General features: G+C 44.1%; 7 protein-coding genes and 2 long non-coding RNA genes across 22 annotated transcripts in view; 4 read left to right on the plus strand and 5 right to left on the minus strand.

Annotated features, from left to right (window-relative positions):
* The first annotated feature begins 26,914 nt into the window (after positions 1-26,914).
* Positions 26,915-37,567, plus strand: NQO2 (N-ribosyldihydronicotinamide:quinone dehydrogenase 2). 9 transcript variants are annotated; one of them, XM_013193578.3, is made up of 8 exons: positions 26,920-27,213; positions 27,677-27,736; positions 27,919-28,048; positions 29,343-29,507; positions 31,014-31,144; positions 33,515-33,628; positions 35,977-36,078; positions 37,243-37,567. In XM_013193578.3, the coding sequence occupies exons 4-8, from the start codon at positions 29,468-29,470 to the stop codon at positions 37,414-37,416; spliced, it is 561 nt and encodes a 186-aa protein (XP_013049032.1). In that variant the 5' UTR covers positions 26,920-27,213; positions 27,677-27,736; positions 27,919-28,048; positions 29,343-29,467; the 3' UTR covers positions 37,417-37,567. The 9 variants fall into 9 exon arrangements, with proteins under 9 accessions (XP_013049030.1, XP_047906152.1, XP_013049032.1 ...); XM_013193579.3 differs by having other exon boundaries at positions 27,684-27,736; positions 27,879-28,048; XM_013193577.3 differs by having other exon boundaries at positions 27,684-27,736.
* An 8,594-nt stretch (positions 37,568-46,161) lies between these two features.
* Positions 46,162-71,090, plus strand: RIPK1 (receptor interacting serine/threonine kinase 1). 2 transcript variants are annotated; one of them, XM_048050193.2, is made up of 13 exons: positions 46,162-46,445; positions 48,307-48,410; positions 49,598-49,801; positions 51,455-51,608; positions 52,097-52,234; positions 54,626-54,854; positions 55,992-56,141; positions 57,332-57,408; positions 60,863-60,953; positions 63,176-63,748; positions 64,854-64,925; positions 69,733-69,885; positions 70,247-71,090. In XM_048050193.2, the coding sequence occupies exons 3-13, from the start codon at positions 49,650-49,652 to the stop codon at positions 70,531-70,533; spliced, it is 2,076 nt and encodes a 691-aa protein (XP_047906150.2). In that variant the 5' UTR covers positions 46,162-46,445; positions 48,307-48,410; positions 49,598-49,649; the 3' UTR covers positions 70,534-71,090. The 2 variants fall into 2 exon arrangements, with proteins under 2 accessions (XP_047906150.2, XP_047906148.2); XM_048050191.2 differs by lacking the exon at positions 48,307-48,410 and having other exon boundaries at positions 46,285-46,445.
* A 9,361-nt stretch (positions 71,091-80,451) lies between these two features.
* On the plus strand, positions 80,452-106,197 carry BPHL (biphenyl hydrolase like). Of its 4 annotated transcripts, XR_010829510.1 has the most exons (9): positions 80,452-80,608; positions 83,677-83,780; positions 85,382-85,548; positions 89,598-89,751; positions 92,108-92,239; positions 94,812-94,935; positions 97,356-97,456; positions 104,192-104,285; positions 105,351-106,197. XR_010829510.1 is itself a non-coding variant. In XM_066992550.1 (8 exons), exons 1-7 carry the CDS (start codon positions 80,508-80,510, stop codon positions 97,441-97,443), a joined length of 870 nt encoding a protein of 289 aa, XP_066848651.1. In that variant the 5' UTR covers positions 80,452-80,507; the 3' UTR covers positions 97,444-97,456; positions 104,192-106,197. The 4 variants fall into 4 exon arrangements, 3 of the variants coding, with proteins under 3 accessions (XP_066848651.1, XP_047906164.2, XP_013049024.3); XM_066992550.1 differs by having other exon boundaries at positions 104,192-106,197; XM_048050207.2 differs by lacking the exons at positions 104,192-104,285; positions 105,351-106,197 and adding an exon at positions 102,828-102,945.
* LOC106043858 (tubulin beta-1 chain) lies at positions 97,717-100,163 on the minus strand. Its single transcript, XM_048050205.2, has 4 exons — positions 100,005-100,163; positions 99,580-99,688; positions 99,195-99,305; positions 97,717-98,995 (listed from the first exon to the last, which is right to left on the minus strand). The coding sequence occupies exons 1-4, from the start codon at positions 100,059-100,061 to the stop codon at positions 97,935-97,937; spliced, it is 1,338 nt and encodes a 445-aa protein (XP_047906162.1). The 5' UTR covers positions 100,062-100,163; the 3' UTR covers positions 97,717-97,934.
* A 5,160-nt stretch (positions 106,198-111,357) lies between the features above and the next one.
* On the minus strand, positions 111,358-113,811 carry LOC106043857 (tubulin beta-2 chain). Its single transcript, XM_048050206.2, has 4 exons — positions 113,653-113,811; positions 113,257-113,365; positions 112,852-112,962; positions 111,358-112,652 (listed from the first exon to the last, which is right to left on the minus strand). The coding sequence occupies exons 1-4, from the start codon at positions 113,707-113,709 to the stop codon at positions 111,592-111,594; spliced, it is 1,338 nt and encodes a 445-aa protein (XP_047906163.1). The 5' UTR covers positions 113,710-113,811; the 3' UTR covers positions 111,358-111,591.
* A 6,778-nt stretch (positions 113,812-120,589) lies between these two features.
* On the minus strand, positions 120,590-121,705 carry LOC106043866 (uncharacterized). Its single transcript, XR_001211926.3, has 3 exons — positions 121,471-121,705; positions 121,033-121,100; positions 120,590-120,944 (listed from the first exon to the last, which is right to left on the minus strand). It is a non-coding gene; the product is annotated as an uncharacterized lncRNA (long non-coding RNA).
* A 1,006-nt stretch (positions 121,706-122,711) lies between these two features.
* PSMG4 (proteasome assembly chaperone 4) lies at positions 122,712-127,497 on the plus strand. The gene is made up of 3 exons (XM_048050210.2): positions 122,712-122,956; positions 123,062-123,137; positions 127,241-127,497. The coding sequence occupies exons 1-3, from the start codon at positions 122,789-122,791 to the stop codon at positions 127,360-127,362; spliced, it is 366 nt and encodes a 121-aa protein (XP_047906167.2). The 5' UTR covers positions 122,712-122,788; the 3' UTR covers positions 127,363-127,497.
* Positions 127,498-128,928: 1,431 nt separating this feature from the next.
* On the minus strand, positions 128,929-226,325 carry SLC22A23 (solute carrier family 22 member 23). 2 transcript variants are annotated; one of them, XM_048050208.2, is made up of 11 exons: positions 225,804-226,325; positions 210,620-210,723; positions 205,494-205,648; positions 157,435-157,603; positions 155,081-155,208; positions 149,763-149,852; positions 144,202-144,304; positions 141,972-142,204; positions 139,423-139,455; positions 137,774-137,897; positions 128,929-133,239 (listed from the first exon to the last, which is right to left on the minus strand). In XM_048050208.2, exons 1-11 carry the CDS (start codon positions 226,323-226,325, stop codon positions 132,882-132,884), a joined length of 2,019 nt encoding a protein of 672 aa, XP_047906165.2. In that variant the 3' UTR covers positions 128,929-132,881. The 2 variants fall into 2 exon arrangements, with proteins under 2 accessions (XP_047906165.2, XP_047906166.2); XM_048050209.2 differs by lacking the exon at positions 149,763-149,852.
* A 58,934-nt stretch (positions 226,326-285,259) lies between these two features.
* LOC106043841 (uncharacterized) overlaps positions 285,260-288,358 on the minus strand; it is a 9,401-nt gene continuing 6,302 nt past the window's right edge. The window contains exon 4 of the long non-coding RNA XR_007158884.2: positions 285,260-286,974. This is a non-coding gene — a long non-coding RNA (uncharacterized lncRNA). The remainder of the gene's footprint in view (positions 286,975-288,358) is intronic.

Here is a 288,358-nt window from a genome sequence, read left to right on the forward strand (position 1 = left end):
AATATGTACTAGATCATACCAGAAGCCACCAATTTCTTCCAAGTGATAACTGACTAAACACGCTGTGATTTTCTTCCTTACTTTAGCATGCTTTCAGTTACTCATGCTTTTCCCTTGGCTTTCTCCCTCTTCTCACCTCACAAGAAGTTTTTTACCTGCTTTTCCCCTTTAGTGTCTTCTCTTGCCACCACGATCCTTCCTTCTTCCAGCTCCTGGTCTACTTTGTACCTTCTTGCATCACTCCCTCTCTTTCATGTCTGTCTGTTTCTCTTCCCTACACAAACAGCCTTTTGTTTATACTCTGTCTTTAAGTCTGCTGCTTCTACAGCTTTTTTTTCCCTGCTCATCTTTTGAAGAATAAGATTCATTAGGGAGCAGGTACATGTATTTTTTATCAATAAGGCAGAAGGACTAAAGTTACAACCAAAATTTACATAAAAGAAATTGATACAAATATGAGCAGCAAATTTCTCTGTCTAAAATCAGTGCAGTGTTGACATAGCTCTTCCTGTTGATTTTAAAATGTATTTTTCTGGACTCTACCAATTATTCCTAGTTGTTAAGTTCCAACATCTGTTACTTTTCTTCCTTTTTCACCATGTACTTTTATTAGCTTGGGTTTCTTTCAACTAGTGCATTGCATTGGTGTGTTTGGGGGCATTTATTTATTTATTTATTTATTTATGGTATTTTTACAAAAGCAGCTACTTAGTTTTTATTCTTACATGTATTTTCACTTCTTCTGACTAATTCATCCTATACTATCAGTCTTCTCCCTTAAGTAGCTACAGCTATTTTCTGCAGGCTTGATACTGGGAACAGGAAAGAGCTCTCTCTTTCAGAATTATTTTGCAGTGTGGTCTAACTTCACAAGTAAATCTAAGTAATGATTTCAGATACTCCAAGTTATTGAAGTTGTTTGTTTAATTACATCTTAGGCCTCCTCCAGTTTAGCTCCTGGCAACTGAATTCAACTAAACCATTCTCACCATAGCCTCCAGTGCCTTTTTAACTAAACCATACAACTGCAGCACTGTGGTCTTCCCATTTTGGGGTCTGCCAGTTGTTCTTGACAAAGCTGCCATCTATTTCTGAAAGTTTGACATTCACTGGCTTCAGGGTCTCCGTTCTCTCCTAATTCTCCTCCACCTCGGTGACAGTTTACAAAGCTGTTTGCAGGCCATCTATATTCCCCCCTCCATCACTTCAAGAGGGACAGAGTGTTCTGTCTGCTTTTAGCTCTTTTCTCTTCTTCTGCCCCTTATCTCGAAATAATCACTCCCCCAATGCACTTAACAACTTCATGCTCACAGCTTACAAATCCACGTTTCCACTCTAGGCATGAATCATTTTCGCTTAGCTAACCACTCAGCATGTCTTTCTGACAGCTCGCAGTGGATGTGTAATCATCGGTGTAAGCTTAATATGGTTAATCGTCCTCCCCCAGTCATTTCCCACCTGCCCCTTTTTTCTCTCACAGTGGAAACATCACCATCCTGCCTCTCATTTGGGCCCATAAAGGCAGCATCATGTTCAGCTTGGATTTCTCTCTTGATCCTCGTGCTAGGCTACAAATAAAACTTGCAGATACTTTCTGAATAACAACCTTAAATATAACGTTTTTTTCTGTTCATCCAACTATAACTTTGGTTTGTTTCTCATCATGTATTATCTCAATTCAGTTGGACTTGATGATCTTAGAGGTCTTCTCCAACACAAATGATTTTATGATTCTGTGATACCTGCAATAGTCTTTTTCTTTTCCTAGCTTTGTCAACACCATCCTGTGCTGTGCAAATATTTCAGCAAAGATGAAATTTTGTACCTTGATATATTGATTTACTTTGCTTTTCCTGGGACATCTCTCCTCTTATTCTTGTTTTTCTATCATAATAAATACAACCCTACCAGTCTTGTGTTTGTGGGACCTGTCACAATATAGCCCTAATGTACTTACTGCCTTGCTTGCTGTTGAAATGCTGAGTAGAAGAGGGGCTTTTCAAACAACCACCTGTTAAATTTTGAGATGTACACCTCTGCATTTCCTTCTATCCTATTTATGTGTTCCTTCACATTTCCCTTTAAAACGTTCCTGTGTTGTAAATCCTCAAAAAATATGCTATATTGAGATCAATTCAAGTTCGCTCTTCATCACCAGACTGTGTTCCTCTGCTGCGTCTTTGAGTTACTCTTAGATTATAAATCTCTAAGAGGAGAGGACAGCCGTGATAGCAGTGGGTTGTGTGCTTCCTGAGTAAAAATTCTAAAATTATAGAAATACATGCAACTGAATAGATAAGTGAATAAATAATAACTATGTTATCCTTGAATTAAGTAGTTCTCTTACTACTACTGAATACCGTAACACTTCAGTAAATTACACATCTTCCACATAAAATTTGCTTCTAAAGTATCCTGGCTGAGGTTTGTAAATGCTTGCATAATTCAGATGATTGTATACAAAATTACACAATTTAATCATACTTAGGTACTGAATAAGATCCATCAATAGCTTCCTTATTCCACCACAGTCAAGTAAAATGAGCATATGGCAAAGAATCCAATACACTCACAAAGTGTTGCACAAAAACTAGCACAAATAAGTCTTGCTCTAATTTCCAGGCACAACACCAATAACAACATATATTTTCAGTCTGGACACTATGGGAATCCAATAAGCAATAAACAAACAAATACAGTGCAAACACAAGAGTTCTGCTGACTATGCTCCCTAGCACTTATATCTGAGCAGATTCTTTAAAAATACTGTTTTATAAATCAGCATCCAATTCATTGCAGAGATACGTCTACACGTGCCACTAGTGGAATATAATATGAATTCCAGGTGAGGTGATTATGATGTTGCATGACCGAAAAAAAGGCTTTTGACATATTGCTATTTCTTTAATCAGTGTATATTATTGAGCTGTATGTAAGGTTTTAGAATACCATCAACAGCAAGAACAGCCACAGAAAATCTCCTAAAATTGATGGAAAACAAAAAAGTGAATTGGCAGCCAAAGAACATTTATAAATATATCATATAACCACTCGCTATACAGAGGCACATGTTAAAAAAAAAAAAAAAAAAAAGGAATGATAGAAATTTAGGCAATGATAGTAATCACTTAAGAAATACAAATTCTACACATTATGTGGACTTCTTAAGAAACAAAAGTAATTTTTAGATTTTTTCCTGAAGCTAAATGAAACAGCTCTCATTACATGCTATGAGGCATGCTGTAACTAATGTAACACTATACTCTGCTGAGTTACATAGCTGATTCATTTAAGGAGATGCCAAGATAAGGAAAATAAATCTGTGTTTTTCACCTTTTAGGGAAGTTCTTATGAGACGCAAAACTGATCGACATTTTTATCAACACGTGAAATCTCTCAATACTTTTTCTGCTGTCACCTAAGAGTTTTCACAAGATGGGGAAAAAACAGCACTGTACTCTTTCTAGTCCTTCCTTACTTCATCTGCAGTAAGATCAAAACTCTAATACTTCTATTATCATTCAACTAGAAAATGATAATCTGGTTGAAAGATCCGGTGAAAGAAATAGAAAAACTTCCATTGGTTTGGACACGTTCAAAGTTGATGTTCAAAAGACTTCTTTGTCTGAGCTGTTGTCACACACACACACACAAAAAACCAACTACCTAAACGGATGCAAATGTAGATAAATTTTCACTCTAAACACAGTGTAGAATGATGTCCACAGTTAACACTGGTCACACCAGTGATCGGTTAGATCAATGGTATAATACCAATGGTATAATACCAATAATCAAAACTGGTCCTGAAAATAAATGTTGAAAGAGTGGGTTCAACTTCTAAATACTTTTACAAGAAGCTGAGCTACACAACATGCTTCCTACTGCACCACACCTGCCCTTGTATACACTCATATATAAATATATACCCTATCTACAAGCTTGAGACCCAATGTGGTAGATAAAATATCTACATCCCAACTAATGTGCCTGAGTTATTTGAGTATTATTTTTTTCTTTCTGCAAACATCAGAGGCCTCCTCTGTTACTCTTTCATCTGGCTAAATCCTGACGTGTTCATTCAGCTTTTCCCCAGTGCTTTATCAGGCAAAATTTCCCATCACTTTCCACACCTTGCTTTCACAAACTTCCCAAACTCGCCATTTCCAGGGAGTGGGACCAAGATGGGCCAAGCTTGTTTCATCATCAGACTCCCAAGATCCAGTTATGCTTACTGAAGACTGTCTACACAGATGCCTTCATTTCTTTGAAGCAATTTCTAGGTCCTTTACACCCCTCTCTCCTCTTGTCCAGCTCTCTGGGACTCCCCCACTTGTGGCTGAACGTGGATTTTCCCCTAAAGGGGGAAGTTCCCCAGAGCAGAAGGGACCCACAGAGAAATGAACGTCTCCAGTTGTACTGAGCATTGTACAGATTCCCCAAGGGACTGACGGAGGGACAGTGAATTTCTTCCTTTGAACTAACTCCTCTCTGAATCTTGTACTCATACAACAGAAAAAAAAAAAAAAAAAAGGCAAACGTTGAAAAATTTGAACAAGAGTCAAAGAGTTATGAGAGTCTATTAGAGGATGCCTAGGCAAAAGTGGAGGCAGGGATAAAGAGTATCATGCATGCACGTTTCTTGCAATACTGGATGATCTCATTAAGACTGCAGAGAACCTGAGGACCATGTTGTGCTATATCACACTTGAGAAACAGACAGAGCAGCAGAAACTCTCAGGAAGGCTCTGAGAGAGAGAGTTGTCCCAAGCAATGATTTTCAGATCTAGCCCAGGGTGTCTCTGAGGGACATAATCCATAACAGGAGGGCAGGATAAGCAAATCCAACCGGACTTGGAAAGAGTCTGCCTGTGTCTGAAGATACAGCTTTCCTGGTAATCATTCTCCTTCTGAGAAATTGCTGTCCTACTGTTTTGTCTGATTATAATGCACGAATCCACTTCTCCTTTCAGAAGAGGTAATAGGAGTCTGACCTCCATGGCATCATGAAAATTGAAATGCATATGGTGCCAGACATCATTCCAATAAACTTAGTGTAACTCCACTGAAAAAGCAGGGATGGCAGCGAGATAATCTCTTCCTTAGGTGCTATTTTCCCTCCAACATCTATCGCTTTACAAACTTCCCCTTTTGTTCCATTCTATACTATGTTCTGTCTTCACAATTCACAAACTTTCTATTCTCCATATTCTTCTTCTTTCATTTTGGTTTAATGATTCACCCTGTGTCCTCTTTGGGGTCGAGAACAGCTTCACATGATACGATGAGTGTGAAACGTGGGGGCATTTACAGGAACTTGGAAGCAATTCTATAAACATTCCTCTCAAGAAAGGAGCTTCATAAGTCAGATTATTTTTTTTTTTTCAGATAAAGTAGTTTCACAGAGTGTCTTCAGTGGTTTCCCTTTGTATGAAGAAAGAAACTAAAAATTATTATTGTATCACAATGGTGTGATCTGAACAGTTTCAGACTAATCTTTAATTAGCTCAACTCTTTTTGTGTCTGATAGTGACATCTTTTGTTTTTGCTGAAGTAGTGCAACTAATGTTCTTTTCTTTGGATCATTTCTTTGAAAGGGGAATTTCGTAACTGCAGTTCAGTGGACACACTTTATATAGTATGAATCCTTTTATCCACAAGTCCAGTTCTGTCTCTTATCTTGTGCTGAGGATGAAATCAAGATTCAGACAAACACTGAAATTCGTGTATCTGGACTTGTAACTGAATCAGATCCAGGAGCTTCTCACTTGACATCCCACTTCCTTCCATATCTCTGCACTGCATCTTGAGATACAGAGATATTCTACTAAAGCCTTATGCCACAGACACTAATTAATGTTAAATTATTACTTTCTCCCCCTATTTTAAGAAGACTTGAGTGAGAAAGAGCCATAGGGAAAAAAATCTGTATTAATAGTTTCCTGTGGGTGTCTATCAATAAATCTTGTCATAATCTAAATCAGGGACCAACTTTTATGCAAAGAATATGAAAATTAAAGAAATTAAAAATGAAGTAAGACTGTGAATCTCAACTCTAATATTCTCTTTTCTTGCATGCACAGATATTTGAATAGTATCTTCACTACCAAGGAGAAAAATGAGCTTTGATAATCATGCAACCAAAAATCCTGGGGGGAAAAAATGTTGTTCAAGTAGTTGTTTTTTTTTTTTAATGTTTTCCAAAATAGCATATTATGCAAAATAACTAAAAAGCATTAAAAAAAAGAAACAACAACAACAATAAAGCATGAAAATGAGTTTCATTTAGAGACTGGAAATGAGTTTATTCACACAAGTGTTGCCTGGATAAACTTGGGTTCAGATTTAAGCTTTCACAAGATATAATGCTCTCCCTCAGGGAGAACAGGGAACATGACCCTAATTCACATTAAGCAGTGCATCATTTGTCAGGCTCAATGCACAGGTACTCAGGCCAAGCTTTTTCAAGTGTAATCTGTGTGCACTCCCTGTCCTCGAGTTTTGCTTTACTGTGGATTTGAGTGCATCCAAAATCTCAGTGAAAAATACTCCAGATCCAGGCTGACATTCTGTGAGATGGCCGTACTTTGTTTTACCTCAGTAAATGACCCTAGCCCAGCACTTCAGAGAGTCAGCCATCAGAAAGTACCTTTTGCTTAGCCTGACACACAGCCTGAGGCTATTGTCACCACCCTGATCTTAGCACACAATTTATTTCAACTTGTCTGGCAGGAAGTCCAGGTACTGAAGGCTGTAGCAACAATAAATGCTGCAAGTAATTCTCTGTCGGAGCCTATGAATTTAATTAAACACCTGTCTGTGCTTACATTATAACTGCAAATAATTTCTGCCCAGTGTGGCACAGTTATGGGTGAAACTAGCAGCTGCACCTAGTCTAATAATGCTACAGTGAAAACCCTTGAGAGATTTGACTCTTCCTCTACACCTTTCCCCCCCTTGGCTTCCCCTCTTCAACTCACCCTGTAGGTCATTCGTTCCCGTTCTAAGGGCAGATTTCCAGAGACCTCAATTCCACTGTGCACGATTTTCTCCAGGAGGTATCTGCCCATTGTTAGGAACTAACAGGGATTTTTCAGACTTCAGACAGGTGACTCCTTCTTTGATCAGCCACACTGTGTTAATCAGGGAAACAAACAACTGCGGCATTTGGAAAGAAACAGCCACCTCCTCCACATGCTGGACATAGGGACTGTCAAGACTGTGCAAAGCTTTTGTACCCACACCCAAAGCGTGGAGAGCCTCTACCGCTCTGTGCTAGATAAAGAAAAGGGACCTCCTTGCAAGTACAGCTGCAACCCTACACTGCTCTAAAAACTTTTCTCAGTGGGAGTAGCGAGATGAACCAGAAGCTGGCTTTGCTGCTGAAGGTGCCAGATGGGACTTGGAAAGCTTGCCATAAAATGTGAGCCACAGAAAACAACTTTCCAGGAAAAGTCCCAGAAACTACCAGTAGGAAAAAAAGCCCGTGGAGAAGACGAGTCATAATCTTCCCAAGCAAAACTGGCCTTGCTTCACATATCACTGAAACACTCACTCCCCTAAAACACTGAAGGGAATGACAATGTACCAGACTCAGATGAAGGTGACCATGCAGTTTACCAGCTTCCAAAACCAGTATAATGTCTGTATGATCCGCCTTTTGTTCTGTACAAAGCAAAGAAAGACTTCTAAAGAAACCCCATTAGCACTGTAGGGTGCACACAGACCATTTGTTATGGATATGAAACACCAATCTAGCTACTTGGGGATCCTTGCTGTAGCAGGGCTGCAGTGATCTTCAACTCATTTCAAACAGGGAAGCACACCCAGTAATGACAGCTATTTAGAGGAAGACCACAGTTTCTACACGCTAACCAGCACACGCAGATTCCTCATAATGCTCAGAGGCAAAAGAAAACCTTCCACAGCAGGGCCATTTCAATTTCCTTTGCTGCCAAGTGTCATATTTCCCTTGTGATCCCTGTGAAACTTTTTGCAATACTACCATGTTTTGCTGCTTTCCCATTACCTTGCAGCAGAAACTTGGAAGAAAGCACAGAATGGTATAAAGGCAACCCCAAATTTGTGGCACTTTCACAGTATCCAAGCTATTCAGGTTCTCTTCTGCCATAAGACTGAACAGCGCTGGGCAACTTCCATCATCTCTGTGCTCAGTCTAATGCAAGAACAACTTATTTTTTACAGGAGTACTGGATGGTAATCATATCAAACAGGCAAGTGCTATGCTAGTGGAGTTTTTCAGATACAACAGAGAAAATTTTGTTCACCACCATTTATGTGCTCTTTAAGAAGAGGGGCTGGGTGGAGGGGCAGAGGAATTCCCCTGGGTTGGAGACCAAGTCGTAACATTTCGGAGTTTTCTTTAATTATTAACCTAATCTTGACCCGTCAGTTCCAGAAAGAGCATACAACGCCTTTGATCATCCTCGTTACCTTTTGCCTCTTACTTGCAGAGGATGTGGGTGATGTGGGCTACCAGAAAATGTAGGTAGAGTATCTTTTGCTTGAGAGCACATTTCACAGTGAAACTAACCGTTCATTAATAACTCCGCACAATAGTCTTGGGCCCTATTAGCATCTGTCTGTGAGATATCAGGGAAGCCAAAATGCAAACACAATGTTGGGTCCCGCAGGCTCATCTCTGAGTCAGCCTTCCATCAGGGGCAACAGCCAAAGACACTGTGCTGCTGCCCTGTGGAGGAGAGAAAGCCCACCAGGACCCTCCTGCCAGTTTTGGCAGACACAGGCTCTAAAACTCAGCGCCGTGGTCAAATTCAAACCATCGGTTACAGATTCCCACTGGTACGGATTCTAACTGGCCAAGTTCTACTTGAAATAAACTTGAAATAGATTTAACTAAAATTGAATTTAAAATGTTGTTTCATTCTTAACTTTCCTCTCTAGCTATTTGAATACCATTGTTGAGTACAGTAAATATAATTTTTCATTTTTTCTGTATATTTTGGCAAACCTTTGGGACCCTGGTAATGAATCAAGCTACAGTAGTGTAAGAAAATTACTTTCAAATTTGCCAGGCAAATCCTAAATTTACATAACAATGTGACCTTCCTGCATATTTGCAATATGTTGATAACCAGTGGAAATAGGGTTATTGAATCTCCCATGTAGTTTCCATGAAAGTAAACTTTCTAATAATGGGAGAGAAGAAAAGGAATTGTTTAGAAAGGGAACTGTATAAGCCTTACAAATTAAACATAAGAACTACTGTTCTAGAGGGAGGGAAAACGCTCTCTGTAAAAAGTACATGGGATTCCACTAAGCAGCAAATAAAGATTCATTGATTTCTCTGCAGTTTCTGTTTGTTTTATATCCATATATCAAGTTTTTGGACCTCTCAGAGAGGAAGTACTTACCACGGAAATTGAGGGGAAAATGGCTACCTCATTTTTGTTGACTTAGTTATGTATAAATGTTTAATAACAAATTCTACTTTGGAAAAAAATGAGGAATCTGTGCTTTAGTGGCCTTATATTCTGTCCTCTACTTTTATCACTTATGTGAATATACGCTTTTCAAAGAAGTGCATGTATAACTACACATATTTAGTGACAATAAGAAAAAAATGATCATAGAAAAATGAAGGCAAATGTATATGACTGGAGATGTACTGGTTTTACTCTTATATACTAACTCATTGGAGCCTTGGATCTGATTAAGCTATGTCTGGCACACCACTTAAGCAGGAAGGCAATCAAGGGTGACGTCTATAACATACCCAGACCCTTAAGCACATGGGGAGGAATGGGAGGGATATGACAGCATGCAATGATTTTCCTGGAGCCAATATGCCAGAATGCTATGTTTTTCTCATGCCTCTAAACGAAAGAAGTCTTCAATGGTCCTGGCCTGGTTCGCCATCAACTGGGGACTTCCCTTGATGGGGAAATCCCTAGCTTCTCTGTTGTAGTGACTTTCCAGCCATGAAAGAGACTGGAGGATACCCTATGAATCAGACCCCTGACATTAACTTGAGTGAATTACATCAAATTCAATGAAAAGAATTCTTATGACATTAAGTCTGATATAAAAAAAAAGCACAAATAGCAGCCCATCAGTACACTCACTATTCAATTCCTGATGCATCTTTCAAGTCCAGACTCAGTTTTCTCAAGGTGAACACAGAAAGACTTGGCAGAAATCCAATTTGTATAAATTGTAAAGTATCGGTGATACTTCACAACTTCATGCAAAACATCCTTAGCAGATTCTGTCCTAGTAACGCTCACAAGTAACTTTAACAGAAGAAAGACCGAGAAGAAAGGAAAGCATACAGGTTTAATTTTTGAAAACTATGATTGCAAAGTCACTAAAAGATAAGTACTGGTACTTAAACAATGCATGTGATGTGTTGTTTTTTGGTAGTGGTAGTGGTGGTTTTTTTTGGTTTTGTTGTTTTACAAAATATTTTATTTTGTCTCAATATAAAATACTGGAATTTTATTTTAGGCCTCATCCCATGCTTTCTTTCCCCCACACTTCTCTAAATCCTCCAAACTACAGGTCAGTTTGTTAACGTATAAGCCTTTTAACTCTTCCCCCCTTTTCTTGGTACACAGCTATTCTAAACCAGAGCTGGTCACTTTTCAAGAAGGCCAAACTTTACACTCATCAGCAAACTTTAGATACGTTCATTTACCTGGAAATACCTTGCCTACCATGCAAAGCCCTTCTAAAACAAGAAGGTAAATTTGGTGCAGACAACACTATGTAAAAATTTGTTTTTCTGAGGCGAAGTTATGGCTTCTGGTATGCTTCTAGAAATCAACCACAAAATTGCAATACGTCTCTGGTCAATTGGGAGTAACCATAGGACGGAAAAAGTAAAATCTGAACTGTCCAGCTTCATTCAATTTCTGAAGAATTAAAGGAGAAGACCATATGCATGAGGTCCTGAAGACATAGGAAGGATACCCAGATGGCTGTGTTTTGTCTTTGCCAAAGCCCAGGAAAGCGAGGCTGGTTGCCAATGAAGGGATGGGTGTACTCAGAGAGGCAGCAATCATCAGGGCAACAAGCAGCAGTTGCTCCCACCATTCTTCTGTTGCCCCAAGAGCATCTGAAGTCTCTCCTAAGCTCCACAATCTTCTACCATTTTCTGCCCCTACCCATCCTTGGGCACGCACTGGCACTGGGCTGGTCCTAGCTAACATACTGCGTTTGTAAGTCACCAGCGTGAACGCGATGGCGCTGCTCACAGGGCAGATGTTCCAAGCCACCAAAGGAAGAGTTTCCTGGACTTGCGTGGAAATGAAACAATGTCCTATCACAGAATACAGATACAAAGAAATTAAGGCTCAAGCAGCTCCTGGAGAAAGGGAGGCCCACAGGCTAGGTGGTACTTTCATTACTCATAATGTAGTTTCATTATGTATGCGGTCCCTCTGCTTTCTCTCATAACTTCCTTTTCAAAAGCTTTTGCAATACACATGCTAAGATATCAGTTACCATTTTATTGGGAGTAGCCTTTGCATACCTGCCAGACTCCTCAGGGTCTGTCCCTTTTTAGCCCCTCTGTGCAGACTCCACTATTTTTGTTGCACTTCCTAAGCAAGCTCAAAGTATCTTTTCTCTTCCAAGTCCTTCAGCATACCCCCCAGCCAGGCAAATCTAAAGAAAGCCAAACAAACCCTAAAGTATGCCACAAGACTCAGGTACTGCTACAGCAGCCCAACAGAGGAAGGAAGGAAGCACAGGACTTTTAAACAACTTCTCCTTTTTCACGAGATCTTCCTGTGAGGGCTTCTGCAGGCCAGCATTGTAAAGCGTGCAGCTACATCAGGCTGCAGTCTGATGCAATGAATTCACAACGTACCATTTCCAGACTCGTGGCATTCAGTATTAATTTTGGTAGTTTGGAAATCTTGCTGCGGTAGGCTTGTAGTTTTTTTTCTAGTATTTATATGGAAAAGATACTATAGAAAAGAGGTGAACTCCACTGTCCTGCAGCAGTTCCTCCATAAAAGCGGTGACTGACAGGCTGCAAAATGTCTTGGTTTACTTTGTTTTGTAATGCAGACTACTACCATGAGGCTTAATGTTAGTTGGACTATTAAATAGAATATTAAAGTAGAACATCACATGGATCAGTTCCTACAGAGTCAGACTTTGGCAGGGTTGGCCACTTGGAGTTCTGTCACTACTTTAATATTAGATTTACTGACAGTGGAAGATTAAATCCCCAAAAGATCAGCTCATCCCTCCATCTTTCAAACTAGTGAGATGAGATACAGATGTGAGACTTTTTCTGAACAAGGTTTCATTTCCAAGGAAGAGTTTTGGAATAGAAACACCGAAATATAAATTCATTAAAAACTGGGATAACACGTTTTGGCTTCTCTTTTAGAGAGGAAGTATCTACAACTGCAGCTGTGCTTAGTCTGTCTGCAGTAATTTGGTACACAGCTGTACAGCTATTTTAATTAATGCTAATCTAGAATCTCTTAAACTGTATGCTGCCTTCCAACACGGAATAAACTGCCAGAAAAACTGAAGACAATGTGACATTCAACTCAATTATGAATTGGCTTCATAAACACAGGCTGTTAAATTGCAAAAGCTGAAGCTTCATTAGGTAACTCAGCTGAGTGCTTGAACCTTGTACCGCACTGATGTTAAGAGTAGGTAAAGATCCGTGCCCAAGTCAGGGTTAGTCCTTCTGTTGACAAAACGATTTCATTTATTATCAATAGTAAAGATTTACATCTAAGGCTCACAGTCTTGGTTTCATTCAAGTTACTTGGTTTTGATTCTGGGTCTTACTGAAGACTTTGTCTTGGTTTTCATGCCTACAGCTGTTTTTCTGTGCATCCTGTACTACCTCTGAAGGCGTAGAAGGTTGCTCTATTTGGAATATTAAGCACACAGGGGAATAAAGGCTCACTTTCTTCTTTCATGGTTGCATTACATCACTTAAATACAATCATTTCTCTCCATACACCCACACTCTTTGTTTAAGAACCAAACTTATTAATAAAATCTGGCACGTGATAGTGTACGATCTTGGGATCTGGGGACAAACGAAATTAGTTTTGAAAGCCCACTCACAAATTTTGTGGCTCTACCTTTGGCTCAGTGTATGTCTTTCAGACTCGAGGGGAAGCCAGAGGAAACCTTTCAGAGTAACCTATCCCACACATGGCAGCACCGTCACAACTGTCATGATCTGTACTAGATGCTTCTGGCTCTGAGCCACCTTCTCCTTTATGTAACGTGCCTATCCTGGCACAGAGGGGTTAGGTGCATTGTGCAATACAGTTTCGAGCTGAACCCTTCTTCTACACGTCTGGGAGCTCCACTGTGAGCAAGGAAAAACTGATGCACGTTTGACATCTGGCTAGACCACTGACATTTCCTTCCCATCACACAGATTCTCCACCTCAAGGAGAGCTCTCAGTGAGGTTCAGAGGAAGGTGACGATGACTGATGATGATACAGACAAAAGAAATTCTCAGCAAGGTGCTTGCACAGACAGATTTTGGGAGACATGGACAGACATGCATTTCCACTTTTGTTTCAAACAATATAAATGGTATTTCCATAATCTTTTTATGTGAATTCTAGGATGTAAATGTAATTGGGCACTGTACAACTGTACAGTGGAAGTGAGAAAGGAAATAATTAATGCTATGGGATACACCAAGAACTATTAAGATGTAGTTCCTCTCCAGAGACCTTTCAACACAGTGAAAGAATGATTTTAGGTTTTATATTGCTCCAGGATGACAAGTCAAGTGAAGAGGTTGGATATGGAAATGAAAATGAAACTGCAATTTTTTTTTTGTCAGAACAATACTTTCCAAAAGCAACGTCATGAAGCGAGGACACTGGCATTAGCAAGTCATGTACCAACCCACAGCAGAAACCATAAGAACAGCTTTACAAGCGTTACTTGCTGTGTGCATGCACACAAAGAAATGAGTCACTGCATCACAAGGGATAAAACCATAAGAAATAGAGAACATTATGTTTTTATACTCACACAGCCTTCAAAAGTTATACCCCAGCACACATAAGGCTCAGTAAAAACCTGGCCTGTTTCCATCAAGCCTGAAAATAACACTCTGCTTCAGAACATATTGCTGGTGAGAAGGGTTTGACTAAATGTCTGTGCAGCGCAACCACTGACACCTATGAGGTTAAGCAAGCAGCTCACTATTTGTCTTGTGACGTTTATTAGCGCAGTGCCTGGAGGAATCCAAAGGTGATCCATAACCCATTGTGATCAGTACCAAACATTATGCGGGTCTGCCTGTACTGCTGCAGATAAAGTAACAAGTCCTGCCATGAGACGCAGATGTTTGAAGGAGAGCAGTGTCAATGCATTTTGGTCAAGGGTTTTGGTAGGCAAACAAAAAAAAGGAAGAAATTGGTTTCTGTTAGCCCCAGGCTAAATGTTCCTGCTCAACTCCTGGCATACCACTAATTAAGCAGATGACTACTTATCCACAGAGGTTTCTACTACCTTATTATTTTTAACTCAATTCTATGACGTATTTACATAGGCCAGGAATGTGCAGTGCGTGTTCCTGTTCCCATTTCTCTCATCTTTCCATCGATGTTTATTTTTTATACATTTTCTTAGAGTAAAAAAAAAAAATAAATTTGGCCAAAAGGCCACCATGCTGCATGGCAGTAACACCTCCTAAGACCAAATCAAAATCACCGTCATAATTTACAGCTCTCCTGTGAAGCAACACAAAATTTCCCACTCAGGGCAAAAAAATTTCCTGCTCAGGCTCTCCTTGAGCAGGGGGCATCCAAACTTCATCACCCACGGGCCTGTCTCAGAAAAAAAAATAGAAAAAAAATGAAGCATATCTTGCTATGCTATTTTTCACACAGTAAAACTGCAGTACTGAGCAATTTCATTGTGGGACTACTCCAAGAGTTTTGATTACCATATCGAAACAGAAAAAAAAGAAGACTCTGATGTGTCTCTATCAAAAAATAAATAAATAAAAATAAAATAAAATAAAAATTCTTTGAGTGTTTGAGTTTGCAGTGAGAAAAGGAAAGTGGGGAGAAAGGGGAGGGGAGAAGAAGAGGAGAGTAGAGGTGAGGAGAGAACTCAGCCCTCTTTCGATTTTCAACTTGGGGGTTTATTATCAGCTTTGACTGTTGTACAGCAGCCTCTGCCCTGCACTTTGGGTTGAGCCCCTGAACCACAGCAATTAATCCCAGAACATATTATTTGGGCTTGTGAGGCAGTGTGACGCAGGGTGCTAAATGATGATAGGCCACAGAAAAGGTCAAAAAACCCAATGGGGAGAGCAGCGCACATGTTGAGTACTGTGAGAGCTCTGCTGAGTAGCTGCACGGCTAAGTGAGTTTGGGGGATTTCTCAGGTCTGCTCATTGCTCTCAGGGTTTGCAGTGCTGCAGGTAGCAAAGAAAGAAAGGCGGGGGGGGGGGGGAAGGGAGCGAGGCTGTGCAGATGTACAGTGAGGAAGTAATTCTAAAATGTGACGGCGCTTTAGCAGCGGTGGTGGATCTGCACGACTGGTTAACACTGCTTCAGGGAAGTAAATTCGTGCTTGAGCCTTCTGTGTAGGAGGTCCGGGCACAAACGGGGATACCCCAAATCAATGTTTAAAAAAAAAAATAGATCAAAGCATGCATACGGCTGTATGATTAACACACTTAGTACTGGGTATATGCATTTCTTTGAACCACACACCAAGTCTCTGCCAGCTATGTCATGCAGACCAAGTGTAGGAGCAACCTAAAGTAAGGGGGCACACTGAGGTGATTTTAGCCCACAATATAGCAGCAAACCTCATCACTTAAACAACGTATTGCTCAAAGCAGAACTCTCAGAGAGTACACTAAGCATACACAAATCATTCGATTAACAACAACATATACAAACAGGCAATTTTTATGTCACCCCAATATACCTGCACTCTGCCATTTGACAAAATCATCTGTAATCCTTGGTTTCTAGAACTGTAAATTTGCACCTTATGAGGCAGCTTATCAAGCCAGGTTCTGCCCTGGTACTGCAGTAATACCTCCTCTTTTGTGGCAAGGCCCTTCTCCTTCCCATGCCTGTGGAGGAGGCATATATGGGCAGTGGTTTCATTTATTAAAAGTACCCTTTCACACCTCTGATGACTGCCATCCTGGTGGGGTGGGGGTGGGGGGCCTAACAGATATGGTAAAGCTCCACACTGGCAAAGGCTTACATTACGTATTTAGTAGTATAAAAGCTTTTATTTATCTGAGCGCATGAAAATGGCAAGCATTACAGCCCAGGTCACCAAAGAGCAGCTGTCCCTGGGGATGCCCCGTGGCCTGCATCGGGACAGCTCACAGAGAGCAGCGAGCACAGACATCCAGGAGAAGATGCCTCCCAAGGAGCTGAGGAGGCAGAAGGCCACAGAAAGACAAATTTCCTGCATTTAGGCAACAGTAAACACAACAGCAAGTAATACAAGGAATATGTTTTCAATTGTCTGCTCCCCCTAACATTTTGGCACGTCCTTAGTAAATAACTAGCCAAAGCCCCCACGCCTCCGCACCCAGAAGCCAGCATACATCTTTTTCAGAACATGCAGGTACCATTTTTTAATCTCCCCCCTTCCCCCCCCCTTTTGCATTATGTCCCAGTGACTAAGACTGGAATTCAAATCCTGCCTCATGGGATTTTATCACAAGGTTCACACCCTATCAAGGGCCATGGTATTACAGAGGAGCAGGAAATGAGAATGGGGGGAAGGTAAGGCACCTCCCCATGCTGAAGCGACTTCAGTGTGCACAACAGAGTTGAGAAATGGTTAGCTCACAAACAGCAAGACTGTAGCCTGGTGGTTCACCCTGTTATTGCAGAAAGGAGAAATCTGGATCCCAGCTCTTGCTCCAGGCACTGTCTTCTTCATTTACATTATAAAATAATTACCTAAAACTTTCCTCGGCAAATTCTTTGTCAGAAAGTTTGGTCCAGATGGATTTTAAACATAATGGATTAGCCAGAAGAACAGTTTACAGCTGAAATTTTGAGCGTAAGCGGACTGGAGGGGGCTGTGCATTCTGCTGATTCACCGCCTTAGTCTCTAAGCATCAGTTTGCCTACACATAAAATATAAATTAATCTTAGTTTTATCAAATACTATAGCAGCAATATCTGCTCTGTGAGTAAACTGCTAAATTTACAGGTGAAACTCAAGTTATCTAGATTATTTGTCTGACATATAAAATAGCGTGAGAAAGGATGGTTGAGGTAACAAAATAGCTGCTCAGCAGAATCACACAGAAATGAAGCAATGAAACCAAGTCCTGAAATGCACTTGAAAGACAGCACCCATAGGATGAGCACGCACATATATACCGTATCTTTCAAACACAAGAAAGACTTTGACTAACTCCTTATTTGTTTTGCTGCTTCACCGAGAAAAAAAAAAATGCAGTGGTACGTGGATCTACTGTTCAGTGTGTTTCAAGGAACTTAAGGCGTTTAGCAGTGCCATTCTCAGCTCTCCAGCACCCTCCTCTGGGCTCTGACTATGCAAGCAATGTCCTCCCTTTCCTACTGTTCACGCCTGCCTGAATTATTTAACGTCGGGTCACTAAAGACTAAGAAATGTTTCTTTGCTCCTTTTGAAGCCTTAGAGATTCCTTGTGTGGCAGAAATTCAGAAGAGCCTTCCCCCAGAATTATGCACTGTTACAATTATTTTGAACATCAGCTTAGTTGCATTTGTTTTGAAGCTAATCATCACTGACTTGCTCACCATTTCCAATGCCAGGCTGTTAATTTTTAGCTTGGTTAGGAGAGAGATTGTATACTAAAACTTTTTTTGAAATCATAGAACATTCTGAATTGGAAGAGACCCACAAGGATCATTGAATCCAACTCCTGGCTCCACACAGGAACATTCAAAAATCAGACCATATGTCTGAGAGCGCTGTCCAAATGCTTCTTGAACTCCAGTAGGCTCAGTGCCATGACCACTGCCCTGTGGAGCCTGTCCCAGTGCCCGACCACCCTCTGGGTGCAGAACCTTTCCCTAACCCCCAGCCTGACCCTCCCCTGTCCCAGCCCCATGCCGTTCCCTCGGGTCCTGTCGCTGTCCCCAGAGAGCAGAGCTCAGCGCCTGCCCCTCCGCTCCCCTCGTGAGGGAGCTGCAGGCCGCCATGAGGCCTCCCCTCAGCCTGCTCTGCTCGGGCCTGAACAAGCCGAGGGGCTTCATCTGCTCCTCATACATCCTCCTTTCCAGACCCTTCACCACCTGTGTAGCCCTCCTTTGGACTCTCTTTAATAGTTTAATGTCCTTCTTAAACTGCGGTGCCCAGAACTGCACACAGTACTCAAGGTGAGGCCGCACCAGGCAGAGCAGAGCAGGACAATCCCTTCCCTCAACCAGCTAGTAATGTCATGCTTGATGCACCCCAAGGCATGGCTGTCCCTTTTGGCTGCTAAGGCACGCTGCTGGTTCGTGTTCAACTTGCTGTTCACCAGAACCCCCAGACGCCTTTCTGTGGGGCTGCTCTCCAGCCTCTTGTCCCCCAGCCTGTTCATATAGCCAGGGTTGCCCCTTCCAGGTACAGAATCTGGCACTTGCTCTTCTTACATTTCATGCTGTTGGCAACTGCCCAGCCCTCTAATTTGTCAAGGTCTTTCTGCAAGGCCTCTGCACTCTCAAGGGAGTCAACAGTTCCTACTGGCTTAGTATCATTTGCAAACTTACTATGCATTCAAGTCCTGCATCCAGGTCATTTATACAAACACTGAAGAGAACTGGCCCTAAAATGGAGCCCCACAGAACCCCACTAGTGACTGGTCACCACCCTCATGTACCTCTATTTACTATAGCCCTTTGGGCCCAACCTGTCTGCCAAATATTCAGCCATTTCTTACTTTGATGGCAGTTAACATCATTGGATGATATGTTCATGTACAGGAGACTTGATCCTATATTACAGCCTGATCCCAAGTCAATGGAAGGCTCTACAGTAACTGGGAAGCAATAACCAAGTTACTATCATGAGCACAACCTAACAAACCTTGCCAGGCCAGGCTCATGGCACACTGGACAAGTGGGTGCTCTCTCATTCTGCTGACTTTCTTCCCAGGTGCTTTGCAGCTCCATGGAAGGACTAGTCAGCAGATGTCTCAGCCAAATACTCTGGCATGTAAGAGAAACCTACACAAATCCCTTTGGAAGGAATATACAAAATAAATTGCTTCTGAAATACATTATGTCGCACATCGCTGGACTCGCCTAAGGCAGCACCTTATGTAGCTGCTGGTACCTAACTGGAGTTTATCAGCTTTGTGGAATTACGTTCATCCCCTACCCTAACAGACTTCAACCAGCAGCTACGCTTGTTTTTCACCTCACTTTCCAAATCTAAAGAAGCATCAACTTCAATATGAAAACAGAGTGTCATCTTGATGTGGAATCACTACAAAAATAGGTCTCCCAAGTTTTTATGTCATTGAAGAGCAGAATTGTTGGTGTGGAAAAATTACTCTCTTATTCCTCCCCTTCTCCCCTGAACCCTGACAGAGAAGGAAAAAAAAAATTTAAAAAAAAAATCCCTAACACTCCACACGGAGCTAGTGTTCAAAATCAAACAGGTAGAGATACAGAATATCTGCAAACTTTAAACTACCTTCTCAGAAAACTATGCTCAAATGTCTTTGTGTTTTTAATATCACAGCTAACACATTGCCATTCTTAGTTCAAATACTCCATAAAGTATCCTCCTGAAATCAAACTGTCAATTTATAATCTCTTTAGATACTATCGAATATATACTACTCTGTATTTCCATAAACAACTCTGCAAGAAGTTGAGGGACAGTGCAGACACAACCTATTGCCTTTGGCTCTCAAAAATGGGGCGAAGACAGACTGTTAGGCTTGGCAGATACTCTCATTATTCACATACAAAGGTAAATCCTAGATCTGCTGTGCTTTATACATGAAGGTTGAGTGTGTAGCCAGATTTGCAATTTGAGTCTGTGTTCAAATGAGTATTTCAGGCCAGACTTCTGAATCAAAAAGATTACTAATTACAAGTAGCACATTTAGGTATCCTAGAATTTGTACTTGTATGAATTATTTCACCAACTTCTTGGCAAAGATTTTCCAGGAGGAGATGTTATAAACTGATAAAAGCATTAAATATATATTTTAAAGACCTCTAGTATATTTTAGTAGTATTAAATATTTAACATCAGAAGGTTTAAAACCATCCTAAACAACTGATCACAATTGTTTCCTAGGACACTATTCCTGTTGCTGGTTTATTTTTCATTTAGATATAGAATTTTTAGCCCAAGAGGTTACCCTTTTCAATTTCTGTTACTCCCAGACACAGAGACTGTGAAGAAAAACAGGTCACAGTACAAGGCTGTTAGTCATGCAGTCCTCCTGCTTCCTTCCTTCCTGTTGCACAAGCCTGTCAACTCTTGTGCTCTAAGGAGAGAGATCAATATGAGGCCGACCGTCTCCTTTTTACTACCTGACAAAACAAGCCTAGGAATAACTACAGTGCTGTTATGATGCGTATGGTGGTACAGACTGGTGCAGGATAAACAGTAGGATATTACTACTCTATTTCTCTTCTTTTCTGTTTTCAGTGTAGAATTGTAATATTTGATGGTTCAGAACTACTGTCTCGGGGCTTTGTTCTCTGGAATATTCAAAGAAAACTAATATTGAAGAGAATTTCTCTTACATGCTGATTTGTTAGTATCATTTTTCCTTACTGCTTATTCTCACTGGTGACAAACGTTCTTAAAACATTTCCTCTATAAGAGAACTTGTGTTGAAGATTAAAAACTTGCTCTTGGTGAAGGCTTCACTTTGCTTTACTGGCCTCTGCTAAAAACGCAAACCCTTCCACTAGGCACTAGAGGGCACAACAGATATCCTTCAGATACATGACATTTTTAAATCTTAATATACTATTCCAGAGACAGAACAATGTGTATAATACACTTTATATTAATCCTAGGAAAAGGTATAAAGAAAGCTAAAGTCTTTCCTGCAGGGTTTTCATAAAATATGATATTATGATATAATTATATTCTAATTCATTTAATTTCTAAAATAGGTGACTGTACCTTGCACCCTAACCAATGTTTTATAATTTGTATGTAGAAAATGCACCACACAAAACTATGATACTAGCATTCCCACATGAACTTAAACAACAAGTATTAAGGATCTCAAAAAGGTATCATCTGCTAAAGTGGGGAAAAGAAAAACCCACAAATGCTAATCTAGTTCAGTAGATGAAGTAATCAATCCATATAAGTGATGTATGTGTTGGTATTTTACACCGAGAACTATTAAGTTCTTGACTGTGTTAATGACTCAATTCACTGTTGGTTTGAAGCAAAAAACCTGATTATTTCAGAGTAGCTTAGCTCTTGAACTTGAAAGAGTTTAATTATAATATCCAATAACATATTCTTAGCATGTAGATTTTAAAATTGGGCCATAAATGGACTTGGATGCAATAAAATATGATGGTTATTTCTTCTTTTGCATGTCTCTCAAATGCATTTTCTTATCTTTATCCTATAATCAACTCAAAAATTTTCACTGCTTATAAGATATTAGAAGAGAATTTGAATAAAAGTACTAAATTGTTTTTAAATATGCAGGTGCTCTTTTTTGACCTGTTCTACTTTGCCTTTTTTTTTTTTTAACCACTGATTGACAATCAACTTTTTAATTCTTTTTCTTACAGGATACTATAGTAGGAAACGTTTAGATACATTTGGGGAATTAAGGTCTTTGTTCTTAAAGCAGTTTGACTCATGAAGTAGCACTGCAAACTTCCCTGTGTCACTATGCTAGCACGTCAGTGTTTTGACCCAGAAAACTCATTTCATTTAAAAGTGTGATCTCTTGGTGCCACGCCTGCTTGTAGTTCTGCCTAGTTCCTTCTCTCTGCAGCCACTTTGTTATCCGCAGGTTTTTCAGTCTTCCTTCTGCTTCTACAGTGCTTTGTTTGCTATATAAATTTTGCTGGCACCACCACAGCAACAGACAGTAGACTCAGCCTAACCACTTCCCAGCAGAGGACTCTCTGTCTTATAGCTTCTGACTCATACTGTCCAACCTGTTATTTTATAACACTGCTCTTACAGCACCAAGTGCCAGACAGTGATTAGCCTCAGTGCACTAGTGAAATAGGAAAATCTCTCATCTCTTTACCCCTCGATGTTAGATAGGTTTTATGCACTTGGAGAACCTGGTTTTTTATATATCCCTGACTACAGCTGTCACTCAAAAGGCTGTGGGAGTCCAGGTCTTCTGAAACTCACAGGGGAGGATTGTATTTATCTCCCTGTAGCCACCTAGATGTTGGATGCCTGTGTAAGTCAAGCAGTGATTCTCCTTCTACTCGCATCAAAGGTAAGTGAAAGGAGTTGCACCTGAAGATGATGAATTCATCTATAGAGAGAGTTTAGAGAAGAAGCCCTAAATTTCACGTGGCTAAAATTAGGAAAGAAGAATCCTACCTGCATGCCTACCTATGTGGAGAGCAGTTATGTGGGTTTGGGGTAGAGTGAGAAGACAGAGGCAGACTGTAATCCCTTACATCATAACATTTTCACCACTACAGAATCTTTGAAGTGGCTTCCTAAACCAATCACAGTACTTTGATGCCCTGTCACTGTTCAAAGGGACCATTACAGGTTCAGGACATTTAGTTATCTGAAGGGATATCCAATGGCCAATTATTTCAAGTCAGGAACTAGTTCTCTCTAGTTCCTAGCTGGGTAATATACATCTTATGACCAAGGGCATTTTTTATTAGTAAATTCAGTAACTTCAGAACAATATTATCAGTAGATATTTAGTATGGAAAATTGAATACAAAAGCTTCTCAGCAAAACAGAGAATTTTAAAACAGCTTGTACAAAACGGAGCTTTGTTTATGTGCAGAATATAGCTGTGTGTCTTAAAATTAGTGATTGCTCATGGGACATCACTGGTAACAATTCAAGAAATTATTAATGGCCTCATTAGGAGAGCAGATGGTTTCAAAGAAGCATAAAACACCTGGGAACTAAACTGCAGGTAGAAATTTGTCCAAATACCATTTGCAGAATACCATTTGACAGCTCAAGGCTATCCAAATCATCACTCTACCTGTGAACTACTGAAGGAAGAGGAGGAAAATAGTTTGTGGATAGCATGACCTTGTATCTCATCATAGGAAAGGAAGAACACAGTGGAATATGTCCCTATCCTGGGAAAGAAAGTCAGGAATCAACTTCTGATGAAGAGAGTCATATGAATGATTCTTCCCTTTTTTAGTTCCATGGCCCGTTTTTTTTTTTCTTTTTTTTTTTTCTAGCAGATAAAAGCAAGCTGTCAAATCAGCCTCATTACTGACTAAAAGATTTTCTTGACCAGTATTTGGCAAGGTTTGGCCTCTGAAAACCACCAAAGTCCACACTGAGCTCTTGAATCCATTTCACTACTAATCTCCCCATAATTGATCATCTTCCCGCTACGGCTACTTTCCTGCCTTCCTCATACTTTCTATTTTCTTGGATACTTTATTTTCAATTATTTTTCATCTCTCAGTCTTGCTTTGTGATGTTATGGTTATTCATCTGAGTGAACTCCATGCCTATGGAAGACTTCCAATAGAATAGCACTAGAAGTACAACAACAGAATTATCTGAAAGGGGAACTAAAATATATTTTAAAATGAAATGGAAAAAGATAGGGCTAGTATTCGATGGAAGTTCTTGAATTAAGGCTACCTGCCCAAGATATCCAGGTACAGTGTCTTATGTTTCCATTTTCTTCATAACTATTTACCTTGACATGAAACAGTTTCCTATTTATAGTAACTTTCTCTTTTCCTTCAGTTAATGCTGACTGTGTTTCTTTGTAGCAGAAATGAATGAGTCCTCAGAGAGGAACTGTGACAAAGCTACTAATTTTCTTTCTAGGCCAGATATTTAAAAAAAAAAAAAAAAAAAGTTAAAATCATATAAATGACATTTAGGCAAAAATGAAACTCCTGAGTTCAGACGAGCTACTCTCAAAACTCCCACCCAGCTGATGCCTCACCTTAGGTAAAGAAAGCATAGGTTTTTTTCTTTTATATAGCGTAATAGGAGTTATGTGTCCACCTAACAGCTGTTGCATGTTTTAGCAATTCTTGACACAGGGACTGGAGCCTTCATGTTTCAAGGTCATGCTGGTGACTACAAAATTATGCCTACGTTTGTTCTGTTTCTTCACCAAAACCTAAGGTATTTTTTCTGCAGTGAACCACCTTCAGCAGGATCTGATGACAGACCACCAGAGTGTTCTGGACTCTGCTCAGGAGACCAGACGATTCATAATTATTTTCAGTCTCTTCAAATCTTAAGAGACGCTCATGGGACACAAAGAAACCTGGCCTAACATTTAAAATAAGGGCCTCTGAGTTGACTGCCACCAACCAGGAGTAAAGCTGTCTAATAATGACAGATAATTCCATGTAAGCATCAGCTCAGCACTTGGTAGCCATCAAGAAAGCAAATTTTATGGTGATAGTTTTTAGGATCAGAGAGCAGAAGAGAGAAAATCGTTACACAACCAGGTAAATCCAAGGTGCCTCCATACTGTAAATGTCATCTGTAGATCTGGTTCCCTCATTTCAAGAAATGATACAGCAGAACTGGAAAAGGGCAGAGAAGAGCAATGAGAATGACTGAAAGTAGAGAAGACTTTCCAAACAAAGAGCACCTGAAGAACACTCTTCTATCTGGAAAAGAGGTAATCTGGGAGGCACACGGTACAAGTCCATAAAATCACCTTTGGACAGAGGAGACAAGCACAGATGGATAGTTGTTCTTTTGTCACACCCAATACAAGAACCAAAGGGCATCAAACAAAGCTGGTAGGAATCAGATGCGAAATAGCCAAAAGGGGTTGTTCCTCACATAGCAGAAAATAAGTCTGTGGAAGTCCTTGCCAGGGACATTGCACAATTGGCACGGATTCACAGGGAGATTGGGCAAAGTATCTTGTGCAGAGAGGCAAACTGGAGGTTACCATACAAACTACATGTTCAGGTCTGAGACGAAGATAGCTGCAGTCTGAGAGAGCAGTGGGGTGAATATCCTACATGCTTACTCTGCTTTTACTCTTTCATAGCCAGATACTTGTGAGCAGGGTTGAAGAGAGGATACTAGGTGGAATGAACCCTTGGTCTGAATCTCTGCTGTCATTTTTATTTTCTCATGTCCTCTGTCTTGTGTTAAAGACAAAAACAATCTGTGCCAATCAATAGTCAGTGAGGTTGTAAACATTCAAATTTCTTATGAAGTATAACTCACTCAGTCAATGCTCATGGATGGCTGAGAGGGAGAGGAGAATTTTCTTCCAGTTTAGTCACAGCTACTTTTTCTCATTGCTAATTAGCAATTAACTCCTTAGAGAGAAAAAATGTTAACAGGTAAAGAAAAAATCTTATTGTAAGGGAGGACTGGAGAGAGTAATAGAAAATGCAGAAAGGAAGAAAGGAAGAAAGGAGAAAAAAAAGAGGATTAAGAAACACTCCCAACCTACAAAACGAAATTCTCATTGCAGAGGTGCATTGTCCTGTGAGGGTGTTTGAGCTACAGTAACACTTTCCTGAGTGCTAAGTAACTTTAAAAATGGAGGAGTAAAAGAGGGTGAAGGAGGCTACAAGAAGCTCCACTCTGTCCTACAGAGTTGCCCAAAATGCAAAAATACATGGATTCCCCAAATCACCCTGAACTTTCTCTTGAGAGCTCTGATAAATGTGCTGATGTGATTGCTAAGAAATAGCTGAATCTGGCTTCTGAAATCCTTATAAGGAGCCTTGTCCAAAGACAAACAGGAAATTGAAAGTATTTTATTTTTAATTTTATAAAATTATTAGAGATAAGTCCAACAAAATTTGAGAAGAATGGATTTCAGGGTATATTAGGAATTAACATGGGAACTAGTCATGTAAACTTTTACAGCCTTACCAAGGAATAAGGTGGGTTTTTTTGTTTGTTTACCTCTACAATGAGATCACTGGCTTTTAGGCTTATGTGAAGAAATACTTAATGGTTTTACGCTCTACAAATTCATAAACTTCTCAAAGCTGAAACTACAGCTCACCTACAGTGGTGCAATATCTGCCATTCAAAAGCCTATTATTTACCAGGTAGTAAAATATCTTTCTTCGTATAGATCTGTGAAATATTTTAACATACATGTTCATCCATCTGATGCATCACAAATGTGCTCCCTGAAGTACAGGCACAGTGTAATTTTTTTATTTTTTTTTCTTTGCTATTGTGCTTTGTAATTTTTTTCTTTGCTATTTCTGTGAGTTATTATATTATATGGTATGTCAAACAATGTTGTCTAGGTACAGTATGTAAACTACTAGCATTTTTCCTTTAGTTTCCCTTGTCTTACCATAAGTAGACTTTATGCTTAGGGGGCGAGGGGGGGTGAAGGACAATAAATATTTTTGGCTTGGCCATTGATATGAGATATAAAATATATATACATATATAAAGATATATAAAATAAAAAACTTACAGTCTTTGGGCTACAGCCATTTCAGCTTCTTTCTTAGCTTTTGCCCAGTCTTCACAAAAGTGAATTCTACTTGCTAACAGCATACAAACAGCCCTGAGCTGTTGAAACACTGTTTTATCAGATCATCTCATTACTTCTGTTACCAGAGGGGACAAAAAGACAAAAATAAATCATCCTACCTGAGAGAAAGTAAATTGAACCTGTGTTTCTTGAGTCCCTGTCTGGTTCTTTACCACGCTGCTTCCCACATAAGCAGGAGAGCGTCACCAAGCAGAATTTGGGCTCTAGTTTTATATTCAGCATACTGACTGTTGCTGAGCAACTGCTGTAGCCCCAGTTTCCGCCAGGGTCACTTCCCATTTCTGGACACCGCTGTCCCCAGTGCCAGCAGCACTGTGCGCTTCTCCCGGAGAAGCCGGGGAGACGGCTGAGGGCTTTGTGTCTCCCCTAACGCAGCACCACGGAGCACAGCTGGTGGAAAACACCAGCAGGGCAAGGTTTGCACGGAGGTTTTTCTGCACACCCGCTGCGAGAGGACGCGGGTGGTAGCCCTGCCACTTACTGCTCGGTGCCAGGGGCCCGATCAGCTGCTGTCCGCCCCGGCTTCTCCAGTCCGAACCGAGCCCCAGCACCGCTGCGGGTAAAGGCCCAGGGGGAAGCAGGGGGGGCCGCGGCACTCCCCCGGATGGGTGGCACGGGAGACAGGGGGGCCAGTGGGCCTGACATTGGTTTTTAGAGGAAAAGAGGAAAAAACAAGCGCGCTCTCTGCCTTTCCTCTGGGGAAGCTTTGGGGAGTGACGCAGCACGTCCACGTTAACCGAGCGGGGAGCTGCGCTTTGCTAAGTGCAGCAACAACTGCTCCACCGGGCACTCGGTGGCCTCTGCCAAGAGCTGAACATGAGGTGACGTGCTCGCTCAGCGGCGGTCAGCCAGCTCAGCAACATTTGCCAAAGGAGCACGCGTACGGCCTGCCCGCCCTCCCGCAGGCCTACAGCCCCTTCGGCACCACACAGCACGGCGCTCCCAGCCGGGTGGTACCGCGCCGGCGGCTGTCCGTGCACCTGCTCGCGGTGCTTCTCACACGGACAAATCTGTCATTTGAGTTTACAGGCCGTGCCGGATTCTCAGGACAGAAGCGACTGAGTGCTGCTGGAAAATGGCAGGTAAGAAAAAATACTAATAAGGATGCTATTCGCTTAGGTCCTGGGCACGCTGCTATATGGAATGCCTGTAGTGTTTACTTGTGATACTAAAGTTGTTTTGTTTCTTTTTTTTTTTTTTTCCAAATCACCACAATTTCTTCAGTAAAGCATGCATTTGAAATCTCTAATCTCTCCACTGTTAGAGTGCCCTCAACTCCACTGCAAGGGGAACAAACTAGCAGCTTGCAGAATTAATCCTATGGCATCTCTGAGCTCGTCATCTCCAGCCACTGAACCACTTATTTGCTGAGAGCTAGCAAGAACAGCAAAAAGGTAACTGCTCTTACAAGGAGTGAGCGAGCAGTGGTTTAAGTAGTTTATACACTTGTTAAATTTGTGGTAGCATCTAACCACAAATTGTAGTAGACTTCTAGCAAAGCTAGTATTTCATGCAGGATGCCAAGCACACTGTAGAAATTACTACCTCTTAAAATTTATGTTAAAAAAATAGGCTTTGTTTTTTCAAGCCTTCAGCACTGGTTCTTGTATCTCTGACACCCCAAACCTACCTGCTGCCCTGGTGGTGATCTGGGGCATACAGCTTGTGTCCACTGAATTCAGGAGATACCTGTTACAGATTGGCAGATAGGAACCAAGAGCTGCATATTTTGCGGATCCAGACATTTTCAATAATCCCTGGAAATCCTCTTAAGTACATATGTACAAACATATTACCCCATAAGAATATTTTACCTTTCCCTTGTTCAGTGATGAATGTTTTTTTTAGACAATTATTAAAATTGAACAGGCTACATACCATAAGAATTTGAACAAGTAAGCTCTAATACCCCTTATTGATCAATTTAAGAAGCTGCATCCTAAAGTATCCATCTTGCCACTCAGTTTAGATTAAATCTGCTTTATTTTGAGATACAAGACAGCTCATTGCCACATCTAAGAAAAAAATCACGTCACTTGCTATTGAAGTCACTGTGAAGATGCTGAAGTGGGATAGTGGCATCTTAAACATCTACCCTGAGGCTGGCACTTGCACAGCACTACAGCATGGCAACAGAAGACGTAGGGAACCTGCAATGCAGTAGGAGAATGCCCTGAACTCTCAGAAATTGTTTCCGCAACAGTCTGAGGGAACGTAAATTGGCACTGCTTTGATCCCATCCTGTCCCTCACTCTTGCTCTGTAGCTTGTCTGACTTAGCTCAGGGAGCTAAACCAGCAGAAAGCTGTTTGTTGTTCTGTTTTTGTGTAGGGTGAGAGTTTTTGAAGGAATCAGCTGTACACAAATGCTGACTCAAGAGGACGGACCATGCCAGAGGAGAAGTGTGAAAGCCCTGAGTTGCACTGATATAGGGCAGTGTGGCCTGCTATGGAAAGGCACCTACAGCCCACTAAGCCCTGCCTAGGAAAACCCAGCATAGCACAATATTGGGTGGGGAGGCATTTACTGATTAGTTCCTCTGCTGAGCAGGAGTCAAATGCTGCCACTATCAGCTCCGTGCTGCTCGAAAATCACAGTACAGAAAAATGAAAAGCCTGGCCCTGGCTCCACAAACTCTTCTGTATCTGCCTTCCTCAAAGGTATTTTCTGCTTTTCTTTCTGCCTCCAGGGAGAAAAGTCCTGATAGTCTACGCACATCAAGAGCCCAAGTCTTTGAATGGATCTTTGAAGACGGTTGCTGTGGAAGAATTAAGCAAACAGGGCTGCACTGTCACAGTGTCTGATTTATACGCGATGCAGTTTGAGCCAAGAGCAACAAGAAACGACATTGTTGGTGAGTCTAGCCAAAATACTTTTTTTGAGACAGACTTTAATCTTGTCTATCCTGCTGCATTAACAATCTAGAACCCATGCTGTTAGGTGCATTCTGAAAAATAGTTGCTATTATTTTGTGCAAATATACCCCAAATAACAAGACCTAGTTTTTTATTTTCTGTAAGCACTGACCAAGAAATGTCAGTGTAGGAACATAACTATCACCTGTTTTTAAACAAATCTGATGAAAAACGGCTCCTCAATTACGGAGAGGAAACGTGTGTAGTGCAGACCTGTAAAATAATGTTTTGCTTTTAGACCAAAATGAATGAGGAATGGTATTGTTTTCCTGGTACTTGCAATCAACTGAGGAGACATTCAAAGAAACATGTTCTCTTAATGAACAATATTACAAATGCCTTTAGCAAATTAGCTCCAGGCACTCAAGTACACAGGCTTTTGAGTCGTTTTGGCACCTTCCAGCTACCTTGATAGTGCACGATTACTAAAAATGACTAGATGTTGCATCTGAGACTTAAGAACAGATACGATCTTGTTAGGCTTATGTGGTATCTTCATGATTAAGAAAGTTCCACCATGCTTTTAATAGCATTTAGCCCCAGTACTTCTTCTGGTCAGGAAAAACAAATCTATAACATAATCTGAGATAGCTGACACTCTAGAACAAGAATCAAAAAGAAATAGCATAGGTCTAATGCAAGCACTGACCAAAAAAAAAAAAAAAAAAGAAAAAGGAACTTATTAACATTGAAATGTAAGCATTTCTAAAAGTCCACTCCTGAATACGAACCTTGATTCACAGTAAGATTACTGAGAGGCAAAAATGCATTAGCACTTGCCAGAATCAACCTCTGATGTTCGTTTCACATACCATTCTATGATGTACCTAGTTTAGTTCAAGAGGTTACTACTTCCACCTTCCACTGCTTGTCACCTGTCCTTCTGCTAGAGGCTGACCATCTGCTAGTTGAATCAGCAGGAATGAATGTGCATGTCTGGTTCAGACACCCTTGACTCAGCTCACCCAACTGTAGCAGAGTCAGCAGAGCCAGCCTTTACTGGTTCCCCAGCCCCTGCTGTGTTTCTAGAGAGGCTGAAAAGCAGCTACAATAGTGCTTGTGACTGTTGAGGGGTTTCAGTAATCCCTAATGCAGAGGCAGAGCAATTAGCAGAATTCTCTTAAATCTTCGTAAATCACCTACCTGCATCACCAGAGTCTAGAGCCAAGCTTAGGTCCCCTTTTTGCACTTCCTATTCTGTCTCCTACAGAAAGGTAAAAGTTCTAGTACTCTGAGATAATCTATTCCTCTCCAGTTTACAGTCAAGTCATCATCTGTCAGCTGTGATGATACGGAATAGCATTAAAAAAAAAAAAAAAAAAAAAGGAACAAAACCAGAAAGCAGTAGCTCTATTTAGAACTGTAGATCGCAACCTGTACTTAATTCTTACTTGGCTACAGGGCTAGGAATGGAGAAAGCAATGACCATGACCTTCTATCCACAGATTGCTTGCACAACTCAGATGAGTTCAATTACGGAGTGGAGACCTGGGAAGCTTACAAGAGAGGAGGTTTGTCCGATGATTTGATTGAAGAGCAGAAGAAGGTGCAGGAAGCAGACTTGCTGATTTTTCAGGTCATCATTTTAAATTGTATTAAAAGACTTCATTTGTAACGTACAGGGTTAAACCACAAGCAGCAGTAAGTGAAAAGATTACAGATTTCATTAGGAACATTGAATCTAGCCGGAGTAAAAACAGGCGGTAGCTCAGCCGTCAACATAGAATAGTTTTTACCCAACATAGCAATTTCAATGTGTCAGGCTTTTCTGATATGATGTGTGTTTTAGGAAAAAAATATCAAAAATACTAGATCATGTGTGAGCATTATTTGTTTTGGCACAATATGAATTTTTCACACAAATAATGGCTCCACAGTGACATTTTTGTTGACTAGGAAGACATCCGAAATCAGATCTTTAAAATACCCAAGTAAAATTCATACCTGCACTTCACTGAAAAATTAACATTCAAAAACTACACGATCAGACTACTTTTGTGAAGACTGCTCCTCATGCCACCTGCACTCTAAAACAATTGCATGGAGCAACTCAGACCGGAAAGGATCGAGTGCGAAATAATACTATAATTCTACATATAAGAACCATGCCATATTATCAGGCAGCCTGATGGTATCCTCTTATCTGGGAGCACAAGAAAAGCAAGCATACATCTATACACAGAAATGTGTGTAGGACCTTGAGGTGACCCTGCCAAGTTTTAGACTTGGGATATGGTAACAGACACCAGACCATCAGCTGTAGGGACAAAGACTTTATCTCTAAGTAATGGTAGAGTAACAAGCACAGATCAGTAGTACAATTACCTGAGTAGCTATATGACAGCAAATCCAGTAACTCACCAGTACTGGGCCAAATTCAGTATCTGGATGCACAAAGAGGTATATGACAATGGCTATCAGGCAGGCCAGCAGGAAGCAGGGCATGGCTTCTTTTCTGGGCGAGCAGTTGGGAGCAGCCAGCAGGCCTGGGGAATTCTGACTTTCCCAACCGTGCTGCCCTCGTCCATTGCTGAGTTGCAGAAGCACTGTCTGGACTTGATAAATGATCATTACACCTCACCACTGCTCTACTCTGTGCCGGTTATGTCTTTGGTGTGCACGGGGCACAGGGATATCACAGAAAGCAATACTAGCCCCACAATGTAGAAACAATGTTCCCTGTGTGAGACAGATGCTTGGGTGCAGAGTAGCTCCTAAATGAAATAGTGGGATCAGTAGCGTAGAGGGTGAAATGTGTCACTGCTTGTGCAAACACAGTCAATAGCAAGGATAAAGTACACACAATGTACTGTCCTCTAGAGTGCTGATGGCTGGGAGGCCCTGTGTAATAAAAACAAAAAATAATCTGACCATATTCACAGTCAGACCGTTGGCCTTAGGCACAGCCTATATAGATTCCACTGTCCCATTCTAGATGAAATCTAGGATGCGATTATATCTCAAGCAAGCATTTCAACATACACCGTCATAATTTTCACAATATTGCTTCTGAGATTACTAAAACATCCCTGGAAGGAAGTGGTAGCTTTCTACTTTCTGTCCTTAAAATACTATGAGGAGTTGAGTGTGTTCTGGTGCAGAAAAAAAAAATAAATAAAAATAAAAATTGGAAAGAAAAGAAAAGAAAGAAAAAAACCTCTTAAAGATACCGCAAAGTAATTTAAAATTTACTATAGCCTAAGCTCACCACTTCCAAAGATCATGGTGATTGGCCATTTCCACATTGTTTACATCTTGAATTAAGCCATATGCACATAAGCTTCTAACAGAATTTCTTCTTTTATACTGCAAAGTGTACAAAGGTTTCAGAAGAGCAATACACCCTAGAACAGAAGTCCATTGAGCATTCAAGACAATGCAAACAAGACATGATAATTTTAGGCTGTAGACCCATGGGCTAACTGGAGGATCGAGGAACAGGGCCCTACTGTTAGAGAGGAGGCTATCTTCTCAGTAGGGGTCGTCATGTCAGATACTATGGCACTTGTCAGAGGACCGTCAGATCAGAACAGATCGCCAGATGTCAGTCCTGGTAACAGGGCTCTCTGTGGCCATTTTGGCAGCACTAACCATTAGCTTATACGTTCCTTTTGCATTTCAACAATCGGAGACACAATTCCGTACAGGCTTAAGTCTGAACTAAGTGACACCTTCCTGCTTTATTGTTTTCCAGCTTTCACCTGTGTGGAAGCCCTCACGTTCACCATGGTGTTGATGCACTGTAGCTGTTTAGCTAGGTACCTGAGACTACCACAAACAGAAAGCACTTCAGATATCTTTGCCGAGCATAGTTACGGCCTCTCCTTCCTGTAAGAAGGCGTGTACAAGATCTGAACAGATTAAGAGAATAGGGCACTGCTTATAGACCAGGCCTTAGGATGCCCTAGATTCTCCGTGTTAACGAGGTAATTTCCTTTTTGTTTAGTTTCCTTTGTACTGGTTCAGCATGCCAGCAATCATGAAGGGCTGGATGGACAGAGTCTTGGTCCAAGGATTTGCTCACGAATTCCCAAACTGTTATGATTCCGGTTTGCTGAAGGTATGTTTCTGAAAGTGTTTTATTAAGACCAAGATTTTTGCAGTGCGCTTCAGTAGTGGTCTTTCTTTTCCATTATGTTTGTATAAAGCTTTCACTTTCAGCTCTGCTGAAAGCAGACCATAGCTTTTTCTGTGAAGGAATTACTTATTTTCTTGAAACCTCTGGCTTATTCCGGCCTTCAGTATTAGACTTGCATTAATTCAGGACTTGGAAGTTGAACTTCTTATCAATCCAAATGTATCCCGAGCAGCACACAACAATTGCTCTAATGGTAGCACAAGGAGGTACAAAAACTTCTTTCTAGTCTATTACAAGGACCGATTCCCTCACCTTTCTCCAAAACACTTTCCAGATATGAGTTCTCTGCAAAATGTTGCAAAAGGGAGACATTAATAAAATGAATCACTTTATAGTTGAGGGGGAAGAAGGCAAGTGTCATGCATCCTGAAGCAGTTGTGCTTGATTATTACGTAAGGCTAAATACACTAGTTCAGACTAGCACGGCTGTAGCAGGTCAACATGTTTCCAACCAGACAGCTAGCACCTAGCCCTCTATACACTACGGTATTCCAGAGTAGATGGATGATTAACATCATCCATCAACATCATGCATCAACAGAAACTTCATCTTCAAAATAAAAATACTTCAATAAAGCATGTGGGGGAAGTTTGACTTAAGTATTGGTGACAGACTCTTATTTTCAATCAGTTCTTGCTTATTCTACACAAACTAAGAAAAGCCATGGGTTTAGGTCAACCTTAGCACTCTTCTTACAGTTCTGTAATGATAATTCTATAGGTAAAATATTCTGATACGTGTAAATAGGAGAGTACAGTAACAAAATGTGAGGTAGAAACTTTGTATCCATGGCAAGTCTAGGAAAAAGAAAAGCGTTTTTAATATAAAATGCTACATGGTTGGGTTTTGAGATAAAGGTTCAAGCTGTTGTGTTTGTGGTTAGGATATGGAGAACACATAGAGATAAGGAACATGGTTTGGGTATCATAAAGTAACTGGAAAATGATCCTAATTTGATGAAGTGACCATTTTGGCAGCTCTCTATAATAAAGCTTTGATAATGTGTTGAGAGTGCCCCCGACTTGTTAAAACTGGCTGAAAGGTAGTACTATAATGAGGATGAAGTGGTTCCCAAAGATTTAAGCAACCTCTTAGAGATTTTTATTTGGCCTGCAAAATGGGCTTCATAATTTGGTAGGTGTATCATGGTATACTGGAAGAGCACGCATTTTGAAAACAGTATAAATCAATTCATTTTCTAAAACTGTAATCTGACATTCTTCTCACCGCCATAGAATTGCATGAATCTGTAACAAGCAGCATACTAGAATAGATGACAAAGATTCGTGTTCTGGGATTAGATGCCAAAGGTTGTAATTAAACTATAAAACTTAATCAGAAACCTGCAATACTCAGTGTAGGAAATTCTGGGCCTCTGTCCCAGCTGTCTCCTTCCAGCCTTTTCTTCTCTGTGGCTTATAAATTAGGCAAGATCAGTATCTCTGGAAGACAATTCACAACTTTTTGATTCTCCATGACACTGGGAATACCTCTAGAGAACTTCTACCTGCTGTCTGACGGATCTTACTTGGTAACAACCACTACATCCAGAAATAACCAATATTAGCTTCATATTTGTATTCTCTCTAATCTATGTAATTTCTGATCTTGCAACCATTTCACTTGGTTTAAATTTCAGAAATAGCTGCCTCATTTAGATTAATAAGAGCAATCCCCAACCACATAGCTGCTTACTGATTAGAAGCAAGGCAGTTGTGATACTGCACTGTCATGCCACCCAAAATATTTTTTTTTAATTTTAATTATGGGAGCTAAGACAGAGAAAAATGCTAAGCACCAGCCCATGGCCAACACCGGAGTTATAGAATCAGAAGAAACACGTGGTTTTAGAACACCTGAATGTTCTGAAAGTGAGGAGCAAGCCCAGATCTGAACAGGGATTGTAGCACACAATTTCTGCATTCGGGAAAGTGAGGAATAAAGATATCCACGGTCATGAAGTGCTTTCCAGCCAGAGTCTTCCAAACATTTCATAGGAGAGAACAAGGGTCAGCCCTGCTTCATACACGGGTGTCAGTACACATAATTCCTTTTCTTTCTAATCAGCCTCTGCCCAAAGCCCTGGCATGCAGTCTGTTGTTTAGGTGCATGCCTTCAGTCTGTGACTCGGAGTCGCTGCTAAACTCAAGGGCTGGGGAAGGGGACACCTCCTGCAGAAACTGATGCTGTCCAGCTTCCCATGAATCTCTCTTGAACTATTCAAATAGTCTTCTTAAGCATTTTTTGTTGTTGTTGTTTTTAATTCTAGAATAAATTAGCCCTGTTTTCTTTCACCACTGGAGGAAGCAAAGAGATGTATGCAAAAGGAGGTATCAATGGTGATATTCGCTATCTCCTGTGGCCCATGCAGGTAGCGCATATGAATATTTGGTTGTTACTTGTTTGCATTAATTTTTATTATTTATTTTAGCAATTGTATTGATGTTTATTTGATATAAAATATATTCATAGTTAGCTCTATAATTAAAAATAATTAGTCAGTTACAAGCATCTGTAAGTTATCGCTGGGCCCTAAAACCCTGAAACTTCTTTAAGAGTCCACAGACTTTTAAATTTGTTATGTGCCTCTTCCTCCAAATTGGAATCTAGAGAAAGCTTATAATGTCTATCTTTTTAATTTCTCTAGTGTAATAGGATTTCCTTTAGCCCTGGCACACAGGGTTTCTTTTCCTCGTAGCTACCTGTTTCATGTAGGATGCGGGACAGGAGGGCACTCGCACATTACCCTGGCATTAATGATCAGCATACAACAGTTAGCATGTCTTTTCTTATTGCTACCCTTTTGCTAGAGGTGGTAGTAGTGCTTTCAGGAATTTAAGTGGTAAGGCAAATTGTGACAAGTAGTGTTTGATATAATACAATGGATGTGCTTTAATTTTACTGGAAATTCCCTGGTCCCCTAGCCATTTTGATTACTAGCTGTGTGCCCTTGCAAGGCTACCTAGCTGCACAGCTTGCAAGTCAACGTCACAAAGAACGCTATATGCAGCCGCAAATTCAGAAACACAGGGAGGGAAAAAGGCAAGTTGAGCTGATTTCAAAGGCAAAAATACTCATTTAGAATTGTGTGGCTATGCTAGAGGCAAAAGGTTAAAAAATACTTAAAAGTAGATGAGAGATGTACTGCAACCCTGAACAATCCATGGAGATTCAAGCAACGTAATGAACTTCAAGCTGTCTCTGATCTTTGCAAATTTAATAGAATATGGCAGCTGAAGAGAACAGTTCTATGGGTTTAATAGCACTTAAAGATAAATTTCACAGAGCAGAATAAATTAAGTTAACCTTATCCTTCAGTGTGTTGTATGTCATTCTGCATAATGCCTAGCTTTCAACACAAACTGCCAAGGCAAACAATGAACTTGTGCAATTTATTTCCCTTCTCCTGAAAAACGCACAGAATTAGAAAACCTGCCGTATCAGGTCAGAGGAAGTTTCAGAACTGAATACTGCACATGCTCAAATTGAAAGTGAAAAGCTAACTGAGGCATTTCTCTGTTTGCTTTGGATCTAGCATGGCATTATGCACTTTTGTGGTGTCAAAGTCCTTGAGCCTCACATCTGCTTTGCTCCAGAATATGTCTCTGAGGAGAAAAGGAAGGAGATGCTGCTTGCTTGGGCCCAGCGTCTGAAGACTCTTTGGAAGGAAGAACCCATAAACTGCTCTCCTGAGTGGTATTTCAAGTAATGTTCAGACACACGACTACAGAAAAGAATGTTTCCATTCTTTTTGGTGCTTTATCTCAACATCTGAATGCTGACCTCGTAATTCATATGCATTGTAGGTATCTTGAGTACTACGGCTAGCAGCTTAGCTGAAAATAAAGAATTTATCTTTATTACCTGAGGGATTCTCTTCAATGATGAGTGCACAACTCTTTGTGAAGAACTATCCTTGCTCATAAAAACAGTGACATCCTGCCTGCAAGCGGTTGGTAACACAAGCGGTACTTAATTGCAGATTATACCATTGTTGCTAATGAAACAGTAAAGCACATAGCCAAGTTTAACACTCTTTGTACCAACACCAACCTCTTTTTTTTTTTTTTTTTTTTTTTAATAATTGGCCAGGGAATGTACTGCCTACGCTCAACCTCATTATGGACAAACCTGTTCTTTTAAATGAGAGATCTACACTTGTGCCTTTGAGGCATGAAGTCAGATTGTGAATAATGCAAAAGGATGTATAGTTGCACAGTGACTTAGGCAACTGGAAAGCCTTCTTGGCAGCTTAGGCTTTTCCACGTACTTACAAATACATTAAAGCCAAGACATGCCAGAAAAGGAAAGGAGTAAATAAAAATATTCCACAGTAGTACAAACATGTATTGCCTTTCTTTACAGCACAGCTTCCACTTGTAAAGTAAGCAGTTTCCTAAAATCAAAGGGAACTGATTATTTTTATTACTCTAAGTAGAGACAAAAGGGAATTATATCTATTCCCTGCCCTTGCACACCAGTCAGCATTGCTATTCAGGTCTGGCAAGCTTGGTGCATCCCCTACACCATCAGTGTAAGACGAACCTGTCAGTCAGAGAGCCAGAAAGCCTTCCCAAAAAAATGCAGAAGCACTGTCTATGTATGGGCCAAGACATACTCATAAAGAGGAAAAAAAAAAATATTGCTTCTTGATATCTGGGAATCTTACCTTGAACTTCAGTGAAATAATTTTGGTGCTTGAGAGCAGTAAACTTGTGCATACGGCAGAGTGAGTTTCTTGCTTAGCTACGTAATTCCTTGCTTTGATAAACTTACCTAACAGCTGACTTTGCACTTTGATATTAAAGGAATGTAGCCTGAATAAGAAACCGTCTGAGTCACTGTGAAATGACACTCGGCCCTCTGCATACAGAGCATGCATATTGCAGTCTTGTTATGCCCCACCCTTAGGTTTCTTTAAGGACTGTGAGCAATAAATATGCCAAGCCCAAGCTGGGAAGGGACAGAGTTATCTAACACTCCAGACAGGGAATTGCTACAGCAGGGAAAGAGACATGTTCCTGTTTGTCACTGTATGAGGTGAAGGGCTGCCGGACCGGGAAGCAGCGCTGCTCCATGCTGTTGCAAGTGTCTGCTTCAATGTGTATGACTCACAGCCCATACATTACCCAAGCAAGAATTTTGCCTTGGTTCAATAACTCTTGTATATGAAAGTGAAGCGGAATAAAATAGAAAATATTATCTGCACAAGTTGTAGGGAAAGCACATCCTTGCCTAAAGGACATAACGAAAACAACTTCAAGTTAGCTAAAGAGGGACTGAATGACAAATAAAACCCCGTCCAAAAGAAAATTCAGTCAAATGCATAGAAAACTAAGTCTGATCACATATAACTACTTGCTTTGGAGGGGAGCAGTTCCTTGGAAGACGAACAGAATGATCCATATTCCTCAGAGTATCTTCAGGTTTGTGGAACCGAATTTTATGGTTTTCTGCATTTTATAATCCCGAGATTTTCCTTGCCAGAAGACAGATGAGTATTTGGTATCAAAAACAATCTCAGCGTACCTGGAAATTCTTCCACACACTATCGCTAACCAGAAACATCTGATCCAGCCCTTTGGCTGACAACTGAGCTAGTGAAATCACATATATCCACAATATCTGAAAAGACTCTTAAAAAAGGAATTTTTTTTTGTTACTGTTTGGTTGTAAAGAATTTACAACACATATAAAAAAAATCCCATTTACAATTTACTGCCAAGCACAGAATCCCACCACAAAGACCTCCCAGTTCAAAACATCTGCTCAGTGAAGACACTAATTCCATAGAAAAGAACGCTTGGGGGAAAACTATGACTCACAGTGCCACACCGTCCATTTCCCTCTTGCTTTTCACAATGCCAGAGTGACCTGACTAGTTAACATGGCAGTAAAATCTTATTTTCTAAAAATGTGGAGAGACTAAAACGTTATTCATTGTCAGTGGAATACTTAGTGTTATTTCCTAAAGACAACTAGTGAAACTCTATCAGCATGTCCCAGCATATCCTGTATGTATTATTTCCTGCAGAGGAGTTCTCATCAGAGACTTGGGAGAAGGTGGAACTGAGATCTTACACATCACTCCAGGAGGTGTCTCCACCAAAGCAATCAAGACCATCAAATAATATCTTTTATTTTAACAGTAAAGCCTAATTTCAAATTCTGAAAACCTGCAGCTTCCTAACTCCTTCCTTAATTACATCCATGAAGGAAATAAAGCTTATGAGAAAATAGACACCAGCTTGAAACTTCTGAGGGACATGGTTTGGTGATGGGACTCCGTAGGTCACATTAGCAGTTTGACTTGATGATCCTGAAGGCCTTTTCCAACCCAGATGATTCTAGATGCAAAGAGCAAAGTTGTATAGGCGAGGAATCACCCTTGTCTTAACTGCATTCAGTTACCAGAATATTTGAGAAAGAAGGAAATGGATATGAAAGCAGAAGTTGCAACATCAAACAAGATGTTACTGTACTGGATCAACTGCAGTGCTTAGTGGGCTTAACAGTTGGATAAAGAATCTCAGATTAACGTATATGATGAAGATATACTTCTGGATACCACTTGGCACATGCGTGCCAGCCCCCTCACACACGTGGTAATATTAAAGTGCCTACATTGTACTGGCTATATATAATGTAGGCATACAAGGCTGGCCAAGCTAGGTCTGAACAAGGATTCTCCAAACCTGAGTGTTTTCTCCACAGTGGTTAATAAGCCAGGAAGAGCGAGCACTTCCCCGATTGCTGTCCCAGCCTCCAACTATATTTAGTTTAGGGGATTTCCTGAGCTATGTATGTTTTCTCCGCATTTACCAGCCCCAGCAGATCTCTTCTCTGTATTTTGTTCAGTCTTCTCCTGGATTTATGCCAATTTTAAGCAGTTAATGCTCTTCAGCAAAGTTCAGCAGGTCAGCTTTTTCCTTGTGTGGAGCTTTGGAGTTGGGGGGAGACTGAGGAGGGTGAAGTACCTGGTTGCCAGTAGCTACATTTGATTTTCCAGGTCACTTATTTTCAACAGCTCGGACCCCTGCAGAACCTCACTTGAAACCTCCCCCTATTCTGAGAACTGTCTACTGTTGTCCTCTTTGTGCTATCTTTCAAACATTTGTCCACGCTTCATCCTTCTCTCTTAACCTTACCTGCTTAGTTTCACTTAAAAATTCTGATACAAAACTTTGCCAAAAGCCTCTTGAAAATGCAAGTAGACTGTATCAGCTGGATCATCATTCTCCACATGCTTTAACTCCTCACAAAGTGAACTCTTCAGGAACACCATTCCAATTTAAAAACCATCATAGTAAGGGATATGCAATGGGGCGTGGAAATAAACCAAGAACAACTATTCAACTGTAACTCTCTGCAGTCATCTCAGTCCTCATTTGTGTAGTTTCTCTCATAGAGAAGCCGTTCCCTGGGCCATTTAATTCTTGTCAGTTTCTTTTCATTTCACGTCTACCTCTTCTGTATCTGTTCTGAGAAGAGGCAATTAGAACTGTGAGCTGTGTCTAGCACGTGGACACCTACCAGGCTAAGCCATACTTCCTGAAGGTCTCTCTTTCCAGGTGCTTTGGAAGCCGGCCAACTGTGCTCGATAGCTGGGGCTGAGCCAAGTGTCACTGTGCTGACGTGCTGGGGCACGTGCCTGTCAAACACGGTTCCTTTCAACACTCAAGGGAGGATTTTAACACTCAGAAAAGCAATAGAGAGCGATCTGTGGTTAATAAGGAAAGAGAAAGGAAGTGACAGTATTGGTTTCTTAGTAGTACTGGAAACATCGCAGCCATTTTGATCTAAACAATTACTGCTCTGCTAAACCACATTACACTAAAAGCCACACGTAGACCTGTCAAAGCGGCATTGATTTCATCAGAATAAGGCTAGACTTAGGTGAGCAACTTTAGCTGTTTCAGGTTAGGGAAAATAGTATAATGGCAACATGCTTTCCTGTTCCAGTCGGTCTGTTTTGTTGTTGCTGTTGCAGCTGAGCCTCCCCTCCCACATCCTTTCAGGCAACGGTCTGGTCTTTTTCCCTGATGATTTGTTCCAAAATTCATAATAGAGTTTCTTTATTTGACATTCTGAAACAGCAGGTGAAACATGTTTGCAACTTAGGAAAAAACACAAACAAAGAGATCCCCATCTGATCTATATGGTCGAGAAGCCTCATAGCCTAGAGAAAACCAAGATGCCCTAAGGTGCTTTTAAGACTGGTTTCAAAAACCTATCCTTTAAAGCCACACGTAGACAGCTCCCTCTTCGGTTTAAATACTTGATTCCTGGAACAATCTCACTAGAGGTTAGTTCTCTGCTCACAGAGGAAAATACTTCACCATACATAAATTGAAAAATGGTTGTGCTGAAGAAAGGAACAGACAGTAAAGAATATCAAGCATAATTCATACCTTTTTTTTTCCCCCCCTCTAAGCAGACTCCTACTATGCTAATAGATATTCTAAGCCCAAAGAGCTTACACACCACAAAAGGGATGCAAAAAACTAAAGTTTACGGTACTCTTAAGTTTTAGTGCCAGGTATTGTCTTACCATTTTAAGGAGATGAAAACATTTACAGTAGCAATACAAAAACAAATCTCCAAGATTTACGGTGCTTCCTTTTAAATTAGGTGCATTACTGCAAAGATCAACTGAGAGCTATCCCAGCCTTAGTTCCAGAACTCAAGTCAAAATGTCTAAAAGAACCTTTGCCTACAAATATTTGGGCAAGAAGAATGCTCAGTCCAGAGCAGTACCCTCTCATTTCAGAAGTTTCATTTTGGGTCCTTTAATATAGTGGCGGTAGATGATCATTTTGCAAACAAGTCCTGGAAATATCTTTTCCTGTAATTGTGTTGTTACTTCCATCTTCATCTACTGCTGTTCGTGTATTTACAGAAACATTCTCCATAGAACAAAATACCAAGGAAATGCCTAATAATGGAGTCACAGTACTTGGTGCAGACTGACGTTAAAAAAAATAGTAATTATAAATATTAGTAAAGTGCTTATATCTTTGAGCAGTGCAATTTAGTGAAATAAATTTTCATGACCAGGTATTTCCATCCATCCTAAGACATGTTTAAACTCATCCAGATTTAGCAGGAGTTGTGTGTTGTTGTTTGAACCCATAGGAATTCTGATCTCTTTGAAAAACTCCGTAAGGAGAGAGAAAACCATCTTCTTCTCTGGGACTGTGCAGCCAAAGTACCTCATAGCTGTTTCTGAATTACCAATTGCTCTTGATGAGATGGGAAAGCATTTTGTTAATATCTGACATAGAGAAGAAAACAAGGACTAGCCAGCAACAGACTGTCACAGAGAACTGCCACACCTGCACATGCAACTTACGCCAGAGGAATGCGCACAGCAAAGGTGTTCCAGTTCACTGGAACTGATTATGAAGTCATGAGGAAGGTAATTCCTCTTGTCTACACTCTACACCCTCATATTTCTGTTGATAGGCCACAGCTCAGCATCGAGGGAGGACCTCAGAAGATCTTCTGAACTTATCTGCAACAGAAAATTGTGGCTGCAGTCAGCCACAACCAACGGTGGTTCCCACGTCCCTTGGGGCACTGCACTCTGCAGTCGTGCTCCCCAGGGGCGCACAGACCTTCTCCCGCATGTCAACACTCTTGGTGGCACAGTGCTGCAGATTCTCCCTCCTCTGCCCTCTATGGCTTCAGGAAAGTATAACAGAAGTTTTGTTGAATTGGCATGTCAGAACTAGCTAAAAGTCACGGCTTCTCTCTGTAAAATCATCTGCATAACAGAACGTCTTGGCAGCTGTTGGACCGCAGTGGGATCAGTCAGACCAGATAATGCTTTAGCTTTAGATTAAAAGGTAGATTATGGAAAGATTACGGAAAGACAAATACCTGCTTACAGTTTTGTCCACTGATTTTGTCCCTCTGCAGTGTTTTGGGCAGGGTGCTGAGCCCAGAATTAGCGCCTCAGCATCAACTCCTCTCCAGAGCTGGGAACCTCCCAAGGGAGGAAACACGACAGAGCCTTTTGCCATAGACAGACCCAGCACCATTGTGTTCGTGTCCACCACGCTGCCAGTCCTACAGAGCTCCCAATTCACAGTTTGAGAGGGAAAAAAAACTCAAAACAGCTACCTGGCAGCTAACCGCAGTAGGACTTCACGGGTGGAAAGGAAAAAGCAGGAAAACAGAAGCCTCAATAGACAAAACTTACTATAAGTCACGTCTTCAAAATTAATACCAGGAAAATAACCCTGTGTTAAGTCACTTTTGCAATATGGCACAAGCATATTGTGATTTGATTTTATTTTTAAGATTAATAAGACAGGTAACTATTCCAGGTAGCCTTGGTCTAGCACTGTACGGTTTTGGTATTTTCTATTTATCAGCCCCTACGAGAGGTGCAATGGAACCTGTGTGTTTCACATCTCTGGTTGGCAACAGCAATTTTCATCCTGCTGACAAGGAAAACGGCTACATGCAAAATGAAAAAAAAAAAAAAAAGCTATTGGAATCCTATGTATTTACTTTTTTTTATTTCTGTTGGCTGAGGATTTTATTACAAAGTAAATAAAAGTTTCAGCTAAAGTAAAATAAACCCATTAGGTCACTTTTTATTCATTAATACTAAAAATAAATATTTCTGCTCATGTAAAGACATTACCGTGAAAAAGCATTAAAACAGTATTGACCTTATCATCCACATCAGGATAACCTTCCTTTCTTCTCCATCAGAATTAAGAGATTTCTACGTAAATTCAGATCGCATTTTTTGGATCAATTTATTTTCCCTATTCATTTCAAGAAGGGATGTCATAACTGGCAACACTGAGCGCTCTTGAGTGCAAACCAATAAATGTTAATTTGTCTTTTTTTTTTTTGTCTCATGCTTGTTGGTAAATCACAACTGAATGAGCCTGAAATGTTTTTAACCACACAACTGTTACAAATTTAGCCATCTTACTTCCTGTCTTCAGCCACATACCTAATGCAAAGCTTAGAAGAAGGAAAAAAAAATAGTAACAAAGAAACCCAGAAGCAAAAGGCTGTCCAAAATAGTTTGTAATGTATGGGATGGCAACAGAAGACCAAAACTGCTTGACCTTCCCATGGCTATGAGAGACACCATGTCTGGATTTACTTTGCTTTATTTAATCGACAAATATCCCAAATTTGCTGGACTGCAGGTTTAGCAATGCCTTCCTTACAATGCTTTACAACGTGGACAAACATGAAACATCTGCGTCCAAACAACAATGAACTTAGCTTGTCAATCCAGCATTGCTGTCCTGAGCCTCCTGATTCCAGCAGGGGAGATCAGCCCTCACAACTCAAAGCTGCTGGAGCATTAGACGCCTGGTCTGGTTCACTACTAGTTGCTCCAGAATCAGCTGAAAATGGAGAAAGCTGGAAGGTGGGAGCCACCTGCCCCTTCTGGATGAACGGGCTGGCCAGCAGAAGGCATAAATCAGTCTGCCTGTTCCCCTGAAAGTGCAAGTTAGGACACACAGGTGGTTCGGGAAGTCAGATACTGCACTGGTGACCGCCACAGGGGGGAACAAAGGATGATTTCTGTACTTGCAGAGGGCCGGAGCTTCAGAGTATGCAGCGTTACACACCAGTGCACCCATGCAAACCTCAAAGGCCCTGTAATACTTAATGGATAGTGGTTCTTTTGTTTGTAAGTGGCAGGTGTAGGACTCACACGAACACAGCCTCAGAAGTCCTTCACAGCCGAGGAGGAATCCTACCCAGGAAATCGCCTGTTTGGGCTGGCACAGAATTAAATAAACCCATCCGCGGCCGCTGTGTTTCTTCCAGCTCCATAGCAGCCCGAGGCCCCAGTTTCCAGCAGGAAACCGGCTCCTGGACCACTTACTTCCATCCCACTCCTAGAGCTCGCCCCCCACTCCGGGAAGGCTCCCTCCCTCCAGCCCAAGCTGCGGGCCGCCTTCCCACACGGATCTGCTGCTCCCGCACTCCGCAGCACCCGCAAGGCACTGCGAAGAGCAGAGAAATCCCCTGGAACTGGAAGTATCGTGGCAAAGCTACCGAGCAGCAGCACCACCACCACCACCAGCCCTGCCGCCACCCAGGCCACCTCCTCCGCTTCCGAGCAGGCGCAGCAGCGCCGGGGCCGGTGGCGGAGCCGGGCGGGCCGAGAGCTGCTCCCGCCGGCCGTGGGGGGGGGTGGGGGCTCGGCCGGGACGAGAAGCGGCCCGCAGCCACGGTGAGGCACGGTGGGACCGGGGGGGGGAGCCGGGCTGGCAGCACAGAGCCGGAGCCACCCCGCTGCGGGGGGCGCCGGGCCGCCGGCCCCGGGCGAGGCGGAGCGCGGGAGCCGTGAGGGGGGCGGCGGGCGGCGGGGCGCCCCGGGAGGCGGAACTGGGCCGCGGGGGAGGCTTAAATCCAGCCCTGTCGGTGCAAAGCTCTCCCTCCGTGCCCCCAGAGTGACGGCCGCGGGGTCGGGGGGCGCTGACAGCTCCCGCAGCGCCCCGCACGCACGCGGTAGTTTTGTGGCCGGCTGCGGGAACCCGTCCTTCTTCCTCCTCCGTGTACCAGCCTCGGTGATTTCGGTTTTGGTTCCATTTTCCTCCCCCGTCCACCCCTGCCAGCGATTCCGGGTTCGGTTCCAGTTTGTCACCCGCTGCCGCTCCCGACAGCCGAGCGGCCAGGAGCCGAGGCGCTTGCCGGCGTGCCCGCTTCCTTCAATGACATCTTGCAGCGCCCGTCAGGCGGCTGCGCACCGTGAGTACCCCCGGCACCGCGGGGCCCCGCGTCGCGCCCCCCCGCCGAGGCGCCCAGCGCGCCCCGTAACCGCACGGGCCCGCCAGGGCTGCGTCAGGCCAGCAGCAAGGCGCCGCGTGGAGCGAGCCGTGACCGGTAGGCCCAGCACGACCTGGGGGAGCGGGGCACCGTTCGCGTGCCCCTTAGGGGCCAAGAGGGAGAACATAACCACGGCGTAAACGTTAAAATGCCACAACCCCACGTATCGCACCTCTACCCCTCTCTAAAGGAAAGAGGAGCCGAACATACTGGTCAGCAGAAAATCCCTCTCTTCCAGCAACCAGCGTTCAGAATTTTCATAGTACTTGTTGGCGGCTGTTAAATACAAATCATCCCCGATACCGATGTTCACAATCGTATATTAAGAAAGATTTGTTTTGTAGTCAACCAACAGTACACAGGTGAGGGTGACCTTACAGAACACAAGCGAACCACTGGAAGCAGGCTTAGCCTCTGCAAGGTTGGGCTGAGCAGAGCTGCAAAATTTCTCTTCTGCTCATCACAGACACTTAATGTTGGTACTGAAGTATCATAGGTACTAAAGGATATGTTTTCATCACTATGTATCCCAATAAGAAGCAGTAAGCTTTGCGTTAAGTTGAGCCTTCCTCCTTGATTTCTGTAATATCTGACATTTTCAGGTAACGTCAGCCAATGCCTCATGTTAAGTAGCATACTGAAATAAGTAGTCTTTGCTTGCAAGCCTGACCAGAGATTGCTTTTCTGTGAAACCCATCCTACAAAAATCTTTACGTTTCAAACAAGTCTTCAGTTCGAAGAGCTTTTACTGAGAGTACCTCATTTAAAAAAAAAAAAAAGAGGAAAAAACAAAACATGAGCATCCTAATACTATAGCATGCCTAAGGAGGGTTTTCTCCTACCTTATGAGGAAATTCCCTCTGTTGAAAGTTATCCAGCTCACTTCAGCAGCCCTCTCATGATTTCGCAAATTACTACTGATTTTCTAAGCCTTCTGGTCACGGTTATTTCATGCTGCTTGACAGGAAGGAGTATTACCAAGGTAAACAGGAACAAAGTTCTGTGTTTTTGTGGTTTGAGGCAGGGCTACTATTCATCAGGTGATATTGTGTTGAATGTCTAGCAGCCCCAAGCTATTTGTAACATTAATGTAACTTCAGAGATTCAGCATTTAAATAAACACATACCTAATTTGTCTTCACAAGAATAGTATCTGCAATTCACGCACAAGCAATTACTACCTAGATGTATAATTACTGTCAGCATGCAAAAATTACCATAGATATGTAACTTTTGATCCAATGCTTTAAAGGGAAACCCCAGATAAAGAAGCAAGATGTTAGTCTGTGTCACATTAAAGTCTCATTACTGAATTCAGGCCTTTGTACTGGTGACACCTACCCTATCAGCACAACAGCTGGTTGCGTTTCACCAAGAAAGCCAAAGGACCTTCACCAGGAACCGCTAAGGAGACAAGGGCTCACCTGTGACAGCAGCAGTGGGTGTTCTCGGCAGCGCTATGAGCTGTTTGTTACACAGCCATTTGACTAGCTGTAAAGCAATATAAGAAAATCTCCTCTCCCGTAATAATCGTTAGGCGGAGCCGAGCTTACCTTCTTACTAAATGAACACTGCCATGTCCTCAGTCCTGTGCTCTCAAGGCAGGCTAGCACCCCAGCAAAACAAAATCTGCATCCTTTCTAAGACAGGAAAGCCAAAGAAGAAAGCTTCCTTTTTTAAAGCTTCCTCTTCAGAGTTTTGGCTTGTCAATATCAAACTGGCCAGCTAATGTCTAGATGTGCACATTAACATCTCTCTTCCCTCCAACACCTACTTTTTACAGACTCTTTCACTGCTTCCTTACTTCCCAGACTCCAAAAAGAGGCTGCAGCTGATGTTCATAACAACATTAAAAAGATCTTTGCAATTAGAGGTTATAAGATACAGGTGCATAGTTGTTAGCAGTAAGTTGTTGGTCTGAAATATTTGGGAAGCCCTTTTCTACACTATTTAGAGAGCTCTTAACTACCCGAAGGAGATAATCTACTGCTGCTGACAGGGGCACTTGGAAATAGTGCTTTTGTTACATCTGTGTCATAGCCACACAAAAGAAATGGAAACTGAACAACTACTGGAGTCTCTTAAGAGTTTACTTTTTGTCAGAAGACCTTTTCTTTACATGATGTAAAGTGTTTAAGGCAAGAGTTCAGTGATGAAGAAGCAGAGCTAGCAGTTTGCACCTGTGCTAGCAATGCAGCTTGCTGATGCATGCCAAAGGCACAGGTTTGTGCAGCCTTCTTTTAAGGTTTTACCACCTGAGACACATCAGGCAAGAGAACACCACAGCTTTATCAAAAGCTTAAAATTATTCTGGCATCCACTGTGGATGACTTACCTACCCACTTCGAGGTTCCCCAAATTCACAGTGTTTTTCTGTTGATGTGTTTAGGAGTTACTGCAAGCTTCCATAATTTCTTCATCCCTTTTCTTTTTTTGAGGGGTGGAGAGCTGCCTTATTTCCCCACCACAGTCCTTCCCAGCTTTCATCTCCTTAAGTTCAGGCAGCTGGGAAAATAGGTTTCTCACTTTCACCCTCCAGAGAAACCTTTCCTTTGTTTTAAGCTTCAAGGAAACTCTTGAAAGCTGGACTTGAAAAGATGCCTAAAATGTAGCTTAGAGTTATACAAGTATCTAGGCACCAGACAGACACATGTTCAGGCAATTTAGAAAAGGAGAGCCTATCAGAATTGTTACATACTGCCTGCCTTTGGTGCCATGGCCCTTGTTTCTCTGGTTTTCAGTTTTTCCAAGCATGAAGTATAAGGACAGTAACAACCTACTGCATATTCTATGGATAATAACCATTTATTAATAGCACTTGGAGATCCTCAGGTGAAGAAATGGTTTCACATCATTTTAACACGACTCTAATGTGTAGACAGAATAAATCACTGTGATCTTTGGGTCTGATCCTATGAGAGAAACACAGCATCTTTAGTTTCACACTGAGGCCCTTTGTAACGCAGCTAGTTCAGAAGGGTCACGAGAGTAGATTCTAATGTCTCTCACCTTACATAGACACTTAGTGGAACAGTTAAATGCAGAGTAATGACGCTTTTTCTTCCTTTGTACAGGTCCAGAAGCACTAGGGTACTTCATTTCGTTTAAATTGCTAAGACTGCAAACATGTCACTGGATGACATCCACATGAGCACCCGGGATTTGCTTGAAAAACAACAATTAGATGCTGGAGGATGTGGAACAATTTCTTTATGCTTTCACAGAAAACATGGATATGTAGTATTAAAAACCGTGTATACGGGACCCCAGCGCACTGAGTGAGTTACTCATCTTAGTTCTCATTTTTATATTTCAGTCTAGGGAACCCTCTAAATTCAATAAAGAGAAATCTAAATAAAAGATTATAATTTTAGATCTTTGGATCCTGGATATATTGTATGCGGGGAAAATATTGTCAGTACAGTACTAGCAGCTGTCCTGCAAATTTTCATTTTTCCCTCACGAGCCAACTTTTATTCTAGAGTTTTAACTTGTCGTTGCAGTTAAATTCCTGTTTTCTTTTGCAAGGCGAGCACTGCTGTGAATTGTTAAGAATCAAGGGAACTCTTACACACCCAGATAAATTCAGTAACTCAGCAGACACGTTACTAGCAAGCGTGCTGATCAATTTTCAGTACAGCTGTCCAAATGTAGATGTCCACTAGGAACTAAACACACCTGGGCCATCAGCCAGACTCCAGCCCTACATTTATAATACCACGAACGTAAGCTAAGACCACTGATTTAATTCAGGGATTGAATTAGCTGTGGATTTCAATGGATTCATGTCACGTTCTAGCTCTACTACCTCACCACCACAACTATCCTAGAACTCTCCCTCGAGTCTTCCACTAGAGAGAGAGAGAGAGAGAGAGAGAGAGACAAAACCCCATGTTCTTCTAGTTTGTGTTATGACAAAAAAAAAAAAAAGATTTATTTTGCCAGTGGAAAGCAAATTAAGAAATTCCAGTAGTTTGCAGACTTCACTGGTGTTTGGGACAAACACAGTTAAAACAGATATGCCTGCCAGCTTTATTTTATTTTTTTTTCTCACTGTCTCACTACCTAGGCCCGTAAGTTTTTTATTCCTTAAAGTCTTGAATGAAAAGTCATAAGCCAACTTCTAAATGAGCCTAACACAAACAAAACAACCATCTCCTCTAGTACTGCAGAAGAACACAGAGGGAGAAAGCAGCTTCCTTATAAGTCACAGGGTAGGAAAGCTTTAGCAAGCAACATAGCCTCAAGTTTTTCTTGCATTGGTTTGCTCTCTGACTGTAACAGGAGGAACAGTAAAAACGCCACCCCTTCTCATATTTAAAATTATCAGTACTGTCCTTCTTTAACACCAATAGTGTGCTCCCATCTGTGTACCTGTGACTATTGGTGGGTTGTACTGATGTAACCAGGTTTTGAATTCATCCTAAAACAATAATTCCTAGTAAATGTTATCAGTATCCCATATGTGGGTAGATTCCCGTGTAATGAATCCATTTTGGAAGTGAACATGATTAGCAGCCCTTCAGGAAAGAGGCCTGGGTAGTTTCCTGTACAAGAGGCAGTGGAGCGTGCCTTGATCCTCCTTTTGCAAAGGTTCTTTCAGCCCTGTCCTTATCCCACCTCAGCTCAGGGATACACCACCAGTACTGCATTTACAAAAAAAAAAAAATAAAAAAAATGCTTATTCACCTTCTGAAAAGCAGGCCTTAACATCAGGCTGTGCTGACAGTCTTCGTACAAGGCATTTGATCAGAGAGTTGGAGAACATAGCCTGACATGAACAGGGCTGTACCCATTTAAAACCAATAGAAGGTATGGTTCGTCTTAGAGTGGCTCTGGGGAGGCTGTCAGTTTGGGCCATGATTTTGGGTATGAATCAACAGCATTTTTGCTTTATCTAGCCTACTTTCAGTGTAATTGCTGTTTTGCAGATACAATGCTTCCCTCCTCGAAGAAGGCAGGATTATGCGCAAACTACAGCACGACCGTGTGGTAAAACTACTAGGTATAGTTTTGGAAGATGGAAACTACTCACTTGTGATGGAGTATGTGGACCGGGGGAACATGATGAAAGTGCTACAGAAGGTGAACAGTGAATTGCTTCATCCCTGATGCTCCTTTGAGTTAATAAGATGTTTGAAAGGGTCAAGATGTTGCTGCCATCTCCAAAGGATGCAGTCATTTTAGTTTCTAATTCTCCTTTCTGTATTAAAGGGCCAGTTGCACTCTGCCTTCTCTAAAGGTGGCAGATTATAAAAGCAGAGGACAGCTATGGCTTTCCTGTGCATCACAGAGGAGGAGACCACAGTTGTAGGTTCAGAGTTATGGGAGCGTATTTGTAGAAATATTTTGAGACTCCACTAAAAAAGAATGCTTTTGTAAATATGGAGAGACTCCAGACTTATGTTAATGCAAGAACTTAGATCCGAGAAGGACCTTGGTTCTTTTTATTAGCCTGGCTTGAACAGAGGTACTCAGGGGACTGAGAAACAAACTCATTTAAAGACTGTTTTCTGATTTGATGGTTGTAGTAGCATTTTTTAATAGATGGTTTTTCTTGTTCCTTATTTTAGCTCACAATACCTTTGTCAGTGAAAGGCCGTTTCGTGCTGGAGATCATAGAAGGAATGCTTTATCTACATGAGCAAGGCTTAGTACACAAAGACCTAAAACCAGAAAACATCCTTGTGGACGCAGACTTCCACATTAAGGTATGCGTTAGAAAGTAAATGGAGAATGATGATGGTTTGGGTTGAAGAACCCAGTTTGCCTGCTTTTGCTTAGTATTCCTGACTGGTAGACAAACTCCTCTGTAGTCCAGTGAGCTATTGCTAAGACAGTGTTAGCAGTGGGTCCCTGACATATGATGACCTATACAAGCTTACAAGCTCTGCACCTGAGGTTTGCATAATCTTCCCCCATGTGTGGAAAAAAAATCACCAGGGGTATTAAAAAAGAAAAATGTTATTGAGAATTAGTGAACTACGAATAATGAAACAGCTATAAAGAAAAAAAACAAACCTAAGCCCACAGACTGAAACAAAAAGAAAATGTCTTAAAGATCATGTCTTTTGTCCTTTATTGCTGTAATTTCTCCTCCTGCCTTTACTTCCTTCTTTTTATTCTATTCCTTCTTTTGCCTATTATCTTTTCCTCTTTTGTCTCCCTCTTTTTTCCCTTAGTCATCGTTTTTAAATGACAGCCAGCAGCTACCAAAAAAAAAAAAAAAAAGCAGCAGGAAACTACTTCAAAGAATGATTTATAAGCCTGTTCCAAAGTCCTTCTATTAACTTCAGTGGGCTTTTGGATCAAGACATATACATATAGAACCTCCTGCTGAATAAACCTGAGTAGAATTTGCAGCAGTCCTCATCAAACATCCTGGTCAAGGTGAGTTGCTGAAATGATCACCCCATTACAATAGGAAACTACTGAATAAAATGCTGTGAAGAGTATTCTATCATGTTTTATTTCTCACATGCAAATTATCGAGAAGTAATTTGACAAGGTTAAGATAGAAAGTCACAGTGCAGTATGAGCAGCTTGGAGATAATAGATAAAAGCTATATTAGGTTTTGACCAAAACAAAAGACAAAACAAATAAACAACAACAACAAAAACTACTTCATTATCTGCCTTAATTGTAAATTGGTTGGTTTGGGGGTTTCAGCTTGCTTTTATGGACAGGAGCAAATTACTCTGCTATCACACTGGAAGACAAACAGAACTGGAACCCAGGATCAAATTCAGAATCAGATCAGGCTTCTTTAAGCAGTTTGATCAAAAGCCTCATGTAAGGCAGCTGTTGTGTGATATATCTGCTCAAATGTGTCCAACAGTGCCAACATTTATAAGGGCAAACAGCTGTGCTATGAAATTGCAAATGTAGGAAGACTTGTATTTTCCTCTGTCACATTAGACCTCTCACTTTTAGACACGAACTCAGACTCCTACTTTGTCAGCAGGTTGTAACTTAGAATTTCCTCTTCTTCTGAATATATCACCTCTAAATTTAGCCTAAAGCTTCAGAAGCTAAAGAAGACCAATAAGCTAGTTAGAGGCAACAAGAGAGAGAGAAAAGAAGTGAGGCAATGTGTCACTCCAGTTGTATCTGGAGTGATGGGGTTACACAACTAGATGAGTTTAACAGCTTTCTGTGGCCAAGAGAGGCAGTCATGCTTTCTTCCACTTGTCTTCTCCTGTTTCCTTGCGTTAGGGAACTCCTGTTCCCTTGCATTAGCACTGGTGCTAATTTGACCACCCTTGCCACAGTACAATTTAGGAAGCCAAACCAGCAGATTACAGTTTAAGTTTTTGGCAGTCCTATCCTTCTGCTGGAGAGCACTTGGTTGAGTAAGCTGGTTGAGTGCCTTGCCCTAGGTCTTCCTGGGTCAGAAAAGGGTCAGTGCTGGAACAGGAGAAACTGAGGGAGCACATGAGAGGAGGCTGTGGGAAAAGGAGGGAAGGATTACTTTCTTCACCACGAGCCATTAGTCTAGCTGTTGTAAAACAGCACCCTTATGTTTCAGTAACGTCACCTTGTCAAGAGCACGGTACCCAGATACCCTGGCTTTAACTAATTTCATGCTATCCTTTTCCACGTCTCTTGCAGCATACACATCACAGAATTTTCTATCCTCTTCCTCGCCCTTTCTGTAGAAAGGTCTCAGGAAGTCAGGTTAAATGGAATCAAAATGGAAAGTGCATTGCAGTAGGAGGGGATATACACCCTTCTTATAGATTATTTCTGAATCTCAGCTGCTTCTTTTGTGGATCTTCTGTTCTGCCATGAGTACCACAAAGCAGCTCTTGAGCATCATTTTCACTTCAAACTTTTCCCCCTTGCATTGTGCCATTGCTCCCCGTGGTGTTAAGTTAATAATGAAGGTTCAGCCTAACGGTTCCCAGTTGGCAGTGATATTTTATTTAGGGAAAAAAAAAAAAAGGAGAAAAGAACGTTTGCCTTTCTCATAATTGCATTTTTGCAGTTTCATTTTTAGGTAAGTCACTATCTGCAATTGTTGCAAAAGTGAGCACTGCATGAAATGCTTCTTTATCTACTTGTCATCACAGCACTGGCTCTGACACATCTCATTTTTCAGATTGCAGATCTTGGTGTTGCTTGCTTTAAGAACTGGAGCCGGCTGACCAAAGAAGAGACTACCCGACAGCAGAAAATCAAGAGCACTTCCCAGAACAATGCTGGCACTCTTTTCTATATGGCCCCAGAGCACTTACGGAGTGTTAATGTAAAACCTGATGAGAAATCAGATATTTACAGCTTTGGCATAGTAATCTGGGCAATTTTTGCTAACAAAGAGCCATATGAGCGTAAGTTACTTCCAGAAGCCTGGATCACAAAATTAAGTTGGAAATACTAAGCATTTAAAGTTACAAAATTAAGATTAGTGGATTATATCACTTATGCCCAAGAACAGCCCATGTTTGGCATCTGATGGCTACTTTTAAGTATTGGTTGCATCATTCCTCCTAAGTGTGGTCAAGAACATCTCAGTGGTACTTGAAACGCAGGCGTGCGTCCAAGTCTGAACAAAGTATTCACATCCACTTGGTGCGCATGTAAACCTGCATTCAGTGGCAGAAGTTAGACAAACCTTGGGCAGGCCAGGATGGAAACTTTGATGTGTATGCTATCTCCTAACATGGGCTAGTCACGTGTGCTTTTTTTCTTTTAACGGGAATGTCCACGCAGTTACTGCTTCTCAGCTGTGTGGTGCTAATTTCTTAACATGCATACATAGAATCATTAAGGTTGGAAAAGACCTCCAAGATCATCTCGTCCAACCATCCCCCTGCCACCAGTGTCACCCACTAAACCACGTCCCTAAGCACCACGTCCCACCTTTCCTTGAACACCCCCAGGGATGGTAACTCCACCACCTCCCTGGGCAACCCTTTCCAATGTCTGACTGCTCTTTCTCAGAAGAAATGTCTCCTCATTTCCAGACTTAACCTCCCCTGGTGCAACTTGAGGCCATTCCCTCTTGTCCTAAATGTCCTACACTGACTCATACAGAAAAGTAGGAGCAGACCATGGAATTCCAGAGTAACTTGTGTTTGCCATTTTGAATGGATTCGTTTTTGCTAACTGGCTAAACACTGCCCATGTGGCAATCTTTGTGTTCTGACCTAATACAAAGCATAACTGAGATTCAGGTTCTAGAAATCTAGATCTGTCACCCTTACTCGCACAGAGCATGTCTTATGCATAAAAATAAATCTATTAGTCTTAAAATAAATCTCTAATGTATAGTAATTAAGACCCTGGATTCACATTCACAAATGTGAGAGATTTGTATCTGTAACTCAGGCGTCTTTCTTTGAAACATTTACATATCCAGAAATACACAGGCTGCTGCTTCACTATTTCTTTTACCTACAGAGATGAGACTTTTGGGGATAGCAAAATACGTGATTACAATCTGACATGAAATGTTAATTTTTCAGATGGTATAAATGAAGCTCAGATTTGCTTTGGCATCATGAATGGAAATAGACCAGACATAGAGGAGATCAGTGAGAAATGTCCAATGGAGATTATTGACTTAATGAAACAATGCTGGGCACAAGAGGCAGAGAAACGGCCTACCTTTGCAGGTAAGACATTGCTTCGGGATTATTTTTGTTACATGTCCACCAGTAGTTCATAATGCAGCAAAACAAACTTGAGTGTTTTCTTCTTGATATATCAATTTTTGCTTTGAAAATAAAGCTATCAGCTTACGTGCCCAGTAAAGTCTGTTCCCTGTACTGACTGAAAATAGCATCTTGTCCAACATCTAAAAATTTGAGGAACACTAGTGACTGGATGGAGCTAAGGCACTTTATGCATGATGATAATTTGTCTTTGACAATGTATTATCTTCCTTCCGAAGCTTGCAAAAAAAAAGCTAATAGGATGGAACATAGTACATCTTGGGTACAACTGAGAACATATCTTATCAAAAATTGCTTCAAAAGCTGTCCCAGATTAGCCTGCCATTAACAACGCAACAGCTTGTGACTAACCATTCTTTTGTGTGTCAGATCCCAAAAAACAAAGTGCGTAAAAGTCTGGACTGAATGGTCTGGGGAAGGAGACTAAGCATTCATCAAATATAAGCCAATGTTCCTTATCTCCTTTTGCCCTTTCTCTCTGCCTCAATAGTAGTCCCAAAAAAAGAAAAACAACATGTGACAGGAAACAGAGATTTTGATTTAGACCAAGGGCACCAAGAGCTTCACATACAGCAGGTCAATATTCCTAGGACATATGTATACCAGGAGGAACAAATCAACTGTTTCCATATTTAACCTGAAATTATCTACTGCTAACAGATTGATTTTGTGGTTGCACTGGGTGTCTCAGTTTGTTTTTCCCTTAAGCAAAATGCTAATATTTACCTTGTTTATAGATTCTTTCAGTAATCCCATCTTTAGCAGTGGTAGGGTAGCTGCTTATTAAATACCTGAATGCAACTGAATGTATTCTATTTCTTAAAACATGGTATTTTGTCTTTTGGCCAGTCAAGTCAAGAGCAGGTGCTGTCAGCCACAGGTCATAAACAGAGCACTTTCACCCTAAAAAGCAATATGACAACTAAAAGAAAATCGTCTTGTTCCTGTTACTACGTTAAGGCTAAAAGAGTTATGTGAACATAGATTCCAAATGTGTGTATCATTTTCCCATTACCGTTTCTGACTTGATACAAGCCTTTATTCAATCCTTCTCCATCAAAATTGTTGACAGTATAAATCACTTATTTTCCATTGAAAACCACTTTCACCTAGTTCTCTTCTTTTTACAGAAATTAGTAAAACATACAAACCATTTTACTATCAAAATATAGGAAAAAATATTGAAGAAGATCTGAAGAAGATAAAAGTGAGTAACTTCCTAAATATTTTAAAGTGCCAGTTTCTTAACAACCCTGTGCCTCATCCCCAGTTATGGCCAGATTCTGCCACGCTCTCATCATGCCCAACTAACCTGATTTCCTTCTGTGATAAACTGGGTGGGGCTGTGAATGAGGGGAAAGCAGCGTGTGGCATTTACCCGAACTTTAGGAAGATTTTCAACACAGTCTCCTGAAATATACTTGTGTCCAAGTTCAGATGTTACCGTCTGGATGGGTAGACAACCAGATGGGTTAAAAATGGGTTGGATGATGAGGCTTAGAGGGCAGTGGTTAATGGGTCCTACTTCACCTGGAGACCAGTAAGTAACAATTGGGGTAGTGCAGGGGTCTACTGCACTGAGACCTGCTGTGTTTTATGCCTTTACCAGTGACCGAAGGAAGTGATGGAGCATACTCTCATAAGGTGTGCAGATGACACCGAAATGTGGGGATGAGTTAAGTACTGTCATAGGCAGGGCTGTCATCTGCAGGCTGGAGGAGTGGGGTGATGGAAGCCTTAGGAAATTCAGAAAGGACAAATGCAATGTGCTGCACCTGAGGAGAAACAACACCTGGCTTCACCACTGGCCAGGGGCTGCCTGGATGGGGAGCAGCACTGCTGAGAAGACTGGGGCATGTTCAGCCCGGACACAAGATGGCTTTGGGAGGGCAACAAGTAGTGGCCCTTTCCTACCTGTGAAGGATTTGTTCAGAATATGGAGCCAAGCTCTTCTCAGCAGCACATAGGAGAGGGAGGATGAGACAGCGAGCATAAAGCAAAACAAGAGAACAGCCCCACAGGGACAGACAAGCAATGGAGCAAGCTGCCCAAGAGTGTTGGCCAGTCACTATCCTTAGAAGTTTTTCAGGACCCAGCTGGACATAGCCCTAAGCTACCCAGTCTGATCCCATAGGCAATCCCGTTTTGAGCAGGTGGAGGAACTGGAGGCCTCCCGGGGCCCATTCTCACCTGAATGACTCTATGATAATACAAGACTTTGGAAAAGCTTCTACCATGTCCAGAAAGTCTCACTGATAGAATTAAATATTATTCCCAGAGATTCAAAAGTAGCAGAATCTGATTTACAGTAAGTATAAAAAACTCTGTACATTCATGCTAGGTTTTTTTTCAAGGCATATAATTTTGTATTGCGTTCAGGCAGCATCTAGTGATTTCTAGCCTGCTTGAGACCAGGAGCAATACCACAGCAATAAAAGTAATGCCCCTGGTTTTAGTTGAAATCAGTTGTTTTTCCTTTGTATTTAAGTTGGTCTTTCTTCCTTTTCTGGCTTTAGGTTTACAACTTACAATACAAAGAATGATTTCTGGACTGAAAAATAAGAGAATGAGAACTTCTTGAGCATTGGTTGATTACAGGATCTTTTTATCACAGATTTTTATCAGCTCACTTCAGTAGTACTGACAGCTACCAGTGATGACTCTTAGAATTAGGGTTTAATCTTTGCAGTAAAGTGAGGCTCAGACTCATGATATATATCCAGTTATTTTAACAACAAAAAAGAACTTCCTTTGTAAAACCATTCATTTGCAGTTTTGGTTTTTTATAGTGCTTCCTTCTATCAACAAGTCCTTAATTGTGGAAATGAAAGGTTCTGGTTTGGACGATCTGAAACACGTGATAATATATGAGGCTATGGTCAACTGTTCAACAGAATGATAGTTCTGCAAAATGAAATTCATTAGACAAGTCTCCTGGACTGATCTGACTGAACTAACTCATGATGTGAACTACATGTCCAATTTATGACAGCTGCATTTTATACTAGCTGCATTAGCTCTATGCAAATATCTTGCATCATAGGGGCCAAAGGACTATTTAGAAAATGGGCTACAAGTCTATTACTGTCTCAGGAAGGAAAGCATCCCTTCATATCAGACCACACAGGTGAGGGGCACAGAGCGTGAATACAGCATCCAGGCAAGTCAGTGTGGTGAACTGCTAGTACAGCTTCATTAACAACATGAGTTGGAGGGCTTGGGGCAAAGCATTTTTTCACTCCCGCACTAGTGATTGGGGAAGCAAGAGTCTACAGCCCCCTAACTAAAAGGGCCACAGAATCCCAGAGTGGCTGAGGTTGGAAGGGACAGCTGGAGATCATCTGGTCCAGCCCCCTGCTCAAGCAGGCCCCACATCCCTTTCTGCAAAGCTGCTTTCCAGCCAGTCAGCTCCCAGTATATGTTGGTACATGGGGTTGTTCCTCCCCAGGTGCACAACTTACCACTTCCCCCCAGTTTCTCCAACCTATTGAGGTCCCTCTGGATGATTAATGAAGGCATTGAACAGGCTTGAACCTAGTATTGATGCCTGGGGTACACGTCTACTTACCAGCCTCCAGCTGGACTTCTTACCATTGATCACCACCCTCTGGGCCCAGTTGTTCAGCCTGTTTTCAAGCCTCTTCGCAGGATGCTTATCTAGCCCATAATTCATCAGCTTCTCTGTGAGGATCTTACAGGAGACAGACTAATTATGAAATACATCACTATTTAGTTACTCAAGTAAAATCTAAGTACTTAAGGTTGTAATGAGATTTAGAATGTCGTCTTTTGCTTTGGGAAGAAAAAACTGTGGGAAGTGATTAGCTGGTTGTTGATTTTTAATCTGCAGAAGTACTTCTTGGGTTTAACTTTCATTAGAAAATAAAAGACAGCTTAGAAAATATTTTACAAGTAAGATGCACCAGGGGAAAGTGAGAAATCATTTTTCCAGGTAAAAAAAAAAGAAAAAGAGATGATTTCTAGTGAAGTCTGAGTAATAGGAACATCAGAAGAGTAGAACAGGAGTGGATTTTGCCTTCGCTCTAGCATAGTGAAGATGAGGGTTTGCAGGGGGGAAATTGTACTGCGTCTTTCTGAACATGTCCTCTGAACTCCTTGTTCCTGATGCTCTCAGGAACGGTAAAAGTAAAAAAAAAAAAGTAAAAGTCAGCATGGCCATACGTGAATGTAACTCTCCATCCTACCTCTTTCCTGTAGATGAATATACTTGCTATACAGAGATCCAGAGAAGGGGGTGCATATTTGCTACCTTTACCTCAGCATCCTCCTCTCACTGAGACTGCTTGCAGAAAGGCTAGCTATTAAGCTCAAGGCAGACAATCCAAAACCACTCCATATGGATTTAGCTCATACTCACATAGGTAAGGGCCTGGCCAACTCAGAGTATTATATACTGCAGTTGCATTACAGTTCTTCCTCCCTTCACTGAAGGTAAGGTTTTGCCCATCTGTAGCAAAGCTATGGGTATTTTCTGCTAGGCTGTGCTCTCTGTTAAGAGCTTGGGATCTCTCCCCACACTCATGGAATCTGTTCACCCAGGTCTCTTTACTGCGCACGTGTGCTGTTCCCTACTCTACAGGTACTCCCTTTGATTAAGCTTTCACCTATAATTTGATCATGTGTTCTTCTTTTACACGTAGAAAGTGTGGCCTGAGCCAAACGAATTGCTGCAGAGGATGCAATCCCTTCAGATAGATGCTGTAGCAGAAGATCCCAGTAATGGTCAAATAGGTAAGTGTTCCGAGTCACTTCCTAGCATAACATTATGCCATGTACTCTGCTGAAGATAAAATTGGGCCTGTGTACGATGTAAGTAATCTTACCATTAAGTGGTTATGGAGAGATTCAATTATGCAGCACTTCAGAGAGAATTGTAATCACTGCAAAGATTAAATTTGCTCCCAGGCTCCCCAAAGTCATATTCACTCTTTCAAAATTTTCAGCATCTTCAGTTTGAAGCTTTTTTTTTTTTTTTACTGGCTTGTGCTTCTCTCTTCCATGCTGAAAAATGTATTTAATATTAAATTTTTCAACGGTCAATTTGGTAATTACTTTTCATAGTTGCTCTTTCTTCCCATCCTTTTAACAAACTTAATTCTTATTCTATAGGCTTCAGTTCCACAAACTTTCCTTTTTCCCAGACCAGCCTTTCTTACAAATGATCTGAATACAACCAGGACATGTAATTATAAGACACTGCTTTGTTTATGACCTTGCTGTCTCTAGAGTCTACCCGAGGAGCACTAATAGATGAGTTCTCTCCTTTCTCTGATATTTTCTGTCAAATCTGGGATAAGTTGCATATTTCATGGAGCTATCTCACTAATATGTTATGACGTATTTTCTTGTGTGGTAGCATACTTGGAATTGGTTTACCAAAATATCTTAATGGCAAGGGAAGTAAGATCATATTTACAGCACTGATTTATAAGCAACAATATAAAATTGAGTAGAAATAAAAAAAATCCTTCCTTGCTTACACCGTTTTAAAGACAATATTAAACAAATTATTTTGAACTATAGCATGCAACTGATCAATCTTCCCCAAGGTTAGGTTAGGTGTAACAGATCTTGAGTAGAACTAATCAATTTAGTAGGGCAGCCCTATTGCTATATTTTTTAATTAGTATAGTTACATCCCTAGCAAAAATAATCACATACAAAGGCAGATTACAGATGCTTTTGTGTTTTTAAGTATGAAAGGTTTTACTGTGAATTCCCATTGCAGAAAGATACTATCTTAACAGTCTGTCAAAGTCAGGTTTGATTTTTTGGGTTTGGTTTCCCCACCCCACTCCCGCTCCAGCCAATGGGCATTACTCGGGCAGCGTTAGCAAAAGGTATCCTGCAGGACCCGCTCATTCATACACCTCAGGTTTGCCCTGGAGAACGCACGCCATACAATTTATGCTACTAGCTGTCAGTTTTGATGGGATTGTTTCTGTCTTAGCTTATTCCTCCCACTCTCCCTCTAGCAGTGGTAACAACAGAAGCAGAGCAAGTCAAAGTGAATAGAGTACTAATACACAGCCATCACGAGGAACTAGTTTTGGTCCAGCCTAATCTGGACTGAATTCATGCAATTTGAAACAAACAAAAAACCCTAGTTCAATGATATTATCTGAACTGATGAGAAGCACGTGTACTTTATTCCAAGCTCACAGTGATCTGTGCAAGTGTGTGCTTCAGGCAGTGTGCAACATTTCCTAGACAAATGTGAAGCTTTGAGAACTTTAAGCAATTAACTATAGCCTTGCCCTTAAAAATCACAAGAACAAGTAGTAATGTGCAGAATTTTACATTCTTGTTTAGTCTGTTGCAGTATGATCTGGTTCATAACTCAATCTAATTCAGGACTGAAGGAGAGCTTCCTTTGATAGCGAGAATTAGTTTGAAAGATGACAGACTACTTTAGCTGGTAGGCGTTACTTGTAAAAATGTATTCTTTGAGACTATGAAGAACAAACTAGACAAAATAAAAAAGGATTAATCCTGAAATACCCAGATGGGATTTTTGCATAATCACTTGCAGATGTGACCTTAATGGCAAATTATTTATGCTTTATGAAGTAATACCAGTTATAGTGGGTCTTATTTTCCATCTTGTTATACTCCAATCTTGCACTGATCAAATACCAGCTAATGCAGTGAAGACTCAGTTGGAAATCAGACCCTACAAAAATCTCCAGGAATTTCTTGTTTCAGTGGTTGAGAAGCTGGTGTCAATACAAGCAGAATAACACAGAGAGTTCAGATACCTCTTTCCTAGATATAAGTCTGTAATACTTCCCAGTAAAGGCATTATATAAAGCAGTTTATGCTGGAAATGATGCTACATTTTCACCTTTTATGAATTACCATAACACTAAAAATAGATCCTAGTGTCATCACAACAGGTTATATACTTGCATTAGGATATATTTCAAATATTTATTTTTCCTTCTTCCTTTCAGATCAGCCTAATTCTCTACACAGCTCTCAGGGCCCCGTGACCAGCGAGATTAATGAAGCCCAGTTTGCTGCCTCCCCTGAGAATCAGCCTGTTGAGAGCTGTGAGACCTCGTTTACGTCCCCTGACAATCTAGAAAGAAAACTCCAGCGGGAATACAACTACCACATATACGGCAGCTGGATGGATAAACCAGGAGTACCAGGAGCTCCACACGTGGTATACACCCCTGAAATGAGAGAGGAAGAAAGGAGACGAAGAGTTTCCAATGATCCGTTTGCAAAGATGTTTTCTGCTCCTCAACAGAGTGAACTGTATCCAAGAGCTGAAAACACGGGATCAAACACTAATCCTTATTTTCGGCCACAACCACCTGCAACACCGACACGGGGAAATTTTGATATTTTTTATGGGCCAAACCCTAAGAATCTCCTACCAGGAAACCCAGAGGATCTCTATGAATCACATTCACCCGGTACCTTTAGCCTGAGCAAAACTCCTGTGCCTGAATCTGGCACAAGCCTGCATTCACAGACCAACATAAACAGGTATCCAAAGAATACAGACACAGATACAGGTGAGAGTCCCCCTCCTCACAACTCCTGTGTTCCTGAAATCACACTTTTTCTTCTAAAAGTGATGTGGCAAAGATGGCTTTGTAGTTTGTGCAACACCTGCTTATTGCTAACAGCTTATCTGTGTGATACAGCAAAGGTTCTCTGTTTACTTGAAATGGCTCCAGGTTGCTAAAATGCTCCAGTTTTGACTTCATTTTGCTTGATTTCACTGATCTCAGGCTGTTAACTTCAAGTGAATCATTTCTAAACCATCAGTACAATAGAGAAGCATCAGACCGAATGCCTAACTCTTCAGCTACCAACTTAACAATAGCAGACAACAGATAATACTGCAGCTGCTACCAAAAACCAAGAACTATTAGTAACCATACTAGAAAAGCAAATAAATACTTTTGACTCACAGAATGTAACATTCATACCATAGGCTGCATGTGCAAAAATTAATGTTTTCTCATATATTTGTAGCATTTAAGAAAATTAATATATTTTTTAGAGCTTGGTTTGCAGCAAGAGTTCAGAGAGCAAAAAAGGAGCTAAGGCTCTTGACTAGTTTCTCCAGAGAGCTCTACCGGGTGCTAACGGGAAACTTATCTTGATGTTTGCTAGTGAGCTGTGGAGTAGAAAGGTACGGGGGCAATGGAGGAAGAGGACACTGAGTGTTCTCTGTTGCTACAGCCGATCACAGCCAACGTGCTTACAGAAACCGTGATCAGTCTCAGCAGTAAGCAGTAGGGCATGCCCAATGGGAGCCTTCTTGGTTTGGAATTTGCAGATTCAAATACCTGATAGAAGGCAGCAAAATCCATAACTACGTTGTGATCCTGCACTGCCATCTCAAAGCCAGGTGGTCATACACCCATGTGGAATCCCATGGTCCTCACTGGGATCCAAGGATCATTACGGTTATTAGTCCCCGAGAGAAATCATGATAAGGGTGGCTGCTTTAAGTAGAACTATTCAAGGAGGTGAAGTCCTGTTAAGTATTTTGTCTTTTTGTGTTTAAGAGCACTATGCACTCAGACTATTCCAAATATTGCAGTCATTTTCTAGTACTTGTGCTTTTTTATTTATATAAGGATTTTGGCGTTTTCACTATCTGTTTAGGTAACAACGATTCCACTTCTTTCTCAAGGGGAACTTTTGCGTATTATCCTCCTGTACCTCAGTTACCCAGAGGTAAGTGCTGTAGCCTTTATCTGTTTTGGTAACTACCAGGGTAGGCATTGCATCCTGACTAACAAGGGAAAAAAAAAATCAGGATCTTGAAACAATTTGTTATTGCTTTATATCTCTAAATGTAAGAGAAGTTGTCACATGCCAAGGCGATCGGCTGCAGGGCAGGTGCGTTGCCACAGTGTAGCCAGGGATCGCGGTGTGCAGGGGCATTCCTGCATGGAGGCAACCTCAGGGAGCTGTCAGCACCCAGCAGCCCTGCCAAGGGTGGCTGACGAGGCTTGGGTGGGGCCAGGAGCAGCAGCAGCCACCCCCGCATCCACAAGCTGCCCCTAGGGAGCACAGGTGAGCAGGAGCTGGGCAAACCAGGTATGACGCAGCAGGCAGGGAGTGGCGTAGCAGTGCGCGCGCGGGAAATTCAGAAGGCGGGCCACTTCATTCTCTTCTGGGAGCAACCACGGAAGGAGCCTTCTACTGAAACCAGGATGTTGTTCATCTGCTGCATCTGCTGCACCTGCCGAGATGATGCTGAAACCCAAATGGAGCCTCCCCAGGCAGATGCCTCTGCCCAAAGAGACGTCCCAAGCGCTGAAGGAGCTGCCCAGGACCTCAGTTCCAGGGAACGCCAGAATCTGGAAGTCCCCCTAGGGCCTGAAGGCAGAGGTGGGTGTCAAGGATACAGGTGTGCCCAGCTGGATGAACTTTTAAAGCAGATGACTCTGTTACTAGAGAAGCTCATCAGACAACGTAGCATCCAAGAATCCCATCAGGAGACTGATGAATTGCATTACGCTCAACGCGTGTCAGTGCAACAGCACTGCCTTGAGGCCAGACAAGGAGAAGGTAAGAGCTTCCAACCCTGAACTGACAAACCTGACTGACTCACAGGACAGTGGAGACTGGACCCTTGTCTCTGCTCTAAGCAGGAGTCGTCATTTCTCCCTTGCCCTTGAAGTGCCCCTGCACAACAGATATGATGCTCTAGGGCTGATAGAAACCTAGGAAAGGGCAACTGTACAGAGCTGGCCCAATAACCACCCGCATCAGAACCAGCGCCTCAAAGAAGGCACAAAGGGTGATAGCAATTGGAGACTCCTCGCTGAGAGGCACTGAGGCCACCCAGTCTCTCCAGAGAGGTTTGCTGCCTGCCTGGGATCCTCAGGCCTTTGTGATGTTACGAAGAGGCTACCAAGCCTGGTGGGGCCAGAAGACTACGCCCCAGTCCTGCTCCTTCATGCGGGGGCAAATGAGGCTGCAACAGACTCCAGAATATCAAAAGGAACTTTATGTCCCTCGGAAAGGTGTTGAGGGGATCGGGAGTGCAAACAGTGTTCTCTGTCCTCCCAGCTGGTGACTGGGACCCAAGGAGGAGATGAATGGACCAAGTGAATGAATGGCTGCGTGGCTGGTGCTGTGCTCAAGGTTTTGGGCGCTACGATCTCGGACACGCTTTTGAGAGACCAGGAATGATGGCACAGGATGGGGCATGCCTAATCAGGTGGGGCAAGCGTGCTGGGCAGCAAGCTGGCTGGGCTTATGAGCAGGGCTTCAAACTAAATTCAGCAGGGAAAGGGGGTGTACTTCTGAGTGATGGAAGTGAACCTGGGAACATCGTCACTTTAGGAAGCAATATGGAAATATGAAATACTTGTGAACTGTCCCAAAGGGTTCCTCTGAAAAGGCGATGCGACTGACAGCCCAGCTGAAGTGCCTCTACAGCAATGCACGCAGCATAGGAGACAAGCAGGAGGAGTTGGAAGCCGCGGTGGAATTTGAAAACTATGACCTAATTGCTGTCATGGACACGTGGTGGGACGGATCACATCACTGGAACACCGGAATAGCTGGAATAGCAGGCTATGAGCTTTTCAGAAGAGCAGGCAGGAAAGGAGGGGCAGGGGTGTTGCCTTCTATGTTAGGGAGGGGATTGATTGCAAAAAGCTGCCTCTGAGAAACAGCCACAGACTGAGAGCCTCCGGGTGAAAGTTAAGGCTGGACCAACAAAGGACACCTTGTGGTCGGGGTGAGCTACAAGCCACCTGATCAAGGGGAGCCTGCTGGTGAGGGCTTCTGGCTTCAGCTGCAAGAAGCATCACACTCGCACGCTCTCATCCCGATGGGGGACTTCAGCCACCTGGCCAGCTGCTGGAAGAGCTGCTCAGCAGGCTGTGAGCAGTCCAGGAGACTCCTGGAGCGTGGTGGGGATAACGTCCTGGTCCAGGTATCAGACAAACCAGCCAGAGGAGAAGCGTTACTGGACCTGGTGCTTTCCAATGCAGACGAACTCATCAAAGAGGCTAAGATCGGAGGCAGTCTGGGCTGCAGTGACCTTGCCCCAGCTGAGTTTGTGATCTTGAGGAATATGGGCCTGGCGAAGATCAGTGTCAGGATCCTGAACTTCTAAAGAGGAAACTTCCAACTGTTTAAAGACCTGGTGGATGGGATCCCCTGGAACACTGTGCTCAAGGAGAAAGGAGCTGAACAGAGCTGGCAACTCTTTAAGGATGCTTTACTTAGAGCACACAACTCTCCATCCCCCTCTGTAAGAAAGCAAGCAGGGAGGGCAGGAAACCAGGATGGCTGAGCAAGGACCTGGTGCTCAGACTGAGGTGCAAGAAGGAAACGCACAGGCAGTGGAAGCAGGGACATGTGGTCTGGGAAGAGCACAGGGATGCAGGTCCCAAGGGTGGGATCAGGAAAGCCGAGGCATGGATGGAACTGAGCTTGACAAGGGATGCAAAGCGTAACAGGAACGGATTCTACAGATACATTGACCAGAAGAGGAAAACCAAGGAGAGTGTACCCCCTCTGATAAACAAGAAGGGACAGCTGGTAACAACAGACATGGAGAAGGCTGAGGTTCTTAACTTCACCTCAGCCTTCACTGCCAGTCAGGCTTTCCATGTCCCTCGTTTCCCTGACCCTCTAGGTGAGGGCTGGGGAAGCAGAGTCCCTCCCACTGTAAGTGAAGAGCAGGTTTGAGGCCACCTGATGGAACTGAACAGGTACAAGTTTATGGGGCCCAATGCCATGCATCCCAGGGGCCTGAGGGAACTGGCTGATGGAGTTGCCAAGACTCTCTCCATCATATTTTAAAAGTCCTGGCAGTCAGGTGAAGTCCCTGGTGACTGGAAAGAGGGAAACATTACTCACACTTTTAAAAGGAATAAAAAGAAGGACCTGGGGAACTATTGACAGGTGAGCCTCACCTCTGTGCCTGGGAAGATCATGGAACAGGTCCTCCTGGAAGCAGTGTCAAGGCACCTTCAGGACAAAGAGGTGATCCAAGACAGCCAGCATGGCTTCGCCAAGGGCAAACGATGCCTGACCAGTCTGGTGGCCTTCTGTGGTGGAGTGACTGCATCAGTCAACCAGGGAAAACCAACTGATGCCGTCTACCTGGACTCCTGCAAGGCTTCTGACATGGTCCCACATGACATCCTGATCTCCACATTGGACAGCCAAAGAATAGCAGTCACTGGCTCTGCATCGAAGTGGAGGCCAAGGACAAGTGATGTCCCTCAGGGGTCTGTCTTGGGACCAGTACTGTTTAATATCTTTACCAACAACAAAAACAGTAGGATCGAGTGCACCCCCAGCAAGTTTGCAGATGACACCAAGCTGAGTCGTGCAGTCAATACAGCAGAAGGAAGGGATGCCATCCAAAGGGGCCTGGACAAGCTAGAAAAGTGGGCCCACATGAACCTAATGAGGTTCAGCACATCCAAGTGCAGGGTGCTGCACGGGGGTCGGGGCAATCGCAGACATGAACAGACTGGGTGGAGAGCTCATTGAGAGCAGCGCTGCAGGGAGGGACTTGTGGGTTCTGGTGGACAAGAAGCTCAATATGAGCAAGCAGCACGTGCTTGCAGCCCATAAGGCCAACTGCATCTTGGGCTGCATCAACAGAGGCATGACCAGCAGGTCAATGGAGGGGATTGTGCTCCTCTGCTCTGCCCTTGTGAGGACCCACTTGGAGTGCTACATCCAGGTCTGGAGCCCCCGGCACAAGAAAGATGTGGACCTGTTAGAGCAGGTCCAGAGGAGGGCCACAAAGATGATCAGAGTGCTGGAGCACCTCTCCTATGAAGAAAGGCTGAGAGAGCTGGGGATGTTCACCTTGGAGAAGAGAAGGCTCTGGGGAGACCGCACTGTGGCCTTTCAGTACTTAAAGGGGTCTTACAAAAAGGAAGGAGAAGGACTCCTTACTCAGGTGGAAAATGATAGGGCCAGGGGGAATGGTCTTAAACTAAAAAGAGGACAGATTTAGATGAGACATCAGGAGAAAATTCTTCGCTGTAAGGGTGGTGAGGCACTGGCACAGGTTGCCCAGAGAAGCTGTGGATGCCCCATCCCTGGAGGTGTTCAACGCCAGGCTGGATAGGGGCTTGGCCAGCCTGATCTAGTGGGTGGCATCCCTGCCTATGGCAGATGATCTTTGAGGTCCCTTCCAACCCAAGCCATTCTATGAGGCTGTTAACCAAAAAAAAAAAAAAAAGTTTGCCACTACACATTCCTGAAGTGCAAGGGACATAATTTACAATCTAGTAACTACTAGCAGGTAAGGCTTGGTTATGGCGCTTTGCCATGGAATAGAGGAGGATTGGCTTTCACTAAAGCACGACGTCACTCTGCATAATGGAAGTATGCTCACAGTTTCCAGTAAGTAGCCATTTCCATGTTAAATAGAGTAGAACATTTAATCATTTCCCTGATCAGCAGAACCTTCCTCCTCACCCTTCATGTTACTTCTTGACTTTTTGAACCATATGCAATTGTTTACAAAATTGTATTAAATTCTCTTATACAGAAGATTCAATCAAATACAACATAACTAACAGTTCTGGAATTCAAATTGGATCCTACAATCACATGAAGATTGAAGAGCAGAATCAACACATCAGCACTTTTCCTGTTGCTACAGAAGCATCTTACAGTTACTATGAATCAAGGGGTATATTTGGTAAGAGAAATATCTCCCTCATCTCTGTTTGTTATCCCCTCGTAGTTATCTCTGAGAATCATTTGTTTTGGAATCTATGAAAGCAGTACAACTTTCTCCCTCTGCAACTTGAAAAATAACTGTCTAGATCCTTTACTATGTTGATACTACATCAGTATAGCATAGTACTTTAGAGTGTATAAAGCAAGTAAAGGTTTGTGGCGATACTGTTCTGTAATACCATGTACCTCATTTGTCCTGTAGTTTCATGACATACCAGATGCAAGCGGTGTGATACAGATACTACAAATAAGTTGGGAAGGACAGTTGAGATAGTAAGGGGAGTAGAAAATATATTTATGCCTTTTTTTTTTTTCTTCAGACAACAACACTGTCCTGACCGACAATCATCTGAACCTGGTGAGAGAGAACTTGGCCAGACAGTGGAAGCACTGTGCTCGTAAACTGGGCTTCTCTGATCCTGAGATTGATGAAATTGATCACGACTATGAACGAGATGGACTAAAAGAAAAAGTTTACCAAATGCTGCTTAAGTGGGGAATGAGGGAAGGCTCCAAAGGTGCTACAGTTGGAAAACTTGCCAAAGCCCTCTTCAGCTGCCAAAGACTGGATCTCCTTACTAGTTTGATGCAAATGAACGAGGAATAAGTTGACTGAGATCTGGGGAAAAAGTGAGGATATTTTTTCCTGACGACTTTGCAATAAAAAATATCTCTGAACAGACTATGAAGCTTTTTGCACAGACTTTTCCTTTTGGAACAGATTTTTCTGCCAAGCAGTTTTAAGTGAATACCTCCAGTAACTCACAAAATTGCTGTCAAGATAATTAGGTCTTGCAGATGATAAAATTTTCCTTCATGGAAATGGAATTTTGAAACATTACAAACAATAATACCAATTCAAGGAAAATGCATTATACAAAATTCATAGTCTGTTTTGAAACATGATGGTACCTTTGTTCAGTTCTGAACAGCGTACATTATTTCAGCAAAGCTTATGCATCAGTTAAGAATGTGAAAGACTCACTTTGAGAGACTTGGACAGAAAGCAAAATCAACTCTTAAATTTTGGCAGTTCTTAGAAGCTTCCTACTTCCAATCGCTCTTAGTAAATATGCTATTATTTTAAAGTCTTTTTACAATGTTCATTAAATGTATATGTCTAGAACTATGCTGAACAGTAGTGTGAATAAAAGCAAAAAATGATCTTTGGTTGAAAAAGTGTGTAATTGATAAAATATTCTTCTTTCAAGGATTAATATTGCACTTGATTTTACATTGCTTGGTAGAGAAAATTTTACAAGATTAGTCTCTGGTCTGCTTTATGAAATGGTGAAAAAAGAAATTAAATCATTGTGCAACCCAAAATAAAAGCTTGGGAAATGTGAGAGATTTGGGAAGGGGAAAGTGCTTTATTATTACATGATAGAAGACCCATTCTCCTACTTACTGCGGGGCTAAGAGCATTACTGGTTACTGAACTCTTAGACTTAATTTATACTATTATATTAAATGTGCTTCAGAACGTTCCTGGGTGCTGAGGTTAACTGGCAAAGAGTAGCTTGCTGCCAGGATTCAAATTCATTTAATATCCAAAATTCCATGGCACGCTCAGGACTCATTTAAGCAAGGGTTATTTCACAGCGCTGAAGTTGTGTTGGGGAGCACTGGAAGAGCTCTGTAGTGCAGGTGACGGTGCCCCAGTGCATGGGAATGTTCCTCATCACTCTTAAATTTACTAGTATCGACACAACCTCAGCATGCAAGATCTGAGGAAGAAGAATAACTGAGCTGTAAGTCTTTATGCGCTAAGAATAATTACGCCAAACTCTTCCTGTGAATCACAGAACCCTAGGAGTTGGAAGGGACCTCAAGAGATCATCGGGTCCAACCCCCCTGACAACACAGGTTCCCTAGAGCAGGCTGCCCAGGTAGGTGTCCAGACGGGCCTTAAATATCTCCAGAGAAGGAGACTCCAGAGCCTCCCTGGGCAGCCTGTGCCAGTGCTCCATCACCCTCACCATGAAGGAGTTCTTTTGCATGTTGGTGCGGAACTTCCTGTGCTCCATTTTGTGGCCATTGCCCCTTGTCCTGTCCCCACAAACCACTGAAAAGAGGTTGGCCAAATCCCTCTGTCTCCCACACTTCAGGTATATGGAAGGATATTATTTCTTTCCCTTATTTCCATCAAGTCTACAAACATCTCAATGCAGATTTTTTGGACCAGGTCTTCTTGCTGTGGAAAAAGCAGTGTTTATTAGCTTCTGGCTGATGTCAGAAAGCTAACAGTTTAATCAAAGCATAGGATACAGAGTCACAGAATCGTCTAGGTTGGAAGAGACCTCCAAGATCACCGAGTCCAACCTCTGACCTAACACTAACAAGTCCTCCACTAAACCATATCACTAAGCTCAACATCAACATCTTTTAAATACCTCCAGGGATGGTGACTCAACTACTTCCCTGGGCAGCCTATTCCAATGCCTAACAACCCTTTTAGTAAAGAAGATTTTCTTAATATCCAGCCTAAACCTCCCCTGGCGCAACTTTAACCCATTCCCCCTCGTCCTGTCTCCAGGCATGTGGGAGAATAGACAAATCCCCATCTCTCTACAGCCTCCTTTAAGGTACCTATAGAGAGCGATGAGGTCGCCCCTGAGCCTCCTCCAGGCTGAACAAGCCCAGCTCCCTCAGCCGCTCCTCGTAAGACTTGTTCTCCAGACCCCTCACCAGCTTGGTCACCCTTCTCTGGACCCTCTCAAGCACCTCCATGTCCTTCTTGTAGCGAGGGGCCCAAAGCTGAACACAGTACTCAAGGTGTGGCCTCACCAGAGCTGAGTACAGGGGGACAATCACTTCCCTAGACCTGCTGGCCACACTGCTTCTTATACAGGCCAGGATGCTGTTGGCCTTCTTGGCCACCTGAGCACACTGCTGGCTCATATTCAGCCGACTATCCACCAATACTCCCAGGTCCTTCTCGGCCAGGCAGCTTTCCAGCCACTCATCTCCCAGCCTGTAGCTCTGCTTGGGGTTGTTGTGCCCCAAGGGCAGGACCCGGCACCTGGTCTTGTTGAACTTCATCCAGCTGGCCTCAGCCCATCAGTCCAGCCTATCCAGATCCTCCTGCAGAGCCTTCCTGCCCTCGAGCAGATCGACACACGCACCTAACTTGGTGTCATCTGCAAACTTACTGAGGGTGCACTCGATCCCCTCATCCAGGTCATCAATAAAGATATTAAAGAGGACCGGCCCCAGCACTGAGCCCTGGGGGACTCCACTAGTGACCGGCCTCCAACTGGATTTGGCTCCATTCACCACAACTCTTTGGGCCTGGCCATCCAGCCAGTTTCTAACCCAACAAAGCATACGCCAGTCCAAGCCATGAGCAGCCAGTTTCTTGAGGAGAATGTTGTGGGAAACGGTGTCAAAAGCCTCACTGAAATCAAAGTAGACCACATCCACAGCCTTTCTCTCATCCACTAAGCGTGTTACTTTGTCATAGAAGGAGATGAGGTTCATCAAGCAGGACCTGCCTTTCACAAACCCATGCTGACTGGGCTTGATCGCCTGGTTGCCCTGCAAGTGCCGCGTGATGACACTCAAGATAATCTGCTCCATGAGCTTCCCTGGCACTGAGGTCAAGCTAACAGGCCTATAGTTCCCCAGATCAACCCTCCAGCCCTTCTTGTAGATGGGCGTCACATTTGCTTGCCGCCAGTCGACTGGGACCTCCCCTGATAGCCAGGACTGCTGATAAATAATGGAAAGCGGCTTGGCCAGCTCCTCCGCCAGTTCTCTCAGTACCCTCGGGTGGATCCCATCCGGCCCCATCGACTTGCGTACATCCAAGTGTTGTAGCAGGTCACCAACCATTTCCTTGTGGATAGCGAGGGCCACATCCTGCTCCCCATCCCCTTCCAGCAGCTCAGGGTACCAGGTATCCAGAGAACAACCGGTCCTGCCGCTAAAAACTGAGGCAAAGAAAGCATTGAGCACCTCAGCCTTTTCCTCATCTTTTGTAACTAAGTTTCCCCCTGCATCCAGTAAAGGATGGAGATTCTCCTTAGTCCTCCTTTTTGTGTTGATGTATTTGTAAAAACGTTTTTTGTTATCTTTAACGGCAGTAGCCAGATTGAGCTCCAGATGAGCTTTGGCCTTTCTAATTTTGTCCCTGCACAGTCTCGGAACATCCTTATAGTCCTCCTGAGTGGCCCGCCCTCTTTTCCGAAGATTATAAACCCTCTTTTTTCTCCTAGGCTCGAGCCACAACTCTCTGTTCAGCCAGGCCGGTTTTACAGCAGCCACCATTTCAGTAGAAGCAAAATTAAACTGGAATCACAGCAAGAGCCAACTTATTTGTCAGCTTTAGAACTACTAAGCACAAGCAACAGTGGAAGTGGCCACCAAAGTGGAAACTTCAGAAGAAATTAGTACACAGACTGTCATCCACCCAAACACTAGAGAGTTTATGTATTTGTTGTCAGTGCATGCTAAAACCCCTATGTCTCTGTCATCAGTTCACAAAGAGTAACGACCAGCAGCTCCCATATTACTCCATGAAACAAATTGCAGACCACATCTAAAGAGTTCATTTGTGCTTGTAACGTTGGTTTTGCTGCACTGCTACATCCATTCCCTACCCACCATTTGCTTTTTGAAGTCTCACATACCCATATAGTCTTTATTTATACAATATTTTATTTTTTCCTTAGAAGATCCTTGCCTTATTTGGTACACAGAATGAATGGTGAGCATTTAATAGGCATAGACTGAGTACTTCATTTTCTCTTTATTAATGAAAGCAAGCCTGGACCTTATGTTCTGAAGTAACAGCAACAACAGAAGACGTAGAAGCATCTCAGTACAGTAGGCACAGAGAGCAGCCAAAGATATTTAAATTGGGTTGTGGGAGATAGAAGTTCACTTCAGCTTTGACACTGGCAAGTCTAAATCCAAACTAGTGCTCGGAGTTCAGGTCATACTGTGGACAGTATCACAGAACCACAAAAGCGAGAGCTAGAGAAAGTCTTTCAGTACACTGCTTACAGAACTCAATGACAGAAGAAAATTCAGCTCCCCAGGAAGAAAACATGAAGTATTACAAACTCTTACATAACGTGGAAAACCACATAATAGGATCCAATGGCTGGAAGCTGCAGCCAGGCACAAAGAAATTAGAATTAATACATATTTAATAAACAGGATGATTAACTACTGGAATAAACTACCTAGGGAGTTTGTGGATCTTCTTGATATCTTTGAATTAGGGCTGGACTTGTTTCTTAAGATACATATGGCCAAAAATACAGCTATAGGCCTCAATACAAAGTTAACTGGGTGAAGTATAAGAGAGAAGGTTTACAAGAGGTCCAAAGAAATTATTTATCACTCTCCCCAGCCTTCAAATTTAAGGAAATTTTGAGACGCAGGAGAGGGACCGTCTCACTGGGAAGGCCATTTCATCACATACAGTGATTTTTACAGAGCAGCCAACACGCTGAAACCCTTAAATGCAGAGGATTACAATCCATGCAGTTCAGAGCAAGTCAGTCAGTTAACATACCATGTCTCCATGAGTAGGGTACAAGCAGCAAAGAACTCTCTGGAATTTTCACTGCTTCCAAAACAGCTGCTAACCACCGCCAATGAATAGTATGGGATGACAGACTCAGAGAAGAGTTCCTCAATGTGCCAGTTTCCCAAGGAGAGGCAATACTTGAGCACCTGGCCTCTGACTGATCAAGTGGCTTTAAATAAACTACTTTACTTTTCTCTGCATTAGTTTTTTCCATCATTGTACTACAACAAATGAAGACCTTATAAATTCAAAATAGTTTGGCCTTGGAGGCACGTAAAAAATAAAGTAAGAATCTCTGAGACTCTGAAACATGCACAGACTTGTACGTGGTCAGAGGGAACTACAGAGAAACAAAGCAGAAAAGATCATCCATTACAAGCAGGGCCGCATATGAGCTCACTGGCACCGTGGAGTGCTTTATTCCCTGGATCCTAATACCTTCTTGGCATTTTTCCCCCTCTGTCCCTTCCCCATCGCAATCTCTACAGAGTACTCCTTGCAACACATCAGGTTTCCCTCCCAGCATACCAGCTGACTGGCACTTATCTGTTCCTCACTGCAAAATGGCATCTAGGGAAAGTGCAACTCTCACACTCTAACCTTAAAACAGCCACTGGGAAGCAGGGAAGGGATAAGTTATGACCAAAACAGGGTCTAAGGCACAGGGTCTAGAGGCTACCTTTCTGCTGGAGGAAGTATTGCCAACAAATGATATGACTTATGCTGGGTTTCCCTCCCCTCTCCCGCTCATTTGCGATGATATGTAGGTTATTTCCTTTTATCTCTTTAGCAGTTTCCTCATCTCTGTGGTACTGACACTAACTTCTGCCAGAACTTAGATGTGATCGGATAATAAGCATTAAAGCTTACAGAGCTCAGAGATTCTTGATGAGAGTTGTTTGAGACAAAAATCCACACTAATCACCTTAGCAAGCCAGTAAGTAATACTGCTTAGGTTTTGAACCACGGGTTGCAATTCCTGTGCATCGCACACATATCTCAAGTCAAGAGAGCTAAACGCAGCATTAGAAGGGATATCTGGGTCACTGAGTTCATGAGTTATTAATGCAAAGAGATTCATACCTCTTCCACAAACGTAACAAGAACGATCTTCTAAATGTTACCTTTGCCCCCTGCAAGGGGGAAGCTGTTGCTGCTTTTGTACCATAATATCTGGAGCCATCTCAGGTCTGTGCAACTGAAATGACCTGAATCTGAATAAAAATCATACCGAGACTTTGCATAGGTTTATAGGATTCAGATCATATTCAACTTGGAAATTATGAGGCCACCTCACAGCTGAAGCACACTGACATGTCTGCTTTTGGGCACTTCATATTTCTAATGCAGTTCTTCATGAACAAATGAAAGGAATGCAGATGCTGCTTAAGCTGACAGACAACTATCCCTTGCTATCACAACAAATACACAGGCAAACATAAGCGGAACAGCAATTTTTAAATGCACATCTGTCTTAGTTTCTTCATTTAAGGCCAAGGTATCCAGGATCTTTTTGTATTAGTTGTTCTACTAATCAAAAAGCACTGCTTTCTTTACAACATACATCAAATTATTTTGAACTTGGCTACTGCTCTAGCTAGCCAGGCCTCCTGCTATAAGAGAAAAAAAAAAAAAAAAAACACTTCTTCTCCGCACACTCCACACTTACACAGCTTCCACAGCTCCACAGCTTACACAGCACAGTGGTTCCACATCCACACAGTCTTCCTTATTTGAAAGCTCAACACAGAATCATAGAAACATTTTCACATCTTTGCTCTGAATTTGGCAATTCACCATCCAAGTCTTACCTCTTTGGGGAGCTAGAGCAGCAAGGTTTTGTCCTGAGGCAAAAACATTGTCTGAGAAGCACAGGTAGCCAAGTGTCAGACCAGGAATGAAAACAGCAGGATATTTGACTTCATAAAAAGTAGCTAAAATGAAAGAAGTAACAATCAATCTATGTGTACACAGACTCAAGAACCTAGTCTGCAGCAAGGAGCAAGCCTACAGCAGCTGCTTACCAGACACAGGGGAGAAAGGGTGAAAAACACCTTATTTCCAGGTTAAACACATCAGTGCACAACAAGGGCCAGGTGCTCCCTGAGTGGCTGGGAGCCAGGAACTCAGCACAGTAACACAGCTTTCAGGGCAGGAGCCTCAATAGCCGGGGCCCCACTAACTGGGGCCCCATCCTACAACTGCCCGCCAGAGCGAGGTGGTGGATGGCAGCTGCAAGTCCCTAACAATGTGGAAGAACCAGGGTCAAGCTAGAAACACAAGTCAGCAAATCAGTCTAAAGCTCGGGCCCAGGAAGAGAAGCTACAAGCAGATGCAGCCCAGTGACCACGAGGCAGGGCTGGGTCAAACTGAGATGTTAGTCCACAGCTCGTTGTCCAGACCCCAGCTGGTCACAGACATGGCTGTAGAGCACCTATGAGGGCTTCTTGAGGAAGTACAGGAATTGTACATGTATATTGTCTATCCAACCAAGAGTCAGACGAATACTCTGTCCTTGCAATTTAATAGGGATATTGAAAGAGCTCACTGTTTTGCAGTTCTGTCCCTCACAAGAAGTTTGTGAAAATACCTGCAGGCGGGGAGAAGGCATTTGATTCATGCGACCCTTGTCAATGCTGTTCATTTTCATAAGGAACAAATCCATGCAGCACTATCAGCACAGCCCGATTGCAGGGGCTGTGAGGACTGATCACAGGTGGCAAAATCCCACTGTGCAACCGTGATGCTCTCTGGAGCCTTGGATGGATCGGAGAGAAATCCTGCCAGCAGCAGCAACTTAGAAGCTGCTAATTAAACACAAGTTTCTGCATGTAGAGATGAGGAAACACTAAGTGGACCAAAAAGAAGATAGGGCAGTTAAGAGGGAAGGGGAAATCTGTGTTCAGGGAAACATCACCAGCAGAGCAGCAACACCTCTTTTAAATGTTTGGGGTTTTGTGTTTTGTTATTTTTTTCCATTTTTTTCTTCTCTTTTCTTTTCCATTCAATGGCCAAATGTAATTAGTTTGAGGGAAGTAGTCTGAACCTGAACCATCAGCAGTAACCAGACAAAAACATTTTATAGGAGAAAACAGGAGACTCAGTGCCCCAGTTGCTATCAACTCTTTCACAGGCTGTGTAAGAGTAAGCCTGTGTCTGGCTTGCTCAAAACATTTTCTCTCCTTTCAGCCATCAATTTATGAGGAGAACATCTCCGGGAAACTGGTTGAGATGAAAGTTTTACCTTCACAGATACCCATTGTAGCGTCCAAAGCTATTTTACTAGCAAGGCTGGATGTCCTGGTGAACTGTGTAGAGTGAACACAAATTGAACCTGTGAGTTTACAGTTCTTTTGGCCCCAAATTATCTGCCACCAGCATCCAACCTTGGCTGGCTCCTGCCTCCACAGCTATATTTAGGGCCGTTGCCCTGTGGGCCCAGAAAGCACCCCATTCTCCGTGGGAGCTGCTCTCTTCCATCACCCCTCATGGAGGCAGTCACTTTCCTCACACACACGGAAAAGAGTTTTCTGCCCCAATTGCCATGTAACTTTCCTCTCCTCGTGTCAGAGGCACTAGGACGCTACCTGAGGGAGGGGTTGCGTGGTCCAGGCACTTGGGAGGGGAACGGCCACTTGACAGGCCACATACAGCCCAGAGCTGTGACTGAAGGCCTGGAAATAATGCATGGAGCAGCACCTCCTCTGTGACAGCCACTTCTGCAAAGGGCCACTCAGATTTCATCACACTGACAGTGGGGTTAACACTTAGAATCATTAAGGTTGGAAAAGACCCCAAATCATCTGGTCCAACCATCCCCCTACCACCAATGTCACCCACTAAACCATGTCCCCAAGCACCACATCCAACCTTGCCTTGAACACTCCCAGGGATGGTAACTCCACCGCCACCCGGGGCAACCCGTCCCAACGCCTGACTGCTCTTTCTCAGTAGAAATGTCTCCTCATTTCTAGGCTAAACCTCCGCTGGTGCAACTTGAGGCCATTCCCAATCCTTTTCCTAAGTGGTACACAGTCCTCAACTCCCTTCTCTCTCATCTGTTGAGGGGTCCTGGATTTACCTTTCTAATTACCTCTTTTCTCCCCTACATCATATGATGAATTCTTTCTACCTTATCCCTCATTTCTTCACCACAGGCTCTGAGAAGCTGTTGCATCTTCTTAAGCCACAGCAGGTGGAGGATATGTAAGATTAGAGATTGAAAGGCATTTCAATAGGAGTGAAGTTGGACACAAAAAAGTTTGAGACCTTTCCCTTTGAAGCTCCATGACAAGGAACACCTTTTAATGTGAGGGAGCTGCAAAATTCAGAAAAACAATTTGTGTAGCAAAAGACCAAGCCAATCTTTTTCCTAAACTCAAAATAATCAGCTGTTACCTCCGGTCATTTTCCACCAAAAGTGTGGACACTGAAACACACAGAGCAAAAACGAGCCTCTGAACGTGGAAGGAAACTGTAGGGGCTCGTACGTGTCACTGGGCAAGAGTGAAGGCAGCTTGTCCTGATGATGGATTGCTCGTAATTAGCTATACTAAAGACCTTAATCTTAAATGGTTTGATCTGCTCAGGGGATAAACCGAACCAGTATGCTCACAGAGTTGAGTTAATCCCTTTCTGCACTCGCATTTGCTATGGCTGTCGTTCACCTGTAAGATTTGTTGGTCCTACACAAGCAATGGGGTGAGAAGGCTGACGTTATTATTCACTTTGGGGACAGTCACTGAGCTCCCAGCGGGCTGGAGGAACCGTGCGAGGCTGACCTGCCTTGAGGAACCCCCTTTTGCCCAGGAGGTCGTGGCTCCTGGCTCTGCCCCAGGCCTGGCTCGGCTCCTCAGCTCTCCCCTCACAGCCCCCTCCGCCCCCACAGGCTCGGAGCCGCCATTCCCCCACACACCCGGCAGGCGCCGCCGCTGGGCGCCGGGGCTGGCCGCGGCTGAGGGGAGGGCGGGCCGAGCCGCCATTGCGGCCACCGAGGGCGGGCAGGGGGAAGGGAGGGAGGCGGAGCGGCAACGGCGGCCAAAATGGCTCGGCCGAGCGCCGCCAGGGCGCTGCGGGCGCTGCTGCTGCCGCTGTCCCCCCGCTCCGTGCCGCTCACGCCCCGGGGACCGGCCGCCTCCTACGGGTAAAAAAAAATATAATAATACAGCCTCCTCCTGCCCCCCGGCCCGGTGGCCGAGAGCAGCGGGGGTTGGGGAAGGTGACATTTGACAGGCAGGGGTGGGTGGCAGCGAGGGGTCCCGGTGGCGGTGGGCAAGGTGTTTTAGCAAAGGGGGGTGAGTGCTAGGTTTGGGAAGGTGGGGGTGACAACAGGGACGCTGGTAGCACCCTGAGGAAAGGGCTGCTGCAGGTCGCCGGGGAGGCTTGTTCGGCTGGGAAGAGCCATTAGCTGCTTTCTCTATACTGCAAGGAGCTGTGGCAGGGGTCTGCAGCCCCTTCTCACCAGTCTCGCCTTCCCTCTGCAATCCCCTTTCCCCCTGCATGGCAGGACGCAAGGAGAAACGCTTCCCTAGTACCTGCGGACACCGTCTTTCCTGCAGGTAGTACAAAAGAAGGACGAGGAGGAGGAGGATTAACAGCCAAGTAATACTGCTTACTCTACAAATCCTGTTAAGGAAAAGAGACGTTACACCATTTTTTTTCCCCCCACACAAATAAAGACTAAGTTGCATTACAGCCCAGCGGGAACAGAAAGGTAGCGCCCAGACCAAGGTGCGCTCCTACAGAGTATGAGGTGCAGCGGGGCGCCTTGCAAGGCCTGCGGGCTCTGCATCCCTAACGCCTTGCTGAAGGCAGGCAGCACGTATCCACCGCTCCGCAGGGCTACAAGCTCTAACTATACTCATTCAGTTACAGCATGGTTTGGTTTTCTTTTCTGCTTGTTTTGGTTTTTAGCATTGCTTCCACGAACATGATTATGCCCAACGATGCAGTCTTTACAAAAAAAATGTGTAGAAGCAAAGTCATCACGGTGACAACCATACTGAAGTGATTTCAGACTCACAGGAGCCTGGTGTGGGGAAGACCAAGTCTTTTAGGAATAGCCACTTCCAGGGCAGTTTCATATATATATATATACATATGTTCAGAAAGTATTGAAAGTACACTGTATGTGAAACTCCCAAGTTTCATTGGATTGAAGTGAGATCCAAGAACTGTGCCTCACAAACTCAGCAAAATTCCTGAGCTCCCGATGTTAATAATTAATCCTGAAAAAGGTAAAAGAGTAGAGCTGGGGAAAAAATCTAATGCTATCTGAATCATGAAATTAGAATATATACCCCTTGTCTATGAAAACTACATGTTGGTTACTTTTTAAAAAAAAATGGTAACTGTGTGATGAATATTTCTGCTTTGTTTGGATCTGGACCTGCTTTTGGCAATTAATAATCAGAAGCAAAAAAATAAATCACATTTCTATAAAAATCATTAAGAGCAAGGTATTCACTTTTTATGGTGAGAACTGTGATAAAATAACCTGTTGAATCACAAATTAAAATATGGTATATTAAGGAAAAAATAACAAAACATCCTCTTTTAGAAAAAGGCAAAACTCATATTCAAAAAGGGAAGGAGAAGGTATATCTGAATGCTACATTGAGAATATATGTTGTGAAGTATATAGCCATATCAGGTGCAGTACGTGGACTTAAAGAAGGTTTAAAATGGTAGTCAAACTACTCCATTGAATCATATTGGCATAACAATTCAACAAAACTCCCTGAAGTTACAATGACACAATGAGTTTCTTTGTCTGAGCTACATTCTTGAAATGCGGGTCTAGATTTGTACTCGAGTTTTCAAGTTAGATCTGCCCAGGTACAAAGACCTGATGCCATTCTGCAAAGTCACTGCTTATAGTTAGGCACGTGGCATGGTTAGCTGTGTTACACAGACCCAGATTTTACGTAGAACCCGTATGGCTTCATGTCGCACACATTCTGTGAGCCTGCTGCCACTTATGTACTGGGAACTTGAGTTCACCAGCTATTGGTCATTCCCTTTCTGAGGAATACGTAAATTGGTGGTATTTATTACTTTTAATCCATCATTTGAAGTTTAATACAGGTGGGACTGTGTTTACTTGCTGTAATCAGAATTTATTTGCTAAAACTGAATTTTTAGTGAGTTGTATGGTGCATGGCATGGAATAGAGACTGTTGTTACATGTAACAGTGGGAAGCAGCTTTTCTGTAAGTAAGCATGTGAAGTTCATTCACACTGATTGAATTCATGGGGGAAGAATAATCTATTTAGACTGAGAAGTGCAGGAAACGGGGGTTAAACATTAGGCAACCAAAAGGCAAAATTTATATCATATTACTACCTCTAGATAAAATTAGTTAGGTTGGTGAAAAGATGTCTGGCAACCATTTGGATACAAACTCGCTTAGGAGATCAGATGCAGTCATTTATACTGTTAAGATAATATCTTCAATATATGCTACTTCTAGCATTCTCACTAGGTATTTGTATCCAGAAACGGTATCTCAGGTTAACTGCATTTGTACATCTTGCTTTGCAGTAAAAGGTTAACGTAGGCATTTCAGCATGATGTCCCGTGTGGTCAGTCCCTGTAATCTTGCCAGTTCACATTTTTCCATTTAGAATACTTCTTTAGTGGGCAGGGATTTTTGGTCATGCGTTATTTTCCAATTAAGTATTACAGTGGCAGAAATATCACCCTCATCTCCCTGCAAGGTGTTTCTCATGTAGACCTCCTACAGGAGGAACTGTAACAATAATTGGTGGTTTCTTTGGCAGACAGAGAAGTCTAGTTCAGTAGTACTAAAGTAAACACCAGCCATTTCGAAAGTTACTCTGTAGCAGCAGGAGGTTTCTCCTCTGTAATATATCTCTTTTACCACATTACCGTAGCCATGTAAAGATGCTTTTGTGTTCCCCTTGTTGCACAGTTCTTTTTTTCTTTTCCTTTATCTTAATTCATTTAACTGTATTTGTGAAATACAAGTGCAAATGTTATATAGTGATGACATACCGAATACATCTATGCTCCTGTCAAGTTTTGTATTTAGTCTTCTGTGCATCTGTGAAAGGGTGAGCGACCTATTTAAATTTTATTGTATTGTCTTTCATGTCTAGAAAAAGTAAGTATTCTATATTCCTTTAATGTCCATGTAGTAATGAGACTTAGCTGTCTCAATGTTCTCCTTTTTCTCTTCCCTTTCCTAGTACTTCAATAACATCCGCCAAAATCCAAGTGAACGGAGTCAACTTGCATTATCAGCAAACGGGAGAAGGAAGCCATGCAGTTCTCCTGCTTCCCGGAATGCTAGGTCTGGAGATTTTGTCTTATCTTTGTGGCGCAACCACCTCATTTACCATTCATGCTAGAACATACAATACTATTTTGTAATATGTTCAGCACCTGATTATAGAGCATTGCTGTTAAAAGATAAAATTCCTACACATACAAAAGATAGGATAATGCAGAGTAATTGCAACCAGTTAACTGTTTTTAAAGACTTTATTTATCTCACCAGGCACCTTTTATACATCCATAAATAGTGACTATTTCATAGTCACTCACACCTTCTGGATTTGACTGTGCAAAGTGAGTGTCCAGTATAAGTGGCAAATAGCTACAGAAGGTGCAAAGTAATGGGGGTGGGAGGGGAGAGAGGGAAGAATCGGGTCAACTGTATTTGTTACACAACTGATGGATGCATGCATTTTTAGAAACTAGGTGCATTCCAATTGAATTAATAGACATAATGCAGCACTTGCAGTTTATTATCATAGTGAAAAAGGCCTGGTTGAGACTTCCTTTTTGCTTAAAAATGCATTTCCATGTTTTGGTTATTCAGGGCAACATCATTAAAACTCTCAATGACATTTAGAGTTGGACAGCAGGTTCTGCTAGCTACACGATATCTGTCCATCGAGATCAATGCTGTTGATAACAACCCTTTGAAATTAACACAAGCTTTTTTTTCCCCTTGATTTTTGCAGTGCATTTAGCCCTTGCACAGCCATTTTAATATAATGATAAATAACCAACTTGATATTCAATTTTCATCCTTTGAATATTTTTATATTAGTGCTGAACAGGTTTCAGTCAAGTAGTGCAATATTGTTACCACATGACCATAATCCAAATGAGAAAAAAATTGCAGTCTTCTTAGCTTCCTCCTAGTGTTCATAGATAGCTTAGTGCAACAGCATTTTCTAGACTGGAGTACTTCATTTTTTTTTTTAATCTTTTGAAAGTCAGAGCCATTGATAAAAGAAACAGTTCTGCATGAGAAAAAAAAAAATCTATTTGACTCTTTTTGGCAACAAACATATTAGAAAAATCAGAAGCTAGAATTCTCTGGGTTTTGTGTCACTGTTTTCATCTCAGGACAAGTATTTAAAGCTCAGCTTCAAGCACCCAAAGTTGTACAGTTTTGTTGAAGTGTTTCATCAAATGAGAACTGTCTCTCAAAATGCTTTTTACCTATAGATCACAATTTAGTAGCTAGAGTCAGTGTATTCCTCCCCTTCCACAGTTTCCTCTGTGCTGGCCAGATGAACAGCAATGATCATGCTACTGGTTTAAATCTGTTAAAGATATGCCCCTACCCCAGTTAATTCCAGGTGAATCAGTTTAAGGTACTCTTTCAGAGCATCCAGGCAGAGCACAGTTTTGGTAAGCTTACATACTTACTAGAAATAGTTTGCTCTCAGTGCACCACAGATACTTTTAAAGATTTTTGTTATGGTACTTTCTGAGAGTTGCAATGCTTAGTTACAATTAGAGATAAAGGGTATTTCAGTTGATGGATAGCCTCTTTTTTTAGAATTAAGATACAAGTTTCCCCAGTTTCCATTTAGCATATGCATGCTATAGAAGTGTTATGGTGGTTACTTTAATTGAAAAATTATGATTTTCCAGGGAGTGGTCAAACAGATTTTGGACCACAGCTTAAGTCTATGAATAAGCAACTTTTCACAATTGTTGCTTGGGATCCTCGGGGATATGGACAGTCCATCCCTCCATCTCGAGACTTTCCTCCAGATTTCTTTGAGAGGGATGCAAAAGATGCTGTAGATCTTATGCAGGTAAATCTGTTCTCAGATTTTATTATTTCTCCGTATATATTTAAAATCTGTTTTCCTACTGTTATGTGTTGTTTCCAACAGATAGCAAGTTATGCAAAAGAACACACAAATGAAGGCTTAAAACTGGGCAAACACACGCTGTTCTGGAAAATATTTTCTTCTTCCATTTCTTTTGCAATATACACAGAGGTTCAGCAGCGGGGATTAATTATAAAGCAATACATTTTTATTCCAGAACCCTGCCCTTAGAGGTTTACAGCCAAGGACCATGTAAGTTTAGGTGAACTATATAAAAAGAACAAAGCCTATGCCAAGTGATTTGACTGGAAGGGATTACAGTAGTGAAAGGTTCTTAGAAATTTTTCTAGCTAATAGAATCTTGGCATTTTGCCTTGAGCAATCCATTGCAAGAAACATCTGATTCTGAAAACTAAGCTGACACTTTGCATTTTACAGCCTATTACTGAAATAAATTTTGTGGGAAATTGAAGGGTTCCTGTGATCATAACAGCTCTTAATAACAGAGCTATTGATATTATAAAGAATATGACCTAAAGCTGAAATAAAAAATCCTACAGGATGGAGAAATATTTATTCCTAAGTTCTGCTTTTATTCCATCCTGTAAGTGCTAACACTATTCTCTGGTTTAGTTTTACCTAATATTTGGGCTTTGTTACGTTAAGCTATACAGTTTCATTGGCCATGTTAAGAAAGTTGGCAGAACATTAAAATTCCAAAAATATGAGACAAGATTCAGACAGTGAATCCAAATGTATTTCTGTAACGAGCAGTAACCTTACAGAACCATATGAAACTGGAAATGCAGCCATATTCTGCATGGTGAAACAAAATCAGTCTGACAGCAGAATCGGGATTAAGATACAATTGTGCCCTCTAACCATAGAAGCAATCTCTCTGCACAGTAAGTCACCAATTTCTTCTGCTACACTAACAAAGAAAATAAAGCTGCTCCCATGGATAGGTGACAAACTTTCTGTTTAAATGGTTGTAACCCCCTTTCCTGCCTCTGTTCAAATACTAATAGATGCCAAACAGAAAACAAAGCTGTCCTCAGAAAGCATGTAACCATGCAGCGTGCAAACAGGACAGCAGCCTACCAATCTTTAAAGCTGCCAAAGCAAATGAGATGTGGCATCCTGTTATTTTTGAAGATGTTCATTGATGTGAGCATATAACAACAAATGATTAAAGTCTTCCCAAGCATGGGTAACTTGATTCTATTTTAGCATAGCATATAAAGGATAGCACAAATCCAAAGGAATCATCCCAGCTAGGATTTCCAGAAAAAAAAAAAATCATAACTCCTGCAGAGGGCTTTATGATGTATGCTTTGCATGCACACAGACAGAAAATCCATCTGTATAGGTGGGCCTTCAGAACCTTTATTCTAGGCTCTTCCAGGTTCTGGTGCCTCTGCTGGAGCTGTGGCTGCTGCAAGGTTTTGACAAAATAACAAAAGCTGAAATTCTGAAGAGTATTTTGCACCTCGATGCAAATGACAGTGCTGTTTATCACTGTATGGGTTCTGTCAAGGAGTTTGTGTGAAATGAAAGGAGTATAATGCAATAAGCCTGCTTTGCTGTGCTCCATCCCAGTCTGTAAGAAAAGCCCAGCAAAGGCCCATAGCCTTAAAAGTTATCATTATGAAAACTCTATTGATATTGAAGAGGTACTTACGCTGAAGATCTACTGTCCAAATGAAAGTATGAATTTGGGCTTCTCCCAGTTTTGGTAAATCAACTGCAGCCCTTATTTATTGCATAATTCCTGTGATCCAATGAAAGTACATAGTACTGAGTGATATTACATTGCACTGCTATAAATTATTTTTGTCACAGCACGCATGATCTTTCAATTGCATTTCACACAGACCTTGATGGAGGAGATGATTTCAAAAGAGATTTTGTTCCCCTATGGGGTAAAGAGAGCACAAAATCACCCACGGAATCGAGGAGCTGAAACCAGCTCTCAGGTTATTGCCAGTATTAAGTAGAAGCCTGTGCTGTAAGTAGTCCAAGATTAAAGCAAACAAACATGCATGCCATATCCAAGATGCCTGTTACATCACATTGTTGTTGGTTTTTAATTTTTTTTTGAAAAGCACAAGGGATAAGAAATTCCTCATGCTGGAAGGAATCCTGAGACAACCCAAAGTATGCATCAAGATAATGGCTAGTTAATGAGAGAAATACAGAACTGGAGGCAAATATATCTCAGCTGACGCACTGACAAATAACTTAAGACAGAGAAAAAAAATTAGTAGTCTATTCCGCCCATCAGCCAACTCTGAGATCCATGCGTTGCTGTTGGTGCTAGGAGAACAGCTGCAAAAAAAAAACATGAGCTTTGTAAGCACTGCTGCCAACCCCTGAAGCTTGCCAAGACACCAGTAACACTTAGCAGAACAATACTTAAAGTTGATCACAGATAACTAATTTTTGAGCAGGCCAAGGTCAGCTACTAAAATTCCAGGCTCCCTTTTCTTCCTGTCAGATCTTACCTAATATGTCCTTTTCTTTACCCTGCCTTATTTCTTTTCTGTTTGCTAATTATGGCTTAGTCAGATGAAATTGAGTATTGACCAACACTACAGTAAACCTAGTAGTGAGGAAGGGGCCAAAACCAGAAAAGCCTGATAGCAATAGAAGTTTGCCAGGTATCAACTCAACTGATAAGGCTATGCCTCACTGGAGCTTCAAGTTTACAAGCAAGAGTAAGCTTCCAGATTATAAACTACTTTTTCCTCTCTGTGTAGTTCTTTTGTTTCTCTGATTTCCAGTGTTTTTGCTTTCTTCTGTCCAAAGAAAGCAGGATGGGACTTCCAACAGCAAAACACTGAGCACCAAAACACCTTGTTCAACTAACTTCCTCTTTTTCCTTCACAACTACAATATCTTCATTGATGACATCTAAAAAGCTGTAATTTTTGGGGGGGGAAAAAAAAAAAAAAAACCAAAAAAAAACCAACAACTTTGAAACCCTTGGTTATGCTTGTTTCCTAAAGAGTTCGCAAACTCAGACTCCTACATGCAAAACATCGAATACTTCTTAACCACTAAATTTCATTCCTGTAAAAATGGTGAATTTGTTCCTTAATGCCTTTATCTTTCTCACCTTTTGCCCGCTGAACATCATATACACAAAATCCTCTCTCCTGTCACTGCTGTTGCCCTCTACCACAGATCTTGGATATGTGAGCAAATGAGAATTTTGAATTCTGAGTGGAAAGCGGTGTACAGGTCAGAATGAATTAAGGTTTTGGTTGACTTTTTTTTTGCTCTGAGCCTTCCTTTATGAGAAGGAGGTGTTGCAATATCAGTGCTTTGAACTGGAATTCATGATGAACTAAAACTTAAAATTAGTTCATCCATATTGATTTCATGAGTTCATCAGTTATATGCTTCAGAAAATGTGGATTAGGCACGTAAATTCAATACAATCCTGTAACAAACACGTTAAGCATATTTTGGTCATTACTCAGCAGATTTTTTCCCTTTTTTATTTTATTAAAGAAAAAAGCAAACAGCTAGCATAAGTAAATTAGATCACTGGATTCCATTTTTTTAAATCTTAAACTTTTCTTAAATTCATCTTGATTTTGGATTACATACCATCCCACACTGTGATAGTCTTTGCCAACTTTATACAAAGAGAATTCACACATTCTTGATACTGTCAGGCTTTCTGAAAAGGTCTTTACTATCTATTCTAAATAAACATTTCTTAATTTCAAGAGGGCTTCTTAAATGTAGCAGAAATCTAATATGACTGATGTTTGTTTCCTTAAACAGCCATGGAAATATGGAAGGGCAGGTATAACTTCTTATTTTCCAAATATTTGACCTATGTTTTTTGTTTTGTTTTTGTATAGAAGGAAAATCTATATTTTCTAGCTAGCTGTAAGCTAACTATAGCTCAACTATGCAGTGTTGTGTCTAGATCTGTACAGACAGTTTTCAAGAAATTCTTGATATTTGCTAGTAAAGCCAAGTGATATTTTTCATATAACTTTCTTGTACAAATCAAGGCATTGAAATTCAAGAAGTTCTCTTTGCTGGGATGGAGTGATGGTGGTATTACAGCACTCATCGCAGCCGCAAAGTATCCAGCTCTTATCCACAAGTTGGTTGTCTGGGGAGCAAATGCTAGCGTTACTCAAGAGGACGTGAGAATTTATAATGGTACGTATAAACTGAATGGGTAGGGGAATATCATATCCTAAAAAAATTATTTTCATCTCATCTTGATCTAAGGATTTCAGTCACACTACCGCTAAGTAGGGATGCAGTTGAAGACATAACAAAACAAGACACAAAATTCACCAAGTTGCTAACTATAGGGATAGATTAAAATCATAGGGAGAAATTGCCCAACAATTACTCCAAGGGTAATATAGCGGAATTAAGAAGGCCTCATCAACAGCTGCTAAAAAGCATAAGTTATAATAGCTTGTCAGTCATTTTCAGAAGGTAAGATTTTTGTTGCTTTAACAAATTCCTAAAAATAAACTCCAAATAATCCTACTGACCCCACATTTGATTTACTTTGTCATATCTTGCACAACACTTAGACAAGGTCCACAGAAAATCATTGGACTAGCACATAACAGCTTTTGCCTCTAGTGTCTATGTAACGCATGGTCAGTAAGAAAACAACTTCATAACTTACCATTTGAGCAAAGGAAGCAAATTAATCATTCAAGTAAACATCCCAGGATGCCTTTCTAATTTGCATTCCTTTCAAGTTAATTACTGTGGTTACAAAACCTTTCCAAAATAAATAAACACCATATTTCTGATCATTATTACACTCAAGTAAAACAAAATCTGACCATTCGCTACTCTAAAGCAAAACAGCAGTGCTAGAACTCAGAAATGAACCTTATTTACTTCTGAAATTAGAAATAAAAAGAGTTAACCATTCAGCCTCTCAACAAATGTAACTGATCGTAATTTAATTGAAATTTAATTGAAGTGATTGGCATTTGATTTATACCAGCTGTGGAATCTGTTTGGCTTCAGCTAAATTACTCGTGTATGTATTGTACATGTGTACTTACATCACCTGTACTAAAGCATTTTCATTATCATTAGTAGTAGCAGTAGTTGTGTGGGTTTTTTTTTAAGCTTTGTAAAAGTGCTACTTCAGTTCTTTACATGCTCTTATATGTACAGAGGTTTTATTACATAATAATTACAAAATACACATCAGTCAGAATGAGCCAATAGAAAAAATAAGTCTTACTTTAGAAGGACTGCAGTTAGTGCCTGCAACAGTGCTGACTTTTGGCCTTTTTGTGGACTGGTGCTTTCAACATCTCTCTCTGGGTGATAGGGCTCCTGAAGGAGCAGTGCAAGCCTTCTGCAAAGCCCATCAGTGCACCTCACCTACAACAGAGGGTTTGGTAAGAGAGAAAGGCGTTCTTTTGGTATCTATGTCCTATCAAGGTTTGGCTTTCTTCTTACCATCTTTTTAAAGTAATGATGGCTGCATGGATAAAACAGTACATTCTGTAAGGGAAACAGCTGTTCAGTGACAGCTAGCCTGGGATGATCACACTCATTTCCTGGTGGTTACCAATCAGATGTTTCAAAACACCACTTTCAATCAGTACTACCTTGCTCATTTGGCTGGACAGGTTCTGCTTGTTAATTAACTGCAAACTCCTTTCTTTCCTTATTTTCCATCTGAAACCAATTAAAAGCTTTGCTACTGGCATATATTACTGTTGAATGATTCAGTACTTTTTAGATCTCTTTTAGCATTCTTTGCTTTGTCAATGTTGTTTTGAGCTTTCTTGATGAAAAGCTGTACAACTGAAACACAGTTTAGTGAACGTCACCTTTGTGGATATCTGGTTTGTGAGCTGTATTTAAAATTTTAGGGGAAAAATAAGTAAAGCTGACAAATAACTAGAATGTCAGATTATTTGTACAACTGTAGCCAGTATGCCATGAGTCATGGGGCTCTACTAAGTAGAGCTGCTTGTTTTTTTCTAAGACTATGGCAAATGTACCATGACATCAGCCTGCTGGAATGCCTTAGTAAGAGCTTCCTTCCTCTGAATACTGGTAAGAACCATGGAAGAACTTCCATCCATAAACCAAAGCAAAAGGCTAAAGGATATAGAAAAGAACTGCTAGCTCTGGCACAGTGTTACAAAAATAGTCTCCTTTTTATACACAAGATTACTACAAGGTACGCAAGGTACCTCCTTGAGCTCATCTTCTGCGTGCCCTCAAAAAAAAAAAGAAAAAACAGAAATTGTAGGACTGTGTTCTTCTACATATATATAATTTTTCCCCATGTGAACATAAGATAGTCTTTTGTAACTCAGAAAGATCACAGCAGAGATAATAAAACTACCCCTTTTTTTATACCCTTTCCATGCTAAGAATTATTTAAAACCATTGAATGCAGTTTCAAGTTTTAAGTTCATATCTGCAGTCGTCTTTGAAAAGTTACTCGTATTGGATGTTGACAGTACTGGGTTTTATCAGGAAAGGTCCTAACATACTTCAATGTTATTTTATATAGGTATCCGAGATGTTTCAAAGTGGAGTGAAAAGGTTAAGAAACCACTGGAAGAGATGTATGGACATGAATACTTTGCAAAAACCTGTGAGGCTTGGGTAGATGGAATATCCAGCTTTGCTGAAAAGTCAGATGGTAAGGCACTTACAGTGTTAATCTGAAGCAATTATAGTAGCAGACTGTTCTGGATAAAAATCTAGCAGTATTCCTGGCAGCCAGGAAAGGAAGGCCTCTGCATATGGCTTTAAAAGCTGTGCCTGACTCACACTTAGGAATAAAGCAATTACTTTTTAGATGGTTCACAGAACCAGCAAGGTACAGGAGGAGAAAGCATTTATGGGAATAGTTAGCTGATGAGTCCCTTCTCTTGCTCCAGCACAAAACTACATGATTAAATCATTGCTTTTGTGCAGACTGAACAGGAGGGATTCTACTCAACCTTTTTTCTCCTCTACTTTCTCAGCATCTAAGCACTGCATCTTGGTGACATTAAGATATCCCAGAAGTGAGGTGTGTTCATTTGAGTTGGTGTGAGCAGTAGCTGAACCACTTTTTCAAAGTAGTACCAAATGATGAGTACAAAAAGAAGGAAGTTCAGATTTTGAGAACTCAGAACCAACAAAATATTAAAAAAATACTATTGGCACAGCTTGGGCATTTCAAATCCAAAAAGAATAGTTAAACCAAGCAGTATAATCACTATTGAATGTTTCTCTCTGAAGACTTCTCCAATTACTCTACATAGCCCTTGCAACCAAGGGTACCATGAGTAATAACCTGCAGTTCTGTTTTAATTCACAGGAAGATTGCCTTCAATTTGACAAAGCCGAAATGCATAGTGTATAAAACAAGAAGTCTGTAATTCTCTTAAATATATTTTCCTGCAACTCTCCTAATGAAAGACAGGAGGTGATATACATTAACAGACAGCAGGTGCTAAAGGGAAAAATATTTTTTCACATTTTTTCATCAAGATTCCCCATGCATCAGCAACATGGTACTAGAATTTCTCTCACTAGAGAGTTGTAACAAACTGTGATATCATTTCGTTTTATCCTTTCTAGAATGTATCTCCCTAAAACTTGTTTATTCTTAAATCCAAAGCCCAAGCCCATGAAACACTGGCTGTGGCATCCTCTTACTGTCTGCACATGCTTCAAACACTATGAGGTGGAGCGACTGTGAAATGGAAGCCACCCAGAGACATGTAACAAGGAGCTGAATTATCCAGATGCTGTAACTGGGTCAGCTCTTGGGAGAAGACTAACATTTGCTGAAAATGATTAGCTACCGTCAGACTGCAATTTTTCCATGATTAACTTGGGAAGGGTGACTTAGAATACAAGCAGACCTTTGAATCAAAGTTAAGGAACACTGCAGAAAAGGCTATTTGTGGTGAATACAAGCAAAGGGGTTAGTAAAAGCCATTAGAAGAGAAAAACAAATCAGAGATAAAAGGACAACAAAACTTTTGTTCGTCAACAACTCAAGTACTTTTCAAAGAACAGATTATTTGCCCTAACAGCTTCTAGTATGAACTTGTACAAGAAATAAACTTTTAGAGGGTACCAACATTTATCAATACTGAGTAAGCTCATAAAGCTGCAAAATTCAAAATTCTTCTTGCTGTTATGTGTTATTAGAGTAAACATAATGTAGTGGTTGTAGAATAGAACAGTTTTATTTCCTAGTTTGACTGCCAACCATGACCTTAGGTAAATAACTTAAATTTGTTTGTTAGTTGTTCTGAAACAGTCAACATTTGTGCAGGTATTTGATGACCACGAGTACAAAGTTCTAAATGAAAATATTTAAGGGTTATAACTGCAAACTAAGAGAAGGTAAATAACCAAGCAATTGGGAAAACTCTATGAAACCATGGATGACTTAAGAGCTAGGGAAGACATGCATGCACAAATATTAACTGTGCAGCTCTTGGTAACTGCAAGGAGAAAACTACAAATGGGACATAAAGCTATCTCAAGGATAAATGGAACATAAAACACATCAAGTATGCTTTGCGCATAGATTCCCTTGCAGGAGCGTGGGAAGTTAGCCAAAGAGTATGGAAACTGTGGCACTATGTGATGAGGTAAAAAAAGGGGAAAAATAGAAAAGTCTCCAATGAAAAGCATTAAAATTACTTCTACTAAGATTTAAGACTAGTAAGTATAAAATTATTATTGAAGTTCTGTAAAATGAATGTGCAGGAAGAACAACCTTTGAATAGTTTTAGTATAATTTGTATTAAATGGTTATTTATTGCTGACAGCAAGGGGTCTGGAAGGTGGAACAGGCAGAAGTACAACCTAAGTTAACTTGTTGATAAAAGTAGCAAGTCTTGGAAACAGATAGCCACCATAAGAAAATGTAGCATGAAGGCAGTAAGATGCTAAGATAAAAAAGAAGAAAAAAAAAAGAGAGAGCGAGCCTGGGTACAAGAGACTGGGGACATGGGACAATTAACTTCATTTGCTCTATCCATTTGTGTTAATGTCCGTTAATTAAGCAAATTTCAGTACTTGCATAGTACTTTAGTGAAAGAAATGTTATAGCCCTATTTATATTGTTCTGTGGAATAATTGCATGCTATCCAGAAGGTAAGGCAACAGCTAGAACCTGAGTTTTCACAATCCTTTACAGAAGCAGTTTCAGTCTTTCACACTATTTTAAGACGAAGTATAACCTTCATTTATTTTCTCCCTAGGTAATATCTGCCAACAGTTGCTGCCTCTCATTAAATGTCCCACTTTTATAATTCATGGTGAGAAAGACCCTTTGGTTCCACGCTATCATGCAGAATACATTCAGAAGCACATCAAAGGCTCCCGGTAAGTTTTGTGATGGAGTGTTTCTAAATCGTTGTTGAAGAAAGGAAGTTCAAATCCACAATGTTAAAAAAAAAAAAAAAAAAGCATTTGGACAAGTCTTCTCTGTCACAGATGGAACTATTCTAAATTTCCCTAGCAGCTTATGATGCGAACAGTGTAGCTGGACCTTTCTTGTTATATAAAAAGTAAGAAACAAAGAAGTATCAGTGCTTCAGTAAGCACCTTCCTATTTTTCTCCAGGAGAAGCCACATAAGGTCCTCTTTCTCTTCCCATTTCTCACACAGATCCACTTTCTAATACTTACTGAAATAAGCAAATTTGTTTTCTCTGTTATGGCCATTACATTCCTTATGTTGTGAGATACCTAACTTCTGTCCCATTCGCTAGGGCAGTGAATTCAGATGCTATGAATGGGACAAGACTACTGGTTATTGGAGAGGAGCAGAGGATACTGATCTTTGCTCTTCCTTGTTGATGTGAACTACAACCTCAAAGATTTGTTTTTTAAACTGTGCCAGGAATTATTAGTGTATTTCAGAAAAGTTCAATGACAAATTGTACAACTATGCTCACATATTACTCCATAAACAAAAAGTCTTGAGGCAACATCTGCTCCTTTTTGAAAATCCGGAATGCTTCCCATAAAAAGCTGGGATTCCACCAGCTGAGTTTTCTTCATACATTTGCACATGAATTCAAGAGTTCTATTACTACTCAATAACAGATAGCGCTGATTAGCATTAGAGAAAAGAATTAGGAGAACTGAACCCATTTTTATGAATAGAGTGTAGGAATCCGTTATAGGTGTCATCTCTGTGAAAAATTGAGTGATATATTTACCTCAAAGTCAACTCTGCCATTCATAAAAAGGTATCATTCCACAGGAAAGATAAGAACAAGAGAACAATCGCATGCAAGCATTTTTTTTCTCCAATGTCAGCCAGCTAGTGACGCCCACATATGCCCTGCTTATAAGACTTGTTATTCTGTTAGATTTCACTGAGCTCAAAAACGCTCTAGGTGCTAAGGCATGTCATAATAAAAACTAGACAAGGATCAGATAGCTTTTTTGGAAGAAAAGCCACAAAAGAAAGCATTAGATGTTGCCATATGATAAAACATAATGCTGGTCTTTATGTCTTTGTGCTGAAGTGCTCTCCCATATGTGTATTTACCAGATAAGAAATGGAATTAATGGTGATATTCTCAGAAATATGCAGAAAATACTTAGGCAAACCTCCCCTTTTTTCTTGTTGCACCAGAGAGGAAACCTTCCATTGTAAAGCAGAAAGACTTTAAATTCCAGTAACACTCTTTGAACATCTGCTATTCCTGCCTTGGTTTTTCTCTTCCTTTGTAAAGTAGAAAACGATTTGCTATTTGTAGCATTGTGTATTTCTGTCATGTGTGCTATCATCCTGCTTTTGCACTGTATGGCTAGAGTTAGGTCATATTAGGCCTAACAGCAGTAGCAAAAACCATTCATAGTGGTGTAGGATTGTATATCTGTATATTGCTTTGTCTTTGAAGAAAGAGACAATGAAATTCAGGCAGAAGTGGTAGAGGAACCAAATAGGTCCATACTACTGCTCTTTCTGATAAAAAAAGCAGAATTTTATCACCACTAAAAGAATGATTACCCTCACTGTAGTAGGACTTATATGTTATAAAGGCAACAAAGTATCAATCAAGAATGTCTTTAGCTCTGTTGAAACAGCTTAGTAAGTGGTAGAACAAAGAATTTAACACTTCTTTTTGGGTTTGTAAAAAGTACATACCAAAGGTATAAGGTTTTTCCCATTCACTCCTATCAGCATTAAGAGCCTAAAGATTTAATCTTCAGGTTCTTCTTCTAAACACTTTTTTACATCTTAAGTTAAAATTCTGCTGCAGAAGTTGTCATCCCTTTCTACTTTAAAAGATGAATGGATGGCATTAGTTTTGAATTTGTCTTGTAGCAGAAAGATGAGAAAATTCAAATGCCAACCAAGTTTGAACAGTGTCATGAAATATGTTTCTGTAGCAACCTGTTCAGTGCATTCCCTGTCTAGGACAGCCAGTGTTCTCTGAAGGAGGCAAAGCAGCTTAGGTGCTTGACATACCTTCAGAAGACAAAACTTCTCAACTGAATTTCAGAATGTCACAATCTTCACAGACCACTAAAAACATTCCTAGAAACTGGGTCTGGGACAGAAGAAAATGGTTTTAAGCATAGTTTATCCTCCCCAGAGTAAGGCAAGTAGTATGCCTGTTGATGTAGTTGACATTCTGAACACCACATACGTGGGAACAGTACTTTAGCGTTACTTAATTTTTTGACTTGGGTAACCAAGAACGAGGGAAAATAAAAACAGTTAAATTACCTGTGCTCCCAGAATGTAGGACATACTCAGCATGTGCTTTTTCCCCCTTTTTTAAGATTGCTCCTGATGCCAGAAGGAAAGCATAATCTACACCTGCGTTTTGCAGAGGACTTCAACAGACAAGTGGAAGATTTCTTACTGTAACCTAAACCGTAAAGTAAGTTAGATGTATGTGTCCTTACACTGTTTAGTTGACTTTCCATATTCAGGTTAGGTGTGTTTGAGTCCTGTAAGAAAAAGCAGGAAAAATTTGCATGAGAAGCATTCATCTTGAGAATATGTAAGCCTCCATGGATCAGAGCACACCTTTGTGCTGCTAGATTTCTAAACTGCCTTTAAACTTAATTCTTCTCAAACACACTGACTGAACATCTGTTCTTTGTCCAATTGAGGTGTTAAGAAAGACAGAAAACAGAGTCTAGAATACATGCCTTTATGTGCTTTTAACATTAAAGGACAAAAAACATTGTAATAAATTGGATTCAGAACTGTTACACTGAGAAATCTGTCAAAGTTACAAGTGCTGAGAGGTTAATTGGGTACACAGCATCTAAATAACATGCTTTACCACCACTATCAGAAAGTCATTCAGTATGCATGCCAGCTTTACAGAAGTTCTTTTGGTAATGGGGGATTTAAGCCTCATCCTCTTCTCCCTCCTCTTCAAATTCACCCTGCTCGTCAGCAGTGGCATCCTGGTATTGCTGGTACTCTGAGACCAGGTCGTTCATGTTGCTCTCAGCCTCGGTGAACTCCATTTCATCCATGCCCTCGCCGGTGTACCAGTGCAAGAAAGCCTTGCGGCGGAACATGGCCGTGAACTGCTCCGAGATCCTCTTGAAGAGCTCCTGGATGGCCGTGCTGTTGCCTATGAAGGTGGCGGACATCTTGAGGCCGCGCGGCGGGATGTCGCAGACGGCCGTCTTGACATTGTTGGGGATCCACTCCACAAAGTAGCTGCTGTTCTTGTTCTGCACGTTGAGCATTTGCTCGTCCACCTCCTTCATGGACATGCGGCCGCGGAAGATGGCCGCCACTGTCAGGTAGCGGCCGTGGCGGGGGTCGCAGGCGGCCATCATGTTCTTGGAGTCGAACATCTGCTGCGTGAGCTCGGGCACCGTCAGGGCGCGGTACTGCTGGCTGCCACGGCTCGTCAGGGGGGCGAAGCCCGGCATGAAGAAGTGCAGCCGCGGGAAAGGCACCATGTTGACCGCCAGCTTGCGCAGGTCGGCGTTCAGCTGGCCAGGGAAGCGGAGGCAGGTGGTCACGCCGCTCATGGTGGCCGACACCAGGTGGTTGAGGTCCCCGTACGTGGGAGTGGTGAGCTTCAGGGTGCGGAAGCAGATGTCGTACAGGGCCTCGTTGTCGATGCAGTAGGTCTCGTCCGTGTTCTCCACCAGCTGGTGCACAGAAAGGGTGGCATTGTAGGGCTCCACCACCGTGTCCGACACCTTGGGGGAGGGCATGACGCTGAAGGTGTTCATGATGCGGTCGGGGTACTCCTCGCGGATCTTGCTGATGAGCAGGGTGCCCATGCCCGAGCCGGTGCCGCCGCCCAGCGAGTGGGTCAGCTGGAAGCCCTGCAGGCAGTCGCAGCTCTCCGACTCCTTCCTCACCACGTCCAGCACAGAGTCCACCAGCTCGGCGCCCTCAGTGTAGTGCCCCTTGGCCCAGTTGTTGCCAGCCCCACTCTGTCCTGCAGGTGCCAGAAGCAAGGTGCTGCGTTAGTGCCTTCTTGAGGAAGTGAGATCTGTCTTCTCCTGCCCCAGGGGGATCAGCCCTTGCTCCCATCCCAAGCCTGCTGCAGGGATCCAGCCCCACCCTGGTCACTTGCACTGAGCTTTCGTGAGCTGACTGCTCGTGGTCTGATAGTGCTTCTCCATGCACTTACTCACCGAAGACAAAGTTGTCTGGTCGGAAGATCTGCCCGAAGGGGCCGGAACGCACCGAGTCCATCGTGCCGGGCTCCAGGTCCACCAGGATGGCACGGGGGACGTACTTGTTACCTGCGGGAGGGAACGGTGCCAGTGTTACAGCCCCGTGGGCAGCAGCCAGCGCCACGAGGGCACCGCTGGGCTCCCCCCAGCCCCCCTGCAGGATTCACTGGAGAGACACCCTGTCTAGACCAGAAGTACGGCGCTATCGGAGCTCCTCTGAGAACAAAGCTCTTTACAGTCAGTGGTGGATGACAGCCTGCTCAGGAATTTTTCCATCTCCAAGAACGAGCTGGCATCCCTGCCCGGTTTATTTTGGGGTGCCTGAGGAAGCAGGCGGGCTTACCTGCAGCTTCATTGTAGTAGACGTTGATCCTCTCCAGCTGCAGGTCGCTGTCCCCGTGGTAGCTGCCGGTGGGGTCGATGCCGTGCTCGTCGCTGATCACCTCCCAGAACTGCGAGAAAAATTTCGCAAAATGGCAGCTCCCCCTGCAGCTGCCCGGTGCCAATCACGCCGCCAGCGCAGCCCGTGCAGCCCCGACCACTCCCTAGCGTGCTTGAGCAGCTGCCTGGGAGCGACCCGCACCCCGCGCAAGGGCGAGCTCCTCCAGCAGCTTCATTAACAGCGGCGCAATTAAGCAGCGAACACAATGCCCGCGCCCCCCCGCCCTGACGCCCTCCCATTGTCTGCCTGCCTGGGGACCGAGTCCCGCTGCCAGTACCGGGGACTGCCCCCGCCGCCCGCGCTGCCCCCGGGGGAGCGGGCGGTACCTTGGCGCCGATCTGGTTGCCGCACTGCCCGGCCTGGATGTGCACGATCTCACGCATGGTGCCGGTGCCGCCGCCCCGCCGCTGCCTCCCGCCCTCCGCCGTCGCCTCCCTCCCGCCCGGGCTGCGGCGGCCGCGCCCCGCGCCCGGCCTTAAAGCGGCCGCTCGGCCCCGCCCCCTGGCGTGACGTCCCGTGGGTTATCGGGCGGGGGGACACCGCCAACAGCCAATGGGATGGCGCGGGGGGCGGGGCCTGCCGCAGGGGGCGGGGCCTTACCTCACCTGCTCGGCTGGGCGGGTACCCGGGGGTAGGGCCGGAGGGGGCGGCCTCGGGCTGCGCCGCGGAGGGGTGCTGGGTGTCACACAGCCGGGGGCCGTGGGGGCTGTGGGCAGGACGGGCCGGGAAGGCGCAGGGGAGTTGCCCTTTGTGGGAGAGATCAGCAGGGTGGGTGATGAGCCGGCTGGGGTCGATCTAAACGGTCTGTATCAGTGGGCAAACCGATATCTGCTATGGGGTGTGTGTCTGCTGTACGCCTTCTGGTCAGGAAGATATGGCTGAGACCTTCAGACGGCCAGATGAAGCCTTACATTCACAGGCCGTCATCCTCAAGGGGAACGTTGACCCCCCACAGATATCTGCTGTAGGGTTAACGCAGCAGGGTGCAAGCAAAGCAGGAAGGCTGGGGAGCAAATTAATGGTAACTTACTGATATATTATGGAAAAAGAGAGACGTTCTGCTGGACCTGCTTCTTATAAACAAGGAAAAAGTGGTGAGGACTGCGAAGGCTGGGGCAACCTGGGCTGCAGTGAACATGAGATTGTGGAGTTCGAGATCCTGAGAGAAAGGGAACGAGGCAAATAGCCCGATCACAACCTAGGGCTTCAGGAGAGCAGATTTTATCCTCCTTCAGAGGAAGAATCCCATGGGAGATCATCCTGTAGAGAACAAAGGTCCAGGCGGACTGGTTGACTTTCATGGATCACCTCCTCCAAGCTCAAGAATGGTCCATGCTGACAAAAAGAAAATCGAGCAAAGGCACCAGGAGGCCTGGGTAGACAAATAAGGAGCTCCTGACTAAACACAGACATAGAAAGGAAACATATAGGAGGTGATAGTAGGGTCCAGAAGGAATATAGAGATGCTGTCCTAGAGTACAATGATAGGTCAATGTCATTACTGCTGGTAATCCTTGAAAGGTTATGGCAACTGGGAGAGGTTCCCGAGGACTGGAAAAAAGCAAATATCACTGCTAACTTCAAGAGGGACAAGCAGGATGATCTAGAGAACTACAGGCCAGTCAGCCTCACCTCAATTCCTAGAAAGGTGGCAGAATCAGTTCTTCAGGAAACCATTTCCAAACATGTTAGGGTCAAGAAGGTGATTGGTGTTAGTCAGCATGGGTTTACAGAGAGGCAGTCATGCCTGACCAACCTCATAGCCTTCTACAATAACCTGACTAGCTTGATAGAAGGTGGAAGAGCAGTGAACACTGTTTATTTTGTGGAGGCTTTTGAACTGTTTCCTATAACATCCCCATAGGCAAACTGTTGAGGTGTGGCCTAGATAAATGGACAAGAGGAAGGAGTGAAAACTGGCTGAACTGCCAGGCTGAAGGGCTTGAGATCAAGACAAAGCTCAGAGGCCAGCCACTAGTGGTGCACCCCAGTGACTGACCCTGGGGCCAACACTGTGCAACATCTTAATGACTTAATGGCATTAAGCAGCAGAAGAGCGCACCCTTGGCAAGTTTGCTGAGTGGATACATCAAAGGGTTGTGCTGGCATCCACAGGGACATTGACAGGCTGGACAAATGGCTGGCAGGAACCTCATGAATTTCAACAAGGGGAAAGTGCAAAGTCCTGCACCTGAGGAGGAATCACCCCAAGCACCAGCTGGAAAGCAGCTTTGCAGAAAAGGGCCTGGGGGTCCTGGTGGGCACTAAGTTGAACATGAGCCAGCAGTGTGTCCTTGCTGCAAGCATGTTCAGCAGCATCCTCCCACTCTACTCAGCCATGGTGAGACGCATCTGGAGTTTTGGATCCAATTCTGGGCTCCCCAGTACCAGAGGGAGATGGACATACTGGAGCAAATCCAGCAAAGGGCCGCGCATGTGGTTAAGGGACTAGAGGATCTGTCATATGAGCAGAGGCTGAGAGCTGGGACTGGTTGTCCTGGAGAAGATTCAGGGGAATCTTACCAGTGTGTATAAATACCTGAAAGGAAGATGCAAAGAAGGCAGAGCCAAGCTTCTCTCGGTGGTGCCCTGTGACAAGAGAAGAGGCAATGGGCACAAACTGAAATATAGGAGACTCCACTTAAACATAGGAAAATTGTTTTTTGGTGTCAAGCACTGCTATAGGCTGCCCAGAGATGTTGTGAAGCCTCCATTCGTGAAGATACTCAAAGCCTGACTGAACACAGCCCCGTCCAACCTCACTCTAGTTGACCCTGATGGGCTAAATATAGGATTGGACTCAGTGATCTCCAGAGGTACCTCCCAACCTCAACGATTCTGTGATTCTGTGAAAGGCAGGGAGGAGTGGGACTGAGGTGTTTGACCAGTAACATCAGATCAATGGTTTACTGGTCCTAGTGCCACAGCGCACTGTAATGTTAAATTAAAATTATAACAGCTACAAAAACATTGGAATTTTGCAAATGTGAGCTGCTAATAATTAATGTGGTAAATCATTAACATTTTCTCTGCCCTGCATTTGGCTGCTGTGACCTTGGAAAAATACTTTGGATATTTTTCAAAAGCAGCCTTCAGTTTGCTCTGGTGAATTGACGTGCAAACAAACCATGTCTCTTTTTCTTCCATAGTGCAGAAACCTCAGCTGCTGTGAAATGTCATCAACATGGACTGGCTTAAGCTTGGTTACACGTGGAATTATGTACTACTGCTTTTGCGACCACAAAAATATCCAGAATTGTGCTAGCACTGAGATCTTTTCATCAACTTTCCTTGAATTCTGTGTTCTTTCTATCCTGGCTGTTGTATTTGCCATTGACACATTTCTGCAAGACTTACCCACAGGCAGTCTTTGTTACTGCTCACGCAACTCGTGCATACGCATTTCTACGCGCTGTGCACAGGCACAGCCTGCCCTTTCAGGCAGCAGTAGGCTGTTACATCTTCTCACTACTGGTGGAACCGCAATAGAGCTGCCCCTCCTGGCTTCTCTGTGGGATTCACACAAGCATTTAAGAGATTTTTTTTTGGGGTGCCAAGGTATTCTTGGCAATCTGCAAAGCAGCAGCTTTAAGCATTCTGAGTCCCCACCTGAAGGTACCTGGACACTCCCCGACATGCCTTCTTCCCACATGCACACAGTGGCTTCCTAGAGCTTAGCTGTTATGCCATTAAGGATTTTGAGCTTCTAAAAGGAAAATACTGAATTCATAGATGCTATAACACTGGTTTCTTTGTAGGTCCTTGCTGGTTTTGGGGGGGTGTAGCTCCAGGTTTTAAAAATGAGTACCTAAAGTGAGGTTCACATTTATGTGTCTAATAAGTTCCCTCCTCTGTAGCCGTGCTGAGCATCCATGAACACACAAATTAAATGTCAATTATTTAAATGTCAACTTAGAATCCTACCTTTAGGCAAACAAACACTGCAAAAGATCTTAGCCATCAACGGCATTTAAATAGATGCGACACTTCCCTATCGCATTTTTCAGTCTAGCTTCACCAGGGTGCTCAGAATTGCAAATAAAAGTCAAAATGCCCCACTCCTACACTTGCAGTGCCCGTGCAGAGGAACGCCCATGTGCCCCCCTGCAGCCCAACCTCTGCCTGCAGCTCTGCAGCCGGCTCCCAGGCTGAACCAAGCCCTCCACCTTTCCCAGTTTCCAAGGCAACCGCAGAGCCTTGGAAATGAGCTGCACAAGGGAGGCAACAGAAATCCTGGAACATTTTAATGTCTGTCTGTAATTTCCTATTGTTTGAAATAGAATTGCAAACATACAAATGTGAAAGCTGCTCGAGCATGCACGACCGACCCAGCGAGCCTATGGCTTTATTCTCATTTATTTTGAGGGGGCAATAGCACGTAGTGCTGGGGCACGTATATCAGAAACGACATGACTTTTCGAGCCTTTCTGTTTGAAGCCGAATGATTATGCTCTGTTCATTAGCTTATTGTTTGCCTTCTACCTGATAATGACAGTATTCCCACCTGATGCAGGCGGTCTGAGGTCACCTTTGGAATCCGATGCTTAGACCCTGGCAACATGCAGTAAGACTACTTCTCCTGGCAAGAGGGTGGAATATTTGTGAAGGTATTTTTAATTCTAGTAATAAGATGCCATAAAGGAAAATCTATTTTTATTTCAGAATCGCAACCCACTGCGGGCACTAGAGGCGGTTAGGTAGTACAACACGGAGCATGCTTTTATGAATGAACAAAAGCAGTTTCATTGCAGAGTCTTCCGTGCTTGTGGTTTTTGTACCTGGATTTTTGTGTTTGGCCATGAACAAAAGAGGAGAGAGGATAAGCATGTAAAGCAACATCACGTTACAGAACAATTCAGGGCACTGTCAATTCTGAAACAAAGCATGCTCCTTTTAAGGAAAGAACTGGTTTCTCACAAACCTGATATTTCTTCCAACACCCTGTGGCTTCCTTTGTGAGCTTAGACTGTAACCTCTGAGAGTCAGGAATTTGTGTTTATGTAGTCATACAGGACATGGCAAACAGAACCCCCCTCATCTGGCTTCCAAAAGTTACCATAATAAACATGGTCATTATTATGTCACAAAATGACTCCAGAAAGGGAAAAATATGTTGATCATCATCAGGCACAGATTTACTGAGAAGGAGAAAGGCAAAACAACGCAGCCTCTCATTATTTCCCCTTGGCACACCAGATGTGATGGGGTAGCAGCCAGATGGCTCCTGCCCCCATCCAGGCTGCATCTACCTTTTAAGATCGCTCAGAAGACGAAATCCGTTTGCTGTCTCTAGGTCCTTCAATCAAGATATGACTAGGATTCCAGCATCAGTATAAATGAAATGCTGATATCATGCTTGCCAGCATAGCTTATTTCCTGCGTGTTGCTGAGAACAAGGCACAGAGACTTTGATCTGCTAGCCACAGTTTCTTTTGTTCCTGCATCTCCTTGCTCTATCTTGCAATCCGATAGTTACTTGTAATTCAGACCGACACCAAACTCTAAACTTTATCTTGCGACTTAGGAATTTTGCTAAGAGATGCTGCAGTTTGTGGTGGGATTCGATACGCGTTGTTTAAAATCACCTGAGTTCTCTGCAGCAGGAGTCAGGGTGCTGTTGCACCAGGTGAATGAATTGCCTAACAGCCTGCTCTGCTCTCTCCTGCTTTCAGCTGGGTGCTTTTCCCTTCTCCTTTGTACCAGTTCTCACTTCAACATGCTCTGCAATCCAAGAAAAAGCTTCTTCCTCACCCCATCTCTCGTTCCTGGCTGTGTAGCTTAGAGAGCTGAATTGTCCCATCGAGGGGTCAGACATGCTCTGGAGGGAAGTCACGCAGACACACATAAAGGAAATAACACAACCTTAACACCTGAAGCAAGGCAGCAGGAATAGTACCATCCTTTTAGCAGCTGAAGGATATTGAATCAGCCCAGCCCCACCCATGGAGCTACCCACTGCAGCAAACGCAGTTCTCTCAATGCCCTGCAAATCTCTCATCCAGGCTGGCTCTGCTGGCTTTCTTTCTCCTTGCCTGCTAGTGTGGAGCTGGAATTTACAAATACGAGTCATACCATTAACTTATTAACTGTAAGGCCAGGATTATGCTGGATGCACAGAAGCAGAGTGTAAGTCATCAACGCCTGAATTTCATTTGATGCTTGTAAAGCCTTTTGTGAGACCGTTTGAATTCTGCTTGAAAAATCTGTTTAATTATTCACTATGAAGGCAGGCGGTATATTTCTGTCGTATTCATGGAAAACGCAGAAACATTTTCCAGTGCAGAACAACACAGAACTGTTTACTGAACAAGCTCTACAATCTCTGCCAGGGTAGCCATTTCATCGTCTGGAGCAAGTGTTTTCACATTCTGCTTGAGCTGTATTATTAATGTTTCTGTTTGCAATGATAGATGATGTACTCTTGACAAAAAAAAAAAAAAAAGAGCACCTTAAATTTACTAAGGAAGGCCAAATGAGAGAAATAATCTGATAATAAAAGATGACATATGGATAAACTGAGACCAATTAGAAATCTTTATCATACAAGAATCAAACAGTAACAAACACGAATTTAACAAAGCTAACGTGATTTTCTGTCTTATAAGTGGAATTCTGTCCATAAGGGGAAAAAAGGCTTTAAGTAGGGAGGAAGGAATGATATACTCTTAAATTTCTTTTTTCCTTAGATACTGCAAATAGATAACCTCCTTATAATACTCTAAAAACCAAAAAACAAAAACATTTTTTTCTTTGTGGCAGACTTGCAAGTAAAATACTTGAAACTGAATTGGAGCTACGAGCAAAGAAGCAGTTTGCTTGTTGTCAGATTGCTCAGGGAGGCAGAAGAGTTGTCACCTGCACCGTTTCCTTTGCTGGCAGTCATTGGGGGATCAGGCTCCCCCCAGCAGACAGCTTTAGACTGCATTCAAACAAATGTTCGAAGGGCTCCAGCTGGGTAAGAGTCAGGTCTAAAATTTCTTTTTCCAAAATACTCCATGGCCTTAGGCACTTTCCTGAGACCAAATGCTTCCATTGTGAGTTTTCATGTAGGCAAGATAAAGATAACAGCCATCTAAAATGGAAGCATCTGTGATCCAGTACTGTGCTTTTTCCTACCTCAACAATTAACAAACAGATCAGGACAGGTTATTGGAGTATCAAAAGGCATGTGCTTAGCATGACTGAATTTTAGATTGGATGGGGAAAAAAACTCTCAAAAACCTTTGATCCAGTCACGTGCAAGACTAGCTCCAGATACTTTTACATGTTTATTTCTGTGCAGAGTTGATGGAGGGGGAAAAAAACAACCTTACTTGAATTGCCTCAGGCACATAACACATCAAAAAGAGTCGTGAGCTTTGTTTTGTGGAAACAAACAAAAACGATGAAAATTGCACAGGAATATTGAGAAGAGGATTATTTGTAAATGAGAAGACTGTGCCTCTCTCACACCAAGTAAATTCAGGGGAATGGTGTTACTTGTAGCTCCTAGGCAGGCCAGCTTATCTGATCAATCCCTGAAAGTATACGGTAGTTACACTTTAATGTGGAATGGAAAAGTAGAATAACATCCCTTGGGAGAAAGGGTGTGTACCCAGTATAAAGGGTAGTCACATTATCTCTCTAGGGAGGATTTTATCTCCTCATAGCTTTAGCAAATGAAATTTTTAGCCTTATTAAATAGAAGAGTAATCCAACAATTGAGACACCACCTCCCTGCGAAGCAGAACTCGGTTTAACACCAACCTTCAAAAATAGTAAGCTTTTTTTTTTTTTTTTTTGGTAAAATGATTTCAATGCAATAACCACGAAACTTGGCATACTCAAAGCCTGTACCAGGGTCCATCCTGATCTACTATACATAATTTTGCTATTAGGTTTACAGGGAGGGGCCAAAGTTTAAGGAAGCAAGGGGATAACTCTTTTCTTATACGCAGCATGTTAGTAGATGTCCCAGCTCTTTTTTTTTTTTTTTAATGAGGTAAGAAAATCTGTCCCTCCAGGCACCAGCACTGTGTTTTGCAGCAGTGTATTGCAGCATCCCTGTCTCAAAGGACTGTGTCTGTTTGTGGCTTCTCTAAGCATGTAGCACTTGCCCAGATACCTACAAAGATCTACCAGCACCACGCTGTTGAAGTATAGAGTTTGTGAGATTTTCATCCAGAAGCAGGCAATTTCTTCAAACAAAATATGATGGCTTTTCTCCATTTCTGTAAAGAACTGGCTGGAAAAGAGACCAACAATCAGTATTCTCTTCTTTCTTCAGGTTTTAAACCATAATGCTACTTTGGTTTACTATGTTCTTCATCTCATACCTTCTGGAAAGGCCTGTCTGTCAATAGGACAGGCCCCACAGATTTAATTTGCAGATTATCAATATCACTGGGACTATTGTGTTTAATACAGTCCTATTTCTGGTGTATATGGGCATCTCATATATGTTGGGAGGAAGAGAATCATTATTACTCCCATTTGACAGATTGGGAAACACCTGTTGAAAAGCAAATGCAGACCTACATTCTCAACAGACACTTGAGTGCCTCAAGCAGCTTTTGGACACTAGCTCAATGTGAACGGGAGATATCAAACTTGCTTCTCCCAGGAACCAGCCCACATACTGGACTATCCTTTCACAACACTTATAATGGCTTTACACTGAAGTCCTAGAACAAGGAAATAAAATTAACAGTTTGCATCTCAGGGCTACCAGACCTCATTCCGTTTAAATTAAACGTACATAGTAACTAGACACATTTACAGCCTTATTTAGGTTTATCAGCTATGCATCTATCAGTAGACAAATGCCTCTTGAAGTTGTTTGCCTTGGTCAACACATTCTGACAACATAGCAAAAATGCCACACATTAAAAAATGGGATGAAAAAGAGATGTCTCCCTCCCCCAACACCATCAGCTTTAATTGTCAACAGAAGAGGATACTTCCCTGCAGATCACCATCACTAAGCTAAAGTGAATAAAATAATTTCTTGATATAAACTCTCAACACAAACAAGTCATAAGTGGCTTGAGCTCAACCCCACTAAGCATGTATTGCCTATCACCATTTCTTCCAGAAAGGATGTCTCATGCAAAACCTTAAGTCTTAGAGGTGTATGTCACATGGATAAATACAAGTCAACAGCTGATACAGTTTAAGGCAGTCAGATTGCCTAATCTGAAATCTCTTCACTGTTTCTGCTCTGTGAAACAAGAATTACAACCATGCACACTTGAAAAGGCATCTGTTTGTTGTTTGGCATACAGCAGTCAGTCTGCAGTTTTTATAATGAATGGTCTCCTGGGTGATAGATGCAGCTGATATTCAAGCCAAAAAATCATATTGCATTTTCTAGTCGCAATATGAGACTCATCTTCCATTATAATTGATGGCCATTCCTACCGAGCAGTTTTGAACCTCCTCAGTTTTCCTCTATCCCCTTTTTTCCTTTATTTCCGTGAACTCCTATGGAAACGATGGGGGTGGCTTTTTTATTTTTAAATGATTATGGTTGGCGAATAAGCTGTGTAGGATTCATAAAGGGACATGTTTATTCATAAAGGGACATGTTTCTGTGTAGACTACTTCTATTTATGGTCTGTCTTCCTCCAGGAAAAAAGGAAGAGAAACAACAGTAAGCAGTGTAGGAAGGTGTCCTAGTTTCTAATAAGGGAGCCTTAGTGCAACATGTCTCTTGGGTAGCTATATTAAAGGGTTAGCTGAAGACATAGTTACACTAAAAAAAACAGGAGCTAGACATCCTGCACACTAGTGAAAAGCTGTACAGTCCCACTACAGAAAGGAGAACCTTTACTATCCCTATCAAAGACCAGGTTCTCATCCTTTAGTTATACTCTAGATTTCTTTGCCAGCTTCCCTTCTCGGCTTCAGAAACCAAGCTCTATATGATAAGCAGTTTCAAGCACAATCCAGTGAGGTGATTTCAAGGGAGGTTACTCTGACAACCAGACAGGCTGTTATTTCCCAAAGGGCCTGGGGGCAGCACGTAGTAATTCAGTTACTAAAACAACCTCAATTTGTTTAATACTTAATCCTAGAAGTGTTCAAACCCTAAGAAATACAAGTGCTGTTGTGAGTACTGTATTTGTTTACAGATAATTCAGGTATTTTAAGTGCTTCTCATCCCTCTTCCCAGAGGCTTCACCAGAAATGAAAGATAGAGATGAGGAAAAAAAATGGTATCAAGCACACATCCTGCACACCATCTTAGATCTCACTGGAGGATAAGATGGTGGGATAATAGGATAAGCCCATCAGTGAAGGAACAGTATGCTCAGGCACTGGAGTCAATTAACAGAATCAAAATGGGCAAAACAATCAGTTTTGCAGAGCAATTCCCTTTTAAGTGTTTACTCACTCCAGTATCACCTTGTGGGAGTTGCATTAGAGGATCACAAAAGAGATTGCACCCATGTGGACAGCAGCTCTTTCAGAGCAATAAGGACCAACATAATTGTAAAACTTGTAGCAATCTCAAAATATTTTTAGTATATGTGCGTGCCCCTCAGTGGCATTTGGGTAAGCTAATGACTACAAGCTCACACATGGGGTAACTGCTATTCTTAGCAGGGGATTTTACTCTTGTAAGACTAATTCTCAGACCTTACAACAACTGATGACTGTTCTGTAGGCTCACTTCTCCATTTGAAATACCTTCAGGTTTCTTGAGCCTTTTGAGCATGTGGCAACACAAATCCCACCTCCCTCCCCATAAGGAAGCCACACTTACCTTAAAGATGCACAACAGGGTCCTGCTGCACTGCTCAACTGCCAGACTAAAGGTCCATTTCTTGTCGCAGTTACTGAGAGCATCAAACAGCAGTAGCAGTGTAAATGCATCACTGGGGTGTGGGAGACAGTGATTCTCAGGGTACCCCTGTGACTACTCCAAGATTTATATTTTGGGGTGCTCTTTGAGTCATGTTACCTAGAAATCTGCCCATCGCCTCCTCTCATCTCCCAAAGGGAACTGACTGCCCTGAAGGGTCATGCCCTCTTAGAGTTAGGAGCTGTTTTTGGGGAAACACCTTTGAGAAAGATTGAAGAAATCTATGCCTCAGAAGAAAATTCAGGTTCTTAGCCAACATCTCAGATACTATTGTACTGCTAATTCAGACTCATGGCTCTGTGCATGAATTCTCATCTAGAGAAGAAGGCTGGGGGAGCTAGGACAGCTAAGGAACAGGCAAGATCACAGGCAGCCCACCCCTATCCACACACTACGTGCCCTGGGACCAGTTCAAGTAAGAAGCACTGCTGAATGGCAGAGGGGAAGCCCACAGCTATCCTGTCAGATCAGTTTTGACAGTTTGCAATGTGGAATTCAATACCTTCAGGCTGACCTCACTACCACGTATGTCCATAAATAGAAGTTGCAGGATTCTCAAGTGCAGCGCCTTGTTTCTGTTAGTTAAGGCAGCTTTCTCTCCAACAATAGATTAGCTGTTAGACATGAGAGAGCCTCAGATTGAACCCACAGTGTGTATGGATTAGCTACTCTCTTAAGCTGAGCAAGTGCAGTGTATTTATACTGCAGAATTAATGGCCTGAGAAAGCATGTTTTATTGACTTGAACCTTCACTGAGGTTAAAGCTTAAACCAAGAAGAGAAAACACAGAAAACTACAAGAGTTTCTAGAGAGAAATAAGGCAGAGGACACAGTTTAGAACACAAAAAGCCTTTATGTTTGAGAAGTTAACCATTTCAACAGAAGACTCTGAAGTATTTTTGCAACTACTGTTACATTGGACAGTCAAGGATACAAAACTGCTGACAGAAGCAACAGTGGAGAGCACCAAATTAAAGAAACGCATGCTTCAGCACAACTGCACAGATTTCTCCTCTCAATGAACACTTGCCTGCTCAGACTATACTTTACTCCTACCCATTACCACTTTACGCTTCATCCTCTTCTCCCTCCTCTTCAAATTCACCCTGCTCGTCAGCAGTGGCATCCTGGTATTGCTGGTACTCTGAGACCAGGTCGTTCATGTTGCTCTCGGCCTCGGTGAACTCCATTTCATCCATGCCCTCGCCGGTGTACCAGTGCAAGAAAGCCTTGCGGCGGAACATGGCCGTGAACTGCTCTGAGATCCTCTTGAAGAGCTCCTGGATGGCCGTGCTGTTGCCTATGAAGGTGGCGGACATCTTGAGGCCGCGCGGCGGGATGTCGCAGACGGCCGTCTTGACATTGTTGGGGATCCACTCCACAAAGTAGCTGCTGTTCTTGTTCTGCACGTTGAGCATTTGCTCGTCCACCTCCTTCATGGACATGCGGCCGCGGAAGATGGCCGCCACCGTCAGGTAGCGGCCGTGGCGAGGGTCGCAGGCGGCCATCATGTTCTTGGAGTCAAACATCTGCTGCGTGAGCTCGGGCACCGTCAGGGCGCGGTACTGCTGGCTGCCACGGCTCGTCAGGGGGGCGAAGCCCGGCATGAAGAAGTGCAGCCGGGGGAAAGGCACCATGTTGACCGCCAGCTTGCGCAGGTCGGCGTTCAGCTGGCCGGGGAAGCGGAGGCAGGTGGTCACGCCGCTCATGGTGGCCGACACCAGGTGGTTGAGGTCCCCGTACGTGGGAGTGGTGAGCTTCAGGGTGCGGAAGCAGATGTCGTACAGGGCCTCGTTGTCGATGCAGTAGGTCTCGTCCGTGTTCTCCACCAGCTGGTGCACAGAAAGGGTGGCATTGTAGGGCTCCACCACCGTGTCCGACACCTTGGGGGAGGGCATGACGCTGAAGGTGTTCATGATGCGGTCGGGGTACTCCTCGCGGATCTTGCTGATGAGCAGGGTGCCCATGCCCGAGCCGGTGCCGCCGCCCAGCGAGTGGGTCAGCTGGAAGCCCTGCAGGCAGTCGCAGCTCTCCGACTCCTTCCTCACCACGTCCAGCACAGAGTCCACCAGCTCAGCGCCCTCAGTGTAGTGCCCCTTGGCCCAGTTGTTGCCAGCCCCACTCTGTCCTGCAGGTGCCAGAAGCAAGGTGCTGCGTTAGTGCCTTCTTGAGGAAGTGAGATCTGTCTTCTCCTGCCCCAGGGGGATCAGCCCTTGCTCCCATCCCAACCCTGCTGCAGGGATCCAGCCCCACCCTGGTCACTTGCACTGAGCTTTTGTGAGCTGACTGCTCATGGTCTGATAGTGCTTCTCCATGCACTTACTCACCGAAGACAAAGTTGTCTGGTCGGAAGATCTGCCCGAAGGGGCCGGAGCGCACCGAGTCCATCGTGCCGGGCTCCAGGTCCACCAGGATGGCACGGGGGACGTACTTGTTACCTGCGGGAGGGAACGGTGCCAGTGTTACAGCCCCGTGGGCAGCAGCCAGCGCCATGAGGGCACCGCTGGGCTCCCCCCAGCCCCCCTGCAGGATTCACCACCCTTATGGAAAGGGCATTAGGAAGGAGGGAGACAGGGAGCGGCATACAAAGCAGCTACGAGGGCTGTGCCAGGCAGCCACCAGCGGTGCATAGGGACAGGGCACAGCTCCCAGAGCAGGACAAGCACCCGGGGCACCTCACCCCCCTTCCCACGGGCACCGAAGCAGGAGCCCAGCCCCCGGGGGCCAGTTACCGGTGGCTTCATTGTAGTAGACGTTGATCCTCTCCAGCTGCAGGTCGCTGTCCCCGTGGTAGCTGCCGGTGGGGTCGATGCCGTGCTCGTCGCTGATCACCTCCCAGAACTGCGGGGACCGGGGGGGACACACAAAGGGGGCGTCACCGCGGCCCCGCCCCCCCGCTCCCCCACACCCCCGACCACCGCCCCGCCACGCGGCGCCGGGGGATTCGCCGCAGCCCCCCGCAGCCCCCCGGGGCCGTGCCGAGCCGAGCCGAGCCGAGCCCCTCACGGCACCACGCCCGCGGTGCCGAACGCACCGAGCCCCAGCCGGGCTCCCGGCACCGGCACCGAGGGAGGCGATGCCGGGTCTGCCCCCGCCGCCCGCGCTGCCCCCGGGGGAGCGGGCGGTACCTTGGCGCCGATCTGGTTGCCGCACTGCCCGGCCTGGATGTGCACGATCTCACGCATGGTGCCGGTGCCGCCGCCCCGCCGCTGCCTCCCGCCCTCCGCCGTCGCCTCCCTCCCGCCCGGGCTGCGGCGGCCGCGCCCCGCGCCCGGCCTTAAAGCGGCCGCTCGGCCCCGCCCCCTGGCGTGACGTCCCGTGGGTTATCGGGCGGGGGGACACCGCCAACAGCCAATGGGATGGCGCGGGGGGCGGGGCCTGCCGCAGGGGGCGGGGCCTCCCCGCCCGGCCGCCGCCGCCCCGGGGACAAAGGCGCGGCCGCAGCCCGGCAGGTGCCGGGGTCCCGGGGCGCTGTCCCGGCGGTGGTGTTACTGCGGGGCTCGGCGGCGCTCCGCGGCGGCGGGGAGCGGCTGATCCCGCTCATCCTCCTTACCTCCGAGCTAAGCCCGTACCCGGCAGCCGGAGGCTTCGGAGGAAGCCATTTTAAAACCCCCGTCCAAGGAGAGCAGATCGTTAACGCCAGAAGAAAGGAACCCACCCCGGGATCTTCTTCCTGAATTAAATTCACATCTTTTTTTTTTCACTTGGGGGGGTGGAATCCCAGTGTATGTCCTACACGGAGCTTGCTGAGACTGGATGGAGAAAAAAAAAAAAAAAAGGAAAAAATAATAATAATAAAAAAAGGTTTATTTCCAAAATAAATAATTTGTTACTGGGGGATGAGGGAGGGAAAGCAGGTCCTTCCTTTTCCAAAGACCCTTGGTAAGACCCCCAGCCGTGCACAGAAGCCCCCCCAGATGACCTCAGAAGCCTTCAGGCGGGTGCAAGGTGCACGCATTTACAACAGAAAGCTTCCCAAGGGGCCGGCGCAGCTTATTTGCAATTCCCCCTGGGAAACGGGCTGCCCGGCTCCTTCTCCCAGCGTTTGTCCCGCATCCGCGTGTGGGGCAGCCGGGGGCCCTGACGCCGCCCGGGCTGGATGCCACCCTCGGCAGTTCCCCAGGCAACCGGCCCGGTGGCAGAAGCAGGCTGCACGGAAAAAAGGAGAAGAACAAAAAAAAAACCCACAACGTTTTCCCTCCCCGGGGCTGATTTCCCATGGTCCACATCCCACAGCCCACATCCTCGTCTGGGGCTCCTCTCAGCACAATACGAATGACTTAACGGCCTTACGTTATGCCCAAGCCCCCAACAACACCCATATTTTCTTATCTCGAGGGGCCCGATGCTGAAACACACAAAAAAGAGAAGTTTGGACCCTTGCAGGTTCAGGTCCTGCACCACAGACCAGGTGTGGGAGGACCCGGGCGTAGGGCAGCTCCTTCGGTTATTCAGGGCAGCATTTTGCTCCTCCACGGCATGCGCTGCAACTCAGGCAGGCACCAGGGAGGGCCACGGGTGCATTTGAGAGGATTTCGAGGCTGTGCCCACGCGGAGGGAACATTTTGTATGGGTGCAAATTCACCGTTTCTGGGCATCTGGGTCAGCCCGTGCTGGCTGGTGGGAAAGGGCACGACGCAGGCCAAGGCCCTGTGCTCAGTGTCACCCTCCCCGTAAGCTTGTCCCCACTCTTGTCTGAGCTCGTCCGCGCTAAGGCTCGCAGCTATGCCCTTACAGAAGCAATGGACAGCTTGAGCACCTAGCAGTGTCTCGGACCATATGAAGTAGACGAGAGTACAAACCACAGAAATGCAAGAGAGATGAAAGATGGTGTCCCTAATTAGGGAATTATGGACCAGTTAGAAGCAAAGAGCAGGCAGGAGGCGAAGGGCAGAGCTTTCCCTGAGATGGCGCGGGAGTGCTGATGAGAAATTGATCCGTGCTCTAATAAATCTTGTTGCACGGACACCAAACATGGCAAGATGCTGTACTGATGCTGCAGTCCCCTACCCAATGGCAGCAAGGCGATTTTAGTCCTGTGTGCACAGCTCTCTGGGCATAAATATTAATTAGGCTTCAGCCTGGGCGCTGGTGCTGATGCAGCTGTTTCTACAGCAATGTGGAACAAATTCACTGAATGCAAAAGAGCAAGGGATGAAAGAAAATATTCACTCGCTAGCCTGAGTTATTCTTGAGATCTGGTCTCAGTCCTTTTTTGTCCTAAGCAGTTTTTTGTATGCAGTCTGAACCGAGATCGGGCACATTTGCATAGTTTGAGAACCTGGCTGCAAATTGCAGCAGCGGAGGGCAAAAGCACTGCTGGGACTTCATTTGCAGTCACCAGGTCATAAACTGGAGCGACACCGACACACAATCCACATGCCTAGGAAATACTCCCTTCTGCTTCCAGCCTTCTTGTTTAAACATTTCTTTCCACCTCAAGGACGCTCACCCTTGAAAATCTAAGCGCGACACACTGCCCCACATCGCTACGGGACCCAGGCTCCTATTTAATCCGCTGCTTGTTTGGCCAGCTAGGGCTTGGTATCGTACCGAAGCAGGCAGCTCTGCAACTGGGTTGAACAAAGCATTTTTCAAGGTCTTCTGCCACCACCCTGCTCTCTCCTCCCTGCAGCAGCATTGCGGAGAGCAGCGCTGCTTGCTGCAAGGAAGCGTGCTGTCAACTCGTTAACACTTTCTCTCTCCTTGCAAAAAGCAGGGCTGCGCAAACGGGTTGGAGAGATCTTATCAGCCAGCTGCTTTGGCTGCTCTCAGGTGCCTCCGATATGCATCTTTCAGAAGGCTAAAAAAATAACGTTTCGGGGGCTGAAGAAAAAAAAAAAATGGCCCCAGATCACTCACATGGATGTTAAATCTCTGGGTTACAGGAAAATAAAATGTCTGCTCGGAAAGATTTCTCGCTCTGCAGCATCAGTTGCTCTCCTGCGTTAGGCTAGAGGGAGAAAATCAGGGTGGCAGGAATTCGCAGCTGAGAAAAGCAGGATTTGGGGCAGCCACACAAGGCTTTGCTATGCTTTTTGGGAGAGCAACATCGCCTTTCTCCCAACAGCAGGATTTAAACAAAGGCTTTGATCACTCGCTTTATTAAAGCTGGAGGCCTCCTCGCCAAACCGGAGCGGGTGGCAGGTGAAGGTGCTGCTTCCAGCCCTTGCACTGTCACAGCCCCCCTGCCCAGCTGTATGCCTGCAGGCATTTTGGGGCCGAGGGCACGTCTCCACCAGCCCAACTGCAGCGCTCTGGGTGAGCAATAAGCAAGGTTCATTACTAAAAATCTTATCCTCAGCTCGCAGAAGCCAGCAGGTGTTTTTTCAATTGATTTCAGTAGAGCCTGGCTCAGATCCCTAATCTGTTAAGGAAAACTATTATTCCTAAACGCTACGAATTCCTTTATCCTTTCTCCCCCAGTTTTCCTATTTATGGTTCACTACATGGTCTGGGGATCATTCTCACCCAATTTTTGCTTGCCTCCTGAGAAATACAAAATAAATGTGTGCTTTATGGCACTCAGTGTGTGTATTTGCCCCCAGCCCTGGGGACGGCCACCATCCCAGCACCCGGCACCAGCTCTCTCAAACAGGCAGCCAGGCGGGAAGGGAGATTTCCATGAGGCAGCAGGGAAGGATGTTTTCAGTTGCTGTTCGAGACTGGGACACCAACTTTTTAAAGGCATGTCTTCAGCCTATTGGGATCCTACTAGACTGAAAACAGAGTAAAGAAGCTGTGGTAACATTTTCCTGGGATAGTCTGTTCTGTCATCAGACCAACAGGTAACACTCCCCTCCTCTTTGGATTCGCTCTGCTTTTACAGAGGTAGTGCTACTTATTTTTAACCCCAGAGATTGGGGACCAGTCACCAAAGTGATTTTTCCTGAAGGTTATATTCTGAGTAATCATAACAACATCAGACAGGCTGGCTAGGTGCCAGCGGTAGCTGTTTGACATACTTCTGCTAGGAAATCAAACACACCTCTGATATGACTTACAAATACTGAGCTACTGCTGGGGATGTTTGCTCTGTGTGTTAAAACCCTGTGTTCAACAGGGCAAGAGGGAAAAACAGAGAGAAGAGCCCGGCTGCAGACAGCCCACCCCTGAGCAAACACTCGAGGGCTGCCAGGGGACAGTGCCAGGCCTGCTAGCTCTGCTCCTTGCCCAGGGAGGAGGAAGCAAAATAACCAAAGCTGATTTTGTCCAGCTGATTTTGCTTGAAAATGGAAAACTTGAAAGGCCATGGCATTACTCTAAGAAGTAATGAAAGAGAGCGACTGTTTGGGGAACCAGACAGAGACGCAGGCACTTGCTGGCACGCTTGAGAGAGGGGGAAGCTGCACGCAGACATGTCCAGCCAAACCTGCAGGCCTCAGTTGATGGAGACTATTAAGCCCAAGGCCTAGTCTAAGGAGGAAAAGAGGATTCATGGAAATTCTGCCATCAACAAAGGAAAAGTACCCAGAGAGACAGGGAAGAGGCCAGAAGCATGGCTGCGGCAATATCAAACTGTCTTCTGAGAAAAAGAGTTTCATTCATCAAAAAAGCAGCTTGAATCTCAGACAAACCTTTTTTTATAGGGCTGCCAGCACTGCATGTTGAGTCAGGGATTTCCAAGGCTAGGAAATAACTCCACGTGATCTGAGAAGTCAGCCCCTGCACTCGGGGGCTGCAGCAAACTCACAGCCTCACTGGATTCGAGCACACAGCATCCCCTGAGGATGTTGCATGCTGAGCCTCGGTCTTGCTACATGGCCCAAGGGCAGAAAAATAGAAGGAGCCATCAGGAGTGCTGTATGTCATGGGAGATCTAGGCATCCAAGTTAATCGATGTAAAGGAAAACATTTTTCAATGCTGCCTCCCCCCCCCCCCCCCCCAACCTCCTTTTTCTTAGCCTTTCAGAAGCTCGTTTCCATTAGGCTTTCATGCCCTTTCTTCCAAGTCCCTTCCTGGCCTTGTCACAGGCATGTAACAGCATCTGCAACTCTCGGTACATCTTTTACACGCTGGAGTCAGTGTTTGTGAGCTGTTTTGGATTTCTCCACGGTGAAGAATTCTATCTGCATATAAAATACAATTTCCATCTGACTGCGAAAACCTCTTCTTGTCCCCGAAGGGAGCAATGAGTCACTCTGTGTTAGTGCCTCCCGTCCAGCAGCTACAGACCTGTGCTTCTTGAGTACTCCGACAGATCTACAACAAGTTCCTCCAGTGACTCATATAACAACAGAATGAAACACTTCCTTTTTATAACAGCAGAAATCTACTCGGTGCTCAGAAAGGTTCTCAAGAGCTGCTTTATACAGACATTCATTCAACTGCAGTGAGATAGTCAGGGATTATCACACCCTTCCACTCTGCAGATGAATGAAGCAAAGCAGAGAGTGGAAGGCATTTGCATAAGGCCACCGTGCCAGGCAGGCATGAAATCTGATTTCTGGACCTGGACGCTGCACAGAGGATCACGGCAAGCTGCTGGTCAGAGGATCACTGTGCCATCTGCATTCCAGGCCTTGCCCACACCATCAGAAATGCCAGCAGCTGAGTTTAACAACCCCATAAAAGAAGAAAAGCTGATACCTTAAGTCTTTTGGCAATCAGGAACTAGATTTCCTTAGGCAATGCCTATCTAGGCATCAACAGATGCACCCAAGACCCTGGCACCAGGGGGATTTTATAGCTGTTGTGATAGCGTTAGCAGAGCTGCTATCACAGGCATGCAGTTGCTTGTACATCTAAATCTTGCATTTGCTTACACGTGCTTTTCCAGACATGATCTTTTCAGGGAGGAGCAAGCCTTGATATTGCTTTGGAACAAGAGATCCATAATATGAGCTTGGTGCACTGCCCCTTAAGATCTCATAAACTGCAACTTTCCAAACGAGTTCACCTATCCGATGCTCTGTTTTCTGCAACAATTTCAAATGCTGACCTTGAATTCCCTTTTTGGTCTCCTTTCTGTGTCCATAAAAGGAGGCTGACCAGCACTTGACAGAAGAGTTTTGAGACCTCAGGTGAAGAAAATACTGGGGTTGGATATTCTGGGAGTAGTTTATTACAGCCAAATGCCTCCCTTTAGCTGCTGCCAAAGCAGCTGCTTCCCCTCCCTCAGCTCCTGTTCCTCAAGGAGCTGATCTGGCTAACAAAAGAGTAGCTTTTGACCAGCGTAGCTCCCCAGACTGACTCACCATTGTATCATGTGAGGCCTGGAAAGCAGGATTGGGGCAGCTCCACCTAAAATTGGTTCAGATTGCAACAGTATAGGCAGAGGCACTTAACCCTTTCTTGACTGCTTGCACTAGCTTTGCATTGACTTCCATTAGACTGGCATGAGCATTGGTGCAGTGACATGACCAGCTAAATCAGAGGATCTGTCCATCTGAAGAAAAAACTAATCCAAAAATTATAAAAAAAAAGTTTCAGCTACCCAGGTGTCCTAATGGTATAAGAAGAGGGAAAGCCTTTAGCCCTTAAGTCACCTGTGCCACAGAAGGAAGTTCACACAAAATGATTTTCCAAGTCAACACCAAGCAGGCCCCCCCAAAGCCTGGAGCTGCAACTGTTGGAGCAGCCTGGCTCCAAGCTGGGAGGCTTCCTTTGCCTTTAATTAACAAACATTTACTCCTCTGTAGAAGAGCAACAAATTGAGAAGCCTGGAACATTCCGAGACATCAGAGCCTTCACCGATACATATTAATGGTCGATTGCTTTCTCACATGTCAAATTCATGCTTATGCAGAAGCAAAATTGCAGGATGTGTTTCAGAATCAGAAAACATTTCCTTCCCTCGGTGACATCCCAGCTCATAATTACGTGCATCTACTTACTTCTGAGTTAGCAGGAAGATTTACTCCTGGCTTAGAGCTGTACAAGAGGAGAGGCTGCAGAGCCAGGGTCTAGGATCTGGTAACTCCCACGGGCAACATAAATTTTGGAGAAGAAAGAGGAGCGTAGAAGTGCTTGCCTTTAAACCACACTCCTGGGGCTTGGACCTCATCTCAGCTGGAGTATAAGTGTATCCATGTACATATGCAGCACTTTTGCTGCAGAATTTTCACTTTATCATTGATTTGCTATCCGGTGTCTCTCAGCAGTTTATACTCTTTCTAGCCTTGTACCTGACAAATAAGACTGACTATAATGAGCTCAGCTTTCACAGCCACAGAATAAAGATGAAAGCATTAAAGGAAATGTATAAGGCTTCCTTTGCTTCTGGATCACTTTTCACCCTAATTTTGCAGGGGCTCTGATGGCCTTGCAGTGCTTTAATCAGGAAATACATTTCACACTTGATGGTCTGGTTCTGCACAGCTCCACTCGCTCTTCACAACTGCACCACAAATGGAAACGCTTACCCCCCATTTGACTTGCCAGATGAATGCTTTTCCTCTTCTGAGCTTGAACACAGACCTAGTGTGATTTACAGAGAGCAGCTATGTTTCTCAGAAAGAGTTAAATAAGTAGAACCACTTACATGAGGAAGAGCCTGGTGACTTACCTTCAGAGGTCTGCAGGTCTTAGGCTCCTAATGGAAGCTACTACTGCTCCTCACTTCTGAAGGGAGTCCTGGTGAAAAAAAGAAGATCAGAGCATGACAAAAGAGGTGCTGTTACCCCCTAGGGAGGAGCAAGCCTGTAGACAGTCTTGGAAGCAACAAAAGAAACATGTACTTGATGTGGTAATACCAGGGAAGAAACTGGAAAGCTCCCACCTCAATCCAGCAGATCATTTAAACACACATTTAGCATACAAAGAGGCCCAAATCTCTGCCTAGGGGGAAGAGATACTCTAGACTAGAGCTTTATTAGATTGGATCCTCTACAAGGACTCTACAGAGCTAACTCTACCCAGATGCAGCTGAGAAACTAGCTCTGAACATCTAGAGAAGGATTTATCCACATGCATAAATTTGTCTACAAAGCCCCCAGAACCTCACCTTTCACCCTCACCTCTCTTGTAGCTGATGGAAAGCACATAGGAGGGGGATGCTTCTCTTTGCTCAGGAGAGATCTAAAGCAGCTCAAGTGAACTGTGCCCTAAATTGCTTATTTCTCTTTCCTGATGAAGGTAGCCTGGGGCAAATTTCCATCACCTGCAGATGGTTAATCACAGGAACCTCACCACCAACACCTGTGTGGCTCCTGGTAGAAATATCTAGTGCCTTTTAAAAACAAATAAATACATAATAATAAATACATAATAATAATAATAATAATAAATATTTTCTGCAGTACTCCTGGCCTCTAATAGATTTCCCTGATTTAGATAATAGATGTACCCCACCTCTGAAGGCAGAGCAAACCTATGGCTGCAGAAAGGGGAACGTGACACAAAGGGAAGAGCTTGGAGCCTGCCAGGAGCATGCGAACAGCACTCAGCCCCTTCCAAGGCAGCTTTGTCACCAGTTTGCCTGCTTCCTGCAGTTACTGAGGGCTAAATGTCAGTCCTCAGCATGCCGCCGGGACAGGTGGAGGCTGCTTTTGGAGCAGCAACGCCAGCCCCAGCTTCTGCGGCCACCATTTGGAGGCCGACCCACGTGGAGACAAAGGGTTTGGGCAGGCCGGGGACCAGCAAACATGCTGCGGCGTAGCCCGGGTCCGCCGTAACAGCTCGGGCGAGCAGCAAGCGACAAATGTAGGGCAGAGGAGGTGGCCGCGGGCTGATCCTGCCCTGGAGGGCAGCTGAGCCAGGCTGAGCGGCCGGCTGGATTTCGCGCTGCCGCAGCAGCGGCGGCGATGGCACAGGCAGAAGCGGGCAGGGCGGAGGGCTTTGTCTGTGGGTGTCTGCTGGGGGAGGCGCTGGAGGATGGGTAAGACGAGAGATGATTTTTATTTATTTATTTATTATTGTTTATTTATTTATTATTCCTGTTTCTTTGATGTGACGCTTTAGCATTCGGGAATAAAAAAAACTGGATGTCTGGAGATACAAGTGGCATTGGAGGAGAGGAACCCTGACTAAAAAGAAAACGATGATTAATAAAAACGAAGTCATCGTGCCTAACTCGTTGGCTCCTGACGGGGGAGCTGATCGCCCCCTGCACAGCAACCAGCGCAGGGGGGGCCTGGGGCCTACCCCGCCGCCTGGCGGCCCGGGGCCGGCACTGCCGCCTCCTGCCCGGGGCCGGGGCCGGGGCCGGGGCCGGGGCCGGGGCGGTGCCGAGGGCGGCGCCCCGCCGGTGCCCGCCTCCCCGTGGGCCGTGCGGGGCGGGCGCTGCTCGGCGCGGCCTGCGGGGGCCTGTGGGCGCCGTGCGGATGGAGGAGGCGGCGGCGGCGGGCGGCATCGTCCTGCACGACTTCACCGGTCGGCTGGGCGAGCGGCGGGTGCACTTCCACGCCATGCGGCTGCGGGACTCGCTCTTCCTCTGGGTGGGCGCCGCGCCCGCCCTGGCCAGCCTGGCCGTGGCCATGTGCAGCCCCCGGGTGAGCGGCCCCGTCCCCTCCGTCCCCCCTCCCCTTCCCCCCGTCCCCCCCCCCCGCTCCGTGGCCGCGGGGACGGCCCTCGCAAGCCGTGTGCTCTGCCCGCAGGACGGCGTGCCCGTGTCCACATCGCTGCTCGGGGACCCCTCGGACACCGCCTCCGCCTGCCTGGCGCAGCGCCTGGGTACGTGGGGCGGGGGGCGGACGAAGGGGCTGGAGCAGCCCCGAAACACCGTGCCCGGGGCTCCCTGGCTCCTTGGGGGGGGGGTCGGTGGAGGCGGCCCAGAGGCAGCCCGCAGCCCCGGGGGGCGAACGGCCGGCTGCGGCACTCGCCGCCGCGGTTTTAATGCGGGGGGATGCGCTGCTCGCCTTCATCTTGCTTCTCTTGTTTCAGCCGAAGGAGCCGTGTAGTTCTTCCTCCTGATCCGGATCTTCATTGCGGGCGGCGCGTCAGCAGTCTGCATCGTCAGGCGGTTTCATGAGCCTACACCTACATCTTCTCTGTGGCCGCTCATACATACACAAAAAAGGGTTGCTCAACAAGAAACACAGCACTAGTGCCCCTTCCTCATCCTGGTATCTTCTGGCAGTCACTGTAGCAGGCTGGTGGCAGCTCTGTCTCTTACCAGATTCAATCATTTCCACTTTAACTAAAAGGTCCATGGGGTACTGTGCAACATCATTTCTTCACGTGCAGTCATTGCATTAGCCTTAAGACCTCAGTTAGTAAGAATGTAGTCAGACGCTGTTATCATTGGATAAAGTGTTACAGTTTTATTTCACTTTCCCTTTGCCCTCCTGCTTGGACAGACTGGTTTCTTGCAGATCTTGCTCTGAGTTTTGTGCAGCTAACAGGTCCCAGCTATGCAGGTTATTTCCAACTTCTGCCGTGTTATTGTCACTAGCAAAAGGTTCATTTCAGATTTCATAGCTAGAATTTGTGATAACGAGCCATGTCTTATGTTAGTTCTCTCAATATTTTAGAATGGGTCACATTTCCCAGTAACTGGCCTAAGTTTTGCTTTTTTTTTTTTTTTTCTTTCATTTTTAAAGATTCTTTCCTCATTTACATGGCTAGTTTCAAGTACCTTGTCTTTGTTAGTGGTAGCTGACACTAGTTGCTTGGTACTGGGATATCAGTTACTCTTTATCCTCAGAACATAATGCACCTTTGTATCTTATTTCTGTTTGGTGCCTTAAGTACAAGTATCTTTCATTATTTTGTTTTAAGCTTTCTGTGCCCAAGTAGGCTTCTGGTCAGTGTTCCTCTGCATCTGTGCCCGCTAACCTCTTAGTTGCAGTTTTCCTTGCTAGTCAGTCCCATTTTTATTCCTTATAGGTCCTGTTGTTACCCATTCTCTTCTGCTTATGGTATACTATATTGAGGAAGGCCATTTTCACTTTCAGTTGGAAAGTCAATAACAGACTTCTGGCTTTGACTAATCACATGCTTCCTCTTCACCTGATCACATTTGCTAATGTAATTTTGAGAAGAGAATTAAATCTTTCTGATTCGTGCACATTAGTTTTTAGGCTTGCTTTAGTTAATCCAGCAATTTAACGTGGGCCAAGTCAGCTCACGGTTACTTAGGCCACAATTATATTCCTCAAACCACTGCAAGATCATCACTAAGCATCTCTGTATCTTCTTTGTTTCATGAAGTGTGTGGTAAAGAAATCTGTGTTCTGCCTTGAATAGAAATACCAGGCTCGGCATTTACTGCTGTTTAGCTTTCCTCCAGGAAATTAAGTCCTCAGTACTCCCACAACTGCTGTAATAACAGAGATTGCTATTCACAGCCAAATCTGACCCATAGCTGTGTTTCTGAGGTAGCCTTTTTAACCACCCTGCCATGTGGTAACCTTCAGGCAGGCAATAGCTTTTTTTTTTTTTTCCTCTTTGTGTTGTCACCATTTTTTTTCTGTGCTGCTTTGATTCTGCTCTTGGCAGGCACTGATTTAAGTAGCACACAATGCCACCTGGAGGCAAGTATTATTATTTCTTGTGCTTTCCAGTTACATTCCATCACCTGGCATTTTGTTCCTGCAATGCCAGGTTTCCTTCCCTGGAGCAGGAGTTTCAGTGCTTCCATGTACCACTGTATGCGCATCCTCCCCTTGTTTTCTTTTAGTCTGATAGGGTTCCCATTCAGAACAGCTGTATTTAGTGTATTGGCTCTATCTTTTCCCAAATTTCTTCTTTTTATTTATTTTCCCCACTGCTGAAGGCACACTTGCTGTGTTCCTGTTCCTCTTTCTACCCATTTCTGTCTGAATCAGGTGCAGGGACTGTTTCCCACCACCCTGCTTGCTCTAGGATGAGATGTATTTAACTAGTTGAGAAACCTAAATCCTAATTGTTTCCTGGAGGCTAGAGGAATCCACTTCTAGACAAAGCCTCCTGCATTTAGTGCTTCATTTGTGCCTCCCTTACCTGCACGTCCTGAAGTCACAGGGTTCTCAGCCAGTGACTGCCGACTAGTGCCACGTCTTCATCTTCCCTCTGCAGGGGCTGGCGAGAGCTCGGTGGATATCACCTGAACCTCTTCTTTGAGTCTTTCCCAGCCAGGCACAGTTGTCTCCCACTTGGCACAAAGGGCCTCTAAACTTACACCTGACGCTTCCTCCTCAAGCTTGGGTGTGGGTCTTTGCTCCTTCCATCAGTTCGTAGGAGCGAGTCTGTGCTGCTGTGGTGCCTCTGGGCACTCAGCATCCCGGATGGTGGGCTGCCAAGGATGCTTCATCTCCAGGACTGAGTTGGATCTTATGCAAACATAATCAAGAAACTGAGTTTTGACACTGTAGCGTATGCTGCAGGCTTGTTAAGAGAGAATAATGGTATTAATTAGTTCAGAATTAACATGGCACCTAGGGTATAATGATGAAGCACTAGTGCGTACAAAACATGCTGCTTTGTACCACAAAATCTGGTGCCAAGCGCTAGTTTTTTGCTATCATGGTAACATGTTGCATTATATTAGCATTTCGTAGTGCCAAGTCTTAAAAGGCAAATGAGTCCTTGAATTTCAGAAGCAGGTCACTGGCGTTTCCTCTGTGTACTAAGCTGGAAAGCTGGTAGTCTGTTAGAACAGAAAACAGTAATAAATCAATTTGTGCAATTAAAATGCCTCAAACAAGTAGTTTAATTGTACTTTATATATAGATAATAATTATATATATGTATTATAAATATACATATTGGTTTTCTGAAGCTAGCTTTCCAGTTTAAAAAAACGGAGATATTACATATTCTGGTGTCTTTACTTCCAATTTTTAAATTCAGATGATGTTTCTGAACATCAGTAGAACAGTCTGATTTCTCTTTGAGACTGTCAGCTCCCAGTTTATTCCCTGCCAGGAGTATCTTGTGACCCATATAGCATTTTTGTCTCTTATTTTACCCATCTTACTTTAAACCTAGTGCCTACTTCTCTCCTATGGTGCTTGCACAAAGTTTAGTTTTTGCAGTGGATTGAAAGAGCTCCAAAACCGATATATTGTAATGGTAAAATCTGAGTAGGATTCCATTTCACTTACAAAATGCTGCTTTATGTTACCTGTTTCACTCTGATAATTAAGTCTTCCTGCCCCAGTGGACATTGTTTTTGTCACTGTTAATTAGTCCTGTCATGGAAGACAGCTCTTGATTTTATAGTACCTCTCTCTAGGTAGTTACCAATACAGTAGCCTGGAAATTCTGATTAGTTTTGCGATGTCCAAAATGCTCTCCGGCATCCTGGAGTGTTCAAAGACACCATATAAAGGTTACAGGAAACAAAATATTTGACAGGAGGTTCAGACAAAAGTGATGCACACTTTCAGGGGCCTTTTTAGGAGGTTCATAATAAAAAAACAACTTTAATTGTGGCCTAATCATTTTCTTGTTGACTTCCCCTCTGTTTTTCATAGCACCAACTTACATAAACCAAATTTCAGTGATGAGATCTGGGTAGTCTGTTGTTTCACTTACACTATACTATAATTTAAGAATTGTCCAAAATCGATGAAAGTCACTGGGATTTTTTCTAGTGACTAGTAGCTTTTGCATCAGCCCAAAATCTAGTTCATAGGCACCATGCCCACTTCAGTGACTTGAACGGCTTATATTGCCCAACATGGCAATGCTTGGGTGCTTTTTCTGCTGTTCATTTATGACTGGGTCCGGCATGGGAGGAGTGGAGATGGTGTAAAAATCTGCATGATGGCTTTTTAGAATGCTTGCTTGAATACCTTCCTCACTTTTATACAAGAGCAAACTGTACCTGAATACTCTGTTTTGTGTTTTAGCCAGGAAGACCAAAAAACAGATATTTGTCAGCTACAATCTTCAAAACACGGACAGCAATTTCACCTTACTCATAGAAAACAGGATCAAAGAAGAAATGATGGCGTTTCCCGAGAAGTTCTGACTTCGCATCATTGTAAAATAACTTAAGGTTTTGTTTCAGAAAAAGTGAGTGCACTTTTCACACTGACATTTAGTATACTTACTTTGTGTTGCTCTGATTGAATTTGCATTTGTTATTAAATGTAGCTGGACCTAAGTACAGTTGAACCTGGAATTCTTTTTTTCCAAACTTGCTACTCTGTTAAATGGGACAGGTTCTTAGAGTAGAAACATGCTGCCACGTAAGAATATCATCATAGAAGTGCATGCAGTGTCTGGCCCTCATGCAGTGAAGTCACTGGGAAATCGGTGCCAAATTCCAGCAGTACAATTGATTTACCACACAGTAGTATTGAACACAGTACAGCAGCTTTTACTTGTTCAGATGAAAACCTAGGGTACCAGAGAGCATTGTCTTTTTGGTTCAGAGGAGAACAATGCTATTAGGAATGCTGAGTATTAGAAATGGAACCGTGTGGTTTTTATATTGAATAGCTATAACAAAATGATCATTACCTTGCTCTATCATTTTAGTTACTATTGGTTGTAAATTGGTTGTAACTAGCGCTAAACACTGGATTTCCTTCCATCTCTTGGACACTGGGAACACTAGAAGGTTTTCACAAAGGGTTTTCTGTACAACAGCAAGGGCCTATACAGAAGAAAAACGCACAGCTTGACTTTTGGAGCAGTAGGTAAGACTGTTGGGCTGCTAGAAAAACTGAACATACCCATTAGAACAATCAGAGCAGTCAATACCAGCACTGCAAAGCAGCCTGTTGCTACAGCTCTCCACTAGCTTTTGGGTAGGATATCCTTTCAAAGGCAGATCCCTGCGCTATTTTGTCCAACAGAGAAGGCAGCTAAAAACGAACTATGCAAAAAAAAAAAAGCCAGCAACAAAACCCAAACCCACCATAAAGCCAATGGCATAATGACCATTTGCAACTATCAATACGTGCTGTGCTACTGAGAGTAGCACCTATTATTCACAGCAATTTGGAAGAATGCTGAGCACGGCAACCTGATAAGCAAATCAAGTTGTTTTTTTATTGCAAGCTGACTCAGCCAAACTTCTGATACAGACGAAAAACAGTAACACTGCTGCTGGGCCACCTCGTTGTAGACAACTGTCCTAACCCCCTACAGAAAAACGTTCTGCAGTTACCTTCTCGTGGCCCTGTTAGCAGCAACTAAAAACTGTAATCAAAGTTTGCTGATACTTGACCCCAGATTACAGCCAGTCTCTTGCTGTCTCTGAAGGGGTTTTGAACATCCAGGGCTGTAGCCTTACCATCAACATTGCGGATTTGGCATGGGAGCACTGGGCCCTTTCTTACCTGGTAGGCACAGCTGACAGTGCAAGTAGTAAAAAGCAGCTGGTGGAGGAGATCTGAATTTATACAGCCCAGGAAGTAGAGTCAACTGTTCTTACGTAACTGAATGTAAAGGATAATTAGTTGCAAATCAGTGTGTTGATTTAATTAGCCTGATTAAAAATCAGTTCATTCTGTTTTAGAGGAGCGTAGGACTCTGTTGAGGGCTCACCAAAAATCACAGTGAGGGAGACAGACCAAGGAAAACAAACTGATGGGACAACATCCTTTTATTCTGTACATTTACATACAAAGTTTTTCAGTAGGTACAACAGATGTAACATCATGCAGACATTTAGCTTGTAAGACTGTTTTCAGTACTCAATTTAAGCTTGTGCTATGAGGAAGCACCACCAGACTATTCATGTTCAAAACATACAGTAATACGATTCTTTAAAACTTCATCAGAAACCGAAATGGGGAGGGAACTCTCACCCACTAGACATTACACACTGTTACCCCTTTCCCAAAATGTTTTACACAATACATTTAAAATGAGGTTTGTCATTTTTCTTTAAAAAAAACTTACAGTGGGGGAGATCATCCCACACTTAATAGCGTTGTCTTATGTGCCAGCTACAGGCGCAACTTGACTTGACATTCACAGAGTTCATTTAATGGCACTTCTGCTTCCAATTTGGTGACCTTTAGTGTTTGGCTCCAGGAAGTGGCAACAGTTAAGCAAAATACTTCCATGAAAAAAAAAAAACCAACAAACAAACAAAAAACACAAAACAAACAAACAAAAAGAAACAGAAAAAAAAGCAGGCTCACCAAAACTGCAAGGTAAATCAGACAGAACTCTTTCGGAGTTGCCACAAAACACCCCCAAACAGATGACAGCTTTCCCCACTGTCGTTATCTGTTTGCAGTATGTCTGGCAACAAAAGCATCGCAGAAATCTTAAAAGGAAAGAAAACCAGATCAAGCATAATGTCACTTTCACACTTTTGTTTGAAGTAACAAAGAAGGAAGAAAGCCCTTAAATGCTAAACCAAAAGAGAGAAGAAAAATCCACAGATGGACTTAAGAGGTTACCGAAGGTTCACAGAAAAAGACCGACATGGACAGGACCGCTCTGAGGGCTTCCTCTGCTGTGGTGGCCAGAAACGGCCGTCAGAGGAAAGCAGTTCCCGGTGATGGCTACAGAGGAGAGACGATGGGGGAGCCGACGGCCTGGCTGGCGTGCAGAGCACTGTCCTGACGCAGAGCTCGGTGAGCTGCCAGGCATTTAATTTCTGCCCTGCTGCCACACTGAGCCGCCTGTCCCCTCCTCAGAGAGCTCTCCCACACTTAAAAGCTTTTCAGCTGTGCGTGTGTGTGTAGAAACAAAAGAACAAAAACCAAACAGAAGGAAACAGTTGTTCAACTTTTCAGCAAGATAAGCTACCGATTTTGTGTTTTATTGTCATGACAGAGGCGGAGGGCCAGACCAGCACAAGAAGTTGGAGCTCCCCACATTGCAGGAGATCAGTACCTGGTTTCAGACCAAAAAAAAAAAAAAAGCAGCAAATCGAGTCAATTTCATAAGAAATTATTAAAAAAAAAAAAAAAAGAAAAAAAGCCAAGTGTTCCTGTCACCTAGTGTGTTTATTACATAAACGTTGATATGTTTAAACAACCATTCTCTTCCCTGGGCCCGCCTGTCGTCAGAGAGCAAACACCAGAATAGGAAACGATAAAGCGCTGTGGACAACAGCACACCGGGACCGCTAGCCGTGCTGGAAGCGGCCAGTTCAGTAGGCTTGTGAATGGGTCACTAGAGCCGTACTGCAGCTTGAGTGCACACGCACAGAGACCTTTTCCTCCTCCGTTAAGACCTGTTCTGCTCCGCCGGTTTTCCTTGTGAACCCTCCTTTTTTCCCCCCAATGTGTGTGGCTTGCCACAAGCATCTGATATCGAAGGCAAAAGGTATTGCACGAATTTGGCACGTGGATACTGCGTGGACTTGAAAGGCCTTGTTTGTTTGTTTTTTTAGGTGAGCACGGATCACGGAAGTCTCAGCACAGAACAGAAAGAGGGAAATGGCCGCTCTCAAGCTGGGCAATAAAACCGAAGTGTAACAAGCAAGCCTAGCAAAGGTGAAAAAACAGTAGGGTAACTTTGGGCAAAATTACCATCAACTGGTCCAGTGTTTCTTACCGGGCTCAGGAAGAACCCAAATGTCCACATCCTCTGTACAAAAATTAGCAGCTTTAGGACAACATCGCTATCCCGAACACGACAGTCTCTGTCGCTTCTGCAGGTCTGCCTGTCCTCCTGTGCTTGGCACCGTCTGAGACGTGCTACATACCTCAGCACCCGCCCAGGAGCATCTCTCTGATTTACTGGGGACTGTAAGAGGACATTGGCAGCCTAACGGAGGATGGAAATTGTTAGGTACAGTAGTTAGTAGACAATATATATATACAGCAAAGGAGCAAGGGGCAGGGCAGGTAGAGGAGGAAAGTGCAAATGAGCGCTTCCCATGCTTGTGAACGAAAGTTTTACATCAAACATAGTGGCAATCATATGGACACGCAATACAACATCAACATCCTGCTGCTCTGTTTGTTCAAATGTCCGCACTACTGAGCAATCACAAATGGATGGCCTGAGTGAAAAAGGAAAAGAGGGAGGGAGAGGAGGGAGGTTAACTACAGTGCAAGAAAGCTGTTCGTTCACAAAGTCCTTGCACTGAACAAGATCCTCACAGTCATCACACGGTGAGAACCGAAAGCCAATGGCCAAAGCAAAGAGTTGGTTTGGGGACTGGAGGAGAGAAGTCAAGTGGCCATTATCAAAGTACCATCTGTACAATACACGAAAAATCGTGTGTTCGTTTTGCTTATCATAGAGTGGGATCGATCCAATTTTACTTTTTTTTTTTTTTTTTAGCTGAAAAAAAATATCCTACAAGAGCAGTTGGGGAAGGAGGGAAATACAGGTGAGTTCACCATGTATTCTTGGGTCAGAACCAGAAACCATCTCTAAAAGACCCAAGACGGCCAACAACAAACCTTAAATCGTTATTCACAGGTTATCAATTCATTCCTTTCTGACAGTCACTTAAAAGTTTTGTCCACTTAAATAGGTAACAAAAACTCTGGTTCTAAAAACAGGCAGGGCAATGCCAGGTTGCTCATTTCCCAGGAGAGGGAATCCTAGCTGTGCTGCCTTTGGAAATAAAAAGTACAGACCATAGCCAATGCTCCTTATTTTTTGTCCCTGCTGGTTTATGCTCTTCTCCTGGAGCTGTCAATCACAGATTCTAGACCTCCTGGTAATTAAAGCCACTCTTGACAAAACTAATTTTTGCATCATTGGTCAAATCATTTACATCATCTACATTAGTATTAAACACCAGCAGGAACAGTCTAAAATGTATTAATGGAATCTTAAAATGCATAGGGCTGATTCTCATTGAAAAATCAGCTTGTTTGGGTAGGATTTTCTTCACTGCATTCGATGAGGAAAAGAAAATTAACTTTTAAATGCACATGGGCTATAAAAAGAAACACAACCTGCCTAAAATGCAGTCAGAGTTTGAGTCACAACAGGTTTTGCTTTGATTCTTTTTTTTTTTTTTTTTTGGTGTATACAAACACAGCAGGCAACCTGGGCGCTTGGACTTTCTAGACAGGCAGAACAACATTGCACAAGTCTAAATATCAGTCAATTCAACTTTGCGGTGATACCTCCTTCCTTTAAAGAAACACAAAAAGGAAACAAAAAAACACCCCCCCCCATGGTTTCTTTCTTGGAATGGCTGCACCTCTTGTAATAAGATGGCTTCGTTTTTGTGATCTATGAAAGGAAAAGGAAATAAAGTGCTTCTTGAGAACAAATCAAAATAAATATATGTATTTAATGGCAGGAAAAAAAGAGTTCTGAAGGGCTACCTCCAGCCAGGTCTTTTCTCAGATGAGTTATTTTCCCCCATAATTTTTTTCAAGAGCAATCTGCACAACGGTTGACAATTCCTACAAGTCGCTTTAGCAGCAGAGTTGAATCCTCCCAAGAGTGCGTCTGCTCCGTCACTGGTTTGTAAAACCTGTGCAAAACACCTTTGCCCAAAGGTCTGCTCTTCCTGCACAACAGCATCAAATAAAATACAAAAGAAAGAGAAGGTAACACAAAAGGGGAAAAAGAAAAAAAAAAAGGAGAAAATCCACCCAGTTACAGTTACATAGACTTCATCCCGTTGGCAGTGGTGTTCTCAGAGATGCCATCGCTCACAGCCGCCGAGTCGTGGAGGCCCGAGTAGTCCTTGAGTTCAGAGTTTGTCAGGAGCAGGGGCTGCTCCCCCTTCTTGTGCGGCAGGAGGGGCTGCCGGGTGTAGTGCTCCCCGTCCGGGATGTTCTCGGGCAGGTTCTGGTTCTTGCTCTCCGGCAGCAGCAGGATGCAGATGATGCAGATGAGCGTACAGCAGGCGAAGATGACGTGGTGGAGGAAGTAGCCTTTCTGGTTGTGCAGCTCCATGATGGGGGCGGTCAGGCGGCCAAAGCCCGCGCTGGCCAGCACCAGCCCCAGCCCGCCTCCCCTGCAAACACAACGGAGGTGAGAGCCGGGCCCTGCGCTGGAAAAACACCCAAATGCCTTGGGACCCCAGACTATCCTGTTTGGCAAGCGTCTTTGGCACCTGGGCTCTGAAATCTCTGAGGCAAACCTGCTTTTCTCACGGCTTTCATGCTGCGCGATTGCCCCCGGAGGGAGTTGCTTTGCTGTTGTAGATCATCACTGCCCGTGTGCTGCTGTGTGTGTGGAAAATAGCTGCACTCACCCAAGTATCTTTTCACACCCATGTAACTGCACCCACTTAAGGAGAAGTGTCAGGTGTGAATACGTAGACAGCCCTCTAAAATATTCCCATTTCCACGTGTTCTCACATTCAGCAAGGGAAAACCGGATTTTGCTTAGCATCCAGCTTAGACAAGACGCACCAAGAAGCAGTAAGTGCGGAAGTCAATTTTGGCTGCCTGTGAAGTACCTGGCACCAACTGCCAGCAGAGGCATGAGATCAGACTTCACAGACCACTGCCTTGATCTGCTATACCAAACACTGAGCGCTGAAACACTTTCCCTGTAAGACATGTTGAGGCTGGAACCTCCCAACACACTGATGCTGTACCAGCATGCATCATTTTCAGAAAAAAAAAGATAACATAGCTAGTGCTCAGAACAGGAGAACAAGTCAAGAGTTTGAGATTCACTTCTGAGACCTCCTCTTGACTAACTGTAGGAGCTCAGGTAGGTCCCACACTTTGCTCTTGCTTTTCTTGTGTATTTGCATACCACATCAAGGGGCAACTAAAAGGTTAACCCTGGTAAAATGCTTAAGTTGTAAATAGGGAGCTTTATAAAAATATTCTTTATGGCACAAATGCTTATTCATTAAATGTAACATGCCAGTATATTGGCATCATAAATACAAGCACACCAAAAAAAGAGAGTGAACACACATTAAAGCTTAAAGAAAAAACCAAGTGTGAGTGACCTCTTCCCCCATCCCATCACAGGAATGGAAATGCTTGCACAAGCTGGATCCTGTGCTCTTTCTTGGCAGTGGGTTACGCAAGCAGCCCCCCTCGCAGTGCCTTCCCTTCTCCTCTGATGCCTTTCCAAGCCCTGAGCATGCAGGACTGTCCCACCCGATGACCCCGCAAACAGTGGCAGAGATGTGATTTTGTTAACGATAACCGGGCCTCGCAGAAGACAGCTGCAGAAAGCAAACTGCTTTAAACGAACTGCCTGAGAAACTTTCACCGACTGCTGAGCATACAAGAAATCACCGCACTATGAGCCTGTGACTGACTGATTCTCTCAGCTACCCATCATGTTAAAGCTGATCTTCACTCAATCCTTTTCAAAATACACCATTTCCTACTTGATAAAGTGCAGCAAGTATAATTTTCAAAAAAAAAAAAAACCCACATGCTCTTAGGACACTGAGTGGATCAAAAAATCATTTTTGTACCTTTTAATTCCCTGGACTTGGTAAAGCACCTCTCACAGATAACAGCGATTTCCCCCAATATTGCAAACGCCCTCATTAAAACCTTGCCAGCTTTCCGATGGCAATTTGGAAGCCCAGCTGAATGCACCCCTTGTGCGACTGGCCTCCTTGCAGCTTCATTAATATGCTCACATGAGTGATCAGCAGGACTCGCCCCTTAAGCACAGAAGACTGGCTCATTCACATCAGCGCTTGCTACGGCTAAACTGCATCTCAACAACCGAGGGGGACCCGAGGTGAGTTTTAAAAGCAGCTGTGGAAGGATATCAAAGGAACTGGAAGGAAGCAGGGAAAAGGCAACAACAAAGTCAGCTCTGTCATTACGGGGCAAGCAGCTTCACTTTCAGAGGAGAAAAAGAGTTTTTCCACATCGTGTCAGTAATTAGAGCAGGCGTTACTTTATCCACTGCCCTCAGAACCTGGCAGGAGAAGGACTGAAAATATATGATGGTGTGCCTCCTAGAAGAGTTTTTTGTTTTTTTTTTTTTTTTTTAGTATAATGTTTGACTATACTGCAAATACTAGGAGAAAAAAAAAGCTGGAAACACCCAGAAGAGGGAAGCAGTGCTGCCACTAGGGAGCAGACGGAGCTCACGCTGCCTTCGCAGCAGCCACCAGGCAGCTCGGCAGCCGATGCTCTGTCCTGACGGGGCCTGTGTCCAAAATGCTGTCCTCAGAAAGGCCACCCTGAGCTCCGGGGAAGGCTTCCTCTTGCCGACTGCTGCAGTGTCTTTCACAATAGTGACATCCTCTCTGATGTCCTTCACTTGAGCCAGGCTGAACCTACGAGGAGGGACTCACCCTTCTCAGTGCTGCTTGGAGCAGAGCAATTTTAATCCTATTTTGGGCTGGCCATTTGTCCACTTTGAGCACACAGGTTGGCACATGGCATGGCTGAGAGTACCACTGAGCCTGAGAACCGCTCGGGTTGGAGGCGGCTTTGGGAGAGGACCTGGTCCATCCCCCTGCACAGAACAGGGTCAGTGCTGACCTCAGGACTGGCTGCTTATTGGGGCTTTGTCCTCTCAGCTCGGCCACTTCTTAAAAGTCAGTCCCTGAAACCTCCCCACAGTTTTTCCCTGCCTTTTCCTGTGGGAACTTGTGGACCAGATCTCTTTTCCACTTGTCAGTAACCCAGCACGCAGAGGACAGGGAGGACACCATGCTCTCCTCAGCCCGTTCCTACGTTAGCAGCCGTGCAACCCGCAGTGGCGTTCTCATCAAGATTATTAGAGAAGGATTACTAGAGCCATTTGGAGCTCAAATTCCATGTTTGGAAGACCCTGGTCAGGGAAACCTCAGAGGCAGCCCCAGTTTTCTCTACCTGTCTTTTCCTTTTGGCTCCTCAAGATTCAGCCAAAAGCACAGTAGAGCAGTCTGCAACACCAAGGGGCACCAGAGGTGGTATTTTGGAAAAAAGGTGATGAGGTAGTGGCCACAGCCCACCAGAATGAGAGACACAGACAGCTTAGCCACACCTCAGCCCGAGATGTGTTTACGAACTGTCCTGAGAGCCACCTCCTAATTACAGCCCTGAGGGGATGTTACCAAGAGGTTTTGCAGCGGCAGGACAGACCACAAAACGCTGCAGTGTCATCATCCCTATTTATAAATGGGGACCCTGAGGCACACCCAGCTATTGTCACTCGCCTGGTGTCACCCAGCAGACTCGGGGGAAGCAGAACTTCAGTTCCCAGCCAGGATTTTGTCCCCTTCCCTGTAACAACATCAGCGATTTAAGGAAAAAGCCTGCTAAGTTCACACTGCACATCTGACCCTGTTCAGCAGATTTTCTTCTGGTTGACTCGGCCAACTCCTTATCTCTACGCCTTTCAGAGACAAGCAGAAAATTAAAGAGGCATAAAAAGACCAAACTGACTGACACGCATGTAAGTAAATAGCTGTTAGTGTTTTGGGCCGCTGTACAATCTCCACAACGCTCACACTTTCCCTTCCCTGTAGAAATAATGTTATCTGCAAAACACATTCACTAAGTCAGATAACTTTGAAGAAAAGGCCATAGATCAAGGAGTCTGGCTGCTCATCTGACACTTCTGCTGTAATAGCTTTGCAAAGTTATTGAAAAAAACATGTAATTGGGGGCGGGGAGCAAAAAATATCCTCTTCTCTCTGCTGTCTCTCCCTCCCACCCCTATGGCCTACATTCCTATGAAATTCAATGGGAGTTAGGGTGGACTCCTGAATCGCTGTGGCATTGCTGAAAGCATAATCCAGAACACACAAGCACAGCCCTCGTGCTGTGAAAGATAACAGTGAATAAATAAAATGGTACAAAAACCAGACAACACAGTTTGTGGAAAGCTCTCCAGAGAAGATCAGCCGCCTGGCTTCTGCTGTTGCCCAGCATGTAAGCGCTGCTCTTCACAAAAACTTTGAGCCTCTGGGTGCAAACAGAAAAATGACGAAGAGGTAGAGTGCAAGTCTGTAGTAAAGGCAAAACACACCGGTGCTGTAAGAGATGTGATCGCAGGTCCTCAGAGCACCTATACACACCAGCAGCATTTAAGACTGCATGTTGCAACACCTCCTGTCCACTGAGGCACTCCTATAGCTGCATTAGCTTACCCTGTGGAGGCAGAGAGCAGACTGCAGCCATGTCCTTCTCTGCACACTGATGTTAATTTATCTTCTAATACCAAGCTGTAGGCTCGCATGTACAGCTTGTACAAATCCAACAGGGCAAGCGAATTAACAAAATGGTTCAACTACATGATCTGGTTCAGATGAGTACTTTAGACCATACTTCACGGTGAACAAACGCAATTCACAAGATGACTGGCCTGCCGAAAATCACCATGATGGGATACGAGGTGGCGCCATCTGAAACAAAGCCCCTCTGTCCTCAGCTAGGCACTTACTTATGCAGACTGTCTGCAGTGACACCAGATTAAGAAGTGGCCCAGAAATTGCCGTGTGGTCTCTAATTATGGGAGATCCCCCACCCCACCCCACCCAATGCATTAAGTTACACAGCCAGTTACCAAGAAAATGAGTTCAATTTATTCTCTGCCCTTTACAAGGGGGGACTCTGATGTCTCACCTTATTACTGTCGGTGTGATTTCAGCACAGAAGAATACGCTGAGACTTCCAACAGCATGCGAAGAAAACATGCCCACAATGGAAAACGCAGTAGAGAATTTGTCTTTGACGCTGTCACTCATACCTGTCAAGACAAGCATGTGCACGAAAAGTGAGAATGAGGCAAAATCGCCAAGAAAGAAAAGAAGAAAACAGGTCTATGTTACTCATTCTACCTAAACAAGAAAATTTGAGTCACTTTTGTAATACTAATTTAAAACTGGTATTTATAAAATTCTTTCCCAAGCACCCAAGACACAAACATACATGAAAAAAATCATAATGTCATGCCCCAAAATGGCAGCGATCTCTGAATTATTTATGCCCAGCCACCGCAAAAAAGGTAAAACACAAGGAAAAAAAAAAGAAACTGCACATCCTTGGGCAGCCTTTTAGGCACCAGACACTTCCCTCCCACATTTGACAGACAAGCGGAGGCAGGCGGCATTCGTTGAGTTGCCAAACGTCTGGTACAGCTTGGTGGCTTGGGCACTGGCGAGGCTTACAGGACAAGCGGGGAGAGAAATAGAAGTGCTCCCATCTCCCTGATAATTTCCTGCAAACGGTGGGTCTGCAAACTCAGCTGCAAGCTTGGCAGCCTTCACCCAACAGCTCTGTGTGAGCAACGGTGGTGCCAAGGAGGGCGAAGCACCCCGTCAGTCCCTGCCTCCAACAAAAGGCTGCTTGCTCAGTAGTTGCACGGCTGAATGGCAGCAAGGTTTCCGTGAGAGAACGGCATCAATCATGCACGGGGAGAAAACCCAGCATGTCTAAACACAGGTAAAGAAAATAGTCTCCTGGCCGTGACAAGGTGATACCCCTCACTCGACTTCTGCTCGCCGTCTTTTGCAGGCCGGGGAGGGAAATCCTATCCAAGCTCATGTGGTCCCTTCCTGGCCACATGAAGACCACATAGCTCTGCTTGCAGAGACCACTGGGCCCCAGGAGGGGAGCACATCGTGCTGTGGGCAAGCCCTGGAGCTCAACAGCCAGCACCCACCACCATTCCATCGCAGACAGGGATGTGATCGCAGTGCCTTGTGAACCAGGGGTCTGCGAGGCTCCCTGGTGCTTCTTGCAGCACTGACCCCACAGGGACTGGGGAGTGCTGGGCAGAACAGGCCTCAGAAAAGCCAGGCAAGGACGGTCTGTTCAGTCAGGTACAGAAGGGTAGCACTGTTCCCCTGCAGCCTGTCACTGCATTGCTATGACAGTACTTCAGGCTGGGATGTGGTGCCGGGGGAAATACCTTCTAAAACCCCTAAGTCTCCTTCTCACAAGTGACTTTGGTACCTCAGACTGTTATTGAAAACATCACACTGGGAATGTTTCATCTGAGGTATGGGCTTTCTGAGAAAGCACTGCCCCACGTCTAATAACCACCCCTGGTGACCTGTGCACCCTCTCCTCACATGCTGACACAGCCAGGTTCATGCTGCGTGGAGAGGACGCTACATTGAGAGACTGCATACACAAATACACCCCCTTATGAGTGAGGTCCCGAGGCTCAGCATGGAAGTGAGCTTTCTCCCTGCACCCCTCTGTGGCAGCAGCTACACGCTGGGGCCTTTGGCCACGGTTTCGGATCTACCCGCGTTTGCAAACCATACCTGAGTCTGGAAGCTGACTGTATTTTCCAATCACTGTGTCCAAGACCACGGAAGTTAGAGTAAGACAAAAATAAGAAAGAAAGGGAGAGAAAACAAGAACACACTGTCGTTATTTACCCAAAGGAAAAAGGAAAAGGTAATCCCCACATGCCTCCCCCAGCCCCCATGCACTCCTCCTTTCCATGGCATGACTGGCCCAATGCAACGTGCTGTTTGCAGCCAGAGGACTGAATGCTAATGAGACTGTGATAATAAACGCGAAGGCACGGCATTTTTAAGGGACCCAGAATCACCGCTGGGCTTAACACAAAGGCCTCTTTGTTGTTAATGAAGGGGGAGAAGAGAAACTGCCCTCGTCCCGCAGCCCCAAGGGGATGGCCAACAGAGGCTGCGGTCTGAGAGCAAAACTCTCGGCATCGGCATCGTGGTGGCGGTGGGAGACCTCCGCTGCTCCGTGCTGGAGCACTCCTCTCTCTCTCTCTCTCTCTCCCCCTCCTTCTCCAATTCTGATTTCATTAGCATAATTTGGGTGTAATTAGCAAAAGTGAAACACGTACGAGGCTGTAACAGACTTCGTACTCAGCAGGGTCACTGCTTCTCTCCAAACATTGTCTAGCTCTTTTGGGGAAGAAGGGGGGTATGGTCTAGAGTAGGAGGAGACAAGCTGCTCTGAATCTAAAGGCTGCCTTTTTCCCTGCTCTTTTCACGCAGGAATGGGGAAAGGAGAGCAGGGACAGCCCACAGGAACAGGGCATTTGGGGATGTCTATGTGCCAAAATAGCAGAAAACACCTAGGGCCATAGCTGTTTTCAGACTGAGCACCTTTGCTCACAAAACCATCTACATCCATCATGGAAAATGTAGCGATTCTTACTTCCTCACCATTTTGTTGTTGAAAAACTGAAAACGAATTTTAGTGGCTCTGGTGTACTCTCTCTCCACTAACCAACTAGATGTTTATTACCTCAGCAACCTCAAACAAACATCTGATGTCCTCAAAAAACCAGGATGAATTTATTATAGAGACCCTGATGGACACCACCACCAGAACATGGAGTTTTGGGACAACGTGCACACGCAGTGTGCACCTGCATGTGAATTGTCACAGACTTTCAAGGGACTGGGCATGAGATGGGGACAGGGGGACTTCTCCCCTTTCAGCTGGCACTGTTGTACATGGTAAACGTGTTCAAAGGAAATGTAAACATCTGTGCCAAGCTGGGAGCAAACACATGCAACTTTGGAGCTTCTTCAGTGTCATGAAAGAGATTCCCTGTTCCCACCTCCCACTTCCGCAAGCAGTGCGTACACTAAAGGTTAACTTCGCAAATACGTTCAGGAAACATGGTCTGTAAATATAGGCAACATTTGCTGGCTCAGGGCTACCCCCTCAGCATGCGGGAATGTAAAATTTTTTCCATCCTCAATGCAAAAGGCCTCTCTCATTAAAGCTCTGAAATCATTTCTAAACTTAGAAATGGAAAACAGCAACAACCAGTGTTCTGGTGTTTGTCTCGTATCCAGTTTGTCCAGAAGCACGTCTCTCAATCCCCTTCCCCTTCCTTGGGGTGAGGTTTCACAGGACAGGGATCCGCTGGCTGGCAGCTGCAAGTGTGGCAGGCACATCTCACCTTCCCTCTGCTTCCACGCCTCTCTGACCCATCACACCCCGTTTGCTCCATCAACAGAAAGTTAACTCTTGGAAATACGATTTTAAAAAAAATGGAGAGGGAACATTTCTGTAACAGTTCTAATAGCTGAAGCAGCTCCACGTGCCAGAGAAATGCCACAACCCCTGAAGGAGGGGGTGGGACACTCTTGCTTTTGGCAGGAACAACCTCTCCGAGAAGCTGCGTCACCTCATGAAATCGCATCTATACGTGAACATGGACCTTACATACATGCCACAGTAAAAGCAGGGTCTCCCAGCTGTGCGTTTCCCTGCTACCTGCATATTTATTCTAAGTATTGAGATGCTCAGGGCAGGCAGGGGACACATATCCATTGCTTTAACTTCTGCTTGTTTTAGAAGCTATTTGGGAAGCAGACTCAAATGGGAAGGTTTTTCCTTCCCAACCCCTACTCAACTCTTTCCCCAGAGGGTATTTCACTGCAATAAGAGTAGTTTGTTTGTTTGTTTTTAAGTGACAGAACTAGAAGCAGCACCAACACTCAGCGAGCTTCGCCACTGGGACTCATCCAGAACACGATGCTTCTTCTTAATGAATCTAAGGCAACAAGTGTTTGGGGAATCCTTCAAATGAATTCAGCTGCTTAAACTACGCAGGTGTACTTGTACTGCATGTCAAACCTGAGAAAGGGAGAGGAATAATATTCCCTGGTCCCTTGTCTTCAGTTTTCTTTGTGACCCCTGGAATCAACTGAAGCTGCACATTTTCCATGAATTTCCATGAACATTTTCCGTGAATTCTCCAAACATGTTAAAATCAATTCTCCCCTCCCGTAAGAAAAAAAAAAAGGGGGGGGGGGAGCGGCAACAAATTTTCTTCCAAAACTTGACTCTCTTTTGACAGTGAATCTCAACTTACAGTTGAGAAGGCCCAGCTGCAGAAGCGACGCCAGAGCTGTAAGGATCATGAAGAGCAGGAGTCCTCCTCTCCTCCCCAGAAACCCAACCACGGGGCACATGGCCAGGCAGGATGCCAAGGCGATCCCAGCCATGGTATAGTAGTCCGCATAGAAGTTGTGGGTGATCGTCATCTTCGCCTCGTGCCCCATCATGCTTTTTGCGAAACAGTGGTGTATGCCGTAACCAGTCAGCCTAGGGAAAGAGGAAAGGGAAAGAGGAAACTGCTGAAAAGGTAGCCACATACTGCAACGTCGTTCAAGGTAGAAACAAGTTAATGTGGGAAGCATTTCTGCTGTAGGAATATAACACTTCATGCAAAAAGACACTCATCTCAAATTAGACTTCTAGGTGCTATGGTAAAGATAAGCAATGAATAAAAGAAAAAACCAAACTATTCAACCAGAGATTTGCAGTTTACTGACTTAATTTGCACAGCTTTTGCTCAGGATATGAGCAGCGTTATAAGGACTCTCACTGTGAGACTGGTTTTCCCAATGCATTTTGGAACTCCTCTTTCTCAACGAGGGCATCGTGCTGCTCCCAATACATCCACTGACGGCAACAACTGACCTGTGTGCTTGGACAGCAAAACACAGCACAATACAAATACCTCTTCCTGGAAGACCCTCCTGACCATGGCATTTGGTCATACTGAGAATTGAATCTCACTGCCCAAATTAGGCTGTTACAACTGAAAACCCCTCAGAAATGTGTATTTGAAGCCACATGTCATGCTGCAATGATTAGTACTACTATGAAACAAGAAACCCTAATTCAATCTACATATTTATACCTCACTTCAGAGCAACATCTCCCCTTCTTTTAAATGTTTCTTCATGATGCCTAGCATTTAGGCCATACAAACCTGCTACAAGCTCACATCAAGCTAACTGTACCTCACAAAGCTGCAGCTGCAGACTCAGGTCCCCAAAAACGAATGGCAGGTGCATTACACCAATACATCCCCATCCTCCTGAACGTCAGGAATTTGAAGCACTTGTCAGTTTAAGCTGGATATTAATGTAAGCACAGGAACAGTTGGGGAATACACAGTCACTGAGTGTATGTATGGCAGCACAGTGCCTGGGGAATTTCTCTGGCAATCTTGTGAATCAATACCATAGTTCTAGAATATCCTCCCCAATATCAAACACTTCCCCTTGACAAAAAATAGGAGAAAAAAAAAGCAATAGCACAAGTACTTGCTGTTACACAAAAATCCAAATTGCTTTGGATACCTGGATTATAACTGACTCCTCCTCCAAGTAAGAGAAGGACTGAGTGACCAGAGTGCATCTTCTCTTTTGTACATGAAAATAGCTTTGCTGAAGTTATTTAGGCCGTGACCAACAAGCCAAATTAACGTATCATCTGTGCTTGCTCCCCTGCCTGCTTGCCTTTGAACCAGTCAATTATCTTGGTTTTCCTAGCAGGTCAGAACATTTGCTTTTAAAACTAAATACATTTATCTCCCTCCATGCCTCATCACTCCCTGCGAAATGTTCCTTCTCCATGCTCCACAATGCAAAAATTCAGCACAGCCCCACGCTAGAGGAACAACAAAATTAAATAGTTTTTTTTCCACCCCATAAAGACAAACCCGAAAGCTATTTTCTTCAATGCATATCTGCTTTGCACTGTTTGGATGGCAAACAGCCCCCACATGCTATTGCCAGAAGCCACTCCATGGGCTGCCTAGTGCTGGGTTATGGAATTTCCAAATATGCGTTATTAGAAAGGGTGAGGGAGAAGGGGAGAATTCCCCCATATTTCACAAATAGAGTTAATGCTGGCTGCTAAAGCTGCCAGCTCAGCCCAAGACAAAAACACTGTTTCAGAACAAAGCCGCACACTGCCAGGCCTAGAAGAGGTGTGCCAGCAGCAGGTGTTTGCAAAGGTAAGCACGTAGCAGCACGTGGCCGTGTGAGGCCTGCCAGAGCACTGGTGGTAGCACTGCACTTGCAGCGTGATGCTTGGAAAGACACACGGCGCTGCTGCCTGAAACAGCCAACCATTTCCTCCACGTTCACTGTACGAAACAGCTCCCTGCAACAGCTGGTGCTTTTCCGGTGTCATTTATCAGACACCCTGGAAAATTTATAGTTTTAAGGGTCTCATATTGGGAAAAAGAGGTGGCCCCCATCACTTCCCGTTGTTGCTCTCAGTTCAGAACCCCCCCAGATACTTACGAGTTCACACACAGTACCACAATGTTTTTCCACAGGTTCCTGGTCCCCACCACCTTGACAATGCAGACTTTCTTCGGTCTCCTGGCGATCTCCTTTTCCAGTTCTGAAACAAAATAAACCAAAATTAGTCTTTCAGAGGGGACAAAGAGAGGGAACAGCTTAGCCTGTGAACTACAGATATTCTCAGGGATGTTGTGGAGAGCAGGACACTTCTGATTACACTAACACAAGCTATTAAAGGAGCTAAACAACCTGCCTGAAGTCCACTCCAGGTTTCCCTCTTCTTCCAAGCTTCCCGCAGCAACCACCTCCTGAGGGCTGAAGAGCTGCCCAGGAGTTCCCTCAGATATCACACCTTCCTCCAAGCTAAAACATTTATGTAAGGAGGAGGCAGCGGGGAATTTGGTCCCAACAAATGTGATGCAAACGTCCTGAAGAGCTTCAGGGCTCTGCTGGCTTCCAAACCCTCACAGGCAGCACCCTGCTGGTGCAGGACCACTCTCAAGGAGGGTCCCTGAGGTCTGCTCCAAGACCTGTCACATTTCTGCAAATCTGAAAAACCATTGGAAAGGACTGGAAGTCAAACCCAGTGTGTGGGGGAATCATCTGAGGTGTTTTTTTTCCTGAAACCTGGATTTAAACAAGGAGGCTAGAGCCTACTTCCCAAATATCACCAGCTCAGAGGCCGAGCGTGAAGGCACGCTGACTGAACCCCTGTCCCCAAGCTGCGGGATCGGTGGGACAGCCGTAGGGGCATGAAGCCCGCTGCAAGCAGAAGAAGCTGGAGCTATAAAGCAGTACCACAAAACCGATGCCTTCCAGAAGCGCAAACTAGGGCTGTTTTTTAGAGCAAAGACTTCTACTGCTGCTTTCTGGACTGTTCCGAGGTGGCAGCAGGGCTCTGTTTTGCACCCTGCATCCGCTCCCTCTGTGTGCAGGCAATTAGCCCAGTGTCCTCAGTTGCCTGCCCTGGCCTCTGCTTTACTCCACTGATCAGTGATCCCTTTAACAGATGCAAGATGGGAAAAAAAACAACAAATAAAAGCAAGCCATTGGGGAAAATTAGATAAATCAGCCCTAATTTACAAACAAAACAAAAACCACGTTTGCTGTTATTGGAAAGCAGTATCATAAAAATAATAAACCAAAGAAATACTATTTAGATGCAAATAGTTGTCCTACACTACTCACAGGTCACTCCTGGTCGCCTATCTGGAGTAACTACAGGGAATGTTTTTGAGAAAAGGAATGAAGGGTATTTTACATTAATGATTGTATTTAAGCAGCGTGTTACCCAACTAGTCTCCTTGCTACCTAGTAATATCCATTCTCCCTACCATCTGTGCAGCGTGAGGCCCACAAAATCATAAAAGCAGAGCCGCAGCAAAAGAGGAAATTGGTCAAATTAATGTTTGCACTACAGGAGCACTCAGCAGGCTCAGCAACGGATCATGGCTATATTAAAGAAAAAAAGGCAATAAAAATGATGGAACCTAATCTCAAAGAGCAAGGTCAAAATGATTTTTGTAGCAAGATTTTGGAAAGGATTAAGTGGGAACAAACTAATTCAGAAAAACAACAGCAGACAGATAAAACAGAGTTGTAAAGTCTATAATTGAGCCCAAGCCAAGCCTTCTGCAGTGAAAAAGTCACACAAAGCAGTAGGAAAAGCACAAGGTTTTGAAAAGCTTTCCAGAGGATGACTGCTTATTAATTCAGCTCAAGGGAAACAATGAAAATCACTGCCCAAACAACCCACGTTTTATAGACTTCACGTGGACATAAGGTTTCACTCTCAAACTGTTTAAACATGACCAGATCTGGACTTCCATAGGAAAGCACCTCATCAGAAGGCTGTAGCTGATGCCATGTTCTTAGAACTTAGAACTGATGCCAGTTCTTAGAACTTCCTCATTTGGGGCGTTTGTATTTCTCAGAATAATTTTTATTTATTTATTTAGGAGAGGAAAAAGTGGATTTTATTGTCAACGTGCTTTTTTGAGCCACAACTTAGTTAAATGAAATTAAGTGAAGCAACACTTTACTTAGCTACACTTCTTTTAGGAACCGAATGGTACTTTACCCTCCAGTCCTGCTTTGTTCACACATCAGCAGTTGCTACGATCCCTATCTATGGTATTTACCATCACATAACCTTCTGACGTGCACTCAGGCCCCCTTTAAACACTTCTTATAGATCAGTCCTTCCAAACTAATTCCTGTTACTGTTTTTCACCAGCTGCTGTTCTACCCTCACACAACAGACAGCCCGTGCATCACATGAACCAGCAAACGTGTCCCCTGGTTCAGCAGGATCCTACAGGAGGGAATTGTACCCCTTCCTTCTCCACCCTTCCTCAGGCAGCAGCAGACCCTTGCCTCCACTCTGTCAGGGGTTATACTCTACGAGTACATAGTATTACGATACAAAGTGTCCCAAAAAAGATTCCAGATGTAGTTGCATTACAAGGATTTTATATATATATATATATATATAATGTTTTCTATGTATAATATGTATATAAAACATATATATTATACAGCTTCCAACTTTACACCAAAGAAAGGAAATAACACCTGCCTTTACTGAGCGCCTTCTGGCTCTACCAGCTATCTTTCCCCCCTTCTTTAATTTGTTAAAACTCCAAATCTAGGCACAGGTCACTTGCTTCAGATGAAGCACTCCCTAAGTCTCCAAATTCATAAATCTTCCTGATGACCTTCTCCATCCTTTATTTCTATATACACAGCAGTCAGATGTTCTGAAAACAAACAAACAAACCCACACCAAAATCAATCATCTACAGTCAATCATTTACAGTAATCAAAATATTCAGATTGCAACAAATACGGTATGTGACTTGGAAAAAAAAACAAACACCACCTCATCAGCTACAGCCCTGGCTCTTATTTCAGCTGCCTGCTGTCTTTGGGGTAGCTGGCTTTTTGTGGAAGGACCTGCACTGCCTGACTGCAAGGGGCCGTCAGAGCAGCAGCCAAGCCTCGGCAGTTCCTCTGCTATCTGAATGCCACAGGTCAATGTTAAGATCTTAAAAGAGAAGTCAAGCCAATGCCCATCAGAAAATCACGTGGTAGCAAACTCTGTCAGTTACTGGAATAACACCAGGAAAATTCCCCTTCCCCAAACCTATTTGAATTTGCACTGAAGTCACCAGTTCAGAGGGAATTTGCATTAAACATTTCGGTTCTGACTGATTTACCAGAAGGGTGAGTGTGGAAAATAAAAATAAAAATAAAAAAAACGCCATTTTTACCCATGTACTCAGAGGCCCATTACGAGTTTTCCCATACTCCAGAGCCCACACACACTCTAGGCTTCCTATTCAGGGACTCAGTAGGAGAACTGTCAACAAGCTAACTCTTCATGTCTCAGTGGAAATTAAAGCTATTCTCTGGGACATTGTGAACGTCTCACAGGGAGGGAAACCCCATCAGCTCCCAGTTCCCAGTGCTGCTGGATTCTCGTGGGATCCTCTCCATTTCAGAACCACGGCTTTCAAAATCATAAAGTACGTCTAAAGTCTTCAGATGAAGCCACCCACCCCTGCATCACTTGGCAAAATAGACAAAGCTCAAATCAAGCCTCCGAAAAAGGATGTCCAAAGTGACAAGTGTCCTGTGGTGATGGACTTCTGCTGGATTTTTCTGGCTGCTGAGCATTACTGCCAGTAGCTCTTTGAACATGAAAAGAGGCACTGTCAGTCCCCAGAGCACAACAGCTCTGCAGCAGGAGACGGACAGGGCTGAAATGCAGAGCTGAAGCAACCTGCTCACAGCCACGCTGAGCTACAGATGCACAGCTCTATTGATAACTTCCAGGATTTCTGTCTCCGTGAATTCCCTTTGTGCTCACTTTTTTTTTTATCATCGAGGGCAAATAGCCTTGTATATATACATATATATTTTTTTGAAAAGCTTAATGTTGAAGGAATATTGAAGGCTATCAGCTCACATACAGAAATTGTTGGTAGCTAAAGAGCTGACTGATGGGCAGACAGCAGTAAGAGGTAGAAGAATGGAAATCACAGCAGGATGGCAGGAGGTTCTGGTAGGGTGACTTGTCTAGTTCTCAAAAAATAAATAAATCTGGTTTAATAACCTCACTAGGGAGTTTGGCACAAAGCTCAGGAATGTGTCAGTGAAGTTTGCTAGTGACACTGAGGCACTACCAGCAGGACAGCACGGAAATGGGACAACAGAGAGAACTGGATGAGCCTGAGATCATATGTGGCAAAAGCAAGTTGAAAATGAAAAACACAACTCAGCAAATCAAGAGAAATGCTTCTGCTGGAAAAAAAAAAAAAGCTTTTAACAAAAACTGGGGTGCAGCTGGCCATATGCTACTTGATCACTAACAACTACACGGCACCAGTCTGTTGTGTTCATGAACTATTTTCAGTTCAGACAATGAAATACAGGGGATTTTTTTTTTTTTTTTTACAGTTCTGCTCATCACTATTTGAGAAACTAAAGGTATTGAACTAGAGAGATGGAGGAGAACTTCAGTACAGTGAAGAAACAGGGCTGCTACCTGCTAACACAGTATGGGAAAAGAGAATTAAGAGAAAGACAGTTGCAGAACAGGAGCAAGTGGGAAGGAAAAAAAAAGACAGAACCTGGACAGCTACAGTACATTTGACCTGAATGGTAAAATGTACCCTAGCACAAGAGTGATTTGGATTAGGTAGTGGCTTTCCAACAAAAACGTGGGACAAAAACGCTAACAACATGTAAGATAAAGGTCAGTTCATCAGAACAACTAGGTAACTCAGTGAATACAATCTCAAAGGACTGATTGCAATAATTTGTTTCAATCCTGTATTTCTAATTACATTCAAAAACAGATGGCAAAAATCCAGACATACCGTTGCCACTGCAATCGTCAGTTGCTCACATATATTATGATACAGCACGTCATTAGATGATCACGTAAGTTTTCCCTCCCAGAACGCTTGCTGCAGTCAGCAAATGGGCAGCTATTAATGATGTCTCTACCTTTCTCATTCAACATATGCCCCTCTGCCTTATTACCCAAACCTCACAGTGAATGCAAAAATCATAGGTTTCCTCAGAGACTTTCCTACAGTGCTATCAGAGTATTCACGTGCTTCATAAATATCAATGAAATCATCTCCACCGCTTTCTCGCATGATTATTCCTACTTTGCAAGGCAGGGAGATAAAATAGAGAGGAATTGTGTCCAGAATGAGAAAAAACACGCAGTGATTTTAGGAGCATAGCCTGAGGAATGTGAGCTCTGGGTTGCCCAGAATCCTCTGCATGTAACGCTCACTGTAGGTGTTGATATAAAAGCTCCACTTTTCTGCAAAGCAAGCCCCAGAATTACATGCTAGAGACAGATACTGAAGAAGCTGTGATTGGTGACAACACTGGAAGAGCCTGATTGCAGGGAATTTTCCATCGTTGTACAAAAACATCCCTGGTGGACACAGGGTACAGCTCTTCTGGAGGTATTCAGCTTCATTTCCCCAAGACTGTCCTCTTTCCTTCTGCAACCCCTTGCCTCATTCACTACACACCTTCCAAATTCTGCAACAAATGAGGAACAGACAACAGCTTCATTTCCACAGCATCGTCCATCCTATGCACTGATTCGTCCATCCTATGCCCTGTGGAAAAAATAGGTTGTAATCATGCTATTAAAGGCTCTACAATCATGCCTTCATACTAGGAGGCCAAGCAAGGGTTCCCCAGGCAACCTGACTTTGTGCATCTCTGAGAGCATTACTTGTCAACATTTATATTTCTCTAACATTACCACCATTCAAAAAAAAAAACACCAAAGAATACCTCAAATGTCATCGTGTGTTACTGTATCTGGGCCATCACGTTTTAGATACCTACACACGCATTACTGCTATCTGCTGCTATCTAGCTGAAGCCATAGAGGAAATCTCAGCAGAGAGCAAGCAAGCTGGGCAGCACAGAGTCGAGGCACACGTTTTAGAGGTGGATATCACAGGAGAAGGATGCCAAGACTGAATCCTTGGGCGTGACAGCTTGTTCTGAAGGAAGGAGGAAGCAAATGGTCACAGTGCCTTTGGTCTCCATGCTCTACCTTTCCTCTTTCCTTTCTCTACAGCCATTAATCTACCCCAGTCCTTGTTGCCTCTGCCCAAACTATTTTTATGCTTTGTCCCCACAACTCTCTTCATTCTCCTTATTTTGTCTGCTCTCCACCACCAGTCCCTCTTCTTGCTCTCCTCTTCCGCTTGGTTCCCGAGGTCTCCTATCCTTGCCCCTCACATCCACACCAGGCTCACCCATCCTCGCCCTTCTCTGTGCACGTGGGCTGTGAGAGTGCCAGAAGCACCAGGGTTTCCTCCAGCCCTCCATGTCCAGCTCCTGCTCAAAGTCAGTCAAGCTTAAATAGAAGCTGACCACCACTACTACTTCATTTTTTATTTTATAGTATATTTGGCTTTTCCCAGTGGCACCAAAATGCACATCCTTGGTAGAGTGCTGCTTTCTTTCCCTGTCCCCTCCAAACCCTGCAGCTGTCAGAGGTCACTGCTGTCCTCGCCAGGGATATAGCCAGTGCATGCATGAGCTCCTCTTCCATTTCCGTACATCTAGCCAGCAGAAGAGGACTTACCCTGGCCAGTCTTAGTCTTCATGCTCACTATTAAACGATCAAGAAACGGGATCCTATAAAGGAACACATCCAGCAGGTTTGCACAAAGTAGCATCCCATGGTGCTACTTGTGTTATGGGGCCAGGGAACTTGCTTTCTTTCTTTAGCTAGTACACCTGGCTCTTCACCCATCCCAATCTTTGTTTTGACACAGCAGCGTAGTTATAGCTGTGACGATCTAAGGGCATGATCAAAGGTTTGTAGGGAGAGTTAATCTCTCCCATTATGGAAAGAGACTGACTCAGACATAAAGCCTTTTCACCCTTCCTTTTGTTATTTACTTAATGAAAAAAACAGCATGCAAGTGTGTAGATCCAAGCCTCACAATTAGGAAAAATAAAAATATGCAGCAAAACAAAATAGAAAACTAACTTATGTACAAAAATAAAAGTGATGGCAGCACGTTGCTCAGAAGCAAGAAAGGTGAACAATCATATTTTAAAAATTCAAATAAAATCCCCTGAAAACCACAGCTTTCCTAACTGCAACTAAGACATATGCACACACGCAATATTTGTCTCCACAGTACTCCTTCTTTCTCTCCACAAAGGGTTCTGCTCTTTAAAATATTTGCATACATTTGGATGCTTGATCTTTGCTAGCCACTTTTGTAATTATGTCAATATTATTCCTCTGTGCTGTAAAACTATTTTTGTGCCTGCTTCCACTGTCTGGTTCTACCTTGGAAAGCAACGTCTATATATCCTCTGTGTCCACAGGAGTGTTCTGGTTTGTGTTTTCACCTAGAGCTGAGCAAAGAAGCGATTTTGTTATTCTGCCCAGTCAAGCAGTCATTTTTTCTGCCAAGGAACAGCTGAAACATCACTGACCAAAGGTGAAGATGGGGAAAACCACACCAGGATGGGCTTCTATGGAAGCATCAAGGCTGACACCCAGATAATTGCTGCTACGGCTTCCCAAGCTGTGCATTCCCAAACGCAGTGATGGGCTAGATATGGGTACAGCAGAGACCAGCTTGCAGCAGGTGATCTGTCCCAGCCAACAAACCAACCCTGAAAAAGGTGAAGAAAAAACACGCACCCTACCAAAATAACAAAAACCAGCTAATGTACGACACAGCTTTAAAAAGGTGTTGGGACAGTTGGTGCTTGGGGATTTCCAATTCCCCTAAATACTCTGAAGAGTAAACTCTCTGCTTCCTTAGCATTTACTTCACTCAGCTAAAAACAACTGTCCCATAGCTACACGGGAACATGTGTTTGTTCCTTGTTTCACAGGAGAACAGGGAAGAGATGGGGAGGTTTTAGAAGAACCTGGTAGTGAAAAACCTCTACTAAATTAATATTATCAAAATATTTAATTTGCTCATGACTGAAGCTGACTTTTTTGGATAATGGGAATTGAATGTGTTTGACATAATTTGTCAACAAAGCTTACCAAGCCTGTTTTATAAGTGACATTTCAATATGCAGTTGGATAACAATATTTATTTTGTTGTAAAAATGAATTTAAACTTCTGTCGCTAAAGGAGGGCAAAGCGTTGAGCCAGCTAGTAAAATTTTGAGACTTAAGAGTGTTTATAGATGCTTTAACCAGGTCAAATTAGTACACCTACTTTTCTTAAGTGTTAAAGAAGAAAGTGCAACCGCATAAAACCAAAAATCTCACAATGGCAAACTGTTCCTACCAAAAATCAGAAGATCTACCAATTGCCTCAAATGTGTGCATACATCTCCCGTAACGATCTGTTACGTAGCATACACTGATTTGACTGATACACGTGAGTACAGGTTTCCAGCTGGAAGGGACTCTATCGGAACAGCGTACCGTTCACAGCTTAACACACTGAGTACCTCAGCCACGCAAGGCTGTTATGACTAATATTAGATGGCAACGCAATGGGCCTCAACTAAAGCGAAACAGTTTCCAGCCTTCTGAGATGGAAAGCACAGAACAAAACAAATCACAAACAAACAAAACCAAACAACCCTTCACTCGGATAGGAAAGCTCCACAATGGATTCAAGCGGAAATAGGGGATATCTGCATCAGGCTGAATAGCATCCTTTCTCACACACGAACACCAGCTTTTTGCCCATTCCCCGCTACAGCAATTATGTATATGCAATTATGACACACAAAAGCAGAAATATGTTTTCTTCTGCTTACAGACCCACTGAGACACATACGTCCTGTAGTTTGATCATATTTTTCATTCAGGATTTCTGCTTTTTTCCTGTCCTCACTCAAACAATCAATGCTCCCATGCACCCAGAAGAAGAATGCCCTTCCAAAATCTTTAGTTAAGCTCATTTCATCCATTTGATACTGCTTCATTTTTCTCTCCCTACAAAAATAAAGCATTGCTCCAGAGCTGGGTTAGAAAAGCCTTACCATGTAGGGCTGCAGAGAGAGTTTAAAAAAGACAAAGCCAAAAAGGAAAAAAAAAATACAAAACCAACCCTACCTCACACCACAAAACAAATCCAGCATCAGCAAGGAGGCAGAACTGAGCATGTTCTGTATCATATGTAGAAAGGTTGCAAAAGGTAACGTACAACTGCTATGTCTAAATATATTTGCAGGCAGATAGTCCATAGCATCAAGACGTGTAATAACACTGTTTTCCACATGAAAGGGAGTCCCTCCTTAAACAGGAGTGTGCCCCTTCCACGAAACTACTGGAAAAAGTAATCAGTCACAAGTAATAGTCATAAAACCATTTTGATACTTAGCATTCCTCCATGGACAATATAATTATAAATGGCTTAAGTAAATCCCTCTAGCACCGAGTTACATCTTCACAATTTCCCTTAAAGGAAACTCAGGTAATTATTTTTTTCCCTTAAAAATAAATTTTATTTTGTCTGTAAATTCAATAAACTGACTAGCTAAGAAAGGCCAAATTTAGAGCTGGTTAGACAGCTTGAGCTGTCTCCAAATCCGATGGTGAGACATTTCATTGCCTCAGAAACAAGTTTTTTCCAAGATTGTTCATTTACTCTGGGAAAGATCTGCAAAAAGGAGACAGTGATGGAGATCACTGCATTAACGGCTGCTCCGTGCCCTTGAGCTTTTCAGAGCTTTACCAGAAAAAATGTCATTTACATTGCAGAGCCATGCTACGTTGGATGCAGATCCAGGAAACCCCTGACATAAAATTCACATGCAAACATGATAATTAACACAAGTCTGCCAGCTGTACCAGAAATACCATACCATTGGCCTTGGTATCAATACCAAGATGAAACACAGACACAAATTGGACTTTTCCCTAGTCCCATCAGTTTTTAAGCGTGTTATTGATAAAGACTGCTTCATTCACGATGAACTGATTTTAACAGTTAAGGTTTTTCCATTCTGGATGCAGTCTACCCCAGGGCTGATTGATACCTTTAGCAAGGACTGACCTGAGCTACTTCAGAGAACCTTTACAGCAAATAACAGCCAAGTTCAGAGAGAGCACAGGTGTGGGGGTGATGTACCCCTCCAGCCCCCAGAATCATGGTAGGTAGGGCATGAAAAACTGCAAAAAACACCCTAAAACATTTCCACTCTTTCCTGACTAGTAGGTAGCCTGATACAGACTGCAGGGGACACTGTAAAAATGGGTATCTGTGGGCACTGTCAAGCCTGTGAGGAGGAGGAGGAGGAGGAGGAGGAGGAGCTCTGAACCCAAAACTGCCCTCTACTGCTGTCACCAGCAGGACCCCGAGCCCCCAGGACAGCATCGTTCAGATGCTACAGGAGCAAAAAGCAAAATGCCTCCTGCAGTAAGGGTTTAAAGAGAAACTGGGATGTGATTTAGGTCTGCCACGGGAGTGGTGTTTTAGAAATTGTGGCTTGAGCGCTGTCACTTCTCCCAACCAACAAAACAAGCGCTGCGTGATGGGCAGGATCCCAACCAGAAGCTTCCTGCAAAAAGTTTCCAGAGGCGTGCTGAGCTGATGGCGCGCTCTGCAGCCATCGTAAAATTATTCAAGAGATGTCCCTAAAAGCACACGGCACTGCCAGGTGAGACGGTAATTGCTAAGACTGTTCAACAGGCTGAGCAATGTCAAACACGGTGCTGGAGTTTGGAGCAGTTTTTTGAGAAAAAAAATGAATGAGCGAATGAATAGGATGGTTTTGCAGGCGGTAAATAGATGATTTAATTCTGGACAGCAACGCCATGCGTAGCCTTTAGAGAACAGCAAGCGATTTCATCTGAGCAGCCAGACTCGTGGTTGCCTGTCCTACTCACCGGGCACCACTCCTTTGATGTCGCTTTCCGTGTTCATCCTGTTCTTGCGAGTGAGCTGAAAGATAAGTTCCTTGGACGCCTCAAACTGCTGCGTAGCCATCAGCCACCGGAGGGACTCTGGGAAAATACTTCAGAGATGGAAAACACGTTAGGGTCACTTTTTAGAAAGCATCTCCCAGTTTGTTGAATTAACAAGGATGACGTTTCTCCTCAGTGCAAACGATATTGCTTTATTTCATCATCTGGAATCTGACAAATTTGTGCAATTTCTAGGAAGTTTCTAGAAATTTTTTCAAGTTCTGGCAGAGAAAAAAGTGATAGTGATTAGCTGCTCATTTAAATATGTATGAGCAATATTACTATTTTCAAAAAGCAGAAAAAAGACTTGTAAAATTAATAAAAAAGGCTCAGAATATGGAAACCAGTGACATTCACTTTTACACTGATTGACAAATGATACAGGAACCATCCTATCACCTTGAATAGGATGTATTAGAATTTTATAACATATTAGAGGAGTTCTGCCTACTAATACCATTGTGAACGAGCAGGGAGAAGGAGGAAGCACTGCATGCAATAGACATTTGCTGCCAGGCAGGGAATAAATGAGTCGTGCAGTTAACGCAGGATAATTCAGGCCACAGTAGGAAAATTTCTGACAGAAGTGATTTGAATTCTCTTGTAAAGATGGAGAGAGGAAAGAATTACTTTCTAGGATTATAATGGAACAGCTTTTTTTTTTTTTAAATGTTTAAACATCCAGAATATCTCCCTCATACACAGATTTTAAGGCATTCTTTTATACAGGTCAGTATCGTGTATGCACCAGACATCATGCGGTTGCTACTACAGAAGTTTCCCCTAGTGAAGACAACATTATGCTAATTGAGTTGCCTTAAAAGCATACACATAAAGAATGTTATAAAATAAAGAAGTTTACTTTTCATCTGCTTGTTTTCTTCAAATGCTGACGTTCACCTGATTCTTCAGTGTAATTAACCATTATTCACTGTTTTTTTCCAGGTAAGTTCATTTTATTTTCATACAAAACCAAAATAAATACGTAGATGTTAAACAAAAAAGCCCCACACTTGCATCAAAACAGATACTTTCAGACTTGACTATAAGCATATTTTCTTTCTTATTTAGGCCTCGTTTTCACTCATCTTCTAAGAGACCTTCCTAAGAACAATTTTTAAAACTAACTTTTAACTTCAAATATACAATAAACTGCAAATTTTCCTTCACAAAGTGCCAATCCTCGCTGCGGATGCTGCCTCAGTTCTTGTACTTTTAAGCAGTGGTGCAGTCAATTGCACTGTTAGGGTGCTACCTTTAAGGGCTGATGCAATTTGGACTTCACCCTTAGCAAGAAATTCATCCTTGACAGAAAAAATATATATATATACAGTGTGTGTGCACACATATATATTTATACATGCACATATTTATACATGCACACACATATATACATGTATACAATTATATTAAAAAAGAGGAAAGTCAGGCAGCCTGCAATCCAAATGCTATTTGTCCTGTTATCCAAACTCTGCTCTGGGTATGTGGTGGGTAAGTAGCAAGCAGTGAATTTTTCCAGCTTCTTTGTTCCTTTGCTTATAGCAAGTAGATATTTTAATCTAGCCAGCGTTACCTTTAAAATTAATTACCTAGCCTGTTCTCAGTCTTACAGTTTTGTACTATCCTGCTCTCGCAAGCCTCTGCAGTGTTGTGCCACCACTGTGTGTCACTATTAAGACAAAAGCGCAAAGAAAGATTTTTGAGACATTTATAAAGTTCTGGTGAAGACAGACCCGGCACCACCAAGGTGGGAGCCTCCCGTTTCCCTAGGGTAGGCAGCATCAGGCCTGGAGCCCCATGCTGACGGAAGACCAGAAGAAACCAGGATGGGAGAAGTAACCTGTGGGAGCAGTGCCGTCGGCCCAACACACGCTAATTTGGGAGAAACCTAGCGGGGAGGCTCAGGGCTGGCCACCTCACACACATGCGGCGTCCAAGGGTGCTGCTCACGAGCGGATGCGTGTTATATTTAGTATGGCTCAGCCAGGCCAAAGGAACCAACAGTGACAGCCCAGAACCACAGGGCAGGTTTACGGGGAAAATATAGCCGTGCAGCCACAACAGCTAGACTGAGACGCGTCCTTTCAGGAGGCTTTTTCATCTTTAAAGGGGACACAACAGCCAGAAAAATTACAAAATGCAACTTTCAGCTCAATAGTTGAGCCATCTCCTGCATCCCCATCAGGCCTCAGCAGATAAAACCTATGCGAGCACCTCCAAATCCAGTATTAGGGGCTTGTGTCACCTTGGACGTGATGGAAGGAAGCAATACTTACACCCAGTAGAGCAGCATCAGCAGGAAGGGGCAGATGATGACCGCCTGGAGGACCTGCCAGTCCCTGCAGAGGGCAGCCAGCCCCGGCATGAGGAACTGCCCCGCCATTTCGATGAAGCTCGCCACCATGGTGATCATGAACCGGTGCGCGGGAGGACAGAGCTCTATCCCTGAAACACAGAGCACATGAAGCCACGTCAGGCCCACACCAGCAAAGGTGCCCACAGGATTACCTCCCCCTGGCCAGGTGCCTAGCTTCACAAAGCTTTCAGGGTCTTAACGTCCTTCAAGACCTTCAGCCATCGTCACGCATGATCATATAAATCTTGCGTCCTCATGCACTTAGGCTTCGAATACTCTGTCAGCAATGGAGAAGCTCATTAGCAGCTGGCTGTGGTGCTAATGTTGTGACATCCTGGCACCTACTGCATCTCCTGCAGCCCCACTGCATCCCGATTATCAACTTTCCTTCAGCCTGTGCCCAGGGGAGCATTTTAATAAAACAAATACATACATAACATGCATAGATAGATAGATTTTAAAGGAAAACGGAGGGAAAAAGATAATCCATAGATAGGGGGTTGAAACTTTTCATAATACCCAGAGACACTACATGCCTTTCCAATCAATCTGCTGGGAGACAGAGCACCACCGCTCTCAGCAGGATACAGTCTCCTAACTCATATGGGATGCCACCTGTCCACAGCTGAATACGCTATGACTCAGCCAGTTTTAAGCTGGTTTTTGCTGAGTGGGCTGTTCCTGGGATCACTTTTTGTTTTTGTAATACCTAATCTTGATCAACTTTCAAACAAGACAGCCTTCTATCTGTCTTCTCCTGTCCTCCATCCTTTCTTCTGCTGTAGGGCAATTTACACCATGACTGCTATCAGCAGTTGTCTCAGCTGCTTTGTGACAAGTGAGTTCAGCAGACAAAAACTTCCTTAAACCACGAGTTCTGTCTACCTTTATTCAGTCTTCAGAAAATAAAATGAATTTATCAGAAAGGCAGCTTTTTTTTTTAATCTCCAGAAGAAATAGCAGTAAAATTGGACTGCCTTCTGCAAATACATTCCAACATAAATAATGTTTTTGCCAGTAGGAATACAATAGAACCCACTATTTCAAATTTCCCACTTGCCCACACTCACTTCTACAGATTAATAATCAAGCACATAAACCTGCCACAAATGTTGTGCAGAACTTATCAGCATGCTGATACAGAAACGTAGGCTCATAAACGCTCATGATATGTTGCTGACAGCACTGGTGTTTTTCCTCGGGATGTTTCCTATGGTTGTTTTAAATTAAAATTTAATGGTTGTTAAAATTGTAATTGAAAAGCCATCAGACAATAGGAAGAGATGACAGCTGCTCATTCATTCACTCTCTCATCTGTAGGTTGTTCAGCATTTATCACTGTAACACAGATTTATATTAGCTGACCAGGAACTAGCTTGCAGATCAAATGTAGGATTAGACACCACACTTCTTTTTTTTTCTCCTTTTATTTTGGCCAGTGATAAAAACCACTGATGGATTCTTGCCAATACAAAAAGAAAATGTGTCTGTTGTGAGCAGCCCAAATTTTCATTAGCTTGACCACAAACAGAGCAGCTTTGGAAAACGAAGGGGGGAAAAATCCTCAAAGACTCTCACTTGGTATAAAACGCTTTTACGTTTTAATTAGGAAAATGAGATTAAAACACAGAGCTTCTTATGACATGAATATGGCTTCGTTCTTACTAATGAAGTATCCCAAGCCTAGCAAGGCGATTTTTAAATTCTATGCAAAGAGGTCACTTCCGTTTTATTTTCTAATCTGCAACTATGAAGCGTTTCTGTTTGTTTTGCTAAACCTTAAAGTTGCAGATACTCATGCTCCAGTGTGCCTTCATTAAGTACAAGGACCAGTTTTGTTGCCATAGAAACAGGAAGCCTGCATTAGGCAGGTAGGACTGTGGCATTTCAACTGCACTGCTTGGGTTAGTATGAGGTTAAAAAAAATAAAATAACCGAGACAAGAACAACTTCTGGATGAAGTCAGAAAGAGGCATCAAAATAATAGAAGTATGTGGTTTTGAGTCACTGGTGTGTAATACGTATCACTCCATATGCAGCAGTCGTTCATTGTATAGAAAGGAAGTCACTTTGGAGGCAGTTCCGCATCTGTTTTCTTTTCCAGATTATCACAGGCATATAATCACTTTTTGCCCTTTCTTCTAGAAAAGCTGGAGAATGAAAAAAAACAAAAAAAAAACCAACAAACCCTGCTATAGCTGGGTGAGCACAACTTTCAACTGACATCAGCGGGCACTTCATGTATTTGAAATATCACACCTCTGTGGAAATGTTCTACATATGAGGACAGTCTACTGACTTTCCAAAACCTCTGGCTTCAATTTGATATGATAAAATATTCAGCTCTGCAGTTTTTAGCAAGCATTTAGCAGCCAGGCTTGTTCCACCTCCACCCCAGGACTAGCAAAGGCTTCCTGCACCCTGCTGATGTTCTCACTGGTGCCTCGATGTGCTTGGCCACCAGACCTCTGTGTCCACACCAGTTTTCACCGAGTTCACACGATCCATTACTGGCTCACGTACAATTGCTGCAAGACAGAAATCAACTTCATCCCTCTGTGGCTAAGCTGGCAAGAAAGCTTCATTTCTTTCTTTCAGCAGAAACGTTTTCATCTCAATTACTTTGCTGAGCAGAGAGAGTCAAGTAAACCCTTGCCATACACACAAATCATGGAAACAACCGTCAGTATCACAAACTCCTGGATATATCCATCTGCTCCACTTGGAAAAATTTGTGTGGGCAAGGAGACAGGCATGGAAAAGACCTTGCTTACTTGCCCAGTGCTTCTCTTCCTGAAGACAATTGCCTAACCCTATGCGTGGTGCAGACGTGATCCTCACGTGCCCCATGGACACGAGACACACACCACAAGTCTCATTGCACAACACACAATCTGGCTAGGAAATGCAGAAGCTTAAAGTGTAGAAATCCTTGAAATCTATGAGAGAACGAGTGTGGAAATCTTCCCACTCAGAGACTTGGGAAAAAAAATCACTTTGTCCTGAAAGGTCTCTCACTGAGTTATTCAGAAATCCCATAGGAAATCATTTCAAATATCAGCCAAGGGAATAAGAACCACAGCAGCAACACTGGCTGCTCCAATGACAAAGGCCAAGCTCAAGAAAAAGATGTTCAAAACAACATTTTTTTGTATAAGGACAGACTTCAGAGCACTCGGAGCTCCTCTGCCACTTCATACACTGTCCTTTTCCAGCACTGCAGCAATGCCCTGCCTGGCCCCTAGCAGAGCCACATGCACCCCTGGGGTGTGTTAGACCTTCTGTATAGGGGGGGCTTTTTCCTCAGCACCTGAGAGGGTTCCCACTCGATGCTCCCCACGCTTCCCGATGGGAACAACCTTGGAAATGTCCTGGTCTGGCTCCCCTGGCCGGTGCAGAGCCAGCCCTCGGGTCACAGAGGAGCCGAGTTTCACAGAGGATGCCAGTGCGAGAAAGGCACCGATGGACCAACAGGGCAGAGCTTGGTCAGGCTTTCTGACCACCCAGCTTTAACCAGCAGGTTGTCAGGGCATCCTCTTGCACATTAGGTGAACGCAGAGATCAACAGAAGTTTCCAGCCTGCAGCATTTTTGAAACGTGTCTAAAAAAACACAGTAAGTAGTATTTAGGACCTGGCAGACCATACACTGAGAGCAACATTGTCATGCACAAGTCCTCATCAGATCCACACTGCATATTACGTGACAACAGTGGCAAGGCTGCAATGAGATTTTCTTGACAGACCAAAATAAAGAAACAACTGGAAATGAGAGCTTTGCTACTGGAAACGAGAGCTTTGCTATTTCTCAGCAGCCACAGCATGCCACTGGAGACAGGCAGATAGGACCTACCAACCAGGTTTTGTAATACCAAAATTACTTTTCTTTAAATGGGATTCATTTTCTCCCTCTCTCACACAAAACCCACTGTATTTCACCTGCTATGCAGCCCTTTGGGATCTTTGTTAAAAAGAAGGGAAAAGCAGATTCATTGCACAGACCAAATGAAGTGCTGAGAGGCCCTTCTGCAAATGCATCTGCGGTTTTACCAAGAAGAAGTTCCGTATAAACATCCATGAATTAATTCCCTACAATTGTCCAGTACTTGAACCAATGCATGCTGTTTAAGTCATTTAATCTGGAGACCAGTGCATCTGGAAGAGCTCTGGGAGCGGAGCAGACACTAAGATGTTTCTGGAGTGATGCTGTAGGCAGATGAGGTATGGCACATCTCAGACTTGCCTTTTTCAGAGCGTCTGCAGAGAGCCATTAGTCCTGAAAGCTCTCACTTCTTTTTTCTTTTTAATAGGTTTTGGAAACCTGGAGGTAGCTTGCAAAAGGAGCCAGGGCTCTAGCTTGTTCCACACCAAAATTAATTGCCCCCTCCAACAGCTCACCAAAAAGCCTCAGTTTTTTGGAAGACGACAGTGCTCCACCACACACCCCTGTGTGGCTGATAAGGTTTTACAAAGCTGAGGGGCTGGCAGCTCAGGCTGGGGTGCTGGTGAGAGGAGGGAGCTAACGGGGAGCGTCTGCAGAGGAGACGGACACACGGACGAGTGACTGGGGAGGAAGGACTGTCACCAGGCTGACATCATCTTGTGCTGCCACAAGGCATGGCTCAAAGCCTGCTTAGCCCAGCTCCTTCAGACCCCAATGGGTGGGCTGTCGTTGCTGTGAAGGGATTAAGGGCCAGATCCTGTCCTTTCTTACTTGGTCTTACCCTTATGCGCTGGTAACAGACCGTTTGCCTCAGATTTCAGAAGTCTTCTCATTTGTCCTCAGAGGCTGACATTTATTCTCATAGGATATTTGCACAATGAAGAATAGCAAAGACTTATTTAAAAAAAAAGTCATTTGCAAATAATATATCGAGAGGGAAAAGAGGTTAAATCCCACTGCCTGAACAACTCTCTAGCATTCACTCACTCATCTCCAGTCCCAAAACACAAAGCAATTCTTGCAATGTGGTCCAAGCACTAGCTACACCAGAAACCACAAGCTAGCTGCTTTCTGTGCCTTTGCAGTTTTCTCTCCCCCCCCCCCCAGTTTCAGACTATGAGCTGCCAAGACTGTAATTATATAGGATTATCCCCTGGAGAAAACAGCCAGGGCAAAGCACCTGAAGTCTGGGCTGCAGCCTTCCCACTGAGGGGGGGAGGAGACAAACTGACTCTAGATTCATTTTCATGGTTATAGTTTTTAAAATGCTACCAGAAAGAGGAAAAAAAAATCACAATTTTTGGCAGTTTCTACCATGTTACTATATACCCAACACTCCCTCCAAGGGCTCTCAGGTTGCAAGTCCTACCCCAAAAAGGGAGGAAAACAATTGCAGTTGCACAAAGCCCTTGCTATCAGCCAGGCAGAGGAAAGCACAGGTAATATGGTATTAGGTGTAAAATGCAGGACACCAGAAATCACTAATGATGGTAGCATCCTAACACACCAGAGCTGCGTGTGTCTCTCAGAGCCAGGAGCTGCCCAGCTCGGTCAGGAGTAAAGATGAGGTTTTGCGTTTGGAGCACAAAGCTAGGGCTCTGTGTATCAACAGAGCACAGAAGGAAAGGAAAAAAACACCCCAGAGCACTTAGTTTCCGAGCTGCTCAGCACTTCCAGCACATCCCACCACAGCTCCACTCCCTGAGTAGTTCTTGGTGATCCTAAGAACTACTTGGGGGTGACCCCGTCCTGCTGTTCCTGATTTCCTAATTCCCACCAAGCTCTCTCAAACCTCAGAGACCTCATCCTCCTCCAAGACTCTCCGTGGGGTTTGCCCTCGGCCATAAGCAGATCATGCTGCTGGATATTGCTACAGGGGCACAGTCCCCATGCCCGTGGGAGGCTCAACCACCAGACAGGACTGAGCAGCAGCTGTTAAAAACTCCCAGACAAGCCTTTCAGTTTGCAGCTGGCTGCTAGGGGGAAAATAAATAAAATACATAAAATCCAGCAAATACCTGCCTATATATCCAAATTTCCAGGGGGTTACTAGACTCAAACTTGCAAGCTCTGCCAGCCTCAGCCAGGGGCTAAGGCCACTCCTTGCCTCAATCAGCGTGCTCCGAACCCAGCACGGGCTGAAGCGGCACAGGTTAAGCCTGCGTGTGCTCCCGGCTCCGCATAGACACTGCTCTTTTTCTTGATCGTTTCTGCTGTCACCAGAAGCAGCTAAGGAAGCGCTGTGTGTAAATACAGTTTATTAAGGAACAGCAAATAGAGCAGCGCGGGGAAGGAAAGGTTATCACACACCCCGCAATCAGCCAATTCATGTAAACAAATGACAGAGATGGACTGAAAGGAAAGGAAAAATCTAATTTCCTCTCTGGAGAAATCCAATCTGTTGTCAAGCAAGGACAGCAGTAATAGACTAAACCTCCAATGACCAAATAAGAAAAAACGGGATTATTCTCCCCCAACAGCACAGTAGGACAAAATTTATTCTAAAATACATCTAAGAAAGGACATGGGTGCTCCTTCAAAGGTACTTTTCTACACATCATAGGTTTTAGGAGGGTTTCTTTTAAACACACAGTAGCCCACCATTTACACCTAATTAACGTTTTTAATGTGTGTCAAACCAGTCACCCGTGTGCTGACACAGCCCGAGGTGACAGACGCCCCAGTGACACCTCGGCGGGCACACGGCGGCAATCCCTGATCCTGACCAGCACAGGTGCCTGCTGCCTACCAGACCGAGCTATGAGGTAAGTCAATATCTCATCTGAATAGGCGTCTTTTCTCACAAAAACTATACCGTGTGTTCAGCTGGCATATGAGCACCAGGCCTGTGCTACAACTGCGGGCTCACTGCCAGGCCTCGGCCAGTGCGAGCGCTGCAATGCGCACAGAGATGTGCAGCACCAAACGAGTAAGCACGGCAACACCTCCTGTCCAAAAACCAGCCAAAACCACAAGGCACATTACCCTGCTTCTCCTGACTCTCCCCTGTAAGAGACACAAGGCAACCTGATTTCAGGATGAGCCCCCCTGCCAGCTGCAGCCCACCTTTGGCTGCCCACAGCAGCAGTGATGTTGCTTGCAAGACAAGCTCCCAAAGCAGGCCGCTGGCTGCTAAGGATACCTTCAACACGCCATGCTGCCTTTTACTACACCATGTCATAAAAATCAAAGAAATGTTAAATCACGTTTTTGGCACTGCCAAAATCGTTGCCATCTATCCTGCTTCCAGAGGAATGCAACCCTGCAGCAGCACGCAGCCAACAGCAATTTTTGGTGACAGTTGCTGTGTGTGAACAATGGCGTTATGGAATAAAATACAGAGGATGGTTCTGGAAACCACAACAGCAGTATCATACATATAATATATACAGTATACAATATATAACACGGTAATTTCAGAATGCAGGTGACCTAATTTAAATGTGATTGCAACAGTGATGAAAAAAGCTTGGATAGGAGATAGGCCTTCATATACATTAACTACCTATAAAACCAATTGTTTTCCACCTCCAGTCTGTAACTTCCTGTTCTCCCCACCCCAGACTCTCCAAAACCACGTCAATATTGTGTTTTTATTTGTGTGCCAGACTAAGACTGCATGGAAATACGTTGCTTTCTTCCTTGTTCCAAAAAGGTGTCTTGCTCTAAAGGAAACACACAGCTGATCACACGAATATTTTGCAAACCTAACACCTCTGCTGTTCACAACAGCTGGCCCCTTTTCTCTTGGCAGGATCTAAATCACAATTGGCGTCTTTTTGACAGGAATGAATGAGAGCAGCTGAAACAAAAACCACAGTGCAAGAAGCATCAGAGGAGCTCATTTTCTTTTATGCTTCAGATGAAAGGATTCTGCATCTGTATTTGTCAGAAAATTTCAACAATATTGTAGCCACTTAAAGTAAGAAAAGAGAAGAAATTCAATAGATGCAAATCTGCATGGCAATCTCTTAATTAACCAAGTGGCAAATAAGTTGCCAACAGCAGCTATTTCTAAACCTCAGTTCTCAACCTCCAGGCAGATGACAGTCCCCAAAAAGGTGAGCAGGATAAAGTAAACCCAAAACAAAGTGTTAGGCATTTATTAAACGTTTCTGAGCTCACCGAGGCAGTAGGGAAGCAAGGGGCAGTGCCCAGCAGCCCCGCTCGGGAGATGATTCCTGCAGCCCCTCTAGGGGCTAGGCAGCCAATTCAGCCAAAAGCATTTAGTAAGCACGTTTGTGAGAGGCTGTCACACACTGGGCCCCTGGGGTATCCTTGTTTTTAAAGATTTATGCCACCAGGCACTCTGCTCAGTTGTCTCGTAAACACTGAGGAGGAGGAACTCCGGAGATTCAGAGCCAATAAGCCGTTGTATTTCGGGAGCTTTCATCAAGGTGTCCATCTGCTGGAGAGGGAAGTGCTGTTCGGACTAGCAGGTGACTTTCGCATTAGATAGTGCTCTGTCTCTGAGATTTAGCGTGAAAACTGACACAGACCTGGGAAATGCGGAGACGGTTACAGAATGAAAACGCCCATGCGGCGAGCGAGGAACATGGTGAACAATACACAAACCACAGCACCAGGAATCAGTGCAAGCAGGTTGGCCTGTGGTCACACCTCCTCTAATTTCAACCCCATGACAATACAAAAAGCGAAGCAATGAACCTTTGGTAGTATAGGTGGCTAGCAAATCCATGTTGATACAGAATTGGCCAATGCATGGTTGGAAGATGTGTGGGTCTTGGTTTTCGTCTTCCATTTTCCAGCTAGCTTCTATCTTCCAAATAACATACCCAAGAGGGAGTAAAACAAACAAAAAAAACAAACATCCCCCCAAAAAAACAAGCCAACAACAACAAAAAAGGAAATGAAACCAAAAAGCCTTTGTAAGGGAAAAAGAAGTTCCTGCATTATATTCTTAGCAGCAGCCTTGAGAGGCCATTTAGTGGACCTTGCCATGGCACAAGCAGACAAACTGCAGCATATTGAGAGCTCTTCCACAGTTGTTTCTAGGATTCCTCTTGAAAGAGGCAAGAGGACAAACTCACATTTTCTTGCATGGCTTCAGCAGAGGGCCACCGGGTTAACTTGGGAGGGCAGCATCTCTCGTTGCACACACAGAGTTTAGTACAGTGGAACATCTCTCACATTCCTACTGTCATGTATAGAATTAAAGACTTCAGATTCTCATCTCAGATTTAGATTCAAATTTCTTCCTTGCTAAATTTACAAACACCACCTGTGAACAGCTTTTTTTCCTGAAGAACCAGAATCCTTCAAAATGGTAAAATCTGACTTGAGGGTGAAGAACAATGAAAGACTAGCGTTACAATTGCTGTGCTAGGTATGCCCACGCAATACCAAAACAGACCATCCAAAACCATCTGCTAGGATTTGAAGTCTTCCCAGGATGGGATCCCTGAAAAATACGCGAGTTTTTTCAACACTCCAAGCAGACCAACAACCCAAGCAGACTTGCTCTAGAAGGGTAAAATACCAACATAACCTGATAAAACTCTGGTAAGAGCTAAATATTTCTGCTCAACAGATGGCAAAACCCCTCCATTTCCTATTGATTTGCAATAACTTTGAAAATGAGAAAGCTCACATTCCTCAATATCCTCCTTTCATGGAGGTTGGCAAGTATGCTGGGGAAAAAAGCGACCTTCCTGCAGAGGATGCTCGTCCTCACCAGTGAAAGACCTCTTTCAGCAAAAACCTGCCACTTACAGAAGAGTTTGAAAGATGGCAACACTTGCTGATTTGTTCCAAATAAAACCAGAACGAATTGCTTAAGCAATTAATAACACAACATTTAAAAGAAACTGAACTCCCTGGGAAGAATCCAACTGCATTTCATAGAAGCGGGTTTCACTTGCTCTGATAACATTACTCAACTTTGTACACATCACAACTGTGGCTAAAACTATGAAGATGCATACCCGCACTGCCTCCGCCCCATGGAGATCAATATTTAACCTCTTCCTTACCGATTCCCAAGCATTTCTCTATGTGACTCGTAGGTTTCAAAGGGCAGGTACAACTGAGTGGTGCTTCTCTACCTGTGCCAGTGCAAAGTCAAAGGCAAAGCAAGACCTGTGGGTAGAGGCATAGAGTCGCCTCCTATGCAGGCAAGGCCAGCAACGCACAGCATGTGGTGCTGGACATCCCCTGCCGAGGGTCCAGCTTCAGGTACATCAGGAAAAACCCCCACACTTACCACCCTTCTGTAGCAACAGAGAAGAGAGGCAGGGGAGATAGAGATATGTTTACAGAAGCAGAGGAAATCTGAACTGCTCCTCCGCCTCGCTGAGCAATGTTTCTAATCAAAAGTTGAAGAAAAAAACAGAAGACATTTGGAAGTGCTGTAAACCCTTCAGCTATGAAAGACATGTGGAGAGTGCTGCCAAAGAGCAGTCGTATTTATTATACTGAACTCCGGTGCTTGCACAACGAAGGGTAAAGCTCAGAGGGCTATATAATTGGGATGCATCTTGAATTCTGAGCCAAGGGCAAAAATAAGTAAGTAAACGACGAGGAGTAACATGAGAGAGTAATAAAAATAAATAAATAAGGAGCAGAACTGTTTAGAACTACGGGTCCTAAACAATAATAAAAAAAATAAATTCTAAGTTGCAAACCAAAAGCTTCTATCAGGTACCTAAGAGGGATAGGCGTGCTATGCTATTTATGAACTAAAGGAAGAAAAACAGCTTTATTGTTTTTCATTTTAGTTCTCAACACTTGAAGCGCAGTCTTAAAAGGAAGAGCTTTTTGCCTGCTTCAGGTCTGACTGAGGGCTTAGAAGAACCTCTTAACCACGACGTCTAGGATCGGAACAGGCGTGGTAAAATTCAATGGCTTAGACTGTGCACACATGGGTTGAAGACTACAGCCTCGATACCTCTGAGCCTGCCACTCAGCGTGATCAAAAGAAACCACGTGCCAAAAGCGCGAGGCCTGTGGGTCCCACCGGGAGAGCAGGGATGGGGGTGACCACCAGCGTGCTGAGGTCTGCCCACCCTTCCCAGCAGGGACTGGCTGGATCCCCCCCAAAAGCCCTTGCATGAGGCTGTAGGGAAAGGTAAAAGCAAGTGAAAGTCTCTTTACACTTCCCTCCTCATTTGCACAATGCTTCCAGATGTTCTGCAGTACTGCAGGCCTCCCGGCCAGGTACTGGCCTTTTACCAGGGCAATTTTAAGCTCAGGTTTCTAAGAACAGAAGCTTCTGTTGCTGTCACCGCTTCCTTATTTTAAAGGATCTTCCTATAAGGTTAAGCCACAATAAAACACTGAAATTCTACAAAACCATCCAATAAACAACACTTCAGTCAAACTGCTTCTTCAGTCACTTCCTCGCATTTATAGTTTCACCAGATGTTCCATATGGAAAAAGGAAGGCCATTTCTACCAAGAGCAAGAATAGATGGAAATAAACAACAAGAAAAAAGTTTCTAAATAAAACTACTTCATTTTCTGCTTTTGTCCAAAGGAGAGGAAATGCCCGGTGTTCCTAAATGCTGGATGACAGAACATCCTGAGTCACAGGTGAGCACAAGGTGCCAGGCATCAGCTTTGCAGCACACAGCCTGCCAGAGCCTGAAAGGGAGCTGGCTTTCAAAGGGTTACTTGGTGCTACACTGTTCCAACAGTGTTTCAATAACCCTAAAGACCTCAAAACCCCACTCCCTACAATCTAATTTAAGGGGAAAAACTTCTGCCCAGGGTGAGTGTGTGCTGCATTCACCTAGCACACACAAAATCGTGGCACACCACGACTCTGCCATGTCCATGTGCTATCAAAATGCATCACTAATTATTTACCCTGTAAAACAATATATATATATATATATAAAATTTACAACCATGCCTGAATAGGCCTGTGAAAGAAACGCAGGACTCCACAGCGCTCATTTCAGTGCAGAAAAAGATGTCCATCAGTCTGGGTATACAGGTAATATCTGTAAGCAAAGAACAAGCTCCACAAGCTTCTCTTGTCTTGAAATTTCATCTGGTTTAATCTGAGTTGATATCAAGTGCCCTGATGCTCGCAGGCCTAAGGCTATAGAGCTATACCAAAACCCAGCAGCCTCCTACATCTGAGGAGGCTGAGCTACAGGCTAGCAACATCATCTAACTCTGGACAGTACAGATAGTTGCATCTTCCAGTATTCACTGTGTGATGGTAAATTGCCAGTAAACACCCAGGCAAACAACCTGCAAAAGTTTCGCTATCCTTAATGGATTCCCCTTACCCTCAAATACAGACAACACACTCCTGGGCCTTTACCCCTATGGAGTTAAATGGCAGGTACAGACTTCTCCGTGAGCTGGATTTTCCTTTAACCTGTCCAGAAGCTGTTGCTCAGATCATTTTGCATCTGGCATTGCGCACCTATAAATAACATGGCCACAACACAGCCATGTACTCACGTGCATTTGATCAAAATAAACTCACCTAAGAGGGAGGCCACCTTTGAAATGGAAACAAATGGACACAGGAAAGCTGAGGATTTACAAGCCTGAAAATTGCAGAGCTAGTTACCGCTGGAGTGCCACTGCCATTGCTGTGCTGCTGTCACCAGCAACTCTTTGCATAACCACAAAAATCAAAGCAGAAGCAACTGTGATGAGTTTTTTTTTTTTCTTTGGGTGGGCTGGTGGAATTGAGGGAAGGATTGAGAACCACACAAAAAGAAAATAAATAAAAATCAAACCATCACCCAGGTACGAGCCTAACCACATCAATACATTTATTATTACAGCTATGCCTGACAAAAAGCAATATGCAAGCTCCTAAAAGGAGAAGGCAAACATAGGTAGCACAGGAATTGAACAAGGCAAATTGTTCATTGAAAAAAGAAATGCCTACAGCATAGATATCAAGATAACGATGCAACTGGTTTCCAACACTACTGAGCTCCTCAGAAGCAACACAACTTGGCGTCGAGTGACGACACAAGCCTACTGCTTTTCTCCACTGTGCTCCTGTGCTTGGGGCTGCTTCCCAATTACAGCCAATTTCTGAACTCCAGATATGAGAAAATTGGAAATGCTGATACAGACAGTCCCACAGGGTTTTCGGCAGTTTTAATATTGACCTGGCTGGCTGGTGGAGAATCATCTGCAAACAGTGGCGCAGATTAAGATCTGAAGCGTGGTAGCAACTTCATTTCACAATCCTCCTTCAGAACAGGAAAACTCCCCATGCAGTCCACCACACAAAGGAGGGGAGGCAGCAAAATATATCCAAGTTCTGTGCAAAGAAGGAAAAGTGCAGGCACACGAGCCTTGCACTGATTTATTATTGGCTTGTCAGTAGCTAGCATACAAAACCAACTGTACAAGCAACAGCTGTATTTTTCATTTCAACAATCATTGCACATCTTTCCTAAAGATACAAAGATTCAAAGCTGATTTTTCCATTTTAGCTAATGCCTGCACAAGCATAACAAAAAAGGAAACAGATGTTGAGGGGTTAAGAAAAAAAAAGAAAAAATGCTTTTTGTATCCTCTCCCTCACCAAAACATGAATAATGTAACAGAGGTCAACGTATTCAGGCACAGGTCCTAAATGCATCAACTGTAAACTTAGTTGTTTGGAAAAACAGATTAAAGTTATTTAGAGATACACACAGAATAAATAACAATGCTTGGAACTGGTACTTCTAAGAACTTCTTCATGCCTAGATACTGTATATCCACACTGAACTATTTATAACAGATTTAAAGCTCTAGGTCTAACCATTAATTTTCATACATCATATCTGATTCACTTGCCTATTAAAAGGATTTTCCCTTCTGCTCAGCAGTCAGTTATTCATTAACCTCCTAGAAACATTTGTAGAAGGCACAGTTTATTTCAGGAAAGAATAGGAAATCATTATTACAATGAAATTTGAATTTATTATTTAAGACAAACAGAACAGTAGGTAATGGGACATAACAGGTCAACATCAGAAGAAATATCAGAATAACTGTTCTGGACATTCTTGACAAGGAAAATGGGTACTAAGTTGAAAGAATATGATCACAGCAGCAGAAAACCAAAATTTTCAACCAAAAAAAAAAAATGTATTTCAAGAAGGAAGCCTTACACTGAAAACACTCCCATAGTCCAAGAAACAAGTTCTCTTAGATCTGATGCTTCAGTTTGGTTTCCACTTTGTGGCTGACCACCTACTTCCACTTCAACAAAACACGTTGCATTCTGAAGTGGCCCAATAGATATTTGTGCTACCAGAAACACTGCCATGTACAACAGACGAGGCTTCATCAAAACAAGAGCACAACAAGTAGCTAACCCAAAGAACACATTTCTCTTGATTACACCTTGCACCAACAGGTATTGCCACCAAAGAGAAAAAGAAAAAGGTTGCTCTGTCCCAGCCTCTTCCTCCCATGGTTTCACACACAAACCATTCAGTGACTCTGGGCTGCAGCATGTGCAGTTGGTTAATATTTACCCCTATTTATACCACATAGCTCTTATCGCCAAAGGATCCTAACACAAAACGTACCGCCTCTCAAAATATGCAGGAATTGTTCCACCTCTGCTCACAGGCTGATGGTTTCTGGTATAGGTTTAAACAGCTCTGTAGAAATCCATGCAATACTTTACTCCAGCTCAAGAAAGCAGCAAAACTAATCCTTGCTCTGAAACGCGATGGGGAATTTGCCTAGGTAGGAATGTGGTATCTGCACATCGGCAACGCTCTTTCACCATGAAGTGATCTGGGTTTCTCTTCCATGCCTTGGCAGAACATGGGTGGGTTGGAGGGAAAGAGTAGTTCATCTTCATCTCCTGACCTTTGTCTCAAAAGCAGGGCAACTATAACTGGCCCTTGAATTTTGGAAATAACTTGTAATGTTTCAGAATAAAGAGAAGCTGCATTTGCTTCAGAACCTGGTATCATAACATAGTCAACATGCATTGCTGTCACTCTCCAAAAACCTGGCTAATTAAGAATATCACGTATTTGAAAGATTCATAAGCTGGGTCTTACAACACCCTCAAGCAATCTTTCTGCAGTTGGAATGGTTACGAACTGATTTAAAAAAAAAAAAGACTATTTGAACCATTATTTAATTCTGAACCCAACAGAATGAAAATATCATGTTGATTAAAAACACGGCTGAAAACAGCTGGCTGCAAAATTATCTGAAGCATGGTCAACACCTTGCTCTCAGCAGTGCTATTTGCTGCTGGAAAACCAACACCAGTTGATCATCATGGAGGTCATTTCTTCCACTTCAATAAACTCCCCCTCATTGAGATTTTTTTTTTTTCAGGGAAAATAGAAAAATAGTGTGTGGCATTTAGGATTATAAATATATTTTTTCATTAAACAAAATAAAATCAGACGTGAAACTACAAGGTATGCCAGGCAATGAAGTAAGACCAGAAGTTGGCGGTCGCTGGTTCCCAGCACGCTCCCACAGCTGGCTGTGTAGCCCCAAGGATGATGTTTGTCACCAGCAGGCATAGCAGGGGGGCAGTGGCCACTGTCAGAGGCCTCTCTGAGAGACCACAGGGCCTCCTTTGAACTGGGACAGCTGTTTGAAAGAATAAGGTCCTCCCAGGTCTCATAAGCAAACAGAGGCACGTGACAAAAGAAAGAGAGCTTGAAGAGTAATTTTTTTTTTTCCTCGGGAAGCAGACAGAGCATGTCTTCTGCATGGGAAATCAGGGAACGTAAGTTGGTACCACGTGAGAATTCAGACATTTCTCTTCCTAACGAGCTTCCTCGGAGACACTAACCAACACAGACGTTTTGCCTATTTCTTTGCTGCAGCGGTACTTACTTTTAAAGGCAGGCAGCGTGCCAGGCTTCTGTACCAAGCAGCGATGCAGAGTGAGCAAAGGGAAGCATCCTCATTCAGGGACTGCAGTCTTCCCTCCCAAAGGAGCTGCATCCCAAGCACCCTGGCACCCATCTTCTCGTGGCCAAACCCACCCACCCCAGACATTTCTGGCTTTCTACTTATTCATCACCACTCTTGCAAACCATGAGGATTGTTCTTCCTTTCACTATGATAGCAATCAGCCCAGAAGTCCTCCGTGCCCAACAGCAAAATGTTGTGCCTTGGCTGCTGTCCCGTGGAAAAACCTATGTTTTTCCTACTTACAGCTACATTTAAGCTTACCTACCACCCTCTGCACCATCTTTTACAGCTATGGCTAAGTTGTTTCCAGAACTTGAGAACATTTGGGTCTCTCCTGTGTCTGCAAGGTAGACATACCCTCAGACGACAGAGCTGCTCTCAAACGTCAGCTAAAGCCTACTGAAGTAAGCTGATAGTGCTACAGTGTGCTTTGACTGCACAATTTCATTCGGATATGGGTGTAAATAAATAAATAAATCAAGGAACTGTTAAAGAAGAAATAGGAACAACACCTGTGTCTGATGCTACCTGCTTGTTTTCACAGAAATTCAACTTGTAAAAAAAATCTTAAAAAAAAATCCTTATTTTCAGACATACCCCCAGATACTAAGGTTTTTGTTTTTTTTGTTTTTTTTTTTTTTTTTTAAACCTCCAAGGCACTGCATTGCATAGGATCAGTCTGCCTTCCTAGAAAGCCTATTCAGATATGTTGGTTTTCATCTGGGGATAACTCAGGTGTGCTGGTTACCCAATCTTAAAAATCAGGTTACCAGCAAAAGCAAAATCTGCTGGAGTGGGTGGTGGTTTAGGAGCGAGGAATCCTTCCACTCCAAATCACATTTTTGTGCACTTCTACAGCTGGATTTAAATCAGACCTATTTGAATTTCTCAATCAAATCTTTTTAATTACAATTAATTTTAATTACAATTAAAATCACAGTTACAATCACAATTATGCTTACCATAATTAAAACTAATTATAAAAAAATGAAACAAAATTTTACAAATTAATTCAGAATACTCTTCAAGTGAAACACGGAACTGCTGTCAAAGTTTTAAAGAAAGCCAGACACTGAACTTGCAGAAGCCATTGACTAATGTCCTGAAATGAGAGTTTGCAGAAGGTGTTGCTCAGCTTTTGACAGCTATACTTTCCCCCAGATGCGCAAAGAATATTTTGTTAATTTCAGTTTGTTTAAATTAAACTTCTACTACAGGCTTCGAACTTGACACTGAAAGATATCTATGGGAGTGGGGAAGTTTCAGGACACCAAAAGCTTGTTCTTCTCTTTCCTCCAGCATCTGGTGTGTTATCTACCATAATATCAAACTTCTTGAAGGACGTGGTGACCAGAAACAAAAAGCCACAATGCTCCCTTTGTTTTACGAGATTGGTTTGCAATAAAGGACAGAAACATGTTTTTATAAACTCCCATTTTGCTTAAGCAAAAGAGCTTGCGAACAAGCTTTTATTTCACTAATAATTAATTTATAAACAATATTTGTGCTTTTTAATTCCATTTTCCATCCAAGTGCAGCTTGGCACAAACCACAAGGAAAAAACTATCTATTAATCAGGGATCTGAGCAAGCGTGAGCTGAGTCCTACAACTGCTTCGGTAAGCATGTCTACAGACATACAGTGTGCACCCACCCAGTTTTCCAGGAGCACTGCCAAATGAATGTGAAAACTATATTTAATTACGAGTCAACATATTTGAATTACTACCAGCCAGTGATCAGTTACTTCCTTTTTGAAAAGCATCTTAAATAATTTAGCTCTGATTTTAAGCTAGGGTTTTAGCCTGAAGGCTGGAATAGAAGATCCGTAGCCAACTCTTGGTGTTCCCCACACCACCTCTTGAAATGATTAGCAGAACCACTGCAATTTTGTGGATTGCGTTAAGCAGCATACAACCCTGCTGCAGACCCTGACCTAGCTGAATGGGGCTATTTCTGCAAGTACAAGTTGAGCAGCTTATAAACAAACCCTTATGACCTGACCCTGAACACACAAATGCTCCCGCATCCCAAAAGGTACTTTGTAATGATTTCAGTGCTTATAGGGCACAAACGTCTAAAGACATTGAATTATGGTTCTTTTATACTGATTGTGGTTGATGAGGAAGAGTGCTGAGACCAAGGTGTCCTTTCCCTAGACCTTACAGGTGCAAAACAGCTGTGCAAAGCTCTACTTTTCTCAATTCTCCTGCCTTCCCTATACAACCATACAAAGCCTCTGCCTCCTTCAGTTTCCACCGCTCCCCCCCTTTTCCATCAACTGAAAACAAATGCTGTCGGAAGGATGGGCTGAGCAAAGTTTCTTGTTCTTCTGGCTGACAGACAAAATGTTGAAGGCTTTTGCATTCTACAACTGCTCTGTCCATCGTGTTTTCTGGCTCAAAGATGTCAACGGTTGTCACTGTCCAATACTGCGCCACATTAGCCACCATAAAGAGAAGCTTTAGACCTTGCTTCATTCAGCCAGTCTTCGTGCTATTATGGAAGGAGGAAAAAAATAAACAAACCCAGCACCAGAAAAAGCATCAGCAACCTAGGCAGGTATGTGGGAAGTCACAGTTTTCAGAGGAGCCAGTCAAGTTCAGTGCCAGTGGCAGGACAGTAATATCTGACCTGTGCAGTTACACTGGCAGACAGACAATAATCGACTGAGATCTGCTGGAAGGGGGTGGAGAAAAGCCTTCTTACATACGATTTTGTGCATGCAAAGAAGAACTGTGAGGGTGAATCTATACTGAATAAACCTGTCATGCCACATGGGTGTAGAGTGCATCTGATCCCACAAAAACGATCTTAAAACCACATTTACTGCATCATAAAACCACAATCTCAATATTCTGGCACACTATAACAATGTTTTGCTGATGGCACTTTGGTTGAGACAGAGCTGTGCAGCTATGGGGTAGGGGAGGCCAGACCATTGCTGTTGCTTTCCAAATTTTCTAACATTTGAGTATTTTGCAATAACAGAATTTTAGATGTTCCTTTCAATAACACTTCTTTTGGGGAAAAAAAAGAAGTAGGCAGCAGAGGTGGCTTTGATTTGAAAAGCTCTTCCTCAATTAAGCTGTGGGGAAGAACACTCTACAAACTGCTTTAACACTAAATGTTTGACACAGAAAAGGCAATGCTCAGAAACAACAACTCTATATGACACTCTTAACCCAGATTAAAGAAAAAGCATTCTTAAATGTCAGAACCAAGAATAGATAGCACACAACTAGAGGGGAAAAAAAGCAACAGGCCAGCACATAAATGCGTTTACAGAGCAAATGATACTTTGGTCTGGGAGATTAGACAAGTGAATTCAAATCCACTTAATTGAATTTGAATTCACTTTTGTGTAGGTTCACTACAGTTCCACCCTTTAAATATATTCCTATGGTTTCTTTCCATTTCCCAGAACAGTTTTACCGCCAGGCACGTAAATTCAGCTGGGTTGAATGATCACAACACATTCTTCTCATCCAAGCATTTAAGGAGCTGGTCAAAGCACTATAAGCAAGGAATGCATATCCTTATAAACAGCCTCTTTCCAGCCTTTTCCAAAGAACAAATAAAAGGGAACCAATGTGTTTACATTCAAGTGGGTTTGGTTTTGACCTTCAAACAAGTGATAATTTCAGACAAACGAATACACCAAATGCGCACCAGTAAAAAACTGAAATGCAAGACAATTCTAGAAACTACCCAGCTTCCCTTCCAGAAGGAGCCGTACCCCAAAAATGTCATCAGGTGTCATAAGAAATGCAATGCATGTACAGGGATTTCCTTGTTCTGCTAGTCTGTGCATTGAGACTTAACTAAAACTTCTTGCTCTGACTGCAAATGCATCTTGGTTTGAATCAACAAACCAGAAAAGCAATAGCCCAAACTCCCCTAGTGCCTGCCGGTCTGGATATCTCCAATACAAACTGACACAATGTCTTTGTGCACACATCAAGTCCATCACTTTTCTTCGATTGTTTCTGTTCCAGATAACTTCAGAGAACTGAAGCAAGGTCAAGAAATCCTGGTCCTCCCACACAAGGCCTTTCTGTGATCGAATCTTCCCTGCTAATGACTGGATGGAAGATTTTTTTCTTATTTTTTAACAGTCTACACCATCCCCTCTCTCTGACTGCCTCTCCCTACTCCTCAGCAGGAAATGCATCTTCCACAGTACGCATCTATTTTAAACACTGATATATTACACATCATTTTGAGGACACTACAAAGACTTTGTCTACAAAACGCTGAGACTTTTGGACTACAGAAATAGGTATATAATCAGTACGAGAAAAAACACTCTTCAACAGCAGGAAACAGAAGACTCTCCTCCTCTCTTTGTAAGGAGTTATGTATTAAGTATAAAGCACCTAGCTCAAAGACCCTCATCCCCCTCAGGAAACAGGTTTGGAAACAACACTGGCACCCAAGAGGCCACTGCCTTCACTCAGAGGGTGAGGACACCCTGAGACAACTGCCCTACCACCCCTGGCTGAACTCTCCTGCCATACCAATATGTATTTTATCGTCAGGCACCAAACAACACCCGGCCAGCAAGGTACCTGCACCTGCATTGGTGACTAAACCTTAGTCAGACCTCAAACAACCCAAGTGCCACAAGCCCTGCCTGGCACAGGTTTCGGTAAAGTCTCCTGTGAACAAAGTCTGAGCAACCAGTCTCGGAGCTTCCCACCTACTTGTTTAACCTAAAAGGAGAGGCCACTTCCTTTCATCTCCAGGCTGTGCTGCTTCTCCTTTTATTCAGCTTTTTTTAGGGGACAACTCTGCTCCAGGAGCTGAAAATAATTTTACACTACAGCCATTTGTCCAGGAAGCTCCACGACACGCAAGCATTTCCTAGGCCTGTTAGCCATATAATGAGACTGGAAAGCTGGAGTTTAGTTGGCAGAGTCATTAGGTCAGTCATTACCACGGCTGCACAAAGGCATGCACAGGGCTTTAACGAAACTTCCACGGCCACCTACACAGGAGGAGGATGTGGGCTGAGGTCTTGTTTACAGAAGCACTTGATGTTATAAACACGTGGAAACTTGGCGATGGCTAGCAAAGCTAAAACACTGCATGAGCTTTTACCTATTTTGCTAGCTACTCCAAAACCCTTGCAGAAGAGTCCTCCTGCCCTTCCATGGAAGCTCAGCACCCTCTGAAGGTACTGAATAATGAACATTTTAACGCTGTTGGGACAACACACGCAGCAGCTGCCACGTCCCCTGCCCACCTCCCCAGCTCCAGATGCTCCTCTCCACTCTGACTCCCCTTTAACGTCACAAGCTGTCCCTACACAGAGCCACGACCACAGGGTGACACACGGCCAGCTCCTTCCTGCACATCCCCTCCGCCCAGAGGAGCAAGTTAGCACCTTCAAGGATTTCAGTGTGCTTTTGTGGGGCTGAAACTAGTCAACGGGCTCAAAAAGCTATGAGGGGGAAGAGGAAAAAGGAGTAAGAACTGGCAAGAGGAAGAGGATACACAGTGACCTAATGAGCTGAAATAGTTTATTTTCAAAGGAAAACAGGCTTAAAAGAAAAAATCAGTTAATGGAATGACAAGCATCTAGGCTCAGAGACACAGGAAATTCAAGGCAAAGTTGGGAAATGTGGAGTGCTGATTCCAAATGCGGTCCATGCTGGAGCCACTTAACAATACTTCACTTGGGTTGTTTCCTCACAAGTATGGGGACAAGCTACAGAGCTGCTTTTTCAGCTACAAAGCCAGGGAAAGGACTTCTAAAGGAAATATTAACTGCTCTCATAGGAGCAGTTGCACCTTCAAAACTAAAAACTCTCATCTTCTTGGCAGACCAATGAGGCCTGCAAGCATGTTTAAAGTGGTTTGATTCCCCCCCTGCACATCACACTGATTTACACTATCACTGATTTGAGTAAGCCACAAGACCTGCTTGAAAGTAACACATCCAAAAAGTTCAGTTTAGATCTGCACTCTCAAAATTAGCTACTGACCCATTAAAAAAAAAAAAACACATAATTTAGCTCTGGTGCAGCAAAGACCTCTTCTCCTGTGACATCCACCCAGTCCTTCAGCTTCTCATGAGTTGTCCCTCACACTCCCAAGTTAGCTACTTATTTTCTACCATCAGATTTGCTCTTAGCGGTGTAAGATCAGTTAAAATAGGAAATGTATGGAAAGCAGTAATAACCCAACAAGAAAAGTTTTCTTCTTTTACACCAGGTTGGTTTGTTACTCCAGAAAAATATCTGCAGTTAGTATGTACAATATCACAAGTACTACAGAAAAGGGAGAATGTGTTGGCAGCATGGAGCGTTAAATGACACAGGCAATTTGGCTGCCAGCAGCAAAGAATGTTTGGATTAAATAAAAAGTGTTAAATGCTTTCCTGTGCCAAGAAAGCTTGACCCCTGCTTTTGAGAAAGATATATAAATTGGTTCAACAAATTAACAAAGTTTCAATTACGCGGTAGTTAGTGCCTGGAAAAAAAAAAACACACCACTTTATACTTACTCCTTATAAACTCTGCTGAAACCATACAAGAAAATTGGCTTGACACTATTAGCACTGCAAATGCAACACTGAGGTTTTCCCCCCTACTTCTGCCAGGTTCATTCAGTATGGTCACAGACAGTAAGTTCAGTCTGGTGCAGGGCAAAATGAAAGGCAATCAAGACATTCTCCCCATTCTTGCTGAAAGCTTAGCGATAGAGATGAATTAGCAAACTAGAATTCAATTCAGCGCCTCAGAAGCTCAAAGTAAACACCTTAAAATAACACCCTAAAGAAGCTGCGCTCTTTGCAGCAACAATTCTGTGCCACAAAACCCAGAGTATGGAGAATGTATGGCATGTGGCAAATCCAGCTTGATACCTGTATTTCTGCATCAATCCTGCCAGTATCAGTCCTTCTATTTATAAAAGTGGCTATAAGCATTCATCTTGAAGAAATGAGTACTGCCTTACATAAATAATATACATTTCTGAGCCCAACCAGGGAATCAAAATTGAAAACAAGTAAAAAAGAAAAGAAAAACACAAGTGAACTAATGCGCTTTGTCATGTTGGCAGCTAATCAAGCTGTCTCCCCTACGCTCCCCCCTTACTGTCAATCATCTGATTTCATTTCAGCTGCTTTTACTTCACATATTACAATATGTCACCCCTCTGCTCACAGATACTTGATGATTACTAATAAAAGACACATGGGAAATTAAGTTAAAGAAAACAGGCTCAGGACAAAGTGGCTTGTGTAACTTGGTATGTAAGATGCCGGTTTTTCACAATGCCAACTATATGGTAACAAACATGGAGATAAATATATCCCAGCTACAAGCAAAAATCCCACAAACCCATAGCCAACCCACACGCAGCGTTTTGCTTGGGAACATTCCTCCCTCCCTCTCCCCCCCCAATCTCATTTGCAATCAAATGAACACAAAGATCACTTTGCCGATGCCTCTCAGTTATGATCCAGGGCTGCTTGTTCTCCCTATACATAAAAAATTCCCAGCACGCATGGAAACACACCCCGAACATGATGCAATTGCAGTTTTTGTGCACCTCATCTCTATCTGAAGCAATCTGCCAATTTGCATTCATTTAGCTCGGATGACTTGCGTACTTGCCAAAGAGCATACAAGCTGCTGGGAGCAATGAAGTTCATTACCTACATCAGTTTGGACCGTTGCTCTCAGGCCAGCACGTGAACTGTAGTATAGTAACACTATGTTTTCAAGTGACAAAAACAGAAATGCTAATTGTTCCCCCAGTGGACCTGCCAGCCCTGAGTTGGGCTATACCTTGGACTGAGGGGAAAAAAAAAAGTTTTATAGACTGCCATTGAGAAAAGAAGCGAAGAACACAGTTTAAGGGAAGGCTTCACGTCTGAGAGGACATGCTCTTCCTTCAGAAGCAGTTTCCAATTTTCACAAAAGGATAGTGGAGCAACCCCAAAGAGCAGGGAGAAGCGATGCAGAACTATGACAATTTGGTCAACACCTATCAGTAGATTCTTGCAGCATTGCTCAGACCTTTCAAAAGACAAGAACGCTGTCCTCTTACAACAAGAGGACAACATAAATGATTTAAATCTTCACAGAAGGCACAGCTCTTCCAAATAGTTTTGCCACAGCCCTACACTCATGCTCTGAGGGCTCTGGCCCTGCTGGAAGCAGTTACTAATGTTGAGGAATGTTTTAGACACTTCTTTCATCGGTTCCTTTGGGAAACATGAATAGTAATGGACCCCTACGCGGAGCTAAAAGCAACATAAGACTAGAGCCTTGCCAAATCAGCTGGAACACTAAATAAGAGCAAGAAGCCTAAAATATACCAGACGAGGAAGTGCCTGAACTCAACAGATGTTGAAGAGAGCTAAACGGAGGGTGTTACGATTCGAAAGACTACAAGCAATGAGCCAAGCTAGGTTTGTCCCATGACACAAGAACATTTGAAAATGCAGAAGGGACCAGAAAGACACCTAAATGACACAAACAAAATTATCCAGCCCAAAACTGAGCACTCCAGAGCTGCAGCAACAGGAGAGGACATGAACTGCTCAGTTCTTCACAGGGTCAGGCACATAAAACCGAATTTTCTCCCAGGTGAAGAAGGCAGTAACAACCCTACCCCCCTAATCATTTCAGAGAACAACAGATGTGCTTACTTTCAAAATCTCACACCTGATCTTTACAATGTCTCAAGTGCTATCCATAATAATGAGAAAGACCTGGGGTTTCCATTGTGGACCCCACATGATGGTCTCCTCTTTGCAGAAAGCCATTTCAATCTTATCTGCACACCTACTTACGTGCCTCTGTTCTCCCTCCTCTGCTGGTATTTCTCAGGCTGAGGCTCAGACTCTTGCAGTGTGGAAATGAAGATACTGCCAAGAAGCACGACTGAATATAAATGGATTCATCAAAAATGAAGGAAGCCTAAAATACTATTGGAACCTGAATGCTCCAAATATAAAGTCCTTATCCCTGAATCAGCACATTTTGCAGTTCTCTGTATAGCTTTCTTTTCCTGTTGTTGCTTCAGATGACCTCTGCATTGCATGAGATATCAGCACCAAGAACAGACAGAAAAACTTCTCAGGAAGAGACTTCTTTGCACCTCCCTCAACCTTTCTGAGGTATATCTAATAGAGATGCCTGCCTGAACTTTTCAGGTTTTCATTCAAGGCTGAAATTGATTTTGATTCTTCAATGAGAAGTTCGTCCCATCTTCTTTTTAGCTGCTGCTCAATTTTTTTTTGATCATTATTTAAAAATAGATCAAGCAACTTCTAGATTTAGAGGGTTTGCTCAGCTGATTATCCAAAAATATTCACATACCTTTTTTTTAATCCATGTCTCCATCAAAGTTACTTGGAAAATAATTAGCAGGATCTTCTTTGTTGTGGCTGTCCAGGAGCTATACACACACATTCAGAACGGCGGAAGTTCCTGGGTCATTTCTAGTTCATTACACTTCTGGGTCTACAAATCCCAACCCACACCAAGATTATTATTAATTAATATACAAGGGAGAGAGAAAGAGAGAAGAGGGGGAGGGTTGGAAACAAGCACAGAAAATTATCTTCATCACAGGAAATGCTTAAGACCTCTTCCAAGACAGCCAGCTTCAAGCATATTAACTACCACCCTGAATGCAGACCGACTTCCATTCGTGCCCTAATGCTTTTCAGAATCAAATCCCACTGCTTAACACCTGAGCTTGTCATCAAGATTAAGGCAAGACCTTCAAGTTCATGAAGAGAAAGACATTGCCTGAAGCACTGCTAGTGACAAACAGAGAAAACAGACTTAACAGCATTAAAAAACCTGGAAGATCTGGTTCTACAATCCAGGATTTCCACAAGAGAGTTAAGACAGACCAAAAGAAGACAGAAACCTCTTAATCACTCACTTAATCTAAAGCTCTCAATGCTTTAGAGTTAGACCGTTCTGAAATGCACAGTGGGTGTGTGCAAGTGATCATGCCCTAGCAAGAGAAGCAAGACTCTCACCTCCTTTAAAAAAAGTCAGGAAACAGACTGCTAAACCTGAGATGGTTAAAAACGATCTGTGAACTAAAGGAGGAAGCAATCAATTTTTAAAACGCTGATGGAGACATATTCAAGCACACAAGCACTCAACAACTGAGAATAGAGCTGATGCAAGAAGGGGACACAGAACGGGCAGACATCTCAAAAATGCAAGTTATAAGCATTCACAGGACAAACAGCAAGGAGAAAAAAAATGAGAAAACCTCGGGAAGTTACAAAATAGGAGCAAAAAGCTTACAATTGCTGTTGCTTATTCACAAGATTTATAGCATTCTTTATCAACTGGCCCTGCTATAATCTATTGTTAATACACAGTAAGCCCTATTTTATATAAGCCACCAAAAATTGAGTACGATGGGGACAAATGCCTGGCATCAGCCTCGTACTGATATGTGCTCTGGCAGTGCTGAGCTAATTGCAATTCTCTGATTTTTCCCTGAGACCTGTGCCTGCCTTTTAGCTCGTTACAGCCTGCAGAGGGCTGTGCTCCTTATACTTTTTTTTTTTTTTGCATACTCTTCTTTTAATATCCCAATGAATAATTTAGTCCAGATGATAAATCCTTTTGTGTACTTCGGGCATTCTCTCCCCAAGACCGTCGATGCAGTCCCAAAGTATTGAACTGAGGGCACTTAAGCGGGGCTATCGACCGCTCCTACCTCCTCTGCTCATATTTGGCCTGTTTCATCAAAAGTACAGTTCAGAACACGGGTCAGCCCACAACCTGCAGCGAGATGCATCTCCCAAAGAAAATTGGAAGGATGCATCAGATCACATTGGTTTCGGTCACTGTCGAGCTACAAAACAAGGGAAAGGCAAAGTGCTTTTGCCTCATTAAAAAGCACGCTTGCATTATTCAGCTTGCTGGAAACCCTGCGCACATGAGAAAGCGGGCACAAGGTACATAGGGTCATAAAGGTTGGGAAAGACCTCCAAGATCATCTGTTCCAAGCGTAGCCCAGCCACCAATATCACCCCCTAAGGTCTGAGGGGTTCAGCGCTGCAAGGAGCAGAGCAGCAGCTCTGCTGGGAGCAGCCCTGTGCCACCATTAGCCGCTGGCCAAGAGCACTGCGGGGGCTTGCCACTGGTTTCCTGCCATGTACTGTGCACAGGATCATCTCATCAGCATCTACTTTGCCATCTCTGGTGTTCAAAAAAAAAAAAAACAAAAAAAAGCACCCTTCCTTGCTTTGCCCAGCAGCAGGACCAGGAGGAAGCTCTGCTGAGGTCCTTCAAACACAGCATGCGCGGTCTCTGCAACACGAAAACTGTGCCACGTTTCCAAATAGCATCTCAGGTTGTTTACAGAGACAAGCTGACTAAAGATATTTTTATCCTCATCTCCCAAGACCAATTTATAATTAGTACAGCCTTTGAACAACACACGCTTGCAGCATAGCGTCAACACGCTGACTCAAAAGAGGGCTTTCTGCAGTGCCAGTGGCCTCCCCAGGACAGCTTTTCTCAATGACTGCTGGTGTAGCAGAGTGCTGGGCCACTGTAACACAGACACAGGGTGGCTGCTGGGCGCGGAGCAGACTGGGAGCTACGCAGAGAAGGAAAGCACCTCGTGGGTAGAGCTAGGAAGCCTCCAAGAATCAGTATTCCTTCTCCAAGTGGATTTTGCTCTCTACAGCCTCTGTACCACTAGCCTGAAGTCAAAGTTTCTTTCCTTTTACAGCATCCCTCCTGCTGCCTGAAGCCTCCCCCCAGCTCTGCGCTCAGCTCAGGGGGTGCCGGCCACCCAGCTCACGTCTGAAGTGGCCCGAAGTGCACGGAGCCTCAGATACAGGCAGCTGCCAGTGCTTTCCACAACACACAAACACCACACTCTGCCTACAACAAAGGCTCTCTTGTGTGACAGCACAGCCCGAGAGGGGATCGCAAGAGCATGCCATGGGATACGGCTGCCAGAAGGGCAGTAAGGGGGTAGGAACGCAGGGAAGCCGAGAGCAACAGGAAGTCTGGATCCTGCTGCCTCCTCCTCCCCCTGCCTGATTACAGGGAAATGCCAGGTCACCCAAGATTCGCAGTGTTTTTCTCACCTTGACCACACTTCTGAAAAGGAGAGATGAAGGGACAGAAGGGAAATGAGCAAGGAAAGCCCCGGGGTCCCGCTGCCCCCAGGTGCTGGGGTGCTGCTCCCACGGGGTCCCCCCCACGTCCCCGGGAGCCCTCCAGCTGGCAGCAAGCACTTGAAAGGCACCATCTGGAGGACAAGGGAAGCCAAGGTCAGATGAACACCTCGTTTCTCATTCCTAGGACAGGGTAATTATAAACCCTCCATTTGCCCAGCACTGTCTATTGCCAAGGCAGGTAGCTTCACCCAGCAATTTGTCTGTCCAAATAAAACCACACAGAAGCCAGCACCAAAGCAAAAGCACGGAGTAGAGTCCATAAACTACAGCAACATCTACCCTGAATTCTTCTCTTCTTAAAAAGGAAAGTCTGTGGGCTTAAATGCGAGCAGAAATATTTATGACAAACCAAGCAACCCTCCTGAACATAATTAGCAGTCTCATTTTGTTCAATCATGAGGTCACCAAGACTCCTTTCCCTACTCTGCCAGCTTTCACTATAAAAAAAAAAAACACCAGAAACCTCATAGATGAAGCCCACACTAAATTAACTTGGCTTCCTCTCCTCCCCTGGCCTCAAATAAGCAAAGCCATTACCTCAGGAGAAACAAAATTTGCTACCTGCACCAATGGCACTCTAGGACGTTTCAACATAAATGAGAAATGTAATCAAAACAGTCACTGCAGCGAGCTGAGAAGCAAACACTGACCACCGAGACCCGCTTAATTAGATGTGCCCATGCTGCTCCTGACAAAATGTTGTCCCATTTCCATCAGATCCTTTGCCATTTCCAGGCTGCCTAGGCTCTTCCTCCTATGCTAGTTTTAACCCTTCCACCTGGCAAAACCTTGTTTTGCTCTGTTCTGCTGGCGGTTAACCAAAAAGAAGCAAGACCATCTCCTACAGCAGGTTCTGTTATCACAAAACAGCACTGATCTTTGCTAACGACAGCTCTCACATTTTCAAGGATGGCAAAACATTAGGTGCATATATACAAGAGACAGCGCTTTCTAGCTCCCATACATTGGCGTTTCTCTGGGCTGTAAATCAAAGGTTTCTGAGTCTTGAATTGGCCTTTGGTGCCTAAAACCCAACGGTTTCATTGCTTGCCTAAACCATGCTGACTATAACAACTTCAGCAAAAAGAAATACTCCCATGGAAAACACTGGCCACTTTCCAAGACAAATAAATAGCTATAAGCCAAGAACAGCTCAAATTGTAATTACAGACAATAGTTGGTTGGGTGTTGCATGTGGAGTAGCCAGGGAAAATGGATATAAATTGATCCTCTCAAATGCAAAAGAAATCAGGAGAGGCAGCTTGTTACCTGTACGGTGTGGATAGGCTACAGCTGGGATGGTATACGGAAAAAAAAGGGAAACCCGAAACAAATCGCTTGTAAATGTGTGTGCATGTCAGAGCCCTCCATACAGAACTGGCTTCCTGTGAGAAGCTGAGTCTATAATGCTGGCACTCAGCTACGCTCTTCAGTTCCTGGAAAGATGAATACTCAAATTTGTGGTATCCAACTCTCAGTTTTTCACATCACTGACAAAACTAAATGGCAAGCTACTAGGATTTTTTTGTTGTTGTTTTGTATGACTACCCCTTACAAGAAGATAAATTTTTGAAAACAGAATTAGTAATTAATTTGCTTCTAAAGTAAAATCCATACAGCTTTACAACGAACTGGCAGTACTTCTGATGACTCTAAGCACCACTGCTCTAGTAGCATTCCAAGCTAAACTGCAGACCTCAGCAATCCTAGCAGAGCGTGTGCTCAAACCCTGCTGAAGTAAAATGAAGAGCTGTGCATTTCTGTGATCACAGTGGGAAGCGCATACTTTGTTCTGATGCTACAACACTGCCTTATTGTTGGATGTCCTGCTGGAAACTGACACAAATGACCAAAAAAGCACTAAATTGGAAAATAATACTGATTTTTTTTTTCCTACTAGCCATCAATTCTAGCCAGTACTCACGATTTCTGCAGTTACCCACAGCACTTCAGGAAGCCAAGGAGCACAGATTTGGCTTTAACCAATTTTCTAGGCTGATTCAGAAACACCCTCCTATCAGAGGCACCAGGCAGCAGCCATACAGTTAAGTTGCTCTAGGAAACTTGCACAAGCTTGTTTGGAGACTGAAAAGTGCCCCAGAAGAATTAAAAACAGTTAGATGAGGAGGAAAAAAATGTTGCAATAGCCTTTTGCCTCTAGAAACCTGGGTTACAATCTGGGTTTACCCATAAAGGCAACACTGTGTCGTCACTGTGTTATCTTAACTACATGGGCTGCTACAAAAAAAAGTTATTGAAAAACAAACCCAAAACACAAACTGAGGAAGTCTTCTATTTCCATGTCATTGACTGCACTGCAGAGACCTTCAGAATTTAAGCTCTGTATACATGAAAAAATAAATATATAAACAATGCAGGGAGGGGATAGATTCAAAGGGTTTACACTGGCCATTAGCACTCAATGTACAAGCTGGAAACAAATCTTGCCACAAGTAGGGCTCCCCACTTTTTTCCTCCCTCTTTTTCCACTCCTTGGGCTTCAGAAACAAAGTCAGAGCCCCATTATTACTCCTTTCTTCTCAAACTTCCTTGTCCTTCCCCCTCCTCAGTGTACTTTTTTCCAGCCCCATTTTCATGCCATTCCTTTCATTTCCTCAACCCTGGAGGATCCCTCCACCCGTTTAAGGAGGGCTTGCATTAACTGGCTGCCCCAAAGCCATCATCTTCGGCACGACATCTCCTCCTCCAAGGGACGAGCTACACTTCCAGAGACAAGCATGTGCCTCTGCCAACCTCCTAGTCTCGCTTCCCTTCAATACAGGGGTCAGAAATCCACCATCAAAACGTGCCCTCAGGGATAAAAGACTCTTGCCCTTGCCTCATGCTGCCCAGCATGGTGTGCAATGGATGGATGGAGACTCTTCCTCGCCCATCACGCCTTGGTGCCTGATGGTGTGATGTGCAATCTGTGGTGGGCATCGACCGTATTTAATGGGACGTGGACGGGTGACCGGGGCAAAGCCCAGCACACAATTCCTCCTGGCAAAAGCAGAAGCGAGCTGCTCAGTCCAGAGGACAACGCCAGGAAACCAAAGGGGATCTCAGAAGCAGACGGGAGCTGGGAGCTGGCACAGGCAGACAGCAGCAAGCACGCAGCCCTCCCGCTTCATACCACTCATGCTGTGGCAGACGTGATCTGCTAATTCGTCACCAACCCGCGCCAACAAGCCAGAACAGGAGCGGCACAACACACACACGGCAGACAGGCACGCAACAACCTTCCTCGTTCGGGGGAAGCTGCCACTTACTGCCGGTGGTTGCTAACAGACTTGTCCGCTGAGCTAACATGGAAGAGCCCTGCAGCACAGAAGTGAAGGTTTCACCTCTAAGGGGACTACAGACGCTTCTGACGGAGATACAGGATCATACAGTCAAAGACTGGGACAAGCCCCCTGTAGCAGATTCTTGTGCCAACCCCTTTCAGGATGAGGTGATAGACATGGGGATGTTAAGAATACATTAACTCTAGACAAAAAGCCTGCAGCCTCCAAAAGGTGGATTAATTATTAAAGCAGCAGCAATAAAATTATTCAATAGCTCAGAGACATGCACCTATACTATACACAGATAAGTGCTCCAATAACCTTGTACTTTAATTTGTAGGTTCACTTCAGTTCTCACCCCCGTAGGCAGCATCGCAGCCATTTGAAACTCCACCATTTTCATTAACTTCCCTTTGAAAGAATGAATTGAACTACAAAATATAAGTAATAGGTACCCTGTACACAACAATAACAGCTACCTCCCTCCTTCCGCCTTTTCCTTAACTCAACACCCAAAAGACTAGAGCATGTTTGCTTCACCCACCACCAAACCAACAGAGGTGATTAAGAACTCTTAAATACATCTATTTTTCCTTTAAAATGATCAGGATGACAAACACCAGGAGATTACAGACAAGACTTGTCAGACTTTGAACAGACACTTCTTAACACCACTGCCTTTCAGAAGTCAGGTTAGTCACTAATACACCCTAAATTCAGATATCTAGAATAGGAATAAGATACATGCCCTCAAACCATCATAACTTTGGGGCAAAGGGTCCATCAAAACTTTTGGGGCTAGCAGTATCTAACTTGGTTAAATGCAAAAGTTGGTAGGGATACTGGAATCTCAGCAGTTTCTCAACAGATTAATTTACTGTATTGTCTCTCGAGGGGAGAAGTTTTAAGCCTCTGACGTGTATATCAATGTACACAGCTAGCTTTAAGGAGGAGATGACAAACAATTGCTAAGTTGGCTGTCCTCCAGTTAATCAGCCTGCTTTGACTCTGATTCATCTGTGAACTGCTGTTGAAAACCAATTGCTTGTTTAATGGGGCAGAAAGATGAAATCAATTTCAATATGCATCTCTGAAGTGTCCCTCTTATGTAAAAGCGCTGCCTGAGGGAGCGGGGGACACGCACATTTCCTTCTGGTTGAGCTTGTTTCACTTGCAATTTGCCATCCCTACAGGTACTGGACTATAAAATTATACTATCTTTTTGGCTTACAGAATCCTCCTCACTCTTGTCTGGCCTTCAGGGAGACGACAGCCATGCACCCAAGGGAGACGGGTTCACACTGACTCATCAGGTGTTTCATTAAGAAGCTGTGCCAACAAGGAAACTAAACCCGGTAAGCAATGGGAACACCAGCTGCTCTGCCACCAACACCCACGGTGCTGCGAGGAGTGGTGGGGATGGGTCGGGTGGAGGATGTTTCAGGGACAGACCATGCTGGCCTGTCTCAGGAATTCAGCTGAAGCCTCTCTCCACAAGCCATTAAGTGCCACTGCCAGGAAATCACGGTCAATAGCAAGGCAGGCAGGCAGGGTGTTATATGCCCTCGCTCGGGTGAAGACTGTTTCCCTCAGATCAAAAGTGGATGCAATGCAGTCAGCAAATCCATAACCTTTTTCCACAGCAAGACACTCAAAGGCAACAGCACCATTTTGGATTTATTCCTCTTTTCTTCCTTAAACACACGAAGCTTCCTACGTTAAGATATAAACTAATTTTACATTCTAATTTAGGAATTACAGATCTGCACTAACAAAGAAATAGGGAGTTTTGATTGCTCTGTTCTGCTTTTTATTACAATTTTATGCCAGAGTCTGCAAACACAAACAATTTATATGAGCCTTTGCTAACAAACCAGAAGACCAAAACCCATACTACTTGAAGAAAGCACGAGGCAGACCACAGCTTGGACCAATGGTCAGAACACCACCTCCAAAACACACCCAAAGCCCTACGTGGTGCTTTCTAGACATGTTTCATTATTTGGTGAAATAATAACACTTCTTATTACCTGTCAGCTGTTACATGAGCTACAGCAAGAGCACGGCAACCGCACGTTCCCTCACCATGCCTTTGCATGAGATATCCATGTGCATTGCCTAAAATACTGGGAAAACAGCAGGGAAAGGGAGGCCGGAGGAGAGAGGGAAGAGTGGCAGGGAAGTCTGGGACAGTGCAGGCCGGGAGAATGAAACAGGATCACACACATATGCAGAAATGCTTTCTCCTTCTGTGTTACATGAGGACACTGCCAAAAGAGTCAAGCACACCAGCATTAAGAAGCCTGTTTTATCCCCTTGCAGACCTAGAGCCTGATCTCATACCATTTTACCATCACACAGATAACTAAATTCACAATTTGTATCTGCCAAGTTTTCATTATGCTCCTTTGACATATTATCTTTGGAGGATGAGGCACACAGACAGGCTACATGTTTCCAAGCCCCACAAAAAGAAATGAAATGAAATAAAATAAAATAGAAATAGTACTATGGAACCTATTCCCTCTGAACAGAGAGCTCCAGCAGAGCCCAGGACAGCAGGAGCAGGGCAGCCTCGCAGCTCTCACCTTTGCCTCCACCGTTCAGAGGCTTTCCAGGGGATTCCCAAGAAAGGCTCTGACTTCACATCCAAAAGCTTTGGATTACTGCCTTCAGTAATCCCCATTTAAATAAAAGGGGAAGAGAATACTCACTTGGTTATCGGGTGCAAACGAACACTGCGACACTGATGCCTGCAGGTTTGGGGAGCAACTGCCTCTCCCAACCCCATGCCCACACAGCACACAAGTACCTCCAAACATTTCAGGCCACTTGGAATTATGCTCAGTCAACATTTTCTGTAAGCCAGCCTCAGTACATTACTAAGAACTTCATGCAGAAGAAAAGAAAAAAGGTATTGCAGAGGAGACTATGCCGACAGTAGGTTATATACATTGTGTGCGTGGGATGGGGAGTTTCTATCCCACAAAGCATTTTAATATTTTGACATCTGTTTTCACCTAAGCCTGTCCTTGTTGCTTAGGGATTCCCATGATACAACAGACTAGTTCAGCGACAAAAGAGACTGCAGAGAAAATGTACTATCCAGGAATCCAGGCACGAGGAATAAAATAAACATAGCATTCAAAAGCACCACATTATCTCTAGAGGCTCCAGAAATTAAATTTGACTCAGAACAAGACATTTACAGTTTCCCCAGCACAGGGAAATGCCACGGAAGTCAAGCATCTTCTGTGGAAAGTCTACATCTCGACACAATGCAGTTTCAAAAGAAGAAGTGTGCACATATTTTTAGGCACCCTTCCCCTCCTGTAAGTCATATGTCATGATTTCCATTTAGTGCTTTATCAGGCACCTTTTACATGTTTGTCTCCACACACTCATACATCCATCTTTGCTAGATCTGCTGCTAATATTTCAGAACTCCAAATGAAAACAAACACACAAACAAAAGACTGTGACTTTTCATCATAAACAGGTGAGCTGAGAGTTTCTTCCCCTCCCTGACTTTTCCCCTCGAGAACAGCCAACTCAGCCCACACGCACACCATTCATTGCTCATCATTTCTTTAATTTCCTTTACTGGGGTCCGGAGATCGCAGCTGTTTCCTCAGAGCACGATGCTCTGATTTCTTTTCTTTCGGTTTCACTCCACCTGAAGTGTACTCTGCAGCTCATCTACCTTCGGTTCACTCTGAATGCACGCAGACAACAGGCAGGTGGGAGGGAAAGGCTGCGGCTCCCTCGGCTGCACCAACTCAACCGCTGATGCAACCACACAGAAATCCTAAAATGGATCTGTTAAAATACAGAGGATGATATTTCAAGTGGTACTTTTGAAGTTTTTTAAGCCTTATCACCTTGCACACCTGGTTTCAAGAACAGAATTGGCTAAATCAGCAAAATTCAGGACGTGGGAACAGGTAGCAGAAACTTCTGAAACCTGCTGTGCCGTTCCAGGGCTGTAATGCAGAGCCACACCTTCGCTCTGTTTTCACATTCAGTTTCACGAGACAGTGCTGGCCAGGACGCATTTTGCCAGCCCATCAGCCACGTCCACCTTCCTGCGATTCTTGCTTCCCCTGACATTTACCTCTGGCCTCAAAAATACAGCCCTCCCGCACGGTGACCGCAGACTGGAATGGGGGAACACTATATCTGCGACCGCTGAACACCAGCATCTCGCTTGGGTCGTGCTTGCAGCACAGTTCGCGTGCAGTAAAACCTTTCCTTAAGGACCACCAGGAAAACACCAGTCCCCTGGGGAACAGGTATTAGAGACTCGGGAAGCAGTCCTGTGCCAGGCTGGAAACACCTCTCAGCAGGGGCGAGCAGGTTTCCGGGGAGAATGTGCTGCTGCCCTCCACGTGCAGACAGGATGGGAAGGCTTTGCCAGCCACAACTTAGTCCTGTACAATTCCTCAGTCAACATGAAAAAACGATGTCTGATGATACACCAGCTTACAGAACAAATGGGAAAGTAACGGCAGATTGTACACACAGGGTTTCCAAATGCGTAACTACCCAGTGTGTAGATTTTCAGTGGAATTCAATCTAATGCATTTTACACCAAACGCTTGACTTAAAATTGTATAAAGGTTTTACATCACAGCAGTACTGTTCCATACCAATTACACATTGCACAAGCATAACTGCATTGCAGTATAAAAAACAGTGATTGTTTGGTTTAGCATTTAACCTTGTTACAGTAACAGCTTAAATTTAAGCTACTAAAATTCTATTATTTGAAATTCGAATTATGCCTATTTTGCAGGCCAGTATTCACAATTCAGAATCACCAGGACAAATATATTTTTGTATAAATCTTAGTGAATTCCCTTCACGTGTTATAACAAGTAGTATACCTTTCTCATTGGTCTTTTCCAAAGAATAAGCACTATTCCCTTCTAGCGCTGAGAAAGAGAAACTCATTCTTTTCAGTACTGTTTATAACAAAACAAATGGGAGATATAGCTGAAGCCTAAATAAATGATTCCAGAAACTTCCCTTTGTGTTTTCCTTCTTTTAAAATATTTTGTGATATTGCGTAAAATAGAGATGTACACACTGTAGTCAGACACTGTCAGACAGCCACTTCAGTGGCAATCAAAAATTAATTAAAAACAGAGATAAACTAAAACAAACAAACAAAAAAAAAAACACACTGTGACAATCCCAAAGGCTTTGCAAATACCAAAGGTAGAAGACCAAGGTCCTACGAGCTGATCAGTTCAGTGCAGAGAACATCTTTCAGCATCTTTATACTAGATGCAAACAACATTATCTCTGCCCCGCAGTTCAAGTCCTAACACCATACCCTCCCCACCCTCAAAACCAAAAATAAAATCTAGTCTTCTCCTTAGAGGATATAATTTACTGAAGCAAAACCAAAGGGACAGCAACAAAGTGACCTTTTCAAAGAAACTAGGTCTTTCCAGCATTGCAGCATCAGATTGATGGCCTGCATTTCTGCTCCTGAAGGTTTAGGGCTGCCAAGTCCACAATCAAGATGTTTTATTATGAATCACGGATTATTTGTTCTCATCGTCAGACTGGAGGCTTCTATTTATTCACTAATTTGGATGTTGCTAAGAAAAGCCAGCCAGAAAATTGGAAGTCTCATAACCAAGACCTGATCATATTTGGTTCTCCAACCGCGTTTTAGGAGTTTTACGTAAATCCAAAGCCAGTGTCTTCACTCCAAGCGCTGAAGTAAACATAGTTAAACAAAGCCATACAGATCCCTATTATTATTACTATTATTATTATTTTTAGGAATCATTTTCTCTGCTGTTTATCCACTCTTTTCCAACGCACATTAGTCAGTGCCCAGAAGACATGAAAGGACTTCCATCTGCTACTACTGCAAGCAGACAGCTATCTTGGGAGGAAACGTCAACCTGTCCGAGGCATACGTCTCTAAACACATTAAACCTGCTGTCTCTGCCAAGTTGCAATTAAACACAGTCTAATCTCTAAAAAGCCTGTAAGAAAAGCATTTTAAATCCCATGTTCCAGAATGACCCATGCTGAGTAAAGGCACGGTGACTTGTAACTTCACAGTGACTTATAACAGCCTAATCTGTTTTCACCAGGAGAATTTCCTGACCTCAGGTTTCTGCAATAAGCTTGTGGGAATCAATTCATTTACAAGCCACAAGTCAGAGCTACGAAACTGCATCTACAGCAGGCTGAATCTGTATCTCCCTCCAAAAGCATGGCGAAAGCTTCAACCCGTTTCTGCAGTGTTATTTTGATATTTTAGTTAATTCCAGGAATCAGAGCAGGAAGGAGATATGTCTATCTTCTATTTAAAAAGCCCCCCCAGCCCCACTTTGGTAGGCAAGTGGGTTATTTCCTCAGAAAAACCCACTTCTGTGAAGTATGGCATCTGCCCTGTACTGCTTTGTGCAGAGACGTGGTGCAGCTGGGGGCTTGCACCCGAGTGGCACTGCGCAGGCAGGTCACACATCCATGGCCAGGAGGAGGCATGAACACTATGAATAAATAGATGCCTCTTCATCAGAACAGACTTTGTATATAAAGTTTTCCTAGCAGGAAAAGGCACTAGTCCCATGCAAGTCCCACAAGGCACTAAAAGCCCCAAGGCTGGATCCGAGCAGGGTACAGCACCAGCAGGGCAGTGCTACCCAGATCTGCACAGACCAGCACAACACACTGCTTCGCCTGGCTGCGTTTTTGTTTCTGAAATGGCTAGGATACAAAATCTGTAATTGTTGCTATTACTCTTGGTTGGAAGGGAGCAGAAAAGTATGTCACATTCCCTCTTATCAAGAGGAAGAGAGAAGAAGCAGCTGCTGCACATGCTATGTATTCCTTTTACTTTATTTTTCCTCTTTGGGTCATGCATTGGCTATTCCTGTTCTCTGCTGTTCCACACTGTCCCCAGGCCCTTAAGAAGCACCTAACCTCAGCCAGAGAAGACGACTGAAAGGTCAGGAAGGGAAGAAAAGCAGCTGCAAGTATACATATTTTATTGAAATGCAATACTGAGTCAAGAAGGGTGAAGTTTGTCTCCTTGAAAAGTCAAATCCATCAGGTTAAACGTTTACAAGATGCAAATTGAACTTTGCATCTTTTCTGCCAGACATATCACAGACGCTAACAAGAAAGTAAGCAAGGATGGGACAATGCTTCAGGCTGATTCACAGCTCTAGACTCACATTGACATCTGAAAAGACTAACATGGGTAGAGTTAAGGCTCATATAATCAAAGCTTCCCCTGTCCAAATTCCAAAGCATTCGAGTGCAGTAATTGGGTTTCTCTACTGTACATACACATGAGAAGCCATTTTTTCCAACAGATGACTAACACTGGCAGCTTTATTTATTTCTTTGACTTTCAAAGCAGAGTTAATTTTAATGGGTCTATAAATCAAAAGCTCTTTAATTAATTTTCCTCAAGCTTCCTAGAAATACAGATTTGGTTTTGTCTTGAAAAACAAGTCAGTCAAGTTCTAGACAAAACCCCCTTTCCAACGTCAGAGCTATAAGGGAAACCAAAATGGGATTTTATTAAGAACGCTGGTTGCAATTTCAACAGACAAGCTACTTCTACCATTATACAACCCTTTTAAGTTGCTCTTGTTTTTCCTCCCTGCCTTCAGTCCATAATAAAAAAAAATTCTTCTCATATATTGCTCCCCCCCCCAACATTGCTTCTGCTTCCTATATATTTTTGTTGTTTTTCTTCCTTCTGCCTTCTCTTATAAAGCTGCAAACCAAGTGCTCTGAGGACGAATGGCTGCGTACCCAGGAGATGGCTACGCTGCCTGCCAGCACAGCGCTGAAACCTGGGTGCAAAAGCAGCACCGCGACTTGAAGAGGCCCTTGCCAAGGAGCTGAGAGAGCAGCGCTGTGCTCCTTCTGGACAGCGGCTCCCCATCAAGCAGAATACTCGAGGGATTTATTAATCTGTTTATTTTAAACAACGATCCCTGGTCCATGAGATTAAGCATCTATTGAACTGAATGCCTCGCAGAGAAAACAGCCTCCTCATTTCTGCGCACAATCGGTCTGAATGTTTGGACAGCAGACAACACACAAAGCAACTTACCCGTGCCTCAGTGCTGGGGCACACAGGCCTCCCAGCCTGCATTTCTAACAGGTGATCATCAATCACAGCACTCGGGCAGAGTTTGCCTTCTTCCACCATACCAAGGCCCTCGGCTGCTAGGGCACGCACGAACCCCTGTGCTCTGCTGCTGCTTCTGCCAGCGAGTGCCCTCCTCAGATGCTACACAGCAGCAAAATGAAATGCACATCCATAACCGAATATATTGATTACGTGAGGTAAGCCACTAATGGAGATATATTTGCACTCCAGTGCCTGACTGTGGAGGAGAGGACTGGGGCTTCACTGTACAAGCTAAGCGTGCCCTGCAGAAGGTGATCTCTGCCACACAGCAATCGGACAGAAAGCCGGAGCAGGGAAGCTGCAAGAATAGTTTATCTGCTCTGAATTCCTGCAAACACAAGCTGGACAGAGATGCTTGGGATATCACCTGCAGAGGCTGGAGAACGCGGATCCAGAACTTCTGAAGCAAGCACTGGACCATGTTCCCTCCCCCCAGTTCAGCACAGAGACCCTTCAAAAGGAGACAGACACATTTCCAAGCCCAGTCACCTTCTTCAAACACCCCTTTTCTCCAGGAGACCACCTGCTTTATATCACCCAACTAAGACTAAGCTTATCTACGGCTCAAAGATTCCAAACTGGGTGCATAAAGACAGGACATACAGTTCAGGAATGTGAAACTGAAAGGTGCGCTCGCAGAGATTTGAGCATCACTCATTAGATTCCAGTGAACCAATTTCTCCTCTCAATTCATACCATAACCAGAATTCAAGGAATGTGAACAAACAAGTTTTCAAGCTAGTAACAAGCACTTGTGCCTAAACTTATCTCTAAAAAACACACAACTGTATGTACAATTCATTTAAGAAGGGATCAGATGTTCTCGAAAGACAAAAACATAGCTCGTACTTTCAGGTCCATCAGTAATTGCAGCATATAATTTACAAACAAATTCACTGCAGTGCAACGTTGAGTAGTTGTCTTTAAAGAAGAAAAGTGAGCGATACGAGCATTGGTACATTGTGTTGCCAGCCTACAGAATTTAATCATACAAATAAAGCCAAGAATTAAAACAAAAAGTAAGTTTTTATTATATCTGACTAAATAACATGCATTTTTAGAAATACCACAATGAGCACTGCCTACAATTTTCATGCTTTGAGTGAAATTTAATTAAGTCAAACTAGTAAAAAAAATCCCGAGGGGTCATGTTATTCATAAGTGAGAAGACAGGAGTCACATCTACGTGGCTGGGGATGGAAATTTGGCTAGCCTTGTTAAATCATGGTTCCTCTTGAAAGGTACATAAATATTTATTTGAATTTGTGTGCTGACATTTGTTGCTGGACTTCAATATTCAAGTCACTACACGTAACTTTTAAATCCACCTTTCGCATACATGTGTTTTTCCCTCTGTGCACATCCTGTTGCCACTGCAATTTGGCTTGCTAAGTCCGTAAGAACAGGCAGAAAAGGGAAGCGAAGCACTATTCCTTCATTCACAGGTGATTTGTGAACCTATACGTCCCTCTTTTTGCAGCAGAAAGTAACTGAGAAATGTGCACGTGCCCATGCCTCACTGGAAGAAGCAGCTGCGGGGAAAAAAAAAAAAAAAAAGCAAGCCTGTACGCTGACTACCTCAAGGGCAGCTCCTGAGCTCGTTGCTGCCCGTCTCTTTTCCAGCTCTACCTCGGCCAGCTTACAAGTTCTGCAGGGTGCAAGGACGCTGGTCTCAGCCAAGGGAATGGGATAGCTAAAACTCAGTGAGCCAACAGCCTTAGCAGAATATGTATGGCTTCAGCCAGAGATGCTCTCTGTAGTGGATTCAGTTTCCTGCCAGGAAAAAGAATAAATAAATACAAATCACGGCTGACAAAACTTTCATACCCGTCTGTGATCCACTTGCATTTCCCAGAGAAGAAATATAACTTCTCGGATCACAGAAGGACAGCCACGACAAACCACAAAGCCACGACAACATCGGACATACAGCAGTATCGCTGTGCTACCAACCACCTGAAACTGGACATCGCCGTGTCCCAGCTGACACGAGCAGAGCAGCTGGAGCCCAGGCAGTGGTCAGAGCCCGGTGGACGTGCTCTCCTCCTGCTGGGCTGCCTCCCTGCCAGCTGAGCCTGGCTCTCCAGGGGCTGCAGAGCTGCAGCAGGGAGCTGCATGATGCAGGCCACCCACAGCTGGATGGCTGCAGCAGCATCCTTGGACAGGGCTTGCACAGACGCACGCACGTGCAGTATCAGAAGCTTTTGTTACCAGCAACCCTCTGCAGCTCACGCCAGTAGCTTCAATCAATGCAGCAAGGAAAAGCCCTTTAGCAGCTGCCTTACACCACCAAGAAAAGGCAGGTGGGAACAGACATGTTAACAGTTTGCACTCTAACACCACTTCAGCCAAGTAAGAGAACTGCAAGTAAAAGGCAACTTTCTGGATTTAACTATACATCCATCCTAAACACCCCCTCTTAATCTAAAACTATAGTTGCATGAGACAATGCAAAGGAATTTGGAAGGGGAGGAGAGCAGCCACCTCCATTTTCCCCCAATGGCAGCAAGCTCTTAGGTCTGCTCATCCTTCTGGCAAAGCTTTAAGTCTACTTACCATTACTCAAAAAATAAAAACAAACAAAAAAAATCCCTAGAAGCATCATTACAAGCATGAAAAGTGACAGTTACAAGCATTTGCATGACAGAAGGTAGGATTCCTCATAGAGAGCATACCCAACTGCTGAAGCCGGTTTGGAACAATTAAAAGGCAGACACGCTTTATACTGTAAATGTAAGCTGTATTTTGAGCTGGGGAAATAGCAAGTGTGCTCTAATCTCATCTGATTGCCATCATCACAAGTATTTTAACAGCCGCGTTGCATCTTAATTGCATTCCCAATTGACCAATCACACAAGAAGTACCTCAAATAAAAATTAATTCCTTGGGCTTTTTGGTCACATTCATAACACACAGGATTTTCAGCAACTGAAATGGAAAAACTGATTAAAATCAGATCCTGTTGCAATCTCTGCATTAACTGAACACCTTCTAACCTCCCAAAGAGCTTTAGAAGGATCCTGGTTTTATTCCCCTTCGGCATACTTGAAGGCTGTACAAATTTATTTCGAATTGGCTGCCTCAAATTGCATGTTTTTTTTCCCTGTGATCTAGGACAACATATTTACAATGCTCCAAGGGCACCTCTGCCCTGGAAAACAGTCTGTAGGGGTTAAAATAAACATGCCAGCCAGTGCTCCAAGGGTAGACACTGTCTCTCTAGAAGAGCTCTGACCAGCAGAAAAGGGAAGGAAACGTGGAGAAAAGGAGGCCAACAAATTACTTGAGGAGTCACAGTTTGCTTCCTTTGGTAGGATCAACGTGGGAGGAAGCAAGGAAGATATTTATATGGGGAGTACTGCAGTTCTAACAACCTTTTCCACTCCTGCATAAATGAACCCCACAGGCATTTGATAAAAGGCATGCACAGACCTTTTTCTGAGCAGCTGTAGTGTTCCTCCTTCGCGTTGTTTTGTTTAACAGTTCTTGCACAGAGCTAGTAAAAACAGAGAGGTGCACTTTCCAGAAACTCACATCCCACCTCATATCAGAACAACCCCTAGCTGCTCTTCAGACAAAGAGCCCCGTATCTTTGATTCCGTGATTTAGCAATTAATGGCCACTTTAGAGGGATTCAGAAAGATTTTCGTGCGCTTGATCTGTCTGCGATCGCTCCTCCCAGACCTGCATCGGATGACTCAGAGCAGGAGAAGGCTGGTTACATAAACAGAAGGTAGGTGGCTTAACAACCTTGATCTTGTCACCCAAGTGTCAGCCGAGAGAACTGCATGTTACTGCGGAACGAAAGCACATGTCAAGGCACTGGAACGCAGTCAGATGCCTTCCGCGTCCTCCGATTTGAGGAAGGCATTACAGCGTTATTTATTTAGCTGGTTCAGGTTGCACCGAACAGATTCGGAGCGCGCGGTTTGCAGGACTTCACCTGCCTTGCCTGGCCAAGGCCACGTCGGCTGCTGAAGACTCAGGAGGGGAAACTGCAGAATTAAATGGAGCAACTCTATTGCCTACACTCCTCTAGCTCCATGGAACATGGGGGCTACACACCTGGGATGCTCCAGGATACCAGTGCCTATATACTTCTGGGTGGGCGAAGGTAGGAAAAAAGAAAAACAAGAAGGCAACTCTCACCCTCTGACAGCTCATTAGAAGCACAATTATTTTACAAATCTGACATTGCCACAATCCAATGTGCCTGGGCTTCCTTGCTCACTCTTCAGCATTAGCAAGCTTTCTATAGCATGCTGCTTTAGCTTTACAGAATAAACATTAAAAAAAAAAAGGCTTAAGAAATCACACTGAGCCTCTCTCAGGTCAGTGCCTGTGTAATTTACAGGAGTAACAGGTTAGGTCGACCTAGCTAGAAATGAGAAAGATACATCACAGCTGGACATCTTAACCAGTCTGGAAACCTTTGCCAGAGTTCTCCAACCTTTCAAAACACAAGCTATTATTTTCCACAGCATTCCTACCTTTTTTCTTCTAGCAGTGAAATGGGAGAAAACAGCACGCCAACTCATTCTGCTGCTACGTGCTGGAGGGACACCCCTGCTTCCTCGCTCCAACCTGAGATGCTGTCTCCCTTTCCGCGCAGCTATTCTCAGAGCCTATTTATTGCTCCATTCAAGTTAGACTTCGCGATTTTGCAGCCTAATCTGCAGCCCAGTCACCTGTGAAACAGCCAAACAGCCCGCGATTGTATGCAAACCCGTGCTGCGGCTTGTGCCGTCACCCCGGCCTCTGCTCCAGGAAGCGACAAGTCCTGCTCCCCCCCCAGGCCCCGGCGGCACGAGGGACAGCAGGAACCCAGCCCAGGGGAGGCGAGAGGAGACCAGAGGGCGCATCCTGCTGACAGCAGCACCCTTTGCCCCCCGCGGGGACGGCTTCCCCGGACTAATGCTGACGCCAGCACGGCCTCAGCAGCAGCGCTGGAGCGGCGTGGGTGGGGGGAAGTCCTGCCTGCAGCCCCGCCGGGTTGTGAAACCCAGCCCGAGGGAAGGCACAGCATCTGGCCAAGGCAGCGATTTCCACATCTGCCGAGCGTACTTTGTCCCACAGGGCTCGATGCCAGTGAGCGGGGCTATTCGCGGGAAGCGGCACTCCTTTACCTGCTGCTAAAGCTCCCAGGTGCCTGCCGAGGCATTGCTCAGGCACACGTGGCACTGCTCAGGAAAAGGACCACCTCCCTTTCATTCTCACAGAGAGAGGATTCAATGACCACAGCAGCGGGAAGAGGTTCCCAGGGTTCATTTCCCACCTGCTTCCCCCCTTCACAGCAAATGTCACCACCTCTGCAAAGCCTGGCTCTTCCTGCAAGTTCACCAGAAGTTTTACCAGAAAAACTTGTCCCAGCAAAAGCTTTTGCCTAAACTAAAACAGCTGCAGAAAAACTTTTCAGCTTAAGGAATCAGCATCAAAAGCGGTTTCTTTAGCCAAGTCCCAAGCAGCTCCAGCTCTCTGTACAGAATCACAGAACCATTTAGGTTGGAGAAGACCCTTAAGGTCATCAAATCCAACCATCACCTAACCCTACCAAGCCCACCACTAAACCACGTCCCTAAGCATCCCATCCACACATCTCTTAAACACCTCCATGGATGGCAATGCCAACGTTTCCCTGGGCGTCCCATCCCAATGCCTGACCACCCGCTCCATGAAGAAATTCTTCCTCACACCCAACCTAAACCTCCCACTGCACAACTTGAGGCCATTTCCTCATGTCCTAACACTTGTTGCCTGAGAAAAGAGGCCAACACCCTCCTCGCTACAGCCTCCACAAGAAGGCAGCTCATGGCAACCCTGAAACCAGCCTGCAGAGGGGCACCAAAAGCAATGCTTGTCTCAGGGCTCGCCCTACATGCTGGCACAGACCCGTAGGAAAACCACGTTAGGATGTTGAGAAGAGCACGGTGTGAGCGGTGAGGGCAACTCAAGCTCAGCAGCCCTGTGTTTGAAAGGCAGCACTTTGGTGCTATTCCCACTCCCAAAGCATCCAGGACGGTTATTTACAATTTCCCTGAGGCAGGCTATAAATCCAAGCATAACTAGCAAGCCTGACATGGTGTAAGAGGATCCCTGTGGCACGCTTATTACCTTTGCAGGCTATACAGGCCTACAGAGTTTGATTCTGCAGAGTAGCTTTGCAAACTTCAGCTAATGACTCTTTCTAGCCGATCAAACTTTCCATTTTGTATTGTTCTGCTTGGGGCAGCCAAGTGGGAATTCTGGGGACACGAAGCTCCGGCGGAAGAAATCAAGACCATTAACAGAAAGGAAATAGGGGCCATGAAATAGAAGATGACTCCACAGAGGAGTGCAATGGAGTGGTATGGGCTCTGGCAGAAACAGAAGAAAATAATCTAAAATTCAGAGAAAGCCTAACAAATTACGACTACTAATGAGTAAAAAAAGAAAACCGAAGAAAAAGTAACAAAAACAACAAAAAAAATCATGTTCCTCCCATTCTCTTAAGGCTCTAGGGATTAATTCTTTCCCAATACTCTACACCAAGATGACAACACTTTTTATTTTTTTAATGATAATATTTAATACAGAAATTCCCACTTCCCTCACCTCCCTAGCCAAAAGATCTCCCAGGGGTGCAGGGACATTTTTTTTTCTTACTTCTATAAAATTGCACTGATGTTCATACTGCAGCTAATTTCATACATCTCTCCTAACACCTACTAGCTCTATTCGAACATTGCCTATGCAGACAGATGCCCGCTTGCAATGGACATACACATGCAGCGGATACAGCAAACATTTCAATTACAGGGGGGAAATCAGATTCAAGTCCTTGATCTGAATGAAGCAGAGCATGGACTAACCAGCATCTCCCATTTGCTGAACAAAAGCCTAGGCTGGCAAACTACTGTTGGGCTACTCTTCAGTGACACATGCACTCTCTCTCAGGTCTCCAAAGGTCCATAACGAACCTTTTGCTTAGATGGCTTAAAAATAACAAGAAAAAACAACCAACTGACCAACCAACCAGGACAAACATACTCCATTGGGCAGTGGAAAATCCCAACTAGCTTAAGTTCCAGCTGAATATCCACACGTAATGGCTGCCCTAGCACAGGAAGATCTTTCTTCATGGCCAAGACCATGATCAGCATTAGAAGTTGACTATGCAGCAGGACAGCAGGGAGGAGGTTTGATGCTAGTTCTGCTTCAACAACAACCTGGTCTGCTTCAGTTTCTTCCACCCTACTAAGATCTCTAGGGCCACTAAGTGAAATGGATAAGCAAGTTTCGCTACCACTTTCTACAATGGGGAAAAAAAATAAAAAAGAGGAGGAAAAAAAAAAGATGTCTTCAGTAGTAGTCTTACTTTTTGATGAAAAATTCTTACTAGAGGTTACATGACCAAAGACAAGGAGGTGGAAGAAAAAAAAGTAAACCTATCTACTATGAAGAAGTACAATACAGAGCAAGCCCTTGTGTATTCTAGTCAGGCTGATTTCCCCTCAGTGACGTCTAAAACCAAAACAAATACAAATATTAAGCTCTACAAGAGCTTAATAGTAGAAAGCACTCCATGCAGAGCAAGGATACAGTGCTAAATCTTGATGGGCTAGACACCAGATACAGTAGGAAGTGAATAAAATTTTATGAAGATCTGTATAGCAAGTCCCAGGATATATTTAGGTAATACTTCTCCAGAGCCATAATAAAGAGGGGGAAATGTTGTATTTTCCTCAGCTGGTGTGCTACCTGTTAATCACAAACAGCAAAGGAAGTGCAAGCGGACAGAGCTCCCTGGAGCACATCCAAGTGACACAGACGGGGCTGCTGGCACTGCACACGGACCCTCTGAGGGCAAGGCCTCCAGAAGGGGCTTCCAACTGTTTTGGCGACAAGTTTACCAGGCATCTCCCCCAAAATACTATGATCACAAAGACATTTCTCATAAGATTTCCTTCAAGTTTATCTCAGTTGTTCCCCCCTCAACCTACCACCTTGAAAAAATCAAAAAAAAGAACAACAAAGAAACAAAGAGCCTTGATAAAATGACTTCAGCCTCCTCACGTATTTTTGATGTACTTTATGATCAAAGGCAGGGACAAGGGGTTTCTTGGCCACACTTAACAGGAGAATTTCTGAAACAGTGCCAGAATATGTATGGCTAGAGACAGGGAAAGCAGGGAGTTTCCTACTGAGCTCAGTACTGCATAGTGAAATCCACAACCGTTACAGCCATGACTCAGATGTTTTCTAGGTTTACGTAACAGCAAACAATACCCCAAACATTTTATAATTTTCTTTTTAAACAGGCCCTCAAACCACTTCACAGACTGCTCTGTAGCAAGAGATAGCTGCAAAAATCCCTACTTGGTCACTGAAACTCAGGCTAAAGTTTTTTCAGTGCAAACAATTCTGCTTTTGTTTGCTTGGAGGAAAGCAGGAAGCCCCAGAACAGCAAGCAACGTACTCAGTAAATACACATTTGGATGGGTGATGAAGGCATACTCACGCAGTGCGTACAGGGAGAGGACTATTCCAGCCAGGCAAAACCCCTCAAAAAACCTGAGTGTGCTGAACATTGTCACGTTCACTGAGAGTGCCACAGTCAGTCCAAATATCAAAATGAATATGACAGAGAAGAGCAGTACAGGCCGTCGACCAACCCTAAAAATAAGGAAGTAAGGAGAAACGGTGTTAAAAGTCAGAATGGACATAATGCTCCAGCATTACAAAGAGGGGCAGAAGTCATGCAATCCCTTCCAAGTATTGCCACCCATTTTTCAAGCTTGTTCCTTTTTTTTTTTTTTGACTTATTTTTTAACTAAAAATCAATTAATTCCTCAGTCAACTTCGCATTGACAAGTTCACTTCAGGTGGAATTAAGCAGGGCCAGCATATGATTTATTACTGTTTGACTTCAATTTCTATTACGGCTTGACATCAACTGCAAAACACCAATAGTGAACAAGGAAACTTCTAAGAACTACAGTAGGGTCATAAACAAGTTTCTTGAAGATCAAAAACACCTTCTCAGAGCTTTCTGTAGCAGCGGAGATAGGTGTATGATATGTTAGAAGATATGGTATATTATTATTTCTCCACAGCCTACAACCACAGAGCTTACAGCAGGTCTCTTCTTCCCAATAGATGTGTGCTTACCAACCTCATCTGCAAGAGAAGCACGCTCAAAAAACCACTTTTCTTTGCCTTGTTATTAAGGACAAGCCTAACAAACAGGGACCAAGTGTAAAACAGGGTTTGTGCCACTTCCCTGAGCCTCATAGAGCTGACAGCAATGCTTGTAGGAAAGTAGTGAATTCCCCTCACATCCCCACAGCAGCTGCAGAGACCCACAAAACGAGCCCGACTGGAGGAGGAAAACAACAACAAAATCAAAAAACACTCTGCAGCTACCAGTGGCAGCGTGGGCACGAGGATCTGCAGCCCTCCTGGGCAGGAAGGATTTTCAGCTGCAAGCCATAGCTGCACATGCTGGTGTGGCATTGATGAGAAGAGGAATTACACTGCCCCTGAACACGGGGCACCTGCTGCACAGTTCGGCTCTTATGTAAAAGGAATATGAGGCTTTTGCATATCTCACATGCTCGGTGTTTATAATTCCCCTTTCCCCCCCCCTCCTCTTCCTGTGCAACGCAGATGATCTGAAGCACCAGAGCACGCTGCTATTTTTAAGCAAGAATTGGATCGTTATGTGGAGATTTCCAAAATTTTTCAACTTGTCAACTCCCACAAGATTTCCAGTGGAACCGAGGATTCCTTTCAGCCAGCTCCATATGCCACTTCCACAAAGAATATATGAACTTGCTTTTCGTAGGCAGCTTTCACAGACCCATTCAAAGCAGTCTGTCAGCTGCAAGCCAGCCATCAGGTTGAATGTCAGCACAATAAAGAGCATTTAAACCTCACAACCTAATCCAGTTCCACATACCGCAGCATTTCTATTCAATTATTTCAGCAGACTGTCACCAGCAGCTGTAAAATGTATTATATATATGCATTCACAATTAAAAATTTGGATTTGAAAAATTTGGAACAATGAATTAGGAAGCAAACGGCTGGAAAGGAGACATCATTTTTGATGCTTTTGGGAACTGGAAAAACACACCAGTATGTGTAGCATCACCTACACTTAAAGTCACACCTCAGATGATGATGCTGGGGGCTCCTTTGGATGAGGACATGTTTTTCCAGCTGCAGCATCAGCTGTGGGGCACCTCACCAAGACTTAACTCACTGGCATCAAGCATTGGATGGTTTTAAAACAGCAAGTACTAAGTGGCAAGCTGGAGGCAGCGAGGTCAGGGCAGAAGGTTCTTCACAAACCCAGCTCGCAGGGGATGAGCCTTGCTCGCTGCACCACTCGGGGTGGGAACACAGTGTTATTTCCTCAGCGATATGCAACGTGCCAGGAACATGCTGGACACTGAGGTAGCTACTGCTGCCTGGGCTTCGCATGGTGTATTTATAGGGTGCACGGCACTTGGACACGGAGGGGAATTACCTCATACCAAACCTTGAATACAAAAACTGCAAGCTCTTATCAGGGATCTGCGCAGACTTTCACATCCCTATTTTCATAGCAGTCAAGCTGTAATTCATACTAATTAGTATTTGTGGAAGCATTTTGTGGATGAAAGGCATTAATGCAAGCACTCAGAATTAGGAACTTAATTCTCTTCACAAGCCTGACCTGCCATTTCCTGATGTTGATTAAAAAAGGCCCCACTGCTTTGCAGCCATCAGCTCCCTTCCTCCCCCTCTCTTTACTCGAGGTTATGCATCATTAGGACTTGGAATTTCTTCTGCATTATACAAATTATGCAAATTAATGTTTGCTGCTAACGAAGAATCAGGAGATCCTCCTGGGCTTGTGAAAGCCCTCTCAGGCCAGGCAAGCCCCCCAGTACCTCCTCATAGAGACAAACCTAGCATCCCTCCTCACCCAGAGATGGTTTTCCTCAGAAATCAAAACTCCAGGGCAGCTATCAGCTGCATTGTTGGTGATCCGGCAGTGTTTTGACAGGATGTTGTCTTAGAATATCTAAAATCCTTTTATGTGTAGACAGAGTTATCTGACTAACACTACATGGCAATGCTTGTGAGAAATTAAAACATACACAATCTCCCTTGTAAAACAGCCCCAGGATACTATCTGCTGCCATCCATGCTATTCCAGAGGGAGATTTCTATGCCACAACAGTCTCAGCCTACGCTGCATACTATTAGCTGTATCAGATGCAGAATTTTGCCTGCACAGGTAAATAACGAGGGATACAAGCATCCACAGGCTTCTGAAGAACCTGTAACCCACACAGCACTATGTGCAGATGCATCAAGCAGATACTCCCAGCATCACCAGAGATGCAGGGGAAAGGCAAATGCTTCGAGGACAAGACCCACACGTATGCACCTTGCCACCCTGAGAAGACTAAGTTCTGCTCCTTCAGTTGATCAAATTGTTCTTCCTGTGCTATTCTTTGCAGGTTTTCTGTCAGTTTTGGGACTTGAATTGGCACAAAGGCTCCAAGGAGTACCAGGGCGGGTGCAAAGCAGCACTGGACCAGGCAGTGCGAGGCAGAGGTTTCCTCAGCAGGATGCCACATGGCCACCAAGACCCTTCCACAGACCTCTCAGCTACCCATGTTGAGAGCAGGCAAAAGTGCCAGCAGTGCTCTGCCTGTCAAACAAATAACTTACACAGGCTTTGAGTAAAAAAAAAAAAAAAATAAATAATTTGCAGACCTCCTTCTTCCTATAGATTTGCCACAGAGCTACCTAAGTATATACACCTACCGTATTTTGAACAGACCACAGACCAGTTTGCATAAGCAAATTGTCTTAATGCACATTACATCTTGATAACATGCAGCTTTAAAAACCTTTCAAAAAGGAAAAATAAAGCCCCAAACCCTACTGGCTCAAAAATGAAAAATAAAAATACCCCAAAGCCTCTTCTGATTACCTACACTGGATAGTGGTATGAAATTAAATGAAAACAGATTTTTTAAAGATTATAACACTTTAATATATTAATCTGCCCAATCTTGCCTGCTCTTGTTTTGGACTGACATAGTTTTTATTTTTATTTTAATTTTACAAGCACAATCCCCTTTGTACCTGTTTCTCCACACCACCCTCCATCCTAGAGGAAACTCAAACTGTGATTAAATTGTAAAGTAAATCCTTGTTTAGGTCCTCTTTTAGCAGCCCCAAATACACCTAGCAGCCTGTGAGAGGGTCCAACAAGCACACGTGGTAGAGCAAGCTACAAAATTGGGAAAGATGGATGGGAGCACAGGATGCTCCTCCTTTTAGTGGCAGAGAGCTATTAAACCGCTTACTGCATCTCTCTCTTGAAGACAGTGCCTTGGGCAACAAGATGTTCACTTATTTGTGACTTATTTGTCAATTACAGCAGCATTTCCCTAACTTGGCAATAAGTCTGCTTTCTCCACATGGATTCCTTTTTAGGAAAACTAAGAGATCCCTCATTCAGTTCCCTGCTACACTTTCTACACACTGTTAGAGCCCTGTTTTACCGCAGTGCTTTAATCAATTTCAATTGTATTTCGTCATGCATGTTCCCTACTTCACCGAAAAGTTGTGATTCCTCACTTGCCTGAAAACTTTTAATGACTGCTCAAGAACCGAGATGTAATTTTGCTACAAAAGTTTGAGACGTATTACTGCACAGCTGCAGGGGGCCTCTTCTCTGCCCACTGACTGACAGGTTGCCTATTACGGAAATCTGAAAAAGCGCCAGTGACTCCTTCCTTTCCTGGTTTAGTGAATGGTGAAAGAGTTAACTTGGGGCTACTTAAAGCAACAACTTTGGCAACTGTACTGGAAGCCACATCACAGAGCTATTGTTTCAGATGCTGCAAGTTTCCATTGAAATCACTTGAGCCAGGCATTAATTTTTTTTCCCCTTTTTCTGCACTACAAGGCGCTCTCCTGAAATAAAAATTGAACTCTCAGAACAACCAGGGCATCTGATAATGTTTTTACTACTGTAATTTAAGGAACTGCACTCTGTGCTTTTAAATCTAATACCCCAATATTAGTGGCACGTAAGTCAGCGATTCCTTAACACTACAATCAACACATTTGCTTAACAAGAAGTTTAAAAATAGAACAAAGGAAAAGTTTACAAAAAAAAAAACAACAGCATTCTACCACCTCTAGAAGAGACTGTGTAAGCACAAGGTTGACATTACACTGGTCTCCTTTATTCAATCAATGCCACTTTCAATTTCTTTTGGCCTCATCTCCCGACTTAAAAACCAAAAATAAACACTAACCAAAGGCATCACTTACATAATTAGAAAATACTTAATTCTGTATGAGCACTACAGCTGTAATAAATTGTGTCAGCAGGAAATAACTAAGTCAACTATCAAATAGCTTATTTTCCTGTTACTTACCTTGGTGCAAATTACTTGGTTCAAGCAATTAACATACAGTTCTAAACCGTTTGTTCATCACGCTCCTTTCAGGACATGAAAATCATTACGCAAAGGTTCTTTATGAATATGAAGTAGATAAAAATCTAAAAAATATTTAATAGTGGCATTCACTTACAGTTATACTAGCATTAAAAGATTTTTCACTTACCAGTCTGCTATACATCCTGTTATTAAGTGGCCGAAGATTAATCCTACCAGTAGGGAGAATTTCGCAATGTGGACTTTCCAAGCCGAGTCACAAACAAGATCCCACTGGAAGAAAGACAGATAAACCAAAATAAATCAAGCTATCCTCAGATGCATTTAAACATACTATCACAGGTGTAGACCTCCTTGCAAGCTTCAGTCCTAGAACAAGTGCATGGGAATGGCAGAGAAAAAGTTTTCCCTCTTGAGTCAAGCCCCGATCCCACAAAGTATGTGAAAAGACTCATTTATCAGGCCCTTATTAACAGAAAGGGAATACTCAATGCTTAAGTCTCCTCCCTCTTCAGGCCACCCGAGTTTAGATGCTTCGGGGAGCATTTCCAGCTTTGGTATTGCTGATGTAACTGTGGTATATCACTGTAATGCCCCCGATATCTGCTGCCAGACAGCTTGAGAGGACATTCTGCTATTGGCCTACTTGGCACCACTTGAAGACACCAGGAAAAGCAGCTGCTTTACCACAGACACCAGTGGCTGCTAGTTTCAGGCTCCCATCAGCAAAGCATCAAGATGCTTTTGCTTTCAGAAAAGCATCTGAAAGTGGTGGAAGGTGATGAAGACTAATGGCATGACTTGTCAGGCCAGGTCTGAAAAGCCAGGTCCTGGTATCAAGCCAGAGAGCCTCAGGACAGCAGCCCCCATCACAGCTTGCAGATCAGTCAGGGCCTAAACACCAAGACTATCCCTGACAATGAAACCACCCTTTGTGTCCAAAGGAACAATGGATGGACCATTCCAGGAAGCCCGCCCTTCCCAAGAGAAGGGCAGGAACAACAAGGTCTCTAGCAAGGCTTCCCTAACCTCCAAGATGTTTTCCTCCTAGACATCAGACTGAGCCTCAGGGGAGCCAGGCTGCATTCCTGGCTTAAGACTAACACCCTCATTGCCCTCAGACATATAACTTAGTCTCTCTTGTGTGTGAAGCGTGGATAGTACCATCATACCCTTGAATAAATGTAGAAGATGTGTTTGCTCGTGGTTTGTGAAGTGTTCAAATATTGATGGCAACAGGAGCCATACACATTTTCTGAACAAGTAAGTGCAGCTAACTTTGGAGAGTCAACTACTCCAGAACTGAAACTTCACAGAATAAATGGCTGTGCATGTAAGGTAATAGTAGTGGCTGTCCCAACAGCAGTCACTGAAGTTTCTTGGCCAAAGATGCAAAATTAAAACATGCAATTTGTTTTAAAAAGTCAGGTGCAACTTCAAAAGAAAGCTTCCCTCAAAGAGCTTAATTAGGTGCACTGCAGTGTTAGGTATTTTCATGACATACAGCCCTTCCATAAATAAGGCAGCTCTGACTCATCCATCTGGTTCAACATCACGGAAGACATCTTCCTCAGAATACACCATCTCACCAAGAAGTGTAGCACTACTGCGGCCAAAAGAAACGTGCTGACTTTCGGCAAACATTCTGGCTCAGGCTTTTAGTTTTAATTAAATGTATTTTTGAGTTCTTTGCTGTTCTGACTTGTAGAAGTTGGGACATACACTTCTGATCCTCTACACCATTCTGCAAGCCACAGATTAATGATACTAAGGAACAAGAAGCAAGTGGTATGAGTGTTTTTCCCACTGAGTAGCTATGAACTATTTGCAACAAGCAGCTCAGCAAGGCAATGAGAATTGCTCTCCGAAGCTCTTGACTTCTCGGAAGTATTTAGTGAGTGGGAGAAATGCAATTCCTAATATTTACAATTATAGAACCAACCTCTAGCTCACAAGGAAAATACCTGTCCAGGCTAGCCATAATCAAAACAAAATTCAGGAGGCACCTCTGAGCTCCAGGCAGGCTTTCAAATGCTCTGGGCTTTTTTTCACAATCCAGAAGGTCTGTACAGTGATTAGAAATGAGAAATCACTTTTGAACGTAGAGTAGAAATTAAGCATATTAAAAATAGTCAGATTTATACACAAACACTTTTTAAAAGGCAAGCACTGCAAGTTGCTCATTGTTACGTTATTGCAGTCAGAGGAGCTGTAATGCCATCCAAGTACAAGGAAAACAAATAAAGCAGATATATCCTGGTGTCTGTCCATCTGCACAGCCAGCCGCTGCTGGCCCTCATGCGGAGCCTGGGCAGGGAACGTGCAGTGCTGGGTCACGCTCAGGTGAAGGTTCATGGCTGGAGGAGCCTGAGCCTCATGTTGTGAAATTTCAGGCCGGGACAACATGGCAGACACCGAGCTGTCCACTTTGGCACACAGAGCAAGAGTTTGAAAGCAGAAGAAAAGTTTAACTCCCAGCAGGCCCTTCAGCAGTGCCCCGAGCAGGCCCACTCCCTCCGATAAGCTATCCGGGAACCACACGTCTGTTTGTTTTCAAGGCTCTTGCCCAACCCCTCAGCCCCTCTGAAAACAAAACCATCCATTTCTGTGCAAATCCTGTGTCTGACCACTTGCTGCCTTCAGCTGAAGGCTTATTCTGCAGTCCAGCATAAACCTACCAGGTATACAAAACAGGCACCAAACACAGGTTTGAGGTTTTAGCCTCAGCTTTCAGAGCTGCACGATGGGGTTGTGAAGTAGGAACTGCTATACGGCGCTGATACTGCCTTGCGGGGCAGAGCGGGCCTGCTCGATGTCCACCCAGGTGGCACGGCCATGCCCAGCACCGCAGCAGCTCCTGCTGCGAGCACCAGCAGTTTTGTTCCACAAACAGGACGACCAGGTTTGCTCCACAGAGAAAACCCTCACAGGTTCCCATCTTGCAGCACGCTGGGACAGGCAGTGCTGCTGACAGTTCAAGTGGCGCTCCAAGTAAATCTGCACCAGGAGATTGTTTTGGCCAGAGTCTAGACAGTAATCCCTATCACCTCTTACAAAAGGTAGATTAACGCGTTACGAGCAGTGAGACCAGAAAATCCTGTAGCTGCTCTGGCAGAATCCCCCGGCATCCCATTTGGGAGTTACCAGCTCCCAGCCTGAAGGAAGGGTGCTGCTAAATTTACAGTGATCCCTGGGTCTTCTCTTTCTTTCTGTCCTCTCTCCAGCCTCCTAATGCAAGAGATCTGATAGAGTGATGTACAGAGGCGATAGGTTATGCTTAAAAATATAATCCACTATGCAAAACATGGAGAGGGATCTCAAAAAAAGCTTTTTCTGTACCAGTACAGCAATGTGGAGAATTTGCCACCTATGCAGATGTGCAATACATTGCAAGTGTTTTTTTCATGTTGTGACAACGCTTTTTGTCAAAGCCTAAGAAGTCACACCTTCAGGATCCTAATGTTTAATTGATCTCAGTGAGTCACTACCCGTGCTGTGAGTCACTGTGCTTCAAACCAGAAGTCAAGCTGGGGGACTATTTGAAACATGCTTCAGAAGACATATGGCAAAAATTAATGCACTCGAAATGTAACCATCCTGTGCCTTCCTCGCAAGAGATGGAAATCTGGGCAGGGCTCATGCAGCGAGTCAGGATTCGTAGTGAAGTTAAGGCAAAAGTTTTACCTAAAATGCAAATTTAAAGTCTGCTGCATGTCACTTTATCTTGACCCTTAGAGAAAAGGTTCCACTTTGAGATCCCTGGCCTCTAAAGGGCATGTATGCCTGACAGGGCAGCCCCAAATCTCTCCTGGGGAGAAGCCCCATGTTCCCCTGAGTGTTGCATGGCAGTTTTGAAACCTGTAAGTGGCAATAAGAATCGATCGCTTGTCACACATATGATGGTCCACATATGATGGGTCTCTTTCTTTGTTCTTCTCCTTCCCGATTCATCATTTCATAACCAGACCCTGGCGGTTTTCCCTGCACAGCACTAGAATCCATCTTTTCTCTCCGTTTCTATGTAAGTACCTTGTATAGCCAGAGTTTAAATTTATGATGCCTTCACATTCTCAGAGTATTTTTCAAAAAAAAGAAAAAACCCACAAAGTTATTAAAAAATGCACAAAAAAAAAACAAGCTACACATAAAAACAAAAACAAGAATAAAAAAATTAGAATCAAGTGATGTTTTTCATACAATATATATTACAAAAAAGCAAAACCATATCCAGGTCCTTATTCCTTGAAGAAAAGCTCCAAGTGAGCAGACCAAGCACTACCAGAAAACCAGTGCGTGCACAAAAAAAAAAACAAAATACAGAGAAGTAGGATAGTCAGTTCTACCATAAGATACCTATCTCTAACGCCTTTCCCAGTACTCAACAACCAGAGCAATGCTCACAGTCACAGCCACTGGAAGGAACCATGACAAGACTCCCCTCCAGGCTGCTGTAGGACAGTGCTCCTCTCCTCCCCATCTCAGCCCCTGGCCAGAAATGACAACCTGGCTGTGTTTATAACGTTAGAGAAAATGTACAAGTCCCAGAAAATGACACAATGCTCAGCTCTACAGAAAATAACTGTGCAGTTATGCCACGCTAAAGAGGCTGCAGGAGAAGCATCCCAGAGAGACACACCAACCCATCTGCAACACAAAATTGGGGTGGTTTTACTGACAGACATTCCTGGAAAACAAAACAAAAACCCATGGGGCCAGCCCCAGCACACTTTCAGCATCTCTCCCTCCTGCCAGCAGTGGCAACGACAGAGCATTTAATCTACTTAATCTTCAAGGCTCAGGGTAGCAATGCTTCTCAGCTGAGCTCACAGCTGGGCAAAGCACTCCCCGGTCCCAAATGCATTTTAAGCATCAATAAAGTGTTCATGTAAACACCTGGCATTTTTGACCAGTACAGGCAGCTGGGTGGAAGTATCAAGAATTTCAAAATGGCAATGCTGGGTACAAAAAATAAACCAAATAATCCTGGAAGACTTCAGAAGAAGAGGCAAAAATAAATAAATTTCTCTTTCTTTGGCCAGCCACACTCAGAAGCAATCGTCTTCCAAAATACATCTTTCCCACTCTTGGGAGGAAATCCCTGCAAAAGCCCTACATTCTTATCAGGCACAACTGGACTTACCTGGAAAAGGTAAGAGCCACTGAAAGCAAACAAAAGAAACAACAAAAAACAAATACGCAGGGAAAAGGAGAACAAAAAAGCCAACAAACCAGCTACTGAGAGGTTTTTGTTATATGTTTTCTTTAAGCACCCGCCCAAAGAAACCAACACCACCTGTGCTGGAATGCCCAAACCCAAGACACAGCAAACAGCTGACTCCCAAGCCATTTTGTTGCCGCATGACACTAGACCTCCAAGCACAAAATACATCTGACTTTCTTCAACTTCACCGTAGGTGGATGCTTTTGTTGAAAATCCTCCAACTAATGCCCGAGTGCTTTGGACTTCGTAAAGATAAATCCTCCCGCTAAAATTTCTACTAAGCAAACACACACTGGTATTTTGAGGGGTTTACAGCTGCCCAAGTTTGCAGGAACTTTTACGTGGGTAGCAGGAAATATATTACTGGTACCACAGCAGCACTTTTTGCACGATTTGAAGAAGAATGTAACTACTTCTGACTGCTGCCACAAAGCCAAGGGTTTTGGGGACACGGAGAGGGGGGCAGAGGGGACAGAGAAAGAGGAGAGGGCGCGTGAGCCAGAGGACACATGCTCAGCAGGCTTCCCAGAAAGATATAATTAGACCATGTGCTGTTGTAGGACAGCAGTTTCGTATACCTATGAAAACAGTTTCCATCCCTGCAAAACAGTACACAACTGCAGACCTCATGGGTTTACCTAACAGTTTCTGAAGTTTAACACAGCTGAAGTTGCTGAAATACATCCTTTGGATAAGCACAACTTAGCTGTGATATTTCCATGTTAAGCTTTGAAGCGTATCTTTTTAAAGCCTGGTATTTCAACCCTAAAACTAAAGCACATGGGACTGGTGCCACGCTATCACGCATCACTATGTGAACACTGATACATAAAACAGCGCTTCCACCTGCTTTGCAAACTTCAGCTCCGTCGCGAAGAAGGAAACCTAGGGCACAGGCTACGTCAAGCTACTCTCAGTCATCGCCCTGTATAATGATTACCCCAGGGTAAACAGGCTGGCCCCGCTACGCCCTGCAAGGTGATAGCAATGACGGGTGCATTCCTGCAGTATCCCCTTGCTCCCCAAACCTTTTGGTCACAGCTCACCTGGGACAGCCATCTCCACACCGTGGTGACACGGCTCCAGCAGCAGCATAATTAAGTTAATCTGGAAATGGCTTTTGGTTACATTTGATTGTTCCGCACTAAAACATGCCTTGCTTCATGCCATAGGCAGAAAAGATTCTCCGAGCTACCCAGCCAGCACATCAGCAGAACCCCAAGATGATAGGATGCCATCTGAAAGAACGCAAAACTAGACCAGTTTCATCTATCATGCAGTTTCACGTTTTAATCAGAAGCAATTAGCTTCTTCTGATCCCAACCTTGCTCTCATCACAGATCTGCTTCTTTTCCCCACTGGGACAGGGAAGAAGGAAGTTTGCTAAGTAAATAATCATCACTAATACGCTAACAATTAAAATATGATTTGTTAATCATATGACAGTCTTGTGAATACTCAACACGATTAAGTCAATTTTCGTAGCTTCCATATACCACCCACTTCTCCACCACTTCTTTTATTTTCAGTAGCAGTTCTCTTTATTCTGAGACATTTTGATCTTCTCCAGCCTTCACCCTACCAAGATTAGTCAACTAACTTCTTTCTCAGCTGATGCGATCTGCTTCACTTTTTCCAACTCCATAACGCCATCCAACATCAAAGCGCCGGGAGATACAGCATCCTGCTTGCAGCTTTCATGGATGCTACATTCATATTCAGAATATTTCCATCTCTCTTCTAGATCTCTGCGCTGTGATTAAGTGTCTTTTCTACATGTGTTCTGACATCATTGGGAAGTCACTGTCGCAAAAACGACTAACTTAAAACCTACTCCTTGCTTTAACCCTTTGGACACACTAACTTCAAACCTACCCCTTTGGACACATGAGAAGTCGAGGCAACATCACCCCCCACTAGCAGTTGCCCAAGTCATACATGGAAAAATGTTTTTCCAGTGCCACCCCTCAGTTTTCAGCTGACGACCACCCTTACGCTGAACAAGGCACCTTCTGGTGGGCCTGGCTTCATGGCCCAGCTAAATAAGAAGTAGAATGAGCTGCCAAATTGGTGTTTTGAACTGGCCTAAACGCTGTAAATAGAAGCCATATGTTTAAAAAACCATACCCGCCCCGCCCCCCCCAAAAAAAAAAAAAAAACCACCCACAACATTTTAGTTAAATATTAACATTCGCTATCATCTGATAATCAAAAACACGTTAACGCTTTGAAGACCAGCATTTTCCAGGACAACACATGCTTAAAACAAACTGCACATAGACAACTTCAAAAGGGCTGGTGTGGCAAAATCCAATTCACACTCTTATTAGGCCTTCTTTTGAAGTGGGGGAAAAGCCTCAAAAATGCCAAGCTTGGGATACAATTCCAAAATGAAGACGAGAACAGGAGATAAGGAGAGGAAGCCTTTCCTCATGAGAAATACTTGCTCAAAGTCACCGTAGATAAAAATTAATTTTGACATGCAGTTATCACCGCTGTAACCCTGCCCGCTCATCATTTGAGGTCTACAGTCACTATAACCCGGGCAAACGGAAAAGAAGAGGGAGAGGAAAAAAGGGTCTGGTATTAATTCAGACTTAACTAAATGTTAGGGGGAAGGAAGAAGGGATAAAAATATGCAGCTTGCTTCACAAATGAAGAGAAGAAACTGGTCTGTCAAGCTTGTATTGTTCATGCAGACAGCATTTTACACAGCCCTGGGAGAGAGAGGGGAGGAAAAGGTCTTACACTGTAATTTACATTCCCTATCCTTAATAATATTTGTAGCTGGGACATTGCGACATTGTAGACACGCTCATGGACTTCGGTCCAGAGGCCGAGAGGAGACTGGGCAGCACCAGAGCATTAACACAGAGACAGCGCTTGAGCCAAAAACGAATTCCTCCAGCCCCATCCAAAACCCCTTTCATGGAACCAGACCACCTGGTGCTGTGAAAACAGTGCACAAGAGTAACTATAAACCACATGCTGCTGGATAACGTGAACATGCTGTTTTCTAGACCTTACAAGTAATGTTCCTGATTCTCCCAACCTCGTTACTTGTGTACCTGAACACGTGCCCCAAAAACTAGTATCAGAATACATTCGTTTATCTGGTCTTTTGTTCTCACATTTCAGTAGGACAACCTGCATTTGGGGCTCTCTCCTAGCTGTAAATTAAAGACAGAATAAAAATCCTAACAAAGCTCTACACTACGTATTGAATTTTCCTCCCGGGGATAAGATGAGAGATTAAAAAAGAAAAGAACTTTCCTTGGCAGTACGGACCTTCACTTATATCATTTAACACACTACCGAGAAGGCTTTCAGGCACTACCACAGTGAGGACAGCATTACATACAGAACGATGGCGTGAGTGGTAAAGATGTCCGTGATGCTGGCAGTCAGACAGAGAAGTACACGCCTTGCACCAGCCTTCTCCATGGGACCCTTGCCCCCAAAAAACCTTTGCCCTTGCCTCTCGTTACCACCTCTCCAGCACAGGCTGCGGCCCCAAGGGCAGCGCTTGCACCACGCTCGCAGGGGAATTCAAACAAGGTCACCTGCTGGCAAAAGCCAACAGAAAATAATCACATTTTTAGAGCCAAGCACACATTTTGGAGTTGAACAGACGGGAGCCCAAGAGACACCACGCTGAGGGAATTCAGCACGGAAACCTCAGCACGGCTGCAAAGTTGCAGGATCTCCTTCCTCAGACAGGATTCTCCCATCTCCTACACGTCACCTACAGCACAGATGATTGCTGCCTTCTCCAGCAAGGCTTCAGCCTCATCTCATTGACCCTACAGTTTCTCAAGGATAACCCCGAGCCAGGAGCACGAGGGGAGGAAGGCATACCAGAGGGCGCGTGCGGTTGTTCCAAGCAGGGATGCCAGGTAGCGTGGAGGGGAAAACGAATGGAAAGAAGCGGGCTGATGGCGAAAACAGAAGACAAAGTACATAAAAGCTTAAATATTTCAGCTTCTTCTAAATTTAGCAGCTCTCTAGAATTCATCTGGAAAGCTCTAATTTAAGGCTTTGCACCACTGATATGGCCAAAGGTTTCTAAGCGAAGGAAAACCACCAGTCTCATGCTATTCCAGGTGTTCATTGAAAACGAACACCTTCACAACTGGCTGGCCTGTAATCCTCATCTCAGCGTTACCATGACAAACAGCGGGACTGGCTCCAAATTAAATGCTTTTCTAAATGCCAGTTCCTCCTCTTTGGAGATTACTTTAAGGAAACCATGATGGTATCTTTCACAATTGCACTCTCGTAGTCAGAGTAAGAAGTAAAACTGCTAGAGCACGTTAGATATTTGGGTTCAAACTGCCTGAACAGTTGGTAAATACACACTGAAGCTTGCATTGCAATTCCTGCCACAGCACAGGCAGGGTTAGTATATGTAAACTGAATGACTGAGATACAGGATCTGCTGGGGAGCGGAAACAAAAACAAACAAAACCCCAACCATTTCAAACATCACATCCATCCCAAATAATAATAATGGAAAAAAAAAAATGCAGTGCTTTCACACGCACACTGAAAATGAGGAATAGGAAAGGCTCAATACCAAGTCTTGGAAAGCTGAGAATGACTTAAAGATACTGTAAGATGGAGCTACCTTCCTAGAGGATTATTATTATTTCCACAAACACCACAAACTATTTACAGTAGGCTGAAATCAGATTCCTGTATCCACGACACTTTATCGTAAAGCTGGTAATAAACATTAACTCTATGTAGGTTCCCTCTAGCGCATAAAATCCATACCAAACAGAAAACCAAGACGACCTCAGACCTGGTGGCAGTATTGGCCTCAACGCAGTCGCTGTTTTCCAGACCAACTGCTTAGAAGTACTTTGGCGTCTACATAACGCCCCCTCAAAAATAAATGAAAGAACGTCTAAGCTCACAAGACACATTTGTTTTCTGGCGAGATCACAGCTGGTTATCTCGCACGCTGGCGTGAGGTAATGTAATGTTTGCAGGTAGACAGAAAACAACTCTGCGCAGCTGCACTGCACCTGGGAACAGGGATGTTGTCACCGAAACACCCGCCACGTCCTGCACGCTGCTCGGCCAGGAACGCACCTTGTTTTAGGGTGGTGTTCATCAGCGCCCCGATAACCAGAACGCTCCATCACCATGCCGTGTGTGAGCAGGCAGGTCCCAGAGCAGCTTCACCAGGATGCATAGGCAGCCCTCCTTGCCCTTTAGCAAGCAGATCCCTCATGCCTGCGAGCACTCAGATTGGCAACCTGTAACTCATTATCAGGTAACTTGTTGAGGGAAGGAAAAAAACTTTGGGAATCTCTCCCATAGTAGAGGAAGCCATAAAAAAACAGTTGTAGAAATTTGCCCTGGACCGCCAATGTTTTTGTCTATGTTTGATCATGTGGATTTGTTGACCTCTTCAGTACCTGTTTGGAACAGAGGTGGTCATTTCAAAGCCTTGTCTGAAAGAAATTTACATCAGTCCTCCTGCTTGATGCAAGAATCTGCTTTGCAGGTCCCTTCACCCCCTTGAACCTGTAAAACGGAAGCAAGAGCATGGGCAATACACTAGTTTTGATCTTGCTGCTTCTGACCCAACTACTGCACTGGGTACAATAACTCTGGGGTTTAATTATCTGGGACCAAGTAGAAGCTAGTCAGCCATGAACCAACACTGACAAGAAAAATCCTGGTGGTTGCAGGAAAAAAAGAGAAGCATCAGCATTTCTGAAGTCTTTTCTGATGCCAGCCAGCTATGGGATACGCAGAAGAGAACAAAGACTTCCTCCCATTTGTGCCTGGAAAGGGTGGCACAGCTCTGATTTTCATAGAAGGGCTGGGGTTGGAAGGGACCTCTGGAGGTCACCTGGTCCAACCCCCTGCTCAGACAGGAACACCTGGAGGAGGTTGCCCAGGACCATGCCCACATGGCTTTTGAACAGCCTCAAGAAGGGAGGGTCCACAACCTCTCTGGGCAACCTATGCCAGTGCTTTGTCACCCTTCCTTTTGGGAAGGACCTCGTCAGTGATCCCTCTGAATTAATAACTGCATTCCGAAAGTGCACTTGAAATGCACACCTACCCCCCTTCTCCAAGAAATACCACCCTATAAGCAGTGCCAAATTCATCTCTGCTGTTATCACAAAGATTTTTGTGTTGTAACATTCCTGGTTACTGGCAGGTACCTGCAATAATCCCGTGAGACACCATCACAGCCCAGGGCAGGTGTCACCATGCAGAGCCATTTCACTTCATTAATCCAACAGAAAACCCAGGGAAAAAAAAGACAGTATTTAAAAATCTGCCAGGTTAGCAAGCTATATGAGCTGAAGACCAGTCCAGAAAAATGCCAGAACTGCCAAAAAGGGAAGAGAAGCTGGTAGGACAAAGACATACCTTTGCAGGGGCAAATAGCATCATGTCGCTGCCTGAACCGATCCATGTCCACACCAAGACAGCACTGCTCCATGCTCACTGCTGGGCAGCATCACCCCTGGGCCACAAGGGAGGAGGGGAGGTCTCCTGAATTATGCTCCCCTTGTTATTTTTCGGTGGGTATCTGTGTATACAATTAGCTGGAGGCTCAGCCAAACTGGAACGAGAAAGATCGAACCAGCGGCAGATAGGTAAAATCACGGCATGTTACTTGGGAAAGAAGATGACTCAACCCAAACCAAGTGGGAAGTTAAGAGCCAAGAGGAACAGCATTGCAGCAAAACAAGGCATCTGGAGCAGAGAAGCAGCCACAACAGGAATTCCCGTGTGACCAGACATGAAGTATTATTACATAATTGTTCTGGGTGATTAAAAAGCAGCCTCCAACTAACCACTTCTCCCTACACCGCTGCCGAGAGCTGGGGTGATCTGGAACGGCACAAGCGTGTGCGGAAGGGATGATGTGCTACCATCCGCTGCGATTTAATCAAGCCTCAGCTGCTGCCCATTGCCAGCTCTCAGTGTCCATTATACAGATCCACGTTCAGAAGAACAAACCATACCACCACGTAATGCTGTTCAACGCAGCAGAGAAGTCACCCTAGCAATGGAGGGGAAAAACAACCACTGCCAGCCCCATAACTAAGAGCTTCCATGAAAACTTTGCCCCAAGATTACAGCCGGCTTTGCAGACAGAAGATTCGGACATTAAAGAGGTTGACAAGAGAGTTAGAGAAGACCCTGCTGAACACACCCCAACTTCCTGCTATGTTCTACAACCATATATGCTTTGTCGTGATTATGTCGCTTTTTACATTCATGCTAGTAATTCATCTGGACCGTCATTCTGCAAATAAGTAAAAGGAGACCTCAAAAAAAAGAAAAAGGGGGAATATTTCTCAGCATCCATCCTCTGGACAGTGGTGAGACACACAGCCCATTTAAATGATTTTCTTTAACTAGCTTTTTGCCCCAAGGCTAGTTCAGGATATGCATCTCACAAGTGATGGAGCTGCACTCTTTCTAGAGTGATGTGATAACGGTGATGATGTGACAAAGAATAGATGAAAACCCTCACAGAAACGCTTAGCGGTGAAAAAGCCTTACAAGTGAATTCTCCTGGAGAACATATCCTCGAGATATTTATGTACGAACCACGCTCAGGTCCAAGATTTATGCACCAAGCCAGGCCACGAGCTCAGATCTGTGATTTACCACGGCCACCGGAATTCCTGTGGTTGCGTTACACATCTGACCTCTTCGCTGTATGTATTTCGACAGCATTAAATAATGAGCAGCACGTCTTTTATTACCGTTCCCGGTCCCAGTGAGTGGCAGCACTATAAAAAGCAACGCTCCCCGTGACTCAGCCCAGGAGGGCAGGGCCGCTCACCGAGGCGCATGCGAGGCCACCTCCGGCCCTGGCCACCAGCCCGGCAGGAGAAGGGCTGGAGGTGGCCAGGTCTCGACTCAATGAACCCCAAGTGTGACGCAGGAACGGGTGCTGGGAAAGGGATAGCTGAAAAAACGGGGATGGAGAGACGGCATCTGAGGAAGCCTCCATCAGATGGGTCAAGGAGGCTGTGGAGACAGCAAAACCCGTCGTAGTTTAGGGCCTGCTCCCGAGGTACGTGAAATGCCGCTGTCCCCGGTTCATTGACGGAAGGCGGAGCAGGAAATACACTTCGCGCTAAATAACCGCGCTCATTTCATTGTTTTTGAAGAAAAGCATCCATCGGAGATTAGCTTGGGCCGCTGAGGACGAGAACACGGGGACTGACCGGCCAAACAGAAGTGCATTTTTTTTTAATATACTTTTGGCTCTCTTTACGATATTTCAATATAACCGCTGGCTACCACACAGATGACTGTATATTAGACTAAGGCAGATTTAATAAAACTCTATTTAGAAAGATGAGAACATTGCATAATCCATTACAGAACTAAATGTATTTTTGAGGGGAGTTAAGGGAGGTCTGAACATCCAGGCTCCTGAATCCATCAACGCGGCCCTTCTGCACAAAGGGCGGTGAGATGCACCCAAGAAGAGGCAGCGGCTACAAGAACTGCTCCCACACTATCGGAGCTCCTGGTGGTTTATGAGAGAGCCTGAATTCGGCTATGCTGATGTTCTGTTTGGGTTTTTCCTCCCTTTCTTCTCTAGGATAAAAACAGACAGCACACCCACCCAGAAAACCCCAAAAGAGAACAAAAACACAAGCTAAGGAGGAATCCTGACCCCGTGAAAACAACCTAATTATAATTATAAGGGATTACAAATCAAAGAGAAAAAGCTGCCAAGTTTCTGGAAGCAAACATACAACAAAAGCTCCACACTGGAAAAAAAAAAAAAAACGTAGCCTCCAAAGATGATTATTATTCTTTCTAGTAGAAAACAAGACAGCAGGGACCACAGCTGTTTATTTATCCATTAAAATTGATCTGCCCTTTACTGTGAGTTCTTCCAAAGAACACTTCTTTATTATTATTATTAAGGAAGTATGCAAGATAGCAAACCAACTCTGCCTTGACCTTCTGTGGTCAACTTGATGACGACCTTCACAAGACTCCCAGCATTTCAAAAAAAAAAAAAAAAATTTTTTTTTAAAACAGCGTGCACTCAAAAGAAATATTTCAAGATGATTTTTTCATGCTCAAGCATCAGTGTTAAGCCCTGCACCATATGAATAGCTCTGTCTCTGGTTATAAACAGAAAAAAATCTGCTTCTCTTAAATGTCAAATTTCATTATGCACTTCTACATCACACACCATTCACATCTACCATGTGCCTGTGTTTTTCTCATGGAAGGAGTGCAGCAGGCTCATGTTGTTTTTTTGTTGTTGTTTTTTTTTTTTTTTTTTTCCTAAAACCATTCTGGGTTTGAGCTTTTGGGGGATTTACCCTGCTTGCTTTTCCAGTGGTGCGCACGCTTTCGAGGGACACAAAGATAAACCAAAATGATTTTCAGTGATTAATACAAGTGCGTGCTGGCTGACCAAGACACAACCACACCAGTCATCTGATTACTGCCGTGCTCCTCGCGCCCAACTAGATAAGCACAGTCACACCACAACACTTTCACGCAGGAAGTAATTTCTGCTGAGCCGGGGGGATTTCAGCCAAAGGGAACTACTTTCCTGGTCTAAGAGTTTCATTTTACGTTTCCAAGAACTACAGCTGTCTGTCAGCACTGACGAGGCCCATTCACAGGTGGCAGAGCTTCCGCGCGGCCGGTAGGATAAGCGAGCTAAGCCTCGCAGGTGAAAAAGCGAGGCGGGATTTTCGCACGCGCTACTCGAGAATACGAAGCAGGGGCAGAAAGCAGCGTGGCCCCCTCACCGGGGATTTTCCCCTTTAGCCATTCCAGTGGGAGAACCACGAAACAGAGCAGCACGCACCTTGTGCCTCGGGAGGTGTACACCTCGCATGAGGCATTTCTCCTTTTTTTCTATGGAAAGAGTTATCGAGACAGCGACTACGAAGCGGGAGAGATTCAGCAGAACTTTCTCCACCACCAGCATCACCACCTCTGCCCAAAAGCAGCCCGGCCGTCGGGTCAGGCTCACGCAGGGAGGAGCGGTGACACGATGGGAGCCCTCCCTGCATCCCTGGCTAGCAGCACCCACACACAACACCTCTGCCACGGGTGGCAGCCCCACGGGGGCGAGCAGCCCCCGGGCAGCCCCTCTCCTCACCTTGCTCACGACGTTTTGGACCAGGCCGGCCCTGATCCGGTAGTGCCACTCGTGGCAGTCGCACTCGCTGGCGTTGCTGGGGGTGGGCAGCGCGGTGGCCGGGGGGAAGATGCCGCTGTGGTTGGCGTGGCCGGGGGGGACCAGGGAGCCGTTCCAGTCGCCCTGCTGCCCGTCCGCCTGCCGGCACCAGAAGTCCGGCTGGTCCAGCAGGAAGGAGTCCGAGAACTTGCTGAAGCCGATGAAGAGGGCCGGCACCCAGGTGAGCAGCACCAGGGTGCGCTGGTACCCGCCGCCCAGCCCCCCGAGGAAGGGCAGCACGGAGCCGTCGTAGTCGAGGAGCAGCGGGCTGCAGGCGGCGGACGACGACGAGGGGGGCGGCGGAGGCGGCGGCACCGCCTGGATCTCGGCCCCGACCCCCAGCCCGGCCCCGGGGGGCGGCCCCGGGGGGGCGGCGGCGGCCCCCGGCACCGAGCCGTTCTCCTCCGGCAGCGGCCGGCCCTCGCGGCGCCGCTCTATCGCCATGCAGCCGCCCGGGGGGGGGGGCTCACATAGGGGGGGCTCCGCGGCAAGCCCCGGCGCCTCCCGGCGAGTCAAAGCGGCCCTCCTCCTCCTCCTCGTCGTCCTCCTCCTCTTCCTCGCACGCACGCCTCGCCGGGGCCAAGGGGAGAGGAAAGGGGGGAGGCGGCGGCGAGCGAGCCCCTCGCCCTGCGGCCCCCAGCGGGCTGCGGCTGCCGGCGGGGCCCCCCCTCGCCGTGCCTGCGCGTCAGGCGGCACTCATCCCAGCTCTCCCTGCCCCCCCCGAGCGGCACCGCCGAAAAGAAAAAGGAAGGAGCCGGCCGGATCCGAGCATGCGATGGGCCGAGGGAGGGGAGGAAAGAAAGAAAAGGAAGAGGGGAAAAAAAAAAAAAAAAAAAAAAAAAAAAGGCACGAGCAAACAAATAATAAAAAAGAAAAAAAAAAAAATCGCCCGGCCACCCCGCGAAGCAAAGCCGGCGACAGCGAGCCGTGCAAAACCGGTGCAGCAAGGCTGTAGGAACACGCCTCCTCTCCCGGTTTGGGTGAGGAGGAGGGAGGGGAGGCAAGGCGAAGGAAGGAGGGGAAGAAAACACCAGCTCCCGCTGCGGCTTCCCCGCTCCCAGCTCAGCTAAAGGTCCCCCCGCGGCCGCGGCGGGGACGGCAGCAGCGGCACCCCCCGGCCCCCCCCCGCGGGCGGCTCGCAGCCCCCCATCCCGCACACCTGGCCCCGCACCTCCGCCGGGGGGGACACCCCCGAGCCCTCTCCCCGCGGCCCGGCGCTGCGGGCAGCCCCCACCTGCCGGCTCGGCACGGCACGGCCCCCCCCCCCCTCGCTCCGCCCTACGCCTCCCCGGGCGGCCGCACCTGCTCCCGGCCCGGCACGGCCCGGCTCGGCTCGGCCCGGCCCCCCGCAGGGAGCCGCCGCCGGGGGCGGGACCGGGAGGGAGCGGGGGCGGCCCCGGGGGGCTCCGCGCCGCCCCCCCCGCGGGCCCAGGGCCGGCGGAGCGGGGCGCGCATGGGTGCCGGGGGCGGTGCGCCGTGCCCAGTGCACTGCGGCTGCGGCTGGGGCGCTGCGAGGGGGGGGAGGAGGAGGAGGAGCGGCCCGGGGGGATGAAGAAGGGGCATGGAGAAGGCTGAGGGGAGAAGGGGGCGTCCCTGAGAGCCGCGGCTGACCCCCCCACCTCCCCTAGCCAGGCCGACTACGCGGTGCAACGCTGGGAAAAAAAAATATATATATGCATATATATAAATGCTAGCACCTCGCCTTAGCTGCAGCGGAGTCGTTTCTGAGGTGTGAAGGTTACTTTCGTGTTAAGCTAAATTCGCTTCAGCACGTAAGTGCCTCAGACTATTTTCATCGCGGAGCACAGCCCGTGCATTACTGAACAGTTATTTATTTAATTTTTATTTTTTTTGAGATAACAGATCAATATGCACTTGTACATATGAACATGGTTAGCGAGCAGAAAATACTTGTGTGCATTAGTAGAGGGTTGGCATCGTTACTGAATATAAATGGAAGAGCAAGTCGGTGGTGGACAGCCATTTACCCGATCCAGTCTCTGCAAGCCAGTTACTGTACACCATTAACTCCTTGCCTGTCCTTCCCTTCAGCTCATTTTCTTGCACAGGACACCAGAAAGGCCACCCCACTGCCACTGGTTCCGGATCCCTTCCATATGGCTTCCCTCAGCCCTGCTCTGCCAGACGCCGGTACCCACAGCCCACCCAGGGGTGTCTCTCACACTTATTTGACCGCTCCTTGCTGAAACAGCCCTGTTACTTTTTCCCAGGGAACTCTCTTCCTTTCTCCCCCCAGCAACTAGCCAGCTGGACGTGCTAGCACGTCCTCACACCACGCTTTCTTCACGCCGACCAGCTGCAGTGCCCCCGGTTGCCCTCTGTTCTCCTCACGCAGCCGAGGCCTTGCCTCGGACCCCCAGCCTGTGTGTGTGCAGGGCCTAACCCTGCCTGCACCACCCCTGCTGCCTCTCGTCGCCTTCCAGTCACGTTTCTGTGGGGTATTTTAAATTCTTATTTCATCCCCGATTAGCGCTGCCAATGGAGGCCACTCAGGATCTCTCCAGGACAGACCCCTTTGGAAACACATCCGTAAGCACCTGTATGTCAGTAAACCAGCGAGAATTGCTGTTTTGGCCATTTTATACCCACTACTCAACATTTTTGCATAAACCAAACTCCTTCATTCATGACCAACTTGAGGTTGCTCCTTTCTTCCGTAACAGGGTCCGTTCGTCTGTTGCCAAAGGAAATTTGGTCAGCTTGACCCAATTTCTTCTTGGCAAGTGTGTGTTAATGGTTACTTATCTCTTTGTGTCCTTCTGCCTGTTTGCCAGCGATTTGCCTGTTTACACTAGGTCCTTTCTGGAAAGAAAATGGCTGTCTGGGCTACGTTTTTTTTTTTTTTTTTTTTTTAATTTTTCAAACAGAGGCCCTGCTCTTGCTCTTTTCCATCAACACGTTCCTTGGTTGTCCTCCCTGAGCTCAACGTTTCCAGCATCGTTTGAGCCACTTCTCTCAGCTCCCTTGCCTGAAGCCCAGCCAGCCAGTTGATTTGAGCACCTCTAAATTACCCAAATGCTCTCGCACCTTGTTCTTTCCTAGTCAGGGCTGAAATCCTTTTCCTTTGTCATTGATGTGCGCTATGGCAATCACCTGATAACGAGCAACATCTTTTAGCAAAGACTGGTGCTAAAAAGGCATCATCAGGCAACCCAGAGCCTTCTCAGCGTCAGTCAGTAGCTTTCTCTCTCTGATGACTAATCTACTTTCCTTTGACTTCCTCTTACCACTGATGTACTTACTGAACGATTTCTCATGGCTTGCCATGCTCTTGTTGTATTTCTTCCGTCGTCTTTTCTCTGTTTGTCCCTGCATGCTCTTGCTCTCCAGTACTTCTGCACTTATCCTGTAGAAACCTGACCTAGTTTCCCCATGCTTCCTTTTGGGAACTCGTGATTTACCCGGATCGGTTGCTTACTACCCGTCCTAGATCTCTTCTGCAATGGGACAGCTCTTCCAGCACTTCCCTGGTACCACTAACTCTCTTCCCACAAAGGGCAAGGCCTGCAGTTGGCAGGGAGAAATGGAAGGGGACTTGGGGAACAGAGGTCAAATTATAGCTTTGAGAAATTCGACTAAAAGCAAAGAACAGAAAACATTTGAAAGAGATAGGAGGGAAAAGAAAAGGCCTCAGAGGAAGAGGTAGGAGTAACATGAATGAGCAGAAACAGAACCTATAGAAACAAAATAAAATCACCCAGTGCAATGAAAAGCACATAATGAACGGTGACAGCCATTACTCAAGCTGACCAAACATCTTCATCCCAAACACCTCTTCTGGGCTACTCCCATGTCCTGTGATTTTGTTTGGAACTGAAAATTTCAGAGGTGGTATATTCCTGGGAGTTAAGTGTTTTTACACGGTAGAAGTTTTCCCACCCTTGAAATAGTGATCTTCAAGAGACTCTTCCTGGGTACAAGAGGGTTGAGGACAAACAAAGGAAAGAAAATACATTTCTAGTAGCTAAGAAATGTGTTTTTGATGAAAAAGTAGTACTGAGGTAGTATTTCACTGAAAAAAATATCTTTCAAATAACAAAAAGGTCATTACGTATTCTGGTGAAAATTGATTTTGATTTGAATAGGAAAATGAAAACATTTTGAAATGAATATCCACATTTTGAAAGGAATGCTCCACTGCGTGGTGGAGCCTACACATGAATAAATGCTGAAGTTGAGATTACAGAGCCAGGCCTTTCCTTCCTGTGCAGGGCTTTTTGAGACACTACCTCTCACGATCGAGCATGGCTTCTTAACCAGTGCCTCTCTGACCCCCAATGGTAGATGTAGCATCTTTGGGGTGCCTCTTTGTTAGAAGACGATGCAGATAGCCACGATGCAGAGCAGCCTCAGCACCGGGGCAGTGTGTCCCAGCGCTGGAAAATGGGGAGCGCTGCCCCAACCAGAGCAAGGCTCCTGTCGCACAGCTAACATCCTGCCTCTCGGCACCCTGCCACGGCTCGGAGGATTTAGAGCCAGGATCCAGACAAATATCATCGTGTTCACAGAGAGGAGGAAAAAAACAAGGTTCCTTAGCCTTGGCGATGACATTTCCAGATTCTTGGAAGGCCAGCCATGGCACTTTGAAGAGCTCCTGGCACAAATTCCCATTTTATATAGAATTTGCAACAACCTTATCCCACATAATAACAACCCTGGCTATATTTTACCGTTTTATGGGATGTATGCTTGGTTGCCTTTTTTATCTAAAGGAATCCTGTACTGTAGAGGTGAAGTTATGACAATGCAATAAATCAAAGCTACTTGGTACAAAGACTGATTAATAAAATAGTCTATTGGAATGCAGACTATTTATATAATGGAGAAAAACACAATGAGTTCATAGGATCATTGGATAATTCAGGTTGTAAGGGATCAGGAAGCCTCTGTTCTTACCTCCTCTTGAAGGAGGGATTGGCTATGGGATCAGATCAGGGCGCACAGGGCTTTATCCAGGAATTTTTCAGTTCAGGAGGTCAAGGTAGTACTGCGAGGGCTGTGTGTGGGGCAAGATTAACAGAAGGACAGACAAATGAATTGAAAATGGTAAAAGGGAATAAGACATTTGGAGAACACGCACACAAGCCGCCGATCCTGGGACTGAACCAAAGACACCCAACTTTCACCGTTCTTCCAGTGTCAGCAAATATTAGTGAAACTCACTGGCAAAGCGTCCTGTCCCTCCCTGCTGATGATTCAAACAGGAGATGACAACCCATTACTTGCACCATTCACGCGGCTGGCAGAGGTCTGTACCCCTGTGCAGGAAAGTGTGCAGCAACGGAAGGCTTCCCATCTCATGTGCATTGGGAATGCTTGTTATCATAAAACCAGAGAAAGTTACCCATACACTAACCATTGGAAAAGATCATGAAAGTTGAAAAGTCAAGCAACCTGGCGTTGCTAAATGCTGCAACTAAGATTGCTTGGGCAATGTTAATTTGTGTCCCAAATCTCGTGCATATGCATTCTGATGAAACATTTAATTACATGTGCATTATGATGCAACCTATAATTAGGTGATCATTTTTCTTGCAGGTCCCCTGATTTTTTCAGTCATACACACACACACACACACACAAAAAAAAAAAAAAAGGATGACCACTTAAGAAGCCTTGACTCTCAGCAAGAATTAGGCACTTAAAATCCCTTTGAGACTCTGGGTCTTAATGAGGAGCAATTCAATATTTTGTTTTCTCTTCATAGAGTATAGAGGCCCATGACTTATTTAATGCACTATCTTCAAACCCTGCTCTCAAGAACTAATGATTAGTGTCCTCATGGGCTTTTTTATAACTTTCCCTATGAAGTATCCAAGTGGTTCACAAATATTAATGCATTTATTTTCACTGTATCTCCATAAGATGAAGATTATTATTACCTTCCTTTCTTCTTGGGAAGCCCAGAGACAGAATTGTTAAGGTGAGAACCATGAAGTTTTGCGTGCCTAACTCACAGCTCGCAGCAGTTTAGCATTCTTGAGCATGGTACAGCATTTTGTATTTTCAAAGCACAACTCCTCTTGGCAACCGTGAATATGCAGTGCTTTTGTAAATCAGATTCCAGAGTCTCAATGCACGCACTCATAAAATGAGACAAAAGCAACTGGAATAACATCAAATGTTGCTTGGAGGAAGAGAGAGAAACCTGACATCACTTCTGGGCAAAATGATGGAGCAGCCAATGCAGCACTTGATTAATAAAGAATTAAAACTGGGTAAGATAATTAGAGACAGTTAACCTGGATTTAAGAAAAAGAAACCTTGCCATGCTACCATTTTTTTAATGAGTTTGTAAATTTGGTTAATGAAGATGGTCCTGATGTACAATATTAGCGACTGCAGAGTAAGAAAGATAAACCCAAGGCAGCTCTACCCTACTTGATCCAAGTTGCTCTCTTCTGGACACAGCGGTGCCACCAGAAAAGCTGACCTCCATTGGCTTCTTGTAACCATTTCCATGCTAGAAATTAGTTCCCCTTCCAGTCTGCCTGCAGAACAGCTCCTGCTTTCACCCCCTACTTCACAGTAGGGTAAAAAAGCTAAGTTCACACTAACCAGCAATTTAAACTGTGTAAGCTTGTCAGGAGAATTTTCCTCGAGGGGAGCTGAGGAGCTAGCTCAGATACTTCTACACCTGTCAGCAGTCATCCAGCTGACTTTCTAAATGATGAATTTAATTCTCCGGAGAAGCAGTGACACACCTCGACTCTCCTTGCAGCCTCCCACCCGATTTGTGATTCACCTCTGCAATAAATGAGGCAGGGTCGCATGGGGAACAGCCTCCTTCACGGTAAAGTGACCCACATGCAAAGCAGGTCTGTCCTGTTCGCTGAACGAGGCAAGCGCTCTCTGCAAAAAGCAGCAGGTAGTCATGTAATTAAAGGCTTTAATCCCTGCAAGAACACAAATATTATATACATTATATATATATATATATATATGTAACATACACAGTATGTGAACACAGACACACAGAGGCCAAATTAGCTCTACACAAGCTGTTTTACCCTATGTAGTTCCTGAATTTCAAGTGATTGATTTTGCATTCTTCACGGCGTTTTAATGTGGGGCTTTTTCTCTGTGCGTATATGTTAAAACAATGCAAAAAACAATGAGTGCTTACACAAGACAAGTTACACAGTGTGTATAATTTTTAGACATGAATGCTTTAATGGAATGTAGGGAAATTGAGTAGGAATGAAGTTAGTCCAGTGGCTTTTTTATTTTAAACAGATCTTCAAATACTAGAACTAAATAAATTAAATGAAATGAACAATTAAATTAAATGAAATTAAACACAGGCTTCAAGACGGATTCCTGCTTTGAAGGACCAAAGTCTCAAACAGCATTAATCCTACATTCCCTTGGTCATGTTTGACTGTAGTCAAACATCTGATGTTGAAAATCACCAAGTGCAGAGATATTGTATATATTTTCTGCATCCTCCTCTAAGGCTGCTGACAGATCCTTAACAGAAATACCGAGACTGGAATAGTAATCCTTAGTTCAGGAGCAGGATGGGTGCATTTTCACCTATAAAGGGAATCGCAGCCTGCTACGTGCAGATGGTTACTGCCACTTTTACAGTGTAACTCAAATTTTAAAGGGAATGCAAAAAACAAGCAGCACCTAGGATACTCCTTGAGGACTTCCAGAGGAGAGGAATCAGTATACCCCAAGGGAACTCGGTGACTCAAAGCGCAGCCCTCAGACAGACAAATTACACCTTGCATGCAGGCTAACTGTGCGAGTGTGTGTATGTGCTACAGAAAATAACCAAACAAATGTAAGGACGGCAGCTCAAAGCCTAATTGCCTCAAATGTATTAATCACTGGGATCCAACCTTGCAGGACTAAACCAGAATATTTAATAAGAATAGAACATATAATCAAGAAACTCATTTGCACATGAAATATTTCCCTTTGATTTTTTTTTTATTATACCTGAATAAGAGAGACGCTCCATGGAGAGTGTTTCTTTCCACGCCTGCTCCCGTAGTGTACATGCAAGCTCCAACTCACCTGTTGTCCAAACAGATTCTCCGTGCATCCCTGGGTGGTGAGTGAGCTCCAAGGTACAGCAGCAAGACGGGAGCCTATTCTGTCCTTCAATGCTGGCCCAAACAGGGTGTCATTCACACTGTGGAGGGACTGAGAAGGGTAAAAACAAATTATTTTTACCTTAATTAAACAGTCACGGAGACATGTGATGTTGAGCAGAGAGCTTGTCCATAAGTTTGTGCCCATGGTGGGCCCTGTGTTGCACACAGCTGCTGCCTTGTGGGATGGGAAAGGATGCTGCCTGAGATGAGAGTGCCCTGAGAACAGTGAGGGCTCGTGATACCGAAGGTACAGTTGTCCTAAATCTGTGTTTCTTGATCCCACCTGTTCTTGGATCCATGCTTTGCTAAACAATGTGGGACTATATCTCCAAATCTGCTGTTAATCACAATCTAATCTGACAGGGAAGGAAAATCCACTTTCAAGAACTGTGACCATCAAAGCAGGATAATTGAGTAACTAATACCTGACCCTAGAAAGCATTTCTGGTATGACTAGCCATTGCTGCAGAACCAGGCTTTGAAAAAGTGGTAGCAAGAGGCAATTCCTGTCCTCTACAACACTGGTTATCTTGGAATAAAAGCCAACATTCCTTGCTACAACAGGGACAAAAAGCAAGATCCTTGATCCTATCCATCCATCTATTTATGCATTATTTGGCATTCACCGCTGCTGTACCCTAAATCACAGGCAGGAATTACTGGGATACCAAGTGCAGACCTTGCTAAATTTGACCTGCCCAAGTGGGATACTCTCATTGCCCACCCACAGAGGACACCTGCAACAGTGGCCCACAGCTCAGCTCGTGGTTTGGGTTCTCCTCAATAAAGCCTTTCAAAAATTTCCAGAGCAGCATATTCTCTTTTCTCCGCGTACAAACCAAGCATGACTGTGCACATATGGTTTAAGAGGGAAATAAGAGCATTAATTAGTTCAAGTCAGAGAAAGAGCATGTTGATTTTGCTCAAGAAAATTGTTATGAAATAAAATAGCTGCCATAAGAACAAAGGGGAAAGAAAGGTGGGGAAAAAAATCGTAACTCGATATTTAATATTTTTGTTATATTTTCTATCAACATTTGAAGATTCAAGAGAAAAGAGGCTTGCACTGCTACTTAGAATCCAGACCACCTTGTGCAAATACAGCTCTGCAGCGTGGTCAGCCCAGCAGACTTTGTCTTTCCAGGCCTAACCACCGATTTATTTATTTATTTTTGGCCTGAGCATACGCAGCCTAAAGTCGAGGAGCCCGTGAGCTTCTGAAATTAATAAAACAGAAGGGAGGAGGGTTCATCCAAAGTGCTCTGCGTTTTACACCACTGGAGCCCTAGAGCCCGCTGCGCCTGAAGCAAAGGGTGAAGTTGCAACCAGCTTTGCTCAGGACCAGCTTGGATGCGGCCAGCACGTGCAGCTCACGGGGATGTTTGCTCACCCAGTGTGCCCACGCAAGGTGAGAGCCCTCAGCCTTACCAAGTGTGTTGCACCAAATGGCCCACTGCAGACTTACCCCAGCCTTTTCTGCTCCCCGCTGATGCTGCTGTGCCTGGGGAGCCTGAAAATACAGCAGCCAGCCAGAAAAAGGCAAATTCTTCTGCAGCTGGAGGCATCTAGTTAGAAACACATAGCTAGGAGGGAACAGCTGCCAGCAGCAGCCAGAGGAGAATGAGAGGTTACACCTGGAGAGACTAAAAGTGCTACCGGGGGGGAGTCAGCTGGGTAAGAATTTCTGGCTTGGGGAGGTTTGGCTTAAAAAATAAATAAATAAAGGAAACAGCAAATTGTAAGCAATACTGTGAAGAAACAGACTTGGTATAAGATGACAGGGGAAAGGAAAATTAAACTTTCATTCCCACCAGGTTCCTGTTTGCGGGTAAGAGACGAAAGAACAGAGGACAAGAAGTGGGTGCTGCAGCTCTTGCTGCGGCCTTTCCTTGCTTCTCCATTGTACCCATTCGGCTGGTCCACTGATGGATGAGCAGAACAGGCAACATCAGTGGCCTCGATCAGCAGCGAGGAGTCTGGTTTTTGCTAGAAAACCTGCATTTCTCTTTGGACAAGCCAGGGTTTCTGCCATCTTTCTCAGGAAGAAATGAACTGGGCAACGGGTTAAAAGTAACTAGCATTTAAAAAACAGTCTGTACTGGTGACTGCAGATGTTGTAAATTGTTCCCACTTGTGACCTTGCTGTGGGAGAACATGAAAGGCCTCCCTCCACCAGTGTCGTGGCTGTTTGGAATGAGATAGGAAGTAAGCCAAACCTATCTTGGCAGCAGCCACGTGCATCTCTCAGCTTAGCTGCCCTGCCAAAATACCTCAGGCAGGACGTTGCTGATGTCCAGTTCCCTTCCATAGGGATCAAGTGTTCCTGGCCAGAGGGATTTTGACAAGAGACTTGTATGTTTATTAGCTTTAATACTATTTCTGGTCTTCAGGCAGGAGGGATGCTGTTAGGCTGCCTTCACAGTGGTGTTGACCTATCTGTGATCTCCTAACTTAGTGTCAAGTGATTATTCTCACTATTCACATCACTGGCTCCTCGTTATCTTTGTAACCTTACCTGTAGCAGGTGACTAACTGGTGACCAGTTCAGCTTCTCCTCTACAGCACTCTTAGTTGTGTTCCCCATGCGTGTGGCCCCCCTACAACGCCCCCATTTCTGGCATTAACAACCCACTGACACGGGATGAGGATGGATCTGTATAATTATGCAGCAATTCTCTGTTAACCTCTCTCAATTATTTTTAAAAGCATGTTGCTATGGGAAAACGCTCCTGGAGTCAGTTATTTTAATTTTTAATTCTTAGCTGCTTAAGCCCATCCTTCCACTATTTTCCGCTTAGGGGACAAACTTTTATCCAGTTAGTTATTAGCTTTAGTCCAATAACTAGTCCAGCTAGTTATTAGCTTTATCCAGCTAATTATGTTGTTCACTTTGCCAGGAATGAACTGCCCTATCCACAACTCAGACATGCAAATCAGCGCAGCGCTCATCGAGTGGTAGCTGACACTAAAAAAGGAAGAAGTTTACACGTAGCAAGTTTTAAAGCTTGGGACCAAGCTTCTTTTCCTTGTTTTATTACAGGTGGACAAAGTAAGCATGGTACAAAGCTCATCACTATTTCTTTTAAAAACACAAATAGAAGAGCAGAGTCCAAGCTGGATAAAGTTCAGAGGCTACTGTTTTCTTTAAGTGAAATTACCTAAAACTCCTGTGAACCATAAATCAGACTTCTCTGCTGCCTTTTTCTTTTCATTGCACGAGGTTCAGACTCCTGAGCTGTGACAGATATTAGGCATCTATATTCCTCTCATTTTTTGGGTTGGCTGCTACTATCATGGAAAACATTAGTATCAGCTTCACCTTTTTGCAAAACAGGCAGCATTTGGTTTGGCTGAACAAAAAATATTTTGGAATGGACCCCAGTGACCTTCTGCAAATTGATAGCTAGCTTGCAACAGGCAAAGCTGAGTCATCAGTTGCACGAGGTTGAGATCCAACCCATGTATCTGTAGCGTATGCTTGCATTTCCAGTGCAATTGGCTCTGTGACATTCTCAGGTTTTAAAACAGCTTTGAAGAGCCTTTGATCAGATTTAGATTGGGTAGTTTACATTACACGTGATACCTGGGAGGGGGTGAATTTAGACACCTACTCTGCAGCATTTGGATTCTGCTGTTGTATATGCAGGGAAATACTCAGTTCCTCAGAGGGAGGGAAATGCTGATGCCATCCAGATTCACACTCTTCTGTGGATTTGATCCATCAGGGCACTGGAGCGAACAAGTGATTCACCTTCTTTTGTTAACATGCCCATTCCTTGCAGGGTTTGTGACAAAACTGTGATGAAGTCCACGATGCTTGCAACTTCCTTTTAAAATCTAACCCAATATCACAGGGAAATTTAAGCCTTTCTGGTCTGGAAGGAATGTATCATCAATTTTGCTGTACATTTTAGGGTCTTTGCTGAACTTCTGAACCTCCTTCAACCTCTCACATCAAGCACAGTGCAACAAAACTCTGAGAAAGTCAACGGTTTCATTGCTGGCAGGTTATTTAACTGGGAAGAAGGTTGCAAGATATGTAATGGTTCGTGTCCCAAAACGTTACCTCTCCTTTAAACATGTAATTAAGTTCTGTTTTCAGATTTTATCAACATAGTCAAGAGTATCCCCTGTGTCAGTATCTTCTGTAAGAGTTTTCTAGTGTGTCAAGTTTCCGGCTTATAGCCTTCTCTGACAGCCTGATTGCAAAGCCTGCTGCATGCTGCCATTTCACAAGATGCATCATAATATTATTCTCAGTAATTGGTAAGTCTTAGCTTTAGCAGGAATAATACAGATCCTGTAACTGTTTTCTATAATCTGGGGAATGCTACGTGAGCGTTCATGCTGTTACCCACTACAGCAGGCACAGAACCACTTGTACTTTATTAGAAAGTGCTGCAATTTTGCCAACCACAGTTCTTTTTTTCTCTTTCTTTCTCTTTTTTGTTTTCACTTTTTTTATTTTTTTGAAACTTTTCTTGTGGCTTTAAGATTTGTGGCTTCCATTATCTCATTCTAAACAAATGAGGTTGAGTATTTGTTGCTATTGTTTGAAACACCGGTGTCACAGTCTGCTTGTACACAAAGCAGCTGAATAGAGCTTCAAGTCTACATCTCCACTTGAAGATGTATTTTCAGCATAATGACTTTGCAGTGCAAAGTTTGTTTGTTTGTTTTAGTGAGATAAAGTGTAGTGCTTAATATATCAGGACTTTGACATTTTCCTTTTTCTCCCTGAAACTCTGAAAACTTAACGTATCCCTGACTTTCTTTGTTCTCTTCAAAGAACCTCCTTTGTTTTGTGGGGTCATGCAAAAGCCCAGCACCTCCAGAATTTCTCTTTGAACATGCGAGCATTCTTTGTCCCCCAAAGAAGGAAAATAGCAGTGTGAAAGCCTTTTCTGGGCACTTAGCTACAAGTAATTTGCACCTGAAATCTGTACAGTTAGAGAAACAAAATTTGCTGTAACCCTTTTCTAAGTAATGGAATCACTGCTGAAAAAAAAAAAAGTCCAACCAGGGCAAGCAGAGACAAAAGCCATGTTTTCCAGAACTATAGGTGTAGCAAGGCATAAATTATGGCTGATGAAGTACCTCAAAAACCCAAACAGGCAATTGGCATTTGATTCTAATTGTCGGTGGCGGGAAGCATTGCAAGCAATATCCAGTCTCCCTTGCCTTTTCAGCATCTAGTTTAACTGCCATATAGATGCCTGAAGCTAGGAGCCTAATGTACCGGAGTTGGACATCTCCGGAGAGCACTGCATAGCACTCCAGCCTATGTGCCTAACATTAGTTGTTGCATATCTGTCCATAGGAACCCCTTTCGATCAGCCACGTCAGCATAGCTAACCTTAAAATACAAGCCTTTCTTTTTTAAACAGGAGAGCTGGGCAGATGACGGGTCTTTTCTCCTCACCTTGGACCTGTGGGGAGAAAATTGGCCATGGCTGCTCACCCAGAGATGTGCTGCAGGAGGAGAGGAAGCAGCGCATTGAGAAAAGCCTTGCCTGAGTGTGGAGCCCAGGTTCACAGAGCCAATTTTTAGGGAGGGATGAAAGGCATCAGAGCATACTCTAGGGATCTTCAGCTTGGTCTATGCTGCTTATAGCCAGCTGATACCCCGGGGAGGATCTGCCCGCAATCCCTCTGAGGCTATCAGAAGACATACTCCTCAAGGACTGAAGAGAACAAGTTTTTAAGAGCCTCTGGAGAGGATGTGAAAAGTAACATTCAACTATTTAACCATATGCTCTTCCAGATAACAACACAAGAGGATATACTGGATATGCTATACAAGTGAATTTTCAGTCCCCATACACTGTGTGACAAGAGGCAATGTGTTGAATGACCTCACCTCTCTGCTGGAGAGCCCACATACAGGAAAAAATGGGATGCTCTTACTTCTAGGTAACTAATATATGTTAATTAACGGGATCCATCTGTGAAATCCTGCTTGTGACTCCATGTGAAAATGATTCAGTAATGCCAGATATTGTGCTGGGGGTACATGTCATGCAGATATTCAACACCTTGGTTGTTTTCCAGGCAATTGTAACCGTTATTTATTTATTTCTGAGAGGGTAAAACGTGTCAATTGACTAAATTCTCCATCATAATTTTAACTTTCAATCCCCAGGGCCGGAGCAATTACTTTTCCTTTTCCTTTGATATCCAATGCCCTCCAGCTGGGTGGTAGATTAGCAGACACGGGTGCTAAATTTAGTAGAATTAGTGTGCATAAGCACTAATTAAACTAGTCACAGCAGCCACTGCCTTCACCAGGAATGCCTTCCAGGCATCCCCTTAAAAGAAAACATGAGAATTTACAGGCTTCCCAAGGAGCTGTGCTAGGAACAGGGGCCTGCTGACTGTAATCCTCAATTTAGCTACACGGTGTGGGGCAGCACTTCCCCTGTATTATCTCATCCAGGAGGGTCAGGGCCAGCCTGGAGATGACTATTGCATTCACAGCCTGGCAACAGAGATGCCCTCAGCTGTCCTGAGGGAGAGTAGCACGGCACTTGGGTTTTGAGCTACTTGGATATAAGACCTGGACCACCTTGCATCTGAAATCATCATTCTGTGCTGCAGCTGAAAGAGCAGCAGCATGGCACAGTCCGGCAGCCCCTGCCTCTTTCTTTTCCAATCACTCAGTATGCAAACTGAAAAGACAATTTCTCTGACTGCTACTGCTGCAGATGTAGGTGGGGGTCACTGCGTTTGAGTGAAGCCATCTTTATTTTTTTATTTCCCATAAAACATGGTAAAAATGAAAATCCTGTGAGTAATTTCCTCCTTGACTTGCACAAAAGCAATGACATTCGCTTCAAATGATGCCTTTTAGTGACACCATGGAAACCTCAGTTTTTTTAAAGTATTTGAAAAGCATAATTCACTGGGAACCACTGAACAACTCCACTGGAGTGCCAGGGAAGAGAATTCAGCTTGTTCTCCTTGAACATGAAAATAAAGACCTTAAAACAAATACCTCTAACAAACAAAATCCCTTAGTCTGAAGTTGTACTCCCTTGAAGTGAAATTCATGCCTGGTAATGATCTACAAAATGTACCAATTAAGTCCTGGTTGAGTCCTCAAAATAGGTCTTCAAGATGCACATGTTTTGTGCTGATCCTCTCCACAGGAGCGAACCGCACTTCAAGCTCTGTTTGTCTGCTGAAACAAAGAGAAAGCCAGCAAGGCTTCCTGCAGGTCCCAGGCTTACACTCTCACAGCTCACTCAAGCTGTTGGCATTTTGTTGAATCTTTAAGGAATGGGTATAAACGCATTTTGGAGTTTCCATTTAAAAGCTTTATCAGGGTTTTAATGTACTAAGTAGCTGTGTGCAGCTGTGTGTTTTAATTGTATGGTTGTGTTAAGCATTCTGGTTTATCGTGTGCCTTTGCCACACGCAAAGAAAGGCAGCACAACCATTTTGACCTTTTAAGACCATTGAGCCTAAGCAGCCAGCAAGAGCAGAAAAGAACTTTTAAGCTGCTGGTGTCACCAGCCAACTGCAATACAACAGAGATACCATTGAAACAGATGAGATGAAAACAAGGCGAGTAGACAGAGCAGAGTGTCCCCACAGATGCAGTAGTATTTCATGCAAACATATGAGTGAGCTGGTGCTGTTTGCCTGAAACTTTGGAAGTTAGCTTAAATGATAAGCACAGCTTACTAGTTCTGTGCAAGTTAACTGATAACTTGAGCTCAATAGATTAGACTTTGAATATCACTGTCATCTTCCTTTGCCTTTGGGGAGATGGAGAAAATCTTGAAACAAGAGGGAAAAGAACCCCACATAACGCTTTGGAGTTGTCATTTAAAACAAATCTTGTCTATTTTGTCCCATGATGCAGACCCCACTGTAGCAGACCCCTTGACTTCTGGCTGAACTATGGATGGTTTTACCATCCCCACATATTACTGGGCTTCAGTTTCATGAGAGCTGTCATCTGAGCTAATTAGTGCGTGGCAGGGAGCTGGGGAACATTTAGGTGACATCCATTTTCTGACACAGATAGCAATTAAAGGTGTGAAATTTCAACAGCAAGGTTAAAAACATGGATTACCACAATTATAAAAATTACCACAAGCCAAAACACATGCTAATTATGTATTTCTCTATTATGCCACGCACACAGCTACCAAAGAAGCCTCCCTGCACCACTCTAGTTACTATTACCATGTTACCTGGGCTGAAAGCGTTCATGCAAAGGAAATAAATCTGCATTAAAGACTAACTGTCCCACCATTTTGTGTCATACACCCCCCCCCCCCAGGTCTGTTTTGTGAAGAGAGTAACAGGAAGTGGCCCAGTGAGCAATGATTTGCAAAAGTCCCACACCATGGTGGTGCTACGTCTGGGACAAGGATCCAGGGCTCCGGGACTGTCAGTATCAGGGGACAGCAGGCAAGTCTCTCCTCAGGCACTTGTTTTCCTAAAATTTCCCTCTGAAAGTCAAAAGCTGCCAAAGTCAAGAGTTGTAGTTGAGCGAAACATTCTTCCAGGCCCCTTTAGGGGGAAGTCACCACTCGTGGAGACTCTGTAATAGGTACAGTGGTTGCAAAGTATGTAGGCGCATGAAACTCCAGTAAAACACCCTGGGTATACATGTACTGTGCTGTACTGCCCATTTTTATAAACCCAGTAATGAGTGTCTCAGAGGCAGCCAATAAAGCCCAATTACCCCACCCAAACAGCCCAAATCTCAAAGGTCATCTAGTCTGATCACTAGTGGGATGCAGAAATGACACAGCTAAAAATGAACTAGGGTCCAAAAATGTTACTATTAAAAATCAAATTTGATTAGTTTGCTCATGCTATTTATTCTGTGAGTTTTCATGTTCCCTGCTGGAGGCCTAAAACGCATCCCCTTCCTCCTGCCCTCCCAATTCTAGAATTAAAATGTTTGGTCAGAGTTGGGCAAAGAAAAGCTGGACAACATTTATTTTTCAAGATACAATATAGTGATCACTCAGGAACAATACAGTTTGCTTCCTCCTCTGTTACAGACTGCTACCTCTGCAGTATTTTCCATCAGGCCAAGAGCCACTCCCCTTGCTCATGTCAAATAGATGATTTGGAGTGAGCTATGTGGTAATGAACTGACATCGTAAGGTGGGATCAGGGACTTAGGGTGGGAATGGAAATACCAGCCCTTCTGTAAGGTAGCAAAGGGCCCTACCCATTAACTACCTAAGCACCCTTCAATTTTAGGTTTAAAATACATCCTGCCACCAGTGGGTTTAATAGCCTTATTATTCACAGAAAAATGGTGTAGGGCAGGTGCGTTACTCTGCCAAAAAAGCTCTCTTAGACCACAAGACATCTACTCCTGTTCTTTTATTAATTTCAACAGTGTGATATTTCACCTAAGCCAGGTGCATCCTCCAAGGTTGCTGTTACATTTTTCCCCCATCACAGCCACACGCACTTGAGACCTGCCATTTGCATGTACCGTGGCAGATGTTCCCCTGCTTCTGTCATTTCTCTGCAGGCCACTTGCTCTCAGCTGGCAGGAGTTTCACCATAAATGTTACTCACAGGCATCTGGTGTATTAAGAACACTTTTTTAAAAGATAAAATTACTTAACCTTTTAACTCCAGCTATCTAACCTGAACTGTCACAAAATGGAGCATGCAATAGCTCATTCTGCTATAGAAACAATCTGTAACGTCTGACTGCAAGTCCACGATAAATGAACGCAGAGGAGCTTCCTGGCCCATATGTCAACTTCCAGAAGCTGCTACACCCCAGAGCGAGTAACTCTCTGATATTTAAAGGATCATCAATATCACTGAATCCAAAGAGATGGAGTGTCTAACTTCCCTTGACAGTATGCAACCTAAGTGTAGTTAAAAATATGGACAGTGGGTTTTCAAGCGCGGGGTAATGCAGTGCCAGCAATTTAAGTGCTGTTGCACACAGAAGCTGCACACTGGGCAGTTTTTGGTTTTAGTCCTGAAGGTACAACTATGAGATTTATAGGAGATGACAGAAGTGATTTTGACCCGCTGTCCTTTCTGCAACTAGTGCTCTTGCCCTTCATGCTGTTGATCTTGATGAACGTTTGCAACACGAGGAGGCTGGGAATAGCACAGATGCTGCAGTGGCACCACCCTCACCAGAGCAGCTCACTTTCAAATAAGAGAACTCTTGTCCATTGAAGCAGCTGCATTGTTACCTTTCCTCCAAAGCATACCCTCCATGCACCCACTTGTATATGTAATTTAGCATTAGACACATCCTAACAATAAACTATTTACTTTGTATGTCCCTTGGCATGTAAGAGCTTTTTTTACTAAAATAAGTAGCTCCACAGATGGTGGAATTACAGGCATCTATTTTTTCCACACGGATTCTGTGATGCAAAGGGCCAGTTTATTAGCTGGTCCCACAGCAAGGGTGCTAATGCAATCATTCTTGCTTATCTATCATAATTTCCTTAAAACTTACAGAAATCTAGCATCACTGACATCTCAAGTGCCTCTGTAAAATTAGAATGAAATTTGCCAATAAATCCAAGAATAATTGTGTAGGGAGACAAACAGATGACTTGTCTGTGTAAGCTTTGCTTATCTTAAGAAACCAGGCTACAAAAATGACAAACGAATCTAACAAAGACAGCGGAGGCAGCCTCCCTCTCCCCCAGGTCTGTAAGCAACTACATCCTTCCTTCTGATAAAGAGAGGTTGTGTTTGTCCCAAAGGAAAGGAAGAAAACACAATGTGAAAACCAGCCTGCATAGGAAGTACTCCTAGCGGGCTTGAAAAAAAATCATAGCAATTCCAAGTTCTTTCTCTCACCCTTTGAAAACACTTCTTCCTCTGAGGAATAACTCACCGTGCTGAATAAAAGCCCTCAGGCCAGTGTGCTCACACACTGCTGGATGCCATCAGACAGCAGCAAGAGGCAGCATTGACCCCAGAGCCTCACAGCCACTACGGGGCTGCTGGCTGGAGGGCTTTGCACACTGGAGCCCTTTGGCCAATGCAAAAGCAAGCGGGATCCGTGGAGGTGCATGAGTTTCAACGTGGAGCTGTTTGGCCTTTCAGAGCCTGTGAATTACTCCTCAGGGGCAGGAGGAGCAGCCAAGGGGCAGCGTGAAAGCCTGCTGGAGCAGGAAGCTCAATACCAGAGCCTCTGGCCAGGCTGGGCTGCAGCAGGTGACAATTATTTTTTGTAAATGAGGTGCTCTCTCTCTCCCCCTCTCCCTCTCTCTCATTGGCAAACCAGCAAACAAACAATTCAACAGCAGTAAAGGTGTAGAAACCAGTTTAACAGCAGTGAAATCCATCCTTCATGGGAAACTCGTACGTACCAGAGAAGAGGAGAGTAAAAACAAAAGCAACTAGTGGAGGAATGCAGGTTTTGTTTGTTTTTTGATTACTGATTTGCATCGTAACTACTTATCTTGCTGGTATTTTCTCCTGCTATGCCCTCCTTGCTCGCATTCCAGGGGCAGAACTGATGCTGCTTTCTCTGTCCCAGCCCTCGGCACCGTCCCAATGGCTGTGACTGTCGTGCTCTGCCCTGCGGCCACCTGCGAGCACCAGACCCCAGCTCGGCAGCTTGCCTGCCGTGCCCTGAAGCAGGCTTTGCCCAGCTGCAGGGCTCTGGCTGTGCTCAGTACCTCCAGTCAGAATAAAGCAAGGGAGCTGTGTAAAAAGCTGACAGTTCAGGTTGACAAGGCTGAAGCAGAATTGGACCCCATACTAGCCCTTACATTGTGACAGGGATAACTTTGGGGTGCGCGTTTCCCCACAGCCAAGAAGCTGCTCCACTGCCTTCTAACTGAGGAGCTCCCTGTGCTGTAAAAGTTTTGAAGTCCCTTAAAACCACTCTGAAATCAAATTCCTGCTCCTTTTACAGGCTGAGTTTTGCTTTTTCTTTCCCACTTCTAACATTCTTCATTTGTAGTTGGGAGAAGACTGAAAAAAAGCTGCAACGGGAAAAAAATGGCTGTGCGGAGATGAACCTCAGCAATGTAATCTTTCTGTGTCAGTGAAAACTTACCCTCCTCTTTTGTTATTTGGATAATAAACCCTTCACAAGGCTTACGCTACCTGGCAACCAGCAACGAAACAAGAGTTTCTGCTGGCTCTGGCCAACGCTCTGCTTTGTGCTGGTCTGTAGACCAGTATGAGCTCAGCATCCTAATCTGGTTTAGGTGAGGGCTCCACTACCCCTTCTTCTCGCCTGCCTTATTAAATCCCATGTCAGGCATGGCTCTCGTGAGCTGAGCCCCACTGTGCAGATCTCAGGCAGGCTGCTGAGCTAGCCATGCATGTAATTTCTCACCTGCACTGGGTCCTGAAAAGAGGCACAAGCCTGCCTCTTTTCTCTGGCAGGCTTTAGTCTGCAAGTAGGGCACAGTAAACTGAGAAGCTACTGAGAATCGGTATTGCTTTCACGTTCCTGTTCCATTCTGTGGTTAATCAATGTTAATCTTGCTGACGCTACAATGCAGCATCCAGGCCCTGGATGATCACAGAATCACAGAAGGGTTGAGGTGGGAAGGGACCTCTGGAGGTCACCTGCTCCAACCTCCTGCTCCAGCAGGGCCACTGAGAGCAGGCTGCCCAGGACCACATCCAGGCAGCTTTTGAACATCTCCAAGGAGGAAGACTCCACGACCTCTCAGGGTAACCTATTCCAGGTTGCTGCAATAAGCTGTAAGCATTGATAAGCTGTAAGTATTTATACTGGCACAGACAAAGTCATAGTCGTAAGTCCCATCATCCAAAAGCATCAGTCTACATGCAAAAGCCTGGAACTACAATTATCCACTAGAACTTAATGGGGCTAAAGGTTAATAATACCCTGATGTGAAATGTTTCCACAAATTTTCAATTTATACCCTATGTTTGCTCATAGTTCAACTCAAGCTCCATGACTTCCCTATTTACAGCAGTATTGCCAAGTTACGGAAACTAAAGTCCATGAAGAAATGCCATAAGAGGAGAGAAAATGAGCTTAACATTTTGGGAACTCCCTTTACGCTGAAGCAGATTTTTTTCAAAAAAAAAACAAGAAACCAAAAAAAAAAACAGTAAGTCTTCTAAAGATCTGCTTCGTCTCCCAATTACCCCAAGCATACAGCCCAGTTAAATCTAGACCACGCATTTCTAAGTTGAGTCCCTTAAAACTTAGCACGGAGCAGTAAAGAAAGCTCTGAACTTTCTGCTGCAAGAGCAAAATTCACAGAGCAATTGCACAAGTGTGTCAGCTCCATCACGGTGCTGTCAGCGAGTCTACTGAACCGCCAGTGAGAGCACAGAGCAAATTTTCCAGGCTTTTAGCAACTGATGGATCTCACAGGGCATGGGGGCAGCAGAACATGAGGCTGGGTGGGCAGGGCAGAAGTGAAATCTGCATTCTTCCCCTCCCTCGGGATTTTCTTTACTCCTAAACATACAGATAAAATAGGGGGGAGAGACACATTTTTCAAACCTAGGCAGCTCGGTGGAGATTTATGCTCAATCTCCGACTCCAGTCAAAAGGAAACAAAAAAGATTTATACGGAACAAGATGAAGATAAATGCAAAAAACATGTCATAATACTGTTAAGATGAATGAATGGGCTGGCCTCTTGGAACAGCGTGCTCAGTACGGCTTATCTAAAAAAACGGCTATTGAATAACCAAAAGTTTTTAAGAAGGCAGTAACAGAGGAAAGGCTTAGAGAGGCTCCGGTTAAAGTGATTAAAACCCCCAAGTTTCTTGCTCTAAGGACAAGCTAGAAATAGGAGATGAAAATAAATAAATAAATAATAAATAAATAAAGAATGACTCAAAGTGTAGAAATTTTGTTCTCCTTAACTTGCAGCAGCGGCAAGGGGACCACTGATGGCTCTGGAAGATAATGGTCCCCAAACTATGAGAGAGGATGAACACGAAGGGCAAGGAGCTCCCTGCCCTGGGGTGCTGGCAAGCACAGCAGAATGCAGAGATGGGACAACTTACAAGGCTACTGAGAGTCAAGGCACAAGTAATTAGGCAAATTTAAGAAAAGAGATTGAGGTTTATACCTCAGGCCAGCCTGCAGTCACTGGGGATTGGGTAGGACTGGGGGTGGATCACAGAACAGTGCTCTCATGCATCCTTTGGCACAGGTGCTCTTGCGGAGAGGGTGCTGGAGAGCACAGGTGCTCTATCCATCTCAGGTGAGAGTCTCTGTAACGAGAGAGCCCTCGTAGTTCACATACACACTAGTGGGACTCTTACAGGCTTGCTTCAGAGACCAGACCATTTATTAAGGTAGCTGGCCTAGAAAGCCTGGTTTCTATTAATATTTGAGCGACAATATCCTAGAAGAAATTCAAGACCTTGGCCATTTCCTTCCCACTTCTTCTGTGGACGTTAATTTGATTTATGGGATTCAGCTTCTGAATACAAGCTAGTGCTTTAGGATTCAATTCTCATTCACCGACAGCATCAGGACACAGCAGCCACAGCCTCCAGCACAAGGAGCAGGCGTTAGCTTCGCCCCGGTCTCCTAAGAGCATTGTGGTTTTCTTCACAAAGGAACAATAATCAGCTCCTGGATGCCTTCTGCAAGAGGCCTGGCAGCACACTGCAGAGCTGCTCTGCATGGGCCACTCCGCACGTGGGCACGCTCGGCTTGGCTTCACCCAAATCTCTGCAAATGGCACGCCGAGCTCCTCGGTTAATGCAGCCGTGGTTTGTGTATCAGCTGTCTCCATTAGAAAACAATTAGGCCCTGATCTTTTTTTATCTTTATGATCTCTGATGGGGGAAAATTATCCTGTCAATTAGCTAGTGATGCTGCACCATCAGCTTTTTACTTGAAGTCCCAGATAGGCAAGTCAGGCCTGTTTTGGTCATTGTTAATCAATAAGTCTTGGAGTACAATGTCAGAGAAACCCACGTTCTCTCAAAAGTAGCATTAATAACATCGGCTGAGCTAAAATAAGATTTCCAATAGATTTAATGAGACACCTTGAAATTAATTGTAGTATATTCCAAATGTTATTTCAAGCTTCACCACGAAAGAGGGACCCTTAACCAAACACGTACCGAGGATAACAGTAATCAGCGAAAAGCTGATTAAGGCCACCATGTTTTGAAAGATTGTAAGACCACTGTTTATTTTACAAAGCAGCAACTCTAAGGACAGTGACAAATTGCTATAATTACAGTACCTCAGCCACTCACTAGATGCAATGTGTTCTGTTAAAAAAAAAAATATATGGATTTTTCCATCTGCAACTGGGCAGGGTGCTCTGCAGTGCAAGCATTAGCAGCATCGGTAAAGATTGGCCAGGAGCGACCCGGTGTCCTTGGCTGCAGCTGAGCCAGGCCACCAGCAAGGAATGTGTATGCACTGGGGTAAGTGAGGGTAGAAATCGACTGGAATGAGAATTTCAGCTTTCTCTTTGCCACTGCTCTATTAGTGGTTTTTGTTATTGAAGCCAGGAATTCCCAAGTGTGCGCAGAAAGAAGATTCTATTCATTTTAAGCATCTCTCATCTGACTAACTCACTTTGTAATCTAAAATTAGGGACTCCCAGAGGAACATAATCTCTTCTGGTCTTCTTTTCTGCTGATGTAATACCATTTGATCATAAGAAGTCACACAAAGGCATCAAGCCCATTATAGCAATTATTTGCTTCAGGTTCACCTTTGGCTTCTCTGACTCTTCCTCGTTAGTCAGCTGTGAGATCAGTTCAATGTGTCAATGGCCTCAGGTGCTGCATCATTTGCTTAAGAGGGACAGCAAGAAGGAATGAAAAATGGTTTACTAGAGTTAGCATTTTTATTTATTTTTTTTTAAGAGGTAGAACAAAGGCTAGCTACAACCAGACAGAAGGCTCTGTGTATACCCTCTTGTTGTATGTATATACCCTGCATCATCTGTGTCCACATGGATACCCATATATTGCTCTCTGTCCATTGCGCAGTTCATTTCATTTTGGAAACCACAGCATTTCTCAAATGGTGTTGCAATACATGGCATTTTACATTATCCCAGAATACGTCTTGCAAAATAAAAACATGCGAATTTTTGGAGACAACAAGATGTTGGAACAAAGAACAAAGCATGCCAGGCTCTCCCCTGTAGGATATACAACTCACAGGAGCACTGTTAAGATACTCACCTTATTTCCTGAATTTCAGTCACTAGACTGAAGGTGTCTGAAGTGACTGAAGTCACTAGCCCCTAGCAGGGGCTAGCTGTGGGACATGGCTCTAGGCAGGGAAAGTGCCGAGGGGTGCATGAGGCAGTGGGGAGGGAGGGAGACGGGTTGATACAACTCAGCTCTGCATCCCTCCGTGCTTGGAACCTGGGGAAGAATGCCTAAAGCTCTAGACATGGGAGGCTTTCCTTCAGCTCTACCTGGAGCTCCTGGGTTGGCCCAAACAGCTTTTGTAGGGGAAGATGAGGAACCTTCAGGTCTCTCTGTCATATTAGAGCAGACCCCCACCCTCCAAATCCAACACTCCACGAGACAAATTTCCTGTACACTCTTTCAAGATCACTCCTAGCCCACAGGGCCACAACATCACCTTGTCCAACACACTCTCTGCTTAACATGCCAAAGGCTAGAGAAGTTTGAACAGAGATGTATTAGCTCTTAGTGGCATAAAAAATACCCAAATAAACGAGCTCTAAGGCATGTGGGTTTATCTTCAGGTCCTAACATTTGCCATTTTTTTTCCCCCAGCTCTATCAAGTCATTACAATAACTGATTTTAAATCTTCCTACAGCTTCGGGCCATTGCTGCCAGTAACAACACAACTACAGAGTACTGCAGACAGAGCTGCCATACATAAGCTGCCCAACACCTCGCACACAAAAGCACAATTGTTGGGCCATTTCTGCAGGGTGAGGGTGACAGAAGCTGCTTGTTTAATTTTCTGTGTAAAATGATCCAACACTTTTATTTTTAAAGCAGTCCCAGGACCCTCCTCTCTGTAAAATAGGAACGTCCCATTCATTAGCGGAAAAGCCTTTCTGCCAAAAGATGCACGTTTGGCACTTTCTGAAAATGCACTGTCCTTGGCCAAACTACGCTGCACATGCACCAACCCTGCAGAACAGCTCTGCCAAGCAGCAATGGGAAGGCCCCGTGTGGGACTCCCCTTGCAGCTGCTGTGAGCCAGGGGCTGGACATGGCAAACATCTGCCTGTTCTTCTGCATGTAGATGCTTTCTTCTCCTCTAACAGTCCAGGGGAAAAATGAATTTCACGTGAAAAAAATAATAAAAAATAAAAACAAGGCCAAAGGACCATGAACAGAATTTGGTTCATTTAATCAGCAGCCATTCAATATTTTGTTTTCGTCTTGTCAAAGCTCAGCACGTAGCCCTTGGCCTTCACGCACTGTCCAGCCCCTGCGGCGGGGACAGAATTCATCTTTTCCTCGTGGCCTCATCCACACCATGTGCCACTACAGCATGCGAGCGCTTTGGGAGAATTAATAAGCTCATGCAATTCCCCCCAAAATGCTGTATTGCCCTCATTTTACAGAAAGGCAACTGGTGCACAGGAAGACATAGCTTTCCAGAAGGGTCAAAATTACGTATTCAGAGCACATTCTGCTAATTTCTATTTAAATTTTGTGGGTTGAGTGTTTCAAATGAGACTGCAGGTTGGCACACATAGACCTTCAAATGGGAACAACTGATGGCTGCAGGACCATCTGCGGCACCTCACAGGAGCTCCATGGGCTAGGCTGAGAAGGGATCCCCTTTCTCTCAGACCATATTCAGCTGCCAAAGACTCCGTTTTCCATTCTACCAATGCCTGCCTCACTCACCACGTGCCTCCTAGCTTCTGCTGTTAGTGAAGAAGAGGTAGAAAACAGACCCAGGGCAAATGAGAATGAATGGAAGGGATCTGGAAGGCACCTAGTCCACTCCCTTTGATACAGAAATAGCTGGCCCTTCCTTATCCCATATGCCAGTCTCACTCTCTGAGAACTGGCGATTTCTCCATCTTTCCAAATAATATTTTGCAGAACCGTTTGCAATATCTTCATGTAGCCTAACCTATGTCTCCTTCACATAGCTTCAACCTTTTGTCCTACCCACTTGTGGGAACAGAGAGCAGGTAACGTCCCTCTCCTTTGGAGGTCCCACCAGAGCAGACCCGCTTTGTGCATTCATGGTCTTGCCAGAAATGCAGTGTGTGATCACACAAATAATCGTGCCCACAGTGTATGGGGCTGGGATGAAAGGAGAAGCAAATTAAGATTCAGCAGGCATCCTTGACACTTGTGTCACCTAACCATGCCTTTGTCACCCACCATTACAGCGCTCTTTTAGCATCATTCTTCGTAAGTCTGTTTACATAGATACATATTTTAGTAAACACTGCACAAGTAAAGAAACTGATGCAACAGGTATAACTAGAGCAGCCAAACAGCACGGATCTGGTGACAGCCCTTCCCAAAAATGTAACCAGAGTATTGTTTGAAGTTCTAAAACCCAGTCTTTGATGCTTCAAGCACATACTTCCTGCAATACTTTTAAACAAACACCCAATTAAATTTATCAGCCACTGACATTCATGTGTTTGATGTTGATTAGCAACTCTGCATTAAATTAAAATTTCTGTCCAAAGTATTCCACCACGTGGCTGACCACAAAACAACCGCCCAGAGGCAATTACGCTCTTCTAATCCTGCCTCATTTCTCAGAACAGGGCAGGGGATGGTGGGAGGCTCTCTCTGGGGGAGAGCATTTACTGCTGGCGTTAGCAGGGTTCCTCAGAAAGGAGGGAAGAAGATCTTAACTGATGAGGGATAAAGGTGCTACTTCTTGGATCCAGCATGGCTGGTACCATCTGGTGCTGCTTGAGAGATGGCCTGGAGATGTTCAGCCAGCACGATGCTCCTCTGGCAGGAGTTTAAGAGTTCAGCAGAAAAATAACAATTACTCAAGGTGAATTTTATGAATGCCAGATAGTAAGGAACAGCTTGCAAAACTGATCCTTAACTCAGCTGCCCCAAGGCTCCCTGCCACTACTGTATGTTTCTTCAGCTGCAGAATGAAATAGCAACAAGTTCCCCTCCGTGAGGCTCTGCTCAGTGGATGTTGATTGCTTCATCCTGCTGGGGATGGGGCTCGCTGCAAGGACTCTGCTTCTGCCTGGAGAGCCATGCTCGTTTGTGGGAGGGTGTACTCTCAGGTTATTGAGAGCACCTATCAGGCCAGAGCGTACATGTGTTAGGGATGAGAGGATAATTATTTTTTTCAAGTTTAATTGTATAGAAAGAGAAATCATTTAAGTAATTCATCATGCTCATATGAAGCTGAGTTTGGCCTGGAAAACAAAACCAACAAAACCCCTAGAGCTTGTGTGCACGGTCTATATTCAGTCTTTGTAGGTATTTACATTCTGTGATGCAGTTTGAAAAGTTTGCACTAGTAATTTGTTTGCCCCAGTCGTGCTAAGCACTTAACCCCTTCACACATATCTCAGCAAGAATCTTCCTACTTCTGCACACACGGAAACTAGTTTATGTTCCAAATTCCCTCAGTTAGAAGAGCAGATGAACATTCAATTTTTATCACTACAGATTGATTTTGTTAATAGTAAAGAGCCTGAGGGTACAAGCTGTAAAGGGAAAGCAAGAAAAAAACCCACATCTTTTAACAACGTATATTGGAAAATTTTCATATGCATCTCAAATAAATCATTTCACTGCTGTTCATAAAATGTGCTCTCCCACATTTCACATCTAGGGGTGTTTACAGCAGAAAAAAAAGAAATAAATTTTGACTGTTGAATGCTGCGCAGTTCATATTAAAAATAAATAGAAGAAATAGGTGCCACCTTTTTCCACCTCTTGCTTATTGGTACCCATTGGGTATCTTGCAGGTGCTGCAGGAAGATCAAAACAAAACACGCCACACACACTGCAAAGAAAAGTTTAAGCTCAGTACTGAAACAATTCACAAGGGAACGCAGTGCAGAATAGTCACCCTGGACAGCTAATAGGAGTCCCACCAGCTGGACCATTTAGCACTGGATTGGCCAAAACACCGGAGTATGCAACACCGCCTGCCCACCCTGCCAGTCTCCATCTTCCACAGACAAGGCAAAATGAACCTATATAAAGAGCCTTTTCTCTCTTTAGTTATTCTCAAGACAGAAAACTGCCCAGTTATAAAGGTACTGGGAGTTTTGTGAATGTACCCCAGTACTGAATTTAGCCCATTGTTGTTCCAGAAAAGAAATCCATTTCCTTTTTTAAATTTTTTTTTCAGCAGGAAGCCAGAGAGTCCTCAGCATGATGCTCCACTGGGAATAATGTCAGTTTTCTCCCACACTAGTTTCTCCTGAGGTCTTGTCATTTTGCTGCTGTGGCCATCTGGCAGGCACAGATCATCACCAAGATGGCCCTACAACAACAGACTTCCCTCAGTCACGTACCATGAAGCACACATGGGCCTAGAGCATTGCTGGGAGCGATGTTAAAATTCAGCCTTTCACGCCCTGTGGCCACTTCTCCCCTCCTACACGGCACACTACACCCAGTCGTCTCCTTGTCAAGGCAAGGTTAAAACTCCCCCCGTAGCTGCGGCCCAAGAGCACTGCCAGTGCCACGTCTCTCTGCTCCAGAAGCGGAGCTCAGCATGCCGTGGATATCCTGTGTTTCCAATGGAAACATTTTCTTCAGCGGCTTCTCTTGCTCTCAGCTAAACTCCAGATCAGTTACCCTGACGTAATGTGGGAAGAGTCCACGGCCTGAGGACATAACGCCAGGAAACAAATGAGAAAAACAATTTTCTTTGGTCCCATTGTACAAAATTGATAGCGGGGATCCTGTTCCCCAGGTGTTTCTCAAAAACTGTTTTTCCCTGCCCATTCTCCTTCAGTGACCCTTTCTTTAAGTATTAGCTCTCAGCAATATAGGATTATATTATCATGAACAGGCATGAAAAACAACTGTGTCTGAAGACCTCTTTCCAAAGACTCTGTCTTTGAATTCCTTCCCCTTGACGCCAATACGTCTGCTGTCCCCACCGTTACCTCCAGAGCTCATCAGGAACGGAGGGCTGGAAGTCAGCTCAGATGCTGTAAGATGCCACTGCTCCCTGTTGGGTTCATGTGAGAGACCAGTCCAGGCGAATTTAGCTCTGGTGAAGAGCACAGAGACTGGGAAGGCTGCAGAGAGAAATTCTCCTTCGTGGAACTCGTATAGCAACAAGCACTGTCCATCCAACCTTTCTCCAAGCAGTGATTAACTTATGAAGACAAAACCACGCTATCTTCAGCAGTCAACAGCCCCTTTACAAGGATATACTGAAGTCTGAACTTCTCCTTCCTACGGGCAGTTTCATTGACTACTTACGACAGCGTAAAAGCAAGCGCGTTCATGCTTTCTCCTCAGGTCACTCCCCGTGATTAGGAACAGCTCTACACAGCCAGCACGTGCCCACCTTGCTCCCTCTCTCTGAAAGCCCCCTCTGCCACGTGTCCCATGCAGTGCCTGGACAACTGCTGGGTGGTTTGCATGTGTCGGGGTCCCTGCCCCCAGGGCTGAACAGAGGGGGGTCACCCTGGTGCTAGGATTATGATCCAAATTCAAGACTGAGCTCCTAAATCCGGTTTTGGACCTCTGGTCCCAGTGTTCTGATTTTAGATTTTGCCTCAGGTGTGCTTGCTCTCTCTCTCACACTCTCTTTTTTTTTTTTTTTTGGTTAAAAACAGCCATCATTTCACTGCTTTTATAGACTCTTGAGCAACTGCTAAATAGACTAGACTTGTGATCTAGAAATGGAAAGGCTTGGTAATCTATCTGGCCCCTTTTTAAATAAACTTTTAATCCACTGCTAGGACGTACTTCTAAAACACAGGGTAATGCATACTTTCACACATTCTTAACTCATAGCAAAGTAATTAAATAAAGCACTACCCATTCATTTCAATGGAAATATTTAAAAATACCTTTTCACTTTAAAACATCATTGGTCATTTTCACACAACAACCACTCTTCAACACAGTACCATTTAATCTCTGCCATGTAATTATAAATGCTAGAGGTTTTCTTCTATACGTAATTTTCTCCATCATCAAAAACATCGCTGCAAGCAACACCTCATGGGAAAACAGTAAAGAATGTAAACCTGCTTGATTGCAGCTGCAGGCTCAGTTGTGTCAGCAGTGCTGCGCAAAATTATAGGTCGCCCAGGATCCCACAGCATCAACCCCATGCCTACCATTAATAATACACACAAGCTGATTTCCAAAGTCTTGATGAGGCTGCCATCTTCACAACCTCAGCAAGTCGTACAGAAAGGATCCGATGCCTCCAGATCAGAGCTGTGTGCAAGATGTGAGCACATCCAAACAGGTGCCCAGAAATTGTGCCCAGTACTCCCAGGAGCTGAAGCAGCACCAGTGCATGAAGCAGGAAAGGGGCATGGGTGGGGGGAAGTGTTCTTTGACAGAAGACAAGGGATGACAACTTTTGGCACAGCTGATATGCAAAAGAAATGAAAACAAAGGATGGTCCCTGGAGCTCTGTAGGGAAGATCACATGGTCTATTAAGTGCAAACCAAACATTCCCATTTCTGCGATTTCCATTACACTTACTATGTAACAGGGAGATAGGGAGTTAGGCTGATAAGTGGCTTAGGAAAAATTACAGATTTAATTGACAGAAAAAATCCAGCTATGCTGGACTGAATGAGTCTGCATGTGTCCTTACCTCTGAGACACGGGCTTCAAGTGAGACTGCCAAGCAAGAAAACATTCAAGCCTGAGAGCTCTTGCTTGGGTCTCAAGGTTATTCAGTCAAAATTTTTCCTAAATTAACAACATGTTGGCACTCTGTGGTCATGCAATATGAAATAAGCTTCCTTGAAACCCAGGCAAAAGTTTCTTTTTGTCCAAAATGGAATTTGTCTAGGAGTCTCAAGTATAATAATGTGTCAGGAATTAAGCTGAGAGGTTGCAAACAGTAAAATTACCTGTTTGAACATATGAAAATATACACAAGTCCATTCTCAGGAGATCCTGCTTTCCTTTATTCCTTTTTAAATTGCTAATGTACAGGACTAAAATGATGGGCTTTCTATTTCAGGATGTTAAGCATATTGGGTTCCAAGAGCAATTAAGAGATGACTAATACATTTGTTCCCTTCTTCCTTTGCTCGTTGATATTGCTACGGTTTATTTTTCTAATTTGCCTATTTTTCAAGGTGGTTCTTTAACCTCTCCCATGGTGTGCATTGGCTTTTCTTACCATATTCCCAGCAGCCTGGCTCCACATGCAGCGGTTTGAGGATATTAAAAGAAGCAGGACAGAGCCAGCTGGAGGCCAATGGCTCTGTTGAGCTTGTCAATAGCTAATCTAGGCTAGTGAAAGCAGAGGGAATTTTTTTCTAGTTCCTTCTCCCACCACAGAACTTTCTTCAGGAAACTTCACTACTTGGCTCTGGTATAGTCATTCTCCAAAGTGGATTTGTGTGCCTAAACCTAAAATAAAAAAAAAATAAATAAGGGAAGCAATGACAGTCTTGAGCAATTTGGGGACTATTGGCTGCTGTGAACTCGGAGGAAGGAGAAAGTAAGTTTTACTCATTTTTCTTGGTGCTAGATTGACAAATGAAGACTATCCAGAAAGACTGTTGGGGAGCTCCTAATATCAGCTGACTCTCATGTAAGTTGAATATTCCTACCTGGATGCATCCTGAAATCCATATGCATGACCACAGGAGGACCGGAAAATAACCCTCTAAATTCAAGAGTGTCTGATCATATATATAAAATCAGTTTGTTTTTTCCAGGTAAAGAGATTCCCCAAACAAGGAATCACTCCAGATTAACTTAAAGGATCTAAGGCAGGCTATACAATCGTGCTGCTCCAAGACTGACGATGTTTTGTACAATCCCATCTCCTGCTGAGTCTCTCTCTGCGCTCCCTTGCACAGTGTGCGTATTCAATAGTGTTTGTTAGAACAAGACTTCTGGGAATAGAAATTGGAAGACATCCAGATATCTCAAGCTTGCAGGCTCTTTTCATCATGTCCTCTGTAAAACAAGCTTCCTTTATGAGGGCGGAATAGGCAGTCCATTGACGTCTGTGTCACAGGACAGAAAGAAGACCACCACACTGCAGGCTTCACAACGGTGGCAAGTCCTGACAAATACAGCAATTCGCAGGAGGTGCTATAGACCACTGGAGTCATTTTCCCCATGCATGGAGACGGAGGACACCCATCCCTGTTTCAAGAAGAGGGACAAGAAGCAGCTACTTATGAGCCATATGATGAGGCAGCCCCTTCACTAACACAACCATCACTGGCCAAAGTTAATGAGGTAAGAGTGGGACTTAGAGTCCCCATCGTCACTGTAGGGAACACAGCCTTCTTGAACACCAAGATCTAACTGTACCACTCCAGCAGCTTAGTGGAAAAGGCCTTGCATTAAATTCTTGAGATGACTTTCAGGCTGAAGATCATAACCATGAGCATGACTGTTCTGGAGAGAGGCTCTGCGTAGCTGTGCAGTTCCCTGGACAGTGTCAGAACAAACCAAATATATAGACATGATGAAACATTGTAGAGTGTGATGTAGGCATTTAAGCTACCAGGCTGAAAATTCAGGCTCTACTTCCACATGTGAGCACCAATGGCAAAAGCAGGGTTTTCAGCAGCAGTGAGAACTGCGCCGATCTCCTTAAATCAGCGATCTGTGCCATATGAAAAATTAAGGCACATGAAACCAGCCTCCAAAGCACGTGGTTCAGCTTACAGCATTTGAGATACTGTTGTTCTGAGAGGTGAAATAATTAACCTTCAGAGTTCAGCTACAGAAATTATTATAAGAAATAGTCGCCTATGTGTGAAAATTGAACAAGTTACTAGTGGCAACATTGGACACATAATAAAGTGTCTTTGGGAGCGAACTTCAGTTTTTTTTTTTTTGTTGTTGTTTTTAGAATGAACCAAATTGCAGATATAAAGGTTTATTTCTTAACAAAAAACAGAAACAAAATAACTAAGTTCCATTTTTATAGTGGCTTGACTCAATATCCTTAAGCTTAAATGAATAAGAAAGCCTTCGGAAATATCCAATTGAGCATCAAAATACATTCTAAAAGTTGGTGTTTCAAAATCTTATAAATTCAGCTCAGCTATTGATTGAATTTGACCCCAGATTCTGAATAATTCTATTCTAAAATTTTCAGTTAATCTGCTGCTCACCAGAAGTGCTTTGTTCCTTTCTAATTATGAGTTCAGCTGGCAAGATTAACAGGTTCTGATTGAAACTAGACTGTACTTAATCATATTGCATGTCTGAGCATCAGTTTCCTTAGGATGCTGAAGTTAAATTAAAAATCTTTCAGGCATGATTTCTCAATAATCAATCTTCTGGAAAAGGAGAATGCATCCACACCAAACTAGAAAGAAAGAAAAAAAAAAAGTGCAAAACCAAGCTGGGAGAGCAGCAGTTACAAAACACTGCGTGAATCAGCAACATTATAGCTTCCTGAGGAAAAGAAGATGTATTGTCACATTATCTAGCTCCTTTTCAACTCCTAGTAATTTAGTGACCCCTCCAGCAAATTTCAATATGCTTGTTACTCTTCCAAGGTCAGGGGAAGGGTGCAAACAGGTGGAGGTGTTGCAAGTAACCCCGCGTAGAGAAGAAAAGGCTGCAGTGCATGCTTCTCCCTTGGCAGATGAGGGAGAACCCCCCAAAGGAAGATGAACCTCAGAGATGCTGAGCTGTGAATACAAAACCTTTGAAAACCAGGTACTACCAGCTCCTCGATACGTAGATTTTTGTTCTACTTTCTGAAACATTTTCTGAAGTCCAGTAAAAAAAAAACAAGAATAAAAAAATAAAAATACTGTTATCCGTTTGCAGATGCCCAGGTTCAGCACACTCAGCGCTAGGTTTGCACGGAGGCAGGGTAGAGGAAGCAGGGCTCAGAGCATCACTTGCCAAGCAAATCCTAGCTGCCTTCCTGGCTCCGGCAGCTGCTGTCCCTGCCTCCTTTGTACACAGGAGCCACGACTGCGGAGTCACCAAGCTGTGCACAGGTGGCAGCAGTGCCAGGCTGGGGGCACTGCTCAGACCAGCCACAGCACAACTGGCACCAAGTTGGGCCAAAGTATGGGCAGGGTCCTCTTCTGCAGAGGAGTCTCAACAGGCTCAAGGTACCAGAAAACAAAGGAAGCAGCTTGCACATCACAACTGTTAGTCTTTTTACCTACAGACAGCAAGGAAGAGTATCCAGACCTTCCTGTGCCACCCCGTCCCCGACTGCCCATCACTCAACAAGTCTCCCACAGCAAAATCAGGCTCACAGCCTGAAGGAGCACGCGTTGTCATCAGCCTTCACAGCTCAGCAGATTTGCTCCATGCTTGTGCCCATTCCTCAGACAGTTACACCGGTCACAGAGCACCAGATTCAGGAGGCACCACGAGCAGAATATTCACGCCCTGCTCCTTGCTAAAATACAGATGAATAAAGGAGATAGAGTTGCAGAAAAATGGTCTAGCTAGCCACAAGCAATTACCACTGACAGTTAAAAAAAATAAAAATAAAAAGGAGAAAGCAAACAGGCAAGCTCCCAGTACGTGCCCTGTTTGGAGGACATTTTGAATGCAAGTGGAGAAGGCTGCAGCAGTAACAATGTGCTGCGGGAAGCAGAATATATGCTGTGTTTAACTCTGCACCTCCTGGACAGCCTGCAGTGCAGGAAGAGCAGCGTATCTCCAGCCCTGTGGCTTGACACCAGGAAACACAAGTCCTGATAACAGTCCATGATGCAGATATCATAACCTAGCTGGAAACATTCCCTTAACTCCCTGCCAAGGAAAATGGTCGAGCCCAGGCTATTAAGCTGCAATAGCTACCTACCCACTTTATTAGTGTGCACGGAATTTGTTTTGTTTGAATGACTCTCGGGGGAACAAAGTGCGGAAACAGGCATTACACTTGTTGCATATTTACCACTGAACTCATTCAGCTCCATTACAAGCAGGGGAAGATTTCAAAGCCTTTGCTGACGAGTCGGAAAGTTTACCAAGAAGACCTTATTCATAGATAAAAGCTGGCATTAGGTCAGCATTTCCTTTTTTTATTTTTCTTTTTTCCATTTTTTTAAATGGAAGAACTATTGAAGGCTTTGAAGAAAATCTTACATAATAAGATTCCATACCTTTCACTAACATCTATATAAAACTTCGGTTAATGTTAATGTTAATTTATTGCCTTTTTCCCCCCCTAATTCCCAAATACAAATTTGTTTGCTCACATGCCTAATGACATGTATGAGAGTCTAAACTTTAAGTTCCCTCCCCTTTGTGTGCACCTTCATGCTCTAAGATTTCACAGCCCGCAAGTGAATAGCTCACAGTGCAGTACTTCTCCTCTTCCAACCTGATAAGGACAGTTCCACAGAATAAATTAAAACCTATTAGTTGCAAAGCTCAGCGTGCAGTTTCCCACACTGTATCAAAGAGTTGCTAAAACTGGAGCATTAGGGAGGTCTGAACGTTCACATTTTATCATTAAGCCCTGAAGACTATTGAAAAGCCCTATAGCTGTGTGATGCAAGCCTGACACCTGCTTACCACGTCTCTCGGACCTTCAAGACCCTCGGACTCATCCAGTCTGCAACAAGGCCTCAGCTTGGACCCACCGGGCACAATGCAGCAATGCTTCTAAAACCTCTTAACACGGAGAGGTTCAGAGTCACTTTGCTGGGAAATTAATAGCCAAGCAAATCAGTTATGAGTCAGGATGTACTCAAAACAACCATAACTGAAATTTCAGAGGAAGCCTAAACCTCTCGGCACCTTCCTCTTGGATACAGCACTTGGGTTACAGGGTCAGCAGCCTGGCTTCTGTCCAGAGGGCCTCTTGCTGTGCTCCCATAGCCCTTGGCAGAGGACCAGCCCCAGCAGGTATTAGCACCTGCCCTGCTTGCACCAATTCCTGCGGACCAGGAATGGGTATCACACCTTCAGACACATTCAAGAAAAATTTTGCTACCTTTCCCTCTGTTTTCTCTACGCAAGCATGGTTCAGGCTGCACTCCACCTAGCTCAGGTAGTTAAACAGGGCCATTAAATGCACACACTTCGACATTAAGTTAAAGGGTGAGGACAGCAAGACACTTGGAAAAGAAACAGTTGATTTCAATGAGAACAACTGCAAACTCCTGTGCTTCCTTTATGTCCTGAGCCTGTTCTAGATGTCACCACCTTGCAAACAGCCAGACCTGCAACCCCAGGTTCTTGAAACGTAGGGGAAGGAAATGTATGTGAGAGGGCAAGGCAGTAGAAAATAAGACCTTTTTGAAATAGTCTTATCTTGCACTGATCTCTGTATTTTTACATTAAATGATAGTAAATAGATTAAATACATAGAACCCTCCACCCTAATTTTTATGTCATTGGTAAAGCCAAACCCAGGAATAAAAAAGCAAGTAAATATTTTTAAGACGTGCATTCGCATTTCCGGACTTACTGTCACTGGACTTTTCCCTTTCTTACCAAGAATAAACAGAGCCTCTGAAAGACCGTGACCACATGGGGTGACTAACAATGATAGCGTGAGCCTCCTGAGGCTGACTCCAGAAAGAAAAGGAAGAGGCTCCGTAGCAATCCTGCCAATCTGCACCAACTTTCTCCTTGGCATTTTCAAGCTAAGGGGTTGAAAAACTTTGAAACTGGGTTTACAGCTTCGAAATGGTCTCATTATTTACCAATGGGGGTGCGGGGAAAAAAAATGTTTTTCCTAAGCCATAGCTTCTCCCCTTCACTTCAGAAATTGCATCTCTGCTCTTTGTTTCCCTCATTCTCGGGCAAAGAGCATCCACTTTCTGTGATGTGGTACATGTAGCTTTTTGTACCTTTTATCCCTGCCCCATCGGGCAGCTGCCTGTGTGGCTGGCCTCATCTCCTCACTCTGAGAGGGCTGATAAGACGTTTTTCTCCTCCAGCAGCAGCAGCTGTCAGCACTCAGAAGGCAAGAGTAGCCACAGATGTCCAGAAACCAGTTTCAAAACTGGAGCTGGAGGGAGCGGTTTTCCCCCCTCCTCTTACTTCCAAGCAGGATTAAAAAAAAAAAAAGCACCTGACTTGATGGACCAAAGCCAGGTTTTCTGGTCAGATTATTTTCTATTAGTGAACAATGACCATTTATGCTAAAGATAGAAAGCAAACACTGCAGAGAAACAGATGAGGCTGGGGAGGAACAGCTATGGCAGCCTTGAAAGGAGCCCATGGAGGAAAGTCCCCACTGAACGCCTCACCACGAGCCTGCAGATGGGCTTTGGAAACAACTGCTTGCTGGACAAGTGGTCTGGTGCCTTCCAGGAGGAACGAGCAGTTTGTAGAGAGTAATGGTGTTTGAGTATTAAGTGTAATGGTGTTTGTAATGAGTTGGTAGAGAGTGTGGGCATCAATAAATATAAAAGCTAAAAAATAAGCACAAGAATATGACCCTCCCAAATATATTTAAATAAAAATAAAACTAGATTCTACTCAGAAGTTAGGTTCCCCAGTTCCTGTTTCAGTAACCAAGAAGCCAAGATTAAAGAGACATAAAACATTTATAGAAAAGATTAAAGTAGTAAAGTAAGCCAAATGCTCTTCCTTCTCTTTGGGTCAGCCCAGGCAAAGACTGCACTGTGTGCCATTGCTAATTTAAGTGGGCAAGACACATCCCAGAGTGCATTACACAACAAATCCAATTTTCATTGTCAATTAAAGGTGAGTATGGTTATTTTAAAGGCAGAGGAAAGCCACACATGGTGGGAAATAACTGAAGGATGCTCTGTGCTGAAAGCAACTAACTTTTTTACCATAAGAATATTGTACCAGTTATATCCCCAAATCCCCACCACCACCTCACAGAGGACTGAATGTTACCTAAACTGCTGAGAAGACTTCCTTGTCCTTACCAGTAGCTCCACGTATTTGCCAAATATTTGCTTAAAGGTATTTGCTGGGAGCCCTATCAGCGGGAGCCGGGCAGCAGTGGGCAGGTGACTTCCCTCCCTGGGTGCCTGCAGTCAGCTCCCTGCCCTGTGGGAAGGACGGGCGGTAACTGGAGGCAGACTTGTTGAAGGGCAAATCTAGCACAGGAGAGGGCGACCAGAGGGCAGGCTTTATTCTCCGCACCTTTTAATTAGTTTTGTCTTGAATACAAGGCACTGAAATCTAGTTTTCCAGAGCAAGGAGGAGTGGAAAGGTCTGTGAAATCCACTGAAAGCTCAGGAAATTTTCGAGTGGTAGAAAACGAGTAGAAAAAGTATATCTTTCCAACAGAAGGGGAGCTTCTGAAAGGCCTGAGGAAACCAATATTTCAAGTATGACCATTTACCTACGTCTTAGTGCAATCACTTCTGCAGGTGAAGCCAATCACCTCAGGCAGGCTCTCTGCAGCCACTGGCACCAGGTCAGGAGGGTGCCACCACGGGTCTGCGAGGGACAGCTATTTTCCCCAGCCCCTTGGTGTCACCCTTTATGCCTCATCCTACAGAGAGGCTTTGCAAAACCCCACAGGTGACCACCACGTATACCAATACTTTGCAGGGCCAGCTAAACCCATGCCATTCCTCTGCTGTTTTACAGCAAAGCAGAGCTGCATCCCAGCCCAGGAGTTTTGCAGGGAGCATGGGGCACAGTCCTTCTAGAGCCAAGCCCCCCCCCCAACATCTGGTCACTAGTCCCCAAAGGAGGAACAGAGTGTTAATTCTCTCCCCCACAGCTCCCTGCTGCTTTCCTTACTGTATTATCTGTACAAAGCTGCACAGAGGAAAAAGCAGTCTGTTCGTAACTCATTTGGGAGCGAAAGATTAAAAAAAAATGAAAGAAAATAGTGACACTGTTACACTCACTCACAGAGATGCCTTTGTATGCAAAAGCAAGGGAGCCAGCAGAGATATCTCCAGCAGCTTAAAGCAGTAGAGCAAGCTGGGATGGAATTAGTAACAAACTCGTTGGGATGCAAGCTAATCGCACTGCCCAAAGACAGACCCACTGCAAAATCGCGCTGGTGTGCTTTCAAACACCCACCATCCTTGAGCTTTATTTTATCCCTTCAGCTGAGGCAGCACAGATGTTTCTCCGTTAGTGCTATATTAAGATTAGTGGGATATCCCCAGTGGTTTTGGATTAGACAGTTCCTAGCAGAGCTGGAAAGGAGTTGGTTAACAGCAAGCTTCACTGCCTTTTATCCTTGATGGTCTCACCACACTCTGGTTCCTCTGCTTCCTCTCCAGCCCTTCCTGTGCTGTATGGGCTTAGAGCCTCAGTGCTAGGGAAGTAGGAATACATAAAGATCAGCCCGTGGAGCAGCGAAACGCAGGCGGATGAGCCAGCCAGCACCACTCCCACACACACCACAAGCCATCAGATGGGTGAAGTTAATGAGGTCCCACTGAGGTCAAGACTTGCCCAGCGAAAGAGGGAAGCAGGGTGAGTCCCTAACCGCAGCTGGTGTGATGATGGTCAGATGCTTTTTAACCAGGCTGTTGTAGCTCACCCAACTCCCACCCCTCCTACAAATGAGGTTATAAATACCTATTTCATCAGCTGTGCTGTAGGAGCAAGTTCCTTGGTTAGTGGAGAGTAAAATTAATCACTGTGTGAACAAGTCACTGAACTGTGATCAGACCTTCGGTATCAGCTGTCTTTAATAGACAGGTGCTCAGCAAGGAAGAGCTTGGCTTCCTCCAGGGCAAGCAGGGCATATTACAGAGCCATATTGCCCAAGCTGAGGCTGCCTGGCCCCATTTTGCTGCAAAAACAGCAGGATTAACATTTCACATGTGCATGCTGGTATCCTGCACCAGATGTCAATGCTTATTTTTTTATAGACTTCCACCGCAATGGATCCCAGAGGCCAAATATAGGAAGGTTTCCTACAGCTAGCTGTATACCTATCTCAATGTTTATTGTTCTAATGACCCTGTTCTCATATTAGCCAGTGTAATCTATGAAACATTCAAAATAAAGCCTCCAAATGCCCTGGAAGATATATGATTAAAGCATGATAAGGGCAGAAGCTTTTCAGTGATCTACTGACCCCACTGCCATCAGAGCTCAGTCAGCTTGTTAGGTTACATTAATTAATACATTTTTACTTTCTTTTTTAGTAAAGCTTATTCATTTGAAATTGTGCATAAAAACCTTACAAGATGTGCTGTGAAAGTGTTGCAGAAGATGGTGAAAAGATCGGATTGCTGTTCCTGTACTAGTCACTAGTCAGGTTCTTCATTAGACGTGGGAGCAAACAGGAAGTCAAGCAGACCATGAGGTAAGACGCCAAGGTATGTTCTGCAGAAAGACATTCTTTACTGACACACTTCAGTGTCTGGAAGTTTCTGGCTATTGACAGACAAAGCATTTGAGCAATCAGCTCAGCCTTGTGCAGCAAGCCCTCCGCATCATTGAGATTGCCACCAGCAGAATTGCAGCTTTTCATCCATTATTCAGCAGCTGCTGCTAGCCCTCATATACATAGATCACCTGGACATAAATAAGTAAAATGCCATATATACAAACCTGTGACAGAAGAGAGTGATAAAAGCTAACAAGTAAGCAGGCTTCTTGCATCCTCTTGTACTACAGTCAGACTCCGACCATTTCACCAGAAGCCATTAGGCTTAGATCCAGATCTCAGACAATTTTTATTCAATTACATATCAGAGAAGCAATTTCACCTTTCTCAGCTAAAGTTTACCTGGACAAATGCCCCCTCCTCAACCTATTCCAATGAGTGTTTTTAGAATACTTAAACAGGCCACCAATAATTTCCAGAAAAAAAGTGTTTGCATAGAGTATGACCTTACACCCCCCACAGCTGCCTGCAAGAATCCCCATAACCCATCTGTAGCTTTACCTCTCATCTCAGAACCAACTTAAACAATGATTAGAACTCACCACAGCATTGCTGCACATCCAATGCAGATCTCTGCACCTGCACGCTTTCTATGCAACCTTGATATCAAGCTAAGCAGAGTCTAGAAGTAGCATAGAATCATACAATCATGTAGGTTGGAAAAGACCTCTAAGATCATCTGTTCAACCTTTAACCCAGCACTGCCAAGCCCAGCATGTCACTAAGCTCTACATCTACATGTCTTTTGAAGACCTCCAGGGATGGTGACTCAACCACTTCCCTGGGCAATCTGTTCCAATAGCTCACAACTCTTGCAGTGAAGAATTTTTTCCTAATATCCAACCTAAGCCTCCTCTGGAACAACTTGAGGCCGTTTCCCCTCATCTTATCCCTTGGTGCTTGGGAGAAGAGACTGATCTCCACCTCTCTCTCAGCTCCTTTAAGGTAATTGTAGAGAGCAATAAGGTCTCTCCTGAGCCTCCTCTTCTCCAGGCTGAACAACCCCAGTTCCCTCAAGCCGCTCCTCACAGGACTTGTGTTCCAGGCCCTTCACCAGCTTCATTGCCCTTCTCTGGACACACTCCAGGGCCTCGATGTCCTTCTTGTAGCAAGGCGCCCGAAGCTGAACGCAGCACTTGAGGTACGGCCTCACCAGAGCTGAGTGCAGGGGGACAATCACTTCCCTAGCCCTGCTGGCCACACTCTTTCTGATCCAAGCCAGGATGCTGTTGGCCTTCTTGGCCACCTGAGCACACTGCTGGCTCATATTCAGCTGGCTATCAACCAGCACCCCCAGGTCCCTTTCCTAAGGGCAGCTTTCCAGCCACTATTCCCTCAGCCTGTAGCGTTGCACAGGGAAACAGTAGATATAGATCCTGCTCGAGAGCCTTCCTTGTTAACCAAGGCAATAATCACAGCTAGACTTTGTCATCCTCATTCCTGACCCGCTGCCAGCATCTCAGCATTGTGCTGTGCCAGGCAGATAAAACGACTCTGCATTCTCACATTGCCTGCTAATCCAGGGAAAGTCTTCTGGATGCTACCCTGCTCCAGAGAAAGACACTGCGTAACGCTAACACATACAGTTTGGTGCACTGCAAAGTTCTCGCTTTCTCCCTTAGAATCAGTAGCACTCATGGTCATGCTACTAGCCAAGCTATAGCCATACCCATGAAGTTCTTACCCGAAAACAACAACAAAAAAAACAAGCCCCACCACCAATACAGCCAAACAAAAAAAGATGTGCACACTAGTTTGATTATATAACTGCATTCAAGGGGTACATTAATTAACCAAAAAGGAAACAAAATCTTAAGGGAAAAAATACATCAACATTATAAGAAAAAGAAGTTGTCAGGAGTACTCTGAAACAAGCTTCTTTATTGTACATTGTGTAAGCAATTGCAAAGTAGCTTACATACCAAACACTTTTGGAAAAGAATTCTAGAGCACAAAGTAAATGATAAATGCTATTGACTGGGTTTTGGACGTCTCAAAACTTTATGATCAGATTTGATTTATTTATGCAGAAAGTAGCATGCTTAAGAGATATATATTTTCATTACTCGCAGGACATAATACAGCAGCAAATATTCAACCACTCCTAGAGTGCTGATGATGCTCTTAGTCATACACACATTTTTACAGTACAAATTGTCAGTACTTCTTTAAGGTACTCCAGGAAATTAAAGCATCTTTGAGTTCCACATCAGAGCAAGGAGTTTCTAAGGCAACAAAATAAAAAAGATATTTCAGAAATTATTAGTTCAGAAAAACTCATCCAGGTACTTAAAAAAAAAAAAAAAAGAGTTCATTACAGCATAGGGAAGTCAAGAAGAACCTTTACTCAAACTATAAAGCCAGGCTCACTTATATAATTTTCAGCTTACCATAAAGCAATGGATATTTTTAAGAAGCAGCTTATAGCTAGGCTATACACGTAGACACATTTATATTGAGAAAAGTAATTTCAAACTTGCTAGAGCATACAAGTATGTCTGAGGACCACTACTTCCCTATAATACTAGCAATCTGGATAATATATTCTTCAAAAATCAGCAGTAGATTTAAATGTTTTTTCCTTTCAGAAAGGAAGGATGCTACTGGATGTTCACCTTCACCTTGGCTGCTTTCCATTACCATTTTCCTCCTAAACCAAGAGATTCCTTTAAAATTAATTGATTGTGGATGCATTTTCTATGAAGCCTTCAAAATAGCACCTGCCTTAACTTCAGACAATTTTACAGAGGATGAGATTATCTCTGAGTTCTGCTTATCCATGAATACTTCGATCACGCTGATTGAGTTGATGACTTCGGACCTAGAAGTTTGTTACGCATCATATAAGAGAGAGAGACTACTTACTCAAATCTAAGAGGAGGTTAACTGGAGGTCAGGAGAGCCCTGGAAAAGACACAGTTTATGTCTGCCCAGCACCTACTTCAGCTTCTCTCCATCCATCAGGATCTAACACTGCAGGAAGTTCAGCCCACAGGCCAAGCCAAAACACCTCCCAAACACAAAGCCTACGTGAGGATCACCAGGAACATGACTTCCCTATCAGCACGCAATCCCACAGTGGAGGCTGCAGGAGGTGCCCAATGAAGAACCACCATAATCAGCTGCCTAGCAAAGGCTCAGCTGGAGAGTCCCCAGATTTTTCCTTCAGGATCACTCATTACATGGTTTCACCTGACTGCTCTTTCAGCTTCTGCCGAGCTCTTGCCACCAGCATCTTCATCTCCTCTTTAGAGCTCTTCCAGGAGCAAATGGTTCTCTCATCCCTGCCTTACACCTTCTTTTAGGGAAAAAAAAAAAGAAAGAAAAGAAAAAAGCCCCATGTTTTAACTCTCCTGGTTCTTCTCTCTTGTTACAGCTGCCTTCCTTAACTGTACAAGACTCATGGACTCCTACCAAGCTTTTTAATTGCCACCCTTTTTTCTACCCTATAGGTCTTTCACAGCCTATTCACATGGCAAAACTGCACAGTTTACTCTGACCCTGCGGCACATGCAAGGGGATGCTAGCCTGGAATTTGCTCTTCCTCTTGAAAATTTGGGTCCAGGTCATAGACAAAAGAAAACATAGCTGGCTGTTTTTAAATGTAGCAGGTAAAGCTCATAGAAGTACAAGTCAATATAAAAACCACTGGCTTCAATGGACAATGTGGCAGCTAGACTGCATGCATCTCCAAGCATGTTAGAAGACAGATAATATTTAGTTGTGAGTAATATCTGGCAAACCCTACTCTCCTTCATGTGTCTAGATGGAGCGACGCAGTTTCAGACGATGCTGTCTTGGGCAGAAGAGTAGATTAGCAGTGCTGCTGAATCTCAAACTGCCCAAGGAGCTTGTTTTGGTTTTGCGCTGGATTGGCCAAGATGCAAGGAGACTTCCAGACACACAGACAGGAATCCACCAGGAAGGATCTCCTGGGCTCATAGCTTTCACTACCTGTTTGTATAACATTTCTACTGCTGAGAATGGAAGAAACCACAGGTGATCAGAAATCCTGCCATAATGAGGCAGCTCCACAAAAGCCAGTGGGATGGTACCAGAATTAAATTATTGCAGAATTTAACTCACTGACACATTTTCATGTGCCTTTCTGGTTATCATAACCAAACTCTTGCTCTGGTGTTTCTAGAAACTGAGGTCACTGGATTTTACAAAAACATTAAAAAAAAAAAAAACACACCCTGGTTGCAATTTCTGCTCCAGAAACCCTTCATCCTATGTTGTAGTGGTGTCTTTTTTACTTTAAGAAGAAATTTTATGAGTCATAATTAGGGTGATATGTACTCCCTAGATGCTTTAAAGTTTCCAGAATTAATTGTTTCAGCTAACATTAAATACTCAAAGGATTCCCATGAAAAAGCACTTGCTATTACCAAAAAAAAAAAAAAAGGAAGAAAAAAAAAGGCAACAACAAAAAACAAAACACAACACTTCAAAGAAGAAAGCAGGAAACAAAGAAACACAAGAAACAAGCTGGCTTAACGTACTGATTCCAGGTTTGCTTGTTTGCTTTTGTGGAAATAAACACTTCAAGCTAAAATGAGACTTTGGCAGCAGCCCTCTGTATCTGCAATCCTTCACCCCTTTGGAGATGATTGCAACCTACCACCTCTTCCATCACTGCCTGACCTTGAGCTTGGGTCCTCGGCACTGATTGCTGGCTGCCTGATAAAAGGATGAGATGTGGCAGGGGAACCAGGGCAAGGACCAGTGCCTGAGAAATGCCTGCTCACCAGCGAACTGGAACAATCGCTGCACAGGCAGATACATGTCAAGATTTGCAAAGAGAGAATAAAAACAAGCTGGAAATTAGTTTGCCCTAAGCATCTGTGTACGCGCTGCAAAGCTTTCGTTCATCCTGGGGTAAAAGCTGTAGGTCTGTTTCTCATTCCAAAGGAATTAGCAGTTTTACTTCTCCTGTGAGTCAGTTTGCTCTGCCGGGACACAACTGGCGTAGGAAATGGCACAGCTCTACCTGCTCAAACTTCCCTGAAGAAGTTCCTCTGCAGCTTGGCAGGCTCGTTTCCCAGGAACACCCACCAAGTGGCTGCTTATCCTGTCACAGGGTCAGGAAAACAGCAGTATGAAATGTCAGACAGAGCTTGTCAGGGCTTATCAGCTTGGGAAGGGTTTCACTGATTTTCTTGGGCATCAGCACCGCACCCGGTAGAGGCTAGTTTAGGTGGTGGAAGCATCAGCAGGGAGAAGGGGAGACAAGGTATTTGTCATCATTATTGCCTGAAGAAAATTCTCCGAATAGCTGACACTTTCACAGCCTGGCTGTGGGGAAGACACCAGATTTCTAACCTTGGCAGAAGTCAAGTAGGAAAGCTGTATTAAGAGGAAGCCCACACAGAAAGACTAGGAGAGACATGCGTGTCTTGTGAAGAGCACAATCTCCCAAAACGCCATCTTTGCAGGAGTCAATTGGCTCAAAGTGATCATCTGATGGCAGTTTAGTCTCCATTTGGTTGATGTTATTTCCTAACATCACATGGCAGCTGGCACTAATTGGCACCTTGGTCAGTCAGTAAAGAAGCAGTGAATAGGGAGGTGAAGAAGCAGGGCAGTCTCCAGCTGGGAGGAAGCCAGTGCTGTTTTATCCCAGGAGCAGGTCCGCTGGATTTAATTGGACTCTACATTTTAGACAACACTTGATAAAAAAATGCAGAGGCTGAGTTCTAGTACTACCTGTACTAACATGGTATTCAAGCTTAACTTTTACAGCATCAGAGAGTAACACTGCTGATTTACCCACCATGAATAAATTTCCTTTGTGAAGTACAAGGAAGGCAGCTAATTAGAAAGCCAAGAAATGATTCCTACTATGGAAGTACTTTTTTTTTTTTGTATTACCAAAATGACAAGAAGCTACATAACTAAGGAAAGACACCCGATTTGAACATAGACTTCAGTTTTATTTTTCCAAGAAGTTATTAATAACACATGAAGGCTAAAAAGAGATTTGAAAATAAGGATTTAAAGTAGACCATGCTCTCTCTACTATGGTAAGCCAAGACATGGTACAGGTACAGGAGCCAAAGGGCAGAGAATTAGAAAGCAATATGGATGTATTTTAGGAAGAAATTAGCCTGACATTCAGGAAAGCAAAGAAGGAGCTAGGGCTCCACCAAACACTGATCACTCGCCCTATAACACTGGTCTCTGCATATTGTAAATTCTCTTTCCCATGTCTCAGACTACATCCTGCATCACTTATTGCTTAATGAATCCCTGAGGGGTTTAGATATTTAATATTGCAACATGAGAAGATGTCTTAGACACAAAAAGTTAAAGCAATAGTGCCTAGGTTTTAACTGAAGAATTAATCACAGAGGGCCAGATTCCCTCTGGAAGCAGAGCTCTGCTCAGTGCAAGAGAAAAGGGACAACACCTCCAGATTCAAGGGAAAGCTCAGCCCAAGCCTGGCAAGAGCAGCAGTAGTCCAGGGAGCGCTCTGATTTATGCTGTTGGCCCAAATTCCTGCAAGGCCACTGTGGGCAGAGGATCAATCATGCCCACGCCATTCCCTGACTCACAGCAACAAAGCAAAAGTGAGAAATGGATCCAGGAGTTTGCCAGAAGAAATTTCCAGGCTAGCAGGAGATTTACCACCGCCAGTCACTTGTAACTGGAACCTTGCCTGTGATCTACATGAGGAGGGAACTGGCCTCTGTGTTGGACAGAGATATAGCTGTGTTGGCAGGTGCTCCTAGAGCAGACACAGCAGCGGAGTGGCTTTGCTGGTAGGCTTTGCCTCGGTGCTGCTGGTCGAACAAGCCAAACTGACAGCAAGGGGCCACTTCGGGGGCTTCTGCCAACAACAAAATGTCAATAAATAGAAGAAAAAAAAAAGTTGCCTCCTTACATACTGCTTTTGTGCATGTTAGAACAGCTCTAAACACCACAAGTGGGCAAGATCTTGGTGGGCAATGCAAGTTTGCCCTGAGGAGAAAGGCACCACGCTACCTTAGTAAGAGCTGAACCTCCATGAGGTCTATTTGGACTGCATGAGTGGGGCCTGAGAGGACACGAAGGGGTCGCAACGATTGCTCTCTGTGTGAGGAGGAGCCCACCTGCCTGGGACAGCACTGACATCACCAGTGAGAGCTCCCGTGTTCTGGGCAGCTTCAGATTTGGCGTGCATAGGTTCACAGTCAAGATACAAACGATATCACTATCTGATTTTCTTCGTCTTCCCGAAGAAGTACACATTTAAACGACGTTACAATGAGGGCCTATCACACCATGGTTTGTCTGAAATTGTTATCTCTAAAGTGTATGTCACAACGTCAGGGTGGAAATAAATTTAGCAGCACTTCACTGTCAGCAGAACAGGGCACCACCTAAGAATGTTAACAAAAAGCAGATAAGAGAAAACTTACCAGGAGGGAGTAGGGGAAGAGTTGTAATAGCAGCATGCAAAGCTTTGGGAATGGTAAGTTTGCCTGGCATGCCTATAGGACAACGTGGAACAGGTCACACGCAAGGCAAGGGGCATCTCCACACATCACAGTTGTTAACTTGAGGACCACAAGGTGCGTCAGGCTACCTTTGACTATAAAGATAGTCATCAATAATTATAGAAGATGAGCAGGCACTGCCTGTTTCTCTTAAGCCCCACAGTGGGCTGGATCTCAGATCAGTTTCCATCAGTCAAACCAGCATCAGATGACATCTTTGATTTACACCATCTGTTGCAGAGAGCCCAATCTGCCTCGCCAGCTCTAAAAGCATAATGACAAAACCTAAAGTTCAAAGCCTTTTTAATGGGAGTGTATAAAAGAAAACAGTAGTCAAATTTCATCAAAGCATCCGGCAGAGCAGAGATTTCACTCCTGCCTGTGGACGCAAACAAATAATAATGCCCACTTTTCATTAATAACTACCAGCTGCCCCCCACCACCAGGTCACGCTACCCGTGACAAAGATGCAGGGCATCCCCACAGCATCAGGCAGCTGCTCCATCTACTGGATTAAACCCTCAGCTAAAGCAGCTTGGCTCTACCCACGCATTCTGAACATAGGCCCTGGTGTCAGTCAATGAATCACAACTATGAATAATATTAAGTAAGCCCCGGGGAGGTCATGAGTACTACAGAGGTCTCAGCATTGTGGGCAAGCTTAGTCATTAGAAAGGGGAATAAGGAGGAAAAATGGTAGGGCCACGAGCAGGCTGGCTGGCCGCCAGTTATTCTCGGTTCAGTCGGGCACTTGAAAGTTAATTTGGGAAATAATGTGACTGAAGTCAAACTGCAAGCGAAGTTCCTTAAAACACAAACAAATTAGCATCGATGCAACTGTTTCTAGGTTTCTAGGGTACGCAGAATGTCAAGTGACTGATGATGCATGCGGAAAGCCCTACAACAAAGGAGATCAGTATTGCTGAAACAGGGCAGGCACATCTTGGAGTTGTGCTTTTGACAGAGCTGAACGCTAGCATGTTCAGTCTTCCACATGGATAGACACAGTCACCCAGAAGGGAAAAGGTGTTTTTTCCCCCCTCCCCTATATTCCTCTGCACCTTGTGCAGTCATTTTACAAGAGCAAGCTAAAGGCCATCAGGGTGAAATAGGCTTTTTTCTTTTTTTCCTCTCATTTTGCACAGCTCTAAATAGCTGTCCAAAGCTGTAAAATAAAATGCTTTAGCCTTAACTGTCCTTAAAAATAATAAGTTTCAGGATAAGATGGACAGAGTCCTTTCTTTAAAATGGCCATCATACTTGGGTACTGGGTGGGATAATTCAGATGATATGCTGTGTACGTGTGATTTCATTTGTGTCTTTTCCTCCCAGGACAGACCACATTTCTTCCTATAAAACCTCAAAAACCCAACGTGATAGGAACAGGGGTTGGGACAAGGCAGACTAATAATGAAAGTGCTGTCAGAGTAAAATGCATCTGAGTCATAACTTCTTCATCAGTTGAGGCAAACTCCTCTATCAAAAAGATTATGTAGATCACACTAGTGTGTACAAAGGTTACTGAGTCAATATCACCGTTATGAAAACAATCTTATTGAGGCAAGATCTTGTTTTGGGAACAGATCAACAGATTCACATGTTATTCCCTGTTGTGATGGAAAAGCTTTATGTGATGCTAGGTTAGCCGTCATTTCCCCATCTGAGATGGTTATTATGTTTTAAGTACAATGCCAGTATCACAGCAAGATCACTTAGCATCCTGAGACAGAAGGTTCTGCATAAAGTATTGCTATTCTTAAATGATTTACAGCACCTGCAAACAAAACTATAATCTTTATCCACTACAATACTTTTCATACCACGAGAGATGTCACTAGAAGGAATCCTCAGAACATGAAAGAAAAAAAGGATAACCTTCCTAAAAACTACTCTAACTGGAATTATCTTTTGGATCCTAGATGTCTGTTGGTTTTTTTTTTTTTTTTTTTCCTTCTCATCTGCTACTGTGGTGGGACCTGCTGAGGACCTAGATCTTATCCTCATTTACGCTATTTGGGTCAGAAGCTGGCATAAAAGACTAAACATAGGGGTAGGTCTTTCCTCCCAGATGTCTGCTCTGGTGATTTGAAAACACAAGAGCTCACCAGCCCCAGGGGAGCCTGTGTTGGCCATGTCAATACCCTCATTCCTAACTCCTGAATCACGGTGGGAGCAATGAGATTAGCCAAACGGACCAGAGATGATTCATACAGCTCTTGTACCTGCAGGGGCACATACCCATGCACCATTTTCCCTAACCATTACTACCCTTGTCCTTCTGCTCCCTTTTTCCCTCTTGTTTTTAAGATTTCCTTATTGTGTCTGGTCCAAGCAGACTGCAAGTGCTGGCCCTCTACGTGCAGTTGTGGGCCTCTGGGCTGTCTCACAACACATTATAATCAATGACTAAGAACCTTGCAGTAGCGTAGCCTTTTCCTTGCTAGGGAAAACTCTCCCCTATCTGAACAGTGAGTAGTTTGGAGCACTACTCAGCCACAAATCCAAGTCAAGCCAAGCAGATTTTACTCCCACTGCCTCAATGATTGACAGAGATGTCTATCAGAAGATATTTGAGAGGCAGCTATTTCAAAACACAAAGGTGACACATGCACTGAGCGTTTTTGACATAAATAAGATGTCATTACAATACTTTCTTCCATGCAATGATAAATACCACTTAAGATTATTAACTTCGCAGTATCGCCATCGGTATAGGAGAAAATCCAGGGCGTTTCCACAAAAAACACGATGCACTGCCAGTGTTCTGCAGCCAGGGATTGCTTTGTTTCTGCTGGGTTTCATAATTAAAGTAAGGAGAAGATAAAGGACTTTCCTTTGAGGCTTGCAAGCTCCTAATGAGAGTTGCAGAGAGAGATAGAGTCTGCTGCCTTTCTTGAACAAACAGTCTCTGTCTGTGCAATGTGTACACAGCTCAGTGAATTTACTGAGAGTGAGCTGGGAATACACCGCACTGCTTCCCACCCAATGCACTAACTCCTCAAACTGGAGCCCACCCTACCACACAGTAATTTAGGAAGAAGGGCCAGGCCAACATGCTGCAGTTATAAGAGAGGCATTTTCACTTACTGTAGGTGAAGTTAATACTGCTCTCTGAGAGCAACTTTACATAAGCCAGAAAGCTCCAAACCCTCATAGCACAGGCAGAATGAGGGCAAGCTACCCTGACTCTCACTCCTTCCTTGACCTAGGAGAAATTAATCTTTATGTCCCATACATCATCGAGCTCCTTGCCAAGAGGGCTGCCAAAGGTGCCGGTAGTGCTGACCACTGCATGATACGGATGTCTAACCATCTAAAAGAGCTCTCAGCACTATGTGCTAGCTGAGGAGACAGCTGGGCACACAGTTGGTGCTGTGAAGTGCAATCCTGAGGTGCAGGAGCCCAGTGAGCTGCATTTTGGGTGCTGCCACACGGAGCTGAGCATGGGCAGACTGAGGGTGGGTGCAGTCCCATGGCCAGGCTCGTCAGCTTGTATCGGGGAGCAGGCTGGGATGTTCTCTGCAGACAGATATTGTGCCCATTAAACCACATTAAACCACACCTTGTTTACACTTGCACACGTCAGTGAACAGCTGTTCCCTCTGCCATTAACATTCAAGATCATGTTGTGAAACCAATGCATCTGGGCACCTAAGGAAATGTTATCTGAGCTATTGTCTCCAAAGATGCTACAAGTTATGCAACCTGTGCTCTCATTATCACCATCTTAAAGCATTTGCTTATGTCTTCTGTCTTACCACAGCTCTCCTTGAAATGTTATCAACTTTGAGAAAACACCACTATGCGTGGCACAACCCTCGTGACCTCAGATGGGGACAGTGGAGTAGAACAATGCACACCCAGGCTGCTATTTCTTAGGCTGGGGTTTAAAAATCATTAATACTGAACCTGTGCCCAGCGAAAGTCTGATCCAGATTAGACACACATTTGTCAGAAGGACGTAGTGCACACAGTATGGAACTCTTACGCATTATTCTTACACATATAGCTAGACCCAGAAGCATCCATCCAGGTGGTACAGATAAACAATAATTGATGTACCAGAGCCTGCTGAAAAATAGGTGATGCACTGACATGTTTTCAAGAAATCTGAACTGACAGAAAGTAATTATACTGTACCGGCAGTTTGTCTCGGGTGGTTGTAACATTTTTGATCCTGTTTAAGGAATATCTTTGGGTCTTCCCAGTGACAGCAGAAGAAATGATGATGGCCTGCTGAGGCACAGACACAGTTCCCCTAGCAAAGCAGATCCAGGTATAAACACAGGCCTCTGATGCTTCTCCCCAGGTACTGGCTTGCTACCCTCGCCCTGACTGACCACAAAACCTCCCAGCCCCAATGACTGGTTTACAGAAAATAGTTCCCACCAGTTTAACTACAACCCGTTATTAAACTGATTCAGTTAATCCTTCAGAGACTCCTTTGGGGACACAGCTAAATTCATTTATAGCAGTTATGGCTTAGAGTAATTTACCTTTCGGCTGGTAAGTTAATTGTGATATCAATTTATAACTTAGCTTGATAGTTTATTAGCTTAAAACTAAGACATCAGCTATCAGTCAACGTACTGTGTTTCCAACTGTGCTTTCAGGTGATGTTTTCAGTAATTGATTACGGTTAAGTCAGTTAAACTATTTGTGCAGGTCAGCCCCAAATCCCCTGTCCCAGTTACATGCTCTTTGCTTTCAAGCATTGAGCAACACACAAGTGAATGACCTGCCTGTCCTCTGGGAAAAAACGGGTAGCACAAACAGGGCTCGACCCATTTTTAAACAACAGGTCAACAGGCAGGAAATGTGTTGAGGAGTCAGAGAGGAATGGCATCAATGAAACATTTGACTTACAGGCTTTCCTTCCAGCCCACGGCTCCTCAGAGACCCCCAGCTTTAGGCAGAGCATTAACAAGCACTGGGTTTCACATGCATGCTTTTTACTATGCTCATCCCAGTCACTAATGAGGGCCTTATCTGTGTGGTGCAACTATCCCCTAGGACAAGACTATTAGTTGCTCTTAGGATACACAGACAGGCTCATGTTTTCAAAAGCTTGGAGCTGGCAACGCTGAAAATGTCTGGAAACAAAAGAGGTTCAACTAGAAGCATGTTCTCCTGTTACAGTAATTGTCCCAAGTGGGTTTTCTCCTGACCAGCACCTTCAGATCAATTAGGTATGAAAACTAAGTATATCAGTAGAATTAAGTTAATAAAATGGAATAACATTAATGAAATATATTTGTTCATATTTCTGGGATGGGAAAAAAACAGCGGGGAGGAAAATTTCTGTGCCATCACCCAAAAAATAAGAGGCATTGAAGAGCCCTGCTTGCTTTCATCTGACAATGACCTGCTTCAGACTCAGCAGGTGAAATACTGGCAGCCCATTTTAGGGGGCAGGTGCCCCAGGACAGGCAGAGGCCACTGTAGTGCCTGGGACCAGGCTGCTGCAGGGCAGCCGGATCACCACTTACACCCCACAGCTGCAGCTAGGACACGGGGCAAGGAGCCAAGCAGCTCTTGGAGCAGCTTTGCCTTACAGTCCTGTTCCTCGCTGGTGGAGGCAGGAAGCGAGGACAAGGTGATTAAAGCAGAGAGGCAGGTGATTAAAGGTGATTAAAGAGCCAGGGCTGGGCTGCAGAGCACAGCACTGCACCGTGCACTGAAGTCCTCACTTTTGTTTTGGCTTCATTTCTTCTCAGAGCTGAAGTTAGCTTCTCTTTTCCTGGGCTTGACATCTTCCCAGTGTTCTTTGGGCAGCCTGTGTCATCTGAGCAGAGGTCATCAGCTTCACTGGTGGTTTTTGCCTACCAGTGCATTAGTACTGCTTGACATGGCAGTTTCAAGAGAGCAATTGATATTAACCTATTACTTTTCTTTTTTTTAAAAAAAAAAAATAAAACTTTCAATATGCTGCTCAATAGCAATAAACTGTCTATAAAATAGGAAAAGATCCTTATCATCTACCCACACAATGCCAGCCTGTGTTGCTGAAGCCTGTGTTTCTTCCTCCTTATCTGGTTCAAGGCAGCAAAGCAGGAACTGCCTGGACATAAACCCACTCCTTTCTCAGGCCACCCACTCCCGCATGGCACTCAACATCTCTACACGGTCACGAAGGCCTGAGGGATGGTCCCGTGCCCATCCATATTGGCCATCCAATACCTCTCAAAGTCAATTCAGACAAAGAAGCAAAACCACCCTTTTTCAGATTCATCTGGCAGCTCTTCAGTGGGAGCATGTGAGATGTCTCAAGGCTGGGGCTGGACTTGTTTTCAAGCTTTGCAGCCATTTATTTCATCCATGACTTTTCATAGTAAAAATACTCAAACAATCCCCACAAATGAGCCTCCACACTCTTGCCCTCTAATTATATCCACAGCATTCCCTTTTGCAGCCAAACCCTCCCACATCCTTAAGCAAACACGCTGACACCCAGGCAAGCCTTACACAGCACCATGGAGAAATCCCTCACCATGCTGAGCTTCCCTTCTGCAGCCAAAACCTGCTGGGCACACCTCAGTGCCACAACCCCACTCACGGCTGGCTAATATTAGGGCTATTTACTCTGTTGGTATAAAATTATTAAACCAGGGGCAGATGAACCTCAGCTTTGCTGTCTCTATCATGCCCTTTGCTCACCCTGAATGCCTGTGGAGGCTGCTGTCACCAGCCATGCACCGCTGCACTGTTTTTTCTGAGACAGGGAGCATCTCAGCTCCTTCCCACCCGCTTTACTCACATGAGCAATGTACCCCAAATAAACTGGGTGGAAGGGAGAATAGGTGATCCTGGTGTAAGGCACTTGTGCACACTTACGTAGTAAAAAGCAAGTAACTCTGTGCTGAACTTGATGGTGCAAATCACTTTAAGGCAGTGCAGGAAGAAGGAGAAAGGGGCATTTTTCTCCGTGCAAACGGGCTGGTAGAAGAGCTGTTTGCAAGGACTCCATGCTCAAGTCCCCAGAGGAAAGCCACCAAGCAGGGCTAGTGAGATCTCAGTGGTTTTCCGTTGGAGACAGACAAAATTTCTTCTTGAAACACCATCAGAGCATTTGACCAGCTTTGAGCAATTCTTGCAGCCTAACCCATGAGACCACGATTTACAGAGGCTTTTCTTTACCTCTTGAACAAATAGCAAGAGGCAGTCCCTGAGCAGTTCGGTATCCTGCAGGTCTGCTTGGTATCCACATGTGTTAGGCACAAAGAATACAAAGCATCAGGGAAAGCAGCAAGCATCAAAAACTGCTTCCTGAGGCTCCAAAATGGAGACAGAAAAACTGACACTACTGGAAGGGTATTTCACAGTGGGGGCAGCAGGGCTGGAGGGTGCAGGTAATGCTGAGCCATGTGGGACAAGGCACAGGACACGGTGCAGTGGCTCCCCTCAAAGCATGGTGCTTTGAGCTGTGCTCTCAGGGTATTGCCCACCACAGCACCCTATTAGCAGCACCACGGGATTACCTAAACACCATTTCAGGCCCAGTGGCCTTTCATGCAATGGCTGGTTTCTGTCATGAAGAGAGGTGACCTTGGTTTCCAACCCTATAAAAATGTTGACCACTAACGATCCAAAACCAGCATGTGTGATGGGTTTTCCAGTTCAGAAGATCTTAGTTTACTATATTAAAGATTTAAACAAAGTGCAAAAAATGGGAAAATGGCTATTATAGTTACAACTTCATGAGCTTGCAGGAGGCTTGGTTCTGGGTCTGTTTTCTTCTGTCAAAGAAGTTGCTGCCTTTAACCCAAAGAAAAAAAAACATTATTCCTTATCCAAAGAAAGTCTCAGCTGCCACCCAGTGGAATTAGGAATCTCTGCATTATACCAGTGGCTCGTATTGCTACCTCCTCACTCCTCCCAGGCTACGAAGTTTTACTGCCCAACAGTAAGGCTTGGCTTGTTTGCAGTACTGCTAGCCTAGAGATCGTTTAGTACAATGAAGTATTACCACTTCCATTTATCACAGGGGAAACTGAGGCACAAGAGCCAAATGGTCTCCCCAGTCACACTGCAGGCCAGGAACAAAGCTAAGGCTAGCCCATGTCTCTCCCTAATAGATACCCTAAACACAGGTGGATGCTGAGCCAAAGAGGATCCTACTGTATTAGGGTGGGAAGCAGGGGGGATATTGCAGAGCAAGGGGAGAGATGGGTACACAATGGGATCTGGAAATGGGGTTAAGGTTGTTACTTAACCCAGGCAACTAGTTGAGCAATTTATCTTCGTGGTCTTCTGCATTTTCTTATAAGTAAAACAAGCAAGCAGTCTGGTTTTAAGAGATGCCTGCAGGGATGTTGCCAGCTGTCACCAGTTATTTTTCACTCTAGGAGAGCATGCTCCATTACTGCAAGAAAGATTTTGACATATGGTAGGCTCTAGAGGGGAAAGACAGAGCTGTCTGTACAGCTGGCAGTGCAATTCTCTGCAATAAGTGGGGAGCCAAAAAGTCTGAGGTACGAAGAGTGAAGAGAAAGTGCTATACAGAGGCATGCACAGCCCTAACCAAAGTGTGAGCAGAAACTGTCCTCGTATCAGGCTTTGACCACTTTAAGTGCAATGGGAACATGACCTACCTCTCAGGTCTTACAGGGGGCCTCAAGTCCAGCAACCCCTCCTCCGTCCACACACAGCACAGACTTTAAACCTCTATGAGCCTTTTCAGTGAGAGAAAATTAGAATAGCTGGAATATTTCTTCCCCATCCTACGCAAGCACATTTCTGAGCTGCAGCCCTGTGTATAGCAGGGACAGGACCCAGTAAATGCCACGCACGGGGATGGGTGGAAGGATCCTAGAAATTGGCAGTGGCAGCATGAGGGGCATTTATTTCTGAAGACAGTGTGTATGTGTGCACATGCATATATATGTTGCTTGGAAGATGAAGAATGTCACATTCACGGGAGACCCAGATTCCGGCAAAGGCAGCTCTCAGCTATTTGCAAAGTTTGACCTCCTCTGACCTAACGTACAATGGCAGATATATATATATAAGCAGGTTATTTCTCAGAAGAGGAACACTTTGTGCCTTCTGCTATCCTCCCAAACAGCACTCAGCAAACAATCATCATCAGGAAGAAGTACATAGCTTTTCTAGAAGCCTACGCCCTCCTTGAATAGCTGGGTTTGAAAGGTGCATCTCCAAAGCCTCACCTAGACAGCCAGATAGCTCAGAACACAGCACAGCAACATTTGGGATTTTGGGGATTCAAGGGAGAATGCCCAGCAGCTCAGGCTATTCCAGGTCAAATGGGAGCTTCATCTTTCAACCCACTTTCTCGTTTGCTGAGCCTTTATTCCCCTTAAGAGAAACGATGCAGTGGATACTGAACAGGAGATGAACACATGCACTCAGCTGTTTGTGAAGGCCCACTTTTTTGTTGTTGTTTGTTTGTTTTTTGGGGCAATTTCACTCTCCTATTGAAATTTCACAACACTGGAAGCCCACTTCAAACCAAAAGCCAACAGTGACCCAGAACCACAGAGTAATCCCAGATGCAGCAGAATTCTCTATTTGAGGGCACCATCAAGTAACCCCCAAAATCTCCCTTGTTAGATTTACCAGACTGAAACAACTTCAGAGAAGGGTTATCAAGCTTTATATTTTAAAGATGGAAGCGACCTACTTAGCTTCTCATCTTACCTATAGAAGAAAAGGCATTTTCTACTGCTGTGTGAGGGGATTTTAAAACAGTTTCCATAGAAAACCTCCCTGAATAGTGTTTACAGCAGCAGCAAGCCTCCCCTGGCATTATCTACTTAGCCTCGTGCACTGCTGCATCAAATCCACAACTGGTGCAAATCACCGGTTGATTGACTGCACTAGTCAGGGGCTAAGTGATGTTGATTAGCAAGGAGAAAAAGATCTGCCATTAGAAACCCAGATAGTCTCACACAGCCAGATCTAGGCACAGACAATTCCAAGCACAGCAACTACATGAAAGTCCCAAGATCACTGGAGGAAAAAAATAAATGTGTAAACAGAAGCCTTATTTACCAGGCTTATTTTGTTATTTAATCAGTTGCTCTGGATGCACAGAAAATTAAATCTGAAGGATGTACTTTGCCAGGCAATTGCATCATGATGGACACCATGACCAGGCACGCAGGCTGCCAAATCTTCCATCTAGAGCCATATAAGACAGAGCTAGGCTTATTGCCCTTCTAAACAGGCCTTGACAGGTAAGATACCATCACACTCTGAATAGGCAGTCACAGCAGACCATATGTACATAGTGCCATCTGCCTCTCAGGAGCGTGCATCTTTGGCTATCCAGTTGTGCTTCCATGTGTAATTTCTCCCAGAGCCTATGGAATGACTTTTGTACTTCTCAGTGTCCAAAGTGCACTGATATGCTCATGTGTCAAAGCTTTGCATACTGACATGGATGTTGCCCTGGCTTTCCTGGCATGCTTGGCCTCCTTGTTTTTTTGAGAAAGTACACTGCAGTCTTGAAGTCTAAAGCATCAGATGCCCACAATTATTCCAAGGAGGCACTTTATGACTATCCTACAAAGTAAATCACACTTACTTGCTTGGCAACGTATACTACAGTGAATGCACAAGCAGAGATTGTAAATGAATGTTAGAAAGCAAAGCAGTGGAGAATTGCAATCATCCAGCCTTCCCCAGCCGCTTAGAGCCTCCTTACACTACGTTTCCCTTCGTGAAGGCAGGTTTCACTTGACCTAAGAAATCTACGCCATCAAATCTGTTCAGCACGAAGGGATACTTCATTTAGCTTGGCAGTGTTGGAAGCAGTTGCTGCAGCACCTATTTACAAGCTGGGCGAATTGAGGGACCACAAGGCTTCAAACCAACTCCTGCTCCATTCCCAGGCTGCTACATGGGGCACTGGACTGTGTTAAGGGCACCCACTTTAAGAGCTACTCTTTAGGACCCTATGGACTGGCCTGCTCCATGCAGCAAATAGCACATACTACACAGGCATCAGGGACTCCTCTCCATCTATCCTGCTGCTCACATCTGCATCCTGACAAGCTCCTTACCCTGGTGCTTGTTGAGGGTCCACCAAACACAGTCATTCCGAACCAAAAAAGTTCAAGGTTAATGAACAGAAGGAGAGCGGGTTTCCCAAAATAACATCCTTTAACATAGTTAAAATGAAATTACTTGAAGTCTCAGGCAATTACAACTTCAGAGTGCTGTTACCCAGGAAGTTCAGCTATGCACCAAAATTATACCCTTATTTCTCTTCTGCATTAACCACATTATAATGTAAATATAACTGTAGGTCTTCCCTAGGACTCTTTCCTTTCTCTCGAGGAAAATATATGTTAATATATATTGTCAGTCACTTCATGATTTAAACATATCTTTTGTTTTACAAGCCATGAGAGAAAAGGTTTTTTATTTTCAACATTTTTCTCATGATCTACAAACACGTCAAAAAGACAAAAGAAAGTTCACGTACCTTAGTATACCATTCAGCTGTTCCTAGCACTAGCTATACACACTGATATTTGAATTAAAGTTATAGGTAATGTTAGTAAAAGATTTTGTAAATGTATTTAAGACAATCAAATAATTACACATAATATGCTCTTCAAGTAATAGTTTAGCTTCAAACAAGATACTTCAAGTGTTTCACTGTCTCCATGAAAAATTACCCCATTGGGAACATTCACTCTTCCCCACTGATTAGATGGGGATTTGAGGTATCTACCTTTGGTCTTCTCCAATATCATCTTCTTAGGCAACCAAAATAAGCAGCTTAATACATTCAGTATGAGTCCAGCTTCTCTGCAGTCAGAGGAAGCACCCATGGGTTGGAAAATACATCTCGGCTTTGCCAATGCACAAAAGACCCAGCTGTGCTGCTTCAGGGACTGCAACAGCAGGCATCCCATGGAGGCTGGCTGCTGGGTACAGACCACGTCATGTGGACATGATATATGAGGAATTTAATTCTGAGCAGAGCCTTGTTCAAAAAACATCTGGACAGAAGTCTATGAGGATTTGCCTGCCCTTCCTTCTATTGTTAACCTGCTAGTCAGTGGGGAACAGCAAATGAGAGCAGTTAAAATGCAAGAGACAGCTGGGAAAGGATTTAGAAAACTCAGAAGTGGGTACCAGGAAACGATAGTTTGTGTTTGTTCACAATATTTTGTTTAGTACCAAAGAGTCATTCTAAAGATAAAGAAAAACAGAGTTACTCTTTGGAAGCTTTTATTCCAGATAATGCTTCAGTCCTTTGAAGTTATGATATCTTGGCCATGAAGAAGGATTGCTTTGTATTAGATTCAGTACAACGTGATGGCTTCTGCCTCAAAGAACTTATGCTTAATGAGTCATTAGCCTATTGAACAGATAGGCTGAAAACAAAAGTGCTGGAATAGGGAATTATTTGTTTTGCTTTTGAAAATGAGTGTAGTAATCAAATATCTAGCCAACATTAGCAGCAGCTCCAGCTCTTGCCTGCATGAAGGTTTCTGGTAAGGTTGAGAAAGCTGATTCTAAAGAAGGGCTTGGTTCAATGGCTACAGCAGGGTGGCTTATTTCTGGAGTCTAGGGGTATTCCTCACACTTCAGGGGAAGAGGACAGGGTTCTTCCCTGTAGTGCTCTGCCCTCCTTGTAAAGCACTTGTACCCTGGTTTGCATCCTTGTAGGCAAGATCGTCATTCCTACACCTGCCTCCTCCACTTTGGGTCAGCTGAGGCTTTGAAACACACAGATTCCAGCACACAGGGATTACAGCTGTCACTGCCTTCTCTGCCTGCAGAGGTAGGAGCAGTCTTCTCAAACCAGATCTCCTTTTTGCTCACCTTTGCATCATCTTGCAGCAATCTTGCTCACCAGCGGCTGTAAACCTCTTTCAGTCTTTCAGTCACTCAGTTTGACATTGCTCTTCGTTGTTATTCAAATAATTTTAGTAATGAAGCTGTAGTCCTCATCAGTGTAGAAGCACAGTTTCTACAAACATTTTCTCATGGTTATAACTTGTCACCTAAAACCTGGGTATGCGAGGCTTTGGAGTGCAGCAAAAAATCAACATACAAGCATGATCTATTGGAAAGCCTGAAGAATGCTTACAAGGTACTTCCTTCAGGTAGCCAAAATAATGTCACATTTACAAGATGGAAAGGGCTGAAATGAGAAGGATGATTTCATTGATTACTTCAAGCAACATGATCACTTCTCTTGCAACTCACATTACATTCACAGCCAATTAAAGCTACCACAGAGAGATTCCTTTCAAATGTTACCCATCTAAGCTAATAAAGAGCAAATGACAGAACTACGGAAATAGGCTTGCTGTTTGATGAACAGTAAGGATTTCTCAGCTTTTGCTGTTAAATCTCAACCTTTTGCAATGTTTAGGACAGGCAAGTAGTAACAGTAGAACAGCTTGAACCACTGCAGAGATTCACTAAGTTTCTAAATAAACTTCAATGCATAGACAGAGAAGCCTGTTTTCTTCCTGTGGCACCAAGTGGTATTCACCATTGCTTGACATCATTTACAGCTGCATTCTTACCATTACCCATCATATCCATGCTGTTTTGCAATGAAGCAACAGCTAGTAGTGCAACACAGCAGTCAACAAAATTGCTCCTCTGAAAAGTCACTTACAAACACCTGAAACACTTGTAAACAAATAAGAGTGAACCAGCTAACACATCTTGAATTTGGAAAGTCATATAGGATTTCATAGACTGAAATACCACTGACCCACCTCATTCAGGACCATGGGAAGGACAGAGAAAGTACCAGTAAAAGCTGACTCAAGCCTCAGGGTCTTGTAGGTAATTTTCAGTGCAAAGTGAAAGGCAGCCAAGAAACAAAATGGCTGGGACAGAGCTAATTGATTTTAGTTCCAGCCCAGTATTTAGATCCAAATTCTCTATATCTTCATTTAAATTATGATTTTTCAGCATATGGTAATGTTGGTGAAAAGTCAAATATACATATATGACTGTCTACATATATTTGACTCAACTGTTTATATCTGACTCTCTGAAGAATCATTCCTTCAGCCATGCTAGAAAACGCCAGTCCTAAATGCATATTTTCCCTAGGAACAGCATTACACTGATAAGAATGACATGGTGGACTCTTTCCAGATTGCCATACTGTAATTATTAGGGAATAATTGCAAACAAGAATGAAATGTAATCACAATATTGACTATATCACCTAATATGTTTCAAATTATACTCCTCAAACAGCTGCAATAATAATGTACTATCTAGGAAGTAATTCAATGTCATAAGAGTCCTTTGTTACAAGGAAAAATAATAGGACAGCTATAATAAAAATGAGAAAATAGAGCTCAAGGAGCACACCCGGCAGTTAAGGTCCTGCCTCTTTTGCACTCAGTGGGGATACCTCCCTGACTTTTTAAATGCAGCCATTTGCGCTGCTCAATATCATTACCACCACCCCCCCAGGAGTCACACCTTGAAGAAATCATCTTAGTCCCATTCAGTTTTGGCACCACATTAATGTGTTTGAAATAATTAAGAACTAA

Source organism: Anser cygnoides, chromosome 2, assembly GCF_040182565.1.
Source record: "Anser cygnoides isolate HZ-2024a breed goose chromosome 2, Taihu_goose_T2T_genome, whole genome shotgun sequence".
Classification (NCBI taxonomy): Eukaryota; Metazoa; Chordata; class Aves; order Anseriformes; family Anatidae; genus Anser; species Anser cygnoides.

Coding starts and splice junctions, on each gene's coding strand:
- RIPK1 (XM_048050193.2), top strand. CDS start 49,650: ATGTCACTGGATGACATCCACATGAGCACCCGGGATTTGCTTGAAAAA. Junction 49,802..51,454: donor ACGGGACCCCAGCGCACTGA/GTGAGTTACTCA, acceptor GCTGTTTTGCAG/ATACAATGCTTCCCTCCTCG. Junction 52,235..54,625: donor ACGCAGACTTCCACATTAAG/GTATGCGTTAGA, acceptor CTCATTTTTCAG/ATTGCAGATCTTGGTGTTGC.
- NQO2 (XM_048050195.2), top strand. Junction 29,508..31,013: donor AACAAGAAACGACATTGTTG/GTGAGTCTAGCC, acceptor TTCTATCCACAG/ATTGCTTGCACAACTCAGAT. Junction 36,079..37,242: donor ATCTCCTGTGGCCCATGCAG/GTAGCGCATATG, acceptor CTTTGGATCTAG/CATGGCATTATGCACTTTTG.
- LOC106043857 (XM_048050206.2), bottom strand. CDS start 113,709: ATGCGTGAGATCGTGCACATCCAGGCCGGGCAGTGCGGCAACCAGATC. Junction 113,366..113,652: donor GCAACCAGATCGGCGCCAAG/GTACCGCCCGCT, acceptor CGGTCCCCGCAG/TTCTGGGAGGTGATCAGCGA. Junction 112,653..112,851: donor ACCAGACAACTTTGTCTTCG/GTGAGTAAGTGC, acceptor TGGCACCTGCAG/GACAGAGTGGGGCTGGCAAC.
- BPHL (XM_066992550.1), top strand. CDS start 80,508: ATGGCTCGGCCGAGCGCCGCCAGGGCGCTGCGGGCGCTGCTGCTGCCG. Junction 89,752..92,107: donor GGACGTGAGAATTTATAATG/GTACGTATAAAC, acceptor TATTTTATATAG/GTATCCGAGATGTTTCAAAG. Junction 92,240..94,811: donor CTTTGCTGAAAAGTCAGATG/GTAAGGCACTTA, acceptor TTTTCTCCCTAG/GTAATATCTGCCAACAGTTG.
- PSMG4 (XM_048050210.2), top strand. CDS start 122,789: ATGGAGGAGGCGGCGGCGGCGGGCGGCATCGTCCTGCACGACTTCACC. Junction 122,957..123,061: donor TGGCCATGTGCAGCCCCCGG/GTGAGCGGCCCC, acceptor CTCTGCCCGCAG/GACGGCGTGCCCGTGTCCAC. Junction 123,138..127,240: donor CTGCCTGGCGCAGCGCCTGG/GTACGTGGGGCG, acceptor TTTGTGTTTTAG/CCAGGAAGACCAAAAAACAG.
- SLC22A23 (XM_048050208.2), bottom strand. CDS start 226,325: ATGGCGATAGAGCGGCGCCGCGAGGGCCGGCCGCTGCCGGAGGAGAAC. Junction 142,205..144,201: donor GTGGTACTGTGTGTGAACTC/GTAAGTATCTGG, acceptor CTCTTTCCCTAG/GCTGACTGGTTACGGCATAC. Junction 137,898..139,422: donor CAGTCAGCTTCCAGACTCAG/GTATGGTTTGCA, acceptor TTGTCTTGACAG/GTATGAGTGACAGCGTCAAA.
- LOC106043858 (XM_048050205.2), bottom strand. CDS start 100,061: ATGCGTGAGATCGTGCACATCCAGGCCGGGCAGTGCGGCAACCAGATC. Junction 99,306..99,579: donor CTACTACAATGAAGCTGCAG/GTAAGCCCGCCT, acceptor TCCCTCCCGCAG/GTAACAAGTACGTCCCCCGT. Junction 98,996..99,194: donor ACCAGACAACTTTGTCTTCG/GTGAGTAAGTGC, acceptor TGGCACCTGCAG/GACAGAGTGGGGCTGGCAAC.